Consider the following 288,358-nt stretch of genomic DNA (forward strand, 5'->3'; position numbering starts at 1 on the left):
GGGGGGTGTTAGTCACAGAAGCTGCTAAAAAAAAAAAAAAAAAAAAAAAAAAGAAGAAGGAAGATGTAACACACTCCTTTCTAAAAAAGAAACAGTCCACTTATATGCAAGATACATGGCAGCACATATGATAGGCACACAACTGAATAGGGTCACACAGACAGATTAAAACAGTTCACAAATGTTACAAGCACTCCTTTAGACAAGCCACTCATGCAGGACACACAGCATCACATATTCCAACAAATGGGGCAGTACAGTAACAAAAACATGTCAATAGGAGAAAATTCTAGAGTATAGAATCTGATAGTTCTGCTTCCTAAAGTCTTCATCATCAGCTTATAGGCACTGTGCAGAATAGGAGAGATAGTACATCTGCTCATGGTGTAGTTTTATGGAGAACTACGCAGACGCGAAACGAAAAATAGAATTTCATTCAAAACTGGTACTATGGTTTCAAGCAGCACTGTTTTTTAAGCAGGCCGTCACCCTCAGCAATAAACCAGGGCCTCACCACACATAGCACCTTATCAGCCACACCCTATGAATGATCCCTTGAGTCCGAAGACCCGATTCTTGACCTGGCTGGTCACCCAGACGCAGGAAATGCAAAAATCCTAGCTAAGCACACATTGCACCTGAAATAGGGCAAGTCATTCACACAGAACACACACTTGCAAGGACAGTAATAAGTACAGATAGTATGGAAAGTAAAAAGAAACATAACAAAATTCAACAGTCAAGGTTCTTGGAAAGAGTACTTCTACATGACACCGACTTACAGAAATAGGCACAGCACAAGGTGAAGTCGCAGTAAGCAAAAAATTAGCTTACCTTTAAGTGAATTCCCAGCTTGTGCTGCTCCATTTCTTTGCAATGTCTGTAGAGTTTCTTTTCCGGCATTCGAAGGACCATTTTGATTGGGAAACCCCAGCGAGATTTAGGGGATTCCAATAACATGTTGACTGCTGAACCACATTATAAAAGATGTATTTAATATACAAGCCTATGGTTTTAGCCATAGGCAGGGAGAACAAACTTCAACAGTGCATGGTATACATTCAAATCTATTGTTCTACCTAGCTAGGCTAGTCTGACTATATTTATACATTCTAAAAAGGGGGGGGGGGGGAAGTCTTGTGCGTCTCTTTGAAGTTCTGATCAAGTTGTAATTGTATTTATATTCACACAGGGATGGTCATTTCGCACCTAGGTGTCACTTTCAGATTCTCTGGGAAAATGCCCCCTCACAGCTTGGGGTGTGATTGGCATTTAGACACTACCAAGACAGCTTTGAAAACACATCCTGTGTATTTGAAACAAATACTCTTGCTTAATCAGAATACAATTTTGATAATCATGACAAAATTGTTTATAAATAAATGGCGATTCCATTTACCCGCTCAATGATGTATGATGATATATGAAGGGCCAAGTAAGTAAAATAGAAAAAAAAAGGGGGTTGTATGCATGTAAACATGAAGAGGTGATGGAGGGGGAACAGGCTGTAGTGTAAAGAATTAATAATAATAATAATAATAATAATGAACAGTAAAGATAAAGTTGGTGCTGTGTTCCCCCTAGTTGGTATACAAGGGATGTATATGTATGTTTCTCCCCTCATGGTGTGGATACCAAGTGGGTGCACTCAATGATGGATCATGCAACGTGCATATATGTCTGCACATACACATATACATACATATATATGAAATATTAATATAATATATTTACTATACCACTCCCGACCAGTAGAGCAGAGACAGACCTGTTTGTGGGGGAGAGAGACAAGGGTAAGGGGAAGGTAGGAAGGAGGGGGGAGGAGAAACAAACCAAAAATGGGCATGTGCTCTGTTATAACAAGGTATATGTGTCTAACTCCTCATTGAGCCCCCCTGGTGAGAGGGAATTGAGGGAATATATCCAGAAAGTCTCCCGCTGGCAGAGTCATTTGAAACACTCTGCAGCAGGCAAATCTCCAGAGGTGGCCTCTATGACTCACAGCTTCAGGCCTTTTGGTGCACTTTTGATGTTCTTTTGATGTTTGGCAAGCAGAGGCGGTTCATCGAACAGGGATGTGATGAGCACAGTGTGCCAAGACATTTTTTAACTGAACATCAAATGTCCACCGAAGTCCTGAAGGTGTATGTATGTGTGTGTGTGTGTATGTATATATGCGTATGTGCAGACATATATGCATGTTACGTGATCCATCATTAGGTGCACCCCACTTGGTAACCACACCATGAGGGGACATACACGCATACACATCCCTTGTATACCAACTAAGGGGAACACAGTACGCCTTATCTAATGAACAGTATCTTTACTGTTTATTATTATTATTAATTCTGTACACTACAGCCTGTTCCCCTCCATCGCCTCTTCATGTTTACATGTAGGGATGAGCTTCGAGTTCGAGACAAACTCATGTTCGACTCGAACTATTGCCTGTTCGACCCGTTCGCCGAACAGCGAACAATTTGGGGTGTTTTCACAGCAAATTCGAAAAGCCGCAGAACACCCTGTAAAAGTCTATGGGAGAAATCTAAAGTGCTAATTTTAAAGGCTTATATGCAAGTTATTGTCATAAAAAGTGTTTGGGGACCTGGATCTTGCCCCAGGGGACATGTATCAATGCACTTTTTTTTTTTAAAACTGCTGTTTTTTTCAGGAGCAGTGATTATAATAATGCTTAAAATGAAACAATAAAAGTGAAATATTCCTTTAAATTTCGTACCTAGGGGGTGTGTATAGCATGCCTGTAAAGTAGCGCTTATTTCCTGTGCTTAGAACAGTCCCCGCACAAAGTGTCATTTCTGAAGGAAAAAAAGTCATCTAAAATAAAAGCATTCAAGGGTATAATGAATTGTCGGCTCCTGGGTAATACAGAGAATAGTCATTGAAAGTCATTGATAAAAAAATTCAATTACCAGGCCCTTCAGGTCTGGTATGGATATTAAAGGGAACCCTGCGTCAAATTAAAAAAAATCATGTGGGGTTTCCCCCAAATATCCAAAGCCCCCCAAAGCACCTTGTCCCCATGTTGATGGGGACAAGGGCCTCATTTCCTCAATCCTTGCCCGTTGGTTGTGGGGGTCTGCAGGCAGGGGCCTTATCGGAATCTGGAAGCCCCCTTTAACAAGGGGACCCCCAGATCCCCCCCCCTGTTTGAAAGAAATGTATTGCCCATTCGCATGTTCTGATGCGAACTGAACTCGGGGGTGTTCGGCTCATCCCTATTTACATGCATACAACCCCCTTTTTTTTCTATTTTACATACATCAGCAACCTCTTCAATAGGCTTCTATACATATAGAAGAGAACTATGCTTCAAATATTTCCATGTGTATAATTTTTTAAAAATTTCTTCCTTTTTTTTTTCCTTCAATTTTATTTTTTTCATTTAAAAAATAAAAAAATAAAAAATTATATATATATATATATATATATATATATATATATATATATATATATACACACACACACACACACACACACACACACACACACACACACATACACAAACCCATATACACATATTTTATTTTTTGTCATTTCGAGACTGTTAACTCACTTCACCTTGCCCCTTGCTATAATTTATTGTTTACTGATTGGTCTGCTGGAAGTTCCAGTTCCATGGCCACACCCACATGGTCTCCATTGTGTATATATAGCTGTCCTCCTCTAGAGGGCAGCAGGCCAATAGAAGGAGCAGTCAGCTCCGAGCACGTAGCCTTTCATCACTGCAGCCCTGATTGGCAAGATTCCAGCCCAGCCTAGGTCTAATCAGATGCCGGTGACATCACTTCCTGTTCCATGGTCCATGCTGGTCTATGTGGAGCTGCCTGGTCCCTTTGCTCCTGGAAAAACACTGTGATCCATTCCAACTAGCTTATTTTTTTCAATTTCCAAAAAATATAGCAAAGGAATAAAAAACACAATGGTGATTAAATACCACCAAAAGGAATCTCTATTTGTGTGAAAAACAAATTATATAAATTTAATTTGGGTACAGTGTTGCATCACTGAGCAATTGCCAGTTAAATTAGCACAGGGCTGAATAGCGTGGTTGAGGGAAAAAAATAAAAGAGAAACTAATTACTATTCATGAAAAACAAAGAAACACCCCAAAATAACAAAAAAGAGAAAAAAGCGGCAATAGAGTATCTGACACTGACACACACAGACGCAAAAAAAGTAGCCTAAAAAGGACTGCTGGGTCTTAGAAAATTACAATGAATACATGTGGGCTCCTTGAGGGTAGGGGCCAATGTGAGTGTGCTATGTACAGGGATAGGGACAATTGTAGACACTCACTCAGGTTGAACTGGATGGACTGGTATCTTTATTCAACCTTACTAACGATGTCACTATGTGGGCCTACACGCCATTTCTCTAACTACACAAACAGCAAAGTATCTGTAGCAAATATTCAGCAGTGACTATAGTACTGTATATAGTCCTCCTGGCGGGGACGGCTTCCCCCGCCCTCCAGCTGGGTGAACATAACACCTCGGCAGGATTCCTGTAACTACAGTCTGTGTTGATTGGGGAATCTAGCAAATTTCTTTTCTGCAACCCATAGTTGCAGGTAAGAAATTTGCTCTGTGTATGGCCAGCCTAAAGCAATGTCATCTACTCTCACTAAACTCCCAACACACTAATAAAGGACTGCTGGGAAAATTATCTTTTAAAGTGTGCAAACTGAGGTCAAAACCATCATTGGCCAAAGTCATGCATCTGAGCAGAGAAAGAAAGGTCGGAGAGGAACGCATGGAACACCATTGGAGCAATGATTTTCCTCTGTAGGTAATCTACATCATTTTGGTGCAGTGAAGAGACAGCAGAATTGACATATACTGTATGACTTAAAAGACTGCCGATTAGTGTTTAGTGTGCTTTACTTCATTGTACATAGAGAGTGAGCCTAAAGCCCCGTACACACAGTACGATTGTTGGCAGGGGATTGTCTGTTGACAGACTGTTGTCCTAAAATCTTACCATTAGTACACTCCTTTTGACAATTGTTGTCCAACTTTCGGCCAACAAATGTTGGCTGACAGGCTAGTAAATTTTTGGCGGACAGCTGTTTGACGTCAGATTTTTGTATGGTCAGTACACAAATCCGTCACACAAAAGTCAAAAGTACAAACACGCATGCTCGGAATCAATGCTCACCAAACACAAAATTAGCAGAAGGGGCCCAAAGGGTGGCGCTCAAGAGCTGAAATTCCTCGTAGTACGTCACTGCTTTCGTGTTTGTGGCACAACAATTTTGTACCGTTAGTATGCAAGACAAGATCCTGGCACATGCCCTTTTGACAATAATCAGATGCTCGGTTGGCCAACAATCGTACTGTGTGTAAGGGGCTTAAGGGTTAATCATACCTCCCAACTTTCTGAGATAGGAATGAGGAATGTCTATTGGCAAAAGTATATAGGCATAGGGCACACCACCTGTAACGCCCTCCTTAAGGAGAATTGTACAAAAAAAAAAAAGATAAATTAAACCCACAAGTGCTTTTTTTAACTACTTCTATTCCTTTATACTGGCTTTTGGAATTTACATATGCAGCCATTAAGAAATTGGGTGAAAGGTTTTACACTGTAAAAAAAACTTTTTGATAAATACTTAGTGCATTTTAAATACATCTATATAGATCAGACCAAGATGAGGGACACATGAGGAAGAAAGAGGGACTTTGTTTCTGAATGAGTTACAGTCCCTCAAAATCAGGGACAGTTGGGAGCTATAGGTTAATGCATACGGCGCTGTATATACCCATGGAGCTGCCAGTGCCACCTGCCATAGAGATGAGGGCCATAAAAATGGCGATGTTTCCTTGAATTAGTGTGTAGCCCTGTTATGGGGGGGGGGGGTAATATAGTTACATAGTTAGTCAGGTTGAAAAAAGACCATCCAGTTCGACCACAAAAAAAAAATAATAATAATATCATACAATCCCATATACCCAATTCTATACCCACAGTTGATCCAGAGGAAGGTGAAAAACACCAGCAGAGCATGATCCAATTTGCTAAAGCAGGGGAAAAAATTCCTTCCTGATTCCCCGAGAGGCAATCGTATTTTTCCTAAATCAACTTTACCTATAAATGTTAGTACCCAGTTATATTATATACATTTAGGAAATAATCCAGGCCTTTCTTAAAGCAATCTACTGAGCTGGCCAGAAACACCTCTGCAGGGAGTCTATTCCCCCTTTTCCCAGCTCTTACTGTGAAGAAACTTTTCCGTATTTGAAGATAAAATCTCTTTTCCTCTATACGTAAAGAGTACCCCCATGTCCTCTTTGTTGACTGTAAAGTGAATAACTCAACACCAAGTTCACTATATGGACCCCTTATATATTTGTACATGTTGATAATATCCCCCCTTAATCTCCTCTTATCAAGAGTGAATCAATTTAGTTCCTCTAATCTTTCCTCATAGCTGAGCTCCTCCATGCCTATTATCAGTTTGGCTGCCCTTCTCTGCACTTTCTCCAGTTCCCCAATATCCTTTTTGAGAACTGGCACCCAAAACTGAACTGCATATTCCAGATGAGGTCTTACTAATGATTTGAACAGGGGCAAAATGATATCGCTCTCTGGGGTCCATATGTCTCTTAATACAAGAAAGGACTTTGCTCGCTTTGGAAACCGCAGCTTGGCATTGCATGCTATTATTGAGATTATGATCTACCAAAACCCCCAGATCCTTCTCCACTATGGATCCCCCCAGTTGTACTCCCCCTGGTATGTATGATGCATGCATATTCCTAGCCCCCAAGTGCATAACTTTACATTTAACAACATTAAACCTCATCTGCCACATATTTGCCCAATTAGAGCATTGAGGTCGGCTTGTAAACTGGAGACATCCTGTAAGGACATTATTCAACTGCATAGCTTGGTGTCATCTGCAAAGACGGAAATGTTGCTTTTGATCCCAGACCCAATATCATTTATAAAGATATTAAAAAGTAAGGGTCCCAGCACTGAACCTTGGGGTACACCACTGATAACCTTAGACCATTCAGAGTAAGACTCATTAAACACTACTCTCTTAATTCTGTCTTTTAGCCAAAGACAGAAGTTACCATCTCCACACAGGCTATGTGGGCTAAGAATATATAATTGTCAGTGCCTCCAACTAGAACAGGGCTCCAGCATATGTAGAGATGATCCCTTTCTAGCACAATAAGTAGTAACTCACCCTAAATAATTAACAGCAGTAGTACTAATACATCCAGCATACATTTCTGAGAGTAACGATATGCAGACATACCAGCAAGTGATTCGTGTAAATTTATATATGATAAAGTGATGGCATTACATACAACCAAAACAATAACAAGAAGAATGTGCATATGTCTTAGCCCTTGTACACACGGTCGGAGATTTCCACAACCAAATCCGTCAGATTTTGTCCGTCGGATTTTGTCCGTTGGATCTTGTCCGAAACTGTTGCATACACACGGTCGGACTAAGTTGTCGAAAAATCCGATCATTCAGAACATGATGACATAATTTCGTTACAATGGGACTACGTTCAGGCTAGTAGCCAATAGCTTTGATGTAGGAATTTGATCTGAGCATGCGTGGCACTTAGTCCGATCAAAATTCTCTACACATGATCGGAGTATGTCCGATCTAACCAGTTGGTCAGGAAATTTCCAACATGTTGGAAAATTGGGTCTGACGGATATTCCGATGGAATCAGTCCGATGCATACCACACACAGTCGGATTATCCGACAACACGGTCCGATAGGACACATTCCGACGGATTTTCCGACCGTGTGTACAAGGGCTTAGAAGAACAGTGTATATATGTAGCTATATATCCGGATATATAACTAATGCCGCGTACACACGAGCGGACTGTATGGCGTACTTAGTCCGTCGAAACACATTTCAGCGGACAATCCGCTCGTGTGTGGGCTTCAGTGGACTTTTCAGCGTGCAGTCCGGCGTACTAAGAATTTCGTTTTTCTCTAAATTCTGTCCGTCGTACTTTGCTTTCAGCGGACAATACGGTCGTCAGTATGCTAGTTCGACGGACTAAGAATGGCGCATGCCCAGAAAGGATTTACACGGCGGAAGGGTGCTTTGCTGTGTCTTGGACTTCCTATTTCTAGTCCCGTCGTACGTGCTGTACACGTCATCGCGCAAGCTTTCGACGGACTGTTTGTGCATCCGTGTGTGGTCAAGTCCGTTCAGTGGAAAGTACGGACTGTCCGTCGGATTGTATGACGAACTAAGTACGCCATACAGTCCGCTCGTGTGTATGCGGCATAAGGGTCTTGAACACCAATACCTCCAATTAGGCCATGTGACACAGTTCAGTTGCTCCTGATACAATGCATAACACAATCCTGCTTGAGAAGAAGAACTTGATGCATATGTGGAGAGGTGGCTTCCTGGGGGTGCTTGTACAGACTAACACACTGATGGCAAAGAAGTCTGGAATGAGCCACCTGTAAGGCAAATCAGGCCTATCTAGCCTATCTTTTGGTCCCTAAACTGACTATAGGCTATCAATGCTACCGGGCCATTACCGATCTAAATGGCCGTTGGAAACCTAGCCTGTTGCTACCATGAGCTGTTTACCATTCCCTAGGCTAATACTAAGAACCCCTCAGACCAAAAAAGGGACACTGTTGCTATAAATAATGAAGTGGCAGGTATATACTTCAACACAAACCAGTCTCTTTATAGGTTATATCAGATGAGCTTTGCTCTCGTACACTTGAGAATAGCCCAAGTATATTTCAGTATGAAAATAGAACATTACAGTAAATCAGAGATGCATCTGAGAGCTATCTCTGATTCCCACACAGGAGTGCTCACCCAAGAGTGACAGTAATATAACAAACAGTAAGCTACACAGTGCAGTAACACCTGCCTGTTGTCCCTTTTCAGTCTGGAGGATGGATGGGTGGATGGATATAGCACAAATATCAGCCTGCAGCACCTCCTGGCTTGCAGAGCATGTGGCTGGTCACACTCCCCCTTCCCTTCCTGTAAGACATCCACATATATAGCCTTAAGGGGTCTCCTGACCCTTAAAGCGGAGTTCCACCAAAAAAAATCACAGCCTGGTTCCCTAGTGCACATGCGAAAATCGTGCTGCACAATCTCATTGGCCCCTGCTGTCTTCTGAGATCTGTGTGTCTCCCATAAGACAGCGGGGGATGGAGGAGGGGCCGGACATGGTGTAGATAGCCGTGGATACTGCAGCGGTCTATGCCCGGAAGTGGGAGCAAACACCTGGATTATACAGGTATCTGCTCCCCCCTGAAAGGTGCCAAATGTGACACCGGGGGGATCCAAAAAGCGGAAGTTTTTGGTGGAACTCTGCTTTAAACAGGGGCAGAAAATAACCTCTTAACAAGAAGAATCTGTTTGTAATAAGAACTCTATGGTAGATACCAGGCATGAATGTAAACAACCTCACAGACAGTGTATAAAAAAATACTTCCCTATAAGTGTTTACTTGCATATGCAGATCCAATATATTTCCTATACACACTTTTATAGGAAGAGTCTCTTGCTCTCTCCCAGGGAATTTTCGTTATACCATCACCTATCCATCTGTCCGGGGTGATTGCAGCTTCGATCTGGATCCACTATATTTGGCAGTCAAGCTCCTTTTTTGCAGTTGTCTTTGACTGAAGGATCTCTTTGATTTGTACATCATGGCGTGCATCCTGTCTCCCATAGGAATGTACTCTGATATGATATCCCCGTTTGATAATATCACATCTAGACGCTTGTGATGATTAGCCCACAGGTGGCTCTTATATGTCTCCGCTCTGTGATCTGCTCTGCTGTTGAGCTATTCTGTATTGTTTCCTATATTGGAAACTATCTTCTTGTTTGATCACTGATTGACTAATACGTATTACATGAACCTTTGCAAAAGGGTGAGACCCCTTTCTCTTCCTTGCAACTACTAAACCCCAAATGGGTCCTGAAGAAGTTTACAACAAAAAGTGTAGACGCATTAGGGCTCACATCATATATAGATTGTCATCTGTTCAATTTTTATCTACATTTCTTTCATGTCTCTGTTCTTTGTACTCAATATATTTTTCAGTAAATGTTAATATTTTTGTATACTCCTAGTGTTTGCTGTGCCTTTAAAGTCCGACCATAGGTTTTCTTCTTTTGGAACCCTTTTTTTTCCATTATTTCCACAGAACTTTTATGTTCAGAAAATACATTGGACTCACATGTGTTAGTAAACGCTAATGCTAGCGCTAAGGTAGGTGCTAGAGAGTGTATCATTTCTGGCTTTTTCGCAAATTTAGATGCTGTCTGCTTAACAGAGAGCAGTGATTGATTAGTGAGGTCTGCTCAGTATGTTCTGGTGCTGCTCATGCTGTCTTAATGTTTCACACTGATCCATCAGCAAGAAGGCATATTGGACAGTGGGAGGAAACCTAGCAGGTGAGAGCATGGATGTAGATACAGCCCTGGCCAATTAGAAGGGGATGTACTCCAGGGAATGCTGGGTGACTGTATTTATATCTGAGAAGCACATGGGCTCGGGGTTTGAGTCCAGCCCACCTCTAAGGAGAGAGGTTCAAGTGGGGAGGAGGCTGCTGCCTCTCCTCAGCATAGGCTGCCATGCAGCCTCAGGTGGTTGACCTGAGGGCCTGAAGCCTGAAAACTACAACCCAGGGTTGCTGTGCAAGCTGACTGAGGAAGGGTGTCTATGGTCTTATGCAGGGCTTTTTTTCAGGGGGAACTTGGTGGATCTCAGTTCCACCACCTCTAGCTCAGACCCGTGGATGGGGGGGGGGGGGGGGGGGGGCTGCTCATCACAATCACTTTTTGTGTTTACAAGTGACAGCTCTGCACTCTGTATATAATGCAATCCTGATACTTAATGCCCCTTTAAGACGCTCCTACTGTTCATGAAATTTGACTGACCACACCCACTATTTGATGTGATTTGGAGGGTGTGTGTGTGTGTGTGTGGAGGGGTTTTGTTGGGTCTTGGTTGAGTTCCAGCACCTATTGTTTGATAAAAAAAGATAAAGTATGAATTAAGCTGTGGCGCTAAAACCTTTTCTAACAAATATCCTGGTGTCAAAAAGGTGTGTAGAGATCTAATCCGTGTAATAAATAGATGGCCCTGTTTATTGCCCCGGAAAATAATATAAATAAATACTGTGAATTGATGTGAAATGTGTGGTCTCCTGAGGACCACCTTATAGGTGGTACCTACCAAATATTATATATATACTTCTTATAAATGCGTGTTGTGTAGAAAAGACAATTTTTTCCTATTGGCATGCAACTCAAAAAGTACACATGTGTTATAACCAAAGAATAGTGAAAATATTTCATAAAAATGTAAATAAATAAACCATATATGCTAAGTGAGAGAGATCATATGCAAACCACAAGCCACTATATTAGTGGTCTGTAAACTGTGCTCTATATTATGAGTCCCAAGAGTGACAGTCCAAGAACAGCAAAAACAAAAAGAATTCTTTCAATGCCCAAACAAATTTTTTCAAATCGCATCACACAGTTGCTCGAAAAAACGCATAAAGTCTCTTCAAGTAAAAAGGGTAGACCAAAGTGACTAGTGCAGAAAGGTTAGGAACAATCTTCTCCGGTGCGCCACTCAGTGTCAGAGAAATAATTGCGCTCACCAGACAGAGAACCCTGAAAGGGTTAGCCGAGCAGTCACAGTATAAGCCACTGTGCAGCTTTCCTTGGGCTCTGCTCCTGCTGTGCTGGGGGAATGTTCGCCCTTTTACTTCCGCAAATAGTCCGTTTAGCAAGTGCATGAGGGAGGAAACAGAAGTACAACCATAGTGCAACACTGTTTGTTAACGATTTATTTATCTAAAATCCAAACTACTCACAATATTTCATAAAACAATTCGCCTTTGAAATGGCTGCGCTGGCGTTGCTGCACTGTTTGTTAACGATTTATTTATCTAAAATCCAAACTACTCACAATATTTCATAAAACAATTCGCCTTTGAAATGGCTGCGCTGGCGTTGCTGCCTGTATAGCAGTATGAGGTGCACGTCCTAGGCCACGCCCTACGCGTTTCGTCAGATGACGTCGCTCTGACGAAACGCGTAGGGCGTGGCCTAGGACGTGCACCTCATACTGCTATACAGGCAGCAACGCCAGCGCAGCCATTTCAAAGGCGAATTGTTTTATGAAATATTGTGAGTAGTTTGGATTTTAGATAAATAAATCGTTAACAAACAGTGTTGCACTATGGTTGTACTTCTGTTTCCTCCCTCATGCACTTGCTAAACGGACTATTTGCGGAAGTAAAAGGGCGAACATTCCCCCAGCACAGCAGGAGCAGAGCCCAAGGAAAGCTGCACAGTGGCTTATACTGTGACTGCTCGGCTAACCCTTTCAGGGTTCTCTGTCTGGTGAGCGCAATTATTTCTCTGACACTGAGTGGCGCACCGGAGAAGATTGTTCCTAACCTTTCTGCACTAGTCACTTTGGTCTACCCTTTTTACTTGAAGAGACTTTATGCGTTTTTTCGAGCAACTGTGTGATGCGATTTGAAAAAATTTGTTTGGGCATTGAAAGAATTCTTTTTGTTTTTGCTGTTCTTGGACTGTCACTCTTGGGACTCATAATATAGAGCACAGTTTACAGACCACTAATATAGTGGCTTGTGGTTTGCATATGATCTCTCTCACTTAGCATATATGGTTTATTTATTTACATTTTTATGAAATATTTTCACTATTCTTTGGTTATAACACATGTGTACTTTTTGAGTTGCATGCCAATAGGAAAAAATTGTCTTTTCTACACAACACGCATTTATAAGAAGTATATATATAATATTTGGTAGGTACCACCTATAAGGTGGTCCTCAGGAGACCACACATTTCACATCAATTCACAGTATTTATTTATATTATTTTCCGGGGCAATAAACAGGGCCATCTATTTATTACACGGATTAGATCTCTACACACCTTTTTGACACCAGGATATTTGTTAGAAAAGGTTTTAGCGCCACAGCTTAATTCATACTTTATCTCTGACCTACTCCTTTATTTTAAGGGGTAGATTCTAAGCACAGGCAGCTTCAACCTCTCGAGTTTACTTTTTATCTCATTTTTATTCTCACCTGTTTTTCTTTCAGTTTTGCAGTGTATAGGCATTATATCTGTCCATAGCGCAATCTTATTTACTTATTTTGATAAAAAAAGACCTGGTCTTATGTCACTGTTATAGAGTGTCACTTGGAAGTTGGAAGGAGACAACCAGCTGTCCCTGGACATTTTGTGAGTACAGACTTCTGAAGGGATCCCTGAGACTGTGTGTGTTGCTCATGGTCCTAGAATTCAGCATACTGGGTGCATGAGCTAAAGGGGACACTGGCTAGTGTCTTGAAGATACAAAGTCCACTGAGTTCCTTCTGCTACATAGAAACTTGTTCTTCCATACAGATGCTGTATGGTTCAGCAGATAATTTGCTTTCACAGTTCTACAGATAGATTTGTCCTCACTTCTGCATAGTTAATTTGAAGTATCCTATGAATTCCCTTCTCCTATCCAAGTTCTCCAAATAAAACATAAAAACAAATCCCCTAGACTGGTTATTGGAGACAACGAGCGCAAGAGTATGTGCACCTGGCTGTGTAAAAATACCATGAAACTGGCTGTGGATCAGTGGGAGACCCGGGTACAAATATTCAAGCAGCTTCAACGGGGGTACCGCTACACAAAGGTAGGGTTAGATTAGTAGGGAGGTGCTAAGGATGAAAGACTGCCCTGCTCAAAAACAAGGGACACAAACCTAGCTTAGGTCATGGGGGTCCTGACGGTTGACAACTGACAACCACCTAGAAGACTAGGAACCAGCAGATAGTCTACAGGTAAATGACACTCAGCAGATGGAGGTCCAACAGACAACTACCCAGCAGACAAGCAATATATAAGAGGACGAGTACTAAATGACCAACATGATGATGTCTACTGATCAATCACCCAAAACATAAACTAACATCAGGCAACCTGCTGTTGGTCAACCATCCCAAACAAGCTGGTAATGGAGCATGATCCTTACAAAAGCATTCTTTATACCAGTCATTAGAGATGAGCTTGGTGTTCGAGTCGAACACCAGCTGTTTGCCGAAGCCAGAACTCTGTGGGCCATTCACGCCATATTCGTGTGGTGCCCACGGCCCACAATGCACTGGTCCATCGCAGTACATTGCTGGCTCATGATTGGCCAAGCATGCACTGTAACCCCGCATGCTTGGCCAATCACAGCGCCGGCAGAGAGGAGAGCCATAATTGGCCACAGGCACAATTATAGCTCAGGGGGTTTAGTACATGCCAAACACTATATAAGGCCGCCAGCACAGCGGCCTTGTGTAGTGTGTTCCAGCGTGCAGGGAGAGAGCAGGATAGGCAGTGACAGTGTGTTCTTTTCTTGTGAATCTGCAGGAGTTAAAGAGAGAGGGCCGGTTTTGAAAAAAAAAAAATTAAAAGTCAGCAGCTGCAAACACTGTAGCTGCTGACTTTTAATAAGCACACTTACCTGTCCAAGGCGCCCGCGATGTCGGCCGCCCAAGGCTGACCCGTCCCTCGGTCTCGGGTCCTGGCGCCGCCATTTTGGGTAAGGGAAACAGGCAGTGGAGCCTTGCGGCTTCACTGCCCGTTTCCTACTGCGCATGCGCGTGTCGCGCAGCGCTTTGTGAATGGGACGCGCTGTGTTCTGGGACACACAGTTCCCAGAACACAGCGCGACCCATTACCCAGAAGACACCGCGCAGAGAAGAAAGAAGATCTCCGAGGAGGAGAAAGAGGCAGATTAGGATGATGTGCCTAGCAACAGGCATTTCTGGTAAGTAAAAAACAAATTTTTTTTCATTCTTTTTTTTAATGATTGTTTTCTAATTTTTAATGTATTTTCTTTTTTCAGGGTGGCCTCCACTTTAAAGTGGCTGTTGTGTGCCTCCAGCACAGTATACACCTGTAGCTACCCTTATTTGCTGGTGTTCTCTAATACAGGCATCTGCAGGAGTTAAAATGGGTGTTGTGTGCCTCCAGCACAGTATACACCTGAAGATGCCCCTTATTGCTGGTGTTCTGTAATACAGGCATCTGGAGCAGTTAAATTGTGTTTTGTGCACTGTATACACCTGAAGCTACCCCTTATTGTTGGTGTTGTTCTGTTTCTGTAACACAGGCAGGCAGCTGCAGTAATTACAGTCGGTGTACTGTGTCATCTGCTCAGTGTGCACCTAAAGCTACCCAATTGCTGGTTTTCCCATCTCCCTGCATGCCATTACTATGTCTGGAAGGCCAACAAGGAGAGGCAGACCGTCACTAGCCAATAAAAGAGGGCAAGCAGGCTGTGTGTCTAGAGACAACAGTGCTGGTCGTGGACGCGTTGCATCGTCATCAGCACGTGGCCATGGGAATCGGTTGTCCTTATTTTCGGCAGCTGGACATGTTGAGCCACATCATGCCAAAGACTTGGTAGAGTGGATGACCAAGCCCTCCTCATCCTCTCTCACCCAGGCTCAGGGTACTAGCAAAGCGCTGCCAATGCATCCTCTTCCATCGTCTCAATGTCATCAGTCACTCCTTCCCTAGACGCACCATGTCCTCCTGAGGAGTCCCCCGAACTGTTTGAGCACAGTGTTGGGTACATGCTCCAGGCATTTCGAAGGCTCTGATGATGATACTCAGCTAGAGGAAGGCAGTAGCGTGAGCGCAGAGAGATGGGATTCTCAAGAAGGACAGCAATCTGGCACTCATGTTCCACCAGCTGCAGCATACTGTCAGGTTTGCTCCAGTAATGAAGAGGGAGGGGATGATGAGGTCACTGACTCCATGTGGGTGCCTGATAGGAGAGAGGAGGAGGAGGAGAAGGAGGAGGCACATCTCCAATGAGGCAGGATGCCCTCCGGGGGCCAGCTTAGGGGCAGCACACCGAATGAATCCCAACGCAGAGCTCAGCCTGTGCAGGGCGCTGCCTCTGCGCGTTATTCCAAAAGTTCTTTGGTGTGGGCCTTTTTTGAGACGAGTGCATCAGATCGCACCGCTGCTATTTCCAACATATGTCTCAAGCGTATCTCGCGTGGCCAAAACATCAGCCGCTTGGGCACCACATGCTTGACCAGACATATAAACAAATAGGAAGGAAAGGGAGAGGCCCAGGCGCTACCTGACGTAGCTAAATGAAATATATGAACCTTATATGTGTGAGCAAAGTAATACCTCCAGCAAGAGGGAGAGAAGGGAAGAGAAAATTCCAGGTGAGTAATAGTTATATCAGCACACACAGAAGATCACAGTAAGAGATCTTATAGAGAATGTCTCTTAAAGAGTTATATCCAGAGCAGGCTGCACAAAGGTATTAAAGACAGGTGACTCTCACGGAGGGGCAAATTAAGCCCAGATTATCCGTAGATGTGTAACCAGTAAGTAAATAATAAATGTAAAAGATTCAGATTTACAATGCTAACTACGCAGTGTATAGGTACAGTCTAAGTACCGCTATAGGAGGTCATAGATGTATTTAAATACCAGAATGTAACTATACTCAATGTCCCATAAGTGCTGTAAATATGTATAGGAAAAGTGCAAACAATTATATATCTGTGCAACGATTATAAAACATATATACCAAATAATGTATATTATGTGCAAAAATAGCAGATAGTATGCACTGTTGTGCAAAGAATGTGAGAATTGTGCAAAAACAGGCGAGAATTGTGCAAAAACAGGCAAGAATTGTGCAAAAAGCAGGCAAAAAATGTGCAAAAAAGGAGTGCAAAAAAATTTGCAAAAAAATGTGCAACAGTTACACTGAATACATAAATTAATCAGAGAAAAGTCCTCCACAAACAATGAATGCAGTCCTTGTGAAAAACAGAAAACCTAAATCCAAAAGAAGGCCAAAAAAGGGCAAAAGATATATATATATATATTATTATGTAGAACCTGGAACAAATCCAGGAACAATATCAGAGAGCAAAAACATAACAAGGAACAAACTAAAAATAAATGATAATAATATGAATAACAAAATTGCAGTCCAAATTAGGTTTAAAAATCTTCCAATAGTTGCAGAAGAAAGGTGACTGGTGCTCAAATATGATATAATTCAGGTGACTTCCGTGCTCGCCCCCTCAGGTCCCCACTCACCAGAACTCTATGCCCACACAGGGCGATCAGGCCTTCTATATTGCACAATGCAGGATCTGGTTGTTCCACGGGTAGGCACGTCCGAAGGGTACACCTCCAACGAAGAAACCCCACTTTCCAGCTGTATCACCTTCCTTAGTGTGTGGACTTATTTGTACTCAATAGGTAGTGCTGTACCAGAGGATCCTCAGGAAAATAAAAAGGGTCTCATAGTGAAGTATCTTCAGACTTTCAAAAAAATCTTTTTTTTTTTTTATTACGAAAGTACGTTCAAAATTTTTTTGTAAGCTTCATTACGCCAGCAGAGATAAAAATAATAATGAAAAAAAATATATATATATATATATATTATTGATTTTTTAACAAGTTTTTTTATATTTTTGCCATATATATATATATATATATGTATATATATATATGGCAAAAATATAAAAAAACTTGTTAAAAAATCAATAACAGAACAGAAAAAGACAAAAAACAAAACCAACACCAAAAAGTATTTTTTGTACAATGTCCCAGGAGTCACAGTCCCAAGTAGGTGACTCAAAGCATAAAAAGTCTATTTGTAGGTTAATAAAAAAGGTTGTTTTTTATCATAGACCAGGGCGGGAGCATTTGCACACCCCTCTGTATGCCCAATGTGACTGAAGGAGCCCTAGAGTGGGATATCCCCAGGACCCTTGGGGTCACTATGTAGCTGTAAAACGTAACACCCCAGGGAAAGGGGGGTTTTACTCACCGCTGGTCTATGTCAGAAGGTACAACCTAAAGCCGACCTGATCGGTCTGCAAAATGCCAGTAAAACGACCGAGGAAACGAGCGGGGATCTGGACGCGGAACTGGCGTGCGTTCCAGCCTGCGCTCCGTCTCGTCTTTCCTTCCTATTTGTTTTTATGTCACATCTCACACTCCTTCGGGCCTGTGAGATATAGGGGCGGCGACACCTGTTTTCGATAGCTGTAGTGTCTGGTTTACTTATATATACCATTTAGCGCGGCTGTGGTTTCAGACCACTCTTATATAGTTTCTTGACCAGACATATGTTGACCTGCCATGCAGCTCATTGGCAAGCGTACATTAAAGACCCACACCAAAGAACAAAGTGGACATCTCCTTGCTCCTCATCAGCTGGGATCTCCAACCCCACTAGACCTTCAGTCCTCTCTGAAACCTGCACTGAGAGGAATGAAGGTGTAGAATTATGTGTGTCACAGCCAAGTACTTGCGGGCACTCTGCTAGCAGTACACCCACGTCCGATTGTAGCAGGCAAATTTCCCTGTCCCAGCTGCTGGACCGTCAAAAGAAGTTCACTCCCAGTAATCCACATGCCCAGCGGTTGAATGCTAGCTTGGCTAAATTGCTAGCAGTTCATCTGCTGCCTTTTCAGTTGGTAGACTCGGCCCCCTTCCATGAGTTTGTGCGATGTGCGATTCCTCAGTGGCAGGTCCCCTAACACTCACGGAAGACGAATCTGGCTCTCTACCGGCATGTGGAAGGCAATGTCCATGCCTCGCTGGACAGGGCGGTCAGTGGTAAGGTGCATATTACCGCTGACTCATGGTCCAGCAGGCATGGACGGGAACTTTACCTATCTTTCACAGCCCATTGGGTCACTCTTCTGGCAGCTGGGAAGGATGCAGGACAAGGTGCAGTAGTGTTGGAAGTTGTTCCACTGCCACGCCTCCAAAATGCTACTACTGGTTGTGACACACCTCTCTCCTCCACCCCATCCTCTTCTTTTTCCTCCATGGCCTCTTTCAGTGCTTTGTCCTCAGAACCAGCGGTGCTCCATAGGCGTTGAAGGGGCTATGCAAGTACGCAGCCAAAAAGATGCCATGCCGTGCTTGCGCTGGTTTGTTTGGGGGACAGGAGCCACACTGGGGCAGATATTTTGTCAGCTCTTAAGGGGCAGGCCGAGAGGTGATTGACGCCATGCCAGCTTAAGCCAGGAATGGTGGTTTGCGACAATGACACCAACCTCCTCTCTGCCCTCTGACAGGGACAACTGACCCATGTGCCCTCTGTGGCTCACGTCCTTAACCTGGTGGTGCAGCGGTTCGTGGGCAGGTACCCGGGCTTACAGGATGTCCTGAGGCAGGCCAGGAAAGTCTGTGTGCATTTCCGCTGATCATTTAATGCCGGTGCTCAACTGGCTGAGCTCCAAAAGGAGTTGAACCTTCCCAAGAACCGCCTTATATGTGACATGCCCACCAGGTGGAACTCAACATTGGCCAAGCTTCAGAGGCTGCACATGCAGCAGAAGGCCATCAATGAGTACCTGTGCAACTACGGCAACGGGACAGGGTCAGGGGAGCTCAGTTTTTTTTCACCACGCCAGTGGGGCATGATCAGGGATGCATGCACTGTCCTGTCACCATTTGAGGAGGCCACGAGGATGGTGAGCAGTGAAAGTGCATGCATCAGTGACACTGTACCTCTTGTCTACCTGTTGGAGCATACGCTGCGTGGAATAATGGACAGAGGCAGGAAGAGGACTTCCTTGCCTCTCAAGGCCCCCTTTATGCAGACAGTGTTCCTGCTGTCCCACCCATCACACAGGAAGAGGAGGAGGAGGAGGAGGATTGTGCCAGCATGGAGGTGGAGCCTGGCACTCAGCATCAGCAGCAGCAGTCTTTTAGGGATGATTTACAGTCCCAAGAAACCCGTGGACTTCTACGTGGCTGGGAGGAGGAGGTGTCAGGTACCATGAAACAGACAGAGACAGAAGTTAACTGTGGAGAGAGAAGAGAGCTGGCAATTAGCCGACAGCTGAGCGGCCAGCCCAGAGGAGGAAGGGCTAAGCCAGCCCTGACAGTACCCTCCCCTCAATGACCCCTCTCCCTCGGAGGGCTACCGGGCTTGAGGGGAAACCATCTATGGAACTCGCGGAGGAGGAGGACAGGGGCATGTACGTCAGAGGATGAAACCCAGGAGCGTTTCTCCAGACCGTACCCCTTCCAATGCACCAGGTACTGTATGCGCCCAAGGAACCTACGGGAGTCAACAATGGATTGTATCTCATACTCCTCATGGTTCTCAACCTGAATAGGGTGAGGACGTGGCACGGAGGTGGTAAATCGGTTACAGACCAATGGTTTCAATAAGGAGAGACGAAACACATTTGAGATGCGCATACTAGGAGGAAGTTCCAACATGTAAGCTACTGGGTTAATCCTGCGAAGGATACGGAAAGGCCCAATAAACTGAGGTGCAAACTTCAGTGAGGGAACACGAAGCCGGAGGTTGCGAGATGACAGCCAGACCCTGTCCCCAACCTGGTAGGAAGGCGTTGGCAGGCGTCTGCGGTCGGCATGGAGTCTGTACCTCTCATTAGCATGACGCAAAGCCTCCTGGACTTGTACCCAAGTGGAACAAAGACCACAGAGATGCTCCTCTAGCGCAGGAATACTCTGTGGAACAAACGAGTCAAGCAACATGGAAGGAGTATGTTGCTGACGCACTTTCTCGAGGTTTCATCCGCAAATCCTCATCTCCTGCTGGTGCTGGTTTCTTCTTTGTGAAAAAGAAGAGCGGTGAACTGAGACCTTGTATAGATTATAGGGGTCTCAATAGTGTCACGATTAAGAATGCCTACCCGATTCCATTGATTACTGAGTTATTTAACCGCCTCAAGGGAGCAATGGTTTTCACGAAGCTTGACCTGAGAGGGGCATACAATCTCGTGCACATTAAAGTGGTTGTAAACCCTTAAAACACACTTTGACCTACAGGTAAACCATAATTGGCCATAAATGCAGACAATCTGGAGGCAGAATTCAAGGCACTGTTGTGAGCAAACTCTGCCCAAGGTAATAGGTCAGACCAGTCAGTAATATAGCAATGTAGGAATTGCTCCAAGGACTGATTGGCTCATTCTGCGGCCCCATTAGACTGCGCATGATACGCAGAAGAGAACGCAAGCTGGATTTCCAACTGTGCACAAAAGGCTCGCCAGAACCGGGAGACAAACTGACTGCCCCTATCCGAGACAATCACCTTGGGTAGCCCATGTAAGCGAAAGATCTCCCGAGCAAAAATGGAAGCCAGTTCCTTAGAGGTAGGCAACTTCTTAAGTGGAATACAATGACACATCTTTGAGAACCGGTCAACCACCATAAGGATAACAGTGTTGCTTTGGGAGTTGGGCAATTCCACAATAAAATCCATAGACAGGTGAGTCCAGGGCCTCTCTCCATTGGGTATGGGTTGTAGGAGGCCCACTGGAAGGTGTCGTGGAGTCTTACTCTGAGCACACACGGGACAGGCAGCTACAAAAGCAGTAACATCAGCCCGTAGACTAGGCCACCAGAACTGTTGGGAGATGGCCCAAATGAGTTGATTCTTCCCAGGATGGCCAGCTGCCTTGGGAGAATGATAAGTCTGGAGCACTGCAGTACGGAGACTCTCTGGGACAAAGCAGCGGTCACAAGGTTTATCAGGAGGAGCATGGACCTGAGCAGCAAGAATTTTGTCACCCAAAGGAGAAGTAAGACTGGTGTGAACCGTAGCTAAGATATGATCAGGAGGAATCATAGGAACCGGAACCGACTCCGACTTGGAAGTGGAGGAAAATTGTTGTGACAAGGCATCAGCCCTTACATTCTTAGTACGTAGGTAAGAATGAGACAATGTAATTAAAGCTTGACAAGAAAAGCGCCCATCGTGCTCTTCTGGGAGAGAGTCGCTTAGCCTCAGACAAGAATGTAAGATTCTTATGGTCAGTAAGAATAAGAACAGGCACAGTGGTACCTTCAAGGAGATGTCTCCATTCTTTCAGGGCTAAAATAATCGCCAACAGCTCTCTGTCACCAATCTCATAATTGCACTCAGCAGGTGACAATTTATTGGAAAAGTAGCCACACGGATGCATAGCGCTCTCAGAGTTAGGACTTTGAGACAGAAGGGCGCCAACTCCAGTCTCAGAAGCATCAACTTCTAGGAAAAAAGGCAACGTAAGATCAGGATGTGCCAACACAGGAGCAGAAACAAAGGCAGCCTTGAGAGTCTCAAAGGCCTTAATGGACTCCGGAGACCAACTCTGTGGGTTACCATCCTTTCTGGTCATATCAGTCAGAGGCTTGACCAGAGACGAGAAGTTACAAATAAACTTCCGATAGTAATTGGCAAAGCCCAGGAAACGCTGCAGAGGACGTAAACCCACGGGTCGAGGCCACTGTAGGACTGCCGAAAGTTTCTCTGGGTCCATTGAAAATCCAGCAGTGGAAATTACATAGCCCAGGAATGTAACCTGTTCACGATGGAACTCGCACTTCTCCAGTTTACAATAGAGATTGTTCTCTCTTAGTTTCTGAAGTACACGACAGACATCTGTGTGGTGGCTCTCCAGGGACTTGGAAAATATGAGGATATCATTGAGATAAACCACCACACACAACTGCAACAAATCTTGGAGGACATCGTTAATAAATTCTTGGAAAACTGCCGGGGCGTTACAAAGGCCAAAAGGCATTACCAGGTATTCATAATGGCCTGTTCTGGTATTAAACACAGTCTTCCACTCGCCACCCTCCTTAAAGAGGAAGTAAACCCTGATGAGTTTACTTCCTCTTTCCTTCCCTGCAAAGGTAAAGCATAATGGACTACTATGCATCGCATAGTAGTCCATTATGTGTCACTTACCTGACACAGGAGCCAGCGAAGTCACCGCTGTCCCCTGTAGTCCGGTGCATCCATCTTCTCGGCGGGTCTCGCTGCTCCGCCGCTGCCATTCAGCGAAGCCGCGATGACGTCACTCCCGCGCATGCGCACGGGAGCCGCCACGCGCGGCATATTCGCCGTTGATGGTGCCGCGCTCAGTGCGCCTGCGCGCCGCTGTATACGGCACATGCACCGTAGACAGCGGTGCCTGTCTTTTGGCAAATATCTCCTAAACCGTGTAGGTTTAGGAGATGTTTCTTGGACCTACAGGTAAGCCTTAATCTAGGCTTACCTGTAGGTCAAAGTGTGTTGTAAGGGTTTACAACCACTTTAATGTGCACGAGATTGTATGCCCCTCTCAGGTCAAGCTTTGTGAAAACCATTGCTCCCTTGATGCGGTTAAATAACTCAGTAATCAATGGAATCGGGTAGGCATTCTTAATTGTGACACTATTGAGACCCCTATAATCTATACAAGGTCTCAGTTCACCGCTCTTCTTTTTCACAAAGAAGAAACCAGCACCAGCAGGAGATGAGGATTTGCGGATGAAACCTCGAGAAAGTGCGTCAGCAACATACTCCTCCATTGCCTTATCCTCCAAGACCGACAAAGGGTAAACCCGGCCACGAGGAGGTATGGCACCAGGTTGAAGGTCAATTGCGCAATCATAAGGGTGGTGTGGAGGCAAGACATCGCCAAAATCATGGTACTCCTCTGGCAGGGAGGGGAGTGAAGAGGTGCACAGGACCTTGGATACCTTCAGGAAGCATGTCTCACTGCATTGTGGTGACCAGGAGAGAACCTCAGCACGAAGCCAATCAAAAGAGGGGCTGTGCCTCTGTAACCAAGGATAACCAATAACCAGCGGAAACCTGGGTGAGGAAATAACTTGGAATTGGATTATCTCATGGTGAAGAGCCCCTACGGCCATGGACAACGGAACCGCCTCAATGGCCTCAAGAGCCTCAATGGCAAGTGGAATCGAGTGCTGCAAAACAAATGCAGCATCAATGAACAGGCCTGCAGCCCCAGAGTCGATTAGAGCCTGTATCTCGATGGACGACTCAGCCCAAGAAAGGGTGACCAAAACCAGGGGCTTATCCTTCTGGATAACTGGAGACAAAATAACGCCACCTAAGGTCTGTCCATGACAGGACCTCAAGGTTCGGGCATTCCCTGGACGGGTAGGAAAAGACTTCAAAAAGTGACCTGCCTGGCCACAATAAAGGCACAATCTCTCCCTCCTCCTAAAGGCTCTCTCATCCGCAGAAAGACGCGTGAAGCCCAGGTGCATGGGTTCATCTTCACAGACCAACTCGGTACCATTAGGCATGGGAGGTGAGGGAGGCATGGATGAAACTACAAAGCTCGGAGGCAAACGTACAGGAGGCTTTTGCAAGCGCTCCTTAAGAGAAAGTCTTTCTCTGAGTCTGGAGTCAATGAGGATGGCAAAAGAGATCAAGCTCTCCAGCTCAGTGGGTATATCTCGGGCAGCTATCTCATCCTTGATGGAATCCGAGAGACCATGAGTAAAAGCAGCCACGAGGGCCTCATTGTTCCAAGCAACCTCTGCTGCCAGAATACGGAATTCAATGGCGTAGTTGGCAACAGTTCTCGTACTCTGATGGACATAAGGCACTTGGCAGCAGAAGTGGAGCGTGCGGGGACGTCAAAAATACTTTTAAAGGAGTCCACAAACTGAGGGTAACTCAAGACAACAGGTTTTTGCGTCTCCCATAGAGGGTTAGCCCAGGCGAAGGCTCTCTCAGAAAGCAAAGGTATCACGAAACCTACTTTGCTTCTGTCTGAGGGAAACACCTGGGGCAGCATTTCAAAGTATATCGCAACCTGATTGAGAATCCCTCTGCATTGAACTGGATCGCCCCCAAATCGATGGGGAAGCGGAGCAGAACCAGACATACCTCTTATAGAGGTAATATTCGAGGCGGGTGCCTGCACAGAGACTGGCGCAGCAGCAGGGACGGCCTGCGACTCAGGTTGTACCAGAGCAGCCACTGTGGGGGATTCCAGGTGAGCCGTGCGATTCAGGAGTGTTTGTAATGCCAAGGCAAACTGATCCATGCGGTGATCTTGCTCATCCAATCTGGAAAAAATATTACCAACAAGTGGATTGACTGTATCTTCTGAATTCATGGCCTTCACGTACTGTCAGGAACCACGAAACAGACAGAGACAGAAGTGCAGTCAAATCACACTTGTTTATTAATAAAAAATAAAAAGGAAAATAGGAAAAAGCGTAGTCAAGCAAGCCAGAGTCCAATAGCCAGATCGGGTAGTCAGCCAGTCCAAAGTTCATAAACCAGATCGGGTAATCAGCCAGTCCAGAAGTCAGGGATCCAGGGAGAGCAACTGCAAGCAGGATGGAAGCCAGGAGGGATGTAGCAAGCCAGTCTTTAAACAACAGCAGGAGATGGTTCCCAGTGATGTGACCAAACGTGAAGGCAATGGAGAAATGAGCTGGTAGACTTTAAATAGGCACTCCAGAAGAGCATCATCGGGAACAGCTGGTAACTGTGGAGAGAGAAGAGAGCTGGCAATTAGCCGACAGCTGAGCGGCCAGCCCAGAGGAGGAAGGGCTAAGCCAGCCCTAACAGGTGGCTGCGGATCATGTTGTCCTTAGTGACCAAGAGGACTCCGGACTGAATGCCTCAGCTCACCTACGCTGCATGGCCTCCCTGATCCTGCAAAGCCTGCGGATGGATCCTCGTATTCTTCAGATCAAGGAGAGGGACCATTACTGGCTGGCCACTCTCCTTGATCCACGGTACAAGGGTAAGGTTGTGGACATTATCTTGCCGTCGTAGAGGGAGAAAAGGATGAGACATCTCCGGGAGGCCTTGCAGAAAGGTCTGTGCAGCGCATTCTCAGAGACTGGGAGGTTACAAACTCCTGGTCCTGGACAACGTGTTGCTGAGGCACAGAAGGAGCGGTGGAGAAGGTGGCCGTCTGACCAATGCGTTCAGACAATTTTTTAGTCCGCAGCCCCAAGGTATGATCGGTTCCAGCAACCATCGCCAGCGTCTGATTTACATGGTGCAGGAATACCTAGGGGCAAGGTCAGACTTGGACACCTTTGCCACCGAAAATCCTCTGGCTTACTGGGTCTTGAGGATGGATCACTGGCCAGAGCTTGCACAGTATGCAATTGAGCTACTGGCCTGTCCTGCATCCAGCGTTCTTTCGGAACGCACCTTTAGTGCTGCTGGAGGCTTTGTAACCGATCACAGGGTGCGCCTGTCCACCAACTCGGTTGATCGACTGACCTTCATAAAGATGAATCAGCCTTGGATCACCACCAGCTATCAAGAACCTGAAGCTGGTGTAACCAAATATATTTTTTTTTTAATTTAACATCCCTTCAAGACTGCCTATGCTGATGCTGAGTGACTGTCCTGTTATGTTGACTGACTATCCTCTTCCTCCTCAATGATCCTGCTGATAGCTTGGAAGAACATTTTTGGTTCTGGGTGACGCCACCAGCCCAATTTTTCAGCCCCTGTTCAACAGGGGCGTGTAATTACAATTTTTGATGCAATGCTTTGCAGCAGGGCTCATTCCTGCACTCCATCTAGAGTATATGGGAGAGGTTGCAGTGTCATGGCACCAGCACCAGTGCCTAAGGCCCAATTTTTCAGCCCCTGTTTAACAGGGCATGTAATACAATTTTTGAGGCAATGCTTTACAGCAGGGCTCATTCCTGCACTCCAACTAGAGTATCTGGGAGAAGTTGCAGTGTCGTGGCACCAGCACCAGTGCCTAAGGCCCAATTTTTCAGCCCCTGTTTAACAGGAGCATGTAATTACAATTTTTGATGCAATGCTTTGCAGCAGGGCTCATCCCTGCACTCCAACTAGAATATCTGGGAGAGGTTGCAGTGTCGTGGCACCAGCAAGCAGTGCCTAAGGTCCAATTTTTCAGCCCCTGTTTAACAATTACAATTCTTGATATAATATTTCACAGCAGGGCCCTGACCGAGAGTAACTGTGAGGACTTATAGTGTTGTGGCACCAGCACCACCACCACAACCACCAAAGGCCCAATTTTTCTACCACTGTTCAACAATGGCATGTAATTACAATTCTTGATATAATCGTTCACAGCAGGGCGCTCCAGCTCCCACCAAGAGTCACTTTGAGGGCTTACAGTGTTGTGGCAACACCAACACCTCAGGCCCCCATTTCTGCAGAGCATATAGGGCAGGCCCCTACTTTCAAACATCCAACTTACAAACGTCTCCTACTTGAAAACGGAAGGAGACAACAGGAAGTGAGATGAAAAAAGACAGACGGCCCAAAAATGTATACAGGGGTGATAACCCTTCCCTATGTTTTCCAAAAAGCTTAAAAATAGATTTTTTGACTGGAGCTACACTTTAAAAATGTACCAGTTCAAAATTACAAACAGATTCTACTTAATACAACAAACCTACACAGTCCCTGTCTTGTTTGCACAGCCTATATACTGCTGTTCTGAGTATATAGGGCCTGGGGGCCCCACGCCTTTCCTTTTTTTATTTGGGTACGGGGTTCCCCTTAATATCCATACAAGACCCAAAGGGGCTGGTGATGGGAAGGGGGGCTACCCATGCCATTTTTTTCTCAATGATTTTCATCCGTATTGCCGGAACGAGACATGACATTAAAACCGCAAGCAGTTTTAAATGACTTCAGTTAAATGTCATTTTGTGCAGGGAACACGGGAAACACGTGCCACTTCACAGGCATACTATAGACACCCCCCCCCCCCCCCCGGCACAATATTTAAAGGAATATTTCAGGTTTTTTTTCACTTTAATTGCCATTAAAATCAGTGCTCCCGAAAAAACTTCAGTTTTAAAAAAAAAATGTTGGCATTGACTCATGTCCACTGGGGCAGGAGCCGGGTCCTCAAACCCTTTTTAGGACAAAATCTTGCATATTAGCCATTAAAATTAGCACTTTTTATTTCGAACGTTCGAGTCCTATAGACTTCAATAGGGTTCCAAAGTTCGCACGAATTTTCAGTCCGTTCGAAAGTTCTGGTGCGAACCGAACCGGGCGGTGTTCGGCTCATCCCTACCAGTCATGAGCTGCAGGTTTAACAATTCACAACACATTAAACTTTGAAGAGGTTCTACAACTGGACAGAACCACAAAGGGTTCTACTGTTAGCATTATGATAATATAAAATGTCGCTACAGTCAGCATGAAATCATCAAAGCTGGATGAATAAGATCTGAGAAACATTGCCTGATTTGACAGCAAGATCAAAGATATGAAAAATTAGCTTTGGGTGCTTCCCCAATAATTAGATTGAAACCAAAAATAAAAAAACTTGAATTTCAAAACCGACTTAAATATATCAGAAAAATTACTTTCTTGGCTGACTAAACCCTAAAAGTATTTATTAACCCTCCCTGCCCCCCATATGTAAAAATATTCCAAAAACAGAGACATTAACACTGGCCAGGGCTTCCTATGACCACAATTGGCTGAATAAAGACTACCTTTGTCAACCTATATACCATGAACAATAGGAATGAACACTTCAGATTAAGTGATCATTGTGTATATGTTTTCAAGACGGTGATAATAACTTTGAACAAAGTCCCTTGTAGCAGCCCAAGAGCATATTTATTTAGTGCAGTATATCACTTCAGGATCGATTATGTAATTTAAACTATAAAGTCCATCCACAGTATGTGTGCAACAAAAGACACCAGTATGGCTGAGAATACTAAACACTCTGAGCATGTATATCCAAGAAAGTCGCCCCAAGGTGCGTGCCTGTACAGGCCCATTTTTTTCCTGATAGCAGAAGGCTACATAAAACACCAAATACAAAGTTCACAAAAAAAAAAAGGAGGAACAATTATTAGAAGTGTTTGTCATTGTTTCCTTTCTAATGTCATGAAGGGCATTTGATTAGTTGGTTAAACTTTGAACCGGCCTCACCCTATCTTTATGGTGCAATGTGTTTCAGCTTTGGTGATCACTCATAAACCAGCTGCCTGTGGAAGTTTAATAAACCTACGGAAATCCAATTCTTGATCAGGTCAGAAATTTTATCTTCCTTTTCTAATATGCAAAAATTTTCAAAGACGGTCCAACCTTTACTACCTATTTTTTAATATATGGGAATAAAATGGTCTAAATTTGTTGGGGTGAAGTGCATCAAGCCATCCTCTTTTCTCAGAGACAGAAGGCTCTCTGTTCAGGCTACAGTAGTTTTCTGCAAAATGATTATACCTGCCCAGATTAGCTGTGTGGCCTTCCTCCAGCTATCAGAATAATTTTCTATGCAATGTATGCTTGGATAGGAACACAGTCACCAGTTCAGTTGAAGACAATTGGGGCAGTGACTGTCTGGTTTTGGCTCATCTAAAGAGGCTTAACTAAGCGAAGGTGGAAGTAATTAACTAGACGGCTGTGGTCGGGAGTGGACATCACCATGGATGTTCAATAATAAATGTAATCATGAGGGGGCCTGTTTGTGGAATGTGGGAGTGTATGGCAGATAGAGATATTGCATGGCTCTGAATAAGTAGGAGTAGTTTTCTATGCAGTAGTTTATTTAAATCAACTTCTTTGTTTACAACAAAATAAATATTCTATGCTCACTGTAACCACCATTAATTTCCAAATGTTAGTTCTCAGACTGTATTGGTCTGGTTTGTTAGTAGTGATGGTCACTATAGAACTTTTATTTAACCAAACCTCTCAACTTTTTGAGATGGGAACGAGGTCACCTTTTAGCAAAAGTATGTAGGAATAGGACACACCCCTACCATGCCCCCTTACCCACTTGACCACTGGGCACTTAAACCCCCTTCCTAACCAGACAAATTTTCAGCTTTCAGTGCTCTCACATTTTAAAGGACAATTACTCAGTCATGCAACACGGTACCTATATGAAAATGTTGTCCTTTTTTTCACACAAATAGAGCTTTTTTTTGGTGGTATTTAATCACCGCTGGGTTTTTTATTTTTTGCACTATAAAAGAAAAAAGACCGAAAATTCTGTAAAAAAAAATGAATTTTTCATTGTTTCTGTTATAAAAAATTACAAATTAATAATTTTTCTTCATTGATTTTGGCCAAAATTTATACTGCTACATATCTTTGGTAAAAATAACCCAAATCGTTGTATATTATTTGATCTTCGTGAAAGTTATAGAGTCCACAGGCTATGGTGCCAATCTCTGAAAATTGATCACACCTGATGTACTGATGGCCTATCTTAAGACCCTAACAAGCCAGGGAAGTACAAATACCCCCCACAAAATTGTTATATTAGCAGGTTATTTCTCACACACAGCATATGCATAGCACAAATTACACCCCAAAACACATTCTACTATGCCTCCTGAGTATGGTGATACCACATGTGTGAGACTTTTAACACAGCGTGGCCACATACAGAGGCCCAACATGCAGGGAGCACCATCAGGCATTCTTGGAGCATAAATTATACATATAAGTTCTTGACTACCTTTTAAACTTTTTGAAGGCCCTGGAGCATCAAGACAATGCCCCAAAAATTACCCCATTTTGAAAAGAAAACAACCCAAGGTATAATCTATGAGACATAATGAGTCATGTGATTTTTTTTCTACAAGTTTTTGGAAAATGTGTAAAGAAAATAGGATTTTTACAACAGCTTACCTGTAAAAAAAACTTTTCTTTTGAGGTACATCACGGGACCAGAGCCTCAGTAATTACTGATGGGTTATAGCGGTATCACTAGGTGATCGGATAATGGCAACCCTAGACAGGAAGTTTACCCCCTATATAATCCCTCCTACTACTGGGAGTACCTCAGTTTTGTAGCAAAGCAGTGTGTTAGAAGAGGGAAGAGACCTCTGTGTCCCATGATGTACCTCAAAAGAAAAGGATTTTACAGGTAAGCTATTATAAAAATCCTATTTTCTTTCTGGTACATCACGGGACACAGTGCCTCAGTAATTACTAATGGGATGTCCCAGAGCAATGCTATCTGAGGGGAGGGGAATAACAACAAGTAGGGAGTAAATCAGACCTGAGGGCCTTGTACCGCTGCCTGCCTCATGCCTCCTCACATCCACCTGATAAAATTGGGTGAATGTATGGACTGAAGACCAGGTTGCGGCTTTACAGATTTGAGCCATAGAGGCCTGGTGATGCATTGCCCACAAAGCACTAATAGCCCTCGTGGAGTGCGCCTTGATTTGAACAGGCAGAACCTTCTGGTTCAAACCATAAACTTGAATTATAACTTGTCTAATCCATTTAGCAATGGTAGATTTTGACTGTGCCTGTCCTCTATTAGGACCTTCTGGCAACACAAACAAAACATCCGTTTTGCGAATCTGAGCCGTTGCTTCTAGATAGGCTTTGACTGCTCTTACTACATCCAAAGAACGTACTGACCTTTCTTCCGTAGAACAGGGATCTGTAAAAAGGAAGGCAGAACAATATCTTGGTTTAGATGAAAAACTGAAACCACTTTTGGTATAAAGCAAGGATGAGGGGAAGTAAAACCACTCTATCCTTGTACATGATTAAATAAGGCTCTTTACAGGAAAGAGCTGATAGTTCTGATACTCTTCTAGCAGAAGAGATGGCTAACAGAAAAATGTACTTCCTTGTCAACAAGACCAAGGGAATTTGACTTATCGGTTCAAAAGGTTGTTTCTGTAAAACTGACAGGACCAAATTCAAGTCCAAGGGGTTTAGGGGCACCTTAATCGGAGGATTAAGGCACGTTACCCCCTGTATAAAGCTTTGGACCAAAGAATGTGAAGCAAGCGGACGTTGAAATAATATTGATATGTAGGGATGAGCTTCGAGTTCGAGATAAACCCATGTTCGACTCGAACATCGCCTGTTCGGCTGTTCATCGAATTGCGAATGTTATGGGCCGTTCATGACCCATAATTCACTGCGGCATCGCAGTGCATTGCTGGCTAATGATTGGCCAAGCATGCACTATGACCCGCATGCTTGGCCAATTACAGTGCCATCTGTACAGAGAGCCGTCTAATCGGCCAAAGCCAGGGTGGCTTTGGCCAATTATGGTTCAGGGGGTTTAGTACACGCCCACACACACTATATAAAGCTGTCTGCATGGTGGCCTTGTATAGTGTGTTGCGGCGGCGGAGAGCGATAGACAGAGAGACATGTCATTTGATTTAAGTTAGATAGAGTAGGCAGGCGAGTCAGTTAGCTGCAGTTACAGTGTATGGAGGATATATATGCATCCTATATATATATATATCACACTGTATTCAGTTTAGCTAGATCCGTTCCTGTTATTCTCTTCCTAATATACTGACAGGCAGTCAGGTGATGGTAGTTGCTGTATTTATAGTTAGTGTACTGTGTTCTCCACACAGTGTGCGCCTAAAGCTACCTGAAGACAATTGCTGGTGTTCTTCTGATCCTATTAATACCACAGGCAGGCAGCTGCAGTATTTACAGTCAGTTTACTGTGTCCTCTGCACAGAATGCACCTAAAGCTACCTGAAGACAACTGCTGGTGTTCTTCTGATCCTATTAATACCACAGGCAGGCAGCTGCAGTATTTACAGTTAGTGTACTGTGTCCTCTGCAGTATGCACCTAATGCTACCTGAAGACCATTGCTGGTGTTCTGATCCTATTACTACCACAGGCAGGCAGCTGCAGTATTTACAGTTAATGTACTGTGTCCTCTGCACAGTGTGCACCTAAAGCTACCTGAAGACAATTGCTGGTGTTCTGATCCTATTAATACCACAGGCAGGCAGCTGCATTATTTACAGTTAGTGTACTGTGTCCTCTGCACAGTGTGCACCTAAAGCTACCTGAAGACAATTGCTGATGTTCTTATACTAATAATACTACAGGCAGGCAGTTGATTCTGCTAGCTGCAGTATAATCAGTATAAATAAATATATATATATATATAAAACAAAGAGGGTGTATTTAAAAAGGCCTATGATGCCCTTCTCAGCGCCAGATTCAGCAAACCAAGAATCCAAAAAGTAATTATATCATATATACGTGACCCATCCAGTTAATAAAAATAACCAAAGAGGTCTACAGGATAGCAGCCGTTTTAAGCAATAAAGCAATTATGTAACAGGTAGTACAAAAATAAATCAGTTCAAATACTGAAAATTTCAGTCCAAGGTAGCACCATATAGAAAAAGTCCTTAATGTGCAGAAAAGGTGACAATAGTGGTTTGATCAGCGTTGTAAGGTGATATCGGTGTTTATTTCAAGTGCTGTTAATATGCCATCCACCAGATTTGCACAGGTATTCACCACGTGTAGCACGTACCCCGCTAGGGGGTTAAACTCACCAGACAGAGCTGAAAAAAGCGCCTTTAAGGAGGTATTCCCTCTCTAGATTTACCACATTTCCATTGCCATCCACTAGGGTCCCACTGCCAAAAGTGCTTGCTCAGCACTGTCCATGGTGTGTGTGTGCAATCTATATATATATACATCCCAGCTTTGTACAGCTACTTCTGACTGCAGGCCATTAGTATGTCTGAAAGGCCAACAAGAAGAAGCAAAACAAAGAGGGCAAGCAGGCTCTGTGTCTAGAGGCAACAGTGCTGGTCGTGGATACAGTGCATCCTCATCAGCACATGGCCGTGGGACACGCTTGTGCTTTTTTTCAGCAGCTGGCGATGTAGAGCTGCAACATGCTGAAGACTTGGTAGAATGGATGACCAAGCCGTCCTTATCCTCCTCATCCTTTCTCACTCAGGCTCAGGGGACTTTGGCCAAGCAGATGCCAGCGCGGCCTCTTCCCATGTCCTCCTGAGGAGTCCCCCGAACTGTTTGACCACAGTGTTGGGTACATGCTCCAGGAGGCCTTTTTTGAGACGAGTGCATCAGATCGCTGCTATTTTCAACATATGTCTCAAGCATATCTCGCATGGCCAAAACATCACCCGCTTGGGCAACACATCCTTGACCAGACATATGTCGACCTGCCATGCAGTTCGTTGGCAAGTGTACCTAAAAGACCCACACCAAAGAACAAAGTGGACCTCTCCTTGCTCCTCATCAGCTGGGATCTCCAACCTCACTATACCTTCAGTCCTCTCTGAAACCTGCACTGAGAGAATGAAGGTGTAGAATTAGGTGTGTCACAGGCAAGTACTTATGGGCCATCTGCTATCAGTACACCAACGTCAGATTGTACCAGGTAAATTTCCCTGCCCCAGCTGCTGCACCACCGAAAGAAGTTCGCTCCCAGCCATCCACATGCCCAGCGGTTGAATTCCCCCTTCCGTGAGTTTGTGGAATGTGTAGTTCCTCAGTGGCAGGTTCCCAAATGCCACTTTTTCTCACGGAAGGCGATTCCGGCTCTCTACCGGCATGTGGAAGGTAATGTCTTGGCCTTGCTGGACAGGGCGGTAAGGTGCATATTACCACTGACTCATGGTCCTGCAGGCATGGACAGGCACGTTACCTATCTTGCCATGCAGTGCTTGAGCTGGTGCGCTTGGGGGACAGGAGCCACACTGAGGCAGAGATTCTGTCAGCTCTGCAGGGGCAGGCTCAGAGGTGGTTGACGCCATGCCAGCTTAAGCCAGGAATGGTGGTTTGTGACAAGGGCACCAATCTCCTCTCCACCCTCCGACAGGGACACTTCACCCATGTTCCCTGTTTGGCTCACGTCCTTAACTTGGTGGTGCAGCAGTTCTTGGGCAGGTACCCGGGCTTACAGGATGTCCTGAGGCAGGCCAGGAAAGTCTGTGTACATTTCCGCCGGTCATATAATGCCAGTGCTCGGCTGGCTGACCTCTAAACTCAATTTAACCTGCCCAAGAACCACCTAATCTGTGACATGCCTACCAGGTGAAACTCAACGTTGGCCATGCTGCAGAAGCTGCACAGGCAGCAGAGGGCCATCAATTTTTTTTCCCCACGCCAATGGGCTATGATCAGGGATGCATACACTGTCCTGTTACCATTTGAGGAGGCCATGAGGATGGTGAGCAGTGACAGTGCAGGCATCAGTGACACTGTCCCTGTTGTCCACCTGTTGGAGCACACGCTGCGTGGAATAATGGACAGGGCACTTGAGGCAGAACAGAGGGAGGAAGAGGAGGACTTTCTTACCTCTCAAGGCCCCCTTTATCCAGACAGTTCCTGCTGGGCCGCTGATCACACAGGAAGAGGACAAGGAGCAGGAGGAGGAGGATTGTGTCAGCATGGAGGTGGAGCCTAGCACTCAGCATCAGCAGCAGTCTTCAAGGGATTATTTACAGTCCCAAGAAATCCATGGACTTGTACATGGCTGGGAGGAGTTGGCTGCGGATCATGTCATCCTTAGTGAACCAGAGGTCTCCGGACCGAATGCCTCAGCAAACCTATGCTGCATGGCCTCCCTGATCCTGCAAAGCCTGCGGATGGATCCTCATATTCGTGCTATCAAGGAGAGGGATCATTACTGGCTGGCAACCCTCCTTGATCCACGTTACAAGGGTAAGGTTGTGGACCTTATATTGCCATCGCAGAGGGAGCAGAGGATGAAACATCTTTGGGAGGCCTTGCAGAAAGGTCTGTGTAATGCATTTCCAGAGCCTGGGAGGTTACAAATTCCTGGTCCTCCTGGACAACGTGTTGCTGAAGCTTCGGTCAGTCGCAGAAGGAGCAGTGGAGAAGGTGGCCGTCTGACCAATACGTTCAGACAATTTTTTAGTCCGCAGCCCCAAGGTATGATCAGTTCCAGCAACCATCGCCAGCGTCTGATTTACATGGTGCAGGAATACCTAGCGTCAAAATCAGACTTGGACACCTTTCCCACCGAAAATCCTCTGGGTTACTGGGTCTTGAGGATGGCTCACTGGCCAGAGCTTGCACGGTATGCAATTGAGCTACTGGCCTGTCCTGCATCCAGCGTTCTCTTGGAACGCACATTCAGTGCTGCTGGAGGCTTTGTAACTGATCACAGGGTGCACCTGTCCACCGACTCGGTTGATCGATTGACCTTCATAAAAATGAATCAGTCTTGGATCACCACCAGCTACCAAACACCTGATGCTGATGTAACCAATAATTTTTTTTTGAAATGTCAGATCCCTTCAAGACTGCCAATGCTGAGTGACTATCCTCTTCCTCCTCAATGATCAAGCTTGTAAGACCATTTTTGGTTCTGGGTGCCGCCACCAGTGGCTAAGGCCCAATTTTTCAGCCCCTGTTTAACAGGAGCATGTAATTAAAATTTTTGATCTAATATTTCACAGCAGGGCCCATTCCTGCACCCACCAAGAGTAACTATGAAGGCTTACAGTGTTGCGGCAACACCACCACCAAAGGCCCAATTTTTCTGCCCCTGTTCAACAGGTGCATGTAATTACAATTCTTGATATAATATTTCACAGCAGGGCCCATTCCAGCGCCCACCAAGAGTAACTGTGAGGACTCACAGTGTTGTGGCACCAGCCCCACCACCACCACCAAAGGCCCAATTTTTCTACCACTGTTCAACAATGGCATGTAATTACAATTCTTGATATAATAGTTCACAGCACGGCGTTCCAGCCCCACCAAGAGTAACTGTGAGGGCTTACAGTGTTGTGGCAACACCAAGACCTAAGGCCTAAATTTCTGCATATATAGGTATATAGGGCAGGCCCCTACTTTCAAACATCCAACTTACAAAAAACTCCTACTTGCAAACGGAAGGAGACAACAGGAAGTAAGATGAACTCTACCCCTAGGAAGAGAAATTCTCTCCTGTAAGAGTTAATATGGGGAAAATGTGTCTCCTCTCCATTGATGCTTTATCACCAATCCTTGTTTCACCGAAAACCCCAAATTTTCAAAAAACATTTGTCATTGGGACAGAAAGTGAGGTGAAATCTTCTGAAGAGGTGCACAGACAGCAAAACAAATGTTACAGGGGTGATAACCCTTCCCTATGTTTTCCAAAAAGCTTAAAAATAGATTTTTTTGGCTGGAGCTACACTTTAAAAATGTACCAGTTCAAAATTACAAACAGATTCTACTTACCAACAAACCTACAGTCCCTGTCTTGTTTTCACCGCCTGTATACGGCTGTTCAGAGTATATAGGGCCTGGGGGCACCACACCTTTTTTTTATTTGGGTGCAGGGTTCCCCTTAACATTATTATTATACAGGTTTTATATAGCCAACAGTTTGCGCAACTCTTTACAACATGAGGGCAGACATTATCATTACATTACAATTTGGTACAAGAGGAATCAGAGGGCCCTGCCCGTTAGAGCTTACAATCTAAAAAGAAAGGGTCAATTGATACACAAGCTAATAGCTGTGGGGGATGAGCTGATGGAGGAAGTAAAACAGTGTAAAACAGTGCGATCTAGAGGCAGGATAGGCTTCTTTGAAGAGAAGAGTTTTCAGGAATCGTCTAAAGATGGATAGATTAGGGGACAGTCGGACAGATTGGGGTAGAGTTCCAAAGGATGGCAGAAGCTCTGGAGAAATCCTGAAGGCGAGCATGGGAGGAGGTGACAAGGGAGCTAGAGAGCAGGAGATTTTCGGATGACCGAAGAGAGAGGCTTGGTTGATATTTTGGGACTAGGTTAGTGATGTAACTAGGGGCAGAGTTATGGATGGCTTTGTAAATTATTGTTAGTACTTTGAATTTTATCCGTTGGGTGAGTGGAAGCCAGTGGAGGGGTTGGCAGAGAGGGGTGGAGGACACTGAATGGCTGGTAATGTGAAAGGGGCTGGTAATGGGCGGGGGGGTACCCATGCCATTTTTCTCAATGATTTTCATCCGTATTGCTGGGACCAGACATTACATTAAAGCCGATAGCAGTTTTAAATTACCTTTTTCCTTTAGAAATGTCATTTTGTGCAGGGACAGTTCTAAACATGGGAGACATGTGCCACTTCACAGGCATACTATAGACACTCCCCAGGTACGCTATTTAAAGTAATATTTCACTTTAAGCATCATTAAAATCACTGCTCCCAAAAAAACATGCATTGATACATGTCCCCTGGGGCAAGACCCGGGTCCCCAAACCCTTTTTAGGACAATAACTTGCATATTAGCCTTTAAAATTAGCACTTTTGATTCAGAACGTTCGAGTCCCATAGACTTTAACGGGGTTCTATAGTTCGTGCAAACTTTCGGTCTGTTCGCAGGTTCTGGTGTGAACCGAACCTGGGGGGGTATTCGACTCATCCTTATTGATAAGGCCGAGACCTGGCCCTTGATGGTACTCAGGGCCAGCTTCATTTCTAACCCCATTTGCAAAATGTCAAGGATTCTACTTATGACATATTTTCTGGAACGCCAACCCCTGGATTCACACCAGTCGAGGAAGCTGGCTTCCTTGTATTAATCCTCTCATAATTAATTAAGGTAGAAATCACAGGGTCTGAGAGCCCACGACTCTTCAGAACGTGGGTTTCAATAGCCAAACCGTCAAATTTAGCGTTTAAGGCAGGATGGAACACCGGACCTTGGGATAACAGGTCTGGACGTGACGGTAGGGTCCACTACTGCCATTTTTACCATTTCTGCATACCAAGCTCTTCTGGGCCATACTGGGGCCACCAGAAGTACGGACTTCTTTTCCTGCTTGATCCTGCAAAATTTAGCGTGAAATGCGTCAACATTTTTTCTTGTTTCATGCCCTCATTTTCTTCTGGGGTTCGTGTGATGTAGTGTTTTTTGTTTGAAAAATAAAGGCATCAACTATTCCAGATTCGATCCGGAAGGCGGCTGTCCAGAGCTTTTTTCTCTCTCTATCTATTGGTTTGTGCAATTAGCCTGCACCTGGGACTCCCCTGTCTGCAAACTTCACAGTTTTTCAGGTAGACTGGCCTGGAGCGGTGGTTTTTCCCTCTCCCTATTGAACTTCTGGACTTTTTGCATACTCCAATCTTCTTACTGGTTTTAAAGATGATTTCTTAAGTTGAGGACCCAACCTAGGTATTCCAGGTAGTTTTGGTCCAGGCAGGCTACCGTCCGGTCTATCAAGAGCAGGTCGTCAAGGTATGCTATTACCATTATACCTTGGGCCCTTAATATGGCCAGAGGAGGGGCCAAGATTTTTGTAAACACTCGAGGTGCAGTAGCTAGCCCAAAAGGCAGAGCTACAAACTGAAAGTGGCTTTCTTCTACCTGGAAACGCAGGTACTTTTGATGAGCAGGGAAAATAGGCACATGCAGGTACTCATCCTTGATGTCTATTGACGCCATAAGTTCTCCTCCTTGTAGGCTGGAGACTACCAATTGAATCGATTCCATGCGAAAGGACCATACATTTAGGAATCGATTTAGATCTTTGAGATCTAGAATGGGTCCGACATCACCATTTGGCTTTGACACCATGAAAAGGATGGAATAAAACCCTAATCCCTGCTCTTGCGTGGGAAATACCACAATTACTTTTTGCGAAAAAAGTTGCTTCAATGCTAGAAAGAGGGACTTCTTTTCCTCTGGGTCTCTGGAAAATTCAATCTGAGGAAACGAGGAGAGGGGACTTCTCCGAACTCTAGTTTGTAACCTACAGTTATTGTGGAGACCACCCATCTGTTCTGAAAATCCTCCTGACAGAGACTTGACAATTGCAGCAGTCTTCCCCCTCACCCTAGCGAGCGGGGGCGCCCCTTCATAAGGAGGCTTTCGTGTTTTGTCTTGTAGACTTCTTCCCCCAGGACTTCTTTTGTCCCTGGGGCTGACTATGAAATTTAGTTCTTGAGCCTGGTGGAGGATGCAGTTGTGACTGCCTGGATATGCACCCCGCCAGGGATATGGTTGACAAAATACTGGATCCCGGGGTCCAGCTCTCTAAAAAGAGAAGCATTATAGGTAAAACCTTGTTTCTTCGGACACAAGGCCCGAGTACTATCCAATGGATCCGGTTGCATGGCTTGCCCCAGTGTTTACTCGTGACCAACACCTAAGACACTGGCGGAAAAACTGAGGTACTCCCAGTAATGGGAGGGGTTATATAGGAGGTAAACTTCCTGTCTAGGGTTGCCAGTGTCCTATTACCTAGTGATACCCCTATAACCCATCAGTAATTACTGAGGCTCTGTGTCCCGTAATGTATGAGAAAGAAAATGAAAACGCTTATTTTTTTCTACTTTTTTTTTTTTTGTTTACACAAAGTTGTCCATTTATACAATATTTAGAACACATAGCATGTACATACCAAAAATTACACCCCAAAATAGATTCTCCTACTCCTGAGTACGGCGATACCACATGTGGGAGACTTTTCCACAGCCTGGCCACATACAGAGGCCCAACATGAAGGGAGCACCATCAGGTATTCTAGGGGCATACATTCCAAATCTAATTTGACTACCTATTACACTTTTGTGAGGCACTCTAGTGGCATGGATGAGAACTGATGTGGCCTGGATGAGCATGAATGGGGATGGATGAGCCGTGGATGGGGATGGCTGAGTATGGATGGGATGACTGAGCATGAATGACTATGGCTGAATACGGCTGGGTATGGCTGAGTATGGATGGGATGGCTGAGTATAGATGGAATGGCTGGATACGGCTGAGTATGGATGAGCATGGATGAGTATTGCTGATTAGGGATGGATGGCTGAGCATGGATGGATGGATGAGGCTTCAATGGGCACAGATCAGCGTTGTGGGCAGTACAGATCCAGCCAACAGCGCTGCTGCACCAGATCCCTCCCCTCTCCGCTCACACTGTACCAACCGGTACAGAGAGGGGTGAGAGGAATCGGACATGATGCCGGTTTGTTTACAAGTGATCGCTCCGTCATATGACCCATTTATCGCAATTTGCTGGGTCTTCCGGACCAGGCGGTCACGGATATTCAGGTTGCACGCGATTCGGGGAGGATGTCAATGTACGCCCTCCCAGAGTTATCGAGCTGAGCTGTAGCCGTCATTCAGCAATGATGCCGACGATAAGTGGTTAAAGGGGAATTATAAAAAAAAATAAAAAATAGTTAGTGCTTTTTTTATACCACTACTATTCCTTCCTGAGTTTTGAAATTTACAAATGCAGCAATTTAAAAATTGGATGGAAGGTTTAGCACTGGGAACACTTTTTAAAAGATAAATAGTGCATTTTATATACAACTATATAGATCAGACCAAAATGAGGGACAAATGAGAAGGAAAGAGGGACTTTGTTCCAAATCAGGGACAGTCCCTCGAAATCAGGGACAGTTGGGAGCTATTATTTAATTACTTCAATATTGAACATTATTACCCACTTCCTGTCTAGGCCAATTTTCAGCTTTTTTTTTCGTTGAACAAAGGTTTTTATTGAGTAATTACATTGTACACATAGTTAAACACAGTACTTATATGTTTGAGTTGTATAATAGTTTCTAAGGAGCGAAATGTACATTCATGACATATATATTGAACAGCTTACAGTGGTATATACCAACAAGGATTCGTAGAAGCGTATGCACATAACACCGCAAATACAAAATAAAGGAAAAATAAGCAATTCTTTGTCTCTTTATGTGCTTGAGCCTTTGTGCCACTGACCAGATACATGTTTCAGAGTCCTGTAGCCACCAGTCCCAGATCTTGTTCTATTTGCCTGGGCAACCTCTATTGATATAAATGTATTTCTTATAGGGCAAGGATATGTTCACATCTGCTTTCCATTCCGAAAAACTGGGGGGGGGGGGGGGGGGTTGGCCTCATCCATTTTCTGGCAAGTATTTTCCTCACTGAGAATAGGGTTTCGTGCAGGAATAATTTAGTGAATTTGTCTATTGTGTCAGAAAGTATCCCAAGAATGCATTGTTTTGGGTCTAGGGATATGGGAGAGCCCATGATGTCATGCAGAAAGGTTACGACCGGTTTCTAGAGCTCTTTTAGTTTTTCACATGCCCATATGAGATGGAAAAAAGTACCTGTCTCCCATCCACACAAAAAGCACAGGGTGGACTGGTTACGTTTGTATCTTGCTATACAAATGGGGGTGAGGTATGCCCTGTGTGTTATATAGATCTGAGACAGTCTGTCCGAGAGCTTGGGGGATACTGCTTTATAGGACTCCAAAGCCTCTTCCCCTTCCTCGTCCTCCAGGGGTCACACCTCCCTTTCCCAGCATGGTTTAAGGTCAAATGCTATCTTAGAGAAGGTGGGGCAGAGAGCATGTTGTAGAATGTGGATATCAGGCCACGCGGGTCAGTACCCTTGGTTATGGCCATAATAGGATGGGGGGCAGGCCACGGAGGGAAGTTTCTGAATTGTACCTGAACAGCATGTCTCACCTGCAGAAACCTAAAGAACATGCGATTGGGTAGTGAGTACTCCTCTTTAAGGATATTATAAGTGTGACAGACCTAGCTGGGACCGAGGCTCTTGGAGGGGACTGAATGCAAGCCTCTTGCCTTGTGATTATGGGCCCTCGCATTTGGGGTAACAGTGCTCTTTGTGAGCTGTATGCCTGGGGACCCCTGAGGTGGTTTTACTTGGATTCAGGTCCGTGCCCCCCCCTCAAGACACACAAACTCTGGATATGTATTTGCCATATTAGCAATAGACTGAATCACACTATTGGGACACAAGCTCTTAGATGCTAATATCATCACATCCATCCACCTGTCTGTTGTCTTGTATAATGTAAATGAGTCTAGTCTGGCTTGACACAGATTCTAAAGAATATTTCACCAATTGTTGTTTTGTTGTTTGTGCTAATTAACCTGCAATTGAATAAAGGAGTCCAGTGTTGATTAGATAATTAGCTCATGCTAATTAGGTTAGGTTTTAGTCACCTCGCTGTATATATTTTGTGCGAGACCTCAAATAAAGGTTATTCCTGGTGTACTTCAAGATTCCACAAGATATTTTCGGCTAGACTTGTATTCATTGCAGCTATGAGAATTTATCTCTCTGATAGTCAGATTGGAGGAAGCAGGATATACTTACGGAAGCACTGAATCGGAGTGTGGGATTGGATCCGTCACAATAAGTTTTACGTTTTCCATCTGAGAATAAATGATTTAGGTAGTATATACCCTTTGTTTCCCACAGTTCGGGATCTTGAATGCACAGAAATTCTGCAAGTTCTTTATTATGCCATATTGGTGTATAGTAGTTGAGTCGGGGTATCTGCAATTTAGAAGAAGCAAGGTCCCAGACACGTCTGTAGTGATATAAAAGGAACTTCGGATCTCCTCTCAATTCAGCCCAGCTGGACCCCTCTGATATCGCATATAGCGAGTCTCCAGTGAGCCAAACCCCTCTTAGGCAAAGTAGGGTTCAGAATCGTGTGTTGTCTGTCTTGTCGATGTGAAACAATTGGGATAGCTGGGCTGCGATATAGTAGAGATTGAAATCTGGTAGGGCCGTACCTCCCATGTCTGTTGGGTTTTTAAGCGCCTGCCAGGCAAGTTTGTGCCTGCTGGTTCCCCAAACAAAGGGCTTAAGGAGAGCTTCAAGTGACTTAAAGTATTTTAGGGGTAAGTAAATTGGGGAATGTCATAAGACATATAGGACTTTAGGAAGGAGAACCATTTTTATTAGGTTTATGCGTCCCCGTATTCCTAATGGTAAGCGGGCCCATACACGTATTTTGTCTCTGACTAGGGAGAACAGGGGTTCTATATTTAGGGTTATATAGTCTGCTGGACTCCTGGATATGTGGATTCCTAAATATTTAATCATATTTACTCTTTGGAGTGGCATATCTGCATGGGGCTTTGGTGGTGGGAAACTGTCGATTGGGAGTATTTGGGACTTCCCCCAATTGATCTTCAGTCCGGAAAACATTCCGAACCTTTCAATCAACTGAAGTGCTGCCTGGAGGGAGGGACCCAAGTCTGCCAGGTATAGCAATGTATCGTCTGAATACATACTTATTTTTTCTATCAATGCTCCCACCCGTAGCCCCTTTATCTCTGGGTTTGTGCGAATTGACACGGCCAAGGGCTCTGCGGCTAGAGCATATAGAAGGGGCGAGAGTGGGCAGCCCTGCCTCGTGCCTCTACTGAGATCAAAAACCTGAGACGGCCACCCATTTGCCACCACTTTGGCTGTGGGAGCCTGATAGAGCAGCCTGACTCATTTAAGAAATCTAGGGCCCAAGCCGTAGCTCTCCAGGCATCTCCACAGGTACCTCCACTCCACTGAGTCCAATGCCTTCGCCGTGTCCAGCATCACAACCGGGACCCTACATCTTCACGAGTGGCCTGTAAATTGATAAATAGCTTCCTCAGGTTAAATGAAGTATTACGTCCTGGCATAAACCCCGCTTAATCTGTATGTGTTAATGAAAGTATAACCTGGCTGAGATGGGTAGACAGAGCTTTGGCTAGAATCTTGATGTCTACTTGCAGGAGTGAAATGGGGCGATAGGATTCCGGGTAGCCAGGGTCTTTACCTGGTTTGGGAATGAGGACTATGGTCACTTCTCTTATTGAGGGGGGGAGTGTAAATGTCTTGAATAGGTGATTGTATAAGTCCAATAGTTTAAGAATTAGTATCTCACTATATTGGGAGTAGAATTCTATGGGTAAACCGTCCGAGCCTGGGGACTTGGACCTGGCAACCGCCTCCACCACCTCCTCTACCGTGAGAGGTGTCTCGAGTAGGTTAATCTGGTCTTCGTTCAGCTACGGAAGCGTAACATATTCCAAAAAGGAGGTCATCAGACCTTCATCGTCAGGAGTTCTGGCCGTGTATAGATCAGCAAAGTCCCTGAATATGGAGGACACCATATGTGGATCTGTAACCTGTCGACCTTCAGGACCATGTAGAAAAATTACCACTGGAGGCCTATCCTCACTATGAACAAGGTATGCCAAAAGCCTGCCGGCCCTTTCCCCGTGCTCGAACAGCTTTTGTTTAGCGAAGAACAGTTTCTGTCCTGTTTTTTTGTATTGGAGTTGAGTTACTACTCTAGTCTGAAGTTTGAGTGTGCCAGTGTGCACTGGATTAGGATCTGACATGTATTGTTGTTCCATGTCAGACAATTCCATCACTGCTCTGTCTAACACACCCGCAGAGTCTGTCTTGACTCTGTTGATGCGTGAGGTCAGGGACATGAGGGCATGTAGCTTAAATGACTCCCAAATTGCTGCTGTGGGGGCTGAGTGTTCATTGTCTCTGAAGTATAACTTCCACTCATTGATAAGGTTATCATCCTCTGGCAGTAATGTGAGCCAAAATGGGTTCATACGCCATGTCCGTCTGGGCTAATCTATAGGCATGCTCAGTGTGATCCAATAAGGGCTATGATCTGATAGCAGTCTAGGACAGAACTGTGTCTCCATTAGCCATGGAGTAAATAAATTCTGGACATGGAATTGTGGGTAGAGGAGAAGCAAGAGTATGCTTGCTTATATGGGAATCTACATCTACAGGTGTCAACCAGGTGGAAGGAGGAGATCAGTTTGGAGAATTTGGTGTCTCCGGTGGCTCCTGCAGTGGAGTTTGGGGTTTGGAGCTTATCTATGGAGGGATTCAGTGTGGTGTTGAAGTCCCCCAACGAGACTGCCTGGACTGTGGGATGTTATGTCATAAATGTGAGTCCTTCTAGTATTATAGACATGGAGAATGGGGGGGGGGGGGACATAAAAGGCCAATATGAGGAAAGGTTCGCTGTACACCTTCACGGAGAGGAAGACATAGCGTCCCTGTGAGTCCGTGACAACCTCGCTAAGTTCAAAGTGTACCGTTTTAGCTATGAGGATGGAGACTCCACGCGCTTGGGGTGTGTGGGTGGAGTGGAATGTCCATCCCACCCACGGACGGCAGAGGGCCATCTGTAGCCTCCCCTCCACGTGAGTCTCGACCAGGACCACTATATCAGCCCGTTGTTTTTTAATTAATGCAAGCGCTGCAAAGCGTTTTACCTTCTCACGCAGGCCCCTCACATTCCAGGTTAGGAACTTTAAAGACACCATAGGTTATCAATTCTGGGATAGTGTGGGATAGCTACCCTTAACTTCCTAGTTCTTGCAGATAGACTACTGAAAGTTTCGTTTGTCACGTGTAGCATAAATAATAACAGTGAAGGCATGGCATATAATACCTGTGTTAACATAAATTTTTGCAGTGTTACCTGTAATCGGAATACATCATATGTAGGTTTACTCAACAAAAATATTCAAAAAATGTGGTGGGGTCCTTACCCTGTGCTCCTTCAGGGAGACCAATGAGATGCAGGTTGCATCTCCTTAACCTGTTCTCCATGTCGTCCTGCTTAGAGAACAGTTGCTGGATCTGTCGCTGCATGCGGTCTGAGCCTTCTTGCAGTGGGGGGATAGCATCTTCCACATTACCCAGTCTGTTCTCTGCAGTCTTAACTTGGTCCCGAAGTTTGTGCAAATCCTGCCTGATGAGGGAGATATCTATTTTGACCTCTTTGATTTGAGCCGTGAGTGAGGTCCGGCAGAAAGTACTAGCCTCCAGGAGCCGCTCTGTATCTCCCGCTGTTTGCTACCTCCTCTCATCTTCTCTGCGGCGCCATCTTCCTCCGTCTCCTCACCATGATGTCGGTGGTATTGGGCTAACTTCGCCGCGGCCGTGGACTTCTGTGCTTTCGATGGGGACATTATGTCCAGGTTCCCCAGGAGTATATGAGGCAGTTTGGCGTGTAAGTGGCCATCTATGGGCAGAGGATAGCCATTTTACAGGAGTATTGGCCGGAGCTCCTCGTAGGAGCGTCCTACAGCATTCGCTGTCAGGCCATGCCCCCAATTTTCAGCTTTTAACGCTGTCACACTTTGAATGGCAATAGCGTGGTCATTAGGGATGAGCCGAACACCCCCCGGTTCGGTTCGCACCAGAACTTTCGAACGGACCCCAAATTCGAACGAACTTTAGAACCCCATTGAAGTCTATGGGACTCGAACGTTCGAAATGAAAAGTGCTAATTTTAACAGCTAATATGCAAGATACTGTCCTAAAAAGGGTTTGGGGACCTGGCTCCTGCCCCAGGGGACATGGGTCAATGTCTAAAATGTTTTTAAAAATGGCCGGTTGGCGGGAGCACTGATTTTAATGACGATTAAAGTGAAAAAAAAAGTGAAATATTCCTTTAAATATGGTGCCTGGGGGGTGTCTGTAGTATGCCTGTGAAGTGCCACGTGTTTCCCATGTTTAGAACAGTCCCTGCACAAAATGACATTAAACGGAAATAACACCATTTAAAACTGCTTGCGGTTTTAATGTTATATCTGGTTCCTGCAATATGGTTGAAAATCATTGAGAAAAATTGCATGGGTAGCCCTCCCTGCCCATTACCAGCCTATTTGGGTCTTGTACGCATATTAAGGGGAACCCTGTACCCATATTAAAAAAAGGAAATGCGTGTGGCCCCCAGGCCCTATATACTCAGAACAGCAGTATACAGGCAGTGCAAACAAGACAGGGACTGTGTAGGTTTGTTGTGTTAAGTTGAATCTGTTTGTAATTTTCAACTGGTACATTTTTAAAGTGTAGCTCCAGTCAAAAAAACTATTTTTAAGCTTTTTGGAAAACATGGGGAAGGGTTATCACCCCTGTATAATTTGTTTTGTCGTCCATCTTTTTTCATCTCACTTGCTGTTGTCTCCTTCCGTTTGCAAGTAGGAGATGTTTGTAAATTGGATGTTTGAAAGTAGGGGCCTGCCCTATATGCTCTGCAGAAATGGCGGAACAAGGTGTTGGTTTTGCCACAACATTGTAAGCCCTCAAAGTGACTCTTGGTGGGCGCTGGAGCGCCCTGCTGTGAACGATTATATCAAGAATTGTAATTACATGCCATTGTTGAACAGTGGTAGAAAAATTGACCTTTGGTGGTTGTGGTGCTGGTGCCACAACACTAAGTCCTCACCGTTACTCTGGGTGGGCACAGGAAGGGGCCCTCCTGTGAAATATTATATCAAGAATTGTAATTACATGTCCCTGTTAAACAGGGGCAGAAAAATTTGGCTTTAGGCACTGCTGCTGGTGCCACCACACTGCAACCTCTTCCATATACTCTAGTTTTATTGCAGGAATTAGCCCTGCTGCAAAGCATTGCATCAAAAATTGTACTTAAACGCCCCTGTTAAATAGGGGCAGAAAAATTGGGCCTTAGGCACTGGTGCTGGTGCCACCACACTGCAACCTCTGCCATATACTCTAGTTTTATTGCAGGAATTAGCCCTGCTGCAAAGCATTGCATCAAAAATTGTAATTAAACGCCCCTGTTAAACAGGGGCAGAACAATTGGGCCTTAGGCACTGGTGCTGGTGCCACCACACTGCAACCTCTGCCATATACTCTAGTTTTATTGCAGGAATTAGCCCTGCTGCAAAGCATTGCATCAAAAATTGTACTTAAACGCCCCTGTTAAACAGGGGCAGAAAAATTGGGCTGATGGCATCAACCAGAACCAGAAATGTTCTTCCAACATATCAGCGGAGGAGGAAGAGGATAGACAATCAACATAACAGGACAGTCACTCAGCATCAGCATAGGCAGTCTTGAAGGGATGTGATATTTCAAAAAAAATTATTCTGTTACATCAGCTTCAGGTGCTTGACTGATTCAGGTCAGTCGATCAACTGATTCGGTGGACAGACGCACCCTGTGATCGGTAACAAAGCCACCAGCAGCACTGAAGGTGCGTTCCGAAAGAACGCTGGATGCAGGACAGGCCAGTAGCTCAATTGCATACTGTGCAAGCTCTGGCCAGTGATCCATCCTCAGGACCCAGTAAGCCAGAGGATTTTCGGTGGGAAAGGTGTCCAAGTCTGACCTTGCCCCTAGGTATTCCTGCACCATGTAAATCAGACGCTGGTGATGGGTGCTGGAACCGATCATACCTTGGGGCTGCGGACTAAAAAATTGTCTGAAAGCATCAGTCAGACGGCCACCTTCTCCACCGCTCCTTCTGACCGATGCCTCAGCAACACGTTGTCCAGGACCAGGAGTTTGTAACCTCCCAGTCTCTGGGAACGCGTTGCACAGACCTTTCTGCAAGGCCTCCCGGAGATGTCTCATCCTCTGCTCCCTCTGCGATGGCAAGATAAGGTCGGCAACCTTACCCTTGTACCGTGGATCAAGGAGAGTGGCCAGCCAGTAATGGTCCCTCTCCTTGATCCGAAGAATACGAGGATCCTTCCGCAGGCTTTGCAGGATCAGGGAGGCCATGCAGCGTAGGTTAGCTGAGGCATTCGATCCGGAGTCCTCTGGGTCTTTAAGGACAACATGATCCGCAGCTACCTCCTCCCAGCCACGTACAAGTCCACGTGTTTCTTGGGACTGTAAATCATCCCTACAAGACTGCTGCTGCTGATGCTGAGTGCCAGCCTCCACCTCCATGTTGACACAATCGTCCTCCTCCTCCTCTTCCTCCTCCTCCTCCTCTTCCTGTGTGATGGGTGGCACAGCAGGAACACTGTCTGGATAAAGGGGGCCTTGAGAGGCAAGGAAGTCCTCCTCTTCCTGCCTCTGTTCTGCCTCAAGTGCCCTGTCCATTATTCCACGCAGCGTATGCTCCAAGAGGTGGACAAGAGGTACAGTGTCACTGATGCATGCACTGTCACTGCTCACCATCCTTGTGGCCTCCTCAAACGGTGACAGGACAGTGCATGCATCCCTGATCATGCCCCACTGGCGTGGTGAGAAAAAACCAAGCTCCCCTGACCCTGTCCTGGTGCCGTAGTCGCACAGGTACTCATTGATGGCTCTCTGCTGCGTGTGCAGCCGCTGCAGCATGGCCAATGTTGAGTTCCATCTGGTGGGCATGTCACATATAAGGCGGTTCTTGGGCAGGTTCAACTCCTTTTGGAGCTCAGCCAGCCGAGCACAGGCATTAAATGATCAGTGGAAATGCACACGAATTTGGCGCGAACGGACCAAAATGTTCGGACTTTGCCGAGCGGACGAACAGCCAATGTTCGAGTCGAACGTATGTTCGACTCGAACACGAAGCTCATCCCTAGTGGTCATACAACACTATACCAGTATGAGGTTTTTACCAGTTTTTTTTCACACAAATAGAGCTTTTTTTGGTGGTATTTATTCACCACTGGGGTTTTTTTTATTTTTTTTGGTAAATAAAACTAAACAAAACATAATTTTTTTTAAAATGCGTTTTTTTGTTTCTGTTATACAATTTTGCAAATAATCTTTCTTCATAAATTTGGGCCGAAACGTATTCTGCTGCATTTCTTTGGTGAAAATAACCCAAATCAGTGTATATTATTTAGTCCGTAGGAAGGTTATAGTCCACAAACTATGGTATTATTGATCTGAAAATCGATCAATTCTGATGTACTGATGGCCTATCTCCTTTCTTGAGGCTGGGTTCACACTGTAGCACACTCCGGATCACAGCGGGAGTCCAGTGCATATCCATTCATCGTTTCAGGTCCAATTTCAGCCCATATTTTTTGCTGAATTTGGACCTGAAATAAACCAGAATTTGCACCGGAGCCACTGCAGAGATGTGTGAACCAGCTCCATAGACAGCCGGTCACAAGCTCCTGCTATGCGAATTGGACGCGCTGCTGGGGACTCTGGGAAGATGATTGGGATTATTATTTTTTTATAAGCAAGTTTGTTTACTAAATTAATTTGATTCATTCAGGGTGTATTGCTGTAATTGGCCACAGCTAATCACATGGTGCAGATGGGCTGTCATTGGCATGTCATTTAATCTGCTGTGATTGGTCACAGCGACCACATGGTACCAGCAGCGGGTCAGTACGCTGATCTGTCATCTGCTGTGCTGTATCACCTCCCCATTCAGAAGATGCAAATAATTCTCTGAATGACATTTATGCCAAATGGCTGATCTTCTGCATTCAGAATGTAACAGGGCAGCCGCTCGGCATGGAGCCTGGAGGCTAGTGGAGCTCACTGAATCACTTTAATGATTTCCAGCTCCCAGGGGCATTGGTCAGGTATGGTATATACATAATTACATTAGTCCAACCTGGACTATTGTAACTATGTATAAAATATCTATACCTGGATTTCTTAATTAAACAGTCGTGAAACTCTTAGGTACAGTAGGTACAGAAGCCATGCTCATTCGGAAGGCTTTTATTAAAGTGATTCTAGGAGTTTACATATGTAATTAAATAAATACATTACCAATACTATAGAAGAGCCTAAAAAGGTTTCTATTTTAACCACTTCCCGACCAGCGCACGACGATGTACGTCGACAGAATGGCACGGGCAGGCATATTGGCGTACAGGTACGTCCTATATTCGATGCCGCCCTGCCATCGGGAGCCCGCCGCCGCCGGCGCGCTCCCACGCTGAGTCCGGTCGCGGGACCCGCGGACTCGATCGCCGCGGGCATCCCCGCAATCGTCTCACGGAGCGGCCAAATAGAGCAAATGCTGTGTAAACAACATTTGTCTATTCTGCCTAGCAACTAGTGACGCTGATCTCTGCTCCATGTGATTGGAGCAGAGATTAGTGTACACTAAATGAAAGCCCAACCCCCCCACAGTTAGTAACACTCCCCTAGGAACACTTAACCCCTACACTGCCACCCACTGGTTAACCCTTTCACTGCCAGTGTCATTTACACAGGAATCACTGCATTTATATAGCAGTGATTACTGTATAAATGACAATGGTCCCAAAAATGTGTCAAAAATGTCCGATAGGTCCCCCACAATGTCGCAGTCACAATAAAAATCGCTGATGATCGCCGCCATTACTAGTAAAAAAAAAAAATAATAAAAAATTATTAATAAAAATGCTATAAAACTATCCCTATTTTGTAAACGCTATAACTTTTGCGCAAACCAATCAATAATCGCTTATTGCGATTTTTTTTACCAAAAATATATAGAAGAATACGTATCGACCTAAACTGAGGGAAAAAAATTTTTTTTTATATATTTTTGGGGGATATTTATTATAACAAAAAGTAAAAAATAATGCGTTTTTTTCAAAATTGTCGCTCTATTTTTGTTTATAGCGCAAAAAATAAAAACCGCAGGGGTGATCAAATACCACCAAAAGAAAGCTCTATTTGTGGGAAAAATAGGGCGTCAATTTTGTTTGGGAGCCACGTCGCACGACCGCGCAATTGTCAGTTAAAGCGACGCAGTGCCGAATCGCAAAAAGTGGTCTGGTCTTTGACCAGCAAATTGGTCCGGTCTGAAAGTGGTTAAAGCAGGCTTTCTATTGTATTTACACTCCGGTAATCATAGAATTTTTAATATAATTTGCAGTGTTCTAGTTCAATATTTCAAATAAGGAACTTACAATGTTGCTATCAATGTTATAAATGAAACATGTGCTTGGAAAAATTTATTTTTATCGTTGCCTAGTTTACAGCCTGAACACATGCTGCAGTAAAAACTGTTATCTGAAATTCTTTGATTGCAGTAGATAAAATATGTTCTCCATAATAAGAAATATCATAGCAAAAACATCCAAATCTACTTAAGCAGTCCATAGACTCTACTTAAGCAGTCCACACACTTGAAAGATGGGGGAATCCTACCCACCATCAGAACGATCAGCACTGCAGGTTTTAGCCTGCAGTGCTGATCAAGATGGGGAAATCTGACAGGACGGATGTACAGAAGTAGATCAGTAGATTGACTTCTGTACAACCACAGTGCCCCTGCATGGATGGAAATTCGACTGTTCCCACTAAACAAGCTGAATTTTGATCCATGTTCGGGCTTTAGGCCGATGGCTATTTTTAATGGCACATACAGGAAATTGTAGAACATTTTCCTGTGCTGGGAAACACATAGCAGTTTGTAGTTTCCCTGTACTTGTGATTTTAGAAAAAGTACAGGGACTGTATCCTTACGTTTCCATCAGGTATAGCAGCCTATTTAAATGAATAGGCTTCTCTCACTGTGAAAAGGTGGCCACAGGGAAACCGTGATAGTGTGAACCTAGCCTTACAAGGGGTATTTTTCCTTCACCGGAATCACCTGTGGGTACAGAATTGTGTATATAGAAGTTTTCAATAAAAAAAATAATTCTATTGGTTGAACAAGATAGACTTTTTTCAAGCTAAATAACTATGCAACTATTTGTTAGGGCATATTGTGCTAGGCAGCCCCCTCTAACTGTAAAAGCCATCAGTGCACCTGAATGCTCAAAAAAAAAAAAAAGATCCTACATAACTGTTATCAGCAAAGGAAAATGCACATTCATTTGGGAGCAAATAACTTTGCACTACAGCTAGTTTACATTAGGTTTTAAAGCCCACACTATTAGCAACTTCCCCCCTACCCTCTTCTAACTAATTATTGGTATGAAATGATCCCTTTTTGTTTATCCAATATCCATAAGCCACAGTCAAATGATGACCCTTCTCTCTTCTTCTGTTTACTTCCTGGAGTCCTTTTTTGAAAGTTCACAGGCAATGATGTGGCCACCAAAAACCAATAATACTGTGAGCTCCCTTAACAGTGTAACTGTTGGCATGCAAGGTGACTATACAAAACTTGTAGACAAATCCAATCAATAAAAGTGTAGTGCTTGCTTTAAAATACAAATGTGATACCCCAATTAAGTGATAAATACAGTATAGAAGTGCAAAAAAATATACAATAAATGTAGTGAATAAAAGTCCAAAAAATAATATAGTGAGTACAAAAATAAATATGAAGTGTAGGAAGTTCTTTCAGTGCTTAGACGCTAACCCGCTATGCACTCACCAGAAGTACAAGAACAAAAAGCAAAACAGCAGTCAACAAACTCCACCAGGTGTTATGGAAAGATTCAGTGCTATTTAGCCTCCACCAAAGTATGCACTTACCAGAAATAAAACACGAGGGCTTCAATGAAATCTCTAGGGAGGGGCCTATGTGCTGACGTCACGTCGCCACGTTTGTGTACTCGGAGCGGGCACCATTACTGTAAGTCTAGCCAGTTTGTTTAGATACTTCATTGCACTGCAGCGGTTTTATGTAAAACTACTTTTAAATAGAATACTACACCATATAAGCACTTCTTGGGCTCTTGGTGGTGAGCTTTTTAGATTCAGTTCACTGTTTCCTTTGATGATGATTCCATGCTGTAAACCAGAAGAGGCAGAGAGGAGTGCCTGCTAAAGAGGTTGTATTGAAGCCCTCATACTGTATGTTTTACTTCTGGTGAGTGCATATTTTGGTGGAGGCTAAATAGCATTACATCTTTCTATAACAGGAGTTTGTTGACTGTTTTTCTTTTTTGTTCTTGTACTTCTGGTGAGTCCATAGTGGATCAGAGTCTAAGCACTGAAAGAAGCTTCCTTCACCTTGGTGGACACTATCATATTTATTTTTGTAATCACTATATTATTTGGACTTTTATTCATTAAACATTTATTGTATATTTCTTGCACTTTTATATTTATCACTTAATTGGGATATCACATTTGTATTTTAAATCTTTGATGTGGACACCTTCTATTGGTGGAGGCAACCCTTCCATTGGCCAGGTCCTCTCTCATAGGCTACAGAAGCAAAAGAGCTCATGGGGTACATGAGGGGACCTGTGCCCAAAAACATACCTTGTCCCCAGGGCTGAAAATTAGCTAGGCTAGATGACACTGTGACTTTGATCCATTACACTACAGGAAAACATAAGCCTGAAAACTAAGATAATTGATGTACAATGCAGTTTTTAAATGACATTTTTTTACTTGGAGTCTTTCATTTCTGTAGGGAAATGTGAATCTGAATTGCTAAACAGTGCCATCAGTAAAGTCAGTGATAGGATCAGTGATAGTTTGTTTTAAAGCTTTTAACTACTTGTTAGATATATATATATATATATATATATATATATATACTGTATATATATATATATATATATATATATATATATATATATATATATATATATATATATATATATATATATATATATATATCAATATCTGAGTGGTGTCTATAGTCTGGCCATAGTTTCACGCTATAATTAACTCCTAACTAACTCCTAACTAACTAACTAACTAACTAACTCCTCGCTAACAATGTAGCACTAACTAGCATCAGTAATGTTATGTAAATAATGTGGCAATAACTAGCAAAAATTTACCAAGTTACTAGATAAAGTGCTGTGTGCTTAAAAAATGTTGGATTATATTATGCCCTTTGCCCAAATTCCTGCAAAGGTGCTAAGTGCTTAGTGTTCTGGGTAACATCAACATGAATTAATATGATATTGAAGTGCTAAGTGCTTAATAATATTAAATAAATTATTAAATGAATTTAAAGAGCTAATGTGCTTAATTAATCAATAGAGTGTACTCCAATCAGCTTGCTCCAAAACTAAAAAATATTAGCAAAATCACCACTAGATAAAATGAGCAGACAATGGATTATAAGTAAACTCATAAATGTGTTTCTCCAATCCCACAAATGATAAGCAGCGGGTCTAGCTCATTCATTGTAGTACTCTGGATAACATCAAAATTAATTGATATGATACAATATTGAAGTGCTAAGTACCTAATTTATCTTACACAACATGTTTACACCTGTTTAGTAATAGTTACATAGATCCTCTTGACTTGTCACAGATAACATTTTTTTAAATGTTTTGATCATCATGTAGCGCTACCCCTGAAGGAGCCACTTATATTTAATTGGTCCTTTCTCACAACAGTGCAGAGGCAGCCAGGCATACATCACCAGTCCATTTACTCTCACTCTGTTTGGGTAGGGTGAATCATGGTGCACCGGCTGCAAAGAAAAACACACTCAGAGGGAGAGGAGGATGAAAACAGTATATTGTGAGAGTTCCAACAATATACAAACAGGCCAGGCGTGAAGACACAGCTGAGCAGAGCCATTCACAAATAGTAGTAGCAGCAAGGAGCAGCCTAGCTGGTCCACCCCCAAGCAGGAGGCTTCCTTCAAGGAGATGGTGTAGTCCCTGCACTTTCCCTACGACAAAGCACTTTCCCTGCCAGACAGGGAACCTGTCCCTACATTAACCACTCACATAAAGTGCGCCAAACTCGGGAGCCGGAAGCTTAAAATGAGTGTAAATGATCACCTTGTAAAACAACCCATTCAGTATAAAATAGAAATGAAAGGCAAAACATTGTATAAGTGATCACATTCTCTCTGTTCTCAGCTGCAAAAGAGCTGGGGGGAGGAGAATCAGCAGCACACTGAGCTTCACAGTGACTGGCTGTGCAGAAGGGGGGTGTCAGGACAAATCTAATCATTGGAGGTGAGCATACTGAGTTCCTAGCACAGCTCGAGATCTGACCACATTGTGCTCTCCTGCTTAGGGGGGTCAGTTTTTAATAGGAAAGCAAGGGAAGCAATACAAAGAGAACAGGATTCTCTCTCATACAAGTACATGGTACAGCAAGCATATATCCCAAATATGATGTGTTGTGTAACAAACGCTTTAAAGAGACACTGCCTTACCCAAGATGGCCACCGAGGTCACGAGTGGTGTCAGTGTCCAGTCGGATAGCTGTCTCTCTATGACTGCAGAAAGTTCCTCACAACTTCCTTCCCCTTCCTCATTACCGATTTTGTAGAGCACCGCCTACAGTGGAAGATAAAACTAATATTAAATGGACTTTATAAGGCACATGAGTACTCTATCTATAAAACAATGAAAATATTTTATTACAGATATATATTATTAAACATTCACATATGTATGGTACAACAATTATTTTCATAAAAAAATTAATGTTACTGTAACCCATACTGCCTGATCATTACTATTATCCAGTGAGGCTTATAGTATAACGTGTAATACAACAATCAGTAATACAAAGGCAATAATTTGATATCTGGTAGCAGGAAGATATTCAAAATCCCAGAGGAATGATGTGAGGCGTGTGGGTCCAGATTTTTAATTGATATGTTCCGCGCTCAATTAGCGCTTCTTCAGGAGCAGTTCATACTAAAGAAATATAGATATATAAATAAAAAAACACACATAATAACAATTGTTTTAATACATAGTAATCATTTAATACAAAAACAAAAAAGACAAAACACAGCCTAGGTGTCTGTCACATATAACCCATGTTAGTACCCAGAGAGTGCCAAACCACCAGGATCCATACGCGAAAGAAGACAGAAAAGCAGAAGGGACACATCCCCAAAATGACGACCAGGGGGTAAAGGGCAAAGCAGAGAATGGGAGTCTGCAAGTAGGTGCACATGCAGGTTCAGTGCAATCAACACTGAAAATAACGTTGAGCATGTGCTGCCTATCAGGCTACCAAGCAATGTATGGAAGATCAAATATATAAGAGAGTAGTGTATCCATATAGAAAGCAATTCATTATCAATGAATATTTAGGTGTATATAAATAATTAAGTAAAAATAAGGATATTGACATCCCCATAAGTAGATTTCCAAGGAAGAGTTATACAAAATATACACTATATAGTGAGTATTATAGTAATATAAAGAAGGCTGATCCACAATGTATGTTATAACACACAACCTTACCGTAGGATTGAAAGCAGCTGTATAAAAAAGTATTCTTCAGCTTACTGGTAAGCAAGCAAAAGTGCTGTAGAGATATTAATAGCAGGAAACCAGTTTGCCAATGCCCATCATAGTTGAACTCCTCATAAAAAAAATGAGATATCAAGGGTAATCTGAAGTTGTCCTTTGATCAGGTGTCTGGACGATAAAATCGTCACATACATTGCAATCTATGACAAAAAGCAGATGGGAATGGTCTTGGCAGGTATGGCAGGTAAACAACAGCATTACAGTGCTTAAGTAGTCAGACTAATCTGAAGAAGTATAGCACTCAAGATCCAAGAATATTTTACCTTTTACAGCAGAGCAAGGATGACCGTCATGGCCAGTTCCTTCTGTATCACTCACAGCGTTGTACCTACGGCGTGTTGGCGATGACATCAGACGCTTATATCGCAGACTCCGGCCGTGGTTACATGCCTCTCTAGGAGGGATCACGTAACCATGGCCTGGCCGAAGGCTGCTGCGCATGTGTCAGCGGCTACCTTCAACACATTTTGGGGATGTGTCCCTTCTGCTTTTCTGTCATCTTTCGCGTATGGATCCAGGTGGCTTGGCACTCTCTGGGTACAAAGATGGGTTATATGTGACAGACACCTAGGCTGTGTTTTGTCTTTTTTGTTTTTGTCTTAAATGATTACTATGTATTAAAACAATTGTTATTATGTGTTTTTATTTTATTTATATATGTATATTTCTTTAGTATGAACTGCTCCTGAAGAACCGCTAATTGAGCACGGAACATGTCGAGCTATCTCTTCAATTAAAAATCTGGACCCACATGCCTCACATCATTCCTCTAGGATTTAGAATAGCGCCCTGCTATCGGATATCAAGTTATTGGCTTTGTATTATAATTATTATTATTATACAGGATTTATATAGCGCCGACAGTTTACGCAGCGCTTTACAACATTAGGGTAGACATTACAATACAATACAATTCAAGACAGGGGGAATCAGAGCGCCCTGCTCGTTAGAGCTTACAATCTAGGAGGGAGGGTCAAGTTATACAAAAGGGTATTACTGATGTCATCATATCGGGATGATGGCACATTAATCTAGGTATGTTCGCAGTGTCACCCTGCGATACATACGTTTTTTTACTCATCTTTTAATTCCCATACAGTGGAAGATACAGACTGCACCTGCCAACATAAGGGATTTGTCCTTTTGTATTTTATTGCTTGTAAAAACTTGGGAGGGGATTTGGGATGCTATTTAATACTACTAAATGCTTGAGCACAATTCTGCAGAGGACAACTGTGTTTCTCTCTCTCTAAACAGCAGTAGTACAGTATTTTACTCACAGCTGGGAACCATGAGATAGTTTGCAGAACAGGTACAGCTAGACTGGCATAGTCTATAGCAGTGATGGCGAACCTTGGCACTCCAGATGTTTTAGAACTACATTTCCCATGCTGCTCAACTACACTGCAGAGTGCTAGAGCATCATGGGAAATGTAGTTCCAAAACATCTGGGGTGCCAAGGTTCGCCATCACTGGTCTATAGTAACCATTAAGTTGTTTTGGCACGGGAAAAGCTAGATAGGTTCAGGGCTGGGGACGACGAAGTAGCTTTAGCACAAGTACAGCTAGATTGGTACACGACTGGGGACCATGAAGTAGCATTAAGGTGCAGCGCAGGCAAAGGGCTCTAAGCCCAGAATCCTGTAACAAGATCAGTGCAGCCTTTTGTAATGAAAGCCAGTATCCAGTCTAAAGGGGGCAAGCAGCAGCCCCTCACCTCAGCTCACTGATCCATATCCCTCAGGGGAAAAAAAAAGACCACCTCCTAGTCCTCCTTACAGTCTGGGCACCCCCCCCCCCCCAGGGGTATTTGGGTCATGTGACACATTTTTCCCAAACTGCCACCAGAAAAACTAAGGGAAGCAAAGTGGTTTAACCTTCTAGGGAAGAAATGTCAGCACTGAGAAGACCCTCCATAGTAAAGGAGAGCCTGCAGGGGCCAGCACAGAGCTGGGTGGAGACAAAGAGGTGCAGGCACTAGAAACAAGTATATGGGTGACAGTCAGGAAGGATAGAGGGTGAAGTGCCAGGGAGGCTGATCCTGGACTGGAGCATCCCAATAAGCTCCATTGAGTGACATTGGTGAAACTGGTCAGGAACCAGCACTGCTTGAGCTGAGGGACTCTCCTAGCTGCCAGGGGAAGAACTCATCCAGTGAGAGGGGGGCAAAGGGAATGGATAGACAGATTCTGGTGGTAGGGGACTCAATTCTTAGAACAGAGAGGGCAATCTGTGACAAAGACCTGAAGTGCCGAACTATATGCTGTCTACCGGGTGTTCTAGAAATAGAACAGGTTTCAAATCTGTCCGACGGACTCAATTCCTATCAGGAAAACTGTTCATTAGTATGCTGGTCCAACAGACCAAATACGACGTAAGGGAAGCTATTGGCTATTGAACTTCCTTTTTTTAGTCCCGTCTTACATCATCACGTTCAAAACGAACGGACTTAGTCCGTTCGTGTGTGGCCAAGTCTCTTTGTTTGGAAAGTCCGTCGGAACTCCGCCGGAAAGTCGGGTCTCTGTGTACTTGGCATAAGGCTCTCCAGTTCCTGAATGTCTTGCAGGACAATTTCATGGGTCAGACGGTAGATGCACCAACTAGAAACAAGGCACTACTAGATCTACTGATTACCAACCAAAAAAATCCTAAGAAGTTCTTTAAGCATATAAACAGTAAAAAAAAAAAGGAGGACAGACCATTTTGGCACCCTAAAGAATGAGGAAGTACATCTGGTTACAAAGGATGGGGAGATGGTGAAGAATTTATTCTTCTCTCCAGTCTTCTCAAGGGAATCTGAGGGCTTCAGTAACCAAAACTGCAGTGTTTGTCCTCATGACACATCACAGGAAGCACCCTCGTGGCTAACAGAGGACAGAATTAGAAATAGACTTGGGAAACGTAACCACTTCTGGACCGCCGCATGCCGATATATGTCCTGATTTTGATCGGCCGGCGGTTCGCTTCAAGATAAAAGTAGTCTCTGCGGTGGATACTCTGCAATATCACTTTTATCGGCGGTGGGAGGGGGGCATGGCATGGAGACAAGTGAGGGAAGGATGGCCCCCACCCGTCTCCATGACATTGCAGGGCGAAAGCGATGTCAAAATGTCACTTCTGCCCATAGCTCTTAAAGGGCCTTTTTTTTAATTCTTTTTTTAAATGACAATTTTATTTTTAAATTACATTTTAGTGTAAATATGAGATCTGAGGTCTTTTTGACCCCATATCTTGTATTTAAGAGGTCCTGTCATGCTTTTTTTCTATTACAAGGGATGTTTACATTCTTTGTAATAGGAATAAAAGTGACACAATTTTTTTTTTTTAAACTTTAAAAATAAAAAGGTAAAATAAGATTTTTTTTTTTTTTTTAAACGCATCCCGTCCCGCCGACCTCACATGCAGAAGTGAATGCAGGCGTGAGTAGCGCCCGCATATGAAAACGGTGTTTAAACCACACATGTGAGGTATCGCTGCGATCTGTAGAGCAAGAGCAATAATTCTAGCCCTAGACTAGACAATTTTGAAGCACGACATGTTGGGCATTATTAAAAAAAATTGGGATAACTTTGGCTTATTTTTTTATTCAAAAAAGTGTATTTTTTCCAAAAAAAGTGCGCTTGTAAGACCGCTGCACAAATACCCTGTGACAGAAAGTACTGAAACAACCGCCATTTTATTCTCTAGGGTGTTAGAACCCATACATTATATTTTTTTTTTCTAAGTAATTTTCTAGAAAAATAACCTCCAAAGACATGCAGGTAGGTTAATTGGTTTCTGTCCAAAAATTGGCCCTATTATATGAATGCGGACCTTGGATTGTGGGCTCCTTGAGGGTAGGGACCAATGTGAGTGTGCAATGTACAGGGATAGGGACAATCGTAGGTTGAACTGGATGGACTGGTCTTTATTCAACCTTACTAACTATGTAACTATGTATGTAAACTGTTTTTAACTTGTAAACAACACATCTAAAAAAGAGGCCCGGTCCTTAAGTGATTAACATTAATAAATCACCGTAACCAGGTGGCTTGCACCTGAGGGTACTTAGGGAACTCAGTCACGTAATTACCAGAGGGTCGTGATAAATGGGGAATACTCGGAATAGTCAGGAGTATGAAGTGGGGTCCCCAAGGGTTCTGTGCTGCGACCAATCCTGCTTCATTTGTTCATAAACGGCCTGAAGGATGGGGTAAACAGCTCAATCTCTGAATTTGCGGATGACACTAAGCTAAGCAGAACAATAGCTTCTCCGCAGAATATGGAAACCTTGCAAGAAGATATGGGGTGAAATTAATGGGGTGGGCAACTGCATGGCAAATGAGGTTTAATGTAGAAAAATGTAAAATAATGCATTTGGGTGGCAAAAATATGAATGCAATCTACTCACTAGGGCGTGAACCTCTGGGGGAATCTAGGATGTAAAAGGACCTGGGGTCCTAGTAGATGATAGGCTCAGCAATAGCATGCAATGCCAAGTTGCTGCTAACAAAGCACACAGAATGTTGGCATGCATTAAAAAGGGGATTAACTCCAGGGATAAAGCGATAATTCTCCCACTCTACAAGACTTTGGTCCTGCCTCACCTGGAGTATGCTGTCCAGTTCTGGGCACCAGTTCTCAGGAAGGATTACTGGAAATGGAGCGAGTACAAAGAAGGGCAACAACGCTAATAAAGGGTCTGGAGGATATCAGTTATGAAGAAAGGTTGCGAGCACTGAACTTATTCTCTCTGGAGAAGAGACGCTTGAGAGGGGATATGATTTCAATTTACAAATACCATACTGGTGATCCCACAATAGGGATAAAACTATTTTGCGGAAGGGAGTTTAATAAGACACGTGGCCACTCATTAAAATTAGAAGAAAAGAGGTTTAACCTAACCACCTAACCTAAATATATGTGTATGTATGTGTGTGTGTATATATATATATATATATATATATATATATATATATATATATATATATATACATATACATACATATATATATATACATATACATACATATATATATACATACACACACACACACACACACACATATACTAGGGATGCACCAATAACGTTATCGGAGCCAATACCAGGCATTTGAGCGAGTATCGGTACTCTTTTTTTTTTGAACAAAGTAATCCCCACACTAAACCAACTGCAGGAGTATCAGGAGAAAAGCTATACAGCTATTGCTTGGGGAACAGATCCCATTTCAATACAGGCGATTAACCTATTATGAGCTGGTGATTGAGGGCACATAGGAGGGGAGTATGGTTTGGCGACTTTATCAATAATGCATGCAGAATATTGGCATGCATTAAAAAGGGGATCAATTCAAGAGATAAAACGATAATTCTCCCACTCTACAAGACTCTGGTCCGGCTGCACCTAGAGTATGCTGTCTAGTTCTGGGCAAAGGATGACTGGAAATGGAGCGAGTACAAAGAAGGGCAACAAAGCGAATAAAAGGTCTGGAGGATATTAGTTATGAGGACAGATTGCGAACACTGAACTTATTATCTCTGGAGAAGAGACGCTTGAGAGGGGATACCATTTAAATTTACAAATACCATACTGGTGACCCCACAATAGGGATAAAACTTTTTTGCAGAAGGAAGTTTAACAAGGCACGTGGCCATTCATTAAAATTAGAAGAAAAGAGGTTTAACTTTAAAATACGTAGAGGATTCTTTACTGTAAGAGTGGCAAGGATGTGGAATTCCCTTCCACAGGCAGTGGTCTCAGCGGGCATCGATAGTTTCAAGAAACTATTAGATAAGCACCTGAACGACCACAACATACAGGGATATACAAGGTAATACTGACATCTAATCACACACAGGTTGGACTTGATGTACTTGTGTCTTTTTTTGACCTCACATACTATGTAACTGGGATCACACCAATATTTGAAGATTATCATCAACTATATTTTTAAGGACACAGGTTTCTTTTACACCAAGCACTGATTGCACTTTAAAAACATTTATTTATTATATTGCATGTTGAATCCAATTTAAATATCTTGTGACTACATCACAGAACCACATTAACTGGCACAGTGGTGTAGTGGTTAGCACTCTCACCTAGCAGTAAAAAGGGTTGCTGGTTTGAATCCTAATCATGACACTACCTACGTAGAGTTTGCATGTTCTCCCTGTGCCTGCGTGGGTTTCCTCTGGGTACTCTGGTTGCCCCCCACACTCCAAAGACATGCAGGTAGGTTAATTGGCTTCTGTACAAAATTGGTCCTAGTATATGAATGGGGACCTTGGTTTGTTGGCTCCTTGAGGGTACGGACTGATGTGAGTGTGTGATGGATAGGGACAATTGTAGACACTCACTCAGGATGGACTGTTGTCTTTACTCAACCTTACTAACTATGTAACATTATATTTTGGACTGAATATTCTCTTTGTTGTGACAGCGCTGGTTACATATGCTCACACATCTTAAAGGAATATCAGCACTCGCCCAAATTCTCCTGATACCCAAACTAGAACTCACACTAGATATTAGGTAGAAAATCAGAGCCGCTGAAGGCTGGAAGAGATGTAGAGACAGTACACCTCCAAGCTGACATTATTTCCACCATATACCCATGGGGTCCCGGAACCTCCAGTCCTGTGAGCACCTCCAGCGGCCTTTATTTGCTAGCAGATATGTACTGTGGATTTTAACATGGTTTAAATTGACATCTTGCACCAATTTTCTTTGTTCTAATGCAAATTGCACCGCAAAGTATCGGTACTCGTTATGGGGGAGTACTTGATCAAAAGTACTGGTAATCATACTCACCAATACAAAAGAACGGTATCAGTGCAACTCTACTATATAAATTTACTGTATAACAGTACTAATCCCTAAATAAGGGCAAAATAGCATTATTTAACTGTTAAATTTAATAAAATTCTAATTAACCACTTGCCGACCTGCTCACACCAATATACATCGACAAGGTGGCACGGGGGTGCGAAAAACAACGTAGCCATACAATAGACATGATAACTTTGGTGCAAACCAATCAATATACGCTTGTTGTGATTTTTTTTGACCAAAAATATGTAGAAGAACACATATTGGCCTGAACTGTGGAAGAAATATTTTTTTTTTGGGGATATTTTTTTTATCAAAATTGATGCTCTTTTCTTGTTTATAGCGCAAAAAATAAAAACCGCAGAGGTGATCAAATACCACCAAAAGAAAGCTCTATTTGTGGGAATAAAAGGATATTAATTTTGTTTGGGTACAGCGTTGCATGACTGCGCAATTGTCAGTTAAAGCGACGCAGTGCCATATCGCAAAAAAGGGCTTTGTTTAGGAAGGGGGTAAATCCTTCCAGGGCTGAAGTGGTTAAGCAATAAAGTCCAATGAAATAAGCATTCAGGTGAGTGGTCCTGTGTTCCCATCTGTTGGATAACCAACTCTTTAAAGGAACGCTTGGATCATGTGAATGGTTGGAGTTAGAAGTTATTCCCAATGTCTTATGCCTACATGCGTTTATGCACTTCATTGAGCAGCCTGGAATCTGGTTAGTTAGCAGTGCAGCTGAACTGCAGCACAGGAGGATTGTTTAATTGAGAGCCAGTTCCCACTGGTGCGAAGTCCAACATCGGATGCGATTCGCACCTCACTGCAAACATGCAATGTCTGTGCAAATGCTAATTCAGCCATACAGATTGTATGGCTGAATTCGCACCGCATTCACATGAAGCGTGCACAGGACCCTTTTTTGGTCCACAGGAGAAAAGGATCAGATTCCTGTTCGAATTTGCAGTTCGCACTGCAATATGCAGGCAGGCCCAAGACATTGTGCTGCCTAGGTCCATAATGAAATGCTGCCCCCCCCCCCCAAAAAAATGACATGCCATACCATTATGTTCAATTGCAAGGGACGAGCTAGGGCAGTATAGGGACAGGCTAGCGTAGTATATGGACAGGCTAAGGCAGTATAGGGGCAGGCTGGGGTAGTATATAGACAAGCTAGGGTATAAGGGTGGGCTAGGGTAGTATAGGGGCAGATGGAGGGGCCCGGGGGGAAGTTGTTATCATGACACACAACTGCTGAAAAAAAATTTTGGTTGTCAATTTGCTGGGTAAATATAAAAGAAGTAGAGGCGGCCGTGGTTCAGTTTGATGCCTGGGTCCAATGGACCCATGGAAGGGCTGGCCCTGGCTATATGCAAACTGATTTGGGGGTGTCATTAATGTTCAATTGACACTCCAAGCTGTTCGCATAGGGCAGTGTGAACTGCCCGCCGGGAGACATGCGATGTGGGAACCCACAGTGGATTTGTAGCATTGCTGCATCGCTGCAGTGTGAACGGAGCCTCAATGTTCACTTTATGAACTGTCTATATATTCAATTGCATTTAACTGAGTAGTTCAATTGCTTTGATGAGCTGGTTATCCAACACAGAAGGACCACTAATTTCATTATCACGTTGTCTTTCAGAGAGCTGGCATTTTATAATGTAGTCTATGGTCGAAGGATGTGTATATTGCCTTTTTTTTTGCTAGCAGCTAGTCTAAGTTTATAGTGCCAAATTCTATTTTTATTTTATTATTTAACTGTTAGTATGCATGTATTTACATATTTTACATCATGGCTATTGGCTCTCCAAGTCCAAAGTCCAATAGGTCATAAGTCCTTAGAAGAACAGTAAACAGTGTAATGATGCAAAAAATAAAACTTTACCCACAATCGAAATATCCTCATTTCTTTATTTCTGCAATTTAGGAACAAAGGCATAGACCCAGGACAAAAAATAGGCCTGGCATTTTAGACTTAGCATTTTAGCAATCGCAGGGGTGGTTGGTAGCGGGATATTCAAGAACTTGGTCCTTTGCACTGTAATGTAAGTGAGTACTGTGATATAAAGGGGACTGCAATGTAAAGGGGTGCAGTAATGTTGATAAAGAAAAGTCAAAAACTCCTGTGCTTAAGAGATACCGTGAGATGGGAGAAGTCTTCAACAGTCAAACCACCACATCAGCCGTGTTGCCACTCACTATAGGTCAGGGGGGACCCAGACAATATTCTAGAAGGGTAAAATGAACAGATGGTGCACACGCCTTGCGCATTACCTTTGTAACATTTTAATCAATAAAATATGTGTAAAAAAGGAAACTCACAAACGGGTAACATATTCAGGCATAGAATATATAGCCCATAGGATGCACCATCCAGCAAGATCAGTTGGTAAGCAACAGAAGTGGGAGGTAGAGCCCAAAAAACAGCTGACATGTTTCGAGGGTGTCTCCTCTTCCAGAGTTAGATTTGGTATGCAGGTTACTTGGTTTTTATAGAAGAGTCTGAGATCAGAGGAATAGCCCATGTGAATGAAGACCCTCCCCTCTTGTCGGAGGGCTAATGTGATAGATTATTCAAATACAAACATCATTCATATTTAGGACACAGATCACCAGCTGCAGAACTCGTATTCTTAAATTTATGTACACACTAGCCATCGTGCATGTGTATGTATAACAGTAAACACAGAATATTTTAAAATAAAATTAATATATAGGAATAAAACTAAAATTAAACTTGAAATTAAATAAACTGACACTTGCTACTCAATTCTATTGTCCCAAGCGCTATGCATCTGATTTATGATTAAGCAATATGTATATGTACATGTATATTCACTCGCCTTGGGTGGCAGTGGGAGGGGGAGATCTGAGGGTGGAATGGTGTCACATAGTTACTGTACATAGTTAGTCAGGAAATAAAGAAAAGAGATACCGTGCAGTTGATTATAAAAAGATCGGAGAAGTCTGCAACAATCAAACAACCACATCAGCCGTGTTGTCACTCACAACAGGTCAGGGGGGAACCAGACAATATGAAAAAAGACAAGTCCATCCAGTTCAACCACAAAAAATAAAATAATAATAATAATAATAATATCATACAATCCCATATATCCAATTCTATACCCACAGTTGTTCCAGAGGAAGGTGAAAAAACCCAGCAGAGCATGATCCAATTTGCTAAAGCAGGGGAAAAAAATTCCTTCCTGATCCCCCGAGAGGCAATCGGATTTTCCTCGGATCAACTTTACCTATAGATGTTAGTACCCAGTTATATTATGTACATTTAGGAAAAAATCCAGGCCTTTCTTAAAGCAATCTACTGAGCTGGCCAGAACCACCTCTGCAGGGAATCTATTCCACATTTTCACAGCTCTTACTGTGAAGAAACTTTTCCGTATTTGTAGATGAAATCTCTTTTCCTTTATATGTAAAGAGTGCCCCCTTGTCCTCTTTGTTGACTGTAAAGTGAATAACTCAACACCAAGTTCACTATATGAACCCCTTATATATCTGTACATGTTGATCATATCCCCCCTTAATTTCCTCTTATCAAAAGTGAATAAATTCAGTTCCTCTAATCTTTCCTCATAGCTGAGCTCCTCCATGCCTCGTATCAGTTTGTTTGCCCTTCTCTGCACTTTCTCCAGTTTCCCAATATCCTTTTTGAGAACTAGTGCCCAAAACTGAACTGCATATTCCAGATGAGGTCTTACTAATGATTTGAACAGGGGCAAAATTATATCTCTCTCTCTGGAGTCCATACCTCTCTTAATACAAGAAAGGAAACCGCAGCTTGGCATTGCATGCTATTATTGAGCTTATGATCAACCAAAACCCCCAGATCTTTCTCCACTATGGATCCCCCCAGTTGTACTCCCCCTAGTATGTATGATGTATGCATATTCTTAGCCCCCAAGTGCGTAACTTTACATTTATCAACATTAAACCTCATCTGCCACATAGTCGCCCAATTAGAGCATTGAGGTCGGCTTGTAAACTGGAGACATCCTGTAAGGACACTATTCCACTGCATAGCTTGGTGTCATCTGCAAAGACAGAAATCTTACTTTTGATCCCAGACCCAATATCATTTATAAATATATTAAAAAGTAAGGGTCCCAGCACTGAACCTTGGGACACACAACTGATAACCTTAAACCATTCAGAGTAAGAATCATTAACCACTACTCTCTGAACTTTGTCTTTTAGCCAGTTTTCTATCCATTTACAAACTGATATTTCCAAACCTGTAGACTTTACCTTACACATGAACCGTGTGTGCGGAACTGTATCGAACGATTTTGCAAACTCCAAATATACCACGTCTACCGCCACCCCTCTGTCCAAGGTTTTACTTACCTCCTCATAAAAAGAAATCAGGTTTGTCTGACAACTTCTGTCTTTCATGAATCCATGCTGTCTGTTGCTTAAAATATTTTTTTCTTGCAAGAACTTTTCAATGTGGTCTTTTATTAATCCCTCCAGTATCTTCCCAACTATAGAAGTTATACCAACAGGTCTATAATTACTTGGTAAAGACTTTGGCCCTGCACTAATCCAGTGGTACTATTCCTGTCATTAACGAGTCCCTAAAAATTAAATACAATGGCTTTCAAATGACAGAGCTCAATTCTTTTAGGGTCCGTGGGTGGATGCCATCAGGTCCAGGTGCTTTATCCACCTTTATTCTGTCCAAATATTTCTGGACTGTGTCACTTTTGAGCCAATGTGGATTTGGAGCTGTGTCACTACCACCCCCATTATGGACATGAGCCACCCCATGCTCATTTTTATACACAGAGGTGAAGAAAGTATTTAATAAATTAGCCTTCTCTTTGTCCCCAGTCACCCACTGTAGATTATTTTGTAAAGGGCCTACATGCTCAGTCTTGACCTTTTTACTATTAAAGAGGGATTTCACTGCGAAAAAAAGCCAGCAGCTACAAATACTACAGCTGCTGACTTTTAATAAATGGACACTCTCCTGTCCCAGGATCCAGCAATATCGGCAGCCGAGGCCGATCGATCGCTCGGCTCTCGGCTGCTGCCGCCACCATTCTAGGTGAGGGAATCAGGAAGTGAAGCATTGCGGCTTCACTTCCTGGTTCCCTACTGCGCATGCCCGAGTCGCGCAGCGCCATAGGAATTGTCCGCACTGTCTCTAGGACCCGTGTGGGTCCCAGCAGACAGCACGCAGGGACAGGTATCTGCATCCCCCTCCCCCTGAAAGGTGCCCATTGTGACACCGGAGGGGGGGAGGGTTCCGATGAGCGGAAGTTCCACTTTAGGGTGGAACCCCGCTTTAATATAAAGCTGGATGATAAATGAATAGCTGGATGATATTTGTGATGACCCGATGTAACGAAGATGACTCAAAAAGAGAGGAGCTCTGGCACGTGGACATCTTGGCATCGCTACCTCTGGCAGTGGAACTCACACCGGCTTGATTCCCGGAGGAATCGTCGCACTGTGCGCGTTATAAACCAGCTCGTGGCCCACACCACTGGTGTTGCGCTTTGATGTCACTTGTCACTTGATGTCACTTCCGGTAGTCAGCAAGAGGGGGTCAGAATCTTCACTTTCACTGACATGAAGATAAACAAAAATAGAGACCTCTGCAATACAGACAGCCGCAAGCTACCCACAGATGCTTATAATTGCTTCAGCCGGGTTTAATGCAGCATTGGGACACCTGAATGGAAAAACCACTTCCATCAAATATACTGCCATCAGTGCTCCAAAAACAGCACACCCTACTGGAGGGGTAAATGTTACAAAACTGGGCAAGGAGAGAACCGATGGGCGAAAACCTAGTCAGCGCCCACGTCCCCACAATGGCCCTTTAATATTTAAAAAGATTGTAAAAAAAACAGCAATGTGTGAGTTAAAAATATATATAAAAAATATATATAGATAAATATATATCCCCCTATTTACATATGTGTATACAGTATCTCACAAAGGTGAGTAAACCCATCACATTTTTGTAAATATTTTAATATATCTTCATTTGACAACACTGAAGAAGGGAGGGGATCATGCTCTGCTTTCAGTATGTCACAGTACAGGTTGGCATTCATGGTTTCCTCAATGAACTGTAGCTCCCCAGTGCCAGCAGCACTCTTGCAGCCCCAGACCATGACATCCCCACCTCCATGCTTGACTGTAGGTAAGACACACTTGTCTTTGTACTCCTCACCTGGTTGCCGCCACACTCGCTTGACACCATCTGAACCAAATAAGTTTATCTTGGTCTCATTAGACCACAGGACATGGTTCCAGTAATCCATGTCCTTAGTCTGCTTATCTTCAGCAAACTGTTTGCGGGCTTTCTTGTGCATCATCTTTAGAAGAGGTTTCCTTCTGGGAAGACAGCCATGCAGACCAATTTGATGCAGCGTGTGGCGTATGGTCTGAGCACTGACAGGCTGACCCTCCACCCCTTCAACCTCTGCAGCAATGCTGGCAGCACTAATACGCCTATTTCACCAAAGACAATCACTGGATATGACGCTGAGCACGTGCACCCAACTTTTTTGGTCAACCATAGCGAGGCCTGTTCTCAGTGGAACCTGTCCTGTGAAACTGCTATATGGTCTTGGCCACTGTGCTGAAGCTCAGTTTCAGGGTCTTGGAAATCTTATAGCCTAGGCAATATGTAGCACACCAATTTTTTCAATTTATTTACATTAAGTATATCACCTAGTATACAACATACCTTTACCTACCAGAGGTTTAGCACCATTTCAACATCATTTTATCCCCAATATGACTCTGCTTATGAGGGCTCTTGATTAGTGATGGACGAACTCCTGACGGGACGTTTCTGAAACGCGAACCGTGAACGCGGCTAAAAGTTTGCGAACCGCAAAGTTTACGGCGGACCCCATTGACTTTAATGGCAGGCGAACCTTAAAAACCTCCAGGCCATATTTTCAGCCACAAAATACTTACTAGCTGTGCACACATAGTCCCACAACATGGACACTGGCATAACAAAAGTATTAAGTGAATCTGGGATCGACAACGACAAGCATTCTTTTTTTATCTGTGAAATTTTGACAATTCAGGAGAGCATGAAGGCCATGGAGGAGAGGCAAGGTCAGGGCAGGCTATGAAGGGGGTGCAGGAGATGATCAGTACCACAGTCAGGGCAGTCCTGTGCCAGTGTCCCAGTGTGCCAACCTGTGCTTGAGCCCCTCCCTCTGCCCGACCCTTACCCCCACCTATGCAGGGCTCCATTGCGGTGGTCCAGAGGTGCCAGTCCAGTGCTGACCCTCAGCCATGGTGCTAGCACTGCCTGCTGATTGGCTTATCCGCTGCTATCTCCCTCACTGTCTGAAGCCAGCACCGCGATAGAGACTGAGCACTGAAACCAGCACCGTGATAGAGACTGAGCACTGAAACCAGCACCAAGATAGAGAGCACTGACATCAGCACCGTGATAGAGAGCACGGGCACCAGCACCGTGATAGAGAGCACTGACACCAGCACCGTGATAGAGAGCACTGACACCAGCACCGAGATAGAGAGCACTGACACCAGCACCGAGATAGAGAGCACTGACACCAGCACCGAGATAGAGAGCACTGACACCAGCACAGTGATAGAGAGCACTGACACCAGCACCGAGATAGAGAGCAGTGACACCACACCAGCACCGTGATAGAGTGCACTGACACCAGCACAGTGATAGAGAGCACTGACACCAGCACCGTGATAGAGAGCACTGACACCAGCACGAAGATAGAGCGCACTGACACCAGCACCAAGATAGAGCGCACTGACACCAGCGCCATGATAGAGAGCACTGACACCAGCACCGTGATAGAGAGCACTGACACCAGCACCGAGATAGAGAGCACTGACACCACACCAGCACAGAGATAGAGAGAGAGCACTGACACCAGCACCGAGATAGAGAGCACTGACACCAGCACCAAGATAGAGAGAGAGCACTGACACCAGCAGCAAGATAGAGAGCACTGACACCACACCAGCACCGTGATAGAGAGCACTGACATCAGCACCATGATAGAGAGCACTGAGACCACACCAGCACCGAGATAGAGAGCATTGACACCACACCAGCACAGAGATAGAGAGAGAGCACTGACACCAGCACTGAGATAGAGAGCACCGACAGCAGCACTGATACCAGTAACTCGCTGCAGGACCCAAAAATATGACACTGCTCAACCTCTTCAAACAGGAGGGTACGGGCATATAATACGGTGTGCTTTTTTTGTACAAGGAAGTGAGCCAAAGGTAGAAAAAAGGTCAATGTACTTGATTAAATAAATAGTTTATAGAGTTATGCATATACATGGTCTACTGGTCACATGTGTTGAATTCCTCCGAGATCCATGCCTCATTCATTTTTATAAATGTGAGGTAGTCAACACTGTCGTGAGCTAGGCGAGTGCGCTTATCGGTCACGATCCCCCCTGCTGCGCTGAACGTCCTTTCGGACAGGACACTGGACGAGGGGCAAGCCAACGATTCCATTGGAAATTGGGCAAGCTCTGGCCAGAGGTCAAGCCTGCCCACCCAGTAGTCCAGAGGTTCATCACTCCTCAGAGAGTCCACATCAGCCGTTAACCCGATGTAGTCGGACACCTGTCGGTCTAGGCGTTCCCTGATGCTGGATCCAGATGAGACCTGTTGATGGGTCGGCTGAAAGAATGACCTCATATCAGAAGTCACAAACACATCTTCAAACCGCCCTTTTCTTGCAGGGGCTGTTGGATTGGTACCCGCAACTCTTTCTCTGGGGGTGGGAATTCCTCCTCTGCCAGCGCACGCAAAAGCAAAATGCAGCATTTCTCGAAGCAAGGCCTGGAAGTGCTTCATTCTGACAGCCCTCTGTGACGGTGGTAATATTTCCACCATTTTGTGTTTGTACGTTGCTGGTACGTTGCCACCCAGTACTGGTCCTTGACCTTTATGCTTTTTATACAGGGGTCCCTGTTAAAACACTGGAGCATGAAGGCCCCCATTTGCATTAAACTGGAAGTGGTGTGGTGGCCTGGCTCCTGCTCATCATCCAGGATAATGTCGTCCTCCTCGTTCTCCTCTCCCCATCCACGCACAACAACAGGGATCCCAGAAAAGTTTAAAGCATGCTCTTCTTGCTCCTCCTCATCTGCCCCGGCACCATCCTCCTCTGACTCCTCTTCAGACTCCTGTTGTTGACTTGTCTCAGATAGAGTAGCTCCCCCAGGGAATTCATCCAGCATTGCGACTTCCTCATCTTCCTGCTCCTGCTCCTCCATGGCTTGATCAATGACACAACGCAATGTACGCTCCATAAAGAAGGCATAAGGTACCATGTCACTTATGGCACCATGGCTGCAACTGACCAGTTTGGTGATCTCATTAAATGGCCGCAGAAGTCTGCATGCGTCGCGCATGAGCAGCCACTGGAGCGGTGAAAAAACAAGCTCCCCAGAACCTGTTCTGCCTCAGAGTTCGTACAGGTAGTCGTTAACTGCACGTTTCTGCTGGAGCAGCCTATCAAACATATAGAAGGTTGAGTTCCATCGCGTCGGGCAATAGCAAATAAGACGTCTGACCGACAGATTGTGTCGCCGCTGAATGTCAGCAAGGCAAGACATGGCCGTGTAAGATCTTTTGAAATGGGCCGAGATTTTCCTTGCCTGCCGCAAGATGTCCTGGACCCCAGGGTATTTGACAACGAATCGCTGCACGAACAAGTTTAAGACGTGTGCCATGCATGGCACGTGTGTAATTTTGCCCTGTTTCAATGCGCTAGGCACCGTTGTCACACACCACTTTACCAACTGTCAAATTTAGCGGTGTTAGCCACAGATCTGCCTGTGAACTTAAAGCTGAAAGGAGTGCAGGGCCAGTGTGGCTCTTGGCTTCCAGGCACAACAGACGCAGCACAGCATGGCAACGTCTCACCTGGCATGTCAAATAGGTTCTGGGTATCTTGGGCGGCGCAGAGGAAGAGATGCTAGCAGCGGAAAAGGAGGAGTCAGCCGAGGAGGGGAGGGAGGAGGATGGAGTAGGAGGAGGAGAAGAAGCGGCAGGCCTGCATGCAATCCGTGGGGGTAAAATCTACATGGGTGCCACAGGTTACATGCTTGACGGCCGTCAGAAGGTTCACCCAGTGGGCAGTAAAAGTTATATACCTTCCCTGCCCATGTTTGCTAGACCACGTGTCTGTGGTCAGATCATTTTTTTACACTCGAACATTTGGCCCATGGAAGCATACCTTTTTGCAGAAAAATGTGAGGACGTCATGATGGAAGGTGGAGTGGAGGACAATTGTGAGGAGGGAGGAGAAGGAGAAGTAGAAGACGAGGCTGGACAGTGGGAGCCTGGAGTGTGGCTGTGTGTGTTCCGTTGCTCCCACTGGGGGCTCGGTGATGGCAGCATATGTGCCTTCTTAAGGCAGTCGTCCCTAGGTGAGTGTTGGGCTTACCGCGACTTATGCGTTGACTGCAAAGATTGCAGATGGCAACACTATTGTCAGCAGCGGACACGTTAAAAAAAGCCCACACTGCGGAGCCATGTGTCGGCATTCTGGGAGCGCCAGATGTGACCGTACATGGTTGATGCCTCGCTCCTGATACATTCTTCTTTGTCCCTCCTGTGCAATCTAAGTTCCGCCTGCTTCTCCTCCCTATCTGCTGGTCCATATCTCCCTCTGAACTCCTCTTCCTCTCTTGTGGGCACCCACGTGACATCCCTAGATACGTCATCATCGACGTCACCTTCCCCACTGCTATAATTAGAGATCTCGGAGTAGGCAGCAACACCGGGGACCAACCTCCTCCTTGGGCTGATCTGGGTACTGTCGTCAGACTGCTGAGTGACGGTTGTTGCTACCTCTTCTTCCTGATCCAATGCCAGGAATGGCTGCGCATCGGAAATGTCTTGTGATGGATCAGAAAATAATTACTGTAACTCAAGCAGAAGGAATATGGTGGTGTTGGTGGTAGTGTCTTTGGGGGTGCACATAGCAGAGAGTGAAGAGGGTGCAGATCGAGAGGATGAGGAGGGTGCAGAAGAGTAAGGCTGAGTGAGCCACTCAACCAAGTCTGGTGCATCCTTTGACGTAATTGCATGCACCTTCTGCAATTTGCCACTTTGGCTCAAGCCTGTTGCTCCTGCCCTACCCCTACCACCCCTGCGGAAGGCCCTGCATCTTCCTCTGCCTGTCATTTTTTAAATGAACCTGTGACAAGGTATATAACACCCCGCTTCAATCTGTTGTTTTTGGGGGCCAATGGTCTATCACACCAGTTATAATACTTTTTTTTAAATTGCGTTTGTCATGCTTTGTAGTATCGCTGCAGAACCGCTCAGCAGTCACAATGCTGCACAGTGGAAATGCACTATACTATGGTTTCTATATGTGCAAGTATTTTATATGTGTATTACACCCCTATATACTGCACACCAAATAGTACAACTATACCAGTCCTTAAAAGGACCTTTGTGGACCTAATAGTAGCTAGCTAGTAGCTAGTGAATTGCAGACTGTCCCTGTTCCAAAAACCAAACTGTCCCTCCCTATACTGAGAAACGACAGCTGCAGAATCGGTCAGCAGCACACTAGTGCAGTGCACTATATATGATTTCTATATTTGAAAGAAAGTATAATATACGCGTACAACCCTATATACTGTACACCTATACCAGTCCTTAAAAGGACCTTTGTGGACCTAGTAGCTAGTGATTTGCAGACTGTCCCTCAGTCCCTACACTGATAAAAGACAGCTGCAGAATCGGTCAGCACTCAGTTCAGCCACCCCGTGAGACGATCGTGGGTATGCCCGGGGCGATCGAGTGCGCAGGACCCGCAACCGGACTCACGGGCCGGCGGTGCGCTCGTGGTGGCAAGGCTGCATTTAAGATTGGACGCACCTGTACGCCAATATGCCTACCCTTACCATTCTGCCGATGTACATCGGTGTGTGCCAGTCGGGAAGTGATTAAAAGGACCTTTGTGGACCTAGTAGCTAGTGATTTGCAGACTGTCCCTCAGTCCCTACACTGATAAAAGACAGCTGCAGAATCGGTCAGCAGTCAAGTGTAATAGGCTTTCTATATTTGAAAGAAAGTATATTATACGTGTACAACCCTATATACTGTACACCTATACCAGTCCTTAAAAGGACCTTTGTGGACCTAATAGTAATAGCTAGTGATTAAACTGACTGTCCCTGCTCCACACAGCATCCTGTCCCTACACTGACAAAAGACAGCTGCAGAATCGGTCAGCAGTGCACTCAGCAATCAGCAGCACAGCAGTCAGCAGCAGTGCACCAGAACCCTATATACTGTACACCTATACCAGTCCTTAAAAGGACTTTTGTGGACCTAATAGCTAGGGATTTGTGTCACTACAGTCTGTCCATGCTCCACACGGCAACCTCTCCCTACACTGACAAAAGACAGAATGTAAAATGGCCGCCAGATCAGGTCTATTTATAAGGTAGGGGGAATGTCCAATTGTCCATGTGCTGAAATGTCTCAATTGGCTGTCCTGTACCCCATGATGGATGTGTCATCATGGGTCAAAGTTCATTCACAATGTAAACGCATATGTCCGCCGCGCGAACAGCGCTAGAAGTCCGCCGGTTTGGCGAATCGCAAACACGCAAATTCGCCACAAACCGACCGCCGGGCGAACCACAAGGCCATCACTACTCTTGATAGTGGTTTTAGTAGTGATCTTATTAGTAGCAGTCAGACTCTCATAGAGAAGTAGGTATTTGTTGTATGTCTCCTCAATGTGAGTGTCACAATAGTCTTTATCTTTGAAGTTCCTCTTGAGAATGATCCCTTGTTCTATGTTCTTATTCTAGTTGGAGAGGACAAGTATGCTTAAGACTGCAGAATTGCCCAAATGGCATGATCTTTATCCAATGTGGATGGTGGTTACTCTTGGCATGAAAATAAAAGCTGCCCTGCACTAGATTTTAAAGTCTTAGACAGAATGGAGCCATCTGGTTCAGACCTCAAATCTAAATCCAGAAAGATAAGATGGTGATTGTCAAGGACTTGAGTAAAGTTAATGTCAAACTTATTGTTCTGGCAATGATGAAGGAACCCATCCAACTAATCATCTATACCATCCCAGATAATTAAAATGTCATCAATATAACTTGTATAGAGGACCCGGTTTGCACTGTGTGGATTATTGGACCAGATGTGAAGATGCTCCCAATATCTCATGAATAAGTTGGCATAATTGGAGCAAACCCTTCTCCCCATGGCTGTGCCCTGTATTTGCCTGTAATCTTTCCTCAGGCATAAAAAGTTGTCAAGGCCAATTGTATGCTGTCATACAAAAACTGAACCTGTTTGTGATGGAACGGTTGGTCTTTGCACGGGTAGTATTGTATGGCTAATAGTCCAAATTCATGCTTAAAAGAGGTATATTACGATGTCACGTCTAGAGAAAGCCGCCTATATTGTTTTTGTCATGTATGGTTGGAGAGTATATCCAACATATGACCAGAATCTTTGACATAGGAAGGGAGATTTTGAAATATCTTCTGTAAAAAAATAGTCGATGTAGCAGCCTAGATTGCTAGTAAGGCTTTCCACACCTGTTATAATAGGGCATTCAGGGGGATTTTTATCATCCTAATGCATTTTAGGGATATGATAAAAATGTGGGGCAGTTGGATATTTTTTGTATAGAAAAATATTAATCTTTGTTCCGCACTCTATTCCCCATAGCTGTGTCCAGTAAGATTTAAAATTCTTTCTGGTGGTGTATTACTGGGTCCCCCGGGAGTGTTTCGCAAGTCTCCCGGTCACGCAGAAATCTAAAAGCTTCTGTCCTCCTCCCTTGTTTGCTTGCCTGATGACATTTAATTGATACTTTTTACATTTTCAACTGGTCCATATACAGTGCCTTGCGAAAGTATTCGGCCCCCTTGAACTTTTCAACCTTTTGCCACATTTCACGCTTCAAACATAAAGATATAACATTTTTATTTTTTGTGAAGAATCACCAACAAGTGGGACACAATTGTGAAGTGGAACGAAATCTATTGGATTTTTGAAACTTTTTTAACTAATAAAAAAATGAAAAGTGGGGCGTGCAAAATTATTTGGCCCCCTCGCGTTAATACTTTGTAGAGCCACCTTTTGCTGCGATTACAGCTGCAAGTCGCTTGGGGTATGTCTCTATCAGTTTTGCACATCGAGAGACTGAAATTCTTGCCCATTGTTCCTTGCAAAACAGCTCAAGCTCAGTGAGGTTGGATGGAGAGCGTTTGTGAACAGCAGTTTTCAGCTCTTTCCACAGATTCTCGATTGGATTCAGGTCTGGACTTTGACTTGGCCATTCTAACACCTGGATACGTTTATTTGTGAACCATTCCTTTGTAGATTTTGCTGTATGTTTGGGATCATTGTCTTGTTGGAAGATAAATCTTCGTCCCAATTTCAGATCTTTTGTAGACTCCAACAGGTTTTCATCCAGAATGGTCCTGTATTTGGCTGCATCCATATTCCCCTCAATTTTAACCATCTTCCCTGTCCCTGCTGAAGAAAAGCAGGCCCAAACCATGATGCTGCCACCACCATGTTTGACAGTGGGGATGGTGTGTTGAGGGTGATGAGCTGTGTTGCTTTTACGCCAAACATATCGTTTTGCATTGTGGGCAAAAAGTTCGATTTTGGTTTCATCTGACCAGAGCACCTTCTTCCACATGTTTGGTGTGTCTCCCAGGTGGCTTGTGGCAAACTTTAGATAAGACTTTTTATGGATATCTTTGAGAAATGGCTTTCTTCTTGCCACTCTTCCATAAAGGCCAGATTTGTGCAGTGTACGACTGATTGTTGTCCTATGGACAGACTCTCCCACCTCAGCTGTAGTTCTCTGCAGTTCATCCAGAGTGATCATGGGCCTCTTGGCTGCATCTCTGATCAGTCTTCTCCTTGTCTGAGCTGAAAGTTTAGAGGGACGGCCAGGTCTTGGTAGATTTGCAGTGGTCTGATACTCCTTCCATTTCAAAATGATCGCTTGCACAGTGCTCCTTGGGATGTTTAAAGCTTGGGAAATCTTTTTTGTAGCCAAATCCGGCTTTAAACTTCTCCACAACAGTATTACGGACCTGCCTGGTGTGTTCCTTGGTCTTCATGATGCTCTCTGTGCTTTCAACAGAACCCTGAGACTATCACAGAGCAGGTGCATTTATACAGAGACTTGATTACACACAGGTGGATTCTATTTATCACCATCACTCATTTAGGACAACATTGGATCATTCAGAGATCCTCGCTGAACTTCTGGAGTGAGTTTGCTGCACTGAAAGTAAAGGGGCCGAATAATTTTGCATGCACCACTTTTCAGTTTTTTATTTGCTAATGAAGTTTAAATTATCCAATAGATTTCGTTCCACTTCACAATTGTGTCCCACTTGTTGGTGATACTTCACAAAAAATAAAATTTTTATATCTTTATGTTTGAAGCCTGAAATGTGGCAAAAGGTTGAAAAGTTCAAAGGGGCTGAATACTTTCGCAAGGCACTGTAATGTATTGGACTGAACTGTGTTTCTTATTTGGTTTTGTTTATCACATAAATCTTTAAATTTCCCAAATACCCCCTCATAGAAAGTGGGAATGTGGATGGAATATGCATTTAAAGGTGGAATGCACTATCCCGTTTAAAGTGGAACCTGGGGGAAGATCGTCCAATATGTCATCTGGACTATTGGTGTACTCATCATCACCATTGTGACCTTTTGAATAAAAATCCTCTAAAATATTTAGAATTGGGCGGTCCTCTTGATGTTGTGAGAAAGATGTGGGAGCTTTAGCTTGACTGTCGGTTTCTTCTTTAAGTGCATAAACCTTTTGACTGTAAGATTCCGAGTAAATTTATTGAGATCAATAAATAATTCAAATAGGTTGGGTAGATTGGGGGTGCAAAATGTAACCCTTTCTTGAGTAGATCTAATTCTGCCTCACTAAAGATTGAACTGGAAAGGTTATACATTTTATTAGTATTAAGGGCAGGTGTTATCTCCTCCCTCTTTTTATATTTCTTTATTCCTCCTCTCCTTCCTTGTCTTGTGTGCTCTTTTTTTGGGGACAATGTTGTTGTTTTAGCCCTTGACAAATTTGTGTGAGGCTGTGGGTGTCTCGCCATCCACGGCCTCCTTGTTGTGTCACACTATGTGATTTATTCTCACGCTGTGTCTTTAAGCTTTGTTCCCTTCTGTCTAACTGAACTCTCTCCCACCTTTGTTCTGTATATCCCTCTCTCCTTCCTCTCTCTGGTTCATTGCTCAGTATACCATCATTGCTGTAACATCTTTCCATGTGGCTTACAACACCAACATTTTTCTACCTATGAATATCCATCATTAAACAGAACATTTGAAAGGATTCATTGTCTGTCCCTTCAACAGTGAGTTATTCATTGAGTTAAGCTGTCTGAATTGGTGCAAGGGATAAATATAACACCAGGTCATATAAGCCCTATATGAAGCTAGAGATAAAGTTTATGGCTTTGTAGTTGAGTCAGAACACTCCTGGAGTAAAAAAAAAGGAGTGGCCTCCTCGTTATGATGTTGGCTGGTAGATGTGGATATTACACTAGATGATATCGTATTGGGACTGGGAGGACAAACCATATTTCCCTGTGATGGAGGGCCAGTCCTTACTTGTTGAGCTGTGTTGCCAGTATTCGACTGGAGATAAAGTTTATGACTTTGTATTTGAGTCAGAACAGTAGAAAAACAGAGTTCCACAGCCCAATTACAAGATTTCTGCATGACTGTACTGATACAGAAAATTTACTGCCCTCATTGCCAGAAAGAAATGAGACAGCAGCACATATGTGCTGTCTCACTGAGTCCAGGCTGCATGGTGTCCTATTACAGCACACCGATTCTGCCTGCTTATCACTCAGCCATTATCTGCCATGAGTTACCATGACTCTGAATGTGAACACACAGCAACCCCAGCACAAGATCCTGAGCCAACTGAATTACCCAAATGCTCAGTCAAACCAACTTGGAAAGTAATGGACAATTATGAAGCTTTAAGAACTGAATTGTATAATAGCTTGAAACTATTTTGGGGAGTAGATTGTTTCTGAATCTAATAGAGTGTCTGTTGAACGTGAACTACCGACACTAGAGGACGTCATTAAACAACTTTCTGCCTCATATGAGCTCTATCAGTTTACTAGTGATAAGTTCATTAATGTCTTACAAAATATGAACACAGAAGGTTCACTAGAGGAATCAAAGAGCTTCAAGTCTCTTAATCTAGAAAGAGACAGTTTTATCCAGCAAACTAAATTAAAGGCAGAAGCAAAGATAGAGCTGCTACAGGACACTGCATCATACAGATCTGTTTCCACTAGCCATGATGTGCATACTGAAATAATTTGTTTTGGAATTTCGTTTTCATACGAAAAATAAATTTAGTTACTCCCAAAATTCATTTTTATTTATTTTGTTTTGTTAAAAAATGCATTTGTCCGAAAATCCGAAATAATTAAGGTCGAATCTGTCTTTGAAGGCTTATGGTGTCTGGCGAATGTTCTAAGAAGATTAGACGGAGCAGAACTGTATGACACCGCAAACGTGCATTTCCGGATGAATGTTCCGCCTACAAGCTATAGTAGAATTCTAATGTTGTATGACACTATTAATAATTATATTTATTAATTATTATTACTAGTCAACCAACATTAGAATTATTCTATAGCCTATGGGCGGAGCATTTGACCAAAAATGTCCGCTTGCGGCGACTGCTTCGTGGAATCTTCATGTTGAATCTTTTCTCTCTGTCGAATAATCTTGGACCAATAGAGTTAAGTTAGGCACATTCAACCTTTTTTGTTGTTGTTTCTATAATGTTGAATCTTTTCACTCTATGTCGAATCATTTCTCTATGTAGAATAATCTTGGACTAATAGAGCTAAGGTTAGGCCCACCACAGGTTCAATGAACACAGATCGCTATTGTCAGCATCATGTGAAATCTACTACAAACTGTTGTCGCAACGAAAATGAAAATAAAGCATTTGTTTATGTCAGATCTTTCGGTTTTCAGATTCTGCACGTTTATTATCGGTTGTTAAAACAATAACGAAAATACCCAAATTTTGAACGAAAATGCATTCGGACGAAAAACAATGCGCATGTCTAGTTTCCACCAGACATTCTAAAAAGTCTTCTAGAACCCATAGTTCAAGATACTCAACACTCAGTGAGCGACTTATTAGTGCCCGCTCGAAAGTGGAAGCCAGCAGGGTGCAGGTCGCATATGCAGAAAAGGGAGCAGAGTTGGAAGCTCAGACAGTACGTCAGAGCAGAGTTGGAAGCTCAGACAGACACATCAAAGAGCAACAATAGAAATATTAAATGAACAGTGTAAACATGATGCAGCTATGGCAAAGCTAAGGGTCCTGGAGCAATCTATCAGTGCAGATGAAGGTGCAAGTGAGAAAGACAGCATCAACCTAAACATAGCAGATATGGAAGATCCCCTCACGCGCACTAAAGACTATGTCCTAAGTAGGGATGAGCCAAACACCCCCCAGTTCGGTTCGCACCAAAACTTTCGAACGGACCCCAAATTCGTACGAACGTTAGAACCCCATTGAAGTCTATGGGACTCGAACGTTCAAAATGAAAAGTGCTAATTTTAACTGCTAATATGCAAGATACTGTCCTAAAAAGGGTTTGGGGACCTGGCTCCTGCCCCAGGGGACATGGGTCAATGCCTAAAATGTTTTTAACTGATTTTTAATGACAATTAAAGTGAAAAAAAAAGTGAAATATTCCTTTAAATATCGTGCATGGGGGGTGTCTATAGTATGCCTGTGAAGTGCAACGTGTTTCCCGTGTTTAGAACAGTCCCTGCACAAAATGTCATTTTACGGAAATAACGTCATTTAAAACTGCTTGCGGTTTTAATGTTATATCTGGTTCCTGCAATATGGTTGAAAATCATTGAGAAAAATGGCATGGGTAGCCCTCCCTGCCCATTACCAGCCCCTTTGGGTCTTGTACGGATATTAAGGGGAACCCCGTACCCATATTAAAAAAAGGAAATGCGTGTGGCCCCCAGGCCCTATATACTCAGAACAGCAGTATACAGGCAGTGCAAACAAGACAGGGACTGTGTAGGTTTGTTGTGTAAAGTAGAATCTGTTTGTAATTTTCAACTGGTACATTTTTAAAGTGTAGCTCCAGTCAAAAAATCTATTTTTAAGCTTTTTGGAAAACATAGGGAAGGGTTATCACCCCTGTATAATTTGTTTTGCCGTCTGTCTTTTTTCATCTCACTTGCTGTTGTCTCCTTCCGTTTGCAAGTAGGAGATGTTTGTAAGTTGGATGTTTGAAAGTAGGGGCCTGCTCTATATGCTCTGCAGAAATGGCGGAACAAGGTGCTGGTTTTGCCACAACATTGTAAGCCCTCAAAGTGACTCTTGGTGGGCGCTGGAGCGCCCTGCTGTGAACGATTATATCAAGAATTGTAATTACATGCCATTGTTGAACAGTGGTAGAAAAATTGACCTTTGGTGGTTGTGGTGCTGGTGCCACAACACTATAAGTCCTCACAGTTACTCTGGGTGGGCACAGGAATGGGCCCTCCTGTGAAATATTATATCAAGAATTGTAATTACATACCCCTGTTAAACAGGGGCTGAAAAATTGGGCCTTAGGCACTGGTGCTGGTGCCACGACACTGCAACCTCTCCCATATACTCTAGTTGTAGTGCAGGAATGAGCCCTGCTGCAAAGCATTGCATCAAAAATTGTAATTAAATGCCCCTGTTAAACATGGGCAGAAAAATTGGGCCTTAGGCACTGGTGCTGGTGCCACGACGCTGCAACCTCTCCCATATACTCTAGTTGTAGAGCAGGAATGAGCCCTGCTGCAAAGCATTGCATCAAAAATTGTAATTAAACGCCCCTGTTAAACAGGGGCAGAAAAATTGGGCTGGTGGCATCACCCAGAACCAAAAATGTTCTTCCAACATATCAGCGGAGGAGGAATAGGATAGACAATCAACATAACAGGACAGTCACTCAGCATCAGCATATGTAGTCTTGAAGGGATGTGATATTTCTAAAAAAATTATTCGGTTACATCAGCTTCAGGTGCTTGGTAGCTGTGGGTGATCCAAGACTGATTCATCTTGATGAAGGTCAGTCGATCAACTGAGTCGTGGACAGGCGCACCCTGTGATCGGTAACAAAGCCACCAGCAGCACTGAAGGTGCGTTCTGAAAGAACGCTGGATGCAGGACAGGCCCTCAGGAGGACGTGGTGGGTCTAGGGAAGGAGTCACTGCTGATGACATTGAGAGGAGGGAAGACAATGCGTTGGCAGCTGCTTTGCTAGTACCCTGAGCCTGGGCGAGAGAGGATGAGGAGGATGAAGAGGGCTTGGTCATCCACTCTACCAAATCGTTGGCATGTTGCAGCTCAACATGTTGGGCTGCCGAAAAGAAGGACAAGTGTGTCCCATGGCCACGTGCTGATGATGATGATGCACCGCATCCACGACCAGCACTGTTGTCTCTAGACACTGCTTGCCCTCTTATCGGCTCGCGCCTGTCTGCCTCTCCTTGCTGGCCTTCCAGACATGGTAATGGCCTGAAGGGAGATGGGAAAACCAGCAATTGGGTAGTGTATATTGTGCTGGAGGCACACACAACACCCACTAACTCCTGCCGATGGCTCAATTAGAGAAGAGCTATGTAGGTGGATATAAAGGTGTATACTGAGGTCAGGGCACGCAGACAGCACGCACAATCTCCTACAACTGACTGCAAGCTCTATTTAAAAAGAGCAAGATAGCTAGCTATATAGGTGGATATAGCGGTGTATACTGGGTTCAGAGCACGCAGACAACTGACTGCAAGCTCTATTTAACCACTTCCCAGCCAGCGCACGACGATGTACGTCGACAGAATGGCACGGGCAGGCATATTGGCGTACATGTACGTCCAATATTCGATGCCGCCGTGCCATCGGGAGCGCGCCGCCGCCGGCGCGCTCCCGCGCTGGTCGGGACCCCCGTGAGTCCGGTCGCGGGACCCGCGGACTCGATCGCCGCGGGCATCCCCGCGATCGTCTCACAGAGCGGCCGAATGGAGGAAATGCTGTGTAAACAACATTTTTCCATTCTGCCTAGCAACTAGTGACGCTGATCTCTGCTCCATGTGATTGGAGCAGAGATCAGTGTACACTAAATGAAAGCCCAACCCCCCCACAGTTAGGAACACACCCCTAGGAACACTTAACCCCTACACTGCGCCACCCACTGGTTAACCCTTTCACTGCCAGTGTCATTTACACAGGAATCACTGCATTTATATAGCAGTGATTACTGTATAAATGACAATGGTCCCAAAAATGTGTCAAAAATGTCCGATGGGTCCCCCACAATGTCGCAGTCACAATAAAAATCGCTGATCGCCGCCATTACTAGTAAAAAATAATAAAATATTATTAATAAAAATGCTATAAAACTATCCCTATTTTGTAAACGCTATAACTTTTGCGCAAACCAATCAATAATCGCTTATTGCGATTTTTCTTACCAAAAATATGTAGAAGAATACGTATCGGCCTAAACTGAGGGAAAAAAATGTTTTTTTATATATTTTTGGGGGATATTTATTATTACAAAAAGTAAAAAATAATGCGTTTTTTTCAAAATTGTCGCTCTATTTTTGTTTATAGCGCAAAAAATAAAAACCGCAGGGGTGATCAAATACCACCAAAAGAAAGCTCTATTTGTGGGAAAAACAGGACGTCAATTTTGTTTGGGAGCCACGTCGCACGACCGCGCAATTGTCAGTTAAAGCGACGCAGTGCCGAATCGCAAAAAGTGGTCTGGTCTTTGACCAGCAAATTGGTCCGGTCTGAAAGTGGTTAAAAAGAGCAAGATAGCTAGCTATATAGGTGGATATAGCGGTGTATACTGGGTTCAGAGCACGCAGACAGCACGCACAATCTCCTACAACTGACTGCAAGCTCTATTTAAAAAGAGCAAGATAGCTAGCTATATAGGTGGATATAGCAGTGTATACTGGGTTCAGAGGACGCAGAGAGCATGCACAATCTCCTACAACTGACTGCAAGCTCTATTTAAAAAGAGCAATATAGCTAGCTATATAGGTGGATACAACGGTGTATACTGGGTTCAGGGCATGCAGACAGCACGCACAATCTCCTACAACTGACTGCAAGCTCTATTTAAAAAGAGCAAGATAGCTTGCTATATAGGTGGATATAGCGGTGTATACTGGGTTCAGGGCACGCAGACAGCACGCACAATCTCCTACAACTGACTGCAAGCTCTATTAAAAAAGAGCAAGATAGCTAGCTATATAGGTGGATACAGCGGTGTATACTGGGTTCAGGGCACGCAGACAGCACGCACAATCTCCTACAACTGACTGCAAGCTCTATTTAAAAAGAGCAAGATAGCTAGCTATATAGGTGGATATAGCGGTGTATACTGGGTTCAGGGCACGCAGACAGCACGCACAATATCCTACAACTGACTGCAAGCTCTATTAAAAAAGAGCAATATAGCTAGCTATATAGGTGGATATAGCGGTGTATACTGGGTTCAGGGCACGCAGACAGCACGCACAATCTCCTACAACTGACTGCAAGCTCTATTTAAAAAGAGCAAGATAGCTAGCTATATAGGTGGATATAGCGGTGTATACTGGGTTCAGGGCACGCAGACAGCATGCACAATCTCCTACAACTGACTGCAAGCTCTATTTAAAAAGAGAAAGATAGCTAGCTATATAGGTGGATATAGCGGTGTATACTGGGTTCAGGGCACGCAGACAGCACGCACAATCTCCTACAACTGACTGCAAGCTCTATTTAAAAAGAGCAAGATAGCTAGCTATATAGGTGGATCTAGCGGTGTATACTGGGTTCAGGGCACGCAGACAGCACGCACAATCTCCTACAACTGACTGCAAGCTCTATTTAAAAAGAGCAAGATAGCTAGCTATATAGGTGGATATAGTGGTGTATACTGGGTTCAGGGCACGCAGACAGCACACACAATCTCCTACAACTGACTGCAAGCTCTATTAAAAAAGAGCAAGATAGCTAGCTATATAGGTGGATATAGCGCTGTATACTGGGTTCAGAGCACGCAGACAGCACGCACAATCTCCTACAACTGACTGCAAGCTCTATTTAAAAAGAGCAAGATAGCTAGCTATATAGGTGGAAATTTTTATTAAAATAAAACTGCTACTGATTTACATAATCAAGAACTTAATAAAGACTCATACTTGAGCAAAAAAAGAACAAAAGAACAACTTGTACAAATGCTTTTAGATAGACAGGATCTATTCAAACTGCCCATAACGCCCATATCGGACGACCCCTAGTCCCATGATCATCTGGACTACTAAAAAAAAAAAAAAAAAAAAAAAAAAACCTATCCAAACAATTTCCAATCATTATCCTAACTATGTACATTTATATTACATACCCCCTATAGGCAGGAACGTAAAGAAACTGACGGTGCATACCATGTTTTTAAAATTAAGTTGCCCAAAAGCTAAAAAAAGGGGGTAAAAGGACAGACAGACCACCACCTAAGGAAAAGAAGGGGGAGATCATCAAGGTGGCCGGAAAGAGAACCCTCTCCACAACCTAGCACACCTTTCCCTACCCATTCTTTCCCCCTCAAGAAACCTCACCTTACCCAATTCCCGAACGATATCACCCGCCACCTCATGCATGGGCAGGAACTTGCCCCTAGTGGACACTAAACACCGAGCGTGCCAAGTGTAGTAAAGGCATATGACACTAACTAAATACAGTGATGATAACACAAAACCCCTCCGGGCTCTGAAGTCACCGTACACCCTCTCAGGATAGGCAAGGGCCCGGAGACAGGGATAGCCAATGGCATCTCCAACCTCCCCCAGAACCTCCAAGTTGAAAGGGCACTTGACCAAAAAGTGGTCCATGGTCTCTAGCACCCCACCACACTCAGGGCGAGGACAGCCTCTGTCCTCTGGGCTCCGGTACTTAAAGTTCGATCTCACATAGAGTCGTCCGTGGAACGCCCTCCATGCGAGATCCCAGAACTTGGCAGGAATTCTCTTGGAATTCAGGAGGGCTAGTCCCTCCCTGAGAACCCTGTCTGGACAGTCCCTTAAGGCCAGTGGTCTCAGAACGTCCGAGGCCATGACCCTCTGGTACAGCTCACGCCTGCCCAGGGAGCCTACCTCTAAGGCCGTTATCCTCCACTGCCTTAGTACCTTCAGGGCGGTTGGGACATAGGCGGGGAGGTACCCGTGGGACCTCCGAAGGTCACCCGGGCGACCGCCCCCCTCCCACCTGCTCAGGAACACTAGGAACCAATTCTTGCACGAACGTTCCCACAGAGAGGGTTTGTCCACAAAAATGGATTGCAGATTGAACTTCAGGAACACCACAGTGAAAAAAAACGTGGGGTTGATCATGTCCAAACCGCCCTCCCCTCTCCGCCGATACGTGACCTCCCTTTTTATCAGGTTCAGTCTGTTTCCCCACAAAAGCAGAAAAAACATACCGCAGACCCGCGCATAGAGTGATTCTGGCAACAGACATGTGTAGCTGACATAGAGGAACTCGGGAAGCAAATAGGTTTTAACCAGGCTCACCCTTTCCCTCAAAGACAGCTTCCAGCCTTTCCAGGCGTTAACTTTGTGGGTGGCACTTACCAGCCTGCGCTCCCAATTTAGCTTGGGATAATCACCCTAGCCGAAATAAATGCCTAAGATTTTAACCTCTGGTCGGGGCAGGGGAAAAACGTCCGGGAGGTCGAACTGCTCACCCTCCCTTCCCAACCAGAGAGCTTCACTCTTGTCCCAGTTGACCAACGAACCAGACGCCTCAGAGTAGCCTCCAATCTGTGTTTCCACAAACTGGGCCTCCTCTCGGCTAGCCACTACCACCGAGACGTCGTCCGCGTAGGCCACCACCTTCACCGCTTTATCCGGGCCACTGCCGGGCTCCATCAGGACCCCCCTCAGCTGCCCACAGTCTAGCCTTCTTACGAAGGGGTCGACTGCAAAGACATAGAGCAGGGGACTCAGCGGACAGCCCTGCCTAACACCAGAGTCCACCGGAAAGGTAGGACCCACCCAACCATTGACCAGAGGGAAGCTCTCGGCCCCTCTGTGCAAAGTCCTGAGCCAATCAATAAATCGATCAGGCAGGCCGTATCTACCCAGGAGAAGGCAGAGGTACTCGTGGTCTACCCAATCAAAAGCTTTCGCCTGATCTAATGCCAGCAGATACCGCCCATCACCCGTTGCCCTGCACCTCTCCACAGCCTCCCGGACGTTAAGGACTGCACTAAAGGTGCTACGGCCGGGAACTGTGCAGTGCTGGGAGGCAGACAGCAGCTTGCCCGCAACAGCAGACATACGCGTAAACAAAATCTTTGCCAGAATCTTTCTATCCGTGGAGAGAAGGGCGATAGGACGCCAATTCTCAACCACGGACGGATTCTTCCCCTTGGACAGAAGGATCAAGGCCGACCTTCTCATCGAGGGAGGGAGCAGGCCAGATGCCAAACACTCACTGAACACCTCCCTCAGACGAGGAGCCAAAAGGCTCTTAAAGGCTTTATAAAATTCTGCCGTGAACCCATCAGGCCCCGGCGACTTCTTTAGAGACAACGAGTCAATAGCCTGCTCAATTTCGGCCACTGAGATCTCTTCCACCAAGGAGTCTAGGGGGTCAGACCCCACCTCAAGTGGAGTCCCGTCAAGAAATTCCTTGGCTCTCCTCAGATCCAACGGCTTCTTCCGAAGGATGTCTGAAAAATGGGCTCTGATGATCCCCAGGATGCCTGGCTTGGACCTTACCAGGGAACCCGAGGAATCTCTCAGTCCATGTATGACCTTCCCACTCACCGCGTCCCCACAGCTTTTGTAGGGATCCGGGTTGGTGAACTTCCCGTAATCCCTCTCCAGCACCAGGGAGGCGAGACGGTCATACTGACACTCCCTCATCTGGAGCTTCAGATCCGAGATCTGGTCCTGAGGGCCACCATCAGAAACCAAGCGATCTAGCTGCATGCGTAACTTTTGGTAGGCCTGATACTGGGATGCTGCCTGACGGCCCGAGACTTCCCGGAAGAACCCCTCCGACCTCTTCTTCACCACTTCCCACCATTCCTGGCGGGAGCAGCCGCTCTCAAGGAGCGAGGCTTGTTCTAAAAAGAAGTCCTCATAGGCCGATCTGATTTCAGGGTCCTCAAGTAGCGACCCGTTTAGTCGCCACAGGCCCCTTCCTTTCTGAGGGGTGTCCGCCACATACAGAGTGACCGACACCATACGGTGATCAGAGAACTCAACCGCATGCAGCGCAGGAGCTGCAAAGGACGAGTCCCCCTTCAAAAAAAAAAACTATCTAACCTACTCCTAAAACTACCTCTGGAATATGTGAAATCAGTGAGGTTGGGGAAGTGGCGAACGTGCACATCCACCAACCCAGCTTCCCTCACTATTCTATTTAAAAAGATACTATCATGTCCCAGAGGGCCTGAGGTGCCTGCCCGGTCCTTTGACCTGGTGACCATGGTAAAGTCACCACCAAAGACCACCTGCTGGGATGTAAACAGGTATGGTTTCAGCAGCGTGAGAAGGTCCTTCCTCCCCCTCTGGGACTGAGGTCCATAAAAATTGATGAGGCGGAGGGATTCCCCTCTCACGACTGCGTCCACAATCAAACACCTACCGATTTCTAATTCAATCACTCGTCGACAAGCCACCGAACCAGTCTTAAAATGGACCGCAACACCACTGCAGGGCTCAGCCGCAAGAGACCAGAGGGAGGGCCCATGTCTCCACTCCCTCTTTGCTAGGTGCATCTCTGCCACAGATGCCAGCCAGGTCTCTTGCAAAAACAAAATGTCGGCTTCAACCCGGCCGAGAAAATAAAAGGCTGAAAATCTAGCCGCCGCAGAACGCACACTTGCGACATTAATGGTCGCAAGGCGTATTGGAGCGGGTACCGCCATCCTTAGTGATTGAATTTTACATTCCTTTCTATTTTACATTTCTAAAAGAATCAATCCTCCTCGGAGTCCGAGGAGGAAAGGATCCCATATCTGTTCCATAGGGCCAGTGAGGAGCCCCCCCCTGCCCCTGAACTCGTACTGGGCTGGGGGTCCTCACCACCCTCCTTCCCCGAAACCTTCCTCTTCTTTTTGGTTTTCTTCTCCCATTCCACTTTAGGAGGTTCCCTCCCACTCTCTTCATCGGACCTCCCACTGGAGATCTCCTTAATTCTCTTATTAACCCCCTTACCGGCCCCTGAGATGTCCATCGGGGTCACCCCTCCTGCACCAGCCTGCCGACCCCTCACGACCACCGAAGAGGCCGGAGGGGGCATTAGTATAGCCGCCTCATCCAGGGGTGGGTGCGGTTTACCCGCAGATTTAATTACTGAAGGGAGGGGGGGGAAGGGGGCAAAGGAGAAGAAGGGGAAGCTGGGAGGGGGGAGACCAGGGGGGGAGAGGGGAAGGGGGGGCAGGGGAAAGGGAGGAGGATGGGGGGGAAACAGGGGGAGGGGGGAAACAGGGGGAGGGGAGGGTGATTTTTGGGCAAGGGTTTTTTCGCCTTGGCCGGCTTCCCAGGTGTTTTTGTTGCCATTGCCCCATCTGACACAGGGTCAGACGGGGCCGGAGAACTCGCCGGCTCCCTCACTACGCCAGTTCCTGTCTTTGATCCGCGCCTGGGGGGTCTGACCCTTTGAGGGAGGGGGGAACCCTCCCTCTGTGACCCTGAGGGGTTGGGATCCCCACTTCGTCTAGGGACCCCCTCACCCTCCGGGCCTGGGGCACCCCCCTCAGCCTGGCACCCCCTGAACGCCTTGGGGCACCGACTAAAGGGGTGTCCCATTTCCCCACAGAGGTTGCAGACAATAAGCCTGCAACCCTCAGGTGAGTGGCCGAAGCCATTACACCTCACACAGCGGGGCATTGTGCAGTCCGCGCTGAGGTGCGCGGGACTTCCGCATTTTAAACAGCGACGGGGCTGTCCAGGGTAGAAGACCAGGATCCGGTCTCTACCTATGAAGGCGCTGCCAGGTACATGCGCCACGGTATTGTTGTGGCGCTTGAGCCGGATCCTGACCAACCACGCACCTGTCCAGACCCCGCGCTCATCCAAACTTTTCCTCAGCCCTGTCTGGAGCTGCCCGTACCGCGCCAGCCAGGTCGCGATGTTCTCAGGTGGGAGGGACTCATTCCTGACCAGTACAGTCACATTCTTTACCTCCTCCTGCCTCGAAAGAGGTATCACCCGGAAACTTTTCCATGGATCTGACTTCCTGACGAGCTCGTACAGTGTCAGGAAAAGCTCCATGGAGACCAAGGAGACGAAACTTACATCAAACTCCTTTGAGTTTGTGGGATGTATGACTGCAAATAAGTCCGAAACTTTAAAGCGCAGCCCCAACAGATAGTCGATGACCTGACCCCTGCTGGGACATGCAGACGTCCCTTCCCACCTGAGCTGCACCACATTCCGTCTGCGCCTCTCAGGGCCCCCCGTACCCCTCATTCAGGCCTGCGAACCCTGGGGCTGATCCCCAGGGGGAGCCCGAAAATTCTGGGCGCCAAACTGGCCGTACAGGGGACCCAGGGGGACAGAGGAACCTGCCACCTGTGCAAACGAGCGCCCAGCCTTCAGGGCACCTAAGAGGTTTGCCTCCTCCTGTGTGCCCAAGATGAAAACTGGGTCTGTGGGGGAAGGGCTAGACCCCTGACGGACCGGACTCCCTGGCTCAGTACCACTACCCACTGCATCCCCACCAACCAGCATCTCACTCCTTACCACGGGGGAAGGAGCAGTACCCCCTACAGCTATATGATCCTGGGGGGGAGCCACCTCCATTTCTTCAGGACCCCGCTCCTGTGACCCCTCCAAACCCCGTATGAAATCCAGGGCCGAGCACTCTCTCCCCAAATCCCCCATCGGGGACTCACCCCAGCATACTTGTCCTGCTGGAAGAAAACCCCCAGAGGACGCTAAAGCTGTTATCTCCAGGGAGGTCTCCGACACCACCGCCTCCCCTCCCCCAACGAGCGACACCAACGGCCCCCCTAGCTGAATCTCCGGTGTCCCCACCTCCGTTTTAGGCCCTCCCGGGACTTCCGGGGTCACCGCTGACATCACTTCAGGTTCCTGGAAGTCGATGAGGTCACTTCCTGTCTCGTCACCCGGAACAGGAAGTGACGCACCCGCCCCCATCCCACCACTCCTTCCAGTGTCAGCAGAAGATGCTTGTCCACATTGTCTATCCAAGACCGCACATGTGTCTGTTCCCATCAGCACCTCCCCCTCTCTCCATGCGGCCGCGGCGGGGGGCGCCATTATGGCCGGTTTTACTCGCACCGCTATGGGTCTGGCGGGAGTCATCAAGGTCACCGGGGGGGCCCCGGAGGGGGGTCGGACTGCACTATCCGCTGGGGACCTCTGACCATTGGCCTTCACTGGCCCCTCCGACGGCTCTCTGGTAAAGACCACCATCAGTTTTTTGTTCCGCTGACTGTGACTTGCAATTCCACCGGAGCTTTTACGTGCTTCATCGGGTACCCTACCCGGATCCTCCTGGACTGCGGCCATAGGCATAGCAGGTGTTAACACAGGAATCCGGGGACCCTCCGCACTGACAGCTCCGGGGGTCATACTTTCCTGACAGGCCATGGATTGGTTGTCACCAGAAAACGCTGCTTCCACTGGGGTCTGTGGCACTGTTGCATCAGGTGAGAGTTTCAGGGGGGACTTCAGGGGGGTACTTCCTCGTCTCACCGCCTGGGTTCCTTCCTGGCTGGCCTTTAGAAGTTCTTTCTTCATCTCTGTCAAAAACCTTCTCTCACCCTTTCCACGTTCGCAGAGACCGCCCAGCAGCCGCCAGAGGTCCCTGCATTTCTGCTTCAGGCCATCTATGGTCTCCCTATATTCACCACGCTTGCTGCTGGCTGAGCGGTGCCTGCGATTTCGTAGGTCGGCCAGTCGCTCCGAGTGCTGTACATAAGCTGCCGCGGCCTTCTGTATTAGGGTTTTTACCCTCTCTCTCCTCTTCTGGAGCTTGCTTGGGCCCTCTCCCGGCTGGGCCCAGGTCCAGTCCATTAGCTCGACTGTGTGACCAGGAACAACTTTTCCTCCCTGGAGAGGTCCCTCACCCCAGGGGGGGTTGTCTGAGACCCAGGCTGGGAAAGAGGCCCCGGGCCTGGGCTGGCCGATGCCATGAGGCCGGATGTCCAGGATAGCCGTGGTTCTCCACAGAGCTCCTCCACGCACGTCTGCTCTCTTGGAAAGCCTCTCCAGGTGTGTGCTGGGTTCAGGGCACGCAGACAGCACGCACAATCTCCTACAACTGACTGCAAGCTCTATTTAAAAAGAGCAAGATAGCTAGCTATATAGGTGGATATAGCAGTGTATACTGGGTTCAGGGCACGCAAACAGCATGCACAATCTCCTACAACTGACTGCAAGCTTTATTAAAAAAAAGCAAGATAGCTAGCTATATAGGTGGATATAGTGGTGTATACTGGGTTCAGGGCACGCAGACAGCACGCACAATCTCCTACAACTGACTGCAAGCTCTATTAAAAAAGAGAAATATAGGTGGATATAGCGGTGTATACTGTGGTCAGGGCACGCAGACAACAACCACTACAGAAGAGCAAGAACGCAAAATCGGCCGATAACTATCGGTGTATACTGTGTTGAAGGTACACAGAACACCCACTAAGTCCTACAGACGCCAACACACTACACAAGGCCGCAAGAGCACGCAGACAGCACGCACAATCTCCTACAATTGACTGCAAGCTCTATTTAAAAAGAGCAAGATAGAAAATGCCTTGTTCATGCATCTGGAAACTTTCCCAAAGATATCTAATAAGGACAACAGGGAGTTCCAGAGAGTGAACTTCTCCTTGAGCTTCAGCTAGCCAAGGTAGACCCAAAACTACGTGGTCTCAGTTACCTTGACACTGCAAGAGGAGTAAACCCAATAGTCTCCAAGCTCCCATCTGGTTTACAAGAGAAATGGTCTGCACTAGGGCCATCATTCAAAAAAAAAGAACAAGGTTTCCTTCCCTCCATTCTCTTTCTTCTGCAAATTCATCAGGAAAATTGCAGAGACCAAGAATGATCCAAGTTTTTCCTACGGTGAGTACAGTCTCTTCTCACCCTTTCCTAAGATTACCAGTCTTCAGGGCAACTATGGAAGCTCTAGAGGCCCAGTATCCATGAAAAAGACTCACATCCTTCACACTCCTACCACAGTTGTGGCCAAGGAAAAAAAGGTTAGGAAGATTGAAAACCCTATTAGAGAGTGTCCCATTCACAAGAAGCCACATCCCCTCAAAAAATGTATCGGCTTTAGGAAAAAGCCTCTTGAAAAGCGTAAGGAGCTTTTAAAGAAATTTAGGGTAGGTTTCAGGTGCTGTGCTTGTACAGAACATTTTGCAAAGGACTTTAATGTGTCCATCAAGTGCATAGTGGAGTGTGGCTCCGAAGAACATGTGCAAGCCCTCTATCCGCTTGAACCCAGCTCCGCACAACCTGCTAACTCCCTTTCCAGGTTAACGCATGGCGGGTAGAATACAGACCAGGTGCCTAATTCTACCATCATTTCTTCATCCTGCACTGAAGTTTGTGGAGAAGACTGCTGCGATGAGTCCTGTACTAAAATATGCTTGGTGAACACAAGGATCAACCAGAAAATACTCTAAAGGCATATGCTATCTTAGACGATCAGAGCAATAGATCACTTGCAAAATCAAAACTGTATAATCTATTTGAAATAAAAGGAAAAGCTCATCCTTACACCTTGGGTACCTGTAGTGGAACTACAGAGGTTTCTGGAAGAAGGGCTCATGGACTCATGGTATCTTCTCTTGAAGGTAACTTTCAATTACCCTTACCTACACTTGTTACCTGCTAACGGAGAAGAAATCCCTACTCCAGCTGCTGCTTTCCATCATCCTCACCTGGAAATGACATACCGCCGCTTGACAAAGATGCGCAGATCCTTCTTCTGTTAGGTAGAGACATACTAAGAGTTCACAAGTCAGTGGACCCCCGGATGCCCCATTTGCCCAGCGCATGGATCTAGGTGGGGTCATCATAGGCAATGTCTGTATAGGCAAAATGAAGAGACCTACCAACATTTCATCATTCAAAACAAATGTTCTGCCAAATGGCCGAAACACTTACTTTGAGCCATGCCCACATCACTACTTGGTGAAAGAGAAGATAGCCAGCCATAGAAGGCAACATGGTATCTCAAGTAACCCAAGCCCTTTGTTCTGCCACAATAACGATTTTGGCTCTACAGTGTTTAATGCAACCAGTGAAAATTACATACAGGCTCCTTCAATGGAAGACAAGGAATTTATCAAGGTAATGGACAATGAGTTTTTTCAAGACAACTCCAAAAACTGGGTAGCACACTTACATTTTCTTCTCCTAAGAGAGAAATTGCCCAACAACTTGCAGCAGGCCATCAGTAGATTCTCCTCCTTAAAGCGAAACTTAAGCAGGAAACCAGAGATGCAAAGGTACTTTGTGGACTTTATGCAAAATATATTTGACAGAGATCATGCAGAGCCCGCACCCCCACTAAGGAGGGAGAGGAATGCTGGTACCTTCCATCCTTTGGTGTGCATCACCCATGCAAACCAGACCAAATCAGATTTGTCTTTGATTCCAGTGCTCAGCACAAAGGTGTTTCTCTTAACATGCTCCTTAAGGGGCCAAACTTGAACAACAGTCTAATAGGAGTCTTGATTCGCTTCAGACAAGAGCCTGTAGCAGTAATAGCCAACATTCAACAGATGTTTCACTGCTTCATTGTCAGAGAAGACAACAGAAACTACCTCAGGTTTCTATGGCGCAAAGACAATGACATCAACAAGGAAGTTATAGATTATCGAATGAAGGTACATGTCTTCAGTAACAGTCTTTCCCCTGCAGTGGCAAGATATGGGCTAAGGAGAACAGCTCAGACTGAAGAAGAAGAATATGGATCTGATGCTCCTCAATTTGTTGAAAAAAACTTCTACGTTGATGACGCACTCAAGTCTTTTCCAACCGCTAAAAAATACACATTCACCTTCCAAGTGTCAACTTGTGACAAACCCTTCACTAAGAGAGGAGTCCTGTCGGTGGTGAATAGCATCTATGACCAACTGGGTTTCCTTGCTCCAGTTACCATTCAAGGCAAGATTCTGCTAAGACAGTTATCTACTGAGAACATAGACTGGTATACTCCTTTGCCTAGTGAGAATCAACACCAGTGGGAAAGGTGGAGATATTCTTTGAAGTCACTAGAAAAACTTCAGATCTCCCGTTGCCATGTTCCAGGTTCCATTTCAACTGCTACCCGGAGAGATATTCATATTTTCTCAGATGCATCAGTTGAAGCTATTGTTACAGTAGCCTATTTGAAGACCTCTGAAATAAATGGAGAATCACACTGTAGTTGTGTCCCAGGCAAGGCAAAACTCACTCCCAAACTTGCACATACCATACCAAGACTTGAACTTTGTGCAGCCGTGCTAGCAGTAGAAATTGCCGAAGCCATACGAAGTGAAATGGACACTAGAATTAATTCTTTCACCTTCTATACAGCCAGTAAGGTAATACTTGGTTACATATACAACCAAACAAAACAGTTTTATGTGTACATCAGCAACAGGTTTAAACGTATTAAGAGATTCTCTCGACCAAGTCAGTGGCATTATGTTCCCACTGAACTCAAACCAGCTGACTGTGGGACCAGAGCCATGTCATCTGCCGTTCTTCAGGACAGCTTATGGCTGTCACCTCCAAGGTTTTTGTGTGAGGACTCCTACTCGCTCCATATGGGCTAGTAAGTCCTGAAGATGATAGGGAAATAAGAACTGTGAACATCTCACTCCACACTCCTGTAAATACAAAACAGAAGTTGCGGTCACACTGTTTTGAGAGTTTTTTCACCTGGTCATCTGCTGTAAGAGCTATTGCTTGTTGCTTTAGGAAGAACTCTGCTGCAGAGTGTCAGGGTTGGCACAACTGTCCTGGACACTTTACAGCAGCAGATATTTCACACGCAGAACAGTTATTATCCATTGTGGTTAATGAGGTGTATAAGGAGGAATTCAGGAGAATCTGAAATGGAACTGAATTGTCTAAAAACAGTTCTCTTCTATCTAAACCTAGTTTACCCTAGTTGATGCCAATCAGCTGCTGAGAGTTGGTGGACATATAAATAAATCCAGCTAATGTAGCAAAGGACAGAATCCTATAATCATACCAGGTCAACATCATGTTACTACCTTCTGGTTTATCACCACCATGAACTGGTACATCATCAAGGCCTTCAGTTTACAGAAGGTGCCATCAGGTCAGCTGGCTTGTGGAGCACTGGTATGAAAAGGTGCAACTCCTCCTTGCTCTTCAGGTGCGTCAAGTGCCACAAGCTAAGAGGAAAACATCAACAGCAACAAATGGCAAGTCTTCCCGCCGATTGCCTAAGTACAGATCCACCCTTCACCTATGCTGGAGTAGCTGTTTTTGGCCCATGGTCCGTCATCACACTGAGAACTCGTGGTGGAGCTGCCAATAGTAAAAGGTGCAAAAAAGAAATAAAACCGCGCTGAGAACAAAAAAAAGAGGGTTTTCTTTTTTCCTACTTATCAAGGAAGAAAAAATATTATCAGATGAATATCCTAAAAAATAATTTTAGAATTAAACACAATTAAAAAAAAAAATTTTCTTTCAAATTAATATTCAAAAAATGTAAGGCTGCTGCTCCACTGTGGGATACACGCACATAAAAATAGACAAAAAATTTAAAAAAGGAGCTGCGCCAAATAATAAAGACAAATCAATAAATCAAAACTATAAAGTAAAGTCCATTAAGAGTATATGTTGTTCAAGAAAGGAAAGCAGTCGCACCACAGTGATTCCACACTTCCTTATCACTACTGTGCCCAGCCACCGACAAATGAGTGCGCTTACCAGACGGTAAAAGCACAAGGAGCGTTTATGATCCCAAGCCACTGGCAGCTCCTCGCCTTCACCAAACACTTTGACATTCGGGAACAAACGATCCATATAATGAAGAGTCAAATGCCGCTCCGCATTTCCATTAATACCCAAAATCCACGCTCGGTGTACTGTAGGTAAGCATGGCAGCCTGAACTCTCACAAGTGTGCACAGAAGGCCAAAAGTACCATCACTTAATTTTAAGCCAATCAATGGAAATCGCCACCAGAGAACAAGAAATCAAAAGTATAGGTAAAACAGCACTGAACACAGTACTTCCTAGTCTTGGCCATGACAGGAAGTGATGACACCTGACTCCTCCCGGCATCAGGGACTTTTTGTTGTATTCCATACATGGTGGATGCACATGGGGCTTTGCCCCTACCAGATTCGCTATGAGGATGGTGTATGTTGGCATGCTTATGGTTCTGTGCCATTTTCCTCCAATTAAATTCCCTTCCCTGTAGATAATCTAGTCTATCTCTTTCAAATTTGTCTGACTTATTTTTGATCAAATCTGCTTTGAATTACATCATTTGTTCATTGACATTATTTTGCCACTCATCCAAATTCCTAATGTCAGTGAAGAAACTAAGCTCATCCTGTATTTGAGAAATCGTCAAATGGATTTGCTCGAGATTTCTATCTATCTTTGCTTGATGACGAGATTCAACCTTATTCAATTGCATTTTCTCAATTCATCAACCCATTCCATATTGAGGTCTTCAGCTAAGAAATTACATAGTTTAGTGATCCAAAGGCCTCTGGGGATCCTCTGTACATCTAAATATTTTTGTAAAGGCAGGATATCCCACCATTGGACCATCTCTTTTTCAAGAGCATGTTTAAGCTTGTAACTACTAACTTGTTACTATCGGAAGTGACACCAAAGCATGGCGCAGTTTGCGGGCCACCGGCTGGTGGATGACGCGCACAGTGAATCCTCTGAGAGGTAGTGATGGCAAGATGTCCACATGCCAGAGCTCCTCTCTTTTTGAGTCATCTTTGTCACATTGGGTCATCACAAATATCATCCAGCTATGTGACACCAGTCCACTCTCAGATCTCCCCCTCCCACTACCACCCAAGGATAGTTAATATACATGTACATATACATATTGCTTAAACATAAATTAAATGCATAGTGCTTGGGACAATAGAATTGAGTAGCAAGTGTCAGTTTATTTAATTTCAAGTTTAGTTTTATTTTTATTCCTATATATGGAATTAAGATATTCTGTGTTTACGGTTATATATACACAATGGCTAGTGTATACATAAAAGTAAGTGTCTTAAATATGAATGATGTTTGTATTTAAATAATCTATCATATTAACCCTCCCACAAGAGGGAGGGCCTTCAATCACATGGGCTATTCCCCTGATTCCAGACTCTTCTATAATGACCATTAACCTGCATACCAAATCTAGCTCTGAGGAAGAGAGGACGCAGTTGAAACGCGTCAGTGTTTTTTTGGGCTCTACCTCCCACTACTGTTGCTTGCCAGCTGATCTTGCTGAATGATGCATTCTATGGAATATATATGTTATGCTTGAATATGTAACTTGTTTGTGAGTATGCCTTTTTTACACCTCTTTTATTGATTAAAATAGGCAAAGGTAATGTGCAAGAGGTGTGTGCCCTCTGTTCCTTTTTCCCTTCTGGGGAACACTAATGATTACAGTGCAGCCCCTTTATACTGTGCCCCTAGCAATCACAGCCCCACATCAAAGTGTCCCCTGCATGCTACAGACACACACATTTCCAAAAGTAGTTCCTGCACTACTTTTGGTGACTTTGGGGGTGATTTAATTTCTGTGCATGAACCCACACAAATGTCTTTCAAGTTGCCCCCAAAGTTGGATTGAAATGTGGCTTTGAAATCGTGGGGGTTTAGATGAACCCCCCACGATTTCAAAGCCGTGCTCAGTGTGAACGAGGACTTAAGCTGTTTTGTTCCAATATTGTGTAACATGCTCTAATTGACTAATAAGCAATTATTTTTAACAGAATCTATGACCTTGTAACTATGACTTCACAGCAACACACAACCCCAGAATATCCTGCCACAAATATATCTCTTGAACCTCCCCCATACACAGTCAACATGAATGGCGAATTCCAAGGTAATTTTAAACTTGTTTTTCATTAAATAGTACATATATGTTCCATACAGAGTATCAAAACATTACAGGGGATCTACCATTAGAACTCAAATGCCATACTTAGTCATTTGTGTGCTGTGGCAAAATTACTAGGTCTATGTCATCCTCCTCTGCAAAGGTGGGTTTGGAAATTGCATGTTTGTGAATGATGGTTGTATGCAATTCAGTGACACTGAAAGTATTAGCAGTCCTTCATTATATATGCATGAAGGTATAAAACCTTCTGTGTGCAGCAACCCCCCAATACTCACCTAAAATCTCTCTTGATCAAGCGCAAAACCACTGCACATAGAAGGCAAGTATGAAAAGTTTATTATTAAAAAAAATGAACCTTTAATGTCACTTTAAGCTCTGTATTCATGACTTCATCATTAAATGGAGTTTTAATTTATAGTACAAAGAGCATGCTGATAGAGAGAACAGTCACAGTGAGATGAGATCATCAGTTTGCTGCTTTTCAAGGTTCAGTCACCTGGGTGTGTGCATTTGTTCTGGCCTTTTTAGTGCACCCAGGAGGGACGGGTGCAGTGTCCAGCCCAGCTGCAAGCAGCCTGAACAAGTCTATCTCAAGCTGGGGCTAGAGGGCATGGAATGCTGTACCGAGAGGTACTGGAATGTAGGTGTAGGTAGTGTAGCGTGGCGCGGCAGCAATAACACACTCAGTCCAGGTGCAATATAAAGAACTTGTATTGAAATAAGGCAAAGACAGTTCACAATAAACCCAGTGGGAAGACAGTCCAACCAGAAACACTCATGAATTCCAACAGCATGTAGAAATGCAGGCTTCAGCCAAACTGACAGCGCCTGTTAGCGAGGGCAAAATGCGGTCTCGCTATCTAGTGCACAGATGTCCAGAGAGTTGCGAACCCTACACTTTCCCTCCTTGTGTGGAACCTTTCCCTGCCGCTAGTACTGTCCCTACACTATCCACTCACAAATATGAGCAAAACCCAAAAAAGAGATTCTGCCTGACCCAAGATGGCTGCTAGAGTCACATAGGGCAGCGGCATCGAAGCGGATAGCTTCCCTAGTGACCCACCATGGAGGAACTATGTTCCCCGTGACCTCCTCTCCAACTGCAATGATGCTGCAGACAAGCATCACCTACAGTGGAGAAAGTAGACTGCACCTGCCTACATGGGACAAAGGTCTAGAACACAGAAGACCAGACTTTCATCCCTGAATGCATAAAGCCCTAAATGCTTTGTTTGTATAGAAAATATTTCTTCAGCAGTGTTTGCAATATCCCTAACCAGTGCTGGGACAAGGTCATCTAGAGCCCAGGGCGAACATGACAAATTGCCCCCCCCCCATGATGTATGAGCATTATGTGTCAGCAAAAGTCCCCTCCCCTAAAAAAGAAATTGAAAACCAATCTACATGCTTAAACCCCAAGCATACCCCCCATACAAATACACCCCTGCTGAAATCCCCTTCCCAGCACAGATCCCCCCCCAGGCTCAAATCCTCTCATTCCCTATATGCCCCCAGCACAAATCCACCTCATCCCCTAAAAAATTCCCCCCCCTTATTACAAATCCTCTACCCCTCAAATTTTCCCTGTGAGTACAAATCCTCTGCCCCCACTCCAAATGCCCCTCCCAGCACAAATTCTCTCCAATCCCCCATCCTAGCACAAATACCTCCAATCATCCCTGCTGGCATAAACCCCCCCCCCCCCCAACAAAAAAAACCCTCCTAGTACAAATCTCCTCTCATCCACCTTTTCTTGTACAAACCCCCCCAAAAAATCCACTCCTAGCACAAATCTTCCACCATTCCCCCTCCCAACACAAATCCCCTCAAATCACATTCCTAGGTTCCAATCTGACATGATACCACAGTGCCCAGGGCAGCTTCCCCTCCTGCCCACCCCTTGTCCTGGCTGTGCCCCTAACTTTGCCTTCTGGAACAGTTGCTGCTATTGTCATGCCCTCCACAATCCTTTCCTGGCCATACTGTCTTATATGTACATACTGTAATATCCTCCAAACATCTCTATTGCACAAACTGTTCACTGTCATGTTTTGCTTTTCTCTTCTGAACAATCTGTCTGCTGTCATGCCTTCCACACTAAAAAAAAATGCTGTACATTTCTAATGGATGGTTACTTTTTGGCTCTTAGGAAATCAGGCAATAAGCTCAGGATATCCTGCAGCAGGGTTTAATGTTCCTGCTTCAGCCCCAGTATATCCAGTCAATCTACAGGGCCCATCCCAAATGCCAGCAGCAGGTAAGCTTCAATAAGTTGAAATGAGTCTAACTATAAATCTACAATAAATAGTGAGAGAATCAATTTGTCTATAAATTCTTTAGTTACTTATAAACATTCTTGTATCAGTAGTTTAAGTGGTTCTAAAGGCTGAAGGTTTTCTTTTGTTGTTTTGTTTTTTTAATCTTACAGGATAAGTTCACCTTTTCTAACATGTTATTATATTCGGGGTGTTACATGTTACAAATCCACCACCCCTGCACCCCCCCGACACCCCGTTGTGACAGGGAGCGGGAGATCTTCTCCCTCCGCTCTCTGTCACAGTCTGCAAACATGGCTTCACCCCCACATGGCCACATCATTTATTCACAGTGTTCTGTGAAAATTAAACTACAAGGTCTGGCAGCCTTTGCAGCTGTCGGTTTGTAGTTCTCAATAAATTACCATGGCTGTTGAGTGCTGTGGTAGTTCACTCAGGTTTCCTGTAATGCCCCGTACACACAGTTGGATTTTCAGACGGAAAATGTTCGATGGGAGCCTTTTGTCTGACAGTGTGTAGGCTCCATTGGACATTTTCCATTGGAATTTCCATTGCACAAAATTTGAGAACTGGTTCTCAAATTTTCCCACAACAAAATCCGTTTGCGTAAATTACGATCGTGTGTACACAATTCCAACGCACAAAGTGTCACTCATGCTCAGAATAAATTACGAGACAGAAGCGCGCGGTCTGGTAAAACTAGCATTCGTAATGGAGATAGCACATTCGTCACGTGCAATTTTTTAAATAGTTTAATGCAGCGCATTCTCTTCTTCTTTATAATGCTAGAAGAATGACGTTTTTTTTCTGCTCATATTCACAGAGTTCTCACAAACTGATTTCTTTATTATTTTTCGTGATCTCATGAATAATATACATTTTTTTTTTGTCAGATCTCCATAATAATGTTTTTAATTTTTTTTTTTTTTAATCAAGATCTGCATTTTTTTCCCCTAGTGCTCTCCGTAATATTATTTCTCGTTTTGTGTGTCAAGTTGCCACAACATCATTATTATCTTGTATTTTTTCACCTCAAGGAGATTGGTTGGTGTCCCTTGTTAATTTGACATTGTATTTTTAAAATGTATCTGCCTACTCACAAACAAACTGTCCAAGTATTTGTGAAAAAGAAATAGCCATTTATTCTGGGTCATAACAAAATAAAGAGGAAGGCAACGCTGGAGAAACTGGTGAAATTTGCAAAGCCTTTGTACCCCAGGGCACACATCAATTATTTTACAGTCTGAGGAGTCCATATAATAGTGAGCACAATCCAGTCCAAGACTACAAGAGATCAGGAACAGCAGCAGATGACATATCTGTCCCAAGGCTGTGGTCATGCAACAGCCTGCGTCTTTTGTCAGACCAGACTGAACTCAGGCCATCACTCTCTTGTCTTCCTTACATGTTTTCTTCCAGGCTGTGGCTCTGGTGTTGGAGTTGTGGCAGGAGGAAAAGGAAGAAAACCTGGAGGAGGAAGAGAACCATGGTTCAACTTACAAACGTGGCTTTGGCTTGTGAGTTTGCCCCTCAACCCCTTATTTAGGGCTTGTAAGATCACTTCCTCACATAAGAGGTGTTGGCCCTCCCCCTTGTACAGCATTTTGCAGGCTGTCATGTAGGCATAGTCCTCTTGAGGACTGGTGGGGTTTCTGAGGGCCACAGTAGCCTTCATAAATAGGCCAAGTGCTGCCTCCTCCAGGTTACTCCTCTTCCTGGCACTTTTTTGTGGAAGGCCGAGGGGAGGGACCTTGGATTTGGGCAGGCTACTGGGCCTAGCCACCTCCTGGCTGCCACTTTCCATGCCCTCTTCCTGGATGAGACTTTCCTGTGTTTGAAAAAAGGACATAGTTTTAGTATTTGGTTCATCAATCACACACAATTTTCATCTCATTACTGTTGCAATTTGAATGTTAATAAATAGAAAAGACTATCATTCTGAACCCAGCATTTTTCATTCTTGTCCCAATCATTTGTGGCCACTACTGTCTATTGCTATGTAAAACACTTTGTGAAACCAGAAATTAGTTATCAAAACTAACATGAAAAGTAACAATGTAGTGCTAACAAAAAACAATATTGATATGAAAAAGTGCAAAAAGTGCCATATGTTGAAAAGAGGACCCTGTATCAATAAAACGGGGTATCACTCAAATTGGTAAAACATAATAAGTGTCCATAAAATGATTATGTAATCTGAAAAATAAATAAACAAATAGTTCAGTCCCAAACTCCTATATGTCAACCACAGATGTAATAGTTCATATTATGGAGGAATGGGGAGACCAATAGGCATCCGAAGGCAATAACACCAGGCAGATAAATAAAGAATGGGTACTCTTACCAGAGTCTGTGGACCTGCATGTGGATAATACCAAGTCAACCAGGCATGAACAGGTGAGTCCTCAATCTCACAGGAACAATGGATGGGTCCTCAATCTCTCTGGGACAATCCAACCAGTCACAGTTGATCCTTCAATAAGAAGTGAACGCAACACGGTATCCTCAGGGATCCCAACCTTCTCTCAATGAAGTCCAAAGATTAGGGAGCTACCACCAAGCAATGGGTCTCCGATGAATGTGGAAGAGGCTCACAGGGTGGATTGTATATAAAACAGAAAAGGACAACAGCCTCCCATAGTGTAGTTCAAAAAAGCATGTATGCTGTTTATTGGCATAAAACCAGCATATACAAAATATAAAAAACAGTAAAATAAAAAGTGATCACAATGTTTAAAAGCAATATAGGGAAAATAGAAACCAGCCCTATGCGTTTCATCCCAAGGGACTTCTACAGGGCAATGTAACTATACCCCCATATTGCTCATACATATACATATATTTCAACTAAAGAAAGCCGAGCACCAATCAACCATCGGTAATAAAACCCTCCCGGATAGAAGGGAAAACAACTCATGGTTAACATTAATCACACCCTCCCCCTCGGAGCCAATCGCTCCCCACCCAAGAAACTCACCTCCAATACTCAGAGATCCAGGAAGTAGAGAAAAAGGGGTTATACTACGAACCATCTCAAAAATGCCAGCAAAAATGGGAAAAAGACAGCGAAAATAACTCTTTCTGACCTATAGTAGTCTTTGGCCAATCCCTACCCATGTTACTAACCAGTATGGCCACAACAGGGCCAATCCCGAATGAGCATAACCAACATGAAGGAGCAGCAAGATGACACAAGTCTCCAAAACGAGGCTTGGTCATCACATCGCACTCGGAAGAGATGTCGGAGGCGCACTCGCGTGCGCAGCCAGCCCCACCGCGCCCGGAGATGGCGTCAGAGGCACATGCGACACCCATCACAGGACGCAACGCATGTGCACCTAACATCCAAAACTACAGGAAGAGGCGCACGCACATGCGCAAACACCGCAATGGGCACAACGAGTGCGTGCTAACAATCCGGCAAGCGTACATCCAAAGTACAGAGCTCAGGACCTCACAGCTATGAGCGCAAACACACGCACCACCCTAATAAAGGGTGGTGGGTGCGTGCCCGCGGCCTGAAGAACAGGGCTCAGGACCATACAGCTACGGGCGCAGGCGCACACGCCGTCCTAGTAAAGGGCAGCGGGTGCGCGCCCGCCAACTTAAAGAACAGCTGGATTGAAAAACTCCCATCTGAAAAAAAACGTTAAAAAAATAATGTAAGACGTAGTCGGGCCAACACGTCAAAAAAGTGTCAGAGATGGGCATATACTGGATCATAAATAATGCCCAAAACTGGACACCCTAGAAAATAAATCATAGAATACCCCTCGTGCGCATATGCACCAGTGCATCCACAGCATAAGGAACAAGGGTGCATATCGCCCCTATATCTTCCATCCAATTGGGTGGGGGATAACTGACAGACACGCGCTGTAAGGCACCGCGTATGGTCAGTGTCCCTCCCCACCACATGATGGATCCAAGAGCATCCTAACTTTCAACAAGATACATATATAAAAAACCTCAATAAATATAAAACAACATAAACACAAATACATAGTAATCCCATATAATAAACCTCTGCAGTCAAGTAACTTGCCTCTCAATATATATTAATCACCTTACTCAGCATAAGGGCAAATAACTACAATATCAACTAGCCTGTATAGAAGACCAAACAAGAAAGAAGGAATGACCCCCAAACTTAGGCCTTATTTATAAATGAGTTGATGTCCCACTCTACGTTCAAACCGAACGAAGAGTAGGTTTTGAGATGATAAATCCATCAAGGCAAGAAACCCCCCGAAGGTGAGATTCACCTCTCCAATGATGAACAAATTTGCCAATAATGACAAACTGTGTTCCTGTAGGGTCTCGATCATGGTGTTCCAGATAATGCCAAGGAACACTATGATTGGTCTTACCACCTTTTATGTTGGTCAGATGCTCGTTGACCCGGATAGAAAACGTTCTGATAGTGCGTCCTATATATTGTTTATTGCAAGGACAGGTCAACATGTATACCAAAAATTTGGTTGCACAGGTGGTAAAGTGTTCCATCTGGTAAACACGTTGTGTGACTGTAGATGAAAATGTCTCGCTTTTACGCTTACCACAAACATTGTGCAAGCAGACATTACATCTGCGACAGGGATAATATCCCTTGCACTGCTGGAAGAAAGGAGTGTGTCTGGGTGGATCAATGACATTTGGTGCTATTTGACCCTGAATTGAGTGAGCCCCTCTAAAAATGACACCAGCATTAGTAGGGATGGTAGAGCTTAAAAATCTGTCGCTATGTAACACACCCCAATGTTTTTGAATAATGATTTTAATATGTTGTAAAAAATGACCACCTAAATCTATCGTAGGCAATAGCAATGTACAGTGGTGTGAAAAAGTGTTTGCCCCCTTCCTCATTTCCTGTTCCTTTGCATGTTTGTCACACTTAAGTGTTTCGAAACATCAAACCAATTTAAACAATAGTCAAGGACAACACAAGTAAACACAAAATGCAATTTGTAAATGAAGGTGTTTATTATTAAAGGTGAAAAAAAATCCAAACCATCATGGCCCTGTGTGAAAAAGTGATTGCCCCCCCCTTGTTAAAACATACTATAACTGTGGTTGTCCACACCTGAGTTCAATTTCTCTAGCCACACCCAGGCCTGATTATTGCCACACCTGTTCACAATCAAGGCATCACTTAAATAGGAGCTGCTTGACACAGTAAGGTCCACTAGAAGATCCTTAAAAGCTACACATCATGCCGAGACCCAAAGAAATTCAGGAACAATTGAGAAAGAAAGTAATTGAGATCTATCAGTCTGGAAAGGGTTATAAAGCCATTTCCAAAGCTTTGGGAATCCAGCGAACCACAGTGAGAGCCATTATCCACAAATGGCGAAGACATGGAACAGTGGTGAACCTTCCCAGGAGTGGCCGGCCGCCCAAAATTACCCCAAGAGCGCAGCGACGACTCATCCAAGAGGTCACAAAAGACCCCACAACAACGTCCAAGGAACTGCAGGCCTCACTTGCCTCAGTTAAGGTCAGCGTTCATGCCTCCACCATCAGGAAAAGACTGGGCAAAAATGGCCTGCATGTTCCAAGGAGAAAACCACTGCTGAGCAAAAAGAACATCAAAGCTCGTCTCAATTTTGATGATCCCCAAGACTTTTGGGACAACATTCTGTGGACCGATGAGACAAAAGTGGAACTCTTTGGAAGGTGTGTGTCCAAGTATATCTGGCGTAGAAGGAACACTGCATTTCATAAAAAGAACATTATACCAACAGTAAAATATGGTGGTGGTAGTGTGATGGTCTGGGGCTGTTTTGCTGCTTCAGGACCTGGAAGACTTGCCGTGATAAAAGGAACTATGAATTCTGCTGTCTACCAAGAGATCCTGAAGGAGAATGTCCGACCATCTGTTCGTGTACTCAAGCTGAAACGAACTTGGGTTCTGCAGCAGGACAATGATCCTAAACACACCAGCAAGTCCACCACCGAATGGCTGAAGAAAAACAAAATGAAGATTTTGGAGTGGCCTAGCCAAAGTCCTGACCTGAATCCTATTGAGATGTTGTGGTATGACCTTAAAAAGGCCGTTCATGCTCGAAAACCCTCTAATGTAACTGAATTAGGACAATTCTGCAAAGATGAGTGGGCCAAAATTCCTCCAGGACGCTGTAAAAGCCTCATTGCACGTTATCGCAAACGCTTGGTTGCAGTTGTTGCTGCTAAGGGTGGCCCAACCAGTTATTAGGTTTAGGGGGCAATCACTTTTTCACACAGGGCCATGATGGTTTGGATTTTTTTTCACCTTTAATAATAAACACCTTCATTTACAAATTGCATTTTGTGTTTACTTGTGTTGTCCTTGACTATTGTTTAAATTGGTTTGATGTTCCGAAACACTTAAGTGTGACAAACATGCAAAGGAACAGGAAATGAGGAAGGGTGCAAACACTTTTTCACACCACTGTATTTCTGTCTAATTTGGAGACCCTCTCTATCTCATCATCCAAAGTGGTAGCCCGATAGCTTTTCTCCAGGAATCTCTCAAAACAGCTGACTGAGTATAAAAATCATCTAGTCTGGTACAGTTCCTTCTCAATCTGAGGTACTGGCTCCGAGGGACCGACTTCAGCCACTGTGGATGATGGCAACCATCGACTGAGATGTAACCATAAGTGATACTTTTATATATATGCTCCTCGTGCCACCAATTAGGGTCTTCAAATAGGGGATGTCTGCCATGGGGATCCCCGGCTTCACAAATTCCAGCAATTGATCCAGCTCTGCCTTCCTCTTTGGTTTATTGTTATAAAAGGGTTGGGTTACCTGCCACAGACAGGGCAGCTCCCTGTACATAGCAAAGAATAGGGGGATAAAGTCCTCATCATTCAATAGATCAATTTTCTCTGCAAGACACAACACAAGACAAACCCAATGTCAGGCAAAACACTCCTAATCTTGACCCAATATAGGCCTCAATCTATAAGCAGTATAGGCCACTGATGCACCAACTTAAAATTGTACCTTCGTTATAACGATCGTCGCTTCCATTACTTCGTCCTCCGCTCACAGATCGTACGTACGACGCAAGCGTGTTACGCTTTATATACACTGCGCATGCATGAAACTCCGTCTACCCCTGATGTTCTTTCTATTATATTCCCTGCCCCTTCTCTTTCGGCGCATGGCGGAGAGACAACAGGTGCATGTAGAGGAGATAAGCAACGAAGAAAGGCCGGAGCCACGACCGCCCTGATCCCAGAGGAGATTGAAGGCCTCAAATATGTCCTTTATAGAGATGGTGGAGATGTTGGACATCTTGAAGAGGGCCAACTATGACGGGAAGTATGGACAGGAATTTTGGGGTACGGCGATCCAAGGATCAACAGAAGAAACAATGGTCAGACCTCAAATTGAGGGAGCACGATCAGTACAGAAGAATCGAGTTCTTCAAAAAAGTAAGTAGTTATCGTGTATTCCTATTCTTCTTACATTCGTGCTGCTCCATGTGCTTTTCTTTACTGTTGTACATTTTAAAATGGCAACTTTCATGCTCATGGGCACAGTAAATCGGTCGTGGGAACATTGTTTGTTCACCCACTTATAAGATGTTTTTGGCAGATACAGGTTAACTACATTTGTTCATGCCTATTTGTATTAAAAATAGGATTTTTTAAAACAGCTTACCTGCAAAATCATTTTCTTTGATCTACATTGAGGGACACAGAGCCATAGTAATAACTTTGTGGGTTATATTGGCGTATCAGGTGCTGGACACTGGCACGCCCCTTAAGGCGTGAACTTCCCCCATATAACCCCTCCCATTACCAGGAGTCCTCAGTTTTGTAGCCAAGCAATCAAAGTGTATAAGAAGAAGGGAGGGACCTCTGTGTCCCCTGATGTACATCAAAGAAAAGGATTTTACAGGTAAGCTGTTTTAAAAACTCTATATCCTTTTCTTACATCAGGGGGCACAGAGCCATAGTAATAACTATGTGGGATGTGACTAGACTCTTGATGGGAGATGAGGATGGGGCAGAGCACCACGAGGTAGGCGCGCTCTGAGCGTCCTCTTCCCTCCCCGCCCCCTGGAATCCCCGCGTAACATCGCTCCCATGACCTGCCACGCGGTGTCTGCTGAGCGGAGAGTGGACCGGACAACCCTCCCCAAACCATGCGGAGGTGAGCCTGGCACCGCTCGTAGCGCCTACCCACCTCACTGTCTACCGCTTAGTCCGGGAGTGGGGCGAATAGCTCCGTGACTGAAGGAGGCCACCCCCTGACACTGCAACCGGACGCTGATCCAAGGACCCAGGTGACGGGGGGCCGAGCAGCGCTCGCGCACCCCGCTCATCCAGCATACACAGAGGAGTGGAAACCTGGGCACACCTGGCGCAGGTCAGCTTTACTTTCTTGAATAATGATGAACAACACGCCGGTCCTCTATAGCTAGGAGAGAGACATTTATCCCTGGTAAGAGAGGGCGAGGACCTGGCGCTTGAAGCGGCTAGTCTCTGGTTTTGGATGCTTCAATCAACAAAACGTGAGTTAATGTTGGGATGAAGGAGTTTTTGGTCTGGGAGAGGTCTTGCAGATCTGTGTGAGCTCCCTGAGCAGTGAACTGTGTTGCATGGAGAGGTGCCCAGTAATTACAAAATCTGCTATAATATAGACTCTTTCTTATGCCACGTACACACGATCAAACAAGCGGGTGGAAAAGTCCGGCAAACTCAAGTCCGCCGGACAATCCCCCCGTGTGTAGCCTCCGGCATACTTTTTTGACCCGAAAGTACGGCGGACTTAGAAAGTAGTTTTACACTCCAATCTTCCCGCCGAACTCGCAGTTCGGCGGACAATCCGGCCGTGTGTGTGCCAGTCCGCCGTACTTTTGAAATTAACGGACTTTTCCCACCCGGAGAAAAGTCCGCTCATTTCGAGCGGGTCTCCAGGTAGGCGGGGCCCGCGAAGGATAAGTTGCTGGACCCGCCGCCTGGTATGGACTTAAAGGGGAACCCCAACGGCGAAAGAAATCGGCATGGGGGTTCCCCCCCAAGTCCACATCAGACCCTTGTCCGAGCACGCTATCCGGCCGGCCAGGAAAGGGGGGACGAGCGAGCGCCCCCCCTCCTGAGCCGTACCAGGCCGCGTGCCCTCAACATGGGGGGTGCCTTGGGGAAGGGGGGCCGCGCGGCCCCCCTACCCCAAAGCACCTTGTCCCCATGTTGATGAGGACAAGGGCCTCTTCCCGACAACCCTGGCCATTGGTTGTCGGGGTCTGCGGGCGGCGGGCTTATCAGAATCCGGGAGCCCCCTTTAATAAGGGGGTCCCCGGATACCGGCCCCCCACCCTATGTGAATGAGTATGGGGTACAATGTACCCCTACCCATTCACCTGTAAAATAAAGTACAAAAAAAAACACAACACACAAGGGTTAAAATAGTTTATTGCACAGCTCTGGGGGTCTTCCGTCTTCGGGGGTCTTCTCGCTGGACTCCTCCGCTATATTCTTGTAGCTCTTTTGCTAGCGGAGGAGCCCGGCTTTCTTCCTCGCCGCCGGCCTCTTCTTCCGACTTCGGGGGTCTTGTCCCCCTCTTCGGTTCTTCTGCCGGGCCACCGCGCCTTCTTCTAGCTCGTTTACAGGCTGCCGCCGCCTTCCGTTCTTCTGTCCTTCTCTTCTTCTTCTTCTTCTTCTTCAGATGTTGCCTCGCCGAGTCCTCCGCTCACAATGAAGGGGACCGGGCACGCGGCGACTTATATAGGGACAAGGGGCGGGGTCTTCGGTTGATGTCACATGGGTTGATGTCACATGGGTTGATGTCACATGGCGACAGTCCCAGCATCCTCCGGGACTGTGACATCGTAAGGGGGCGGGGTCACCATGTGACATCAACACATGTGACATCAACCGAAGACCCCATCCCTTGTCCCTATATAAGTCGCCGCGCGCCCGGTCCCCGTCATTGTGAGCGGAGGACTCCGCGAGGCAACATCTGAAGAAGAAGAAGAAGAAGAACAGAAGAACGGAAGGCGGCGGCAGCGGTGGCAGAAGACCGGGCCACCGCCTGTAAAAGAGCTAGAAGAAGGCGCGGTGGCCCGGCAGAAGAACCGAAGAGGGGGACAAGACCCCCGAAGTCGGAAGAAGAGGCCGGCGGCGAAGAAGAAAGCCGGGCTTCTCCACAAGCAAAAGAGCTACAAGAAGATAGCGGAGGAGTCCGGCTAGAAGACCCCCGAAGACGGAAGACCCCCAGAGCTGTGCAATAAACTATTTTAACCCTTGTGTGTTGTGTTTTTTTTTTGTACTTTATTTTACAGGTGAATGGGTAGGGGTACATTGTACCCCATACTCATTCACATAGGGTGGGGGGCCGGTATCCGGGGACCCCCTTATTAAAGGGGGCTCCCGGATTCTGATAAGCCCCCCGCCCGCAGACCCCGACAACCAATGGCCAGGGTTGTCGGGAAGAGGACCTTATCCTCATCAACATGGGGACAAGGTACTTTGGGGTGGGGGGGCCGCGCGGTCCCCCCTTCCCCAAGGCACCCCCCATGTTGAGGGCACATGGCCTGGTACAGCTCAGGAGGGGGGGGCGCTCGCTCGTCCCCCCCTTTCCTGGCCGGCCGGGTAGCGTGCTCGGACAAGGGTCTGATGTGGACCTGGGGGGGACCCCCACGCCGATTTTTTTCGGAGTTGGGGTTCCCCTTTAAGTCCATACCAGGCGGCGGGGCCAGCGACGTATCCTTCGCGGGTCCCGCCTACCTGGAGACGCGCTCGAAATGAGCGGACTTTCCTCCGCGTGTGTGGGCGAGTCCGTTCATTTCAAAAGTAGGGCGGATAGTACGGCGGACTTAGTACGCATATTAGTCCGCTGAAAAAGTGCCGTGTGTGGGAAAGTAGCCCGTTCGGAAAGTCCGACGGACAGTCTCGCGGGAAGTCCGCCAGACTAAGTACGTCGGACAGACGGCTACGTGTGTACGTGGCTTCAGGCAAGCTTAAGGATTTCTGAAGTGAGGAAAAGTTTAAAAGCAGCGTTAAAATGGCTTCAAGAGAGCGCTAAAACTTTCCTTCTCCTAAAGGTCTTGCATGCACTATTTGAGCCTATATTAACATCATCAGAGGGGGGACTGTTGTCATCAAGCCAAACCTCTGGAGATTTGGTCTGTGAGAGTTCCAGCAGAAGTGTGTGAGCTTTCTGACCAGTGAACTGTGTTGCATGTAGATACAAGCCCTGCAATAAAATAAACCTTTTCCTAAGCAAACTCAATGATCTGTGAAGCAAGGACACACAACATTTTAAAAGGAGCAGCAGAATGGTGTCAAAAGAGTGCTCAACTCCCCTTCTTCTAAAGGTCCTGCATGTACTATTGAGGCTATAAGATCATCACTGTCTACAGTTTTGGTTTGAGGCTCACTGCGATGGACACTATGTTGGAGAGGTAGCTGGGTAATTTGAATAAACTGTGCTAGCCCTATAATACTTCAGACAGACGGCTACTCCGACCCCCCCTACTTTAAGTTGTAAAAATTGACATTCTGTCTGTGTAATTCAGAGTGGAGGGGTCTGCTTAGAGGAGCCACGGAAGGAAGTGTGTGAATCAGAAGGGTGACTGTTACCATCAAGCTAAGCCCTTCCTGTACAACATAGACTCTGGATTGGAGGAACCAGGTCATGGGGCACCAATAGAGAAATTGATAAATTTAGGTCCCCAGAGAGCTCAGCAGTGGAGGTTCGGAAGCAGAAAAAGGGAGTCCAACCGTGTATTTATTCCGTAAAAGTATACGGTCAGCCCGAAGCTTGGATCCAGAGAAGGGGGGCAGCATAGTTGAAAGAGAAAAAAGTAGAGAAAGAAAAAGAGAGTAGGCACTGTGGTAACACACGGGAAAGTGATACCCCTAAGGGAAGAAGAAGATAAAGGACAATCCTGCGACAGAAGATAAATAGATAAAGATATTGTAGAATAACTGTTGGAACCTGTAGTTTGAACATTTATCTGGTCTATGCACATTTTATATACTGTCTAAAGGGTCGGTGCACTACATTGAAGTAAGGGGCCCTGGGAAGTGGGAGTAGGAAGAAGAGAAGTGGGCAGTCTGAACTCGGTAGAAGCAGACCAGTTAAGCGGACACCCCGTGGCTCTCTGTCGCCCCTGCTGTCTCCCCCCTCAGCTGCCAGTTTGAGAAGGGACAATAATAGAAGGGAGGGAAGGCCGTGGAACCGAGAAGGGCCCTGTGAGTCAGTGAATTGACCGAGGGGCGCTGCCCTGTCCTCGGTCTCCCCGCTGGTGGCCCGAAAGTTCTCAAGTCCACCCTGCGGTTTTAAGGGGAGAGAGATCCTGGAGGGATAAAGTGAGAAGTCCTGGGTCCCCACCGGAAAAATAGGAAAGGTGGGAGGGAGGCGGCAGGAGGAGACAGAGGGAGAGACGTGGGGGGTAAGGAGTAGAAAAGAATTGGGCGGATCTAAAGGGAAGAATGAGAGGGAAAGCTAAAACAGATACAAAAGCGCCACTGGCCCCCAGCCCAGGGGGTATCCAGCGATACATGGCAAGTAACTCCAGTATAACAGAGGATGGCCCAAGCAGCCCCAAATCAGGAACAATGCGGAGATCCAGTCTAAATAGGCAGAAGATGTTAGAAGAAAGTAAAGGGGGAAAGGAAAACGGAGTTAATACGGGGGGCCCGAAGGAAGCAAATAACCCTGTCTACAGTAGCCTTAAAATCCCCCAGGAAAGGGAAGAAACAAGAGTGGGAGAGGAGGACCTAAGTGGAGAAGGCAATGTGCAATTTATACCTCAGGGGGTGGAAGCCCCTCTAATCAAGGAGATGCTGGTGGAGATGTTTGCTAAAATGGAGGAGTCCTTAAAAGGAAATAGCAGAAGTAAGGGCAGACATAGGCTTGGTCCTTGGGAGGGTGGAAGAGATAGAGGAAAGACTAGACAAGCAGGAGCTAAGGATAGATGAGATAACAGAACAAATTACATCTCTGCAGGTAGCGAATAGAAACCTCCAGTATAAACTGGAGGACCAAGAGAACCGGGGGAGAAGGAAGAATGTACGCATCAAAGGCCTCCCAGAGAAATATAGCAGAGGGGAACTGGGGAGCATAGTACAGCAGATATTTAACCTGTTACTGGGAAGAGAGCCCATGGATACCCTCAAGATAGATAGAGTACACAGGATTGTAAGGCGGACGGTAGCAAGGGAGGAGTCCCCTAGAGATGTGATAGTGAGGTTCTACTATGTAGAAGAGAGAGGTTTAATTATGGAGAAATTGAGGACATCAGCAGGGTTGACCTTTGAGGGCGCAGAACTGCAGGTCTTCCCGGACCTAGCAACAGAAACGTTGATGAGAAGGAGACTACTGAAGCCCCTCACACAACAGATGATGGCATCAGGAGTATCCTATCAATGGGGATTCCCAGCCTGCTTAAAAGGAAAAAAAGATGGACGCTCTGCAGTTCTGCGATTCCCCGAAGATTTGAAAGGGTTCTGTGAAAGGTTGGATATACCTCCCCCCGGTTGCCGGGGTGGGGGGAAGAAGAAAAGGAAACTAGACCCACATTAAGGAAGTTAAGATGGAGAGGAGGTAGAGGAGCGGAGCTTACTGCAGAGAGGGAAGCCCAAAGATAGTGTAAAGAAAGGCCCAGAAAATACAAAAGATAGGGGAGTAGAGGGGTAGACAAGTTCTAAAGCTAATAAAGACGTGGTTGGGAGAGTGCGGGGGAGGGAGGAGGCCGTCGGAGAGTCACCGGTGTGAACCCCGGGGTAAATATGGGGAGGAGAGGTCACCAACGAGATAGGTGCCTAACCCATATGAGCAACAAAGACAGGGGGGACTCCGACCATCCTTTTTAGGGGTACTGTTGCGGAGTGGGAGAGGGAAAGGGTTGGAGGGGTTGTGTTATGAAGATTTTGAGGGGGGTTTTGTGGGTGTTTTTTTTTTTTCTCTCGCTCTCGCTCTCCCTCCCTCTCCATCCCAAAGGGTGTGTGCCTCTGGGTCAGCCTACGTGAGGCTCCGATCCCCGGTAAAAGCAATCGATGGTCGTAATTAATGTAATATCATACAATGTGAGGGGATTAAACACGAAGGAAAAAAGGTATAAAATAAATAAAGAACTCCAATTTTTGGGAGGGAGAGTAGTATGCCTCCAAGAGACATACATTACTAATGTATCAATGTCAAAACTGACATCATTCCAATTCCCACTTTGGTACTATGGGGATACGCCATCAGCCCACTCAAGAGGTGTGGCCACGGGGTTTGATAGATCAACCAGATTTGAAATAGAGGAGCGTTTGGCTGACCCGGAAGGTAGATACTTATTTTTAAAGGGCAAATTGTTTGATATGAAATGTACAATAGTGAACGTATATGCTCCCAATAGAAACCCGGATACATTTTTTTGGTTGAGCACCAACTAGTGACAAACCTTAAAAAAGCAGAAATAAAACCAATTACCCTATCAGATCACGCCCCAGTAGTAATACAGCTAGAGTTACAGGGAGAAAGGGGAACCGGGAGAACATGGAAACGAAATGACTCACTTCTACAGGATCAGGAAGTTATTGGCAAGATCGAACAGGAGTTGTTGAGCTTCTTTGAGTTAAACGATACACCAGACATCTCTAGAGCTACCTTGTGGGAAACACACAAAGCAGTAATAAGAGGGTCCCTGATCGGGATTGGAGCCGGGAAAAAGAAGGAGAGGGAGAAACAAAAAGTCCAACTATACAGGGAGATTAATGAACTAGAACAGAAAACTAGACCAAAGGGAGTCCGTGAAAGACAGAAGTTAATAGAGAAAAAGAGAGAACTGGAAGAAACCCTAGAACAAGAAAGGGAGTCTGCATTTCATAAAATAAATAAAGACAGATACCAATGGGGAAACTGGTCCGTTAAATGGATGTCAAATAGAGTCAAGGAATATAAAAATAGGACCCATATTCCAATGATTAAGGATAGAAGGGGAGAGACTCAGTTCTCTACACCAAAAATCGCAGAAAACTTCCACACCTATTATAGTGAGCTGTACAATATAGGGGGGAAAGGGGGTGAAAAGGGGAAAAGGAAAGGAGTAATAGAAGATTATCTACAGGGCATGGACTTCAAGAGGAGAAAAGGAAGAGATGGAGGCTTTAGAAGCTCCTATAACAATAGAGGAAGTGGAGAGAATAATTAAGAACACAGCCCTCGGGGGTAGTCTGGGCCCCGATGGATACTCTATTTTGTATTACAAAAAATTTCGGAAGCACTTAGCACCGAAACTCTGTAAATACTTCAATGCAGTGGGAGCAGGGGAGACGTTCCGGGAACAGGCCCTTTGCGCTCACATAGCACTGATTCTGAAAGATGGTAAGGACCCAGCAGCTCTTGAGAGCTACCGCCCGATCTCCCTATTAAATACGGATATAAAGATTTTCGCAAAAATAATGGCGGATAGATTAAAAACTCTCCTCCCGAAATGGGTACATCCAGATCAGGTAGGGTTTGTTCAGGGGCGAGAGGGGAGAGATAATTCCCTGAAGTCCATAGCTCTGATCCAGGAAGCTATCAGGAGAGAGACCACCACAGTATTGTTATCAGTATACGCCGAAAAGGCCTTTGATAGAGTTGCGTGGGAGTTTATAGACGAGATGTTAGAATATATGGGATTGGGAGAGAAGATGACGAGATGGCTCAAATCCCTATATTTACACCCGACAGCCAGAATCAGAGTGAATGGATCCCTGTCTCGCCCCCTGGAATTGTTCAATGGGACGAGGCAGGGATGCCCCCTCTCGCCGATCCTGTTCGTGATTTCCTTGGAACCTCTGTTGGTGGCAATTCGGAGGAACCGGCATGTCTGGGATGTCCGGGATGTCCGGGGTATCCGGGTGGGCGGGAGGGAATATAAAGTCTCCGCATTTGCAGATGATGTATTGCTGTATATAGTCAACCCAAGAACAACAATTCCATCCCTCCTCAAAGAGTTTGAGCAATACGGGCGATTGTCCAACTTCAAAATAAATATGACCAAGTCGGAGATACTAAACTTGAATTTAACAGAGGTAGAACAGACAGCATTGACCTCCCATCTCCCATTTAAGTGGTGTAAAGGAGAACTGACCTACCTGGGTATAAAATTGACGGCACAAATGTCCAATCTATATGGTGCTATCTACCTACCTCTGTTGAATAAAATCAAGGACAACATAAATAAAATGAGATACAAGGCCCTTACATGGATGGGGAGGATAAATGCAACTAAAATATTTATATTGCCATTGGTAATTTATACGTTTCAAATGATCCCGGTTCCCCTCCCCCCAAGCTATCTTAGAAAGTTAAAATCTATGATAGCGTTGTTCATATGGGCGCGTAAAAATCTGCGAATAGCCTATAATGTCTTAGTGAAGGAGAAAGACAGAGGAGGTGTAGCATTGCCAGACTTCAAAAAATACTACGAAGCGATAGTGATCTCAAGGGTAGCTGACTGGTGTCATAATAAGCAAGAGAAGAGTTGGGTAGAGTTGGAAGTCACACTAAGCAACACGGAGTTAGCAAAAATGATATGGATACCACCCCATCACAGGGATTTAGGGACTAGCACTTTAACTAGGCACACGTTAAAAATTTGGGATAAAATAAATAAGAGGCACAATTGGCACTATAACTCCCCTTTAATGTCACTTTTAGACACAAATTATTTTCTCCCAGGGAAAGAGGAGCGTTTATACTTCAGTAGGTGGGCAAAGAGAGAGGAAATAACACTAGCGGAAGTGATGAAAGGAAATAGGATAAGCCCTTTTAGGGAAATTACACAAGAATGGGGGCAGAAGCCATTAGATAGATGGAGATACACGCAAATTGCACACTTTATTCAAGGACTACCACAGCCGTTAAGAGGAAAGACACAACTTAGACCACTAGAGAAATTATTTAAAGAATCACAATGCCTAGAGAAAAGGGTTTCCAAAATATACAAGATATTAAAGCAAGAGGCAGACTCAGAGTTTCCAGCTTATTTGGGGAAATGGGAGGAAGAGATTGGCCCATTGAGAAATGAGGAGCATAGGGGAAAAATAATTAAAATGACCCACTCCCTGCCAAGAGATGTCCAAACGATCGAAATGTCTTTTAAATTATTAGCGAGGTGGTACCTGACGCCCCAAAGAATACAGAGGCTTAGAGAAGAAAACCAGGTACTCTGTTGGAGGGAATGTAATGGACCAGGGACTTTTAAGCACATATGGTGGGACTGTCCTAAAATAGTCCCTTTCTGGGAGAAAATAATAGAAATGATATTTTTAGTGATGGAGGAAAGGGTTGGAAATTCCCCATGGGAATGTCTGTTCCACGACACAAAGAAAGGGATTTTATGATATAGAAGCACAATGATCCCAGATCTGTTGAGCGCAGCTAAATCTCTGATCCCACGTCACTGGAAAACTGTGCAGGTCCCGACAATATCAGAGTGGGTGCGGAAAGTAGAATATATAAGGGTAATTGAGGAGTCTATACAGAAATTAAAGGACACAGGCCAAAAATATCAAAGTAAATAGCAACAATGGGGAGCATTCCTGAAAAAGGAGTATTATGAAAGGTTGGAGGCGGATGGAGAGGAATGAGTAGGGTGAAGAGAGAGGGGTTGTGTGTGTTTTTTTTTTTGTTTTTTTGTTTTTTGGGGGGAGGTCAGGTAAGGGTTTAGAAATATAAGTGTAAGTTTGGATAGTAAACTATTTGTATAATTTGTGTTCGTAATTGGTACAATCTGTTTAAAATGGAAAAATAAAGAATATATAACTATGTGGGATGTCCCATAGCAATGGTAACTGAAGGGGGAGACAGAATCAAGGAAACAGGAGGCCAGGGGACTCATACTGCAGCCTGCAGTGTATGCTGTGCCCAAAGGCAATATCCTCATGACCTTTAATATCGATTTAATAAAATCGGATAAACGTCTGCACCAAAGACCAAGTTGCGGTCTTACAGATCTGAGCAAAAGAGGCCTGATGATGCACTACGCAAGAGACACTAATCGCCCTGAATGAGTGTGCTCTGAATATGAGAAGGAAGAATTTTCTTCTTTAAGCTGAAGCTTGATCAATCACTTGACAAACCCATTTGGAGAATAGTGGATCTTGGACCCTCTGGCTGTACAAACAAAACCTGTGTTTTGCGAACCTGAACGGTCACCTTTAAATAGATTCTGATCACTCTTACTATATCAAGAGACTGTAGTGCTTTCTCTTCCCCAGATTAAGGCTTCTGGTGAGAAAGAAGGAAGAAGAATATCTTGGTTTAAATTAAAACCTGTTACCACTTTTGGTAAGAATTCAGGATGAGGACATCAAACCACCTCATCTTTATGCATGATGAAATATGGCTCTTACAAGATAGAGCTGTTAGTGCCGATACTATTCTAGAAGAAGAAATGACAAGCAAAAAAGATTATCTTTATTGTCAAAGAACCAAGAGAATTTCTCGTAAGGTTCAAATGGCTGATTCAGCAAAGCTGAAAAGACCAATTTTAAATCCTAAGGATTTAAGGGTGCCTTGATAGGGGGATAAACCGTGTTACCCCCTGAATAAGCTACGCACCAAGAGTGGGAAGCAAGAGGCCATAGTAAAAGACATCGACAAGGCCTGGATCTGGCTCTTGATAAAAGTCAAGGCCAGCTTCCTTTCAGATCCCATATGCAGGAATCCTGCCTATTGACATTCTTCCTTGGGTGCCAACCCCTGGATCCATACCAAGAAACCTATGCCTTCCAAATTCTATAGTAAGTGATTCTGGAAGCCGGCTTCCTGGCATTAGTCAAAGTAGACACTACTGAAGGAGATCACCCACGATCTTTTATAGAGTGGGATTCAACAGTCAAACCTGTTAAACTCCTTGTCCGTAAAGTAAGATGAAATACCGGACCTTGTGCAAGAAGGTCTGGCTATAATGGCAGAGACCAAAGGACTTCTACTGCCCTCTTTATGATCTCGATAAATTAAGATCTTCTGGGACCCAGCTGGGGCCACCAGAATCACCTCCTTCTGTTCCTGCTTAATCCTGCGGAGAAGGCGTGGAAGTAGCAGAGCTGGAGGAAATGCGTAGATTAGTGAGAACTGATCCCCTAGGAAGACTAATGCGTTTGTTCCGCCTGCTAGCGGACCCCTTGTTTGACATAAAGTTATCAACCTTATTAATGAATCTGGATGCGAATAGGTCCATGTCCGGAGTACCCCATCTGACATATTGCTAGGAAGATGTCAGGGTGAAGAGATCATTCTCCGGGAAATAATTGTTGGCGTCTCAAGTAGTACGCCTGAAATATTAAAATTGCCGATAGGCAAGGAGTGTTGTGTTCTGCCAAAGCTAGAACATTATTCACCTCTTTTTGGGCTGCACGACTTCTCGTGCCTCCCCTGGTGATCGACGTAGGCCACCGCCGTGGCACCATCAGACTGAATCCTGTCAGGACAGTCCCCTAATCTGATCGCCGAGATTCTATGGCCAGATGTACTGCCTGAAAATACCAACAAAGCTGATAGGCAAGGTCCTCTAACCTGGACCATCTCACCTGGACAGAATTTTCTTCCTAGAAGGCTGGCATCTGTTAACACCTTGCAGGATAAAGATTTTCCCTCCTGCTGGATAACAACCACCAATTTAGGCTCTGACCTATGTTGGGGGCCAAGCGTATTGGAAACAAACAAGGCCAGAATTCTCTTTATTCCAGACCAACAGGATGGTGTCTTGAAGCAATCTTTGAATAAAACTGCGCGTAAGGGACGGCCCTGAAGGAGGCCACCATTTCCCCTAAAAATCTCCTGCAGCTGAATGAAGGAATTTTCCTTTATCCTGATAAGTTGAATTAGTCCTACAATGGAACTGATTCACATGTGGGGTAAGAATACCTTCTTCTGTATGGTATCTATAACCAGCCCCCCAAGGAACCTCCTTGATGGTTTTAAGGAGAATCTTCCTCCTAGGCTGAGAATCCAACCAAGAGATTTCAGATATCTACAGCTGAGATCAGACTCTGTTTTTAGACCTGAGACTGAATGATCTATTAAAAGTAGATAATTTTAATAGGCAGACCATTATGCCTTGAGCCCTTAACCTGGCTAAAGGAGATGCCAGAATCTTTCAGAACACTCGTAGTGGTGTGGCTAAGCCTGATGGCAGTGCCACGATTGAAAAAATAATTTTATATTTCAAACCGCAGAAATTTCTGGTAAGCGGGAAACTTTGCCACATGGAGATGCAACTTCCCTCCTTGCAGGATGGACACAGCCGATCGAATTATGAAAGGATTGGATGTTCAAGTGCCGATTCAGATCTCTGAGATCTAGAATGGGTCTTACCTCTCTGTTTGGCTCTGAGACCTTAAAAGGTTTGCGCCAAAAAAACCTTGTTCCACTAAGGGAATCTCTGATATCACCGACTGGGATAACAGCTGTTCCAGAGGCCAGAAGAAAGAGAGACTTCTCTTCTTTCCCTTTCTTTCTTTTTTTTTTTCTCTCTGGAACCTTAGGAGCATTCTTTGAGGAGACGGACACTCTTGTATAAAGACTGCCGCATCAGCAGCCCCAAGGACCCCACAGACAGCACCCAAACAGGACCTGAACCCCGGACCCTCAGATCGAAAGCCGACTGGGCTATCCGGGCTCTTGAAACTCTAGCTGTAACCTAGAGAAGAAAATCGCAGAAATCCCTCTGCTCTTAACATTGTTCCTGCCAGACTTTGAGAATCGCAGGACCTTTCCCCTCACCCGAACAAGTGGGGGTGCTCCTTCCTGAGAAGGCCTTAGCATTCTGCTTTATGGGCTTTCTGCCCCCAAGATCCTGGTGCTGCCCCTGGAACTAAGGCATAGGAGAGGCTGCATGATTAAAGGAGAACTGTTTGAACCTCCTTTTACTGGTAAAGAGAGCGTTACCCCTTTTGGGTGTACTTATCCACTCTAAATAGTCGTACCCCAGGAAGGGACACAGACTGGCTAAGGTTTTTCACCTGGTGCTTCGGCTGATCAATTTCAGCGATGGACCTCTGCAAAAATGCACTAGTCCAAGTATAAGCCATAGGGCTTAAACCATTGAGTCCTTTATAGCATCTGTGAGACACAGTGCGTCAAATACACCAGCCCCTTGCCGGGCCTGCTGATCAGGCAGAACTTTCAGGTATCTCACACCTGTTCCTTAACCCCTTGGAGTCCACACTTTCCAATGCATTGGCATGACTCAAAATGTGCTCCATCAAAATAGTGGAGAAGACATTCTCCACTTGCAGCCAGAACTGCAAAAGACATCTTGTCTTTAAAAGGAAAATCCTTAACTTGCTGGATCCTTTAACATCAGTGCATTATCCACTGGACATGTGAGACTCTGCTCACTGAGGTGATTGCAGCATCAATTGCTGGAACCCCCCCCCCCCCCCACCCCATTTCTTTCATAGAAATGTTCCCATTCAGAATACATAGCTATGCATGAATAGGAACAACATCCCCAGGTGGGGGAGATTCAAATGAACCCTATTAGAGGTAGATACCTCAAGAGCCTGTGCTGCACGCAACAAAAGGGTTAACTAAGGGAGTAGACAAACACTAAATTGTGCGGCTACTCCCTCCCTGTTATTTTTCCTCTTTGGAGGATCTGATCTTCCAATATTTGGGAAGATCTACCTGATCCCGAGCCTCCTGCACCTCAACAAAAGGGCCCAGAGGACTAGATGGGAGTCTGCTATGTTTAGTCCTACTATGGAGAGACATCATAGTAATAATCTTTTAAATGGTAGAAGAAAAAAACTGTTTGTATGAAATACACAGGGACAGAAGTGTTCTACCCTTGATGACTCATCTGACTGGCCGTATTTTTATTTTTACCTCTCAGTGGAGGAAGACATTCTTTTGGAAGGGTTTTTAGTTTGTTGTATACCATTAACCCCTTAGAACCCTTAGAGGAGTTCCTGGTCCCTTTGTCACTCATAGCTTACAGTACAAAGCAGAGGCAGTATCAGCAAAAGAATGTTACACTTGCTAGGCTATAGTAAAGTACAAAAGCTGCTATTAGTCCTAGCTATACAGTACAATGTTGTCAACAAAAGGGGAATGCCTGTGTCACCAAACCTGACCAGCAACCACTCTGCTCTGTCCCTCCACCGCCAGACTGCAGCTTTTCCTGTATAGCTTAAATTACTTCCTCCACGTGTGGCCGGCATCTGACGCTGTTTAGCCACACCCCCTTCCTCTTTCAACAGGGAAGTGTGTGAGCGCTGGCATCATGGCGGGTGACGGGGGGGGGGGGAAATCCTCCGCCTGACGAGCGGCCACGACTTGCCCAAAAAACTTTTTTTTTAAGAAAAAGAGGCAGCTGGCTGGCATTAAAAGAATCAAAAACCGCCAATCTGGGGGCTCATGAAGTGATCAGAACCCCCTTCATACCTGAGGGTCTGAGCTGGCTTGAACAGAGAGGAGAGTGGAGCTTCTGTGGTTTCCAGTATCAGAATGATGAGTGCTCAATACAGCCTCCAGTGGTGACACATAGACATGACATGACAACACAATACATGGAAGGAGAGATTCCTGAAAAAATCTCCCCTACCTTTCCTCGCAGCAGGGTTTATCAGAGGTAAAAAACCCAATCTTCGCCCTTCACGGTAGACTCCCAGACCTTGAAAGGAAACCTTCAGGAACAGGGGTACACTCAGGTAATCCCGCAATCCTGGACCTGCGAGAAGACCCTGCCAGTAAACTTTTATTGGCTTTACTACCAAAAAGTACTGGATCCCAGGGCCCAGCTTTAAAAGCATTCGCAAGCAAAACCTCATGTCTTCAGATGACGAGGCCGGGGTACCATTCATTTAGTCCATTATGGAGACATCAGAACAGATCCGGTCAGGATGGCTGGCTCTCATCAAGGATTACTGCCTATGGAGCTCAGTACAACACATCCTTACATGTGCCCAACACCTTAGACACTAGCAAAAAAAACTGAGGACTTCCAGTAATGGGAGGGGTTATATGGGGGAAGTTCACGCCTTAAGGGGCATGCCAGTGTCCAGCACCTGATACGCCGATATAACCCACATATTTGTTACTATGGCTCTGTGTCCCCTGATGTAAGAAAATAAATAAGTTTGTTGTCTAGATGGGTTTGTAACTACAATAAAAAGTAAACTTAATTCAGTGTAAGGTGAGGACACTCAGCAGCTGTTTACACATCTGGATGCAGGAGCACTAGTGTGGGACACCTGAACAAACTTTTTAGGGTGTCCCACAAATTTGCTCTAGTGGATACTAGGGGTGTCTACATGTGTGATACTTTACCAAAAAAGGGAAGTATTCCACCTTTAGAAAGGAAATAAATTGTTCTTCAGCTTGGAACTCTGCAAAAAACAGACAATTGTATGACACTTTCAAGCAATGTTTCATACTCCTATTTTTGCTCTCAAATATCTGTGAGCTACGTATACCTATTTTTATTCACATAGGGGAGAAAAGCCTTGGGGCATCTGAGGACACCAGGGACCCCCACCTTCTGAAGGAAAAAGCCCCACTCCACAAGCAGATGATGGAGGTAGAGGTTTTTGAAGTGGGCAAAATTGTCACAACAGTGTCTGAGACCACAGCTTCAGGTAAAAAAATGTTTGCCTGCATATTTATAATACATGGCGTGTTTTTTTCTTTTAGGTGATGTGGATGTTGTGGAAGAAGAATCTCATTTCACCAGTGAAAGTGCCCAGATCCCCATGGGGAGAGAATGTGGTGCAATTATAATTTAGAAAATATAAAGGAAAACATCAATGATGTTCAACAATAAATTAAGGTCATCATTGATGTTTTAGGCAGAATATAAAAACACACACAAATTGGACCGTTTTCTCGTGCATTTTTGATTTTCCAATTTTTTTTAAAGTATTTTAAAAGCCAAATTTTGAAGATGCATACAGTATGTCAACATATGCTATCTGCCATCATGGGATATTAATGTACACGTTTTGTGGGTGCAACCCCTTCCTCGCAACTCATTTAGGTGAGAGGAAGGGGTTGCATCCCCAAAACACATCCCTTGATCCCCCATGATGGGAGCTAGCACATGTTGACATTAGGCATGGGATCAGCAGGGAAATCCCCAGTTCGAATCCCAATTTGTGTGCATCTTCAAAATGTGGCTTTTACAGGGGTGACATCACCCCATCTGATGAAGGCAATATCAACACAGTTTAGACATAGTAATGACTGATATAGCCTTCACTTTATCGAAGTTGAACTTTGTAAGTTCCTGAGTTGTGTATGTTATGCTTTGAAACATGACTGTTTAACCAAAAACATGATATTTACAATGTGAAAATAAATACACACCAAAGATGTTGGTTTGTTCAAAAACCCCTTTCTAAAGCACATGTGAATGTGCTTTGAGTAAAATGTTTTCTATTCAACAATGTGTGACTTCTTCTTTCAATGCTCAATAGCAATGTTTGTAGTAATTTGGTGTTTACAGTAGCAATGGGGGTTATTTACTAAAGGCAAATCCACTTTGCACTACAAGTGCAGTTTCATGTGCACTTTTGCAGTGCACTTGGAGTGCAAAGTGGATTTTCCTTTAGTAAATAACTCCCACAGTGCTTTCTAATTTGCCTCAATAACGCCATTTTCATGACTCCACAGAATTCATTCATGGTGCTGAAAATCATGAATATTTTTGTTAGTAATGCATTACATAGTACAAATACCAATAATATAATATAATACGGAAATATATATATATATATATATATATATATATATATATATATATATATATATATCATTGATCCAAGTGCTCAGTGGAGAAATACCTCTAAAAAAAGCTGCTGTTATTAATCAAAAATCACATTTACACACATATATAGTAATAATATTTCAACCAAAGTCATAAACAGCACTACTATATTAACAGCGCTAATAATTAATTTAATAATATATATATATATATATATATATATATATATATATATATATATATATATATAATAAAATATTCATCAGCTGGAAGCTTACTTACACTCGGATTTCATTAGAAATGTCATGCAGAAAACACAAACAAAAAATTATCCATAGTATAACCTGTTTAATTAATAAATAGCACTCCACACACAATAAAATACTGCTTACAATGTAAACACTTTAACTCTTTGCATATAGTATCAAACATGTCTCACCGCTCCCAGATAAAATTGTTTCAACAGGCAGTAGCCACAAGTCCCGGGAAAACCAGCGCTCACATACAGACACGAGACAGTTGCATAGTCATGGCCATACGCGTTTCGTCAAATCAGTGATGTCAGCACAATTGCGTACATTCCTCTTTTCCTGGTGCCTTCAGAGATTCTGCATTGCCAACACATAATGGATGAGTTTCTCATCCTCCTCCTGTTTCCTTAACCACTTCCAGCCCAGGCCTATTCTGGCACTCCTCTCCTACATGTAAAAATCACAATTTTTTTTGCTAGAAAATTCGTCAAAACCCCCAAATATAATATATATTTTTTAGCAGAGGACCTAGGGAATAAAATGGTGGTCGTTGCAATTTTTTTGTGTCACACAGTATTTGCACAGCAGTTTTTCAAGCTCTAAATGCCTTGTTTGTATAGAAAACTTTTCTTCCTTATCAGTGTTTGCAATACCCCTAACTTTGCCCTCTGGAACAGTTGCTGCTATTGTCACGCCCTCCACAATCTTTTCCTGGCCATACTGTCTTATCTGTACATACTGCAATATCCTCCAAACATCTCTATTGCACAAACTGTTCACTGTCATATGTTTTGCATTTGACTTCTGAACAAACTGCCTGCTGTCATGCCTTCCACACTCCTAAAAAAAAATAGCTATACATTTCTAATGGATGGCTACTTTTTGGCTCTTAGGAAATCAGGCAATAAGCTCAAGATATCTTGCAGCATGTACCGAACCGATCCCAAATGCTAGCAACAGGTACGTTTCAATAAGAACTAGTTAAAATAAGTCTAATGCCGCGTACACACGATCAGACTATCCGGCGGACTTGGTCTGGCGGACAAACCGCCAGAGAGTCCGCCGGACTGTCCGAACGAGCGGACCTGCCGACACGCGACCGGACTTTTCCGGCGGACTATGGCGGGAGTCCGCCGCCACTGTTCCAGGTAGCCAGGACTAGCGAAGGAAGTCAATGTCGCCGCCCTCGGCGGTGAGTTTGACACGTTGCTGTCCCCGTCACTTGGTATGGACCGTTTTTTTGGCGTAGGGCTTCCCCTTTTAAAGGGGAAGTCCTACGCCAAAAAAACATCATGGGGGTCCCCCCAAAGTCCATAAAAGACCCTTATCCCTGCACGCAACCTGGCCGGTCAGGAAAGGGGAAGGGGATGAGCGAGCGCCCCCCCTCCTGAGCCATACCAGGCCGCGTGCCCTCAACATGGGGGGGTTCTTTGGGGAAAGGGGGGCCGTGCGGCCCCCCACCCCAAAGCACCTTGTCCCCATGTTGATGAGGACAAGGGCCACTTATTTAATAAGGGGGCCTCCAGATACCTGCCCCCCACCTTATGTGAATGAGTACCCCTACCCATTCACCTGGTGAAAAAAAATGTAAAAATAAAAACATAACACAAGAGTTTAAAATAATTTAGCACAGCTCCGGGGGTCTTCTTCCGTCTTCGGGGGTCTCGGACTCCTCTGCTATCTTCTGCTAGCTCTTTTACTAGCGGAGGAGCCCGACTTTCTTCTTCGTTGCCGCCTGGGGGTCTTCTTTCGACTTCGGGGGTCTTGTCCCCCTCTTCGGTTCTTCTTGCCTCCGCTTTCTTCCTTTAGCTCTTTTACTAGTGGTGGCCCAGTCTTCTGTTGCTTCCGCCGCCTCTTCTTCCGACTTCGGGGGTCTTGTCCCCCTCTTCAGTTCTTCTTGCAGGGCCTCCGCGCCTTCTTCCAGCTCTTTTACAAGCGGTGGCCTGGTCTTCTATCGCCGCCTTCTCTTCTTCTTGTTCTTCTTCCTTCAGATGTTGACTCAATGCGCTTTCTGCAATGACAGGGACGCGGTGTGTGGCGACTTATATAGGGACATCGCTGGGTGATGTCCCCACCCCTTATGATGTCACATGATGTCACAGTCCCAGAGGACTAGCACACACACGGCTGGATTGTCCGCCGACAATTTTTGAGTCAAAAGTACTTCCCAAGTCCTCCGGACTATCTGCCGGATAGTTTGATCGTGTGTACGCGGCATTACCGTTAATCTACAAAGAATGAGAAAATGCGAGAGAATCAATTTGTCTATAAATTATTTAGTTATTTATAAACATTCTTGTATCAGTAGTTAAAGTGGCTCTAAAGGCTGAAGATTTTTTTTTCTTTAATAAAAAAAATTTTTTTTATATTTTCTTTAAAGAGTTTAGCAATGACAGACCCCAAGGCAAATTGTTTTCCATCTTGTATTTTCTCTAGTTAAAGAGGAACTGCAGTCTGCTCACATAATTTGTAATAAAAACACATTTGCCATTCTGAAGCTTCCCCCCAACTACTTTGCAATTTTTTTATATATATACTGTGAATCTGTACTTGCCAAATATGCTGCAGAAGACTCCCTCCACTGAGTCTGGCTGCATCCATTTTAACTGTGGGCAGCTGAAGCTGCTGCCTGTTCACTTCCTGGATTTACACAGAAGCACACCCTGAACAACCACTTTTAACTACAGGTAAGCCTATATTAAGGTTTACCTTTAGGTGCTTGAAATATCTCATAAACCTCTACGTTTTAGGAGACATTTACTAAAATGAGAAGCAGCGATGACTAGGGCGCATGTGCCCATCAGAAAGGGCTCATTGTGCCTTATCTAATGGGGGTCATACCATGACTGGGGACTCCCACACGCAAGTGTGGGAGTGAGGTCACGTAACTCCGGCCAGTCACAGAGCCGGAGTTCACGGCCCCGGAAGGAAGAGGGGTGAAGATAGAAGCTCCCTGCTCGTGGGGACAACGGCGACAGCCTTGGTGTCAGGTAAGTGACACATAATGGGCTACTATGTGATGCATAGTAGCCCATTATGCTTTAGCTTTGCAGGAAAATAAAGAAGAAGTAAAACCCACCAGGATTTACTTTCTCTTTAAGCCTGAATGGCAGCTGATATTTCAGATTTTGTCCACAGCATCCTGTATATAATAAATTTGCTATTCATGGACTGAGTATTGAGTTATAGTGGTGCTTTGAACACTGTTGTAATGGTTGGAACCATTCACTTAGGATTTTACCCTAAATGATTAAGATAGACAAAAATTATGCATAATTAAAAATAATGTATATAACATACATACAATAAGAGGTAAAAAGATTTTGTCTCCAAATACAGAAAGGTTCCTTCACAGTAACGGCTGTGAAAATGTGGAATAGACTCCCTCCAGAGGTGGTTCTGGCCAGCTCGTCGATTGCTTGATTAGGGTAGCCAGATACCTTACTACTCCAACCATACATATACAGCCCTTCTTTACCTTATTATAATAATAAAGACACAGACACCTGCTGGATGTAAATGGCCTGTCCGGCCTTTATTAACAACAAACCAAAACTAAACTTTTATTCAAACTTCTAAAACCGTTATACTTTAACCATATATTTAACGTATACCTAATTCCAGCTCATCAAGATAATTAGTTGCTGATCCCTCACGACCCCGCTTTTCCTTTGAGCCTGTAATCCCATTTTGTTGCCATTCGTCCCCAGCCGCCAACTTGCCTCAGGGACTTGCCAACTGACCACAGACCCCCAACTTATTAGCCCGTTAGTCTGGCCAGCCGCCAGACCACCCGGGAGGACTCCATACCTGTGATGGGTCCTAACATTTTCCAATACCTCATCTTCAACTGTGTAACTGTATGACTGTTGTCAAGGACCCAACCGCCACCGCAGCACAAGTGTGACACCTCACCCTTGTGCCTGCCGCCACACCTGCATTGCCCTTCCGATACCGTCTTCCAGCCCCAATGCCCACAGGTCGATCCCGACCGGGTTAAGGTGGACTCCATCTCCTCTCAGATATCTCCAGGTGTCCACTTCCAATGCCTCACTACAATACCTCAGTTCCAGGCCACAAACCTCCACACCTCCTTATTTACCTTTATCCTGGTCTTATTTATTTTTTCCCACTAACGAGCCCCCCTCCAGGACATGCGGGCCACAATATCAGACCACACAATGATCATGTCTGGGAAGGAAGTCCTGAGCCTAATGAAATCCCACTGGATGTCCTTAATGATCTGGCGCATAGGCCGGATAACTAGATTGTTGCCGCCCACATGAAAGACCAGAACGTCCGGCGGCCGGTCCAAACCTGCAAGGTGATCAACTTCTGGCAAAACTTTGTGCCACATCATACCCGGAACCCCTATCCCCTGGATTCAGCCTTCTTCCCTGGCCAGCCTGAGTTGCCTGCCATCCGGTCTGATGTCTGCCCGTCTAGCACCCCAGAACACATAAGAATGTCAGTAAACATCCCCCCACCTACATAAGATGCGGGCATACATAAATCTGATATCTGGTAGACTCCCATCTCCCGATCTTCTTGATGACCTCCTCAGGTAGGCCCCACCTAGATGTTTCCATGGCCGCCCCAATCCGAAAGGAATGAGCTGCATACTCACCCGGGGTAAACCCCCCTCCCTCAAGCATTTCCTCAACACCGCTGTAAATTGGAACCTAGACAAGCACGAGCCATCCTCATGAATAAACAACGCCCCCTCCCCAGCTGAGCGTACCTCCAGAAATTGTTTTAATGTTGCCACTGGGCATACTCTGGGGTCTGACCCTTTAAATAACTCCACCCGCACACCTCTACCTTGCTGATCCATCTTTGACCGCCTAATCCAGAGGACTACCGAAGATTGTGCCCAGAATATATCCGCAAACCCCAAACCACCTGGTACCCTTTTGGAAGGTGACACTAGTTCACCTATCCTGAACACCCCAAAAAACGCTAACAGAAAAGCTTTTTCTCAAAAAACGTAGAAAACACCCCTCTCCCCATTGTGCAATAAAATCCCCAAAACTTCAAACGAAATCGGGCATCTGGAGACCCTACTCGCTGCACCCCTCTACAGAGCGTCCAACAACTTATTCTCAACTCCAGGGATATGGACGGCATAAACAAACGCATTTATCCTAAAGCAACTGAGCACCAATTGTCTTAACAACCTAACCACTGGGGGCGATGAAGCCGAGATATTATTGATGGCCACCACTACCCCCATATTATCGCAATTGAATCTAACCTTCCTGTTCTTAAACTTGTCACCCCACAATTCCACCACCAGGACTATGGGAAAAAGCTACAGTAAGGCCAAATTCTTCAGGAACCCCGCCTCCCTCCAAGACTCCGGCCATGGCTCCGGACTCCAGTGCCCTTGGCAATAAGCTCCGTAGCCTGCCAAACCTGCCACATCAGTGAACAGTACCAAATCAGCGTTGCTGACTGGCCCCTCCTGCAACAGCGATCGACCATTGAACTCCTCCAGGAAAGCATACCACACTCTCAAGTCATCCCGTAAATCTCTGGACAATCGAATGAAATGATTGGGCACCCTCACCCCTGCGGTGGCCGCCCCAATATTCTGCAGAATATGCGACCCATGGGAATAATCCTGCAGGCAAAGTTCAATTTGCCCAGGAGCGATTGTAGTTCTTTTAACCGCAGCTTCCACTTGCCCTGCGCCACACCAACTTCCTGTCTCAGCGCCACGACCTTATATTCCGGCACCTACACTCCATGGCCGTGGAATCAATAGTGATTCCCAAAAACACTATTTCGGAAGTCGGGCCCTCCGTTTTCTCCCTTGCCAATGGCATCATAAACCTATCCGCCAGATGCTGTATGGTCCCCAGCAATATCCCGCAGCCGCGGGATCCCGGAGACCCCACGCAAAGGAAGATGCCCAGGAAATGAATGACAGAATTGACCCTGGCCATTTCCCTCACTGCCCACTCAAAGAACGAACTAAATGCTTCAAACAGGGCACAAAATTGAACATCCCGTAGGCATACAGCGATCAACAAAGTAAGATCCCTGCCAGCAACAACCTAACAAATGCATACTCTGTGGGTGAACCGGAAATAATCTGAACGCCGCTTCCACATTTGTTTTCACCACAAGGGCCCCTTTTCCATATTTTCGCACCCACGAGATGGCCACATCAAATGACATATGGGTGACCACACAAGCCTGCGGGTCAATACTGTCATTTACGGAGCCGCCCTAAGGTAGGACAGGTGGTGAATCATCCTGTACTGCCCTGGTTCTTTCTTGGGAACCACTCCCAACGTGGAAACCACCAAGTCTGGAACTGGCAGGACCAAAAATGGACCGGCTATCCAGCCGAGAGCCACATCCTTAGCCATTTTTCAGACACCACCTTCCCATGGAGTAATGTCGACCTCAAATTATCCGATATTGGGGGAACCTCTTGCCACGTACCCGGAATCTTAAACCCCTCCCTAAAACCTGCTTCCAACAGGCCAGCCGCTGCTCGATCGGAATATCTTAGGAGAGGCAGCATCCTTTCCAGGTTCGCCGGCGTCATCCCTTTTTCCAGCAAAGTCCCCCGTGCAACTCTTTCCTTGTCTGAAACAACGCAAGAAGGGGTGTGCCCCACTGCATCCAGAACATTTGTGTTTGTAATGAAACGAGTTCCCGCACCGTTGAACTGCCAGAAGATCCCCTTCTTTTTCGGGGCCGGTGATCCTGCTGAGGAGGCGCCGCCGACCCCTCCTGGAAAAAACTGACCCACAGCTCTGGAAGAAGTCATCAACTTCATCCAAAGACTAATATCTGTGTGGTCCCATCTAATAGCCTGGCGAACTGCCTTCTGTTCGTTCGTCATGCCGGAGCCACGTCAAACATCCATACACCTCGTGCGCCTCGCTAATGGCCTCTAAATAACAGAATAAAGCTGAACAGTGCACTGGCGCCTTTTCCCCGATAACACTCGCAAAGATGCAACAAATTTTCAAAAGTGGAATATGCCGGTATCTTCTCTTCTCCTACTCTTCTTCTTTCTTGCTCTCATGCGGCTTAACCATGTCTAGATTACATTTTTCTAACGGGAGCAATGAAAATATTTCCACAAACTCATCTTTCCAAATCTTCTCCCGCACCTCCTTTTTTAAATGCGCCCCCAGCGGTCCCCCGAAGCATACATAAACTTCACTCCGTGCTGCGTCCGCCAAACGAATCCTATCCGCCTCTTTGTCCTTCTCCGCCGCTCCCCCAGCCAAGCCCACACTGTCCTTCTGGGCCTCCGTCTGCATCTCCACTGCGACCGCCACCACCCCCTGTTTTGGGGGGACCGCTGCACCCCCAAGCTCCAATGATTTTGTGGGTGGTGTCACCCAGGGATTGATCGGGGCAGGAACCTGCAACGCACCGCCTTCTAAACGGCAACAACTCTTTCAAAGTTTCCAGCACACCTGACCCTCCCCCAGCTCCCCCCCAGTGCCTGCTCCCCCCCAGTGCCCGCTTCCCCCTCCCCCCCACTATAAACAACAGTCCCCGTCATCTCTGTGTTAGTCAATGTCTTACCCGGCTGCTGCAGGCAAGAGGGCCCTCCAGCCGTCGCTCCCAATTGCCGCCGTTGCCTCCTGGGTCTCCTCCAGCAATTCCCTATCTTCCTCACTGCTCACTGGTGCCTCCCGGACGTCCATTCGTGGCCTCTGTGCCACCCTCCGTGACACCCCAGGCCGCCCCTGGCTTCCCTCTCCTCCATTCTCCAGTCTGCCACCATATTTGTTGACATTCGGTGAACTTCCGGAGTCGCTGACGTCAGATCCGCTGACGTCATCACCCTGCGCCACTCGACTCGTTTGCGCACATGCTCTGCTCCGGCCATCCCTCCCAGGCCCCACACTAGGCCTGGAGGCATAGCCACCTGATTGCCACTCTGCAAATGGCACCGCGCCTCATCCTGGAGGCAATATGGCGCCCACATGTGGCAAGCCGCCGGCCGCATCAGCGACAAGGCCGGCACTCGACGACCCCGCTCTCCCCCATCGGGCAGCCCCCCGACCAGAACCTCGCTGGGGGCAGCAGTCATATTGATCTCTGCTCGGACGTTCCTGGAGGGGACTGAGTTCTAGCAAGGTGAGTGACCCCCCCTCTGGGACTTTGCCGTAGGGCAGGCCCCCTGCCCGTCGACTGAGGTGTCTGCTTGGCAGGGGGGCCTGAAGGGGCACAGCTGGGGCTCCCAAGCCGGCGTTGAGTCCGGGGGGCATTATCAGGGCTTAAGCACCCCGGGGGCCGAGACCTACGAGCGCACGTCGGAGTTGCCCTAGCTGCCGAGGGTCTCTGCCCTACCCCCTGTAACGTGGCCGCAATCTGACTTTGTAGCCAGTCTGTGCCGTGCTGATCGGCTGCATTTCTAAGCTGTTTACATAGCTGTTCTAACCCACTCCTCTTTCTAGAGCGGTGATCCTGGAACGTTTCTCCTATCCTACTGACCTTCCTACACTCTCATACCACCCTATCTTCTATACTCCACCCACTCCAATCAATACTACAATCAGATAAGCCCCTTACTCCCTATACCACACCTATCCTACCTCTCCACTAAGTAAGACTTGCACCCTGTCATGTCTGCACTATGCTTACATTTCACTGCAGCTCCGTACGTCTTTAAAAAAAGACCTGGATTCTTTCCTAAATGTACACAATATAACTGGCTAGCAACATTTATAGGTAAAGTTGATCCAGGGAAAATCTGATTGCCTCTTGGGGGATCAGGAAGGATTTTTTTCTTCTGTTGTAGCAAATTGGAGCATGCTGTTTTTTTTTTTTTGTTTGTTTTGCCTTCCTCTGGATCAACTGTGGGTGTAGGTTTGTGTATATGGGATTGTATTATTTTTTTTGGTTGAACTTGATGGACTTGTGTTTTTTTTCAACCTATGTAACTATGTAATGGCATAAGCATAATTTATTATGTATTTTGATAATGTCTGTATATTGATGGGGGATGCTGTTTTGATACTTTTAACCACTTCAGCCAATGTACTTTTTTTTTGTTTCAATGTTTTTATTGATTATTATTGATAAAACAAAAATTGCATGTTACATACACATAGTAAAACATAAATCTGAATATCATTATAATCATGAAATACGGAATTTGAAAATAAAGCAACAATATGAATTGATATTTGGCATAAGGTATAAATGCATAGATCAATACAATAAAAAATAAAATAAAAAAAACACACTTGTAAATATCTATCATATAGATGTCATTACTCCAAGCTGGATAAAATTGATTTAAACAACACATGCGTATATATGGAGTCATATTAGTCGCATACCTACATGTCATAAGAAACCACAAACTAGAGTAACAATGAATCTGTAAATTCCATATTATCTCACGCACCCCTAATGGGATCAAACTGTGCACGAAATAATTTGAGTCCTAACATTAGACTATATATAAGGTAGTGGTCTGTATGGCCTTAATCTGAGCTATAACCAACATGGTTGTCTACCTGAGTTATTGAGGGATTAGTATCCAGAATTTAGTACAAGCTACTATATAAAAGCAGTGAAATTTAATTTATTCTATTATATTAAGTTGGGGTCCCCAGGTCAAGCTAAACAGGGACAGATATTAGAGTGTTATATGTAGTCGAGCACTTAAAATTTGACCAACATGACCACGTTTTATGAAATGTAATATGGGTATCTTTCGTTTGAGAGATCAAGCCCTCAATTTCAGCTATTTTCTCTATTCTGCGGAGCCATTCAGAAATAGTGGGGGGAGATGAAGAACGCCAATGAACGGGGACGCAAAGCTTTGCTACATTTATAAGATGTAATGTGAGGGATCTTTTATAAGTCGATTACGGAATAGATTTATGATGCGGGAGGTATTGAGCTGGCGTGTAGTCTGGCGTATAGGTTGTGATTTTAGCGATGAACATATGGACTTCCTTCCAATATGGTTGGATTAAAGGACAATCCCACCATATGTGGAGAAGAGAACCGTGTGCTAGATTACATCTCCAACATGTGGAAGGGATAGTAGAATGAAATTTGTGAATTCGGTCAGGCGTTCTATACCATCTAGAGTATAATTTGTATCCATTTTCTTGAGCGGTAACATTTATGGAGCCTGAATGTATGTGTGTATATATGTTTTGCCAGTCCTTGTGTGTTAAATCCAAGGACAGTTCTCTTACCCATTTCTTTCATGTGGTGTCATTTGAGAAAGAAGCATCTGGGAACATTAAAGAATAGGTAAATGAAATGAGGTGTCTTTGAGGGTCTGTTTTGGAGCATAAGTTTTCGAACGGCATATGGTCTCTATACCACAGAGATTGGGAGTTAGAGCTTTGCAAAAAATGTCTCATTTCAAGGTATTTAAAGAAAGGAATCTTCATTCCAGGGAAACTAGCTAAAATTTCTTAAAAAGATAATATCTGACCATTGTGATAGAAGGATTTAGCTCTCATGGGTTCCACTGCAGATATGTCAGCATCGGATTTAGGCGAAATACCAGGAGGGAAGTCCGGATTCTGGTCAATTGGGGTTAGTGGGCCCGGAACTGAGGCAATGTGCAGCTTCTTGCAAACCAAATGGAAGATTTGTAATATGGGCGCTATTAGAGGATGTGATCTGAACTCATGTGTTAATTTTTGTGGATTGATCCATGGTAGATAAAACATTGGTAGGAGGACAGCTTGTCATGGTTATGCAGTGATCTTTCTGTGTTGCTTCATGTCGGTGCTTCCTCTCGTTCGGTCTCAGCCCATCTGGATTCCGGAGCCGCTGCCAATTTCATGGATTGGGAAACTGCATCCTCCATGAGACTTACCCTTTTGCCCCTTACAACGCCATTGGTGGTCTTGGCGATTGATGGCACTGTTCTCCCAGGGGGCCCTATCTGCTTCCAGACTCTTCCTGTTAAGATGTCAGTAGGGACACTCCACCAGGAGTGGATATCCTTCCTTGTCTTACCTAAGGCTTCATCTCCTATCATATTAGGTCTTCCTTGGTTACAGCTCCATTCTCCACACGTTGACTTGTCTGCTGGACAGATCCTGGCTTGGGGTTCCTCCTGTTCCTCTTCCTGCCTACTCAAGGGTACCACAAAAGAGAAACTTCCTGTTGCCACCATCCCAGTATCTTCTGCTCTTCCCGCTGTATATAGCGATCTCTGGGATGTGTCCTGCAATAGTCAGACTGGTGCACTCTATGGGTCATGTGGTACTCTGGATGAGGGGCCCACCCGTGAACCTGAGTCGATCTTTCACTCCAGTTTGCATAACCATTTGCATAATCCTGTGATGCGATTGAAATGGTCGCTACACCTGACAATACTATTCAGTTGGCCTCTGCACCAGTTATGCCAGTCCAGCCCATGCCCAATGAGCTTCCTGTTTCTTGTTCAGGACCTTCTGTAACCTGGCCTCACCCTACTGCTACTATGTCTGTTCAAACCCGTTTAAGAGGCTCAATCCATCCTTTGGATAGACTGCCTCATTCGGCCAGGTGGGGTTTTCAATCTTTTTCTCAGGGCTCTCTGCATTCTGTTTGTGTTTCAGCTATCCAGCCTGACTTTTGTGACATGTCACCTTCTAACCAACCTGACCTCAGGGATCCATTGACCCCTGCCCAGTCTGGTGGTCCTGTGCTGGATCTCCAGCTTCTCTTTAAGGGTGTGGGGGACCCTGCTCAGGCTCCTGATCTTCTCATGCCCTTACCCATTCCTAAAAAGCCTTTAGTCCTCTCGTCCTTTCCCTACCTCGGTTTCGGTCTCTGAGGATAATCTAAAATACGAGGTTAGTCAAGTTTTGGATTCCCGGCTCCGTAAAGGCATTCTTCAGTACCTCGTACAGTGGAAAGGGTTGGGCCCTGAGGAGAGGTCTTGGATCACTGCATCTGAGGTCTTTGCTCCTCGTCTGTTGAGGAGGTTCCATCTGGAGTTTCCCTTTAAGCCTGGACCCAGGTGGGGGAGTGGGAGGTCTCGTAAGAGGGAGGGTACTGTCATGGTTATGCAGTGATCTTCCTGTTTGCTTACCTCCCCTCATGTGTTCAGACTAAGAGGCCAGCCACTTCCACCTGGTGGTTTTTATAACCTCTCCTCTAAGCATGGCTCCACCCCAGGCCCTATCAGGGAACCTTATATTAACCTGTGCACTGCCAGCCAAGAGTGCTGATCAACCATTGTGTATTCCTTTGTGTGTTCAGCTTCCTATTTCCTGCCGTGTGCTCTTCTGTTGTGCCGTTACCGACTTTGGCGTGTCTTTGACTATCCCTGTTTGCCTGTGATCCTGACCTTTTGGCGTGTCCCTGTCTATTTCTGTCTGCTTGTGGCCCTGACCTTGGCTTTGTCCCTCACCATCCCTATCCTCCTGTTGCCTACTGTGGGTGTGAGCTGGGGGACCCTGGGGGTCGCGACCTGGAGCCAGTTGCAGCCAAGTCCATCCTCACTACTCGAGGCTCTGGTGAACACCTGCTGGCTCTTAGACTCCGCGCCCCAGGGAATATTACGCTCTAACCCCGGTGGGATCCATCTTGGTGTTCTGGCGGCCCTGCCTCCCTATCACCTTGATCCCCGTCCACAGCAGTCAGCCGTAGGGTCCACAACCTTGCGGTGCACTCCTAATCCCTACAGTGTGCATCTGTCACCTGGGCTCAAGGTGACCTGACACAGCTTCTTCGATACCTATACAGGCCTTTGTCTTGTGATGTAAATGCCAATCTAATATTCTAGTCAGATGAAAAGCCCAGTAATACTTTTGAATATTCGGAAGACCTATTCCCCCCTTCAATTTTGGGGACACTAGCTTATCCCATTTGACCCGTTATGGTTTCTCTGCCCAGATAAATTTTAAACATAATCTTTTATATGTGGAGAAGAAGGCTGGCGGTAATTTTATAGGAAGTTTCACATCTACATTTATTAAAGAAATGGGCCTGTAGTTAGAAACTATAGATGAATCTTTATTTGGTTTTGGTATCATTACTATATGGGCTTCTAAAAGATCTTTATTTTTATCTGAGAGGGTATCTAGGGAATTAAAGATATCTAAGAACCTTGGTATGAGAACTTCAGTGAATGTTTTATAGTAACTAACTGGAAAGCCATCTGGGCCAGGGCTTTTGTTTGGCTTCATCATTTTGAGGACTTCCAGCATTTCTTCCCTGTTAAGAGGTTTATCTAAATAATCTGCCTCCTCTTCAGTGATAGGGTGTGGACCATATTGTGTAAGGAAATCTTGTATTAATCTTATCCTGTCCTTGTTTGAGCCTGTCTGCGAATGGGATTGTATGTTGTAAAGTTTAGAAAAAAATTGTTTAAATTAATTTGCAATTCCACTGGATGATTCTATTTTATTCCCTTTGGGGTCTGTTATGTAATGAATGGTAGTATTAGCTTTTTTAGATTGCAGGGCTTTAGCTAGAAATTTGCTGTATTTATTCCCAAACTCATAGAAGGTTTTTTGTGATAGGGCACATTTGCGACGTATGGATTTCCCTAGTTCTTCTAGAAGTTCTTCCCTAGTTTTTAATAACTCTTGAAAAGTTTGATCAGCCAATGATTGTTTATGCTGTCTTTCCAGGGAATTAATTTTATATGATAATTTGGATATCAGAGCTTGTCTAGCTTTTTGACATTGAGCGTTTTTGGAAATTAGTTCTCGTACCCGTATGACACACTTATGTGCCGCCCAAAGGGTAACCGGGGTAATTTCTGAGGAATTATTCTCCTGAAAATACTGCAACAAGCGATCATTCATACGCTTTACATTTACTGAATCCGTTAAAATAGAGCTATTCATTTGCCAGATTGAGTGTCTAGTGTTGGATGTAAAAAATGTGATTGTGACAGAAATAGGGTGATGATCTGAAATTACCATTGGGTCAATTGTAGCTTGATGAAGTAGATCCAAATCCAGTTGTGATAAGAAGAAGTAGTCTATTCTTGTGTATCTACGATGCGGAGGGGAATAGAAAGTGAAATCTTTAGAGTTTGGGTTCAGTGTGCGCCAAGTATCGTGTAACTCCAGGTTAGATAGCTGTGTTTTTATTGCCGAAGAGCCCTATGCGTGATAGAGGAGGCACCTGAGGACGTATCAAGTGAGGGATTCAAGGCCAAATTGAAATCACCCCCGACGATGAGCATGCCTGCCTAAAATGTACTAAGGTTTTGTAAGGCTTCACGGAAATTAGCCAAAGTAACGAGTTTGTTATACAATTTGCCTTTTAGAAAGATATATCTTGCATTAGTATCAATCAAAGTATCTTGGATCTGCAATGGGCATTTTTTAGATATCAGAATAGATACTCCCTTTGATTTGGAGTCTGGATTAGTGGCATGATATACTGTTGGATACACTGGATTGAAAAGTTTGGGGATATTATCTGATCTAAAATGTGTTTCTTGGAGGTATACAATGTCCGCTTTAGCTTTTCTTAGTAACAAACAACTGAGATCTTTTTTCTGGAGTGTTAAGACCCCTTATGTCTAAAGAATATAGCTTGACCTGGGGAGGAGGGCAGTGCCTTCATGCAAGAGACATTGTGTGTTTTGATTAGTAGCTTTCTTTTTGGAATAACTTTGGCATTAGGGGAAAGGGGGAAGGGGAATAGACCAGGTTACGTGATAAGGCTAAGATGGTGTAATGTGGGGAAAGGTCTGAAGCAATAACAGAGCAGGTTATGGGATCTACCCAAGACCTGCGTAAAATTAATCGGAGAAGTACAGAGCAAGGCCAGAGAAAGCCTACATAACACAGGCCAACTCCGGTCCAAGCTACTGTGTGGGGATTGGATAAAACCTCACGGAGAACAGGAGAATGAGTGACATGGTAATCCGCTGTTATCAATGCCAAATGCCTATAAAGGTGTAAATATGAGAAACTAAGGAAAATTTGTGTTGATACCGGTCATGTATTTGGCATGGGTGTGGAAGTACAAAATATCTCATTATGATAATAGACCTAAGCAACTACACGAGTGACACAAATCAGGACATGGTGTATGCGAGTAGAGATTTGTTTTGTGGAATCTGCAAATAAAATACTGAAAAAAACAAAACAAATTAAAAACGAAATTGTAAATTTATAAAGCATAGCAGTATCACGCCTATATAAACTAATACTTCTTTGAAAAGAACTAGAAACCACAGCTATGAATCCTATTATATATAGAACAACTAACAGGAAATATTAGTGGGTGTATGGAATAGACGGTGTAAAATTAGAAATATTTACCACACCAGAATGTCCTTACCAATATACCATTAATAAGGTGTCTTTGGTGTACTTTAACCTTAATATTAAAGATTATCTTAACCTAAGAGGACAAGTACGGAACAGGAAAAAAAAATAATAATAATAATAATGTAATAAAATAATTCTAGTGCAGTCTGAGTATTTTGGGCTTTCTTGAACCAAACTAGTATCTCCCAACTACTTGTGTAGTGTCTAATTGTATTGGTACTATACCTATGTATAAACCCATTCACGTTCCTTAGTATATCCACAACGGTGGAAGAAATATAACAATCTCTAACTGCCACATTCCAATGGGTGTAAGGATAGGTGGGGATAGTTTAATGTAGAATCCTGGGATGGACTTATCAAGTGCTGTAAGTAAAATAGCCATACCTAAGCACTAACTAGGACAACAGCACAACAAGTAATAATGCAAAACTAACAATTATAAAATGTGAAGAGTCTCACTTAATGTCTTGACCGTAGTGTAATTCAATAAAGCTTTCTAGTATTTCATCCATAACAACCGATACTTTTTAAGAAAACTAGAAAACAAGTATCTGGGTTCTGTGACATGTGAATCGACTGTCAAGAGGTAATAGTGGGTGCATGAAATATGCGGTATAAAGGTGTTCCTGATTTCCACACCTATCTATCCTTATCAGACATGGCATCTCCAATCTGATATGGTGTGGGAATATTTAAAGCCCTTTCAAGAACGAGACATAACCAGTATGATGATTCTACTAAAGTGGCATACTATAACACTAATATTGAAATTAAAATTAAAGGCCAATTTTACCTATGATGGCTTAAAAAATGCAAAAACAAAAAAAATTAATAGTGCTTCCGATTTTCCTTGGGCCTTGTTGGACCACCTTTATGCCTTACATCTCATTTAAACAGTACCTAGCTTGACTGTTTCTATGTATAATATAGAGGATGATAGTAGTTCATTGGTCTCCTCAGAGCAGGATAACCGAAAACAAATCCTAATAACCGTAGTCCTATGGGTGTGATGGGGGGGGGGGGGGGTCTGCATTGGAAAACCTTATATAGGACTAATCAACTGCTGTAAATTGAACGAAACAGACTGAGCAGTAACTAATATCAAGGCACTATAAATGAGGATGAGTATGTTTAAAAACTGTGCAGTAGTACTTTTCTATGTGTTAATAATGAATGCGGCGCTGCCAGCAAACTATACTAAAATATTAAAAAAACACTAAGCAAACAACAAGTGAAAAAAGTGAATCCACCTCACCAAGTGTTCCAATGTGCAATATAGGGCGATATACTAGAAACACTAAAAATAGTGCGTGTATACAACAATCATGAGAAAATAAATATATAAATAATCAAAAAATGATAAAACGTGGCTGAAATAAAATGTGCACATAGATGCAATAAACAATATAACGTGTCGACTTAATATAAGTCCATAGAGTTGCTTCGTGAGCATACAATAAAGTCCATGCAAAAAACGTGATTTTCAAACAAGTGATATTCCAGTAGCCAACTTCAGTGCCAAACAGGTGCACCACCAGTTTCCCCCAGCCTCTCACCTCAACAGCTTAATAAGCAGACTCTGAATAAAGCCAAAAGGTTATTCCTTTCTCCTCCATCCAGCAGATAGTAAATGGCTGAACATTCCTTTCCCAGACTCTTCAGTTATCTCCCAGTACAGTGAGCGGCACGTAGAGTATGAAATAAAAGGACAGGGGGGCTCTCATGTGTAGTAATTCACATAGATAATTTAATAAAATAACTGGTCACTTACATATAGGCTAAGAAAAGCAGATAGCGTCGAATCATCCGAACTTCCGGTCTCGGCCGCGACCGGAAGTGACAAGTGTAACACCACAGCTCCTTCCCTGACGCGTTGCGTCACACCCTCGTGACTTTCTCAAAGGGTTATGGGAGTTGTGGTGTTCGATGGAGCTTATATGTGGTCAGCGCCGTCGCCATGGTAACCACGGCGGCGCCGCCACAACTACATAATCGATGTGAACTGTAACATTCAATAGAAGTAATCTTGGTCTACATATACTATAAAAGACATGTGGAAAGTAATTACAATACAAATATAATCCATAACTTTCACACACAGATACTAATGTATATAAATAAATACAGATCAACATCTAATATATATAAATACATATAGAGCGACATCTAGTGGTAAAATACCGAATCTCTTCCTCTAATGCAATTAAACCTTCAAAATAATAAATATAGGTACAAATTATCTATACATCATTAAAAAAGTGTTAGATAATAAAAAAGGTGTCCTTTTAATATGTAATGCAAAAAATAATAATAAAAATAAAAATACATTAAAAACCTTAAAAATAAAAATGGAAGAAATAGTTGAAACTAGATCTAAAAAAGATCTAAAAAAGGAAACGAGATGTTTCTAATGTCTTCCCCCATTTACACTACCATCTACACTAAAACTCTTGTAGAACTATACAGTACCAAATATAAAAAATGTATAAAATATCTGAAATATGAAATATAATATGGGTGCGGTGCCAATAAAAAATGTGTGAATATAACACTACCGCAAAGTTTAAAACTCACATAAAATGTAAAATTTTAAAAAATTAAAAAATTAAAAATTCGAGATGAAACAATTAAGATCAAATTCAACATTGTGGCCTAAAGGTGTCAAAGTGCGAAGTTCATGTATCCAGCGAGATTCAGCCTGGCTAATTTTGATCACCTTATTGTCACCCCTCCAGTGTGGCCTGTACTTCTGAATGCCACAAATAATTAATGATGAAGGATCTTTTTGATGGAATTTGGCATAATGTCTGGACAAGCTATGTTTGTCGAAACCTTTTTTGATATTCTGAACATGTTCCCTAAGTCTTTTCCATAGCTTTCTTTTTGTCCTTCCCACATATTGAATATGGCATGGACATTCTAAAACATAAACCACCCCTTCACTGTAGCAGGTGATAAGATCATCAATTATATATTCTTTTTTAGTTACTGTAGATATGAAAGACTTCTTTTTATTTTTTTCTTTTACATGTCTACATGCATAACACCTTTTGCATGGAAAGAAACCTTTTCCTTCAAAAAAAGAAACAGGTTTTTTAGGAGGATCTAGGACATTTTTGGCCAAGCTGTCCCTCAAAGTAGGAGATCTCCTATAAACAAACTTAGGTATCTCTGGTAAAATGTCTCGAAGATGACGATCCATTTTAATAATTCCCCAATGTTTTTTTATAATCTTTTCTATCTGTTTATATTGAATGTTATAGTCCATAATAATGGATACCCTATCCTGTTTTTCTGAAATAGTGGTATTATCCTGTATTAATTTCTCATCTAATAGTGCCACGCTTTTTATTTGTTCTTCAATAGAGTCAGTGTGGTACCCTTTCTGGACAAATCTCTCACCAATTCGTTTGGCTTGTACAAGAAACATTGACTCATTAGAACAGTTGCATCTTAGTCTGATCATCTGTCCCCTGGGTATATTGTCAAGCCATCTATGATGATGGCAACTATCTAGAGGCAGGTAACTATTTCTGTCCACTGTTTTAAAATGGGTAGAGGTATTCAATGTTGTCCCTTCTTTTTCAATCACTAGATCTAAAAAGTTAATTTTTTCTTCATTGATATCCCATACTAGCTTAATATTTTTCTCATTCATATTAAGATTAAAACAGAAATCATTAAGACTATTTCTATCGCCTGACCAGATAAGAATAATATCATCAATGTATCTTTTATACAATGTAACTTGTTTGGGTAGGTTTTTATATAACACTTCCTCTTCCCACTGAGCCATATACAGGTTCGCTACGCTGGGTGCGTATTTCGCTCCCATCGCGATACCACATATTTGTTTAAAGTAGCAATTATCAAACCAAAAGTAGTTCGATTCTAAACCAAAACGTAAACAGTCAGTAACAAACTTTCTTTGTTTACATTTAAGGCTACTTAGGTTTCTTAGGCCCCATTTAGTAGCTTCTATTGCCTCCTCATGATTAATAATAGTGTATAACGAGGTCACATCGGCAGTGACTAAGTAGGTGGGGCCATTATCCAATCTGATATCCCTTAGTAGTTGAAGGAGATGTTTAGTATCTCTTAGGAACGATTTAGTCTCTTTTACAATGGGTTGCAGAAAGAAATCTATATATTCCCCTAGTCTAGAGCACACAGAGTTAATACCATTCACTATAGGCCGACCAGGTGGTTTTGTCTCATTTTTGTGTATTTTGGGAATGGTATATATAACCGGCACCCTGCAAGTATTTGGCACTAGATATTTCGCTTCTTTTTTATTTAATAATCCTTTATCAAGGCCTTTCTGTATAATTTTGGATAATTCCTTCTTGTATCGTAGGGTGGGGTTATTAAGTAGCTTTAAATATGTAGTATCGTCTCTTAGCTGTCTATTTAACTCCTCATTGTAATCATCTTTGGACTGTATCACAATGGCACCTCCTTTATCAGCCTGCCTTATAACAATGTCTTTTCTGGATTCTAGTTGTCTTATACCCTTTCGAATGTCCACCGGATCATGTATCTTCTTCATTTTCAATTCTTGTATATCATTTAAAACCATTCTTTTAAATACTTCAATGTGACCTTCATTCGCCATTGATGGGTTAAAGAGGGATTTATTTCGTAAATTTGTGTATTGTATACCGTTCTGTTCTGGGAGTTTTGTTCCTCTTCCGATTCCTGAATCGGTTAGCATGTATTTCTTGATATTCATGCTCCTTATGAATTTGTTGATATCCACATATGTATTAAACTTATTCCAATTTCTTTTCGGGGCAAATTTAAGTCCTTTATCTAATACTTTTATTTCCTCCTTTGTCAGAACGGCTCCACTTAAATTTATGATCCCCTCTCCTATCTTTCTCTTTTTCTTTTGCTTTTTGACTCCGGCTCTACACCCTCTTCTCGTTTTTCGTTTTTTCTTCTGTCCTGTTTTTCTGGAGATCTTCTGGGCGTTTTGTTGATTTGCGGGTCTTCTTTCTCCTTGTTTTTCTGATAGTCCTGTTTTCTGGGGCTCCTGTTTTCCCTGGATATTGGAGAATATCTGTCTGGTCTCCAAGGGGTCACATTGTGATCGTGATAGCGAGGGGGATCCCACCGACGTTGGTCTAAAAAATGGTGCGGCGTCTTTTCATATTTCTGTCTCTCAGACTGGTAATTCTGACGCATCGGAGTCCTATCATCTTCATAACGTCTTTCATCGTCATATTTCCTTAATTGTTCATATCTATTGTGAACAGGTACTGTATAGTAATCATTTTGAGGAGATCTTTCTCTTCGTCTTACATGTTGATGGTAGTGATTTTGAGGAGATCTCTCTCTTCTATCATACTGGGGTGTATATCCTCTTATTTCTTCCCTTCTTCTTTGATCTGCGTATTGATGTCCATTAAAATTCTCATCTCGGTACCTCCTTGGGGGAGATGGTGATCTTCTCACATGATATGGGGGTCTCCATGTTCTCCCTTTATCTTTGTTGTTATGGCCGTTCCTTTTCCAAAAAGGTTTCTTCCAATTTTTTCGATTCCCATTCCAACCATATCTTTTATTCGGTGTATCGTATCTTATATGGGTGGGTTGTACAGGGACTATTTCCTCTATTTTTGTTCTTTTTATTTCATTTTTAACTGGAGAACTATTATTTGAGTTAATGACAGGTACTTCTGTTTTTTTCTGCCATTTGAATACCAAATCGTCCTCAAAGTCCTTTATATCCCTTTGGTACTTCCTCTTCTTTCTTGTAGCTGTCTCATTGTCCTTCTGTTCTAGATCGTTATTAAGTTGTTTAGATAATATACTAAACTCTGGGAGATCTTTGAATGGCTCAAGATTGGTTTTAATGTCTCCCACCATTTTATCTATTATCCTGATCTTTTTCTGTTTACGTTTTATTAGAAAATTCAACAACTCTAAACCTTTATCGTTGAAAAAGTGGAACCATTCATCTGTGGACTCTTTGTCCGTTAGGCCATCATTCATGGGAACATCCCATCTCAGCCTTCTCGGGACTTCTTCAGTACTTTTCTATGTACTCTTCTATTGGGAACATGAGATTTGAATTGTGTAAGAGAACTTATCATATCCAATCTATAACAGTAACTTAACCCCAGAATTTATAGGATATTGGCAATCTCTAATCAGTTTAACCAAAGCAGATGAGTAAAGTCGATGTAAAGAGGCTAGAAAAGGCATCTTGTACTATGCAATAAACCCATTGAACTAGGAGATTATAAACAACTGGATTAAACCAGTATACTCTCCAAGCTTGATTGTTAGCGCTGGTAAACATGGTTGCGCTTTGACCCGTGGTACATTCTGGTCCTTCTAGGTCGTGGGGATTCAGGTGAGCTTGTACTATTGTGCTGTCTTCTGGTGGACACTGAAGACCTGACGTCTGATGGAGATCTACGACGACTGTGTTGGGTCTCCTGTGCCTCCATAGGCTCTTCATGTTGTTGTTCTTTTTTAGTCACAGATTTCGGAATTCAGCATACCAATTTGGGACTTCTGTTAGAAGAATGCCCATGGTGTTGCAAAAGGATGGTAGGTCCTCGGGCACTCTCAGCAGAGCCGTGCGACCTTGAAATGTAGCTGAGAGCCCAAAGGGCAATTTCCACCTGTACGAAATATTTTTGGCATGTAGTGTGTCTAATAGGGGTTTTAGGTCTCTTCGGTTCTTCAGAGTAATGCCAGAAAGGTCTTGGTATATATGAATCTCCGCTCCCTCAAACATAATGTGAATCCTGTTTCTCGTTTTGTGAAGAATGTCTTCTTTAAGTTTATAATCAACCAAACAGCACACCACATCCCTGGGGGGATCATTCTCTCTGCCTTTAGGTTTGAGGGCCCTGTGAATTCTTTCCATTGCTATATTTGTGTGCACTGGTCTGTCTAGCAGGTCATTGAATATAGTAGTAATGGCAGACAGTAAATGATCAGAATCCACAGCATCTGGTAAACCTCTGACACGCAGATTATGTCTTCTCCCTCTATTATCCAAATCTTCTGTGTGTCTTTGTATGTCTCTAAGCTGGAGTGTGTGGGCATCTATTTTATGGGACATTCTGCGCAGAATTGTATGATGCTGGGCAGCTGTGTTTTCTACCACAAGAACCCTGTCAGCAATGGCACAGATGTCTAGATGCAGGTTTGCAATGGCAGCTGACAGTGTATTCTTTATATCTGCTGCTACTGTTCTGAGGTCTAAAAGACTTGGGTGTGTAGCAGCTAGGGCAGAAGCAGAGGCCACTGAAATATCTGAGTCAGCGGGATGATAATCTGGCTGCTTTCCAGGTATTCTCTGCTGAGGTAACTGGGGGGTTCTGTGAGCAAGTTTGGCGGGAAGCCACCATGTTAGAGCCCTGTGTCCAGGAAGGGTCAGGAAAATTGCTGTTTATGCCACTTTGGTTATTTCTCGTGAGCGGGAACGAGAGGCGGAGGATGTCTGTGATGCTGTCCCAATGTCAGCTGGACCGGGTAAGCAAAGAAAAGTCTCTCAGCGGCAAAGCGGCAGTTAACACAGCGAGAGCTAACCTGTTATGCGTCCATCTTCCTGTGAGGTCCGGCCATGCCCCCCAATGTACTTTTATATCAGAGAAAATGTAGCATTTTCACTATAAGCCTGTCTATTCGGTTATAATTTTGTCCCCAAAAAGTAATGTATTACTTTGTTATCTTAAGTATTGATAAACTTTGCTTTCTTTGGCAATATTGTCTTGCAAAAATTATTTCTTGATCATACATCACGGGACACAGAAGATTCATTACATAGTGGGTTATATAGGCACCTTCGGTGATTGGACACTGGCTAACCCCAATTAAGGAGAATTCCTTCCCTATATAACCCCTCCCATATGGGAGGCACCTCAGTTTTTTCGCCAGTGTCTAAGGTGGTTGGTCACGTAAAACATGTGCTATGAAGAAAGCTATATGCAGGTCCCTGCAGGGGTCTAAGGGCTATGCTAACCGGATCCATATCTCGGGCCGATATTTGACTCCCAAGATAATATGGTACCTGGGCCTTGTCATCCAAAGAAACAAGGTTTTGCCTATAAGTCCTCTCCTTTGGAAGACTGGGCTCTGGGAAAACCAGACTTGGTGTACTATTAAAACAGTGGCACGAAAGTTTCTGGCAGAGTCTTTTACAAGGTCCAGGTAAGAGGTTCCTCTGAGAAGGAACCCAAAAAATCCTGAATATTGGCACAACTCTGCCCGCCGTGATGGGTGAAGATTGGAAACTGTCTGTTTTCAGCAGTTCCTGCGGTGGGGACAAGTAAGAGAAGTTAATCCTATATAAATCATATATTATGGATTTCTTCATATGAGTAGTTGAATGTCTTACCTGGTTTCCAGCACTAGAGGGAGTAAAGAGCAGCCTTGTGTATACTTACATGCCTTTCCAGGATACACGCTCAGTGAAGCCAGTCTCCGGATGGCTCACATCCTCCGCTGCAGGCTCTGCCACAAAAAGGGGCTAAAAGAGAGGTCCCACGTAGTCTGGGGGGTCCCGCGCAGCTCAGCAGGTGGTCCTCTTCCTCCCCCTCGGACGCTGACAGTCCTTGTGCATGCGCAAAGGCGCGCTCCTATGGCAAAACGAAGGGGGGTGTGGTTGCGGGGCCATGCACGCCGGCGTGCACAGCGCTTCACTGTGCAGGCATCAAAACGGCAAATTTAAAAAGCCCAGAGCATCAGGGATCTGTAAGCGGATGACACAGGGCTGTGGGCAGTAAGCATCCTAAGTGAGCAGATCCAGGCAATCCTAAGACACCTCCTCAGCATCAGGTTGTGCAGTTTAAGCAAATATGTATATTGTGAGACTTGTAGCCCAACAGTGATTGCACCTTGTACTAGTACCTCTGCTTTGTAGCTTAGGACTATGTCTCCTCGTAAGAGGGTCTCGGGGGGAGGTAACAAGGGCACTGGAAAATCACCGCCTAGGTCTAAGGGTCCTAAAGATGCCTGTAGGTTACCATCCCCCCCGCAAGACTGGAGCCAGCCTCACCGGATGAGTCAGTGCCCCTGTCAGGTTTTGCAGCCTCTCCTAATGTTTCAGCCCCAGCGTATGTCACAGAAGATTCCCTTAAGGCTACATTGGAGGGAGAATTATGAATTTTATTTCAGCATACCCCTGTTGATGACCGCTTGTGTCGAAACACGTCGGACAGAATTACTTGCACCCTTGCTTTTTTATTCGCTTTTTGTCTTTTGTGATCATTTTTAATACTTGTCAAAACACATATAATTTTAATAAAACAAACTGGTTTATTTTGACCTACACTATCCGGAGCCCCTTCTCTTTTTCTTTTTTCGTTTTTTATGCCTTTCGTTTGAGTTTTTATCCGAAATTAGAGCCTGGATACATCTGGCCCTGGAAATACTACTGCCCTCAATTTTGGAAAATATCGGTTGGCGACAGCTTGGATCATCTACCTCCACTTGGGATTGAGGACGTCCATGGGAGGACTGGATGCTGGGACCCATTCCATGAGTAGTTGGAGCACAGTCCCTTTGGGACGATACGCCTGGTAGACCCACTGTCGAACGGCAGGTGGGTCCAACATTTCTGGTAAGGGTATCCACCTTATTTCTATTAAGTGCGGTGTCTTCAGATATCACCACAGACAAGCAGATTTCTGTCGTTGATTTTTCTGCCATCCTAATTCAAGGTTTCCAAGAGAAAATTGGCTGACTTTGCTTTAACAATATATGAAGATTTCTGCACAGACTGATATATTGAATACTACCCAATTTTTTTGGATTCATATCACGTTATTGTATCACATTTTGTTCACATATAAGTTTCATGTATATTCCTTTGAGGATAATAGAGCACACATAGTGTTGTTTACACTGATTTCACAACAAGTGTGCAACTCCTCTGTAGTTTAACACAGGTTGTTTACATTTGCTCATAAATTGTATCTAGTGTGTTTTTATTCACTTGTTCAGCGCTACACTTTTTTGTTTCGAATTATGCTGAACTTCCTCAGATTCTGTGTTTCATGATTGATGCGATTTTGGATTCTGTCCAACAAGCATCTTGTTTGTCTCTCCTGTTGGTACACATGCAAAGGTCCCTGTGGCTCAAAAATTGGGCAGCTGAGCTGTCGTGTAAAAAATATTTGACTGGGTTCCCATTTAATGGGGAATGCTTATTTGGGGAGGACTTGGATAAATTCGTCCAAAAGATTACAGGGGGTAAATCTACTCTCTTACCAATCAGAAAGAACAAACGTCCATCATTTAGGCGTTCTCTTTCTCCCGGAGCATCAAGCTCTAAGCAGTGGCGACAGCTTTCCCAACCTCCCTCTAGAGGAAAGGCCCAAGGTAACGCCCAGGGGCAGAAAAAGACTTGGGGGTGAAAGCCTGCCAAGCAGAGCCCCAAAGCTTCCTTGTGAAGGGGCGCCCCCACTTGACCGAGTGGGGGGAAGGCTCCTGCAGTTTGCAGAAGCCTGGTGGGAAGAGATTCAGGACAAATGGGTAACCTCCTCAATATCTCTGGGCTACAAGCTAGAGTTCCAGGAGATTCCACCATCTCGCTTCCTTAGGTCAGGGATCCCCAAGGATCCAGCAAAACGAAGACTGCTACTTTTGGCCTTAGATCACTTACTATCCCAGGAGGTGATAGTGGAAGTGGACCCAAAAGAACAGGGTTCAGGGTTTTACTCAAATCTCTTCACCGTTCCAAAACCAAATGGAGATGTCAGACCTATTCTGGATCTGAAGAATTTGCATCAGTTTCTGCACATTCGGTCTTTCCGAATGCAGTCAATACGCTCTGTGGTCTCCTCCCTGCAAGGGGGAGAGTTTATGACATCAATAGATATCAAGGATGCATATCTTCATGTGCCAATATTTCCCGCACACCAAAAATATCGAAGGTTCGCAGTAGATCAGCGCCATTTTCAATTTGTGGCCCTGCCTTTCGGTCTCGCTACAGCTCCTTGAGTTTTCACAAAGATTCTAGACCTTCTCTTGGCAAACCTAAGAGCTCAGGGCATAACCGTGATAGCTTATCTAGACAATTTGCTACTCATAGAGCAGACAGTAGCGCTCTTGAACCACAGTATTGTCAAAACATTAGAGCACCTGGAAAACCTAGGTTGGATTATAAACCTAGAAAAATCGTCCCTGCAACCTGCTACAAGGTTGGAATATCTGGGCATGATCATAGACACCGCTCAGGGCCGTGTGTTTCTACCAAGGCCAAAAGCCATGGCTATTAGGGTTCTGGTTCGCCTAGTGCTGAGCAGAAGGAGTTCTCCCATTCAGCTGTGTATGAGACTGTTAGGGAAAATGGTCGCTTCAAGGCCATTCCATTCGCCCAGTTTCATTCAAGGCCTTTACAGAGATGCATCCTTGCGGCTTGGAACAAGAAGCCCCAAGCCTTGGATCTTCCTAAGTGTTTATCTCCAGGGATACGCAAGAGTCTCATTTGGTGGTTACAGACCAAGAATCTACTGAAAGGCAAAACTTTTCTTCCCCTTACATGGAAAATCATAACTACAGATGCCAGTCTGACAGGCTGGAGAGCAGTGTTGGAAGAGGTATGCACGCAGGGAAGATGGTCTGAGACCGAAAGACTCCTGCCCATAAATATTCTGGAAATTCGGGCAGTTTATATGTCCCTCATGGACTGGTCCTACAGAGTCACCCTGTTCGAATACAGTCCGACAATGCCACAGCGGTGGCTTATATCAATCACCAAGGTGGCACCAAAAGTCTGTATGCACAAAGAGGTGAATCGCATACTTGCTTGGGCAGAGAGGCATGTTCCGTGCCTTTCTGCAGTCTTCATTCCAGGAGTTGAAAATTGGCAAGCAGACTTTCTAAGTCGCCAACAATTATGCTCAGGTGAATGGGCTCTACACCCCGACATATTTCAAACCATATGTCACAAATGGGGTACTCCGGATGTAGATCTGTTTGTGTCCAGATTCAACAAGAAGCTGGACAAGTTTGTGTCAAGAACAAAATACGCACTTGCTCAGGGGTCAGATGCTCTGACAATTCCCTGGGATCGGTACAATATAATCTGTGCCTTCCCGCTGTATCCGCTTCTGTCACGGTTCCTGGGAAGAGTCAAGAGGTAAACAAAGTTGGTTTTGTTGGTAGCCCCGGCTTGGCCCAGACGACCTTGGTATGCAGAGATCATGAAGATGGCAGTAGGCAGGCCTTGTATCCTTCCTCTCCAGACAGATCTGCTTTTACAAGGTCCAATCTACCATCCTGCTTTACACAGTGTGAATTTAATGGTTTGGCTACTGAGACCCACATTCTGAAAGACCGGAGTCAGTCCTTTCTACTCTGCTCAATGCCAGAAAGCCGGCCTCCAGGCTTATTTACTACAAAATCTGGAAGGCATATGTTTCCTGGTGTGAACCCAGGGGATGGCATCCTAGAAAGTATATCATTAGCAGGATCTTGGCTTTCCTCCAGTCAGGCCTAGAAATGAATTTGGCCGTAAGCACTATCAAGGTTCAGATTTCAGCTTTGTCGGTGTTTTTCCAGAAGCCACTTGCATCACATTCTCTTGTCCAGGCTTTCATTTAGGGGGCCATGCGGTTAAAGCCGCCAGTCAAACCTCCAGTGTGCCCATGGGATTTTAATTTGGTTCTCTCTGCATTACAGGGACAACCATTTGAACCATTACATCAGGCTTCGTTAGTTCTTTTGACTAAAAAATTTGTCTTCTTGATAGCCATATCCTCAGTTAGGAGAGTTTCAGAGCTAGCAGCTCTTTCAAGCAAAGAACCTTATTTAATTATTCACAAGGACCGAGTAGTGATGTGTCCTAATAGGTCCTTTCTACCTAAGGTGGTTTCGGGATTCCATTTGAATCAAGATGTAATCTTACCATCCTTTTTTCCAGATCCACAGTCCGCAGAAGAAGAGTCATTGCACACTCTAGATGTGGAAAGGGCAATCAGTATCTATCCCCAGGCAACTGCTCAGATAAGAAAGACTGATTGTTTATTTATTTTTCCAGAAGGCCCTAAAAGGGGCCAGGCGGCATCGAAATCCACTCTCTCGAGATGGATTAGACAAGTTATTCTTCAGGACTATAGTGTAAAGGGGAAGATACCTCCTTTTCAAGTGAAAGTGCACTCAACTAGGGCTGTAAGTGCTTCTTGGGCAGTGCTTCACCCGGCCTCCCTGGCTCAGATCTGTAAGGCTGCGACTTGGTCATCAGTCCATACATTCACCAGATTTTATCAAGTGGATGTGAGAGGGCAAGAGGATATCGCCTTCGGGCACAGTGTACTGCAGGCTGCAGTTTAGTTCATCTGGTCCATGGCGGTCTATATTTCGGATCTGTGTCTCCCTCCCCTCAAACTGAGCATTGCTTTGGGACATCATACTATGTAATGAAGCTTCTGTGTCCCGTGATGTATGATCAAGAAGATAGGATTTTTATATACAGCTTACCTGTAAAATCCTTTTCTTGAGAGTACATCACGGGACACAAAGCGCCCGCCCTTCTTGGGTTTTACGGGGTTTCCTATTGCTTTGCTACAAAACTGAGGTGCCTCCCATATGGGAGGGGTTATATAGGGGAGGAATTCTCCTTAATTGGGGTTAGCCAGTGTCCAATCACCGAAGGTGACTATATAACCCGCTATGTAATGAAGCTTCTGTGTCCCGTGATGTACTCTCAAGAAAAGGATTTTACAGGTAAACTGTATATAAAAATCCTATTTTTATATCCAATGTAATCTAATAGACAAAAAGACATAAAAAAAGAGAAAAAAATGTTATGCCTTGTACACACGGTTGGACATTCCGACCACAAAATCTGTCAGATTTTTTCCGACGGATTTTGTCCTAAACTGGTGTTGCATACACACGGTCGTACAAAGTTGTCGGAAAATCCAATCATTCAGAACGTGATGACGTTCGTTTGTTATGATGGGACTACATTGAGGCTACTAGCCAATAGCTTTGATCTCGTAATTTGATCTGAGCATGTGTGGCACTTTGTCCGATCGGAATTCTCTATAAACGACGGAAAAAGTCAGATCGCATTTTTTTTGTCGGAAAATTTGAGATGCTGCTTTCAAATTTTTTCCAGTGGAATTTCCGACTGTGTGTACAAGGCATAATTGGATTTTGTCCGAAACTGGTGTTGCATACACACGGCCGGACAAAGTTGTCGGAAAATCTGATCGCTCGGAATGAGGTGACTATCGTTGCATAGGACGGGACTACATAGAGGCCAGTAGCCAATAACTTTGGTCTCGTAATTTGATCTGAGCATGCGTGGCACTTTTTCCATAGGAATTCTCTACAAACGATCGGAAGAAAGCAGATTGGATTTTTTGGTCTGAAAATTTTAGATCCTGCTCTCAAATTTTTTCCGTCGGAATTTCCTACGGAAAAAGTCTGATAGAGCCCAAACACGATCTCTGACCTTTTCTGTCGGAATTTCCGACCGTGTGTACAAGGCATTAGACTTACTGGTAACTATTTCCAGGTTCCCCCTCCTTTTTGGCAGGAAACTCATTGCCTTGACAATGAAAAGAGAGAGACTCCAGCATCATATCCAGTTTACATGAGCTCTAACAGCCAGACCTTAAAAATATTGCAAGCATAAACCATGCCACAACATCATACAATACTAGAAAATAGAAAATAGGGTGGAAACCTGGCTGTCCTGGAAGACACTGGTAAATAGAGTTACCAGTGAGTCTAACTCCAGTTCTCCTTCCCCAGTCATCATCCAGGACAACCCCTGAGCTTATAACCCAGAACCTACCTACTTAAGGGGGGGGGGGGGGTGGCACTGATTGCAGCACCTTTTGGCCGAATGCCTGGTCTTGACTAGATACAAGATTCCTTCAGTAATGACGGATGAATGTTGAGAATGAAGACCAGGTAGCCACTTTACAGATCTGCACTGGGGTAGCGCCACCTCTTTCTGTCCATGAAGCAGACAATGCCCTTGTAGAGTGTTCGGTAAAGCATGCGGGCAGAATTTCATCCATTGTCTTATAAGCTTCCAAGATACCTTGTTTTACAGTATCCACATGGCCAAAGCAAGTTTTGAAGCTTGCTTGCCCCTTTTTTCCCCTGCATATAGCACAAAAAAGCCTGCAAAGAACGAAACTGTTTTGTCTCTTCTAAGTAGGCTAGATCACAGTATTTTACATTCAGGACACTGAACTATCCTTCTTTATCATTAGAAGGCTTCTGACAGAAAGAGGGTAAAACATGTCCTGAGTTTTGTGAAATGAAGAAACTTTCACCAGAAAACCTGGATCAGTCCTCAGCACTATAGAGTCCTCTAGAATTGTTAAATAAGAATGAATCTGAATAATAGGGCTTGAAGCTCACTAATTCTTCGAGCCACAGTAACACCAAAAATACAGCTTTCAAAGTCAGATTTTTAATGCTGTCTTCTGAAATGGGTTCAAAATGAGACCTGCTAAGGCCCTTGCTACAGTGGACAGATTCCATCTTGGGCACGCTCCTGAATTAACCTGACTAAGACTTTACAAAATCTGTGTATTAACAGGTTTTCTTGTAGAGATTATTGCAGATACACACTGAGTGCTGCTATCTGTACCTTCAAGGTGCTTAGGGCCAGAAGCAAAGTATCTTCCCCCGGCCAGAGGAAACCCAATAACTACATGGGATTCTGGAGTCTCTCCTTTATTGTCAAGGCAAAAGGAGGAGGAGCAGGAGGAGTCATATCTCAGGGGCTGTACTGTAAGCCCTTGTACACACGGTCGGACATTCCGACAACAAAATCCATCGGATTTTGTCCGACGGATTTTGTCCGAAACTGGTATTGCATACACACAGTCGGACAAAGTTGTCAGAAAATTCGATCGTTTGTAACGTGATGACGTTATTTCGTTACGACGGGACTACGTTCAGGCTAGTAGCCAATAGCTTTTTAGGAATTTGATCTGAGCATGCGTGGCACTTTGTTCAATCGGAATTCTCTACAAATGATCGGACAAAGTCCGATCGGATCATGTTGTCGGAAAATGTTATATCCAAGCTCTAAAACTTTGTCGGTCTGATATTCCAACGGAAACAGTCCGATGGAGCCCACACACGGTCGGATTATCCGACAACGCGGTCCGATCGGACATTTTCCATCAGAATGTCCGACCGTGTGTACAAGGGCTAAGACAACTAGAGGGAAAAGCATAATTACTTCCATTTTGACCAGTGTTGAATTAAAAAGTAGTTTTAATGTAAACTAAAAGTATTTGCAAATTAAAAGGCTTTTTTTGTTTGCATATTTTTCTGCAACACTGAAAAAATAACAAAACAAAACAATTGAACATGGAGTGTATGGCAGACCATAAATTAATGATTTTATTTAACTCAACCAGCAGGTTGAATGAAAAAAAATTACCCAAACAATTATCAAATGGTGACAGTAAAGTGCATGTATCCTTTCTCAGCAGCCATTGGCATGGGATAAAAAAAAGCAGAGCCGGTCTGAGCCTGTCATTGTGCCATACTCACACAGGTACTCATTGACAGCCCTCTGCTGCATGTGCAGCTGCTGCAGCATTGCCAAAGTAGAGTTCCACCTGGTCAGCATGTCACAAATCAGGTAGTTTACGGGCAGGTGGAATTCCCACTGAATTTCAGCCAACCGAGCACTGGCTATGTATGACTGCCTGAAATGGCTAAAGACTCTTCTGGTCTTCTTTAGCAGATATTCCAGCCCTGGGTACCTATTTAAGAAACGCTGCACCAACAAATTGAAGACATGTGCCAGGCATGGCATGTGTCAACTTTCCCTGTCTAAGGGCAGACAGACGGTTTGTTCCATTATCGCACACCACCATTCCTGGCTCCAGCTGGCATGGCATGAACCACCTCTGGACCAGCCCCTGCAAATCTGCAAGAATCTTTTCATGGGTGTGGCCTTTGTCCCCTACACAGACCAGCTGCAGCACTGCATAGCACCTTTTAGCCTGACTCATTGAACAGCCCCTTGAATGCTTAGGGGGTACTGGTGGTTCATGGGACAATTCAGCAGAGAAGGGTATGGAGGAGGTGGAGCTGACAAATCTTGCATCATCACCAGTAGCTGTATGGAGAAATGGTGGCGCAACAAGCTGCAGCACTGAGCCCTGTGCTGCATCCTTATGAGTTGCAAGCAGAGCTACCCAGTGTGCTGTAAATTAAATATATCGTCCCTTACCATGCTTCTGGACCACGTGTCAGCAGTAACATGCACCTTGCAGCCCACTGCCATGCCCAACAATGACACACATTGCCTTCCACGTAATGGTACAAAGCTGGAATGGCCTTACGTGCAAAGAAATAGCGCCTGGAAACCTGCCTTTGTGGTATAGCACATTTTTGCCATGCTTGATCTGCTTGAGGCAAAGTGTTCAAATTGCAATAGTGTTTGCGCAAAAAAAAAAGCTGAGATATGTGAAGTGGGCTGGGAGATAACAGCTCCACAATCTGGTGGAATAGGGTAGCTGCTCTCTACTCTTCCATGATTGCTGCCTTGTTGGGGTTGTGCCTCACCCTCACTTTCCTTCTCTGCTCTTTCCAGCACCCAAGCTATGTCAGTGACCACATCATCATCATCCCCTCCATCCTCATCATCACTGGAGCCAACTTGGCAATATGCTGTGGTTGGAGGAGCATGACTGCCAATTTGTTGTTTACCAGTGTTCTCCCTTCTCTGTGGGTTCATGTTCCTACCTTCCTCAACCTCCGAACCAAGATCTAAATCAAGTAATGGCTGTCCATCATCAAGAAGCAAGTGGCTGACGCTGTGTTCAAATAACTTAGCTGACTCCTCCATACCTGATGCTGGGGCTATGGCAGGAGTAGCTGTGGACAAGGAGGCAGAATAACCACTCTGACTGCTGCTGTGGGCTGCACACAAGTCTCTGCTTGGGTGATTGAGGATGAGGATGGTTTAGTAAGCCAGTCCACCACCTGCCCTGCATGCTGTGGCTGGATAGCATAGCAACATCACTAAACAGAGGAAATGCCCTGCCTGAGGATGGACCACGTCCACCTTTGCCTGTGGACACAGATGCTGCTGGCTGCCTCACCGTCCCATAGCAATGTCTGCCTCTCCTTGCTGGCCTCCCAGTCACGGGGGGGGGGGGGGACTTATTAAACAAATTGCAATAAAGATGGGGACCTGTGTACGTGGATACTTTAATCAATTTAAATCAATTTAAAGTTGCAGCCCTTAAATTTTACCGTTGCCTACTCGCAATGGTGTAGTGGAAAATGAGGGCTGGCAAGGGTGGGCTGCCTGGGCGTGGGGGAGTGAGCACCGCTGGCATGCGGGGCTAAATGGGAGCCATTCTCTCAGAGATGGGGAAGAGAGAGAAAAGCAGGCGGCCAGATTATCAGAGAGCCGGGACATCGCTGTAACAGCTTACATTTCAATTTCCGTTGTTCCCCGCACTCACTGATACTTGATACTTTGATAGACAGACCACCTGTTCAATCCCCAGACGTGTGACGTATATCAAAGTTCCTGGGTCAGGAGGCAGGGCTGTATGTGACAGCAAGCAGCAGGAACATGCAGCAATTGAAATGTAAGCTGTTACAGCATTGTCCCCGCTCTGATAATCCAGCCACCTGCTCTCCTCCCTCTTCCCCTGCAGACTGCATTGATGGACACAGGCAGGCTGCATTGATGAAAGGAGGTAACAATAATGCCGCGTACACACGATCAAATTAGCTAGTCGGCCGGACTTTTGAAATGAATGGACTTGCCCACATACGGAGTAAAGTCCTTTCATTTTGAACGTGACTCCAGGTCAGGGGCGGACTGACCATTTGGCCACTCGGGCACTGCCCGAGGGCCCGGTGCCACTAGGGGGCCCCCATCAGGGTTGCCAGCCTCAGTAAAACCAGGGACAGTATGTAAAAATCTGTGTTTTTTTTTTTACATCTGTCTCTGAAATGTCCCTTACCGACATACTTTTGGTCTAAAAATCCAGAGACTATAGCTGCTCCACCCCTCCAGTACCTTCTCAGCCAATAGAAACATGTCTGCCTATACTGTGTGATTGTATACTGTGTGTGTTTGTGTATACTGTGTGGCCCCATAATGTCTGATTGCCTGGGGGCCCCATAATCTCCTATTGCCCGGGGGCCCCACGAGTTTCCAGTCCACCCCTGCTCCAGGTAGACGGAACTAGCGAAGGAAGTCAATGTCGCCACCTCTATCGTCGAGATTGACACCTAGCAAGCCCCGTCACCTGGTATGGATTTAATGGGGAACCCCTACGCCAAAAACACGGCGTGGGGGTCTCCCCAAAGTCCATACCAGACCCTTATCCGAGCACGTAGCCCGGCCAGTCAGGAAAGGGGGTGGGGAGGAGCGAGCGGCCCCCCTCCTGAGCCATACTAGGCCGTGTGCCCTCAACATGGGGGGTGCTTTGGGGAAGGGGGCTCTTCTTCCTTCTTCTCTTCTTCCGATGGCGACACGACACTCTCGCTGGCCGTAATGGCAGGGACGCATTGTGCGCCGACTTATATAGGGATAAGGGGCAGGGTCACCATGTGACTTCACCCGGTGACCCCACCCCTTATCCCTATATAAGTCGCCGCACAACGCGTCCCTGCTATTACGGGCCAGAGAGAGCGTCGTGTCAACATCGGAAGAAGAAAAGAAGAAGAAGAAGCAGAAGCAGGAAGAAGAAGCAGATGGCGGCGGCAACAGCAACAAGACCGGGCCAACGCTAGTAAAAGAGCTGGAAGAAGAAAGTGGAGGCCTGGCAAGAAGAACCGAAGAGTGGGACAAGACCCCTGAAGTTGGAACAAGACCCCCGGACGGCGGCAGCGACGAAGGAGAAAGCCAGGCTCCTCCGCTAGTAAAAGAGCTAGTAAAAGAGCAGAAGATAGTGGAGGAGTCTGGCGAGAAGACCCCCGAAGACGGAAGAAGACCCCCGGAGCTGTCTAATAAAGTATTTTAAAAACCTGTGTTGTGTTTTTTCATTAACACTTTTTTTCCCGCAGGTGAATGGGTAGGGGTACATTGTACCCCATACTCATTCACATAGGGTGGGGGGCCAGAATCTGTGGGCCCTTTATTAAAGGGGGCTCCTGCATTCTGATAAGCTCTCCACCCGCAGACCCCGACAACCAACGGCCAGGGTTGTCGGGAAGAGGCCCTTGTCCTCATCAACATGGGGACAAGGTGCTTTGGGGTGGGGGGCCGCAGGGCCCCCTTCCTCAAAGCACCACCCATGTTGAGGGCACACGGCCTGGTACGGCTCAGAAGGGGGGTGCTCGCTCGTCCCCACCCCCTTTCCTAACTGGCCAGGCTGCGTGCTCGAATAAAGGTCTGGTATGGACTTTGGGGGGACCCCCACGTAATTTTTTTTGGCGTAATGGTTCCCCTTTAAATCCATACCAGGTGGATGGCGGTGACATTGACTTCCTTCGCTAGTTCCGTCTACTTGGAGTCACGTTCAAAATTAACGGACTTTACTCCGTGTGTGGGCAAGTCCATTCATTTCAAAAGGCCGACCTAGTCCGCTGGAAAGGTCTGGTCGTGTGTGGGCAAGTTTGCTCGTTCGGAAAGTCCGGCGGACCTCTGCTGCAAAATCCGGCAGGTTGTCCGCCAGATAGTCTGATCATGTGTACGCGGCATAACTGTAAGCGCAAATACAGTGCTAACAAACTACACACAGTTATTGTTTACTGGGTCATTAGTCCATTGGCAGATCAAATAGTTCAGAGGTTAAAAGTAAAAATTATGGCAGGGCAAGGGTGACTGCTGCCCTTAGAGAGCTGGCTCTGTATATAGAAAGACAAAAGGGAGAACACCAGAAGCAACACCTAAGTGCAGTATTAAAAACGGCTTTAATGGCAAGGTATCAAAACACACTTACAAAAAGGTAAGAAGATAATAGGCTCATCTGTATTGGTGGGGTCCCTGGGAAGGTCCTTGTGTCCTGGTCCGGCCTTTGTGCGAGGCTGTATAGTTGTTTCGTCAGTCTGCAGCACATCCTGTGGCCACCAGGAAGGGGCCAGAACCAGCGTGGAGCGAACGGAAGTGACATCACGGGCCACAGGAACACATCCGGGGGAGCTTTCACAGAGGGAGAGAAGAGGCTGGCAGGCTACGTGCTTGGAGCTACAGCTCCTTCTATTGGCCTGGCCAGGCTGCATTGTTGGGCACAGGTAGGCTGCATTGATGGACACAGGTGAGGCTGCACTGATGAGCACTGATAAAGTTGTTATTAATATTTATTTTTATAACTTAATTCTGCAAAAAACATTTAAGTGTCATTTCATCAGATAATTTGGATGTGTTTAGGGGTGGAATTAGGGGCAGGGCAGGCTAGGGATGGGTGGGGCAACTGGTGGCGAGTAACCCTTGAGGCCTGGCTAGTAGTTCAGGAGTTGGAATTTTGAGCCCTGTAAAGTGGTGTTTGATGCACTTTAACTTGAGTACTCACTACACAGACACACTACGATATACTGCAGTAAAACTGCACTGTCGCACTGCAATATACTGCAGTAAATGTTCACTAATGCAATGCAATATACTGTGGTAAACGTGCACTAATGCTTGGAAATATACTGCATTAAACGTGCACCAATATACTGCAATATACTACGTTAAATGTTTACTAACGCACTGCAATATACGGCGGTAAACATGCACCAATGCCCTGAAAAAAACTGCGTTAAACATGCACTAATGCACTGCAATATACTGAGGTAAATGTGGAATAACGCACTGAAATATACAGCGATAAACATGCACTGAATTAAACTGCGTTAAACATGCAGTAACACACTGAAGTATACTCCATTAAACGTGCATTAGCACACTGCAGAATACTGCAGTAAACATGTAATAGTGCACTGAAATATACGGCGGTAAACGTACACTAACGTACTGCAATATACTGCAGTAAAACTGCACTACAATATACTGCCGTAAACATGCACTAATGCACTGCAATGTACTACAGTAAATGTGCAATAATGCATTGAATTATGCTGCATTAAACATGCACTGCAATATACTGCAGTAAACGTGTAATAATGCCCTGAAGTATACTGCATTAAACGTGCACTAACACACTGAAATATACTGTGTTAAATGTGCACCAATGCACAGCAAAATACTGCGGTAAACGTGCAATAACACACTGCAATATACGGCATTAAACAAATGTTCGTCAAACTCACTCGAGCTGAACCATTTGCCCAAAACTTAAAGTGGATGTAAACCCTAAAAAAAAAAAAAAAAAAAATTTGTCTGCCACAATATAGGAGCATGGAATTTCAGATCATCTGTGCCCAGTCTTGCCACAAAGTTAATCCAGCTCTGAGCAATCCTCATATCTTTTTTCAGTGAAATAAAACAGACAAACTTGGAAAACTTTGTCCGTTCTTCCCCCTTGCTGTGATTGACAGGTGATTTTTCATATCTCGTGCACTAGGCCTTTCTTCAGCAGCTCTGCAAGGATTGGCTGTTCCCCACCTCAGCATGATTTGGCACGCTGAAGTCATGTGGTTACTTTCCTGTCTTTTCACTGGATGTTAGAGATCATAGCAGAAGTTCAGTGTAAGCTATACACAGGAAAAAAATTAATGTTGCAGCTCCCAAGATGCCAGCAGAAATATCAAAACACAGACAACTGACCCAGGGGAGGTTTATCTACTGAGAGCTAAGCATAAGAGAAGCTTCAGTGATTTCATTTATTTTTTGTGCAGTGTGTTTCTCTGGTCACCTAATCACAGTTGCAGCATTCATTTTGATCAACAGGATGTGTTGTGTGGGGGAGGGATCGATGTCTCACATTTCATTTCATGTGCTCTGGCCAAGGGGAGTGTAGTGGTGGTCGGGGAGTCTGCTGGCATCACGACTCCGCCCACCGAGTGCCAGATAACAGTCCCGCCCACTGAATCCAGAGTTTTTGGGGGTGCCAAATAGAGAAAGGGGAGACATTTGAAAAGTAAGGATATATGCAGGAGGCATGTATAGCCTTAGGCCGCGTACACACGCGGGGACTGTTCGCCCAACTTTGTCCGTCAAACAGTTTCGGCAAACAGTCCGCTCAAAATTAGCATGGACGGACATGGCCACACACGACGTACGAACAGTTTGCTGAAACCGTGCGCGATGACGTGAACGGCACGTACGACGGGACGAAAAATACGACGTCCTATACACTGCATTATAACTTTCGGCGTGTAAATCCTTTCTGAGCATGCGCGGAACTTAGTTTGACGAACAAGCCTACACACGAGGGGACTGTTCGCTGAAACCAAGTTTCAGCGGACAGTTTTACGGAAATTCCGAAAAACTTTGTTCGTCAGACTGTCCGCTGAAACTGTCCGCTGAAAGCCCACACACGAGCGGACTGTCCGCTGAAACACTGTTCAGCGGACAAAGTTGGGCGAACAGTCCGCCCGTGTGTACGCGGCCTTATAGTTCAGCACTATGGTAGTACTTTATAAGTGATGAGAGTGGGTTTACATCCACTTTAAGCCCCATACACATGATCAGATGTTCATCAGGGAATTGTGTGATGACAGACTGTTTGCCTAAAATCCGACGGTTAGTACGTTCCATTAGACAATTGTTGTCCAACTTTCCGCCAACAAATGTTGGATGGCAGACTAGTACATTTTCGGTGGACAACGGTCTGTTGTCAGATTTTCGTCTCTTCTGTACACAAGTCCATCACACAAAAGTCCAAAGTACAAACACACATGTTCAGAAGCAAGGATGAGCCAGAAGCAGTCGGTCTTGTAAACTAGCGATCGTAATGGAGAATTAACATCCATAATATGACAAAATATGAAATTTCAAAATGCAGTGCACACTCTCTTCTTTAATGGAATAATAATGAAGCTGCTTTGCTGGTGATACTGATGGAGTTCTGCCAAACATATTTTTAAACGCTTTTTTTCTAGTGATATCAAGAATATTATGCATGGTTCTTTGTTTGGTTTTTTGGGAATGTTACCACAACACCATTATCCCATAGTTTTTAAGATCAAAGATACAACTATGTTGGTGTTCCTTGTTAATTTTACCTTGTATTTTTTTTTAAATGTAACCGCCTACTCCCAAACTGTAATTTGAAGTAAAACACATAGCCAAGTATTATTCTACATTTTCTTTTATTGTGCATGAAAAAAAATAAATAGAGATGCTATCTGCTATCCAAATATAAAGAACGTAACCAAAAAGTGAATTCTATGCATACAAAAATATAGAAAATATAATAAAATCATTATAAAAAAAAAAAGAAAAGAAAAAGAAAATTAGTAATTGGTGAAGGGCTGAAAATCACCAGTCCAGCGGCCTTGTTGGGGGTCTTGTGGCGGGTATTGCCACTGTCTGCCATGCTGCTGTGGTGGGTGGGGTGGCTGTGGAGGTGGGGCCTCAAAATCCGAAATGTGTGTTTTTCAGACATTTGGCCCCTCCCCCTTGTTTAGGAGCTGCAGGATGAGTTCCCCACACCTTCTCCTTTGCTCAACATCCATCTCCCTTAATTTGTTAGCCGTCAGACACCCAAATGCCTCAGCCACATCTGAGTCTGTCCGGATGGCAGTAGTGGCGTGGCTGAGGAAGGCAGCTGTGGCCTCCTGACTGACACTTTCCTGTTTTTGAAAATGGGACACAATTTACATTTTTGGTTAGGGTTTGGTTATCAATCACACATAATTTTGATCTCCTCACGGTTGCAAATTGAATGTGGACAAATAGAAAAGACTATCATTCTGACCCCAGCATTTTTTATTTTGTACAAATAATTTTTGGCCACTATTGTCTATTGATATGGAAACCACTAAGGCAAAGTGTTAAGGCAGAAATATTTTAACAGTAACGTCTAGTTAGCATTATTATATTTTTGGATACAAATATGTTCAACAATGCTATACTTGGGTCAAGCTGGGCTTCTCCACACCTCCACATCTTCATCTTGTGCAGCGGGACCTGGGTGGACCTCAGGAGCTGTGGCCTCAGCAGATGTCAAAGGGAGCATAGACAGCGAAGGCCTGAGCTCTATCTGGTTGGACAAAAAACGCAGGCTGTTGTATTACCACAGTCTGGGGACATATATGTCATCTGCTGATGCTCCAGATCTCGGAGTCAATGACCTTGTTGAGCTACCTTTTAAAAGTACTCCTCGGGTTTGATATTTTTGTCTTGACATAGTTGATGTCTGCCCTGGGGTAAACTGGCTTCACCAACTCAAGCAGTTTCTCCAACACTGCCTTCCTCAAGATTTTATTTGAGTAGTCTCGACTCTTGACCTTCCAGAGACAGGGCAGCTCCCGGTACAGGTCAATGAATTGGGGCAAAAAAATAAATAAAAATATGATGCCTGTAAGACAGAACACAAGACAAAACATAATGTCTGGCTTAACTCAAACTGCTCCCAATTAGGCCTCAATCTAAGTAGTACAGGCCACTAATCACCTATGACCTAATTTCCAATAGTCCCTTCGTTTTCTGGCTCCTTTCGTGTGTTGGTGATCGTTCCTATGCCCATTCCATTTACCATGCGTTATGGGTTTATATACACTGCGCATTCGGTAAACTCCGCTCTCAGTGCGCTATGACGCTGGGGCATGGCCATCTCTCTTCTGCATGCGACACACACAGCGGAACATTCGGGAGGGACAACTTGGCGAATTTCAGGCAGCCCCATGGTGGTTGAGCTCATAGGAGGCATAAAGCAACCCCCATGAGCAAGGATGAGATGGTGGCGATGGTTTGCATCCTAGAGAAGCACGTCTATGACTGCAAGCTGCGCAATTACAAAAGGCCCAACAGCCGAAAAGGACAGCATTTTGGAGAAGGTCATCGCCGGTTTGCAGAGTGATTTTTCCGTGGAACGATCAAAGGACCAAATCAGAAAATGATGGTCTGATCTCAAACACCATGAGCAAGACCAGATGAAGTACATACATCAGATCATAAAAAAAAAAATGTTGCAAGATTTGTATCCAACCAATATGTATATGTTCTTTCTCTAAGTAGCTCTAGAGAATTATATATAAGGTTATCTAAAATGTTTGTATGACTTGGAATTCGAAAGATGAAGGTAAATATAAAGCAGATATGAACATTCTTATTTGGTCATATTTTTGGACATTTATGTTTGTAACACATTTTTTAATCTTCTTTCAACAGGGAGGCCCCAAAAAAGGAGGCACCAGCCAAGCCACCACAACACATGAAGGGAGGCGATCCTCGCTCAGGCCCCAACAGGGGAGGCAACAAGGGCATCTTCCCCCCAAAAGCATAATTGACAACTTAAAACACACTCATTTAGCCACCGACAGGGGTGGTTTTAGGTGGGCCAAAGTCCATGGGCTTGGGTCAGAACTTAAGGGGTAAATAACAATTTCTGGTTGCTGCCTGCCTCATCAGTGCCCATTAATGCAGCCTTGCCAGTGTAGACATGGGTAGAGGAGAGGCCCCGGAAATCACAGTCACACAGAGTCATGCCAGCTAGGATGATCATCATATATCCCCTTTCCCACAGGAGACAAAAGTGGTGGAGTGGGCAACTGCTGGACTTTTTAAATGTTGGCACTTATCCAGTGTTTGCCCTCTGTAAAATGACATCACCATCCCTTTTCTATGCATTTTTCACTGGAAAACAAACAGAGTGCAGCATGGTGGAATCAACAAGTCAGGAGTAAACATTGACCTCAGACCAAGTGCAAGGTTGGTCAACTAATATAGTAAAATGGATGCTAGAAACAGATGGGACTTGGGGTGGCTTAATGAATGGTGCATTGTTTCTTTTTAGAGGAATGTGTGCTGAGCTCACCCAGGATCTTGTCTTGGAGGTATGGGATCTGACTCCTGGACCCAGCACAGATGTACAATACCCTGGCGGGAGTCACAGGGCCAAAGCGACCCAGAAGAGAAAGTATTCAGGAGCCTCTTGTTTGTGCAAGTAAGTATTGTTGAACTTTTGTTTGGACATCAAAACACTAGATATGTATACACATTTGAAGCCAAATACCCACTCCACACATTAGCAAAGTATGTAGTGTATTAACATTAGCATGGAGAAGGAAGAGGTGGAAGGAGCTTGCAGTGTTGTTAGGTAGCCGAGTTTTGGAGACTCAGGCACCAGGGCTGAGATTAAAGAGTAATTGCAGTGTGTACATTCCTAGTAGTGTAGGTGTCGGAAGGGCAAGCAACAATAGACTGGGTAGGCAAGTATTTACTGAATTTGACCATAACTCACTATGTGGGGGGGGGGGGGGGGGAGGGGAGGGCTCAGCCACTTGACCATTGTTGCCTTAATACTTTTTACTCTTCTTACTAGGTCATGATCTTCCATAATGCACTATTGGAGGAATGAGTGCAGATATGTTGCATTGTTTGAACGATCTAGAGAAAATCAAGGAGGCTACCATTGCTTTACAGCAAGGAATCATAGATTTTGTGGACATGCTTGCCAAATTTTAATTTCCTCTTGCCTGTTCTGAAGTTTATTCCACTTATTGGCTCCTGTTTGCCCTTTTCTGATTTAATATGTTTTTCGGACTTGGAAATGTGAAAGTTTAGGGACAGAACTCTGTTTCTCCACTCCACTCTTCTAGGTGCACAACCAGGTCATGTTTTCTGTATTTTTCTCAGTCGAAAAAAGACATATTAGTATAGTATTAGTATAGAAAACATGACCTGGATTTGCATCTTGAGGAGGAGAGTTGGGAATCACTGCCTTAACTAATGTGAATTGTAATTTCAGTATTTTTAAGAATATAAAATCCAAAATTTTAAGGTGCTCCAAAATTGTGCCTTAACATTCTTATTTCCCTCATGATCCCATGCCTAAAATGTGTGTATTTCCATATATCTAATTTGCCAAAAGCCACAAAATGCACAGTGTGTCAACATGAGTTATCAGCAATTACAGGGTATCAATGGATGCGTTTTAGGGGTACAACCCCTTCCTCATAACTATAGAAGCTCAGAAGAAGGGGTTGCACCCCCAAAACACGTCCATTGATACCCCGTGATGGGAGCTAGCACATGTTGACACACTGTGGGTTTTGTGGGTTTAGGAAAAAAGTTTTTTTGTAACTACACACATATGTGACATGGGATCATAAGGCTAATTTAATTGTTATGCCTCTACCTGTACGTGGATTTCAATTTTGACTTTTAAAGGGGTGAGGTTACCCCATATGAGGAAGGAAACATCCACACAGTCTGGGGATACTAATGTCTCATTTGGCCTTCACTTTACCAAAATCAAAACTTTATAAGTTCCAGAGTTTGGGATGTGTATCAAATGTTTTTGAACATGCCTGTTTAGCCCCAAAAAAGGGGAACTAATGCAAAACATACATGTCATACATCAAGACGTTGGTTTGTCTTAAAACTTTAAAATGTACATGTGAATGTGTTTTGAGTAAATAGTATTTTACTAAACAATGTGTGGCTTATTATTTAAAAGCTCAATACCGGTGTATTTGCTAAGTAGTTGTAGTTACAGTGACCAGGGCCGTCTTTAAGGCAGGGCAAAAGGGGCCCTGTCATTGTTGTGGAGCCCAAAGCAGCTGCCTCATACTTACCAACTATCCCAGTTTAAATTTCCTTGTCCCTTGAAGTTTTAGCCCTGTTGTTGTGTACAGATGACTCACCTGCATACCCTGCGTTTACATGTAAATAACTGGCATTCATATGTAAATAGCAGTGGCATTATCAAGCAAAGAGCTGTGGCCATCTGCATTGATATGTAAATAAAGGTGGCATTCATATGTATAATCATGCTTCCCTGCAGTGAGAAGATGGTGTGCTGTAACCTCTAGCAATCAGTATTACTGTACAGTAATCTCTAGCAACTAATTAACAAGCAGAAATCATTTGCTGTAACCTCTAGCAACCAATCACAATTGCTGCCTGATCTGATACAGTAAACTGATTTTAAGTCCAGCTTCTATTTATTGTATGTCTCAGAGCAGGTGGAAAGTGAAATTGCATGGGAGGGGTCCCCCAAAATAAATTTTGCCCGGATTCCAATCAATATTAAAGATGGCCCTGACAGTGACAATGTGCTCTTAAAATGTGGCCAAATCCTGCAATCTTTTGTCCACCAAAAAAATTATAAGAGTTGCAAAGGCATAATGTTTTTGACCTTCATGCATTAGACCTATTAAGAACAAAAACATTATGTGTGTGTAGCAGAACCACAACACACCATAATAGTTAGAAGATATCGTCACCTCATGTAGCAAATAAGGTACAATTGCACTATTGGAGCAAGTGGCCAAAATAAAGCCCATTTATGAACATATTAGACATCAAGAATCACAGACAGACAGTAGTTCAAATGAAATATGAAATATGAAATATGAATTTATGATCTCAAAATTATATTAGGCATAATCACCTACAATTTGCTGCCAAGTCACTGCTCCTCTACCCACAAAATAATCAAGGTATTTCTGCCGCACATCCCTGGCAATTTGCGAGGGCAATCCAGCACGGGGATTTTTAAGAGCCGTCAGTATGCCCACAGCCGGCTAAGCTGCAGCCTCTTCAGCTGGGCCTGCCACTGCAGGGTCCACGTCACTTGGCAGTGAGGCAAGGTAGCTAGTCGCATTCCTCCTTAAAAATATTACATAAAATACAACAGCACAGGACTATATGGTTGATCTTGTAGAGGGCCAGGTTGATTGGATTCAAAAACAGCCTGAAACGACGATAGAGCCTGTAATTGAATATTCTCTGCTCTGGGGTGAGGTTCCTCATAGGAAACAGCTTCATCAGATGTTCCTCCAATGTTCCTCCAAAGCAAAGGCCTCATCTGCAACAAAAACAAAATCAAGGCCCTCAACATTCTCCTCAGCAAGTGACAAGTTTAACCACTTTCAGACCGGACCATTTTGCTGGTAAATGACCAGAGGTCTTTTTACAATTTGGCACTGCGCTGCTTTAACTGGTAATTGCGCGGTCATGCAATGTTGTACCCAAACAAAATTTGCGTCCTTTTCTTCCCACAAATAGAGCTTTCTTTTGATGGTATTTGATTGCCTCTGCGATTTTTATTTTTTGCGATATAAACGTAAAAAGACCAAAAATTTTGAAAAAAAATGATATTTTCTACTTTTTGTTATTAGAAAAATCCAATAAACTCAATTTTAGTCATACATTTAGGCCAAAATGTATTCAGCCACATGTCTTTGGTAAAAAAAAAGTCAATAATTGTATATTTATTGGTTTGCGCAAAAGTTGTCACATCTACAAACTAAGGTACGTTTTCTGGAATTTACGCAGCTTTTAGTTTACGACTGCCTATCTCATTTCTTGAGGTGCTAAAATGGCAGGGCAGTACAAAACCCCCCCAAATGACCCCATTTTGGAAAGTAGACACCCTAAGGAAATTGATAAGTGGCATGTTGAGCCCATTGAATATTTTTTTTTTTTTTACACAAAGTTGTCACTAAATGATATATTGCTCACACATGCTATGGGCATATGTGAAATGACACCCCAAAATAAATTCTGCTGCTTCTCCTGAGTACGGGGATACCACATATGTGGGACTTTTTGGGAGCCTAGCCGCGTACGGGGCCCCGAAAACCAAGAACCGCCTTCAGGTTTTCTAAGGGCGTAAATATTTGACTTCACTCCTCACTACCTATTACAGTTTTGAAGGCCATAAAATGCCAAGATGGCACAAAACCCCCACAAATGACCCCATTTTAGAAAGTAGACACCCCAAGCTATTTGTTGAGAGGCATGTTGAGTCCATGGAATATTTTATATTTTGCCACAAGTTGCGGGAAAATTACAAACTTTTTTTTTTTTCACAAAGTTGTCACTAAATGATATATTGCTCACGCATGCCATGGGCATATGTGAAATGACACCCCAAAATAAATTCTGCTGCTTCTCCTGAGTACGGGGATACCACATATGTGGGACTTTTTGGGAGCCTAGCCGCGTACGGGGCCCCAAAAACCAAGCACCGCCTTCAGGCTTTCTAAGGGCGTTACAGTTTTGAAGGCCATAAAATGCCAAGATGGCACAAACCCCCCCCAAATGACCCCATTTTGGAAAGTAGACACCCCTAAATTTAGGGGTACACTAGTGAGACTAGGTAATAAATGGCGGGTGCCCTGAAACTATAAAAAAATAACTAACCAACCAGCGTCACCTGTAACAGTTATATGGTGATCACTGGTGAAAGGGTTAACTAGGGGGCAATCAGGGGGCTTTATGCGGTAGTATATGGGGGTCCCTGGCGCTATAAAAAGCTGCGGCGAACCTAAATACCTACCTGCCTAACTAGCATCACCTGTGACACTAATACAGCGATCAGAAAAATGATCGCTTATTAGGCTGGGTTCACACTGGAGCGATGCGGGAACGCCACGAATCCGCGGCGGGTTCCCGCATCGCATGCCTCCCGGCGGCAGTTCACACTGCCCTATGCGAACTGCTGGGAGTGTCAGTGAAATGTTAATGACACCCCCAGATCAGTTCGCATATCGCAGTGCGATCTGCAAACTCGGATCGCATGGTGTGAACACCCATGCGATCCGATTCTGCTGCGGGCCAAAAAAAGGGTCCCGTGCGAATTTGCGGCGGGTGCGGCGCGAATTCAGCCATACTATCTGTATGGCTGAACTCGAATCGCACAGAGATCGGATGTGATTTGCACTGCAGTGCGGTGCGAATCACATTCGTTCTCATAAACCGCTGCAATGTGAACCCAGCCTTAGTGACACTGGCGACGGGGGGTGATCACGGGGTTAAACCTTTATTGGGGGGGTTAGGGGGGTACATTAGAACTAAAGGGGGCTAACCCTAACTGCCCTAACAGTTATTACAGTCACAAATGACACCAATGCAAAAAAAAAAAATGACATTGGTGTCACTGTGACTGGGGGGGCAGGGGTAATTGGGGGGGTGATCGGGGGGGTGTGAGTGTGCCTGGCATGTTCTACTGTGTAGTGTCGTGTTGGTGCAACTCACCGATCCTCTCTCCTCGGTGTCGGAACGAAAAATACCGACACGGAGGAGAGATTACATCACTTCCTCCCCTGTGTTTACATTACAGGAGAGGAAGTGATGTCACGGAGCATTTTCATTCGTCGGGAGCGATCGCGAGGGGGTGGCCATGAATGAATGGCCGTCCCCTCGTCGGGGATCGCTCCCGAACGAATACCGACCGCCGCAGGCACCGGGCGGGGGCCCGATCGGGCCCCCGACCCGCGGGCAGGCAAGGACGTACATGTAAGCCCTTATGCCTGCCCGTGCCATTCTGTCGACGTACATCGTCGTGCGGCGGTCGGGAAGTGGTTAAAGTGCCATTCTGGAGCAGCTTGTAGAACTCTGCATAATCACTCCTCCATCAGAGTTGCGGCCGTTCTTCCCAACACCCAGATATAAAAACTCATAGTTGACAGACACTACAGCTAGCATGACTATGTTGCAAAAGCCCTTATAATTAAAATAATATGAGCCAGAAATGGGTGCTGGGACAATCCAGACATTCTTGCCATCAATAGCACCACCACAGTTGGGAAAATCCCACCGATGGTGGAACTGGCTGGCTGTCATGGTTATGCAGTGATCTTCCTGTGTTTGCTTACCTTCCCTCATGTGTTCAGACTAAGAGGCCAGCCACTTCCACCTGGTGGTTTTTTATAACCTCTCCTCTAAGCATGGCTCCACCCCAGGCCCTATCAGGAAGCCCTATATTAACCTGTGCACTGCAGGCCATCAGTGCTGATCAACCATTGTGTATTCCTTTGTGTGTTAGCTTCCTGTTACCTGCCGTGTGCGATTCTGTTGTTTCCCGTTGCCGACTTTGGCGTGTCCTAGACTATCCCTGTTTGCCTGTGATCCTGACCCTTTGGCGTGTCTCCGAATGTTCCCGTCTGCTTGTGGCCCCGACCTTGGCTTTGTCCCTCACTATCCCTATCCTCCTGTTGCCTACTGTGGGTGTGAGCTGGGGGACCCTGGGGGTCGCGACCTGGAGCCAGTTGCAGCCAAGTCCATCCTCACCACTAGAGGTGCTGGTGAACACCTGCTGGCTCTTAGACTCCGCGCCACAGGGAATCTTACGCTCTAACCCCAGTGGGATCTGTCCCCCGTCTGCAGCAGTCAGCCGTAGGGTCCACAACCTTGCGGTGCACCCCTGATTCCTACGGTGTGCATCTGTCACCTCGCCTCAAGGTGACCTGACAGTTTGATCAGCCATGGACCCGGCTGACGTGCCGCTTCCTACAGTCGATCCGTTGCAGGGCTTAGTTTGCAGACTTGAGACCCAAGAATCGCATCAGACCCAGGTGATGTGATTCCTTCAAGATCTGGCTTCCCGCTTCGAGCAGCTGCAGGCTTCCTTGGGAACCCCGAACCTGCAGCCCCAAGTACAGTCAGCAGCTGCACCTATCGCACCAGTCGCATCCACACATGCATTATTACTGCCAGCTCCGTCCCGTTTCTCTGGGGACTCCAAGGCTTGCCAGGGGGTTCCTTAGCCAGTGCACAATTCATTTTGAGCTTCATCCCCAAAACTTCCTGTCCGATCGGGCAAAAGTAGCATATATCATATCCCTCCTGTCCGGCGAGGCGCTAGCTTGGGCTGCCCCTCTGTGGGAACTGAATGATCCAGTGATTTTTAGCCTGATTTCTTGAAACTTTTTCGGAATATCTTCGAGGAACCGGGTTGTGTCTCCTCAGCGGCTAGCGCTCTTTTACGTCTCAGTCAAGAGTCCGCGTCTGTGGGACAGTATGCTCTTCAGTTCCGTATCCTCTCAGCTGAATTGAGCTGGAATAATGAGGCCCTAGTTGCAACCTTTTTACATGGCCTCTCTGATAGAGTGAAGGATGAATTAGCAGGAAGATCCCTTCCTGCTGATCTGGACAGTGTCATCACCTTGTGTAACCAGATCGATATTCGCTTTCAGGAGAGGGCCCTGGAAAAAAAGACGCCAGCACTCCCCGTTCTTTAGGCAGCCTGAGTCCCCAGTCCCTTCTCTTAGATCCGAGGAGCACCCCCTGCCTACCGAGGAACCTATGCAGTTGGGCTGGACTAAGTTATCACCCGAAGAATGCGCTAGGCGCAGAACTCTGGGCCTATGCCTCTATTGTGGGGCCAAAGGTAATTTCCGTGACACTTGTTCTCTTCGTCCGGAAAAACGCTCAGGGCTAATACATCTGGAAGGTAGCGTATTAGACCCTGAAATATCACCTTCACCTTCTCGTCTTCTCCTTTCTGTGTTGCTTCATGTCGGTGCTTCCTCTCGTTCAGTCTCAGCACATCTGGATTCTGGAGCCGCTGCCAATTTCATGGATTGGGAAACTGCATCCTCCATGAGACTTATTCTTTTGCCCCTTACTACGCTGTTGGTGGTCTTGGCGATTGATGGCACGGTTCTCCCAGGGGGCCCTATCCGCTTTCAGACTCTTCCTGTTAAGATGTCAGTAGGGACACTCCACCAGGAGTGGATATTCTTCCTTGTCTTACCTAAGGCTTCATCTCCTATCATATTAGGTCTTCCTTGGTTACAGCTCCATTCTCCACACGTTGACTGGTCTGCTGGACAGATTCTGGCTTGGGGTTCCTCCTGTTTCTCTTCCTGCCTACTCAAGGGTACCCCAAAGGAGAGACTTCCTGTTACCACCATCCCAGTATCTTCTGCTCTTCCCACTGTATATAGCGATCTCTGGGATGCGTCCTGCAATAGTCGGACTGATGCACTCTCTAGGTCATGTGGTACTCTGGATGAGGGGTCCACCTTTGAACTTGAGTCCATTATTCACTCCAGTTCACATAAGCATTTACCTTTGCCTGTCCCTAATCTCCCTTGGACGCACAGCCAGGCTAACTTGTCTGCAAGTTCCACAGTCGCTATGCCCTGTGATGCGATTGAGATGGTTGCTACACCTGACAATATTACTATTCAGTCGGCCTCTGCACCTGTTATGCCAGTCCAGCCCATGCCCAATGAGCTTCCTGCTTCTTGTTCAGGACCTTCTGTGACCTGGTCTCACCCTACTGCTACTATGTCCATTCAAACCCGTTTAAGAGGCTCAATCCATCCTTCGGATAGAATACCTCATTCGGCCAGGAGGGGTTTTCAATCTTTTTCTCAGGGCTCTCTGCATTCTGTTTGTGTTTCAGCTATACAGCTTGACTCTTGTGACATGTCACCTTCTAACCAACCGGACCTCAGGGATCCACTGACCTCTGCCCAGTCTGGTGGTCCTGTTATGGATGCCCAGCTCATCTTTAAGGGTCTGGGGGACCCTGCTACGACTCCTGATCTTCTCATGCCCTTACCCATTCCTAAAAAGCCTTTTGTCCTCAAGTCCTCTCGTCCTCTCCCTACCTCTGTTTTTCGGTCTCTGAGGATAATCTAAAATACGAGGTTAGTCAAGTTTTGGATTCCCGGCTCCGTAAAGACATTCTTCAGTACCTCGTACTTTGGAAAGGGTTGGGCCCTGAGGAGAGGTCTTGGATCACTGCATCTGAGGTCTTTGCTCCCTGTCTGTTAAGGAGGTTCCATCTGGAGTTTCCCTTTAAGCCTGGACCCAGGTGGGGGAGGGGGAGGCCTCATAAGAGGGAGGGTACTGTCATGGTTATGCAGTGATCTTCCTGTGTTTGCTTACCTCCCCTCATGTGTTCAGACTAAGAGGCCAGCCACTTCCACCTGGTGGTTTTTATAACCTCTCCTCTAAACATGGCTCCACCTCAGGCCCTATCAGGGAGCCCTATATTAACCTGTGCACTGCAGGCCATCAGTTTTGATCAACCATTGTGTATTCCTTTGTGTGTTAGCTTCCTGTTACCTGCCGTGTGCGATTCTGTTGCTTCCCGTTGCTGACTTTGGCGTGTCCTAGACTATCCCTGTTTGCCTGTGGTCTTGACCCTTTGGCGTGTCTCCGACTGTTCCCGTCTGCTTGTGGCCCCAACCTTGGCTTTGTCCCTCACCATCCCTATCCTCCCGTTGCCTACTGTGGGTGTTAGCTGGGGGACCCTGGGGGTCGCGACCTGGAGCCAGTTGCAGCCAAGTCCATCCTCACCACTAGAGGCGCTGGTGAACACCTGCTGGCTCTTAGACTCCGCGCCCCAGGGAATCTTACGCTCTAACCCCAGTGGGATCTGTCCCCCGTCTGCAGCAGTCAGCCGTAGGGTCCACAACCTTGCGGTACACCCCTGATTTCTACGGTGTGCATCTGTCACCTCGCCTCAAGGTGACCTGACACTGGCACCCCTGGCCATTGCTGTGGGTTGGAGAGAAACTGGATTAAAAAAGTAGAAAAAGAAACAAAAAATTACTAATTCTGCACATAACATTGCAAGCCAATTTGACACAAACATATGCTTAGTCAACATAAGGAGAAAACTTAAATTAGTATTTGAAGACAAAAGGATAAGGTCAACGTATCTGATTCATCTCCCCCTCTGGTGGTCCATTAGCAAAATTTTAGGGTTGAGGGAGGAAATGGATAGATGTTTTGGACAGGTAAACCTTTCCACCTCAATGGGAGCTGTTTGTAACAACAGGATACTTTAGCCATCCCTTCCTTACTTAGACTATTAGCAGCCCAGTGGACAGATAAGAAGTGTCATAATCTAAAAATATGGTTCCACACTGTCCAAATTGCAGACATTGTGAAAACCTATCAATATAATAATAGGAGAAAAACTATCTACGTTGCAATTTGTAGGTAATTAGGCAGGCCCTTGCACTACATGGTTGGGTGAATTTGTACAGAAATTTAAACACAAAAGAGGGATAGTGTGTATGGGTTTGGCAAAGTCAGCAGATATAGTATTTGTTAATTTAGCATTGTTGGGGGTGAGGGAGGGTTCCAAATGAGTTTGTCCCCCAAAAAATGGTCTCTTGCACTCTGAATTAATTTGAGGACAACAATAATATTTGCACATATTTTAGGGGTTGTTTAGGAAAAGCCCCAAAATTTAGCTGACAAAAAAACACTGAGAAGTTATTAGACTAGGTATGTATAGGCTCCGGATAGCATGCTGGGGAGGTTAGTTATGGAAAATATGCATGTAGGCCAACAAAGGAGCAGGAAAAGCTTACAGCATGCATGAGGACAAAGAGGACATTCACAGAATATTACAATATTGAAAATGATGTAATCAACAAATGAATACATTAAGATCACATTCTATGTATTAATGTTTTCTAAAGGGAGACACTTACCTGAATATAGTCCTTCTGCAGGACTTGAATAATGGCTGAGCAGGGGTCTGGAATAATGAGTCCCAGAGCTTGGGGTGAGACCCCAGTGGTAAACTTGAGGTCCTGGAGACTTCTCCCAGTCGCCAAGTAATGCAAGGTGGCTATGAGCCTTTGCTCTGGAGTAATGGCAAGCCTCATGCATGTATCCTGCTTCTTAATATAGGGGGTCGCCAATGCCAAGACTTGGTGAAAGCAGGGGTCCCTCATCCGGAGATAATTCCGAAAACCATCCGCATTATTCTTCTGAAGCAAAGGCATATGACATAATTGGTCACGATTAAGGAACCAATTTTTGGTCCAAGAACTCCTCCTTCTCCTGTTTCTGGACTGGACTTGGGTCAAAGCAATAACTCCAAGGCCAATAATAGCACATTCTCTCCTCCTATTCCACAACATGGCTAGTTGACAAACAGCCATTCAGGAACCAACTGAAAAGCCTGAATCAACACTCACCAAACTTCTACTAACATGAAATTAGCAGAAGGAGCCCAAAGGGTGGCGCATGACAATTGAACTTCCTCTTTATTGGCTCATAGTACGCCTAATACGTCACTATGTTCATGTTTGTTGGCCAACAATTGTGTACCATTTGTATGCAAGAAAAGTTTCCGGCACACGCCCTTTGGATAAAAGTCTGATGCTCTGTTTGCTAACAATCGGATCGCGTGTACGAGGCTTAACTCTGTCCAAGATCAGTGGACAGATCAGTGTGAGCAGACATTCCCCAGCTGAAAAAGCGTTTAGCCAATGCCCCTGTTCTAATTTATACCAAACCCTCTAAACCATATGAACTACATGTTGATACTACCAGAAACGGACCGGGCAGGGTACAGGGTTGCAGCTAAGAGATAGGGAGGTCTACTGAAGGAGTCCCTCAGATAATCCTGCAGATGGCCGCTGTTTCTACTAGAACACCACAGAGACTACTAACTTGCTTTCAATGACCAGTTTTACTGGCCTTGTATGCAAACTGAATTTGATAGCTACTGTCATTTCTGGCTTAGGTGCATTCAGAGGAAGACTCTACAACCAAAGCTGCCCCCATGAGCCATCTCTAAAGTCAAGGATCAATGTAATTGGTGCGCATTGACTTTGTGTCTGGAGCCTGCCTTGAGTGGGCAAGGAAAGGTCCTGGTAGTAACTGTCCTCTTTACCCAATTTGCTCAAGTGTTCCCAACTAAAGATCAGCAAGCCTCAACCATAGCTAAAGTGCTTGTGAAAGTCCTTTGTGCACTATGGCCTCAGCGCATCCATTCCAACCAGAAAGGAGACTTTGAGAGTAAGCTCATTAACCACTACAATACAGGGCACTTTCACCCCCTTCCTTCCCAGCCCAATTTTCAGCTTTCAGCGCTCTAGCGCTTTCAGTGACAATTGCGCGGTCATGCTACACTGTACCCAACTGAAATTGTTATCATTTTGTTCGCACAAATAGAGCTTTATTTTGGTGTTGTTTATTCACGACTCCGTTTTTTTTTTTTTTGCGATATAAGCGCAAAAAAAGCGGAAATTTGGAAAAAAAACAATATTTTCTTTTTTCTATTTGAAAAGAAATCCAATAAAATCAAATTTTGTCATAAATTTAAGCCAAAATGTATTCTGCTACATGTTTTTGGTAAAAAAAATTCCGTTAAGTGTATAATAATTGGTTTGTGTGATCACGGACATATGTACGCAAATGATCATGTACATATGTGTGCAGGTGATCACGTACATATGTGTGCAGATAATCATTGGGACATGTGATTTTAGTGGGACATATGTGGGGGACATGTTTTTATTATTAGGGACATGTGTTTTTATTATTTGGGGACATGTATGTTTTGGGGACATGTGTGTTTTGGGGACATATGTGGGGACTGTGTTTGTACTGTGTGGTGTGTTGTGTGTTTACACTACACTGATGATCAGTGAGTAAAAAGCTGTAAAAAGCAGCCCATACTCACTGATCATCAGCCGGCTGCAGCGTTCTGCTCTCCTCTCCTCAGCGGTGACTTCCGTGTGAGGAGAGGAGAGCCGATTGCCTAGCAACCGGCTGTTTGTTTACATCACATGATGGCCGTGATTGGACACGGCCGTCATGTGATCAGGAGGGCCAATCACAGAGCCCTCCTGCCGATTTGAGATGTGCCGTGTCCGGGTGACACGAGCACATCGGGATCGCGCGCTCGCGCGCGCGATCTCGCTACTCCTGAATGACGTTCCTGAACGTCCTATCAGGAGTAGACGGCTCCCACCCAGCTGTATATATGCATTGGCCGGGTGGGAAGTGGTTAAAAGACTGTTCGATCTACTTGGTATTCGGAAATCAAGAACAACCCCATACCAACCCCAAGGGGATCCCCAGCCAGAACAATTTAGTGCAAGCCTATAATACTGAAAATTATGCCACGGGTTATTCACTGTTCGGGAGGGAGGCACGACTACCTGTTGACCTTGCTTTTGGCACTTCCTTAGATCATACTTTAGGAATGTCTCACAAGATAGAGCTTATAGAAAAGCACTGGGGGCCTCAAATGCCCAGGGCCAATGGGACAAAATCATTTTATCTCAAAGTAAGTGTACAAGACTTGCAACCTGGGGACAGAGTTGATTAGAGATCAGTGTGTTCCTGGGAAACAAACTAGGCAATCGCTGAAAATCTCAAATTTAAATTTTCTACAGACAGCTGCCTTGACTGCCGGCCTATCAGATCCGCCCATAAGAGAAGAATGGTCCATTAAAGATTTAGCACCGTAATTAGCTCTTGCCAATAGCAGAAGCAGTTTTCTCCCACAAACGTATGCCAATTCCACACCCGCTGCTTCCTGTAGACTCCGCCCACTACCTTTAACCACTAACTTTTTTAAATTGCATATTTTCTTCTTTTTAACTCACTGTCACCAGTGTCACTAATCACCACCACCCACTCAAAGTGTCCCCAATCATTGCCACACCAGTTACCATGTCCCTGATCAGTGCCACACCAGTTACGGTGCCAGTGATTAATGCCACACCAGGTAGAGTGTTCCTGATCACCGCCACACCAGTTGCAGTGTCCATGATCATCACTACACCAGTTGCAGTGTCCATGATCACTGCACACCAGATACAGCCTCCATGATTACCACCACACCAGTCTCAATGTCCCAGATCACTGCCACATCAGTTACAGTGTTCCTGACCAATGCCACACCAGTGCAGTGTTGCCTCTGTCTGCTGCCTGTACCAATCCTGGCCTGTTTATCAACCATAATTCTGCCTGCGGCCTGGATTGATCCTTTAGTGTAACAGCTATCACAGCAAATTAGATAAATAGCAAAACAAAGAAAACAGTGTAGTGCTCTAAAAATACATATCATGACACATGTAACAAATATAGAATAAAATTTGCTGCACTAAATAGTAAATCAATTAAATAAAAATAGCTGCTAACACTAAATTGCTGGAAACAAACATGATGAGGGTAAAAATGGTGTAGCACTCAAAAAAAAAAAAAAAAAAAGAAATAAAGTTCATAATATAAAGTTCATATAGAAGATTCATCAGTGTGAAAAAACTAGAACCAATCAAAACAGAGTCCACCAAGGAAGAAACATCCAGTGACCAAAATCCACCATAGAAGGAGATATAGGACCCGTCACCTTCACCCAATTTAACTGACCCTTATGGTCAGTGTATGGGTTATACACTGGGATACATTCAGATGGTGATAAGAGCAATCCCACTCAAATGGCAATCCACTGTACATGTAATCCAAGAAGATCCTTTTCCCAATCTGCCAAATGACAGAATGAAAAAGCCCTTCCTCTTAACAGGATATATATCCAGATGTAATCCCAGGCTCAGAAAATAGCTTGATCATCATGCAAATACATAGAGCAGAAAAGAACGCTCATTGTGCAAACATCCAGTTAAGGGGAAATTTATTAGGTATTAAAAATAATAAAATACACTCAGATTTACAGGAGTTAATACAGGCATAAAGTAAGAAGCCACCAGCGTGTCTAACCAACTAGATGGCCACCATGCCTCCATGCGTCCACATCCTGCGTCACACATCCTGCATCACACGTCCTGTGACTCCACCCAACGTTTCGTCATGTAACTGCCTTTTGGGAAGGACTCCACTGCTACCAGTTGATTTTATGAAAGCACAGTTTTTATCTGCTAAATGTAAGTTTTCTAACTTCATTAAAATGTAATTACATTTAAATGAAATTATGCTATTGGCCCTTTCTGTTCTCCTCCTCTTACCACCCATATTATTTTATGGATTTTGGAACATCGTCCCTCTTTAAATTACATCCCAAGGGATTTCAGAGGATATTCAGGTGTTCCTGTTACAGTAGTTCGAGGGTTCCAGTATTCATTTACATTTGTTACTATCAAACGATATAAGCTTGTTTGACCCTCTGAACATACATTCTTGTGGGTTCAAACATTCCGGTAAGCCTCCTAAATTACAGTGGTGGTATCTCTCATTTCAAGTTATACATCCCAGCTCACTGTTTGTATGTTCACATGAAATTTTGCATCATATTTTGCATAAGTGTCACTTATAAAGCTTTTGGACATTCACTATTAATCACATTATTTTTTCACTGGTTATTCCTTTTCATGTATTAGTTGAATTGGATTTATTATGTGTTATTTGTTACACGTGTCATGATATGTATTTTTAGAGCTCTACACTATGTTTTTGCTGGATTGATCCTTTGCCTGCTTGCTGACCACGTTTCCGGCTGCGCCTTTAGTGACCCATCTGCACATCTCACTGACTATGCTCCTGTGAGACACCAATCCCAGCCATCCCCTGTAGACAACTGCACTCCTGGAACCATGGGAACCTTTCTGTTCTTCCTTTCTTAGGCCTCCTATACTTCCTAACCATTGAATATTTCATTCCTAGGGGGAAGCTACGTACCAGTAGGCTTGGCTTTAAGGAACTACTATAGGTGATGCTACACTAAGCTATATTTCCTGATCACTCATACAGAGGCGATCATTACAGTACATTTATTTTGACACAATTGGTTAATTTGTGTGATACACAAGATACAATTTATGGTACATCAGTAGCATCGGGGGGGGGGGGACTTAATGATAACTTGGACCCCATACCTAATCTGCTACAGTCCACGGTCTCTGAAATGGGATTTCCCAGTTTACCCTCCGAATGTCCTATAGTATCCCTATTAAAAAAGCTCTGGACGGGGGCGTGGCCTGGACATGGCCGAGTGAAGAGGTGTTTTATCTGAGCTCCCGGCCACCCTGCACCCACCTTGGCATTACCGCACTAATTCACCTGAAATGCCATCTTCAAAAAAGCGGGCAAGCCAGCGGACAAGACACAGAACTACCCTGGCCAACGACAACCAGGCTGTTGGGGATCTACAGAGACTTTTTAGCCGCTCGGGCCAGAGCGCCTCGGGATCCAAGATGGCGGAGCCTTGTAGCACAAGCTCCCCGGTCCCGGCACAGGAGGACATCCTGGCGGCCCCAGAGGGATCCCAAAGCCCAATTTTATATCCGAACGCCCCGGCGGCTCCATCGACGGACCCGGGTGGATCTCCTCACCTGCCGCTGCTTTACCGCACAGACCCGGAGTTAAAGGCCATCCTGCAAGCCCTCCCGACAAAAGCGGACACTGAGGCCATAGTAGGGAGAGTGGAGGCCGCCCATAGGAAGGAGATTGCCGCGGTTCACCAGGAGGTTCATTCCCTGGGCACGCGCCTCACAGCGGGAGAACTGTCGGTGGCTTCCTTGGAGCGGAGAGTCTCCGCGCTTGAGTCCCAGCATGGTGCTCACTCCCTGGCGGCGGTGGAACTGCAGCTTCGTATGGAAGAAATGGAGGACCGGAGCCACCGGAATAATTTGGGTAATAATGGGTGACGTGGACTTCGAAGGGGCCAGTGTGAAGATCCTCCCTGATGTTTCCAGACCAACTCTGCACCGCCGAGCCCTTCTCAAGCCCCTCCTGGACCTGGCCAGGCGCTATAATGCTACCTATCGCTGGGGCTTCCCTCTCTCTGCCACTTTCACCAGAAATCAGAGATCCTTTCTGCTGAGATCACCGGAGGCTCTTCCAGAGTTGTTCGCCTTCCTGGATGCAGATCCAATTGATGTTCCCAATTGGCTGGCCTATCTACCGCGGGCACAGGGCCGCCCGGCTACCTCGGGGATGCCCACGCCGCAGCCGCAGAGAAGGCAGAGGGAGGGCCGTTGTCTGCGAACCCTCTCCCGCGAAGACGATCGAGAAGGGTAGGTGATGTTACCTGATCTACCTGACATCCCTATGGCACCGCCTTACATTTCCCCCCCCTTTTTTTTTGTTGTTGTCCTCCCCTCCATCCCGAGGCGCCCACCGCTCAGGCTTCAAGCCTTGCTGTCTCCGGACCACTGCCTGCTGATCTCTGCAGAGGAGGCCTCTTGGCATAAAGGAAGAACAGCTCCCCCACTATGGCTCGAATGGTCTAGCCTTTTTCTGTACTGAAGACAGCGGTGCAGACTGCTTACCTGGTCCTTCCTTCTCGGCTCCCCGGCTCCAATCCTTTACTACGTGGACGCGCTGGAAGCCCCTCCTTCTACTCGGAGCCCTCCGCCACCTGGACATGATCAGTGACATCTGGGACCCCTTCGGACCTGCCCGTTGGCACGACTACCCGTCCTCTCGCCGATGCTGCTGTCATTCTGCACGAACAGGTACTTCTCTCTTGCCTTTGTGGAATTACCCTCTATTCCCCAGCGGTGCTCTGTTACCTGGCGGGGAGGGGAATCTGCCATTCCTCATATGGAGCTCCTGACTGGTAGAGGTCATTAAACCATCCTGCCAGGGATGGGTCTCGACGAGACGTTTTTTCAGAGATTTTGGGGTTCCATGCAGGGCGTCCCTACTGCCTCCTACACAGGGATTGTGGGTGGGGGCATTGGTGGGTGGACATTGGGGAAGGGGGGAGGGTTTTTGTGGAGAGAAAACCTCTGTAAGAGACATGGACTGCAGGGACTCAGCTGTTAGTTCCCTTCCCTGCTCTTGGGCGACCTGCTATATGTCAACAGGGGAGAGAGACCGGCTCAATGGCCGATGCATTTATGCTCTCTTGCCTCCATGCCCGACGCTGCAGGATATTGTCAAGGGGGATTCCCCCTCACCCGCTCTTGTCATTCTGCCACTCCACCATGCCGTTTGCCACCCCTCTGGGGTTGTTCCCGGATGAGGATGGAGCTGTTTTTTGGGCGCGGCGGGGGGACCCCATGGCTCACCTGTGATCTTTCCTTTCTGGACGAGGGGACTACAGCTTAGCAGGACCCATTGGGCCGGACGTGCAAGGCCTCCTTAGGCTTAACATCGAGGAGGGGGGGTTGTATGTGTGGGTTTTTTTTTTTTCCAGGGGTTTCACATGACTTGATTACTACGATGAGTGCCAGGTTTCTGCTGGATGTTCTATGCACAGTTGTGCTACGGCTGGGTTTCTGTGCATATGTCTAGGCCCAGGTTTTTAGTAGAGGTACTAACCATACTACCTGTTACATACAGTATGTTGCTATGCCTGCTTCTTTCCTGTTATATTTCATGTTACTGATCAGCATTTGTTATTTCTGTTTTTCTTTTACACTTGCCGAGGTGGGTGGAGGGCCCAGGACCTCGTCGCTGGTCCCCTGCCTACCTACGCCCCAAATAGGCCATTGTGTACTCCCGGTGATCCGGGTTCGTGCACTCCGAAGACTAAGACTTCCCATTAGCTGACTCCTACCCTTTCCCTGTGGTGTCTGGGGAGTAGGAGGCTTCTGCTCCTCTGACACCATCCCACCCCCTCCTTCCTCTCTTTCCTCTCCTCTACGGCTCTCTTCCTGCCCGCCCCCCTTTGGGTACCCCTACTGCTCTCACACACCACCCCCCCATCTAAGACATGGCGGTGGCCTCCATCAAAGTGGCTTCACTAAATGCTAAGGGATTGAACACCCCCGAGAAGAGACGCATGCTTCTCCACGACCTTAAGAACTCACATGCGGACATAGCCTTCATCCAAGAGACACACTTTAGAAATGACAAACTCCCCCTGCTCCAGAATAGGCACTACTCCAGGGTATATCACTCCACTAACCCCCTCTCTAAATCCTAGGGTGTGTCCATCCTGATATCTAGCAAGTTACCTTGGCAGTGTCAGGCGGTCACGACTAACCCTGCCGGGCGATTTCTATTCCTAGTGGAACTGATTGGGGAAGTGCAGTTTACTCTAGCCTCACTTTATTCTTCCAATGATCACCAAGATAGTTTCATCAGATGCACTTTAGACAAATTGATGGATGTTAAGACGGGCCAGTTAATCCTAGGTGGTGACCTTAATGTTCCTTTGTCCCCCACGTCAGACACCTCTTTCGGACACTCCTCTATATCATCTGCCTGCAGGAAACGTATAGCACAAACCTTACATGACACCCAACTGATGGACATATGGCGGCTCCAACACCCCAGTGAGAGGGATTACACCTTCTATTCTGCCCCCCATAAGGTTTATTCCAGGATAGACCTCTTCCTAATCCCGCACGACCAACTACACTTGGTCTCCTCTACCTCTTTGGGTCAGATCACTTGGTCGGATCATGCCTCCATCTATCTAACCTACACTCTTAGCGACCACCCATCGCCCAGATCCCTCTTTTGGCGGTTAAACTAAAGTCTCTTGCAAACCCCTGAAGTTCTCGCGGATGTTACCAGGGAACTTAGCCTGTATTTTCGGGACAATGATACGCAGGACTGCGACCCCGGGATACTCTGGGAAGCCCACAAAACGGTGATCCGAGAGACTCTTATTAAACACGGAGCCGCCATCAAAAAGAAGAGAAATGCACACATTGCTCTCTTACTTACCAAGCCAGCCTCTGTAGAATCCAAACATAAACATGCCCCTACACAGCCCTTGGAGGCAGAACTATTCACTCTTCGCACGCAAATAACCGAAGTTCTTCAATACAAGGCCAAAGCGGCGATACAGTTTTCCCGTCGATTATCATATGAAACGGGAGATAAATGCGGGAAGACGTTGGCCAAATCGGTCAGGGCTATTAAATCGGCGTCCTATATCCCCCACGTGATCAACGCACAGGGTAAGCGGGTCTCCACCCCACAACAAATAGCCACAACCTTTGACGATTTCTACTCCGGCCTATACAACCTGCTGAGCTCCTCCTGCAGTCAATCGCAGATAGAAAAGTATATCGCCGACTCCCAGCTCCCTTCGCTCTCATCAGAAACACAGGTTTTGTTGGAGAAACCGATAACTTTCGAAGAACTACAAGTAGCAGTGACTGCTATGAAGGCAGATAAGGCCCCAGGTCCAGACGGCTTCCCCGCCCAATACTATAAGGCCCTATTCCCAATCTTGGGTCCACGCCTGGTGTTTTTCTTTAATGCACTGGGAGCTGGAACCGACTTTCCGCGGGACACTTTGAGAACCCATATTTCGCTGATCCCCAAGGAAGGGAAAGACCCAAGCCAGTGTGGCAGCTATAGACCGATCTCCCTGTTTAATTTAGATTTGAAACTGTTCTCCAAAATAATTGCCTCCAGACTAGCGCACCATCTTCAGACCCTTGTACATTTAGATCAGGTGGGGTTCATACCCCATAGAGAAGCAAGAGACAACACTATAAAGGTCTTGAATTTACTCCAATGCCCGCAAAATCCCATGCCTCTTAGTCAATACTGATGCCGAAAAGGCATTTGATAGGGTCAATTGGAACTACATGTTTTCTGTCCTCCGCCACATCGGCCTGGGTGAAAAGATGATGAGATGGATCACCAGCATATATTCAACTCCCTCGGCTCAAGTCAAGGCAAATGGAGTCCTCTCAAGTCCTTTCTCTATTGGGAATGGGACGAGACAGGGCTGCCCTTTGTCCCCTTTACTCTTCTCCCTGTCCCTCGAACCGTTCCTTTGCACCGTTAGGCTTAACCCAGATATCCAGTTTGGCAACTCACACTGTAAAATCTCTGCGTACGCGGACGACCTCATGTTCTCCCTGACGAATCCCACAATCTCCTTGCCAAATCTTCTTAAAGAATTTAAGCATTATGGGGCGATCTCTCACCTGAAAATCAATTTCACTAAATCGGAAGCCATGGGAATAGTGATCCCCTCCCAAACTTTATCCGACTTGCAGGCCAGTTTTAGCTTCAAATGGACCGACACAGCCCTAACATATCTAGGCACAAAAATCCCAGCTGACATTTCCCGGACATTTGAACTTAACTTCCCACCATTACTGACCAAAACCAGACTGCTCCTCGAGAAATGGCATGGTGGTCTCCATTCTTGGTTCGGGAGGTGTAACCTCCTTAAAATGAGCATCCTGCCCAAATTCATCTACCTCATCCAAGTATTGCCCATACATATACCCCCACTCTTCTTTAAACAAGTACAATCTCTCTTTACCAGATTTATCTGGGCGCATAAAAAACCTAGACTGCGCCATTCACAACTGACGCTTCCCAAACAGTGGGGAGGTCTCGCACTTCCTGACATATGTTACTATTACCTAGCTTCCCATCTTGGACGGATACTTGACTGGAGGCGAAATAGGGCCTCCAAACTCTGGATCCATATAGAACAGTCCCAAGTCCACATATCCTTGCGCGGAGCACTGTGGTGCTACAAGGACCTCCCGACAGATCTGAAGACACACCCCCTGATAGGGACGACATTGAAACATAGCCACCGCGCCAATGCTCAAAAGTCCCTTCTGTCAAATATATCCCTCTTACTTCCAATCCTGGGTCATCCGAAGTTCAAACCGGGTCTACGTCTTGTCGAGTACGCACCCCTTAGATTCTGGCCACGATTATGCGGCCAAATTTATGACTGATGGACGCTGGCCTTCAATCTCCGAACTCTCTGAACCGTCAGGTGTGTATCAACTCCCCTTCTGGAAGGCCTTACCACTGCACCATTTCCTTCACTCTTTGCCTCATCCTTGGGACTTCATGCATCAATTAACCCCATTTGAGACTCTATGCTCAGGCACAGACCCATTGACACATGTCCTCTCTCAGACTTACGCATTATTATCCACACCACGGGACCCGCCACACTAACCCTGTCTGTCTAAATGGGAGGGTGACCTTAACTGTAAGTTCTCGGTAACACAATCTCAGCGCATTATCACTCTAGCCCTTAAGTTCTCTCCCTGTACCAAAATTCAGGAAACCAACTTTAAGGTCCTTACCCGCTGGTATCTGACCCCTTCCGGGTTGAGCAGGTGCTTCCCTTCATCTTCGGACCGGTGTTGGCACTGTAATGAGGAGGAAGGTACCCTGCTCCATGTTTTCTGGTCCTGCCCGAGGCTGCGTGAGTTCTGGGGCGAGGTCCGCCGCATTACCCATAAATTTACGGAATATGATGTCCCAGAGGAGGCGGCCTTTTTTCTACTTCATCATTCTACAACCCCCGTCAAGAAATACAGATCATCACTGGTCTGCTACCTCCTCAATGCAGCTAAAGCATGCATTCCTCTCCACGGGAAGCAGCATTCTCCCCCGACCATAGCACATTGGCTGCGGAAAGTGGAAGAAGTACGGAAGCTGGCAGATTTAATCCTCACGGCACAACATAAACAGGAGGTCTTTAAGAAGACCTGGGATATCTGGTGCATGTTTATATTTTCAGATGAAGGTCAACGTTTGTTGACGACCTGACCCTTCCACATCATCTCTGCAGGGTTAGTATCCCGGGCCACCGCCATGTTCATGTCCACCCACTTGGCTTTCCCTAGTCCTTCTTCTCTACTCTTTCACCCCCCCCCCTTTTTCCCTCCCTCCTGACCCCCCCCCCCTTTTTTTTTCTTCTTCTTCTCCTCCTCCCTCTTTCCTCTTGTCCTCCCTCTTCCCTTCACTCCTCCTTTTTGACAGCCCTGAACGTCCCCCCTCGCACTGAGAGAGGGGGGCACAGGGGTCGACCCCCATTTCAGTATCGCCTGACTGAGCTGTGACGTAGGCTGCTGTTACTCTTGACATGAGCAGTGACCGATTGTTTATTTGGTTGTTCTCCCATGACTTGTACACTGTTCTGTTATATTTTGTGCCATACTGATATCTGTAGTCATAGCTCTGTATGTTTTACTGTATGTATTATGGGGCTCTGCCCTCTCCGGAGTTAAATAAAGATTATATTTAAAAAAAAAAAAAAAAAAGAAGCTCTGGACACATGTAATAATTTGCTTCAGGCAATTGGTTCATTTTTACAAGGTACGCCCCTATGGCATAACCCCGATTATACATGAGTAGCAAAGTTGCAAGGATTTCAATTGTGGAGAGACCAGGGTATCTGGTTTATAGCACAGTTGCGTTCTCAGAATGTATTAAAGTATTTTTTTGCTTACAAGAGGAATTCACACTCTAGACCTCATTTTTTTTTTTTGAAATGTACAGTTGCGCTCCAGACTCAGCCTCTCTACTCTACTATAGCTCTTACAAACATTACATCGGTTAATTCATGATATTATGTTAGACACAACAAAAAAAAGGCATGATTTCACATATTGTGAGGGAAAAATTGACTCTCTGTCATGTCCCACACTCAAGACATTGTGAGTCTACCATGCAGGAGCAACTGGGAACTGTATCTGAGAGAAATTGGGAGTAACGTGAGATGTGCTTAGCAACTATACCCCTTTGATCAGTATCACTTTCCCCAAAGGTCTCCCAGCTCTTCCTTTCACATCATGCATTTAAGACACCAGCTCAGCTCATAAATGGGGGAGAAGGGACTCTCCCCTATGCCCCAAGTGTACTACAGATGTAGGAGACTTAATAACAAGTGTTTTGGCAATGTCTGAAACTATTTAGATACTGGAAAGCTATCACTGATACTATATCCTCTGTGTTTCTGATTACTGTTCCACTAGACCCTATCACCTGTCTTTTGGGCTCCATAAGAATTGGTGACTCCCCAGATTTATATAGCAGTGACCAGGCTCCGGTACCTGGCTTTCTAAACAAATAGCTTGGTTTTGGATGTCACCGCATATCCCACTATAAAACATTGGATTGAACATGTAAACTCTACTTTGATAGGAGAAAAAAAAAAAGAGAAATAAACATTGGAATGCTCCTAAGAATTTTTTTACCATTTGGCAAAACTGTCTGGATATTCCAGGCTTGATCCCTCTGCAATTAGTTCTCTATAGGCTCCTACAGCTATCATTTTTTATAACATATTATGGGTATGGACATAGAGGCTCAGACCCACAGTAGAGGTTCATATGGACGAGTATTGCCTATTTTCTACTATGTGGGAGACCCCTTAGATGGGAACAGCCCTCTGTATACCTAGTCCTTAGTTACTTCACCCCACTTGCCATGATATGTTACGGTATTAAATGTACAGTTCTTACAACTTTTTATCATGTTTAAGGGCCAGTTCACAAAACATGCAGTCCAGTGCGTTTTTTTTTTTTTCTAAATCAAATATGCATGGAAAGTAGGTTATATGGTTTTCAATGACCTAGATCACACCAGTGCCTGCAGTTCCAGAAACAGTAGAACATATTGCACTTTTCCTGCATGGGACTGCACTGGAACGCTGTAAAACACAAAAAACACACACTGGAACACACATGTCCTTAAGGTTAAGAAAAAATAATGGGGGAAAATTTCACCAGACCATCAAAAACATGCATGCAGAAAAGCATCTGGAACGCATCCGAACTATGGTGTGAACTGGCCCTTAATGTAAACAACTATTTATTAAGAAACTAGACAATGTAATGACTACAGAAACAAGGAACACGAGACATTTCCCCCTTAACATCCAGTTTAATTTAACTTTCTGGTGAGATACTGATGTTATGCTGCACCATTCTCCTCTGGTCAGCAGGGGGAGAGTAAAAGCCAAGCAATCCCATAGACTTCTATGCAGAGCACTGAGAATACTGGGAGTTTGCAACAACATCCATAAAATGGGACCCATAGACTCTTTGGATTACAGATTTTTAAAACTACCCAGGAAAGTTCTGTCTCATGGCGCTAGATAGAGAGAGCACCTCTGTCCAAGTATTCACCTGCTAGTATGGATGTGACAATGAGACTGAGGATACCCAGGGACAATGCAGCACCACCCACTCACCCTTTGCTTCCCACTGCCAATCACCAGATTTTTTCTGGGAAAGTGAGTGTCTACAGCTTCCCATTATTGACTCTGCTAGCAGAGACTGAGCCACTGAGAGCAGGACACCAAGTGCATTCAACTCATAATGCACATATACCAGCCCTATACTGCACCCATACCAAACCTATACTGCAGTTATACCAAATTGTCACTGCATTTGACTCACATCTACAATGAACCTGTACACCATGCCTTGACTGCATCTTTACTGCATGCTGGATTACTAAAACTTAAGCACACCGCCTCTTCCTAAAGGGCTCTAACAATAACTGGCAGAACAATGGAAAAGACTGCCCCTCCAGCAAAACCATTCTGCAAGTCATTTTTGATCCTTTATCCTTTTTCTTTTTTTCATTTTTATGGTCAATGCACATCCAGTCGGTCTAGGCCTAGCATAGTCACCATTAAGGCATTTTGCCAGTATGGTCTCCTGCATTCAGTAAATCAAGCTTTATTACTACCCACTGTTGCACTTTAGGTGACCTTGCCACTTTTTTTGCTGATCTGGGGTAGATCAAGGGGGAAATCTACTAAAACTAGTGCACACAGAATCTGGTGAAGCTGTGCATAATAAGAATTCAGCTTCAAACTTCAGCTTGTTCAATTAAAATTTGAAACTAAAAACGTAGGAGCTCCCTGATTACTAAGCACAGCTGCACCAGATTGTGTGTGCACCAGTTTTAGTAAATCTCCCCAACGTGCCATCTTATGCCAAAATTGGCCCTAGTAAATGAATGGGGACCTTGGATTGTGGGCTCCTTAAGGGTAGGGACCGATGTGAGTGTGCAATGTACAGGGACACTCACTCAGGTTGAACTGGTGTCTTTATTCAAACTTACTAACTTTGAAACTACCGCTATATCTGATGACAATATAAAGTTTGCCTTTACTAACTGGTTCAGTGTTTTCTTGGACATGGTAGTATTACTTGTTACCAGATATTACATTCAGTGATTTTCTGTGGTATTACATGCTTTGTACACTCAACCTAGTGTGTCAGAGAGGCTGAAGTAAAAAAAAAAAAAAAAAAAAAAAAAAAAATGGAGGACCCATCTTAACCAACGTCTCCTATGGGGGTAGCGATACATAACTATACCCAATAATGTCACTTTTCACAGTTACATAATGAGCATCACCAATGTTCCAGAGACATGAACATTTCATTTGTCAATGATGCAATAAATGATATAATTATTTTGCTTGAAGACTGGGTCAATGCAGGGAAAACATCTGTACTAGGTCAGTAAAACAAAAAAAGAGACTGTTTACAAAATTTTCATATAAATATGAAGAATTTAAAAATATATATATTGCAATGGTGTTATTGGAAAAAAAACACATTGTTTTTGTACATTCTGTAATCCCGTGTATAGGAAATTATGCTGTTTTCTTATCGTACATCATGGGACACACAGCCATAGTAGTTATTATGTGGGTTATAGGTCGCCTTCAGGTGATGGACACTGGCATGCCCTAAGACAAAAAGTGCACTCCTTATATAACCCCTCCCACTACTGGGAGCACATTTGTTTTTTCACCAGTGTCTACGGTGTTGGTCACGAGTAAAGATGTGCTGTTCTGAGCTCCACTGGAGCCATCCTAGCTTGGGCTAGCCATGCAGACCGCATCCATTCAAAGTGTCTTTTTGGCCGAATTGAATGGTACCCGGGCCTCGTATCCGAAGAAACGAGGTCTTGCCTTTAAACGCTTCTCTTTTTAGAGAGCTGGACCCCGGGATCCAGTACTTTTTGGTACTGAGGCCATAAAGTTTTACTAGCGGAGGTGCTATTACAGGTCCAGGATAGTGGGTTTCCTCTGGGATCCCCAGCTCCTGAAGATTTAACGGAACCCACCGTGAAGGGTGAAGATTGGGTCTGTTGGTTTACCACAGAAAACCCTGTGGCGGGAAAGGTAACAGGACCTCTGGTAAACTTGGGGGGGGGGGGGGGGGTTCTTCTCCCCACCAATCGCTCCCCTGTGCTGATTGTCATCCCCAGAAGAGATTTATTTTTTTTTGGGAAAAAAATAACCTGCCGTGAACAGCACGCCGCTCGGCGGCTTACAGACCCCCTGCGACATGCTGCTCCATCCCGTGGGTCCCATAGGACCTGTAGCCCAATGCTAATGCAGGAAAAGGCTTCCTTTAAAAAAAAAAAAAAAAAAAAAGGGGGGGCTGTAGGCAACATGGGGGGGGGGGGGGGGTCGGGGGGTAAGGGGTGTTGGCATCCAACACGAGAAGGTATGGTTTTAAAAGCACCATTTGTGTTGTTGTAGGCTGTGGAGGGACACAAGAACAAAGGTGGCGTTAAGATTTGGTGACACAGGCATTTCCTTTGACACATATTACTGCTGCATCAGGCTGGGAATTAATAGCAGCAATTGTGCTGGACTATCGCTCAAGCGGTGTATGCATTCCTTCTGGTAGTATCTCTGCTTTGTGCATCGGGCTATGAGTGGAAAGGGGGTAAGGAACACCTCAAAGGGTTTTAGAGGGTCTGTTGTTGCCCAACAGCCTAGCTCTATCTCAAAAAAGATGGCATCCTCCTCTGAGAGTCATGTGGCCGGTCAGAGTGAGCCATTAGGAGGGGCTGGTGTTGCAGCAGCTCTTGACACTGCAGCCCCTGTATATATAACTAAGGAGGTCTTTTCTTCATTTTAAGTTTGGAGCAAAAGATTGATGCTTTAATCATGTCCCAGAGTGGGCCTAAGCGTAGCAGATCCCCGTCCACTGCTCAGGACCCTCATGATGAGGAACAAGGGGTGAGAGATAATGAAATTCTCTCAAAAGATCAGGAAGAGGCTGATGAACCTAATATGGAAGGATTGGCTTCACAGGAGAGACTATTGGTACACTTCCTCACTAAATTGGTCTGCTCAACTTTTTTACTGCCTGTAACGCAGTCAGCCGATGTGCCCACCTCTGGTTTGGGGTCATTAAAGCCTCCCTAATCTGTTGATGCTTTTCCTATCCATTCATTGCTATAGAAGCTTATGTATTTTGAGTGGGAGCACCCAGATAAACAGTTTTTCCCTGACAGACTCCATGGCAGCCTACGTGTGGGTTGACCCCGCCTCCACTCCAATACTATAGGACCCCATTCAAATAAAAAAGCACTCACCACTCCACACGGTGTTCCTTTTTTGTCCTCCTCCATTTGGACCTACACTTGCTGTTCGGTTGGATTTCAGATTTCTCTCTTTGCATACCCATGCGGTGCAAGCTCAGTACCCAGCCATAGGTGGGCGAGTAGCTTTGAGGCTGGACGGTCCCCTGTATGAGGGTGGTATGCCCCGGACGAACGTTCAGGAGGAATCACTATGGCTGGCAAGGTCTGAAGAATTTTTTCTTTCTCCATGGCAGTCATATATTTGTATATGTTTGTGGCTATTCCCTGTCATTTGTTTATTCCCCCTGTATGGCGGCTGGAGCGCTTTGCGTTCCAGTTCGCCGCATTGTTTTCCGCGTTCTGGACGTGCCTGCGCAGTAGCCCCTTTCGATATTGAGGCTTGGTGTGCGTGTGCGCAGTTCGACTGAGCTAAAGCGGCCGCACAGGCGCAGTTTGGCCATCCCTCTACTACGCAAGTGCGAGGTGAGGGGGCGGTGACGTCATGGGCGGGGATTTTAAAAACCAGACTGCTGCCTCAGTCTCACTGGGTATGTCAGTGCATCGGAAGCAGCAAGCCTGTTTTCTCCAGCCCCAGTCTGCAAAGGTGAGCATCGTTACTATGGATAATTAGATGCAGTGTGTGCATGTTAGAATACATGTATTTAAAAAAATAAAAATAAATATATAATATATATTTAATGAATTCTTTCTAAATATTATTAAGCGAGATATATTTATGTGCTTTCCCTTGGGACCTCATCTTTTCTTTGCAGACTATCTTGTATCGTGGCGCTCTTCGTCCTAAAATTATGGACAAATCACCGCCTTTAAGTGGCCAGCCCTTACGCACTAGGTATGTGCTGATAAGGAGAGGGGTGGAATTAACAGTCACATTTGTTTGAGTTTTCTTTTTGATGCCATTTTTTCCCCCTTTCCTGTCTTGTGTTAGCCCTTTCAGGTTGGATCCTCAGGATAAAGACCTTGCCAGGCCACATCACCATTCGTCTAGATCCAGAAGGGAATCACCGCATGGATCTCATCATCAGAGGAGAAGTTCACATTCCTCCTCCAGACACCGCTCTCACCGCCATGATAGTCGCTCGGATCGCAGAGCCTGCTGGGGATGTGGGACTCGAGTCCCGGAGGGCAAATCACTGTGTAATCAATGCTATGCCCAGGCGGTTGGAGAAAAAGAATCAGAAAGCCAGCATATGGAATCCCTGGCGAAACGTGTGGTGCAGCAGTCTCTGAGAGACATGGACACCTCTCACACGCTGAGTCAATTTACTTCCTTGTCTGGCCCTCAGGCTGATGAGGCCCGTGATGATCCGGGCACTTCCCAGCTCTATGCAGCATCTAATGCGACTTCGGAAGACGAGTTCCTAGGTGAGGAAGATATCGGGGGTTTCGACTTTGCTATGGTCTCCCCTCTGATTAAGGCAGTTAAGGAAGCCCTTAAGTGGGAAGACTCATCTACTCTAGCCAAGCAGAAGAAATTCTTCAAACAGCTGGGGAAGGAATGTTCAAGCTTTCCTTTTCTTACTGAACTCAAAGATATTTTTGAGGAAGAGTGGAGTAAAGTGGACAGGAAGTCCTCTATGACTAATAAAACTTCCAGGTTGTATCCCTTCAAATTAGAAGATGTAAAGCATCTGGAAAATGCCCCCCTTGTGGATGCGGCTTTGATGCGTTTGGCCAAATACGTTACCCTCCCATTGGAGGATTCAGTGTCCTTTAAGGACGGCCTGGAGAGGAAAATTGACCAAGACCTTAAGAAGATTTATGGTCTGGCTGGGATGGCCTGCAAACCTGCCCTGGCACTAGCAGCTATGTCTAAGGCCATGGAAGCTTGGTCTGAAAATGTGGAATCCTTCCTTAAGGGCGTTTCCGAGGATCTGGCTAAGAATTCAGCAGCAGCAGAACTGAAGCTGGCGGCAGTCTCTGGGGGAGGCGTCCATTGATCTAATCCGTCTGTTGGCACGTGTGATGCTGTCGTCAGTTACGGCTAAGCGGGCCTTGTGGTTACGTCCCTGGCTAGCGGACACGGTTTCTAAGCAGGCGTGGTGTAAGATCCCCTTCGAGGGCTCTACGTTATTTGGTAACAAGTTAGATGATGCCATTACACATGCTACAGGTGGCAAGTCTGGCTTCCTTCCCCAGGACAGAAGACTTTTAGGTCGGAAGAGACCACAGTATAAAAAACGCAGCCCAGAGCGGACAAGGGACGCACGTTCCTACAAACCGGGTCGGGACTTCAGAAGGAATTGGTACAGAGGTCAGACTTCCTTTCGTAAGTCCAGCAAGAACCAGTCATCCAGTGGCCGCGAGCAGGCTAAGTCTTTCTGAGATTGCGCCCGCCCAGACAGGTCGGGTGGGGGCTCGGCTATCCCCATTTCGGCACGTTTGGGTGGCCTCGATCTCAGAAAGCTTCAACTAGGACGCTGGCCAGCTGGATTGTAAGAACTATACAACGGGCATATAGAGCAAAGGGCTTGGCTCCTCCAGAGGCGGTGACGGCTCACTCTACCAGGGGAATGGCAGCCTCATGGGCAGCGGCTCGGCATGTGGCTCCTGACACAATCTGCAAGGCGGCCTCTTGGTCTTCTATTAATACGTTCATGTCACATTACTGTGTTGAGCCTGCTTCTCTATCCTCTGTAAATTTTGGTTTAAAGATTTTATCGGTTGATAAAGCAAATTAAATGTTTTCTGTTTAAAGCATACCCACCCGTGTGGTCGGCTAGTTATTTCCCACACGTAGGCTGCCATGGAGTCTGTCAGGGAAAAAGGAAAATTTATTGTCAAATACTTACCGTAATTTTCCTTTCCTGATGGACTCCATGGCAGACGGAGTTCCCACCCATAAGTCTTATGAGGAGGCTAGTTACAGAACACCGTGTGGCGTGGTGAGTGCTCTTTTATTTGAATGGGGTCCTATAGCATTGGAGTGGAGGCGGGGTCAACCCACACGTAGGCTGCCACGGAGTCCATCAGGAAAGGAAAATTACGGTAAGTATTTGACAATAAATTTTCCTTTTTTTCCTCCTAAAAAGTTTTCTATACTTTATCCTATGGAGGAAGAATTCTATAAGAAATGGGGGATTCCAGCAATTGACGCTGCTATATCCTCTGAACAAAAACCTGACTTGTCCTGTAGACAATGCTCAAATCTTGAAGGATCCAACAGATAAAAAGTTGGTATTTGTCTTTAAAAACATTTCTCTTGCAGGTTCTGTCGTTCAGCCTGCATTGTAGAGGTACTCAAAATGATTCCCGATCAGCAGGACCAGGAGTTGGCTGGTATATCAGAAGCATTGTGTTCCACAGTAGATGCTATGAAAGATTCTATTCTCCAAGCTTCACAACTCATGCTAGGCCTGGTGCATGTGTATAGAATCCTAAGGCTGAAAAAGTGGTCAGCCGGAGCGCCATGTAAAAGGCTCCTGGCCAGCTTCCCATTTCATTTTGAACAGTTATTTGGAGACTATCTGGATAAATATAGCCAAATAATTTCTAATGGGAAAAGTTCCCTTTTTACCAGTTAAGACGTTTAAGCAATCTTCCTTTAAACATGCATCTTCTCCAGTGCCAGGGGCATCAGCCTCCAGGCAGTCCTGACAGCCTCCACCGTCAGGTTCAAGAGGAAGACCTCAGGGGCAGTCCCAGGGCCAAAAGAGGACCTGGGGCAGGAAACCCGCAAAGCAAAATACTAAAGCCTCCTTATGAAGGGGTGCCCCCGCTCGCTCGAGTGGGGGGGAAGGCTTCTACACTTTTCAAAGATCTGGCAGGAACAATGCCAAGACAGATGGGTGGCTTCCTCAATTTCTCTAGGTTACAAATGAAAATTCCCATCTCCTCAGATCTAACGTTCCCAGAGACCCAGGGAAAAGGAAGTCTCTGTCTTTGGATCATCTCTTGTCTCAAAAGGTAATATCAGTGGTTCCCACAGAAGAGCAGGGGTCAAGGTTTTATTCAAACCTCTTTATGGTGCCAAACCAAACGGGGAGGTCAGACCCATTTTAGATCTCAAGGATACTTGAATATCTGTTCCTTTCACATGGAGTCAATTCGATCAGTTATCTCCATCCTACAAGGAGCAGAATTTCTGGCATCAATCAACATTAAGGATGCTTATCTCCATGTGCCAATTTTCCCCGCTCACCAGAAATTTCTGTGTTTCGAGGTAGAAAAATCGTAATTTTCAGTTTGTAGCTCTGCCTTTCGGTCTAGCTACTGCACCTAGAGTGTTCACAAAGATCCTGACCCCTCCTTTAGCCAGGTTAAGGGCTCAGGGTATAACGATTCTAGCCTACTTAGACGATCGGCTCTTTGGTAGATCAGTCAGTAACCCGCCTAAACCAAAGTTTAGTCACAACCGTGAGTTACATAGAATTCCTAGGCTGGATTCTCAACCTAGAGAAATCCTCCTTAAAACCATTAATGAGATTGCAGTACTTGGGGCTGATCATAGATACAGTTCAGAAGAGGGTGTCCTTACCCCAGGAAAGGATCAATTCCATAAGGGAATTGATTTGTCAAAAGAAAATTGTTAGGAAAGATGGCCGTTCCTTATGCACAGTTTCATTCAAGACTGCTGCAAAACAGTATTCTGTCAATTTGGAACAAGAAGATCCAGGCTTTGGACTTTCCAATGCGCTTCAATTGATGGTTGATATCCAGGAATCTTCAACAAGGGAGATCCTTTCTTCCAGTATCCTGGAGGGTGGCAATGACGGATGCCAGCCTTCTAGGCTGGGGAGCAGTCCTAGAAGAAGCATCTGTCCAAGGGAAGTGGTCCAAATCAGAGAGGACCTTGCCCATCAATATGCTAGAATTTCAGGCAGTACTAGATACCTGGACGCTCAGACTATGGAATTGTCCTGTCAGGATCCAAGCCGACAATACCACGGCTGTGGCCTACAGCAATCACCAAGGGGGCACAAGAATTCATGCAGCCCAAAGAGGGGAATCGCGTTCTATCTTGAGCAGAAAACATTCCTTGCCGATCTGCGATTTTCATTCCAGGGATAGAAATTTGGCTGGCGGACTACTTGAGTCACCAACAATTGTTTCCGGGAGAATGGCCCCTTTAGCCAGACATCTTTCTGTCGATATGTCAAAGATGGGGTGTTCTGGACATGAATATGTTTGAGTCCAGATTCAACAAGGACAAGGGATCTGCTGGCATGCTGAACAGACACCTTGGTCTTTCCATGGGATCAGTTTTCGCTGACCTATGCTTCCCTCCTGCTGCTTCCGCGCCTTCTTTGCAGGATCAAGCAGGAACGAAAGGAGGTGATTCATGTGGCCCAGGAGATCTTGGTTTGCCGAGGTCATAAAGATGGTGGTAGGGGTCAATTGGACCTTACCACTGTGGCCAGACCTTCTCTCACAATTCCATCCTACCTTACAAACGCTAACTTTAACAGTTTGGCTATTGAGTCCCACAGTCTAAAAGATTGTGAGTTAACAGCTTTAGTAGTTTCTACTCTGGTTAATGCTAGGAAACTGGCCTCTAGGGTCATATACTATAGAGTCTGGAAGGCAAATGTCCCATGGTGTGACTCCAGGGGTTGGCACCCCAGGAAATATGTCATAAGTAGGATCCTTGAATTCCTACAGATGGGAATAGAGATGAAGCTGGCCCTGAGTATTATCAAAGGCAAGGTTTCAGCCTTATCAGTATTTTTTTTAATAACCAATTGCTTCTCACTCTCTGGTTCGTAATTTTATTCAGGGGTAACACGTATTAATCCTCCAGTCAGGACACCCCTGAACCTTTGGGATTTGAATTTAGTCCTGTGGTCTTTACAAAAACAACCTTTTGAACCTATACGGGATAATCCCTTGGTCCTCTTGATGAGGACAATTTTATGGTTGCCATATCCTCTGCTAGAACAGTATTGGAGTTACTTGATTATTCATAAGGATAAGGTGGTATTGCGGCCTCATCCTCGATTCCTACCGAAGGTAGCAACGGGTTTTCATTTAAACCAGGATATTGTTCTGCCTTCTTTTTTCCAGATCCTCCGTCTGTGGAAGAGAGGTCACTACATTCTCTTGATATAGTGAGAGCAATCAAGGTCTATTTAAAGGTGACTGCTCAGATTTGCAAAACATAGGTTTTGTTTGTATTGCCAGATGGTCCTAAAAGGAGGACAGGCAGCGTCAAAATCTACTATTTCCAAATGGATTCATCAAGTGATTGTTCAGGCTTATAGTTTGAGAGGAAAATTCCTCCTTTCCATGTTAAAGTGCACTCCACCAGGGCTGTTATTGCCTCATCAGCAGTGCATCACCAGGCCTCCATGGCTCAGGCCGCAACTTGGTCTTCAGTCCATACATTTACCAGATTCTACCAAATTGATGTAAAAGGTCATGAGGATATCACCTTTGGGCACAGTGTACTGCAGGCTGCAGTGTGACTCCTCTTGTCTCTTAGTGCTCTACTTTTTGTTGTGTCTCCCTCCCTTCAGTTGCTATTGCTATGGGACATCCCACATAGTAACTACTATAGCTCTGTGTCCCATGATGTATGATAAGAAAACAGGATTTTTATAACAGCTTACCTGTAAAATCCTTTGTTTGGAGTACATCACGGGACACAGGGGTCCCTCCCTTCTTCCTTCTTTGGTATACACGTGTATTGCTTTTCTACAAAACTGAGGTGCTCCCAGTAGTGGGGGGGGGGGGGTTATATAGGGAGTGCACTTTTTGTCTTTGTCTGATAGGGCATGCCAGTGTCCATCATAGTAACTATTATGGTTTTGTGTCCCATGATGTACGTCAAAGAAAAAGATTTTACAGGTAAGCGGTTATAAAAATCCTATTTTTTTCATTAAACTCTGCAAGTCAAAAATTGCTAGAATAGAAAAGATAACTTATACTTGGCTTTCTGTTTCATTATCCAAGGCTGGAATTCATCAGTCTATCCACCACCACTACCCCCCTATAGTGAATCAGCATTTCAGACCCAGACAGGTGAGTTTGCTTTTTAACATCAGATTGTGTTTAAGCAATATTTTATATATATAAACAATGAAAACCTGTTACTAATGCTTTTGTTATTTCAATTTAAATAGTGCTTATGCCGAATATCATTCTGAAAACTGAACTGAGAGACATCCCTGCCCAGACTGTATGTCCATCCTGCAATCTGCCATGTGTCACAAAAACTGAATATACGTCAGGTTGCTTAACAACGCTTTTATGTTGCCTGCTTTTTTTCTTTGGGTAAGTTATACAGATATATTTTCAAGGTTTGACCTAAAATCAGCAGACTTAATAAGTGTATGCAAAATGTTTATCACACACATAGGTTGGACTTGATGGACTGTGTCTTTTTTCAACCGCACCTACTATGTAACTATGTTTCAAGAGTTGAAAATGATTTGCCATCTGATAATGTAGGCCTCGAGATAAAGTTAATGACCCTTCATACAGATGAGTAAATACATTTATAACTGAATATGTAGACAACATGGGTAAGAATGGGGTGTTTCTCCCTTGACCAGCCGACCAAGCTCAAGACCACAACAAAGCCATAGGCTGAAGCACCAAGTTGCACCAGAAACTGCTCAATGAAATCCAGGGCTTAAAGTACAGAAGTAGGGGGGTTTTAGGTCGCGCTATGGATTGTGGTTTGGGTAAGAGCAGCCCCTATTTAAATTCCTACCCAGTAAGGGAAGGAATAAAATGAAATAGGGAGGGGGGGAATAGGTTTGGCGCTATACCCTTTAGAAAATTGGAGACTTAGGTATACAATTAGCAAGAAATTTCTAGCTTGCTGGATAATAAAATAGAATAAATATGAATAACTGTGTGTGTGTCAGTAAGTGTCAACAAACAATTATTATATCCTTTAAAGACCGTAAGTGTCATAAAAAATCATAAATTCATAAATCATTAAACAATTGTAACAGCATGCAATAAAAAAATTATATAAAGTGCAAGGTGCTGGTGAACAAATACTGGTATTTGTGACAGAACTATATAAATAGAAAGTAGAGCTCAATAGTATAAAAATATAAAAAGTATATATAAAGGTATATATAGAAAAAGTATGTATAAAGGTATATATAAAAAATAATCCGTGTATCTGTTAAACATATCAAGTCCTCACGTAGTGTAACAGTGATAAAAGGTGCGTATTACATAGTTGAATAAAGATGCAAGACGGTGAAAAAAAATGTGGTAAAATTTGGCGATATAAAAATGAAATAAAAATAAAAATAAAAACAAATGGGAATTAAAAATAGTAAAAAAGTGTCCCACAAAAAGGTGGTTATGAATTAGTGGGGTGTCCTCTGCGGGTGAAAGTGAAGTGAAGGGTGGAGGAGACTTCAACTGTTGTTCCCGGTGCTCTGTGGCTATTTTTATGCAGTTGCTCTCACCAGAGATATGGCCCCTTCCGGGGTGGATCAACCTTCACAGTATCAGCCACTGTGTTGCTCTCTGGCTTGCCTCTATTGCGGTTCCGGGAAACCTTCGTTCCTCCGTTCATATGCCGTGTTCGGTTATATGTAATGAATAAGAGGCATATCCATGGTGCAGTATGTCTTATAAAACGTTGTATTTATTATATAGGCAAAAGTATTACTCACAAACATCCGTTCGTATATGTATATTAAAAGGAAAGATCCCGTTCGGCTAGCACGCCTTCTGAGTTAGCGGTGTATGCTGTCTGGCCACGCCCTACGCGTTTCGTCATCAAAGACGTCCGGGCGTGGCCAGACAGCATACACCGCTAACTCAGAAGGCGTGCTAGCCGAACGGGATCTTTCCTTTTAATATACATATACGAACGGATGTTTGTGAGTAATACTTTTGCCTATATAATAAATACAACGTTTTATAAGACATACTGCACCATGGATATGCCTCTTATTCATTACATATAACCGAACACGGCATATGAACGGAGGAACGAAGGTTTCCCGGAACCGCAATAGAGGCAAGCCAGAGAGCAACACAGTGGCTGATACTGTGAAGGTTGATCCACCCCGGAAGGGGCCATATCTCTGGTGAGAGCAACTGCATAAAAATAGCCACAGAGCACCGGGAACAACAGTTGAAGTCTCCTCCACCCTTCACTTCACTTTCACCCGCAGAGGACACCCCACTAATTCATAACCACCTTTTTGTGGGACACTTTTTTACTATTTTTAATTCCCATTTGTTTTTATTTTTATTTTTATTTTTATTTGCATTTTTATATCGCCAAATTTTACCACATTTTTTTCACCGTCTTGCATCTTTATTCAACTATGTAATACGCACCTTTTATCACAATTACACTACGTGAGGACTTGATATGTTTAACAGATAAACGGATTATTTTTTATATATACCTTTATACATACTTTTTCTATATATACCTTTATATATACTTTTTATATTTTTATACTATTGAGCTCTACTTTCTATTTATATAGTTCTGTCACAAATACCAGTATTTGTTCACCAGCACCTTGCACTTTATATAATTTTTTTATTGCATGCTGTTACAATTGTTTAATGATTTATGAATTTATGATTTTTTATGACACTTACGGTCTTTAAAGGATATAATAATTGTTTGTTGACACTTACTGACACACACACAGTTATTCATATTTATTCTATTTTATTATCCAGCAAGCTGGAAATTTCTTGCTAATTGTATACCTAAGTCTCCAATTTTCTAAAGGGTATAGCGCCAAACCTATCCCCCCCCCCTCCCTATTAAAGTACAGAAGCACTGGCATGTGCTTCCTTCAAGACCTGGGAAGCCTTCTAACACTCTAGAGTCCAGGAAACTGCATTAGAAAGTTTGTTCTTGGTTAGGTCAGGGGTTTGGTAAAGGCACTATAGATGTGTACAAATGTTCTATAGTAACCAGCTGTCCCCAGTTTGTAGAGTGGACCAGGCCATGGTGGTCTCAACCTTCCCTGTCTCAGGGTGTCTCCTCTTACCCAGTGATCCAAGTAACCTCACACTTACTTGAATTATGTGTTAGATTATAATCTGACAGTTTGTCCCGATATGTGACTGGTGAGAGTTGTTATTGACAGGTAAGGCTAAACACAGCAAAGTCATCCAGGTAGACCTGGCAACTTCATTCTCTATGTCTGCCTGTACCCCCAGAGAGGCAGTAGACAGACTTTGCTGGGAGGATGTGGTCCTGTGTCTTCCTTGTGGATGGTAAGGTGCATCCACCCTTTTTTGTCAAAGAGACACAGTGAGCTAGAAACACTTCCACCAGCTGAGTTTCCTGTGTAGAAGAGATGTATGGATTGATAAAATGTAGAAAGTGTAGTGTAACAATTATATCCAGAAATTTGAGAATGCAACAAATATTATTAACATATACCATGCGAGAGAAATGGCATTACAAGTCAAACTATGCATATAAAGTCCACATAAGAAAAAAGTAACAAATATCCACGTGACCAGATCTTCAGTGCACTTCTTTCTTATGCAAATGCAACAAACATTATAATACGTGACAAATAAAATGAAACGTTAAACTGTGCATATAAAGTCTATAATATAATCTACAGTCATGGCTGAAATTGTTGGCACCCCAGAAATTTTTCCATAAAATCAAGTATTTCTCACAAAAAAGTAACACGTTTTGCTATACACGTTTATTCCCTTTGTGTGTATTGGGAGGAAAAAAAAAAAAAGCAATTGGACATAATTTCACACAAAATTCCAAAAATGGGCTGGTCAAAATTCTTGGCACCCTTTCAAAATTGTGGATAAATAAGATTGTTTCAAGCATGTGATGCTCCTTTAAGCTCACCAGGGGCAAGTAACAGGTGTGGGCAATATAAAAAGCACACTTGAAAGCAGATAAAAAGGAGAGAAGTTCACTTAGTCTTTGCATTGTGTGTCTGTGTGTGCCACATTAAGCATGGGCAACAGAAAGAGGAGAAGAGAACTGTCTGAGGAATTGAGAACCAAAATTGTGGAAAAATATCAACAATCTCCAGAGATCTAGATTTGCCTTTGTCCACAGTGCACAATATTATCAAGAAGTTTGCAACCCATAGCTAATCTCTCTGGGCGTGGATGGAAGAGAAACATTTATGAAAGGTTGCAACGCAGGATAGTGGATAAGCAGCCTCAAACAAGTTCCAAAGAAATTCAAGCTGTCCTGCAGGCTCAGGGAGCATCAGTGTCAGCTCAAACTATTCGTCAACATTTAAATGAAATTAAACGCTATGGCAGGAGACCCAGGAGGACCCCACTGCTGACACAGACATAAAAAAGCAAGACTACATTTTGCCAAAATGTACTTGAGCAAGCCAAAATCCTTCTGGGAAAACATCTTGTGGACAGATGAGACCAAGATAGAGCTTTTTGGCAAAGCACATCATTCTACTGTTTATCGAAAACGGAATAAGGCCTACAAAGAAAAGAACACAGTACCTCCAGTGAAATGATTGGTGGAGGTTCAATGATATTTTAGGGTTTGTCTTGCTGCCTCTGGCACTGGGTGCCTTGAATGTGTGCTGAGGATTACCAAAGGATTTTGTGTCGCACTGTAGAGCCCAGTGTCAGAAAGCTGGGTTTACGTCCGAGATCTTGGGTCTTCCAGCAGGACAATGACCCCAAACATACGTCAAAAAGCACCCAGAAATGGATGGCAACAAAACGCTGGAGAGTTCTAAAGTGGCCAGCAATGAGTCCAGATCTAAATCCCATTGAACACCTGTGGAGATATCTTAAAATTGCTGTTGGGAAAAGGCACCCTTCCAATAAGAGAGACCTGGAGCAGTTTGCAAAGGAAGAGTGGTCCGAAATTCCGTGTGAGAGGTGTAAGAAGCTTATTGATGGTTATAGGAAGCGACTGATTTCAGTTATTTTTTCCAAATGGTGTGCAACCAAATATTAAGTTAAGGGTGCCAAGAATTTTGACCAGCCCATTTTTGGAATTTTTTGGGACATTATGTCAAATTATTTTTTTCCCTCCCTTTTTTGTTTTGTTCCAATACACACAAAGGGAATAAACGTGTGTTACTGCAATACTTTGAGTAATACTTGATTTTCTGGAAAAATTGCTGGGGTGCCAACAATTTCAGCCATGACTGTATATAAGGGTGGATTTTGGGTACATCACGATGTGGGAAAACTGAACCATTGTAAGTGCAATTTAAAATAAAAAGGATGAGTTTTTAATGTGGTTTTACACTATGGGGATGTTTCTTATGTTTTTTATGCTTGTATACAACATCAGATTGCCTGTGCCAAGTTGATTGGAGCGAGTATTTTGGCTGTATTCCACCTTCCTTGGAAAGTTTGGAATGATTGAAGCTTGGGCTGATCCTGGTTGCTGGAGAAAGCTGCCTATACAATTAAGCATATGTTTTGACCTATCTTTTCCAGTAATTTTTTCTGGTAAGCGCACTGCATGGAGATTAAAAGCATTCACACTTTATGGTTGTGGTTTACTAATCATAAGACCCCTTTGCAGGTGCTACAGCGCTAAAAATAGTGCCTGCAAAGCGTCCTGAAAGAGAGGCTCCATTCACTCCAGTGTGAAAGCCGTCCTGCTAGCAGCATCTTTGGAGCAGTGTATACACTGCTCCTGCCCATTGAAATCAATGGGGCAGCGAGGCTATACCGCCAGCAAAGCGCTGCTATAGCAGCGATTTGAGGGTGGTTTTTACCCTTTTTGGGCCGCTAGCAGGGGTTAAAAGCTCCCTGCTAGCGACCCAATACCTCCGCAAATACGATTGTAAAGCACCACTAAAAATAGCAGCGCTTTTCCTGACGACGCTGCCCGCACCCCGGTGTGAAAGGGGCCTAAGAAAGCAATGCACTGAAGATCTGGTTATGTGGATATCTGTTACTTTTGTCTGATGTGGACTTTTATATGCACAGTTTAAAGTTTAATTTTATTTCTCATGCATTACATGTGTTATTAATGTTATTTGTTGCGCTTATATAAGAAATAAGCGCACTGAAGTTCTGGTCACGTGGATATCTGTTACTTTTTTTACGTGAACTTCATATGGACAGTTTGAATCTTATTTTGTTTATCACTTCTGATAGGTTAATACTATTTGTTGCATTTTCAAATATAACTCTAGCACTACACTTTCTACATTTATATCAAGATATAGGGGGGGGGGGGTATTTAATAAGATGAATGCCCTGCGCCAGCTCACACCTTAATTGGTGCGCCAGAAAAATCATTGATTGAACATGCGAACCTGTGCACGCAGATGATTATTATCTATGTAAACTGCAACTGGTGCTAGGGTAACTGCAGTTCTCATTGATAGTAGCGCACGCCCAATACATTTGGTTAATTTAATTTCATTGGATGTGTCTTGTTTTGCAATTAGTAGGTGTTCTCAGTGAATTAACCCTTTTGAGGCTAATCTCATTCCTATTACTTCTAATATATCTTTGAAATGTGTTTTTTTCTATTTTTACCCAACTCTTTCAATACATTACAAAGAACAGAGAAGTGTTTCTAAACCCAATATATTAATATTTTCCAATCTTGATCTTTAAAAGGTGACCATACACTGCAATCAGTTAGAGCTTAAAAAAAAAAAAAATGTAGATTGAGTGCAAGAGCCTGTTTGATTTAGTATCATTTGAATTAATTGTTCAAGTGCGTCTTCCTATTACCTATTTTGCAGAAATATCGAGTTGTACAGACATTCGCCAATCAGATTGCATAGTGCATGACCATCTTATGTGCCAAATTAGGAATGTACTGTAGATGTGCCATCACCAACTTGTATTTTCCTATTGATATTTATTGGGCATTATACAAGGCACATGAGAAACCACCTTTTTTCAAGACATGCTAGAGTGATCAGGAATCTTCAAACTATGGCTCTACAGCTGCTGCAGAACTACACATCCCATGAGACATTGTAACAGACATTTGCAGACATGATGGGAATTGTAGTTCCTGAACAACCGGAGGGCCGTAGTTTGAAGACCCCTGTGCTAGTCCATTATTATGCCTCCAGAATTGAGAGTGTGGCATCTACCCAACTTTTCTCTGCTGGTGGACACAAGAACCTACATCTATAGATATATATTTGGGAAGCACAGTGGTGTAGTGGTTAGCACCTTCACCTAGCAGCAAAAAGGGTCACTGATTCGAATCCCGCCTGCAACACCATCTGCCTGGAGTTTACATGTTCTCCCTGTGCCTGTGCGGGTTTCCTCCAGGTACTCCGGTTTCCTCCCACACTCTAAAAACATGCTGGTAGGTAAATCGGATCCTGTCTAAACTGGCCCTAATCTGTCTGAATGTGTGTTAGGGCCCCACACAACCACCACCCCATGTTACAAAAAAAAAATATATATATATATTTTCTTAATTTGCAAATAAAGATCATCTCTTCCTAAGAGAACAGCAACTTGGTGGGAAGAAATTTGCAGCAGTACAAGCAACTTCCTGTAGGGTTGTGATGTCATTCCTGTGTGCTGTCTGCCGCTTCCAGGAACCAGATATGCACCACAGTTACATACCTATGCGCACACAGCACTTGCGTCTCTCGGATAGACAGCGGTCGCACATCTAGATGCATTTTGTGCATTTAGCTGCAGGAATCCATATTTTGATGTAAATTAATAGTAAAGCAGATACAGATTTCCAGGACTGGAAATAGTCAAAGGCTACTGGTGTTTTATATTAAACAAGGTCTAAAAGGGCCATTGGCATGCATCACAGTTGAACTTAGGAATGTGTCTTTGCAAAGTTAAACTAAATTAAATCCTCTCTTATTTTTGATTGGGGATAGAGTGCAGAGGGATTAGAAGTCTTATCAGTTTTTGGGGATGTCTGCACCCCTGATAGGGTGACGACGCTTCCAAAATGGTGCCAGTTTCGCCTTCAAATTTATTCACTTCCTGTCACATAGCCAAACAAGAAGGGAGGGTAAAACCCTACCAATGTCGTTCCTTGGGGACGCACAGTTCAATCTAAATAGTTATCCCATGAGGCAAATTGCACACTAGCATTTTGCAATGTACACCCCAAATTATTAGGTATCTTGGACTTTGGGGTTAATTTACTAAAGGCAAATCCACTTTGCACTACAAGTGCACTTGGAAGTGCAGTTGCTGGAGATCCGAGGGGGATATGCAAGGAAAATAAAAAACCAGCATCTCTGCTTCGACATAATTGGATGATAAAATCACCAGCGTTTCCCCACAAATTTACAGTGAGTACACTTGTATTGCAGAGTGGTTTTGCGTTTAATAAACCACAAAATACCTAATAATGTGGGGTGAACACAACAAAGTGCTAGAGTGCAATTTGCCTAATGGGGACACTAGTTAGATTGACCTGTGTGTCCTCAAGGAAAGACATTGGCAGGGTTTTGCTCTCACTTCCTGTTTGGCTATGTGACAGAAAGTGAAGCCAATTTTCAGAAAAGGGACACAAAGGCCAACCTAAAAAGGACAAGCAGGGGCTCTAATACTCACCTGGTTTCCCTCAAATGCCCACAATTAGAATAGAATTGTCTGGAGCATGATTTTAGCTCAGTGTTCTAAATCAGTGGTTCTCAAACCTGTCCCCCCCACCAGGCCATGATTGCAGGTTTTCCTTCATCTTGCCCAGGTGCTTTAAATCACAGTCCATGGCTTTGTATTTTGGGCAGCTATTTTAGCTAAGATAAATTCCCAAAACATGTCCTGTGGGGGGTACTTGAGGACTCAGGCTGAGAACCACTGCACTAAAATGGTAAATGTAATACTTACCTCTCTGTAATTTTCCTTTCCTGATGACTATCCATGGCAGCATACGCACAATCCACGCATATGCTACCATGAAGGCAACAAGAAAGTAGCTTTGTTTTGCCATGCCAATCAGCCTAGTTAAGCTGCAGCTGGGAAACTTATTGCATGAAAAGTAACAAATATAAAAAAAATAACAATTTGCTACAAATTTTATTGGTCAACAAAACAAGACTTGGAAAAGAGCAAGAAAAGCAAAAAACACATGTATGTTCATTTGAGACACTAACAGAATATGGGTTTTTGAGGTCTGAGCATTTTGCATTGGAAATTAACAGGAGTTAAGCACCTACTCCCCCATGGTTTAGGGGATGTACTAGGAGATAGGTGATAGGAGCAATAATTAGAAAACGGAAGACATACAAGACCACTGATACTCTCCCTCGATCTGGGGCTCCATGCAAGATCTCACCCTGTGGGGTCAAAATGATCACAAGAACAGTGAGCAAAAATCCCAGAACCACACAGGGGGACCTAGAGAATGACCTGCAGAGAGCTGGGACCAACATAACAAAGGCTACCATCAGTAACACACTACGCCACCAGGGACTCAGATCCTGCAGTGCCAGACGTGTCCCCCTGTTTAAGCCAGTACATGTCGGGGCCCATCTGAGGTTTGCCAGAGAGCATTTGGATGATCCAGAAGAGGGTTGAATGTCATATGGTCAGATGAAACCAAAGTAGAACTGTTTGGTAGAAACACAACTCGTCGTGTTTAGAGGAGAGAGAATGCTGAGTTGCAACCAAATAACACCATACCTACTGTGAAGCATGGGGGTGGCAAAATCATGCTTTGTGGCTTTTTCTCTGCAAAGGGAAGAGGACGACTGATCCATGTACATGAAAAAATGAATGGGGCCATGTATCCTGAGATTTTGAGTGCAAACCTCCTCCCATCAGCAAGGGCATTGAAAATGAAACATGGCTGGGTCGTTCAGCATGACAATGATCCCAAACACACCGCCTGGGCGAAGGAGTAGCTTCGTAAGAAGCATTTCAAGGTTCTGGAGTGGCCTAGCCAGTCTCCAGATCTCAACCCCATAGAAAACCTTTGGAGCGAGTTGAAAGTCCGTGTTGCCCAGCGACAGCCCCAAAACATCACTGCTCTAGAGGAGATATGCATGGAGGCATGGGCAAATATACCAGCAACAGTGTGTGACAACCTTGTGAAGACTTACAGAAAACGTTTGACCTCTGTCATTGCTAACATGACCCGTGTGTAAATATAAAAAAAAAAAAAAAAGGATGACATAAAGGTAAACCAGCGTAAAAAATAAAAAAAACTGTCAAGCTTAGAGTTGCGTCCATTCAACCCACACAATTGCATTTCTTGACATTTACTAAGATTTTGCCCATGCAGTGAGCGCATTTGAATGAGCGCAAGAGCGACTTGCGCATGCGCAGTGTTTATATTTATCTCACGCAGTTCTAAATGTACTTGCAGGCACAGCAGGCTTGCTCAGAAAAATGTACTTTCTCATTCTATTTTGGGCATATCTATCACTTGGGCAGTTGTTACTATACTTCCTCACATCACCCCATAATATTGGCACTTCTATATTCTGTTAACCACTTTCAGATCGGACCATTTTGCTGGCTTAAGACCAGACCACTTTTTGCGATTCAGCACTGCGTCGTTTTAACTGAAAATTGCTCGGTCATGCGATGTGGCTCCCAAACAAAATTGATGTCCTTTTTAAACAAAAATAGAGCGGCAATTTTGAAAAAACGCATTTTTTAATTTTTGTTATAATAAATATCCCCCAAAAATGTATAAAAAAAACATTTTTTCCCTCAGTTTAGGCCAATACGTATTCTTCTACATATTTTTGTTAAAAAAAAAAAAAAAAATCGCAATAAGTGATTATTGATTGGTTTGTGCAAAAGTTATAGCGTTTACAAAATAGGGGATAGTTTTATGGCATTTTTATTAATAATTTTTTTTTACTAGTAATGACGGCGATCAGCGATTTTTATTGTGACTGCGACATTATGACGGACACATCGGACATTTTTGACATATTTTTGAGACCATTGTCATTTATACAGCAATCAGTGTTATACAAATGCAGTGATTCCTGTGTAAATGACACTGGCAGTGAAGGGGTTAACCAGAGGGTGGTAGTGTAAGGGATAAGTGTTCCTAGGGGCGTGTTACTAACTGTGGGGGGGCTAGGCTTTGTGTTAGTGAACACTGCTGCAATCACATGGAGTAGAGATCAGTGTCACTTGTTGCTAGGCAGAATGGGGAGATGCTGTTTACAACGGCATCTCCCCGTTCAGCTGCCCCGTGAGACGATCGCGGGTAACCCCGCGGCGATAGAGTCCGCTGGACCCGCGTCCGGACTCACGGGGGTCCCGACCGGCACACGAGCGCGCTGTTGGCATGCACGCGATGGCACGGCGGCATATAAAAATGGGACATACCTGTATGCCAATATGCCTGCCCGTGCCATTCTGCCGACGTACTTCGGTGTGCGCCGGTCGGGAACTAGTTAATATTGAATTGAAGATGCTGTGCGCCATGTCCATAATGGCGCTCAGATTTCATTCTCTCATGCGCTGAGATCGCTATAGTAAATGGGGATTAGTGCTCTGTTACCGGCTGAAGGACATTAGGTACTCTACAAACTATTATTAAATTGTCTCTTCCCATAGTTGTCTAGTTTATAAAACCCTACTAGGCACACTGATATAAAGTTACTTATGAAAAAACACACACTGCTGCTAGTAAAACACTATCTTATTTATTTCCCAAGAAATTAAGAAAGCCAACAAAGTATTAAAAAGACATTACCATATCACAAAGCTTACAATAAGAACATATAATACAAGAATATGAAAGATACTTATCACACGGTCCTCCGTGAGGCTTTGCTGCATCGGCTAGGCTCAGACCAGGAGAGGGCCTTCATCATGAGGTTTAGGCCAGAGCCATCACCCAGAATAGGCCTCGAGATGGCCGAATCATCAGGTCAGCAGAAACACATGGCAGGCTCTTGCACCGAACAGAGAGCGAGCCTTGTCTGTGTGTAAGCCTTTTCATTCAAACATACACGCCCACTCATAGCCACCCCCATTTGCCTTCCATCCAATAAATTTCACCAAGAGGTAATCCTTCACATGTATGCCCATTCTTCAGGAAGCATGCTGTATTGTCCACTATGATCAGTGTCTCTATTAACCATGAGCCGTCTAGCTAGCTCTTATTCCCTTTGAAGCCTGCAATCACACATATTACAGCAGGTGGGTCTGAGCCAAGCTATTGTTCTTCTGATTACAAAGCTTTCATGTGCTTCATTCAACTGAGGCTAAGTGGCTATCTCAATCATGAACAAACACCAGAAGTATTATATGAATTCAATCCAACAAACCCTGCTTTGCGCCTAAAAGGTGCATAACACCCTTCTTCAGACACGGCTCCTATTAAACAGTCCATAACTGTCTTAACGTGTGTGGCTCCCCAACATGTGTTTCCAAACCAGTACATATGGAACAGTCCTTATCTGTGTAACGTGTTGTGGTTTTCCACATGTGCTTCAGGAACAGCTCCCATGGAACAGTCCATAATTGTTTTACCGTGTGGTGCTTCCCAACACGTGCCGCTGTGCTACTGAGTGACAAACCACCATCATTCTTCAGCGACAGCTTCCATGTCACCATTCTGGATCTTCGGTATCTTCAGGACGGCAGTACAGGCAAGGGGTGTCCATTCATTCACCAGCACACATTCAGAGTAACATATCAACCAGCTTTCAAATACCGAGTCTTGAGGAGGGCCATTCTTGCCCATATTACTAGCCTACAATACCCTTAGGTCACACTATAGCACAAAATAAATCAACTTATTACCACAATATATACATGTATTACGCTGTCACGTACCTGGTTGGAGGCCGAAATGCCGAGAGGGCTCCCCTTGCGGCTGAGTGCAGTACACCCCTGAAGTTGGGTACAGAGGGTGTAGTGCCCAGAGAAGCACAGGTTGCCAGATGGACTCCGGAGATAAGAGCTGGTGAGCACCTGAAGGACACCAGGTAATGCAGGAAGCACAGCAGAGTTAAAGTCTATAAGAATCCTCGGTAATACTTGGCAAGGTGTGCATAAGGAGCAGTAGTGGAAGCCAGGCCAGGGGTCAAACACAGTAGATCCAGCAGGAGGATGAGGCAGGTTGCAGAAACGGGGACAAATCAAAGGTCTGGTATCAGGAAGCAGGCAGGAACAGGTAACTGTAGCGAAGTCCGTAATACTAGCCGGGATCAGGTATAGGAGAAGACAGCAAGTCGGTAAAGCAAGCCAGGGGGTCAAAACCAGAAGAGCAGATCAGACAGGTCAGGAACAAGCCGGGTCACAACAGGAATCCAAATAGTACTTTCACAGAGGTTCAGGAACACAGGAAGACTGACAAACCAGCAACTGCAGACACCAGCAGACTTCCTTATATAGGACCATGTGACCTGCTGGTAGAGATATTGGGTCCTAAAGTCCTTCTCCTGCCAGAGATTCTGGGTCCTAGAGCCCTTCTCCTGCTGTTGGCTCCCTGACAACTGACACTATAGCCAGTTCTCCTACGGCCATTTCCCTGACAGTGCCCCCCCCCCCCAAGGGGCAGCCTCCGGATGCCCCAACGGGCCAATGCTTCGGGATGTCTTCTGTGAAAGTCTCGCACAAGTCTAGGAGCATGCACATTGTTTTCAGGCTCCCAGGAATTGTCTTCGGGAGGGTACCCCTTCCATTTGATTAGGTACGGAACCTGCCTACCCCTCCTCCGGCAATCCATAATGGCTTCGGCCTCAAATTCTGTTTCCCCTTCTACCAAGACTGGAGGTGGAGGTGGCTCTTCTCTTCCAGGGAAGGGACTGGGTACAGCTGGTTTAAGCAGGGATATGTGGAACACTGGATGGATCTTGTAAGTATTGGTTAGTGCCAGCTCAAAAGCCACCGGATTTATCTCTCTTTTGCTTTCAAAAGGACTGATGAATTTGGGTCCGAGCTTCCGGGAGGGACATGAGAGCTTGAGGTTTACTGAAGAAAGCCATACCTTGTCCCCAATCTTAAAGACAGGATTCCTTCTTCTTCTTTTATCATGGAACTTTTTATAGTCCTCTTGGGCTTTTCGCATGGCCTCCTGTAGCAACTTATAGTTGGATTGAATGAACCTTAATCGATCCTGGACAGCGGGAGCAGAAGTTTCAGGTATAGTATTTGGAAGGAAGGAGGGATGGAATCCATAGTTTGCCCAGAAAGGGGACTGATTGATTGCTGCATGCAAAGAATTATTGTATGCAAACTCAGCACAGGGAAGAAGGGAGATCCAGTTATCCTGCGAGCAAGTACAGAAACACCGAAGGTACTGTTCTAAGGTCTGGTTAGTCCTCTCTGTTTGACCATTGCTCTGAGGGTGGTAAGCTGAGGAAAGACACACTTCTATTGATAGAGATTTGCAGAGATCCCTCCAGAACCTGGAGGTGAACTGTACCCCTCTATCGGAGACAATACTATCTGGTAATCCATGTAATCTGACAATCTCTTTAATGAACATGTTTGCTGTGTCTGAGGCGGAGGGTGTGCCAATCATCGGAAGGAAGTGTGCCATTTTGGAAAGGCGGTCAACCACCACCATGATGGTGGTGCATCCCCCAGAGGGGGGCAGGTCTACTATAAAGTCCATGGATATTTCTTTCCAAGGTTGTTCAGGAATGGGTAATGGCCTCAAAAGTCCCCATGGCTTGGCATTGCAACCCTTGCTGCGCTGGCATATGGTGCAAGAGTTCACATACTTTCTGCAGTCCTGTCTTAGGCTGGCCCACCAAAATGAACGCTGAACGAGTTCAGTGGTTCTTCGTATCCCAAAATGCCCAGCAAGTTTATGGTCATGTGACATTTTTAGAACCTGGAGTCTGACTGGCTGGGGAACAAAAATTTTATCCTGGTGCCACAAAAATCCATCTCGATTTCTCAGTGAGGAAACTTCTGATCCAGAGCACTGGGTTGAGGCTTGCTTGATTAAGGTCTTTAAGTCAGGTTGGATAAGCAAAAAATTCTGGGTAGATAGGATCGTACTTGGCTCTGTCATTTCAGGGGTGTCCGGAAACATTCGGGAGAGTGCATCTGCCTTCCCATTCTTGGAACCTGGCCTATATGTAATATGGAAATTGAACCTGGAGAAGAACAGAGCCCAGCGGGCTTGCCGAGGTCTTAAATGCTTGGCTGTCCTGAGGTACTCCAGGTTCTTATGGTCTGTAAAAATCATAATGGGATGAGCGGCGCCCTCCAATAAGTACCTCCATTCTTCTAGGGCAGATTTAATGGCCAGAAGTTCTCTATCTCCCACGTCATAATTTCTCTCTGGTGGGCTCATCTTTCGAGAGAAAAAGGCTACGGGGTGAAGAAGAGCCTTAGATCCCTGCCGTTGGGACAGGATTGCCCCTGTAGCTACTTCAGAGGCGTCCACTTCCAATACGTAAGGCAGGGTCGGATCTGGGTGCCGTAGGATTGGGGCGGAAGTGAACAGGTTGTTTAATTTGTCAAAGGCTGTCTGGGCTTCTGGAGACCACTGGAACCGGACCTTCTGGTGGGTCAGCTGAGTGATGGGTGCTATGGTGGTGGAGAAATCCTTCACAAACCTCCTGTAGAAGTTGGAGAACCCCACAAAGCGCTGAACACCTTTCTTGTCTGAAGGAGCTGGCCAGTCTAGTATTGCTTTCACCTTCTTTGGGTCCATTGAAATTCCTTCTGTGGAGATAATGAGACCCAGGAATTGAATAGATGTTTTTTCAAAATCACATTTGTCTGCCTTAACATATAGTCCATGTTTTCTCAAGGTTGAGAGCACCTTTTTTACGTGGATTCGATGAAGCTCCAAAGAGGCAGAAAAAATGAGGATATCATCGAGGTATATGATTACAAAGTAATCCAGGAATTCCCGAAAAATGTCGTTCACTAGATGCTGGAACGTGGCTGGGGCGTTGCATAACCCGAATTGCATCACAAGGTATTCAAAGTGGCCGAACCGTGTCAGAAATGCTGTTTTCCACTCATCACCCTGGCGTATGCGGACAAGGTTATAAGCGCCCCTCAAATCCAATTTTGTGAAAATCCAGGCGGTTCGGAACCTTTGAAAGAGTTCAGGAATGACAGGTAGTGGGTATCTGTTCTTTACAGTGATCTTATTGATTTCTCTGTAATCTACACATGGCCGCAATGTACCATCCTTCTCCACGAAGAATATACCTGCCCCAGCAGGAGAAGAAGAGGGTCGGATAAACCCCTTTTCAAGGTTCTCGTGAATATATGAAAAAAACGATCAAAAACAGCGCATCAAAGGGACTAGTAGATTGATGTGAAAAAGACTTTAAAATGTCATTTATTAAATGTAAACAATGAACACAGAAATCTGATCCCTGCAGGATCTAAAACACATAAAAAACACCAATCATAAAACGGACAGATGTTTGATAATGAAAAGCTCCTCAGATCTCTCAATTAAAACTTTGGAAAGGTGAAAACCAAAGACCAATGTGTACAGCTATCGAATGCCTAATGAATGCAATCAATCATCTGAAAGAACCCAGAGCGTTGTATGAAAAGTCAGTGTAAACTAATGGAACAACGTTCCTAGGGACACTCACTTCATAGGTGTTCAATGGGCTGCAGAGCTGATGAGTCCAGTCTGATGACCGAGGGGGGGTGTTTATTTCAGCTCCATCTGAAGCGTTCGGCTTGGAGGCAGAGGTGTAGTGCTGCACGCTGGGTGGTAAGGATCAAGCTTAGTCACCAGATGATATCAGCTGTACACATAGGCAGCTTAGAGAACGCTGCACTGCTTGCAGCGCCGCTTGTCCGAGCGGCTGTGGATCACATGAGAGGCTTGTCACGTGGAAGGCTGTGAAGGGGAAGGTTGCTATGCCGACTCTCCTGCTTACATGTTTCGCGCTCCTGCGCTTTGTCAACCAGAAAGATAAAGGCATCGGGTAGTGTGTAGGGGCGGGAACTGTCAGAGTCTCTCAGGTTAACCCCTAATGTGTCAATAAGCCTCCTGCAGTTAAAACCTTATTAGACAGGGGTCTGTGTCAGTGAAAGAACTGTTAGAAAACAGATCATTAGACAGATCCCCGTGAATATAACTATAATGAATACATCTAATAGGAAATGTGGATTGAAACATATGGTAGACACAGTGGTGTAGTGGTTAGCACTCTCACCTAGCAGCAAGTAGGATGCCGGTTCGAATCCCAACCACGATGTTGCATGCAGGTCCTCCTCCTCCTCCTCCTCCTCCTCCTCCTCCTCCTCCTCCTCTTCCTCCTCCCTCCATCCTCCTCCCTCGGCTGACTCCTCCTTTTCCGCTGCTAGTGTCTCTTCCGCTGCGCTGCCCAAGCTCCCCAGAACCTATTCGACATGCCAGGTGAGACGTTGCCATGCCGTGCTGCGTCTGTTGTGCCTGGAAGCCAAGAGCCACACTGGCCCGGCACTCCTTTCAGCTTTGCATTCACAGGCAGATCAGTGGCTAACACCGCTCAATTTGACAGTTGGTAAACTGGTGTGTGACAATGGTGCCAATCTGCTTAGCGCATTGAAACAGGGCAAAATCACGCACGTGCCATGCACGGCACACATCTTAAACTTGATGAGGATGGTGCCGGGGCGGATGAGGAGGAGCAAGAGCAGCATGCTTTAAAACTTTCTGGGACTCCTGTTGTGCGTGGATGGGGAGAGGAGAATGAAGAGGATGACATTATCCTGGATGAGCAGGAGCCAGGCCACCACACCGCTTCCAGTTTAGTGAAAATGGGGGCCTTCATGCTCCAGTGTTTTAATAGGGACCCCCTTATAAAAAGCATAAGGGTCAAGGACCAGTACTGGGTGGCAACGTACAAACACAAAAGGGCTGTCAGAATGCAGCACTTCCAGGCCTTGCTTCGAGAAATGCTGCATTCTGCTTTTGCGTGTGCTGGCAGAGGAGCAATTCCCACTCCCAGAGAAGGAGTTGCTGGTACCAATCCAACAGCGCCTGCAAGAAGAGGCCGGTTTGAAGATGTGTTGGTGACTTCGGATATGAGGTCATTCTTTCAGCCGACCCATCGACAAGTGTCATCCGGATCCAGCATCAGGGAATGCCTAGACCGTCAGGTGTCCGACTACATCGGGTTAACGGCCGATGTGGACGCTCTGGAGGAGTGATGAACCCCTGGACTACTGGGTGGGCAGGCTTGACCTCTGGCCAGAGCTTGCCCAATTTGCAATCGAACTGTTGGCTTGCCCCTTGTCCAGTGTCTTGTCCGAAAGGACGTTCAGCGCAGCAGGGGGGGGGGATCGTGACTGATGAGCGTACTCGCCTAGCTCACGACAGTGTTAACTACCTCACATTTCTAAAAATGAATGAGGCATGGATCTCGGAGGAATTCAACACATGTGACCAGTAGACCATGTATATGTCTATAAACGATTTTTTTAATCGAGCACACAGACCTTCTTTCTTCATTCGGCTCACTTCCTTGTCCAAAAAAAAAGCACACCGTACTATATGCCCGTACCCTCCTGTTTGAAGAGGTTGAGCGGTGTCATATTTCTACTGGGGCTGCTTATTATGAGGGGCTCCCACCATCCCTGTGCTGTGCTGACTTCCTCCTGGGGCTGCTTATTATGAGGGGCTCCCACCATCCCTGTGCTATGCCGACATCCTCCTGGGGCTGCTTATTATGAGGGGCTCCCACCATCCCTGTGCTGTGCTGACTTCCTCCTGGGGCTGTACCTCTGCTGTGCATATTATGAGGGGCTCCCACCATCCCTGTGCTATGCTCATTATGAGGGGCTCCCACCATCCCTGTGCTATGCTCATTATGAGGGGCTCTCACCATCCCTGTGCTATGCTGACTTCCTCCTTGGGCTGCTTACGGTGCAGGTGTCAGTGCTGTATATCACGGTGCTGATGTCAGTGCTGTATATCATGGTGCTGGTGTCATTGCTGTATGTCACGCTACTGATGTCAGTGCTCTCTATCACGGTGCAGGTGTCATTGCTGTATGTCACGCTGCTGGTGATCATCTCCTGCACCCTCTTTGCCTACCCTGACCTTCCCTCTCCTCCATTGCCTTCATGCGCTCCACAGTCCTGAATTGTCACAACAATTTGCCATATAAAAAAAGAATGCTTGTAGTTGTCGATCCCAGATTCACCTCATACATGCGTTATGTCATTGGCCATGTGGTAGGACTATGTTTGCACAGCTATTAATTATTTTGTGTCTGCAAATTTGACCTGTAGGTTTGCAAAGTTCGCCTCCCATTGAAGTCAATGGGGCCCGCCGCGAACGTTCCGGTTCGAACTATCGGCCGTGTTCGCGGTCCGCGAAACGTCCCGTCGGAAGTTTGCCCATCACTACTGACCATTGCAAGAAACATTGCAAAAATTATTATCAAATAAGCCCTCCACCAACCCAAGATTTACAAGCAGTTTTGGCAACTATCCAGTCATACGACAAGCTACCTCCACAATATCTTGAGTTTCGGGACGTTTGTGATAAAAAGAACGCAGATCAGCTGCCTCCTCATTGCTCTTATGATTGTCCCATTGAATTGCTTCCAGGGGCAGAAATACCATTTGGTTGCCTTTATTCTTTATCAGAACCTGAACTGAAAGTGCTCAGGGAGTGGATTAATGAGAATCTTGAGAAGGGTTTTATCAGACACTCAACCTCTCCTGCTGGCGCAGCCTTATTCTTCGTGACGAAAAAGGACTCCACCCTGCGTCCGTGTATTGACTACAGAGATTTAAATAAGATCACAATTAAGAATCGCTATCCACTCCCACTGATTCCAGAAATGCTTGAGAGACTCCGCTCTGCCAAGCTCTTTACCAAATTAGATTTACGGGGAGCATACAACCTTGTCCGCATTCGTCCCAGAGATGAATGGAAAACTGCTTTCAGAACCAGATATGGACATTGAGTCTTTGGTCATGCCCTTTGGGCTTTGCAATGCTCCTGCAACTTTTCAACATTTTATTAATGATGCTTTTCGAGATTTGCTTGATCAGTTTGTAATAGCGTATTTGGATGACATTCTCATTTTCTCTGATACTTTGGAAGAACACCGCAAGCATGTCTGTATTGTTTGAGAGATTAAGGCGAAATCAACTTTACATAAAACTAGAGAAATGCGAGTTTGAACAAACTCAGATCCAGTTCTTGGGATACATAATCTCTTCTGAAGGGGTAAGCATGGATCCTGATAAGATCAAAGCTGTGCTGGATTGGCCCGCCCCTAAGAATGTTAAAGAGATACAGCGATTTGTTGGATTTGCCAACTTTTACAGAAGATTTATAAAGGAATTTCTCTAAGGTAATTGCTCCAATTACACAGTTGACAAAGAAAGGGGTGCCCTTTTTGTGGTCACCTGAGGCACAGGCTGCCTTTAGTAAACTGAAAACTGTCTTCACTTCTGTACCAATACTGGTACATCCAGATCCAGAACTACCTTTCATCGTAGAAGTTGATGCTTCTAATTCTGCTGTGGGAGCTATCCTTTCTCAGCGAATGGGAGAAAAAATGCAGCTTCATCCTTGTGCTTATTTCTCTCGAATGATGTCTTCAGCCGAGATGAATTATGACATTGGAAACAAGGAGCTGCTGGCAATTAAGGAAGCATTTTCTGAGTGGAGGCATCTGCTGGAAGGAGCTAAGCACCCTGTAACCGTTCTCACCGATCATAAAAATTTAGAATTTATTAGGTCTGCTAAAAGGTTGTCATCTAGACAAGCACGTTGGACCCTTTTCTTTTCCAGGTTTAATTTTGTCATTTCATACCGCCCTGGGTCAAGTAATGGTAAGGCTGATGCCCTATCACGGATGTTGTCTGGGCCTCTCCAGGAAAGCACCTCTGAATTTACAATCCTGCCTCAAAAGAACTTTCTAGGGGCCACGAGTTGGAAGACATTTCTTAATCTTCTCAAGGAGGGGTATGAGAATGACCCACTTCTTAATAATCCTCCTAAGGACATTAACCCCAAGTACAACAATGGTTTTTGGACTCAAGCGCATTGCCTCTATGTACCTGAATCAGTTCAGGTAGAAGCCCTCAGGTTGGTACATGACTCTAAACTTGCTGGTCATTTTGGGGTTTCTAAGACAGAAGAACTCTGATCACGTTCCTTTTGGTGGCCTGGGTACAAGAAAGATGTTAAGAGTTATGTGGCTTCATGTCTAACCTGTGCTCCCAACAAGACACCTCGATCTTCTCCTCTGGGGTTACTTCTACCACTACCTGTTCCATCAAGACCATGGGGGTCAATTTCTATGGACTTTGTGGTTGACCTTCCTCTTTCAAAAGGGATGACCACCATTCTGGTAGTCGTTGACCGTCTCACTAAGATGGCTCATTTTATTCCAGTTAAAGGGGTACCCTCCGCCGAACATACTGCTGAGGTAATGGTTAGAGAAGTTTTTAAACTTCATGGAATTCCTGATGATGTGGTGTCTGACAGAGGGGTACAGTTTACGTCAAAATTTTGGAGAAGTTTTTGCTCAGCTTTGGGTGTAACAGTTAATCTGTTCTCGGCTTTTCATCCGCAGTCTAATGGTCAGACTGAGAGGACCAAATCAAACTCTGGAGCAATACCTTTGATGTTTCGCGAGTTATCTTCATGATGACTGGGTGGACTACCTTCCTACGGCAGAGTTTGCTTATAATAACTCTAAACATAGTTCCACATCCCAAATCCCATTTTTCTTGAACACCGGGTATCATCCAGTTTTTATTCCTGATCTCCCCATCTCAACTTCAATTCCTGCTGTTACCAACAGACTAACTTCATTACATGAAATCCAGGAGAAATTGACTGATACATTGAAGGAGGCGCAGGAATATTACAAGAAGGCTGCTGACAGACATCGTAGGTCTATTCCCACTTTTCAAGTAGGTGAGAAAGTTTGGTTATCTACCAAAAATGTAAAAGTTCAAGTTCCATGTGCTAAGTTGGGTCAAAAGTTTATGGGACCTTTTGAGATTTCTGCTCAAATCAACCCGGTCACTTTTCGCCTAAAACTTCCTGACAATATGAAGATCCACCCTGTGTTTCATATATCACTACTCAAACCATTTCATGAAAATACTTTTTCTGGAAGAATTCATCCTCCTCCTCCGCCTGTTGAGGTACAGGGTGAAGAAGAATTTGCGGTGGGAAAAATTCTTGACTCCAGGATCTCTAGGAACAAATTGCAATATTTGGTTCAATGGGAAGGATATGGGCCAGAAGAAAATTCTTGGGAGCCTGAGGAGAATGTTCATGCCCCTAGATTAACAAGGGAATTCCACCAGAGGTTTCCTCAGAAACCTGGCCCTAAGACGTCCAGGGGACGTCCTGGGAGGAGGAGAGTACTGTTAGGACCTGGGCTTGAACCTGGGACCTCTGGTGTGTCTGGCAGTGACTGCTTGCTGAGCCACCTGGAATGCTGGACAGCTCCTTGGACAATTCCTTGAGTGATCTTGTCTTGAATCTTGTTTGCCTTGAGCCTTGAACCTTGAACCCTTTGCTCCTCCCATGAACTTCCTGATTTAAGCCATGTCTCTGCACTTCCTGGTTGCCAGAATATTGTGCCTTCACCAGCCAATATCTTGCTTCTATCTCTCCTGCTGCCGACCGTATCCGTGCTACCATTTGTTACCGACATTTGGCTTGTTCCTGGACTACGCTTCTGCTGAATCCCAACCTGCAACTATTGGTTACCGACTTTTGGCTTGTTTCTCAACTACGCTTCTGCTTGATCCCTACCTGCTATATCTGCTACCAGAACCCGGTTTGCTCACCTCCTGGTGGGGCTAACCTGAGGACCGCGACCTGGCACTAACACGCAGCCAAGCCGATCTCCACCTTCGGGAGCTCTGGTGAATACCGGTTAGTGCTTAGACCCCGCAACTCAGGTGAACCTGTGTTATCAGCCAGGGTGACATGTGTGAATATCTGCTCTGCTGCTATAGCTACTGGCCTCTGAGCCTGACTCCAGACCGTGACACAAACATTTAGTTAGCTATATATTTGCTGTGCAGAATGTCGGACCATTAAAAATTAAATATTCAACCAAAATAATATCTGTAACTTTGTCTAATAGCAACTTTGCATAAAGCTACAGCTCTGATATATCAGAGTGAACCCTTGATTACTGGGTCCAGCTTGCATAAATATAACAATGGCTTGTTTTCTATCATGGTGTTTGTGTAAGAACACCAGTTTCATGTTTCAAAAAGACAACTTTTTCCTGGCAATATTATAATAAATGATAAGCATACCCTGCAATCATGCAGAGATGTCCATAAATCCAAAATATTCTTCTACTTATACCCACTGCACTTACAAGGAAAAAGGGCACACCGTTTCACAATCCACACATTCTGCTTTGGATTTCAAAAATAAAAATACATAAAAACAAAGTTCTCCGCCACATCAAAAACTATAAAACAACTGGGTGCAGGCAGCATCTATCCTAACAGGGTGTGTGGACTTGATGTGATGGGTCTGTTACTTAAATATTATTACTCTCACATCATGGACTGCACATTAAGTTATGATCAGACTTTAAAGAGGAAGTAAACCCTGATGAGTTTACTTCCTCTTTTTTTCCCTGCAAAGGTAAAGCATAATGGACTACTATGCATCGCATAGTAGCCCATTATGTGTCACTTACCTGACACAGGAGCCAGCGAAGTCGCGCTGTCCCCTGTAGTCCGCCGCATCCATCTTGCTGGTGGCGTCTCGCAGCTCCGCCGCTGTCATTCGGCGAAGCCGCGATGACGTCACTCCCGCGCATGCGCACGGGAGTCGACAAATGCGGCAGCTCCATTTTTGGAACTGCCGCGTTCAGTGCGCCTGCGCACCGCTGTCTACGGCGCATGCGCCGTAGACAACGGTGCCCGTTTTCTGGCAAATATCTCCTAAACCATATAGGTTTAGGAGATATTGCTTGGACCTACAGGTAAGCCTTAATCTAGGCTTACCTGTAGGTCAAAGTGGTTTGTAAGGGTTTACAACCACTTTAAGATTTCATTTCTGTAGAAAAACTTCCTTATGTATCCCATTCATCTTGGCTTTGTTAAACATTATTGCAGCTGTATTCAAATTAACTACCTCATCTTAATCTTTTTTCCTTTCCACTCAATAAATGTAAAATTACAAAATTGTTATCTTAATCTAAACTAATTCCATTTTTACCAATTTCCCCATTAACCTGGATTCCATTTCCAACCAAAGGTTGTCTAAACCAGTTTCAATATATCTATATTTATTAATAAAATTGTTAAAATCATAGTGAAAATGAATACTCATATGATAATTTCAATATCACACACTAATATATATATGCACAGATAAATGTCATTAAAGGGGGACATATTACTTAATTTTATTTAATTTTCCTTTTCTAAATGCACTGTTTCCACTATCAAAGGATATTCAATTTGTGTAAGACACGTTAACTGTAACCTTCATTTTCACCATGTTTGGAAAACAGATTCAAAAATAATTGTGATCACACATTATTTATCATTAGATTTGTTAACCCGGCACATTTTGTTATAAATGTTCTAAAAAACTGAAATTGGTATGGTGTCCTTCCAGCTTATCACCAACCTCTCATCCCAGCTACATTCTTTCATGAGAGCACAAAGGAGGGGGGTCACATTTGCGTACATGACACATACAAGCGATAGAACTAAAGGTTCCAGCATTCACCAACATACACAAATATATCTCTAAAATTGCTTACATTAGTCCCATTTGTACACAACACATGCATATCATTCTCTCACTTTATTTTAATGCTTTTTAATACTTCCTTGCTTAAACTTCTGCTTTCTTTATTTTGTTCGAATATCCTTTGCATCCAAATGTATTGTAATACCATACTTCACATACTCTACCTTCTATGATCAGACGGGCAGCCATAGTGCTCATCCCATCTTCCCTCTCTGACAACATATAAAGCATTCTGTTTTAATTCTCATTACTGTTTCTTGACTTTACTAGTTGTAGTGCCTGACCCCAAATTCATCCTACAACTTAACATCAAAATGTCCCTTTCTGTTTCGTGTTAATGTCACTCTTGATCCATCCTGCTCACATAGATAGCTGTTTCTCTAGCTGTATACTCTGCATGATTCTTTGTCCCTGTGGACTTTGGTGGTAACCCAGTTACCCATTGTGGATCCCTGTCCACTTTAACCATTATTCTAGGGGCTCAGTATAGGCATATATAGTGCTCCTCTTGAGCTGGGCATTTTTGAGGGTCTCTTACCCGTCATTCCCTTACTTAATTTAATGCCCATAATGACTGGCCAGTCTTCTCTACGTGTATATGTGCCTATACCCTTTTGCCTCTACTACTACTTTATTTAGCAGATGTACTACATATACCTGTGAACGGCATTATTCTTCCCTTTCTCTAAAAACACTCCGATGGACAGTAAACAGTGACAACATAACATATAACCACCAATCAATACAGTTCGATTAAGGGGAGTAAAATAGGTACCCTTTGTCTGGAAAATGCCTTACCGATCAAGGAAGTCTGATAACTCAAATGTAAGCAAAAGGCTTACCTCAGCGGACTGATTATCAGAAATTCCCGTATCGTCTCAAGCTCCTCGTTTCGGATACTCAGGGTCACCTGATAACCCCTGCTGGCCAAGCTCGCCACCTGAAATGGATATTTTGATGAAAGGCAACTCCTATCCTCATATTGATCAGTGGTTCCAAATTAATAATAACTACTGCAGTAGGGAACAGACACAAGATACGCTCAGCATCTTTCCAAATAACCGTTCTCCTTTATTATGACGCATTTGAAGGTTTTTATACACATGATTACGTAGGTATCACATTAATATTACAATTGTACGTTTATGGTAACAAGGGGCGTTGCATAGGCAGGCTAATTCCAATCAGGACTTGAAAGAATGCAAAACATGTACTGAAAACATTGTTAGTGCCGTGTGCACAGTGAGGGCATCGTGCAATACATATAAAATAGAATACAATTATATACAGAACCTACAAATTTCCATTACAGTCAGATAGGCCATTTGTTCTGCGCTTGAGAGAGAGCTAGACTTAAAAAGGAAGGAGTTGTTAATATTTGACCTTGTTTCGGTTCAAGGAAACAGCTATCACCCTGAGCATTTTGCTGGTTTTCCTGTGATGTCTGTTGCACGAGTGCTATTGGGCTCTTTTTCTCAGCTCCTCTGCACCTTGTCTCCACCATTGCTAGGTGAGGAGATCTCCTGTGGGGTACTCATAAAATTGATGCAGAATGAGAAGGTATTTATATGTCCAGAAAAGTAACTGGTATAAACCAGGGTCTGACTGATGTCCTGTGGCTGTGTTTCTTCTTGGTTGAAATGGCAGCGGAAGTGTGAAAGCCAATAGGCATATTGCAACTGGGTCACCACCAAAGCAGCAATGATGTGTTGGGAAAAACCTGTCAATTTTTAAAAAGTAAATGTTATTTTGAAAAAAGTGTCAGCCAAACTAGTGATAAAAAAATAATAATAATAGTTTAGGTCCATCACCCAAGTACACAAGTGTAGGACCAGCCCAAAAGTTGCTGCTGGTTCAAATGGGTCCTCTGTCCTTCCTGTTATCCAATGCTAGGGTTATTTTGAAAACCAGGCACCAAATAGTTAAGAGTAGACTTATTCCTCAAGAAGTTGATAACCACACTAATAAACAGTAGCAAGGCAGCAGTTGACTTTAAAGTAACAATACCAGGGCTATACTGCCGGTATGCACTAATAATTACTATGCTAGGCCTAGACTGACTGGGCAAACACAGTCAGAATTAACCAACAAAAGGTGTAGAAAAATTAGGGAGAATTATAAAACTGATAAGAGTAATCTCTAAGTTAAGACTTTGGCCAGCTAAAGTCAGGGCCCTTTAGATGAGCATTGGTGCAATTAGAATAGTCCTTAGATGTGCATGCATTTGCAAAATGGACCAGAGGTGGTGATGATGCACTACAGCCACAGTTCATAGGAAGGAATCAAAGAAGAAAGATGGCTGCACACCTTCCTCCATCCAACAAATTTATTGAATATATAGGAACTACCATCAGGACCAGGACACAGACCGAGGAGGTGATGCGTTTCACACAGACATTGTGCTTCTTCAAAACCTGATGGCAGTTCCTGTATATTCAATAAATTTGTTGGACGGATGAAGGTGTGCAGCTATCTCTTCTTTGTTTACACGCTCATGAAATGCGAGCCAGGGCTAGAACCCAGTCATTCCAGCCTGGTGGATTATTACACTCACCTGATGCAGTGGTCTGTTTCTTTGTTCCTCACAGGAAGTAATGGCGCGGCTAAGACAATTAAAGTAACGGGACGCCGAATTAGAGAGTGCTGAAAAAGTACCGCAAAAGGTCCTGCTCTCAGTAACTTGACTACTGCTGACAGTACAAAGTGGGCCAGAGGCCCTCTCATCAGCTTGCTGAGCTGGCGATAGGTGTTTGGCTATGGAAGGGGCCCCTTTGATACAGTTCTGATGTGGCTGAAATTCAAACAGCAGGAGAAGGAGCTGGCAAACTATGGTCTCACTGTGGCAATCCCATCAGGTCAAGAGAGCAGGCTTTTTCTGGGCAAAAGAATATATCAGCCCCCCCCCCCCCAGGCTCATCCTGCGCCCCACAGTGTGATGTGACCTGTAGTTCAGAAAGTCAGCTGTTCCATTGCTTGGCTGGCACCTAAAACTACACCTTCCAAGATTCCAGATTTAATGTATAGAAGTCTATCATTCACATTGACTTGGCTCTCTCTCTCTGCTAGTTAGAGGAGAATTTAGCAGCGCAACATTAGCAACTCAGGATGAGGGAAAAATAAATATAGAGCAATGTCTTGGGCTCCAGACTGTCGTTCCCCAGTACCTGGCTGCCCTTCTTGCCTGATTAGTGGGTTTTGATGGGCAGCCTTCTTATTAGATTGATAGCGATGTCATAATCTTTCCATTTGGTTATAAAAAGGTGCTTCATGGGATGTTAAAAGTTTAGGATTAATTATATAACCCAACCCTGATTATACCCCCAAAAAAAAATGTTGGGTCCATCCCAGACCCAAGTATGTGCACCTGGTTAATGTAAACACACCTGTATGGAGCAACTATATAAGAAAACTTCTCTTGCTCTACACAGGTTACAGACGTTGGGAACACCGAAGTGGGAGCAATAATTCTAGGGTCAATATACACACAGTTAACTCTAAAGTGACAAGGCTTTTAAAACATTACTTATGGAATATAGGGTACTGAAATTTGTTGTCACCTTGTGGGCATGTGCAATTTTATAGTTTGACATGTTGGGTATATATTTACTTAGCGTAACTTTCTCTATTATGCCAATACATTCTATTTGTGTGCCCCAAACTTTATTGTATTTTTTACTGAAAATGTGTGCTTGATAAACCATTGTGCAAATATCAATGTGATATAAAAACTGGAACTACCACAGTTTTATTCTCCAGGGTCTCTGCTTTCAGAAAATATACTGTATGTTTGGGGGTTTTACTTAATCTCCAGTAATAAAATTAATTTGAAAGATTTGTGCAAAAAAATAAAAATGGTTCTGGCAGCAAAAGGGTTAAAGACTCTGCAAATACAGAAAAAATCTAGTTAATCAGCGGGAACTTCTTAGACCCCTTCACACTGAGGCGCTTTAGTGCTAGAAATAGCCTCTGAAAAGTGCCTGAAAACCACCTCCCATTCATTGCAGTGTGTCTTTTCACACTAGGGCAGTGCACTTGCGGGACATTACGAAAAGTCCTTTGGGTATAGGGAGGGACCAGAAGAAGTACAGAAGACTGGGTAATAGGGTCATCTTGACAGAGTTTACTCTTCCCAGCCAAGATATTTTATATAGGGACCATTGCACAAGTTCATCTGAGAGTCTCTTGAACATGGGGGCGTAAATGTGGTGATATAGGAGTTCCATTTTAGGAGTGAGAAATACACCTAAAAAAAGGGAAGAAAGGAGGTGCACCAGGAGAAGGGAAAGTGAGTTTTAAGCCTATTTACTAGGTCATGGGGAGTTGAAACGTTCAGAGCCATTGATTTAGCCATGTTAAACTGAAAGCCTGTAACTGAACCAAATGTGTTGAGGAGATGGAGTATGTTGGGAGTGGATATAAGAGAGGAAGTGATGAACAGGAGAACATCATCAGCAAAAAGGATGCATTTGTGAGTCCGTTGACCACATTCAGAGCAGGACTTAGGATGGTGGGGGCCCCTGGGCTTGAGTCACTTTCGGCCCTACCTTCTATACATTACTTTAAATGGAGCAAAATGATATATACACAAGCTATGCATTAGAGCTACACAATTCTGATTAAACTGAGAAGAAAAATAGAGCTCACGATTCTGAACGAACAACTAAACAAAATTACGTAATTTATGTTAATTGCTGAAGTCTATTAAAAAATGTTTAATTAATCTGATTTAAAAAAATAAAAAAAAAATAAAAAAAAAAGGGTTTGAATGAATGATTCAATTCCTCAAATACACTTGTTTCATAGATGAATCAGCATTTTTTAAAGGAATCGCCTGAATCAACGATTCAACCGCCAAATGGCTACCCACAAAAGTAGATAATATATAAACGTATAAGTGGGGGAATACTGTACTGGTATTCGTCCTGGGTCCACGATGTGAGCTATTGCTCTCAGAGGCACTGCAGGATGATGATGATGAGAAGCGGTGGTGGTGGCAACACTTCTCTGTGCTCTGCATGTCTCCAGGGCAGTGTAGGAGTCCGTGAACCGCAAGATAGAGGCCGGAAGTGCGTTCCAAGGTGGAACGCAAACACCGGATGGGAAGTGATGTCGTGGCCAATGAGATGGTGCGTTTCACAGCATCTGCTGTGTCATCCAATCTAGCTGACCATTCACAAGGTCAGAGATAGAGTGTGTGTGTGTGTGTGTGTGTGTGTGTGTGTGTGTGTGTGTCATACACACACACGGGCAAGTGGCTAGATGTGCGGAAACAACCATATACACAGTAAACAATGTAATAATTAAAAACGAACCAGGAGATTAATAAAAGCAATAAAAATGGATAAAATGATAATTAAATTGTAACTAATTATTTCTGAGGTAAAACCTGCCCGCTATCGGCCAAAAAACGCAACCGAGTGTGTGCAACAGGCAGGTCAGCTATGAATGTCTGAAAAGAGCAACTATTTTTTTTTTTTTGGCTCTTTTCAAACAGCTATAACAATGCTTATAATTATATATTTAACAGGGCAAAAGAAGCATATACGAAAAGATTACAGTTACCTATTATGCACTTTAACTGACCTAATTCAGCTCTTTAAAATGTTACTGAATTGAGTATCCTATTTCATTTGTGTTTGGCGTGCCTGTTGCCTGTTAGCTATTTGAATAGAAAATTTTGGAGCAGTTTTAAAGACTGGAGCTGTTAAGCTAGCATGAGTACTTTATACATAAAGTTTGCATAAAACTAATTCCCTTCTTTTGTATTTTCCTTTTTACAGATGTTTACTCGGTTGCTGCCTTATACCTTGCTGTGTAAACAGCTGCAAAGACGTGAACCACTACTGCCCCAACTGCAAACACCTTATTCACAAATACAAACGTTTGTAGGAGTATGCATTGTTCTGTAATTGATAAGAAATACACTGGCTTTACTTGATAACTAGTGTAATAAGCACATAGATGATTCATTTAAAATTTACTTAATTGTTTATGTTTAATTATTTTTATAGTAAAATCTGGTCTTTAGTCAAATTGCCATCTGTGAGCCCCAATGGCAATAATTCGCAGTGGTGAGCACATTCTGTTGATCCAGCTTTTTAATAATAGAGAAATAGCAGCAGGGGGAAAGACCCATGCACCAAACCCACTATGACCTTAAACGTCACTACAAATGAAAGGAAGTCATAAGGATGCCCCAGGTGTATAACCTTATAGGGGAATTAGTGCAAAAATACAAAATAATGGAACAGATATACAACTGCCATCATTATAGGGAGATAATAACCCAGACAGAAAGATTGACCAACGGAAGCTAAAGACATACTTGCTGTGCACCCCTTTTGCTTCTCTAATAAAAATTTACACATAAAGACCAATCGTACAACATAAGTAAACATCAGGTAGTTTTTTGTTTGTTTTGAATTTCAGCAATTTAAGAACCCAAAGGGTCTTCAGGAGGCAGCACCTCCCAGTATTTGGACTAAGGCCGCGTACACACGGGCGGACTGTTCGCCCAACTTAGTCCGCTGAACAGTGTTTCAGCGGACAATCCGCTCGTGTGTGGGCTTCAGCGGACAGTCTGACGAACAAAGTCTTACGGAATTTCCGTAAGACAGTCCGTCCAAACTTGGTTTCAGCGGACAGTCCGCTCGTGTGTAGGCTAGTTCGACAGACTAAGTTTGGCGCATGCTCAGAAAGGATTTACACGGCGAAGGTTGCATTGCAGTGTATTGGACGTCGAATTTCTCGTCCCGTCGTACGTGCCGTTCACGTCATCGCGCACGCTTTCAGCGGACTGTCTGCTCATCGTGTGTGGTCAAGTCCGTTCATGCAAATTTTGTCGGATTGTCTGACGAACTAAGTTGGGCCAACAGTCCGCCCGTGTGTACGCGGCCTAAGTGTAAAAAAATCTCTGATTAGCAAAAAAGACTCAATCTTACGAGCCACAGAGGTTCCACTGATGATCTGCTTTTGCCAGCATTATACGTAAATACAAAAGTATGTGTATCAAAAAGCAAGCAAGAGGATCTTAGGAAGAAAAACGGGATTGTAATAATTAATGACAATACACATTAAAATGGCTTCTAAAATTCATATAGGAATAATATTATTTACATTGTTATATATTACCCCTTCATAATGGAACGTAAAACAAATCTTAGGTCCGGTTCACACTAGTGCGACTTCTGATGAAACTTGAGTCACACAAGGTCACATAAGGTAAATCATTGTTTTCAATGGTGCCTGTTCTAATCAATGCGACTCAGAACAGTGAGATTTTGGAAAAGGCGTCTGCAGTACTTTAGTGTGATTTACATTGAGACTTGGCCCCATAGATTATGCAAAGTCGCATCAAAGTTGCACCACATAATCACACTGTAAATTGCATCAAAATCCCATTGCAGTAGTGTGAACCGAACCCAGTTTTGCAACTTTAAGGCTGCATTCACACCTGAGCATAGCGTTAAGCGTTTTTTTTTACCGCGATTTTGTGCAGGGTAAAAGGTCACCAATGTTAAAAGAAGAAAAACGCCCAAATCTGCTCAATTCGAGCGACAAAAAAGGGTCCAGAACTTGTTTGAGCTTCAGGCGTTCGGCTTCAGGTGACATGTAGTGGAGATGTGAACCATCTCCATTGAGAATAATATAATTTTTCCCCTCTAGCGTTTTGTAGCTTCAGGCTTCAAGCTACAAAACGCTCAGGTGTGAATGGGGTCTAACATGTGTTAGTAAAACTGTTTGTAGCACTACCCCCACAGGAGCTGCTGGTAACTGGTTCCCCTACTCCTGCACAGCCAGGCAACACACATTCTCCACTTGCCTTCAAACACGTCAGTCCCTTGGCTTTGTTTTTATGTGTTTTATTTTATTTTTTATTATTATTATTATTATTATTATTAACAACTTGGTTGGGTGAAGGTATTTATTGGATGCCCAACGTGAATCAAGAACAGGGGGCAACTTCCATTCTCTGTACAAAAAAGATCCCAGACTGTTTTCTCTCCTTTCCTTATACGTAGAAGCAAAAGTCTATTACAGACTAGTAGCTCTCAGCCCCTCTGGAAATAGCACAAAACTTGAGGCAAATTGTATGAAGGAGTATAGCCTCTCCTTGTGTAGAATTGATCCCAGTAACACTGATAGCAGACACTACCAACCCTCCTGGCTACTTCTAAAGATCTCGCAGGGCAAAGTAATAAAAGGGTTAAGCACAGCACTGTCCTTTTTGAAAGCATGCTACATGTGGCAGTCTCTCACCTTGAATGTCCCTGGGTGTGCTGATGTACTCATACTGTCCTCCTTGGTCCCACTGCTTTTCAGGCAGGATTCAATGTCAAATTGCCCTGCTGAATGGGTCCCCCTGAACCAATCTGAGCCCAACCTGAAGCTGGAGTTTTCCTTAGACTCCAAGGCCACCAACAGCCTCCTCAGCACACCATCTTCCACCAGACTCCCTTGCTGGCATAACTCATCAATATTTAGGGGTTTGCTTAGCCTCCCTGCCAGGCCCACTGCCTGGGGATTGGCCAAGTTCCCATAAGTATGCAGATCGGTTCTCCTGGCCGCCGCCCTCTAACATCTAGACATTTCTCCAAACTTCCAGAATCAGGAGGAGGCACCAGAGACCTGCCTCTGAGTCATCTAGCCTGACCTGCAATAACGCTGACCCAGATTCCAGACTCACACCCTGAGTCAATAACACTAAAACATAACTTGACGTCTAGCACACTAGAAGGTGCTGCATGTAGCTACTGCAGCATCAGAACTACTTAGTGTATCCAGGTGTATTATGTATTTTTTTCAGGACAAAATGGTATTTTATTCTGGTTGTAAATAGTATTTGATATTTCCTGATTTTTTCCCCAAAAAGTAAAACAAATTATATAATTTTATTTTAATATAGCTGTATATCTCTTGCTATTGCCAACCTACTACCAAAAACAACCCAAAATAAAGTCTCCTGCTCCTAATATTAGCAGCGATACCACATGTATATGTTACATATTGTTTGTACCCGTTGTAGGGCCCTGAAACAATAGTATGCATTTTGCTTTTTTTCCCCCATCCTATTTAAAGGGGGGGAAAATAAAATAAAAACAGTAATTTTAAAAAGGGACAGGGACACTACCGGTAATTTTTGATTTTAAGTGATCAGTTAATCAAGAATTGGGCCTCCCAGTTCCTGAGCATTCATAGTGTTGCAGGGCTCTTGGGGAGAGCCCAGCCTCTCTGCTGGGAGCACGCGATGCAGACATGTACACGTATATGCACCCTTATAGAAGAAGACCCACTTCAGTGAGGCCTCATGTGTACAGTCAGTGGGAAAAGAGGTTGAATGTCTTAATAAAAAGTGTATTTAACAGATTGCCGCCCGTCAACTGTCATATGATGACCAGGCGGCGCGGCTCTTGTTCTGGGCTGGTGTCCTATGACGTCTGTCCATTTAAACAGGGCATGTGCGTGAATATGTGCGTGCAGCCCTGTACTGTCAGTGGAAGCGTGTTCCCGGGAACACTGCTCGTCACCGACGCTGGTAAACAGCCATTGGCTGGCAGCTGTTTACCATGTGATCAGCTGTGATCCTTTCACAGCCAATCACTAAATGTAAACACAGAGAGGTTACTGGGTTCCCCTCCTCATACACCGATCGTGTGTGAGAAGGAGATTGCGGTAACATCTCGTTACCGCTTACAGTGTACACCAATCACACACCGATTGCCTGCCCCCCCCCCCAATAAAGAGGACCTATCACCATCCATCAAAGTACCTATCACCACCCATCAAAGTACCTGTCAGTCCATATGAGTACCCGGAGTACCTGTCAGTTCAAAGTACCTGTCACAGTTCATCTGAGTACTTGTCACAGTCCATCAGAGTACCCGAGTACCTGTCACCAGGCCATCAGAGTACCCGAGTACCTGTCACCAGGCCATCAGAGTACCTATTTGCAGTTCATCAAGTTACCCGTGTACCTATCTGCAGCCCATGCCTCATAGAATGTATGCTGGGGTGTTTGCTTTCCAAAATAGGTTCATTTTGTGGGTAATTCCACTGTCCTGGTGCTCAAGGACCTTAAAAAGTGTGATTGGTAGGAATAAAATGAGGTGTAATTTATGCTCCTAGAACGCCTGAAGGTACTACTACAAAGTTGGGCCTCTGTAGGTGGCCTGGCTGTGTAAAAGTCTCATACATGTGTTATTGCCATACTCAGGAGGAGTAGCAGTATGTGTTTTGGGGTGTAATTTTTGCTATATACATGCCATGTGTTAGAAATATCTTATAAATTGACAACTTTGTGGTAAAAAAAAAAAAAAATGCATTTTCATTTTTTTTTCCACATTTTCTAAAAACTTCTGAAAAAAATGAACCATTCAAAAGACACATTATGCCTCATAGATTATACGTTGGGGCGTTTTCTTTCCAAAATGGGGTAATTTTGTGGCCAGTTCCATTGTCCTGATGCTCCAGAGCCTTCAAAAATTGTAATAGGTTGTTGAGAAATGAGATGTGTCATTTATGCTCATAGAACGCCTGAAGGTGCTACTTCAATGTTGGGCCTTTGTATGTGCCCAGGTTATGTAGAAGTCTCACACGTGGTATATACCAGAATATATTTTGGGGTGTAATTTGTTGTATGCATATGCTCTATGAGAGAAATAACCTGTTAATATGACAAATTTTGAAAAAAATATAAATAATATTCATTTTGCAAAGAATTGTGGGGAAAAAATAAAAACACAAACTTGAAAAACTCACCATGCTACTCAATACCTTGGAATGTCTTTCTAAAAAAGGGTAATTTGGGGGGGGGGGTATTTGTACTTTCCTGACTTGTTAGTGTCTCAAGAAATGATAGGCCTTCAGTACATCAGGTGTGATAAATTTTCAGTGATTGGCACCATAGTTTGTAGACACTAACTTCCACAAAGACCAAATATACACCATTTTGGATTATTTTTACGAAATATATGTAGCAGGCCAAAATTTATAAAGAAAAATTACTAATTTGCAAAGAAAAAAAGGCATGTTTTTTCACAAATTTTTTTTTTATTTATAGCACAAAAAATAAAAAACCCACTACCACCAAAAGAAAGCTCTAGTTGTGTGGAAAAAAAGAAGGACACAAATTTTGTATGGGTACAGTGTTGCATGACTGAGTAATTGTCATTTAAAAAGTGTAAGAGCGCTGAAAGCTGAAAATTCGTCTGGGCAGGAAGGGGGTGTAAGTGCCCTGTATTGAGGTGGTTAAAGCAGTGTTAAACCCAGAATTAAATCTTTATTATATTAGAGTTTACCTATATGTATTAGTATTTTTTATTTTTAGGTTTCTTCCATTTATTTTTTTTCTTGGTGATTCAGCCAGGAAATCTGTGTTTTTTCAACAGAACAAGATCTACTGTAGATGTAGCAGGTTCTTGGGATTGAGACAAATCATTTAACACTGACAGCTTTCAATAATCAGCTTTTATTTATACATGTAAAGTAAAAGCTTTATCCCAGGAAAAAAAAAAAAAAAAAAAAACACTTGCTGTAACTACTTGTGTAACTCCAGTGTGAGCTGGAGTTTGACTTCAAATTTCTTAATGCATCTAAATCTGCTAGTACTCCACAAAAGAAAGAAGGACCCGCTGCTCCCAGTGTATAGGATAATGCATTTGAAACCTAATGAGGAGTGCCAACCCCTGGCCTGCCTCCGTGGAATACTTGAAGTCTACTAATGATTAAGCACAAGATATATGTGTGAAACGCGCCTACGTGACTGTTTTCTGGTGTCCTTGGTGTCATCACAGTGATTTCAATAAAGGCATTTGGAACCTTTGGATGTGCAGCCATTCTTTTTCTCCCAGACTGACAAAGCTGCTTATCTAAAGGTGCCCCTGTGCTCCTTCCTTCAGAGCAGGGGCACGCTAATACAGGAGGTGTGTGCCACCACATCTAAGGATCGGTAAGCTGCACTAGATAACATTTTTGGTTTTGGGTTTAACACCACATTAATGTTTATATAAAAGTAGACCACTCCAGCTTTAGATGGATGAAATTCTCTAAATAAATTTGCTTATTGGGGAAGTGAAGCTGCGCCTGTTTAGCTTCACTGAAAGTGATATCACAGTTTGGGACTTGAATCTTGATTGGGATACAGAGAATGCCACCTTCCATAAGCAGGTGTTCAGCACCATCTAAACTGGTCACATCCCTCAGCCTAATAAAGATTTTATATATCAGCAATAATACAGATATTGTTTTTTTTAAAAAGGGCTATACATCAGCCCTAATACAGATTACAATAAATAATTAATAATAGCCCTTCCCCAAGTAAAAAAAAAATACATTTTTTTTTTTTAAATCTGATGCTTTTTATGAAATGTTTTGCTAAAGTATAAAATTCAAATACCCAACACACCATTTCATTTAGAACAGTCCCTCCAAATAAACCACAAGCAGGTACAACTCCATAAATTTTTCCTTTTGTGTAGCACAAACTAATACCACCTGTAATGCATTGTTGTCTAGAACTACCAGGGGAAGTCACATATAAAAATGTATTCATGTTATTGTGTGAAAAACCATTATCAAAGTTGAACCTTTGCACCAATACCAATTTTCAATATATGAAATGCCAATTTTCTAAGCCATTATTAATGGTTTAATAAAGTATCATCTTTACCCAATATCCTTGTGTCCATCTGCATCATTCTTTCTTATGCACCCCTGCCAAGCTAAAAATGTCAGGTGTATTAGATTCTTCAAACCAAGAAGCCTATGTAGTATCATGTGTGAAAGGTGCAAGACATGCAGTGTCCAGCCACTTTCCCATCAAAGTATACTTGTAAATGTACCTGGATATTCCCTATGCTGATATAATAATTGTTGAATAAGCATATTAATGTATTGCTTTCATAAATCTAAAGTAGATGGGATGGGCACTTTACAGATATAAATATATAGAATGATGTATGTACTTTTATCCACCTAACTGTTCGCACTATGTACACCAGAGCTCAGATTTTAAACCAATGATTGCACTGGAACAATGACTTTGATCAGTGTTTTTTGAATAAATAAAAGTAGGAGCTACGGAGACTCTGAATTTGGCCGGACGCCGCTGAGGGTTTCCTGTGCTGCAGAGGACCTGCCGAGGATTTGCAGGACGATTGCCGTACTCTCAGCAGGAATAGCCAGAGCTAGCCGAACCTTGTCGAGTCCCGCGGAACACGCAGGGGGGAGATGGCGCCCAGGACGATCAGCATTACCTCTGACACATTGCTTTCTATGAAACAGCACTGGGTTGGTAAGAGCCACCAGTCAGACGGTGAGTGATAGACTGAGCTTGATGAAAAAGCAGGGCATTGAAGAAAATAGAAAGACTGTATAGGGGGAACTAAAGAACTAAGGAGGAATATTGCTTACAAGAGACTGTGTGGATTACATATAAAGTTGATAAATCTTAGCAATATAACAGAAAGCTCGTATACAAGACAGAGATAATACTAATACCTGAAGGAAAATCGTGACCGGACTATGGTACATAAAATAGTGTTGAGTATTGGGTTGATTATATTGATAAACATAACTACAAATAAGTAGAAGAAACAGGAAGGAATTGTGTTAAAAAATGCCACCAAAAAGCACCCATAGCCAGAAAACCAAAAGGTGTTCTACGGGGGGTGTAGGGAAAATTCCACCCAAACCCCAATCAAACACAAAAGGCAGATATTAAAGTGTTCTTTAAAAATCCTCAATCACCAGTACAACAAGAAGTCGGGATAGTGACAGAACTGAGCTTTGTATCTCCTAATAAAGATCTAGAGCCTTTGATAAGCAATAGTCCCTTGAGAAATATACAGAAGCCACAGAAGATATGGCAGGGGGAGAAAATAGCTCTAGCTGGGATATGCAGGCATATATATATATAAAATCGCTACCGACTAGAGAAGATATGGATAAATACGTATATAGACTGGAAACCACATATAGGAGGTAAAATAAAGGCATTGAAAACATCATTAATAGAAACCCAAAATAAAGTGGATCTTATAGATGCAAAAATGATGGCTATAGATCAAAAAATGTTGGCTCTGGAAGAGAAAACCCAGGAACTAGAGTGTTATCTGTAGTATATAATTTATGCAACAGATGAACTCAAAAACAGAAGTAGACGTAATAATATAAAAATAAGAGGATTGCCAGAAACAATGGGTACAGAGAATCTGAAACAGATACTTCAGGATATATTTAACACCTTACTAAAGCAACCAGAACTGACAGAGATAGAAATAGATTGGGCACACAGAATACAAGGATATAGGGACGGAGATCAGACAAAGCCAAGAGATATAATTTGCAGAATACATTTTTTTTTCAGATTAAAGAAAAGTTCATGGCAGCAGCCCGGATGCAAAAGGATTTTGAGTTTAAGGGATCCCAAATTATATTTTTACAGGATTTGTCACAATACACATTAAATCGAAGGAGAGCTGTGAAACCCCTATTGGAAGTATTGAGAGACAAGGGGATTTTTTTTTATAAATGGGGGGTTTCCTTTTCAGATAATGGTATACCAGAATGGACATAAAATAGTGTTTCGTGACATTTAAGACTTGCCGGATTTTTTAAGCCATCTTGGATTACCCTTGATAGAGCTGCCAATGCGGACATTAACACATCAGCTTCTCGGGGGGCAGCATAGGAGGGGATAGGCGAGAGGGAGGCGAAAGACGGAAGGGAGAGGGGGAAAATAGGGGGGAGAGGGGGAAAATAGGGGGGAGGGAGACTAGGGGGGAAAGGAAGGGAAATATAAAAAAGAGGGTTTTTTGGGGGGAAAATCTAATAAATAGTGGAACTTGAACATTAGTTGTAGAAGAGATTCACAGGATTAGAGGGCTAAAACACATGAATGAGTATTACAAAGGGATGTAAGTACAGTAGAAGGAAGGAAGAAAATGGGAATTTTTTTTTTTGTTTGTTTTTGGGGTAAAACGTTTAAGGTGTGTGAAATATAAGTTTCATAGGATGGTTATAGGTTTATATGGTATTTTGGGAGGGAAGGGATGAGAGGGGGGATTTTTTATTCTTTTGCACCTTCCTCCACTCTCCTTTACCCCCCCCCCCCAAAAAAAGGGGTCATACAAAATAGGGGAGAAAAAGATAATGGTAATAGAATTAATTATACTAATGGTGTTTTAGAAGGGAAATCACTGATTTCATAACCTAAAAGTATAGATTGATGGAGGACCATGCACATAAGGGAAAATGCAGTAACATATTACAGTAAATATGGGGATAAGAAACAATGAGTGACATTTAAAAGAATATAGGACATGAGGATCACATGATGGTTATATGTTCTTATAGATGGTTAGATCTCACGGTATCGTTAAAACAGATAGGGGATCGGGAGTTTTATATTTATAAAAAAAAAAAAAAATATAGGACACGAGTATCATAGGATGGTTATATGTTTTCTTATCTCCCAAGATAATTTTTTTTTGGTTTCCTTTTTTTTGGAAGAAACTTTATCCATGTAAAATTAACAAACCTGCAATGGAAGCACGTCCTGCCCCTGGATAGTCCCTATATAGGGTAGACTCTAGAGAGTCAAGTTAAAAAGAGTGATTGTGAGAGTGAGTGTGAATGAGGGGAGGGTGGGGTTAATAAGGTGGTGTGCAATAGGATTTAATTCAAGGGGTTTTTATTTTTTATTTTATTTTTTTCTTCTTCCTCTCTTCTCTCCCTTCCTCACTTTGCTCCTTGCATATGGGTAGTATTAAGATATGCTCTTTTAATGTTAGAGGTTTAAACAATGCTGCAAAAAGATCACAAATTTTGTATTCATTACATAGACAGGGGGTGGGAATAATCTCTCCAGGAGATGCATTATTGGTCCGATCATATACCAAGAATCCAAAATAGGAATTACCCAATATGGTTCCATGATACATACAGATAAAGGAGAAAAAAAAGAGAGAGGGGCGCCTCTGGGTGCAGATTTTTCAAAAGGTTTTATTTTCAGTGTAAAAACATAAAAATTTGCACTCACATTTAGTAGGCAAAAAGTAAGCATTAAACACAGAGTAACACGGGTAAGCGTACGTATCTATATGTGTATTTATATATGTGTATTTACACATACACAATTTTATCCCCTTACACACGTCCTGCATGTCCAAACCCCAATACAATTATATCCACACACTTCATGTTATGCTCCTTGCCTCCTTTTACTCCCCTCCCTTTAAGCTTTTTTATATATATATATATATATATATATATATATATATATATATATATATATATATATATATATATATATATATATATATATATATATATATATTCTATATCTTTTATCATTTTTCCATTCCCTTCTTTTTACTCATTTTCCCACTTATTTTTGACTTTTTTCCCATAGAATTTTATTCCATAGACATTTTTACCGATTTATACATAAGATTTCCCCATAGACTTTTTCTTCCTCCTTATACCAAGCCGCTGCTGCTCTCCCTCTCTCCCATCTCCCTCCCCCCCTCATTACTCATCGTTTCCTTCCCCATACTCGGCCGTAGCCACGCCCCTTCACCTGTTCCTAGTCCACCTCCAACCATGCCTACTGTCCTTAGCCTGCCCCTATTTAAATCCCTAGTCCCCTTCACTTTATTCCGATTCTGCCTGATGAAAGAGCGCGGTCGTCCGACAATCTCGACCCGCACGCTCAAGAAACGCGTCGCATACCCTCTGACGTCACAGCCCCGCGCCCTGGTCATCTCTGCCTCCCAAGCCTCGTTCTGAAGACTGCACATCTCGTGTCCACCATAAGCCGGCTGCTTCATAAAAAACACCTGTAGTGGACCTCATGTGAGAGGAACAGGAACAACGAGATGACAGATGTGGACCGGATCACTGGCTGACGTCCCATAATCAGATACACCAGATGACCCTCTGTGTTTAATGCTTACTTTTTGCCTACTAAATGTGAGTGCAAAATTTTATGTTTTTACACTGAAAATAAAACCTTTTGAAAAAATCTGCACCCAGAGGCGCCCCTCTCTCTCTTTTTTCTCCTTTATCTGCAGCAATCCAGGAGCTTGAGTTTCAGCTCTTTTAATGTGGCAGCCCTGCATGCGGATCCATCCCCCCTCTCCATCCCTCTCCCCCCCCCCCTCTCCTCAGGAACTAAAGAACATTTAATTTTCCTTTTTTGGACTTGACAAAGTAGTGCATTCCCTGCACTCACTATCATATGTAATTTTATAGACTTTTTTTTTTTTAAGTGGGGAACCTAATCTTTGATTTGCGCCAAATACTTGTCTTATGTCCATGATACATACCCCTACTCATAATCTAGAGGAGTTTCCATAGTAATTCACAAATCGATACCTCATCAGGTAATAGAAAAATTAATGAATCAGGATGGCAGAGCAATATTACTGAAGGTAATATATGGTAAGAAATATACATTAATATATACTTATCTAATGTTGACTAGATTAAGGTGGGTACTCGATTTGTGAAGGAATTAATGGAGAAAGCAGAGGAGATGACAGTAATGGGGGGGGGGGGGACTTCGTCTTCGATAGAGAAGTAGACACTACAGCACTATCAGGAACCCAGAGAAGTATGGGAAAAAAAAGAAGATTGAAGGAAATAAAAGAGAAGTATCGATTGGTGGATATATAGAGAACATTGCACCCGGGGGAAAAAAAAAAAAAAAAGAAGACTATACATTTTATTCAAAAGTCCATGATACATATCACAGACTAGATTACTTTTTGATAAACTCAGGGCATATAGCTACAATTTCCTCCTCAAAGATAGGTAGTTCTCTCTGGTCAGATCATGCCCACATTTTCTTGGAGATCGATATAATGAAACGTAATGCACCTAGAGGTGTATGGAGATTAAATGATAATTTGTTACAGGATGAGATATGTGTAGCAGAGATACGTTCAGCTATTTTGAATTTCACACATGACCATTTGAATGACAATACATCAATTCACATTTAATGGGAAACTATAAAATGTATAGTGAGGGGCTTATTAATAAAACATGGAGCCAGGTTAAAGAAAGCAAAAGGAAATAAAATAATTTTACTTCAACAAGAAATTACACAGTTAGAAAAGCAACACAAACAAAAGACAGAACGGGAGATATTAATGATATTAACGAAGAAACGGTTAGAATTGCGCACATTATTGAATGAGCAAACACTAAAGATAAGGGATAGAAATCGTATATTATATCATCAGCAAGGAAACAAACTGGGTAAACTATTAGCTAGTGCTTTACGCCAGCAAATAAATACTACAGCTATAGCTAAGATTAAAACAGGAGAGATGGCATATGATCCAAAAGATATCTTGAAAGCGTTTCATGGGTTTTATTCAGAACTATAGAATATTCCAAAATCAAATAGAAATAAAGGACTCCAGAGAATATCAACAGAGAATAAAGAAATATTTAAATGATACCATTTTTGACCTTAACCGAAATAGAATAATTGGAAAACAAATTTTCTGAGTTGGAAATACTGAAAGTAATTGATACAATTAAAATAGGTAAAAGTCCAGGCCCAGGTGGTATTACTCCATGATTCTATAAAATATTTAAAGATCAATTAGCTCCAATTATGAAAAGAGCTTTTAATTCTGTATCCCTTACTCAACCAGAGTATGCAGGAATATATCTCACTTATTCCTAAGGCAGAGAAAGATCATACACTCTGCGGGAATTATCGACCAATCTATATGGAAAATCTATATGGAAAAATTATAGCCAATAGAGTTTCACCAAAATTACCAAAAGCCATTCATTTAGATCAGGTGGGCTTTATAGAGGGTCCAGAAGCGAGAGATAATACCTTGAAGACTCTGACCCTGATTGAATACGTCCGGAGATACGCCACCCCATCCTGCATTTTGGCAATTGATGCAGAAAATGGCGTTTGACAGGGTGGGATGGCGATTCTTTGAAGAGGCACTGAGACAATGGAGAGTGGGACCAGTACTTTTGGGAAAAATAATGGTTCTATATCTTTTTCAAATATTTTATTGAATATAATGCAATAAAAAGAGTCATACAATAGATTTATAGTTAAGTAGAATGTATAAAAGTGTGAAATTAGGCTTCTCAGTATATTAACAGGAGGTGAATACTATAATAACAGTCATGTAATTTGGGATATATTAGTTTAACACATTTTAGCTAAAGATAAACATGTAAAGTTTAATAACTGGATTAGATACATAGTAAAAATTGTAGTTTCAAAGTTTAGGGTTGGAGGAGATTTGGCATAATATAGGGTAAAAGAAAGGTTGTTACCAGGAAGGTATAGAGAGGTAAGTAGATAATTCAGGGCCAAGATCCAACCATGTGGCTTGGTTATTCCCTGAATAAAAGATACTTAATTAAACCATCCCTAAAATCTCCTCTATAGTAATAACATTAGGAAATATATAACTCATTAATTTAGCTTGTACATCTATATATAGTAAAAGGAGAGGGTGTGGGGAAAGCAAGGGTGGGGGAAGCATATATAAGGGTTGTGGAGGGAGGAGACCACTCCGAAAGAAAATGGTATGTTAATAAATTCTACATGTAAGATATATGTTTGATTCGTTGTTTCATGAGAATATAAGAGATTGGTCTAGACCATGTGGTAAGTAGTGTTCAATCCAAGGAAGCCATAATGATTTGAACATGGGAACTTTATCTAGTACGGTTGCCTCTATTTTAGCGTGAATCATGGCTTGCGTTACTCTATGTTTGAATGATACCATGCATAAAGTGGGTGTTTTCCAGGCTTTTGCAATATTTTGTTTGGCAGCCGTGGTTATCGATAATAGAAGTTAAATTGGTGGTGAGTTAAAGTTTGAGGTTTATTATTCAGGAGTGCTACCGCAGGGTCTGGTTCTACTGTGGTTTTGAAAATGATAGAAAGAATTTTGAATATTTCTGACCAAAAAGCTCTGACTATGGGACAATCCCACCAAATGTGTAAATGTGTGCCTAAGTCAGCACATCCTCAAAAGCAGTTACCTGGGTATTGTGGGAGGAATTTTGAAATCCTAGCAGGTACTAAGTACCATCTAGAAAGCACCTTATAGTTAGTTTCTGAAGCTACTATATTCGGGGAGGCCGATCTAGTAGCCTGCCATATTCAGAGAGTTCAGTTTAGTTTGTCTGGTTGAAGATTTAAATCATTTTCCCATTTAGATGTATAGGTTGGAGGGGAAGAGGTTGTATGCGATAATAGTTGGTTGTACAGATTTGAAATGAGCCCTCGTTTGTGAGGATCAGATTTGCAAGCTTGTTCAAAGAAAGTGAAGCTTGGGGTAGATGGATTTGAAGGAGTGTTTTGGATTAGAAATTGTTTTATTTGTAAGTATATAAATGTTTCTTTTTGAGGTATAGCATGTGTTTTTTGTAATGCAGCAAAAGGGGTAATAGAAGAGGATTCATAAAAAAGTGATGAGAACGGGTTAATTCTGCATTTGACCAAGTAAGGAAAGTCCAGGAGAAGTCCAGGCAGGATAGAAAGATGGATTATTAAGGAAGGAAAGAAGGGGGTTATGTTCGGATTGGAGACCAAAACGAGCTCTTAGTCTGCCCCAAATTGAAAGGCTATGCTTAGTAATAGGGTTAGTAATTGCTCGGCGTTGTGCTGGCGGGAGCCAAAGAAGGTTTGCAGTTGATAAAGGATCACATTCTACTGATTCAATTATAACCCAAAGGGGAATTTCTTTTGTAGCGTGGTATTTAGGTAACATGGCTAATTGGGCAGCATAATAATATTTAGAGAAATTAGGAACGCTCAATCCACCACCAATAGGAGGAGTGTGAAGGGTAGATTGTGGGAGGCGGGGCTTAAGTTTTCCCCAAATGAATTGGGAAACTTTCCTCTGTAATATGTGTAAGAAATATGCTGGAACCTGTATTGGAAGCACTCTGAAGAGATATAGGATCTTAGGAAGCATTGTCATCCTAATTACAGAAATTCTACCCATCCATGCCAATGGGAGAGAGGACCAGGTTTTTATTAATGTTGAGAGGCGAGTTAGCATGGAGGCGTAGTTTGCCGAATATAGATTAGTTGGATTAGCTGTAAATATAAATTCCAAGATAAGGAATTTGTGTTGATGACCATGTGAATGGGAGGGAGTCTTGCAATTGCACCTGCAAGTCAGGTGGAATAGAAATGTTTAAAGGCTTTGGACTTATGAGTATTTATTTTGAGTCCTGATATTGATTCAAATTTGGTTAGGATATCTATAAGATTTGGGGCTGAGGCAAGTGGTGAAGTCAGGAAAATAAGAACGTCGTCAGCAAACATACATAGTTTGTGTTGATAACCTCCTAGTTCGAGGCCTTTAATATTTATATTGGAGCGTATAAGCTGTGCGAGAGGTTCGATTGCCAAAGCAAATATAAGAGGGGAAAGGGGGCATCCTTGTCTGGTTCCTCTCTCAATGGCAAAGGATTCAGAACGGTATCCAGAATATGAAACATATGCGTTTGGGTTTTGATACAGAGAAGAGATCCAACCTCTAAATTGTGTTCCGAATCCCCATCGGATTAGGATGGAGTTGAGATAGGACCAAGAAATAGAAACGAATGCCTTTCTTATGTCTATTGAGAGGAAGCAGGTAGGTATACGACGGGATCTTGCTATGTGGGCTAGGAGGGTAGCACGGCGAATGTTATCACCTGCTTGTCTAGAGGGAATAAACCCTGTCTGATCTTTGTGAATGAGGGAGCCTATTATTGGATTTAGTCGGTTAGAGGATCTTGGCTAGAATTTTAATATCTAAATTAAGTATTGAAATTGGTCTATAATTGGAACAATAAGTCCTTTACTAAAAACTTATGGATCATTTTGAGAGGGTTACTAGAATAATAATCTTTGGATAATTGGAGGCGGATCAGTTTAGGGGTATAGTTTGCCTTGCGTAGGGCTAAGGCTAAGAAAGTAGTCAGCTTATTGGTTTTCATATAAAAAGTATGTGCTGATTTTCTGAGAATCTTTTCAGCAGAGTCTGTTAAGAATAGGTCGAGTTCTAATTTGGCTTTTTCATATAATTGTTTATTTTGCTGTGAGGGTGAGTTTTGAAAATTCTCAGAGGCTTTATAAAAAGCATCATCAAGTTGTGCATGTAGTTTTTGTTTTTTCCGATGATATGTTGCTTGGCTAATGCAGACCCCTCTGATAGATGGTTTAAGGGCTTCCCAAAGTGTCAAAGGGTTTGTATCTAAGGGATTGTTGTTAGCAAGGTAGTCTTGTATAGCATTTTCTATATCTTGTCTGTATTTAGGTTTGGTTAGTAGACTGTCATTTATACACCAGGTACGGTAATTAGGTCTTGGAATTAATGATGAAAAGGATGTCATTACAGCATCATGATCTGACCAAGAGCATGGTACAATTTGAGAGTTAAGAATAAGGGGAGAGGTACTAGTGTTTATAAGGAGATGGTCAATTCGAGATAATTGTTTGTGAGGATGAGAATAGTGCGTATATTGTTTCCTTATAGGGTTATGTTCACGCCAAGTATCTAGTAAGGAATGCTGATTAAGAAGGTTTTGGTATGAAAGGCGCTGAGCATTTATTGGAGTCGGGGATTTGTCTAGGAATGGATATATCACTTGATTAGAGTCTCCACAGAGCGTTAGGGTACCAGTTTTATGTGTATCCACTAGTGAGAACAAGTGAGAGAGGAAGGATAATGGATTCTTATTCGGGGCATAATAAGACACTATGGTAACTTTGCAGTCTAGCAAGTGGCCAGAGAGTAGTAGGCATCTTCCCTTGGGATCTTCAATTTCTTTTTTAAGTATAAACGGTGTGGTACGGTGAAAAGCTATTAAGACACCTCTGTTTGGTAGAGGCCGAGGCAGTATATGTCTGGGGGTATTGTTGACTGAAGAATTTTGGGAAGGATTGTGTTTAAAAGTGTGTTTCCTGTAAACACACCACTTGTGCTTTAAGCTTGGAAAAGTATTGGAACGCTTTAGTTCTCTTTGAGGGGGAGTTGAGTCCCTGTACATTGAGGGTTAGAATATTTAAAGTCATTTTTATGAATAATTGGAATATCAGGAGAGTTGTGGGTATTTGGTTAGGGCAAGGAAGGGTATATGGGGTAATGTAGCTAGGAAATGAAAAGTATGAGTTGAATCTGGTAGTTGAAAGGGGTATGAGAAGCTTTGGTATAGAAAAAAGGGTGGCTCCTATGTGGAGCAAGTATTCAGTGGGTGGTAAAAATCACCAACCAATGGATACTGTAGGTCCAAAGAGTATCCGATTACAGCATCGGGTACTCGAGGATCAAGTTGAATGCACAGTACATTATGACCGGGATTATGTCAGCCATTCAAAATAGTCTATAAATTTGTAAACAAGCAAGTTTTTAGAACTATTATATAACTATATAATTATACTCGGTACATTAACAAAAGTACAAAAAAAAAGAAATAAAAAAAGAAAGTATGAAATAAAAATAGAATTAGTGAAGCATCTCTGGAGGTTGATTTTAAGATGATTTATAGTGATTGTCTCATTAATTATAGCTGTCCTGTACCCATTAATCAGAAGTAAAACCCCCCCCCCCGACAACAGGTCCAGGAGAGGATAATAATATATATCATTTCTTATGAAATTAAGGTGTTGCAAATATACTGAGTATTGGCACTATATTAGCATTTAAATTAAGAACGTTATATTATGTTAGGGTGTAAGACCCATCGCAGTGTTATTTACGGATGATGTCACTGAATATATGATTTAAGGCAGAACATGCCCTAGGGGTTCTATATCACATATAAGAATATTAACATCAGTCCATCTGTTCTTCTTGAGCTGATGGAGGTGAAGCAGTACGGCACCTTTTATGCATACTGGGATGATCTGAAAGATTAGAAGTGTCCTGTGGTTGTTTAGGAGAGTTGATGTTGCTCGACGTTTGGATCCTTCAGCTGTTCTCTCTGATGTTGACAGGCAAAGATCTTGAATTGCTTCAATGAGATCATCTTCCGTTTTACAGGTGAAGGTAGAACCTCGGTGAGAAAAGCGGACAGCAAATGGGAAGTTCCAGCGATAAGAGATGCGATGAAGTTGGAGAATCTGCAAATGTGGCTTCATCGCCTTTCTTTTCATTAGAGTTTGCTGTGAGAGGTCTTGAAAAATCTGATATTTATGCCCTTGAAAGATTAAGGAATCTTTACTACGGGCTGCTTTCATTATTTGTGCTTTAGTACAGAAGTAGTGTAATTTTATTACACTGTCCCTGGGGGGGGCCCATCCTCTTTTCTGGGAGCCAGGGTTCTATGAAACCTGTCCATTTCCAGGCGCTCTATAGGAATTGATGGGACTAATTCCTGGAAAAGAGCAGTAATAGTGGATTGGAGATCTTCTATAGCCTCAGGGATGCCATGGATACGAAGATTAGATCTCCTGGCTATTTTCAAATTCCTCGAGTTGGCTGCTGAGGGAAGAATTTTCTTCCCTAAGGGCTTCTATTTCTTCTTTTTGATTATTTGTAATAACTTCCAATCCATCCATTCTCTGTTCTAGGACAGATGTGCGACGGCCCACCTCACGAATCTCTCGTGCAAGTCTCTCAGTAATTGTATCTGAGGTGTTTTGTAAAGCCTTTTGTAAAACTCTCTCAAATTGACACAAGTCAGAGCCAGGAGGAGAGTTCTGTAAAGTAATTGGAGTCATTCCAAAATCAAAATCTGTCTCACCTTTCTGTGTAGAGGGAGAAATCCTTATTTGTGTCTGTGAAAAGTGAGGAAATATTGCAGGGGGAAGATGCTGCCGCAATTTTAGCAGTAGTTCCAGTCAGCGATGTTTGGGCTTTTAAAGTTTTAGATTTAGATTTTTTCCCACTGTACATAGTATCAAAATGTGCCCTGATGTCTCAGTGACAAATGTAACAGTTTTGTAAAGCGGTGTGCTGCTATAACTTGCCGTTATTAGCTGTCAGGTCCCGGTATCCACGGAGCTCTAAGCAGCCATGTACTGCTCAGTTAGCCGTGCGCATGTGACGATAATGGTTCTATAACAGAAACCCACCGCCAGGATAAGAGCAAATGGGGAACTATCTGAAACAGCGACTATAACAAATGGCACGCGGCAAGGATGCCCTATGTCCCCATTGTTATATGTTTTGGCGATGGAGCATCTGATGGTAGCAATTAGGAATAATAAGGATATACAGGGGATTAAAGGTAAAAACTAAAGATTATAAAATATCAGCATATGCAAATGACCTGTTAATTTATATCACAAATCCAGTAATGACAATACCACATTTAATTAGGGAATTTAAACGTTTTGCGGAATTAAGTAATTTTAGGGTTAATTATAATAAAACTGAAGTCCTGAACATAATTCTCCCCGTCAATACTGTGGAGCACCTGGATGGCAACAGGAGGTAATTGGGGGTATATATACCCAGAAAACCAGAGAAACTCCGGGAATATAACTATCTCCCAATAACGCATAAAATTACCAAGATGCTACATCAGTATGATAGAGGATGCTTTTCATGGATAGGACTTCTAAATATTATAAAAATGGATATACTTCTGAAAATATTATATTTTTTCAGACAATCCCAATTTTCCCTTTAAAAAACGTTTTGAATTCTCTAAAGAAAGCAATTGGAAGCTTTGTATGGGCAGCTAAGCCCGCTAGGATAAGCAGGGAGACCTTAGTTACGCCAAATGGGGTTGGGCCCTCCCAGATCTGTCAATATACTTAAAAGCAGTATTAGTGGCGAGGATAGTGGATTGGTTTCACAATATGGAAGGCAAACAGTGGGTGAAGCTGGAGGAGGAAATTGTAGGTATTAAACTGAAGGCATTGCCATGGATAAAGAAAAAGAACAGACCCCCCAAAAAAAAAAAAAAGAGATGCCGTCATTGGTCTGGTCAACATTGAGGTATGGGATGGTTTGATGAGAGGCGGAGTGGGATCCACGTATGTGGGCCCCATAACACCCCTGTTTGGAAAGCTTGAATTTCCACCAGCCAGAGATGCTATGAATATTTTTAAATGGAAAAGAGGGGAAGATACCAGGATAATCCAGACAATGGAAGGGGGGATATTCCCCCAAATGGAAGCCATGGGAAGTGAATATAAAAAGAACTGGATGGAGTATAGGCAACTCCAAGAATATATTATTGCCCTTAGGAAGAAGGGGAAATTAGACAGAGCACCAACCCCGCTGGAACATCTTTTTCTCCAGGAACAAAAGCCAACACATAATTTATCAAACGTATATAAATATCTGATATCAAATAATAGGGAGTCAGCACCGAGTTTTGCTAAAAAATGGGAAAGAGAATTAGGGAAGAAAATTACTAAAGAAAAATGGGAAAATGCATTTATACTAACACATAAGATTACAATATCTAGCAGGCATCAGGAGAGAAACTATAAACTTTTAACGAGATGGTATAGATGTCCAGTAGATATGCATAGAATAAACAGAGAGAATGAGGACACATGTTGGAGGTGCCATCGAGAGGTTGGCACAATGTCACATATTTGGTATTTTTGTCTAGAGATTCAGAAATTCTGGGAAAAAATTTACAAAATACAGTTAGACATATTAGGTGCTATATTATCGATGATTCCGGGATTGGTGGAAAAAATAAAGAAAATGGTTATCAAGATACTTCCTAACAGCAGCAAGAACAGTTATAGCAAGAAAATGGAAAAAGGAGGCAGCGCCTTGGATAGAGGAATGGATAGTAGAGATGGACGAGATGTGTTTCCTGGAGGAAGGAATAGTAAATGAAATAGGAACGGGAGAACAAATTAAGATAAGATGGAAACAATGGGAAGAATACAAAAATACACCAGCACTGTTAATGGTAATCTAAAAAGTCTCGAAAGTAATCGAGCATGGGAGTGAGGGTGGGAGGAAGAGGAGGCAGGGAAGGATAGGGTTTTTTTTTTTTGTTTTTGGAGTGTATATGGTTGATGTAAGGATGTATGAGTAAAAGGGTCAATGATATTGAAATGGAATATTAAATAAGAAGGAAGATAGGATATTGTATGTGTAAAAGAAAGTAAATCAAAGGATGTAACCCAAAACATAAGATTATAGAGTATGGAATGGTAAATGTTGGTTATATAAAATGTGAAAAATGGTTTGATAAGTAAAGATTTATAAATATTTTCTTCTTGTGCCCTTTTCTTGAATTCAAGTAGATGGGATGAAAGAAATCTATTTTGGGCTATTAGTCTCTGCATAAAAATAGCAATCTAGTAATAGAGGTTTAGATCTGAGATGGGAAGGTCTCTACGGCTATCAACCCCAAAATAGAAATTGGGGATCATTGACAAACTAGAGAGCGAAATACCTGGTGCAGCTCTGCATAGAAACCAATCAGTTTCCAGGTTTTTCTTTTTTGTCAAAGTTTAATTAAACAAACTGAAATTAGGAGCAGATTGACTACCATGCACTTTGGCAACAGATTTTGCACTCTTCTGTTTCAGCAGATCAACCCCATTGTGCGAGTCAAAATCAAACCCTTGCTTGAAAGTGAGTAGTATGGAGGTATGCTATTGAACATACCTCCAATACCTTAATAGTAAAAAGATGCATTTAAATTTTATATAGTTACATATACAGTAACTTTTCATTAAGGGTACTGTTGGAATTATCAAAGAACTGTTTGTGCCTGTTCTCCATATATCTTATAGGACACTTAATAAGTATTGCAAGGTGGTGATTATATCCTTCACAAACATAAGTGTTTTTCTTTGTTATAACTAGATATGGTAATATTCTAAGATTGTAAGGTTTGCTGATGCAGACAATAAAGTTAAGTCCCATGAGCTGCCAGTATACGCCCAGACTTATGATCTCTGTAACTTCCTCTTTTTTACTACTATTAAAAGCTAAGTCTGTGGTCAATGGGTGTGACTCCTCGCTTGAATCTATGCATGTGAGGACCTGACCCATATGTATCAAAGCTGCTTCCTTGCTACGGACTGGGGAGTCTTGATTGATCTAAGGTGACCAGAAGATATTTGGTATTGTGGTGATTTTTCCTATGTATGATAGTGTTAGTCAAGTTGTTTTTCTTTGTGTTCTTTTTTTATTTAATAACATTAACTTATACAGAATAAGAGTACCGGTGACCCCAGTAGGATTCTGTAGAGGGAATCTCTGGGGTGCTGAAGACAGGGCCATCTGGACCGGGGAGGAGGTAACTAGAACTGAGTCCTCTGTCTAGGTAGAAAAAAAAGACAGTTTTGCCACAAGAGAAGAGATAGTGGGGTTTATTTACTAAAGGAAAATCCAGTTTACACTGCAAGTGCACTTGGAAGTAAAGTCGCTGTGGATCCGAGGGGGACATGGTCTCTCCAGGGTTTTAACAAATTGATGTGATAAAATTTGGTATGGTTTTCTTTTCCCAGGTTGGTGCACCCTGTAGTTCACCTCACCCACATATTTCACCACCTCAAATGGACCCTACCATTTGGCTAGAAATTAGCTCTTTACTGTGGGAATCGGACCAGCCACCCGGTCCCCCATTTGAAACTGCCTGACGTTAGCGGACCGGTTTTACACCCTTCTCTGGGCATCCTGGGCCTTCTGGAGATGCTCCCTCACTAATGGCATCCCTCTAGCCACTCTCTTGCATTTGAGTGATATGTTCTACCAGCGTTTTGTGTGGGGATGACTCACTTTCCAGGGTTTCCTTCATTAGATCCAGCAAGTCATAGGGTCGTCCCCCGTACACCATTTCAAACTGTGAGAAGCCAGTAGATTCTTGTGGAACCTCTCGGATGGCAAATAACAGGGGCAGGGAGCAACATGTTCCCATCCTTCTGGACCACTCTTTTTAACATTGACTTTAGGGTCTTGTTAAGCCTCTCAACGATGCCATCTGTCTGATAGACGGACGTTCGCAACTGCTTAATCTGAAACAGTTTGCACAAGTCCGCCATCACCTTTGACATGAAAGAGGTACCCTGGTCCATCAGTATCTCCTTGGGGAACCCAGTTTGTGAAAACATTTTAAACAACTCCTGGGAAATAACCTTAGAGGAGGTTTTCCTTAAAGAGGAAGTAATCCCTGATGGGTTTACTTCCTCTTAGATTCCCTGCAAAGGTAAAGCATAATGGACTACTATGCATCGCATAGTAGTCCATTATGTGTCACTTACCTGACACAGGAGCCAGCGAAGTCACCGCTGTCCCCTGTAGTCCGGAGCATCCATCTTCTCAGTGGGTCTCGCTGCGCCGCACGGGAGCCGCCACTCGCAGCATATCGCCGTTGACAGCGGCGCGCTCAGTGTGCCTGCACGCCGCTGTCTATGGCGCATGTGCTGTAGACATCGGTGCCTGTCTTTCAGCAAATATCTCCTAAACCGTGTAGGTTTAGGACATATTTCTTGGACCTACAGGTAAGCCGTAATCTAGGCTTACCTGTAGGTCAAAGTTGGTTGTAAGGGTTTACAACCACTTTAAAAAGGGACTGTTGCAGGATACCTGGTGGCGTAATCCAGGACTACTAATATATATATATATTGGTGTCCCCTGGCTGACTTTAGTAAGGGCCCCACCAGATCCATAGCAAACCGTTCAAATGGTACCTCAATTATAGGCAGGGGTATCACGAGGTTTCTGTAGTGGCACACTGGGGCGGTTAACTGGCAAGTGGGGCAGGACGCACAGTACTTTTTCACCTCAGCTTTTACCCCTGGCCAGTAAAACCTGTCAGTTATCCTGGCTTTTGTGTTTTTTCAGCCCCCAGGTGTCCCTCCAGTGCATTGTTGTTGGCTAAATCAAGGAGCATGCGCCAATACTACTGGGGGAACCAGCAACTGCACAGTTTCCCCTCGGCTTTCCACTACTCTATACAGCAAGTCCCCATTCACTGCGAAGTGAGGAAACCTTTGTTCGGCACCGGGCACTTGTGGGGCTCCATTAATAACCGATACCTGCTCCCGAACATTCAAAGTGAGGTCCTGTAACTGCGCTGTGCCAAACACACCCCTGGACACCCCCATATCTGGGTGCACTAGCCTAATGGAAGATTCCCCCTCATCCTCCTCAATCAAGGTCTGTGATGGGGAAGATTCCTTATCCTCCACCATGACCTGTAGCTCAGAGATTCAACTCGGCCTTGAGACCTGAAAGATGAGCATCATCAACTACATTTGTATTTTCCTCAATGTCATTATCAGTGACATGTATCTCAATATTAAGGGTGTGTGTTGCGGGTGGTTCAGGACCTGATCCCTCAAGGATTGGCCCCAAAAGGCCCAGTATTTCCAGTTCTCCTGGCTGTCCTGGTAGCCCTGTCTGTACCTGGTTCCATAGTTCAGTAAACAACAGCCAGTCACGTCCGACTATGATGTCATGTGCCAGACTTCTTACCACCCCAACCTCTTGTGTCACTGAGATACGGCCATAGGAAACAGTCACCAGATCCAGGGGGTACCTCCCTGATGTCCCCATGGATACCCACTACATGTAGAGTCTTACTTACTGGGCCAAGTCTCCCAATCACCCTGGCATGTACAAGTGTTACCATGCTACCGGAGTCCAGTAGAGCCCTGGCAGGAAGGTGGTTCACTCACACTTCACACTCAAACCGTCCTGCAGCCAGATCAAGATGAGTGGCACACACTCTTTGCACATAGAAGGAGCTTCTCCGACCAGTCCCGCAATCCATATAGACTCCTCCTGAAGTGGGCATTGTGCCCGGGTATGCCCCCGGGACCGACATCACCAATACTGTAGGTCCCCCATCTTTGGGACAGGAACTAACCTTTGTGGTTCTGTGCAATATGATGCGGGTTTGTGGGTTCCAATGTCTGGCAGGGCTTCCCTCCTAGGTGCTAAACCCTTGGCAGGCCCAAGCAGGCCCTCCACCTTTCGACCAACTCAACCAGCTGGTCAGCAGTTGCAGGATCTCCATGGCATACCCAGCACTGTAGGTCATCTGGCAGGGACTGCAGGCACCAGTCCATCACCACCTGTTCCCCCATTTGTGGGCCTGACAACTTTTCTGGCTGCAACAATTTTTTAACCAGCTGTACCAGTTTGTGCATTTGGAACCTGGGTAGACGGTCAGGTTTGTACCACCAGGGATGCACCCTCTGAGCCTGGACGGCTGTGATCACTCCCAAGCAGGCCAGGATCGCTGATGTGCTCAGTTGGGAGGTCAAAAATTACCAGTTACACGTAACGGGTTAACTAGGAAATCTTCCAGGACGGCACACCTGAGAGATGACTGGTCCACCTGACAGGAAACACAATCAACAACAAGTTTAAAAGTTCCCACCCCTCCCTCAGACCCTCAGTTATGGCAAAGGATAGCCCCACACCAGTGTCAGAGGGAACATTCTGTGAGGAGGGAATACACCACACCAACAAAACAAGGGTAGGGAAGTAGGCCTGCCGTCCTGGAAGATTTCCTAGAAAACCCGTTACCGGTAAGTGTAACTGGCCATTTTCTCCAGTCATCTTCCAAGACGGCACACCTGAGACGATGAGCAAGAAGTTCAGGCCTACCTTAGGGTGGGACAACTGCTTGTAGGACCTTCCTGCCAAATGCCAAGTCCTGAGGGGACAACAGCTCCACTCTGTAGTGCCTCAGAAATGTCCTATGGCTCGTCCATGTTGCTGCCCTGCAGATTTGGTCGATTGAGGCGCCTGCCCTTTCTGCCCAGGAGGTTGCCAGCGATCTGGTTGAATGTGCCTTAAGGTGGGCTGGCACTGGTTTACTTGCCTGCCTATAAGCAATAGATATGGTTTGTTTGACCCATCTAGCTATCGTTGGTTTAGAGGCTTGTAGACCCTCTTTCCCGAAAAGGTGATTAGTAAGTGACTGGATCTCCTAAAGTCTCACTCTTTCCAAGTATACTAGGAGACAGCGCCTGACATCCAAGAGATGGAACCTTTCCTCTACCTTGTTCTTAGGATTCTGGCAGAAGGACGGGAGAATAATCTCTTGTGTTCTGTGAAACAAAGAAGCTACTTTTGGCAAATAAAGGGGATCCTGAGTGAGGATTACCCTATCCTCTAGGATACGCAAAAAAGGCTCTTTAATCGAAAGGGCCTGTATATCACCCGCCCTTCTGGCCGTGGTAATATCCAGAAGGAAGGCCAACTTAAATGATAAAAGTCAACAGAAATTTGAGCCACCGGCTCAAAGGGCCTCTTTGTTAGGGCATCCAACACCAGGGATAGGTCCCATGGAGGGCAACTGACTGACCTGACTGGAACTACCCTCTCCCTGGCCAACAAAAATCTCTTTATCAGGGGTTCTTGTCCTAGCCTCCTGTCAAAAAACACGGACAGGGCTGCCACCTGGACCTTGAGAGGGCTGACTGCCAATCCCTGGTCCACCCCCTCTTGAAGAAAGTCTAGGATGGTAGGTAGCATCTGGAGAGCCCCCTCCTTAGCCCTTGTACACACGGTCGGAGATTCCGACAACCAAATCCATCGGATTTTGTCCGAAACTGTTGCATACACACGGTTGGACAAAGTTGTCGGAAAATCCGATCGTTCAGAACGTGATGACGTAATTTCGTTACGATGGGACTACGTTCAGGCTAGTAGCCAATAGCTTTGATGTAGGAATTTGATCTGAGTTTGTCGGAAAATATTTCCAGCAAGTTGGAAAATTTGGTCCGACTGATATTCCGACGGAAACAGTCCGATGCATACCACACACAGTCGGATTATCCGATAAAACGGTCCGATAGGACACATTCCGACGGATTCTCCGACCGTGTGTACAAGGGCTTAGACTGCAGCCAATAGGAGAAAACTTTCCAGACCTCTGCATACATTTTTCTGGTGACTCCTTTTCTACTGAGGAGAAGAGTGTCTATCACTCTCTCTGAACAACCCCTGTCATGGAGTATTTCCCTCTCAAGAGCCATGCTGTCAGAGAGAAACAGTCCGGGTCGGGGTGAAAGACTGGACCTTGAATGAGTAGATCTCGTTGTACCGGCAGGTGCAGCGGGGGAGCTACTGAGCGACTCTGAATGTTGGGGAACCAAACCCTCTTGGGCCACCAGGGTGCTATCAGCACCAGGTCTGTCCTTGAGTGGGTCAACTTCTGTAGAACCCTGGGAATGAGTACCAGTGGGGGAAAGGCATAATCCAGCCTGAAATCCCACACCTGTACAAGGGCGTCTATCCCTTCTGCCTCCTGTTCCTTGCAAAGGGAGAAAAATCTGCGGACCTTCGCATTCCCCCGGGAAGCAAATAAATCTATTTCTGGCCTGCCGAAATGCCTGCACACCAGGGCAAAGACCTCTTTGTTCAATCTCCATTCTCCCTGAAGGATGGGTTGTCTGCTTAGAAAATCTGCCTGAAGATTGAGCGACCCTTTTATATGAATCGCTGAAAGTGAAAGAACCTTCCTTTCCACCTCCACTAGGATCTCCTGTGCTAACTCCCTCAGTCTGCCTGACCTTGTCCCCCCTCGGTGGTTCAGGTAGGCAACCGTGACCAGGTTGTCAGAGGACCTGTACCTCTCTGCCCTGCAGCTGTTCTTGGAAGTAGCTTAGCGCCTTGCCTACCGCCAGAAGCTCCCTGAAATTGGAGGACTCCCTGGCTTGGCTGCGGTTCCAGGACCCCTGGGTATACCGATCTCCCAGATGAGCCCCCCCAACCCCAAGCGCTGGCATCTGTGGTTAAAACCAATGGGTCTATCTGGGACCAGGGGCGACCCTTCAACAGATTGTCTGAGTGGAGCCACCACTGCAGAGAGAGAGTGACCTGCTGTGAGCGACACTCTTCTCTCCAGTGTTTCTCTTTTTCCTCCCCAAGAGGCAAGCAGGAAGGCCTGAAGCTGCAGAGAATGGAGCTGTGCCCAAGTTACTGCCAGTATGCAAGAGGTCATGAGACCCAGCAGTCTCATGATATACCTCAGGGAGGCTTCTCCTCCTTCGAGAAGGGTGATGACTGCATTCTGGACTTTCACTACCTTCTCTGTTGGTAGGAATACCCTCCATGCCTGTGAGTCTATCAGGTAGCCTAGATAAAGCTTGGACTGAGATGGCGTCAGCAAAGACTTTTCCCGGCTGACCATCCAACCCAAGGTCTCCGGGGTCCCTAGCACGATGTCCCCGTCTTTCAAAGTTTGCACCTGATCTACACTGTAGACCAGTAAATCGTCCAGGTAGGGTATCAAACCTATTCCCTGGAGATGCAAGTCTGCTACCACCTCGGCCATTACTTTCGTGAAAACCCTTGGACTGGCCACCAGTCCAAAGGGGAGTGCTCTGAACTGCCAGTGTTCTACCTTCTGCTGCATGCAAATCGCGAAGCGTAGGTATTTCTGGTGTTCTGGAGCAATGGGTATGTGTAGATATGCGTCTTTCAGGTCCAGAGTGACCATAAAAACTCCTGCCTGAAGAGGTTTCCTTACTGAATAAATACTTTCCATTCTGAACCTCTTGTGCAATAAGTAACGGTTGAGTCCTCTCAAATTTATTATCAACCGGAACTTGCCCGAGGGTTTCGGAATCACAAACACGTGGGAGTAAAAGCCCTGGGCCAACTGACTGGCTGGTACCGGAGCAATAACTTCTTGCTCTGCCAGCTCTTGTATACTTCCCAGTAGACCCTCTGCCCTGGCCGGGTCCCTGGGGAGAAAGGTAATAAGAAAATTCTGTGGAGGTAACCGCTGAAATTCTAGTCTGTACCCCTCTCTTAAGAGGCTTAAAATATACGGACTCTGCGTAACCTTCTCCCCCTCGGAAAGGAACCTGCAGAGCCTTGCGCCTACCTTTACGGTGGCGTCATTTGGCTTCCTTATGGGAAGCCCCGGAACCGGAAAAAAGGATTGCACTTTTTTCCTTTCCCTTTCCGAGATTCCACTTCTTCCTCTGGTCACTTCTCCCCTTATGTTGAGTTTTTGACTGGGGTCCATGAAAAAAATCTCTCTTGTCCCTTTCCCTTTTGGGCTTCACTGGGAACTTCTTTCCTCTCTCAGTGGACCGGGATAGGACCTGATCCAGACCCAAACCAAATAGCAGGGAGCCCTCAAAGGGAATCCCGCATAAACGAGATTTATAAGTGAAATCCCCGTCCCAGGTTTTTACCCATAGGGCCCTCCTAGCAGAGTTTAGAAGTGCCGCTGACTTAGCCGTGGCTCTGACATTCTCCACTGCTGCATCTGTCACATACGCTACTGCTCTGCTGATTACATCCAGCGAGTCTACAATTTCTTTAGTCTCTTTGCTACGCGAGACGCGATTTATCAACCTGCCAAGCCACGCGTCTGCATTTCTGGCTACACAGGCGGAGGCTAGGGCGGGAGCCATTGCCGCCGCATTCGCCTCCCAAGCCCTCCTGAGTAAAATCTAAGACTTCTTGTCCATCTGGTCCTGAATGCTTCTGGAATCCTCGAAGGACAGATCAGACCTTTTAGGCACCTGTGCTGGGGCTGCGTCCAAATGAGGAGTCTTAAAAAAAAAAAAAAAAAAACTTCTCCTCCTCCCCCTCGTCCTTAAAAGGGACACCTTCTCTTCCAGGCTTTTAGCCTAAGAAGTTTACATTCAGGTTCTTTCCATTCCCTGAGGATTATATCCTTCAGGGACTGGTGGACAGGAAAGGTCCTAGGCTGTAACCTTCCTAGGCCTCTATACACCCTATCCTGTGCTGAAACCTGAGCAGAGGGTACTTGTATATCCTCTGAGGCATAAATGGCTTTTAATAAGCCCTCCATGTCTTCTGCTGAGAACAAGAGACCCCCAGGCTTAGCCTCCCCCTGGCTATCCTGGTCTGAATCCTCCTCCCCAGTACTAAATTCGGGGACCTGACCCTCCTCCACCTCAGACAAAAAGGAGACCTGGCCCTGGGAACCTTCCGTGTAGGACGTGGATAAGGGGTATCTCATCTCGACCCTTCTCTAGTGTAGTCCGGAAGGACTGGAGGGTGGCTAGCATTTCTGACTGCAAAGCACGACACTCCTTCACTACCTTAGCGGTCTCCTTGCCTGCGAGCTTAAAAATTCATCTATCGCAAAAGGGCTTGCTGTGGTCTTGTGCTAGTTTAGAGTTACAATAACCACAGCGCCTGGACTTAGATGCAGCTTTTCCCTTGGACCTACTGGCTGACCCCTGGGCAGAGCCTTCAGTCCCTGGAAATGGTAAAAAAAATAGACAGTTAGCTACCCACATCCTAAAGGGGAAGGGGGGTCTGCCTCAGAGTACCCTGCCCCAACATTATACAGCTGGATCACTCACCCCCTGTGGGGACCTCAGTGGCTGTTTGCTCAGACGTACCTTCCACGTCCATGGCGACTTTGCTGCCCTGCAGGATCGCTGACTCTGGACCAGGTGCTGTCTTGAGCGTCCCCTCCTGTTTGCCTTGGAGTTTGCTGCGGTCGTGGGCTTAGATCACGCAGTATTGCCTCTCTAGCGCTGCCTGGGTGCTTTCCACTGCACCCTCTGCCACTACTGCCGGTAACTGGCGTCATTTTGTGGAAGTCCGTCGCCCGGAAATGACGTCGGGGACTTACGGTCATGCTCAGTGGTGCTGGAACGCACGCCATCCGCGTCCAGCCACCGCTGCCATAGAGGAAAGATGCAGCTCACCGCACTCCACCATCGAAACCGGAACCAGCGTCTTAGGTAAGGCAAAACAGTGCCGATGGGGAGCAGCACTACCAAGGACAACTCCCGTCCTGTGAGCCTGCTATTGGTTTCCCTATCTGGGAAAAACTACCCCAAGGCGGCCCTCAGCATCGGAGGTCGCTTGAGACTACCGCAGACCCACTGTCTGCTCGAATCTCCCAGGGGAAAAAATTCTTGAGGAAAAGGGTCCCAGACCCTACCAGCAAAAATAAAAAATTTAGAAACTTGGTTTCGCTGCCACTTGTGGGAAACACAATCAAGAACTGAGGGTCTGAGGGAGGGGTGGGAACATTTAAACTTGCTGTTGGATTGTGTTTCCTGTCAGGTAGACCAGTCATCTCTCAGGTGTGCCATCCTGGAAGATGACTGGAGAAATAGGCCTTTTGCAGCTCACCAGTGAGGAAAGGGGAGATAATGCCAGCCCATTGGTCACGGGGCCACCCCTCCCTCTCTGCTATCCTCTCTAAAAGGTAGTGAGAATGGCCTCTACGTCATCGCTGGGTGTCAGTTTTTTTGTAAGAAATGGCTGCCCCTCATGGACACTTGGTTGCCAGCGGAGACGACTGCTTCCTCTCATCCCTGAGCCAGCTGCTGTACTGCCTCCTGCAAGGTAGCCACATGTGCTTGAGTGGACTCCTTCTGGGCAGTAAACTGGGCAGCTAGCAACCATGGGCTTTCCTGCTGTGCAGCTACAGCCTGTGCCAGGGCCTGCTGCTGCTGAGCCATCACTTCCTCATGGCGACAGTTTGCCTCTGCTGAAGCTTGCTGCTGGGTCACAATGGCTTGTGCCAAAGCCTTGATGACCTCCTCCATGCCTTTGCCTGCTGCTTGCAGCGTCTGAGCGGACGCCACCCAAAACATGCCATAGGTACACTGTCTCTTTAAATGTCAGTTTTTAGTTTTAAACGTTTTTTGCGGCTGCAGATGCACTCTGCGAGCATCCAAGACACCAGTTGAAAAGTTCGGGGGATGATGGCTCCACATGCATAAACCGTTTAAACCTTAAACAAACAGGCTTTTATTTGTAAGCAAATCAAAAATCATTCAGCACACAAATATAAAACAAAGCCCACTTATCTTCAGTACAAAGAAAAGACTAAGTTAGGGCCGGTTCACACTGCGAGCAGCGGCGAGGCGTCTCCGACTTCCTCGCCGCGACTTGCAGGGGGGGTCAGCGGCGACTTGCAGAGGACTTCTGCATAGAAGTCAATGCAAGTCGCCCCCGAAGTCGCCCCGAAGTAGTACAGGAACCTTTTTTCTGAGTCGGAGCGACTCGAGTCGCTCCTCTCAGAACGGTTCCATAGCACTGAATGGGGGCGACTTGCGGGAGCGAGGCGAGGCGAGCCGTGTCGCCTCGCCTCGCGTCGCAGTGTGAACCGGCCCTTAGACTTACCGGTGACGGTATTTCTAAGAGCCTTTCAGGACAACCCCGGAGAGAGTGTAGCTCCACCTTGTCATTAGGAAACACATGCCCACTTTAAAAACACCTCCTCTTCCTCCATGGCTTCAGTTATTGTGGCCTTCCGACACTGGAAAACAAAGCACAGAAAGCACAACACCATGGTAGAACTTAATACATTTACTAAGCATAACCTAGGGAGGGAAGTAACGGTTGTCCTGAAAGGCTCTTAGAAATACCGTCACCGGTAAGTCTAACTTAGTCTTTCTCAAATCGCCTTTCAGGACAACCCCGGAGAGGATAACCGAGAAACTTACCCTAGGGCGGGACTACTGCCTGCAGTACCTTCCTGCCGAAGGCCTGATCTGCTGCAGACAGTAGATCTAACCGGTAGTGCCGGAGAAATGTCGAATAACTGGACCAAGTGGCAGCCTTGCAGATTTGTTCAGGCGTTGCACCGGCCCTTTCAGCCCAGGAAACTGCCGTGGATCTAGTAGAGTGGGCAGCAATACCTGAGGGAGGCATTTCTCCTTTTGCTTTATAGGCTTCTGTTATAGCCAACTTAAGCCACCTACCCAGCGTACTTTTAGAAGCTTTCTCCCCCTTGCGTGATCCAGAAAATATCACAAAAAGGCGTTTGATTTTCTAAAATCTTTAGTCATTTTCAGTAACTGTAATAGACACCTTCTCACATCCAATGTGTGAAAAACTTCCTCTCCTGCATTCGCTGGGGTTGCAGAGAATGTAGGTAACACTATTTCCTGCGATCGATGGAAAGCTGAGGATACTTTCGGTAGGAATGCTGGATCCGTCCTCAGTACCACCCTGTCCTGATAAACTCTAAGGAAGGGTTCTGTAATAGCTAGAGCTTGGAGCTCGCTGACTCTCCTGGCCGAGGTGATGGCCACCAAAAAGATTGTTTTTAAAACCACCTTCTGTAAAGAAGCTTCTTGTAAGGGTTCAAACGGTTCTCCCGAGAGACCCTGTAAAACTGTAGACAAATCCCAACTGGGAAAGTCTTTAAGGGCTACTGGTCTACTTCGAGCAAGAGCCCTAAAAAAAATCTAGAAATTAAAGTTTCTTTAGATAAAGTATTTTCAAAGAAAACTGATAAGGCAGCCACCTGAGTCTTCAGGGTACTGGCTGCGAGACCCTTCTCCATTCCCTCATGGAGAAACTCCAATACGGACACCGTGCTCTTGACCTTGAGTTCTCTAGAACTACACCAGGAGTTGAACTTTTTCCAGACTTTCATGTAAATTGCCTGTGTAACTGCCTTCCTGCTAGACAGCAGGGTCTTTACTACTTTATCTGAAAGACCTTTGGCTTTTAATAGGTCCTCCTCAGAAACCAGGCGGTTAGCTGTAGAAGTTCCACCTCTGGATGATTTACTGTCCCCTGGGATAACAAATCTTTTCTGAGTGGTAACCTCCATGGGGGCTTCGAGGCTAGGTTTCGAAGACCCGCGAACCAAGGCCTTTTTGGCCAAAAAGGAGTGACTAGTATTAAGTCTGTCCCTTCTTCCCTGAATTTCCTCAGTACTAGTGGAATTAGAGGAAAGGGGGGAAAGGCGTAGCACAGCTGGTAATGCCAGGGGTGAGCAAATGCATCCAACCCTATTGCTGCATCTCCTCGGTGAAGAGAAAAGAATCTGTCCACCTTTGAGTTCTGCTGGCTGGCAAAAAGGTCTACCTGTGGAACCCCCCAGGCCTCGGAGATCATCAGGAACACTTCCTGATTCAGACTCCATTCTGCCTCTAGCAATTTGCACCTGCTTAGGAGGTCCGCAAACAAATTCTGAGAGCCCTTCAGATGCACTGCCGATAGTGAGGCTGTGTTCTGCTCTGTCCAGGCTAACAACAGATTGGCCAGCTCCATCAAGCTCCTGCTTCTGGTTCCCCCTTGCTTCATAATGTAGGTAACCGCTGTTGTGTTGTCTGACAACACCTGGACATGGTGGCCTCTCAAATTCTGCTGAAAGGCCACTAATCCCAGAAAGATCACCTTCAACTCCCTCCAGTTGGATGATCTTTGAGCTTCCTGTTTGGACCAGACCCCCTGAGATGTCTGACCATCCAGGTGGGCTCCCCAGCCCCAGGCACTTGCGTCTGTAGTAAGGCGCTTGTCCACAGGAAAGGTCCACACCAGGCCCCTTGAGAGGTTTGCCTGGTCTCTCCACCACCAAAGAGCCCTTTTCGTCCTTGACGAAATTTTTAGCTGTTTTTCCAAAGGATCGTGATGGGACCAGCTTGACAGAACCTCCCTCTGAAGGGGTCTGGAATGGAACCTGGCCCACTGAACAGCCGGGATTGCTGCCGTAAGCAGGCCCAGAACTGCCATAGCCGTCCTGACTGAGACTGTCTGGTTGCTCTGTATCCGCTGTACAGCTAGCTGCAACTTTTCCTGTTTTTCCAGCGGCAGGAAAACTTTCTGGAGAATCGAATTTAACGTATACCCCAGAAATTTCATTTCCTGTGAGGGGGTCAGGATTGACTTCTCTAGATTTAGAAGCCATCCCAGGCCCTCGAGGTGAGACTGGGCCCTGTGGAGATTGACTAGGACCTGCTCCCTGGAGTCTGCAAAAAACAAAAGGTCGTCCAGATAAGGGACGACTGGAATCCCCTTCAACTTCAGGGGCTCCAAAGCCTCTGCCATAATCTTCGTAAAGACCCTGGGAGAGGACGAGAGTCCGAATGGCAGAGCCCTGAATTGGAGGTGCCATACCGAACTCCCCACCTTCAATGCCAGGCGCAGGAACTGCTGCGATGCCTGATGAATGGGTATATGAAGGTAGGCATCCCTTAGATCCAGGGATGCCATGAAGCATTCTGGGGTCAACAACTTTGTGATGGAGAAAATTGTATCCATCCTGAAATGTTTGTACCGAATGAACCTGTTCAGAACTTTCAGATTCAGGATTAAACGGTACTTCCCTGAGGGTTTTTTCACCAGAAAAATATGTGAGTAAAAACCCCTGCCCTGCTGGTTTACTGGGACTTGAATCAGAACCTCTTGCTGTATCAGCTCCTGTAACAAAAGCTTCATTGCAGAGGCCTTCTCCTGATCCCTTGGCAATGTTGTCACATAAAACCTGCTCGGGGGTGGTTCTGAAAATTCCAACCTGTACCCCTGATCGACAATATTCTTCACAAACAGATTTGGAGACAGCCTGTCCCATTGTTCGCGAAAAGCTGACAGTCTCCCCCCCACTGGGGAGATATTGTCACTTGCTCTTAGGGGACTGCTCTGGGGGAGATCTAAAGAGGACTCCACCCTTGCCTTTGCCCTTCTGTGAACCCCATCTGCTCTTGCGATCCTGGTCTTTTTTATGGGATTGCTGAAAAGCACGAAAATTCTTTTTGGCAACCTGCTTTTTCTTAGCTGGAAAAGCCTTCTTTTTATCGGCTGTCCTATCCAGCACAGACTCTAAATCGGGTCCAAAGAGCAAGTCACCCGAGAAGGGTAGACCACACAGTTTGACCTTCGAAGCAGTGTCCCCAGACCATGTTTTCAGCCAAACTGCTCTCCTGGCTGAATTTACAAGAGCCGAAGGCCTAGCGGCCAGTTTAACCGATTCTGCTGATGCATCCGCCATATATTTGACTGCATTCAGGATCAGTGGAAAGGACTCTAAGAGATCCTTGCGGGGTGTCCCCGCTTCAATATGGCTCTTCAGCTTCTCTACCCAACATTCCAGATTCCTGGCCACAACCGTAGCTGCCATAGCTGGTTTTAGACTGACTGACGCAGCATCCCAAGCCTTTTTAAGGATGGAGTCAGCTTTTTTGTCCATTGGGTCTTTAAGGATCCCCATATCCTCAAAGGCTAGATCCGTTCGTCTGGATACCTGCGAGAAAGCTGCATCGACTCTGGGCTTTTTGTTCCAAACCTCTGAGTCTTTATCTTCGAAGGGAAACCTTCTTTTGAGAGCTTTAGAGAAGAAAGGGGCTTTTTCTGGGTCCTTCCACTCTTTTCTCACCGAATCTGAGAGGACCCTGTGGACTGGAAAAACTCTCCGTTTTGTTTCGTCCAACCCCTGGTACATTTTGTCATGAATTGACAGTTGTACTTTTTCTTCTTGAATTTCTAGAGTAGTGTAGATTGCTTTAGGAATGTCATCTACTTCCTCTAGTGATAGCTTGTATTTGGAGCCCCTGCTATCTTCTTCCTCTTCCTCCTCCTCAGAATCCCTGAAGGAGATGAGAGTACTACCCCCTTCGTCTCCAGAATCCTCGGTATCCACCTGTCTGGACGACGACGCCCTGGGGCTGGGCGGTAAGTTCTGAGGCTCGGTCTGTGCGGGAGGGTTTGTATCAGGATGGACCTGACTGAACTCAAGGAGTTTGTCAGCTCTTTAACCAAAGAAAACAAATCCTTATATTGCTGGGATGTTTCCTCTTCCACCAATTCTCTGATACAATTTCTGCACATTGCCTTCTGCCATGAATCTCTGAGGGGGGTCTTGCAAGAAGGACATTTTCTCTGACCTGGTCTAGCTTTTCCTAGTGATTTTTCCTGAAACGACATGCAGGTTTAACTCACTAAAAGCTCACAACAACCAGTTGCTTAACACCAAGCCAGTGCAGAGACCCACCACCAAACAGACCACTAGTGAGACCCCAGAACCAGGCTGCAAAAGGTCCGAGCGAAGTCACCTCTGACCTGCAGCGACAGGCCCCCAAGAGGGGGGAACAGACAAAGACATAGCCCAACAGTGAAGCAGAGGGTGCCAGTGCACCTTACGTACCTGGGCTGGACCGGTGCTAGGGGCGCCTGTCTCCGCCATAGCTGGCTTACACTCCTCCATCGCTTGAGTAAGGCAGCTATCACAAACAGCTCCGTCATTTTTTTTTAAACTTTCCCGGCCGCCGCGTCATCAGGGCCGGCCGAAAGCGGAAGCACACGGTCACCTGACCCGCCCCATGATCCCTGCGTTCCAGGCGCTTGAACCACGGCGCCACGCCCCCTCAGAGCGCCTGCGCGTCACCGTAAACGACGCTGTCGCCGCCCGGGACCCGGCGCCGAAAACGGAGCCACGCCGCTGACCTGCAGCGACCTCCGCCAGCGACAGAGCCCTCCCTGTGCTAAATCAGCGGACACCGGGCACCCGACGCCGGCACTCCGAGGGTCCTTACTCCCATGAGACGGCGGGACCAGGAGCTCCAGGAGTCCTCCCCCCACTGGAGATGCTGCTGGGGGTCAAAAGAAGAAACAACCTGTAACGAAAGGTAAGCCTTACTCCCCTGCAGAGAGTGTAGCTCTCCCCTGGTTCAGGCACATGCTTCCTCCAAGGAGGAAACACAATAACTGAAGCCATGGAGGAAGAGGAGGTGTTTTTAAAGTGGGCATGTGTTTCCTAATGACAAGGTGGAGCTACACTCTCTCCGGGGTTGTCCTGAAAGGCGATTTGAGAAATTAAAGAAAAGGCACATACCAGTTTGTGGCCGGGTCTTCACCCCAGCGTTTTAAGAGTCCTTGTTGAATCTTTAGTAGCTTCCAAACAGATACATAGCTCATCAGGACAGGTGTAATCACCTACTCCTCCCTCACCACCACCTCTAACACTACTTCCTGTCATTTATGAGCTTTTTCCTGGAGGCCTTTAACCCTGTGTGCTGAATCCCTATGGTCAGGGGTGGAGGCTCTTTCCCACCCGAATATCTCTTCAGAGCCTCCCAAATAACTCTCTATTAAGACAGAGGACTGCGAGTTCAGTCCTCTCCTGATTAACTCTACTCCCGGGAATTCCTCACCAATTCTGGGTGACTCCCTGAACACTACCGCACTTCCCTTAAAAGGGACCATACCCCAAATATGGCTAGCACCCATCCAGGACCCAACCTTGGCATCCTGTACTATCTATCTCCTGTTGCTTGGGGAGGAGTTTAGATTTTGTTTGTTGTTTTATATAGATTTTGGCAGGGTTTAAAGGGTAGAATTACCAGTCTTGTATTCTAAACACAAAACTGAAGCAAAAGAAACAGAAAGACACTAGGAATAGTTTCTGTAAAAGAATGTCTTGTGCCCGTTTATGTTGTTGTGTTACTAATGCGCCATTAGAAGGAGATAAGAAATGTATGCATAGCAAAGAACCTAAATCTGTTAAGTATTGTGCTAAGTGGGAAAGGAAGTTTGGATTCAATGGTAAACTAACTGTGAAAGGGTGTCAGAATTTGGTGAATAAAAAACTTAAATTATTAAGAACCAAAGATCAAAAAAGGTATGAGTTGAAAATGGCGGAGCACTGGCTTGAATGCACTAAAGTTAGAACAGAGGGAAGGAGAACAAAAGAGATGTGCCAAGCCCAGATGCCCCTAGTGGACAAAGAGCATGATAGATAGATATATATATATATATATATATATATATATATATATATATAGAGGTTATAACCAGAGACCGCCCCCTTACAATGACTCTAAACCCTCAGGGGCAAGCAGCCGCCCAGAGCACTACCCCCCATGATATCCACCCCTGTCAAAGGAACCGCCCTTGAAGAAAAACCCAGCCCCACTTCCCCAATCTCTGCAGATGAAAGTCCGCTTCGTGCTATGAGTAGATCTGTGTTAGAGATGTTGACTGATGCCTGGTCCTGGGGAGCTCCCGATGGAACTAAGAGACCTAGGAAACAAGTAGATTATGGTGAAGACACAGAGGGCGCTGAAGGATATACCCTAATAGAAGTTCCAAACCCTAGAGGTGGACAAAAAGACGGTCAGCCCATAACTATGACTGTTTTTAGACCATGGACTGAGAGAGTGAAGTGCAGAAGGCTACTGAGCATATTAAACATCCCAAGTTTGGGGTCCCAGAATTCACTGAAAATATTGAAGGTCACAGGAATAGTTATGGGCTAAACAGGGTCGAAGTGGAAAGGGCCTTAAAGGAGGGTTCTGGGATCAGATTGGGCATCAGTAAAGGGAAATTGGGACCCCTGTGCAGCCTCAGTGCCCCCTCAACAAAGGGGAACCACTGACCCATGATAGCCGAGACTTGACAGACAGATTGACTGCCTTCTATCAGAGATGCAATCTTTGATGGGTACAACAGACTGACTGGCAAAAAATAAATATGACTGTGCAGGAGGACAAAGAAAGTTTCAGTGATTATCTGAATAAATTGTGAAAGGTTTTCAAGGTGTTCTCAGGGCTCCCTGAAACCGAGGATGTGAATAGTGCCTACCAGCAGCAGTTGAAAATAGCCTTTGTTAATGGTTTGAAGCAAGATCATAAGGATTATGTTATTAAGAATATGATTACGTACCGCACTGCTAGTGTTTTAGCTATCCTACAATATGCAAAAATATTTAAAAACAATGGCAAAAAAGAATGTGAAAGTTAAAAGGTTTTTGTGCAAGGTGATGAAGGACATGACACTTTTTGTTGATGGTTCCAGTAAGAAAAATCCATATGGTACAAATGCAACTGGATATGCAGTAGTGACACAGGATGAAATCTTAGAACAGGGATATGCAATTAGCGGACATCCAGATGCTGCAGGACTACAAGTCCCATGGGGCATAGCAAGACTGACAGCCACAAGCATGACACCCAGAGGCAGAGACATGATGGGAGTTGTAGTTTTGCAACACCTGGAGGTCCGCTAATTGCATATCCCTGTCTTAGAAGCTAGGCCATTACCAAAACATTATTCAGCACAACTATCAAAAGGAAAATCCGTAACCATATACACCGACAGTCGACATGCCTTTTCAACAGTTAATATTTTTGCACAACAATGGAAAAACAGGGGGATGGTCCCCTTCAGTGATAAGCCAATTTCACACACAGACTTCATTCTAGAACTCCTAGATGCAATACAACAACCAAAATAGCTTGCAATCTGTAAATGTCAAGCACACACAAAAACGTACAGACCCCCATCTCGGAGAGGAATAAAAGGGCAGATGAAGCGACCAAAATAATGGCACAAGAAACACACCAAATAATGACAGAACAGGAAACCAAAGAGATAGATCATACAGTCCTTACTAATATGCAGCAGAATGTACCCCCAGGAAAAACAATATTGGAAAACAAAAGGTTGCACAATAATAGATAACATTTACACATCACCTGAAGGAAAACCGGTATTCCCAACATCCCTATTTAGGTAGGCAGCAGTATTTACACATGGAATAACTCAAGTGTCAAACAGGGGGATGACAGATGTAAAATAAGGTATATACAGCCCATGGCTTCACAAAACTACTCAAAAACTTTTTGTTCTCAATGCATTATATGTGCAAAACACAATGCTCAGGGCAGCATAAGGAAAGTTTCTCACACCGCAATATCCATTCCAACACATTTGTATGGATTTTATTGAATTAGACAAGTGTGAAAGGAAAAAATATTGTCTGGTAATAATAGATGCCTTGACCAAATGGGTGGAGGTATTCCCAACAAGAAGTGCAGATGCACAGACTGTGGCCAAAGCATTACTACACTGATAATGGACCCCATTTTATAAACAAAACTATACAACATTTAACAAAAGTGATGGGTATCCAAGTAAATAACCAATGTGCCTACCACCCCCAATCAGCTGGATTGGTGAAGAGACACAATGGAATCCTAAAAAATAAACTGAGAAAAGCTATGGAAGAAACAGGTAAAAATTGGATGTACTGCCTACCACTGGCTGTGACCAGTATGCATATTACACCCACAAAAGGAGGTTTGAGCCCATTTGAAATGGTACCTGGGAGGGCCGTATCAGATTCTTCTCACCACTCCCATGGCTATAAGGCTTGCAGAGAGGTCTACCTGGATTCACCAGTCCCATTGCAAAAAGGTTTTACAGGGAGAGCAGGGCCAGTTGGCTACAGAGAACCAGTAAGTCTGGCTACAAAGGGAGGTCTCACACAAGGTGGGACTTGTCCTCAAACCACTGAAGAAATCCCCCACTCCATCCCCTGGAGGCATCCATAAGAGGGGGTGTACGTTATGAAAGAGCAGAGGAACCTTTAGATTGGGAAAGCACAGGAAAAGCATTGAATCCAACCTTTATAGAGGGAATAACTAGCACTATACTGGTAGAATTCTTTCAGATTGCAGATGGTGGGGATATGACTGGGGCTAGGGGACTTCTATGGGCAGATAAATACATTTGCTGGCTCTGGAATAGGGCAGGATGTCAAGCATGGGATCAGGTCCTATAGACCACAGCGTATCAAGATTGGGGGTATAATCTACCAGGGCTTAAAGAGAGTGAATAAAGGAAAGACTCACAATTACAAAAGCTGCCAACTCCCCCTGAACACATAGTAAGAACTGTAACCAATTATTGATAACATTAAAGGAGCCGAGGAAGGAAGATTAGCGGTTGTACTCTATAGGAGCGTGGGTGTCAGGAACTGACCCCTCAGGCAAATTTTTCCTCAAAGTGTTAACACCTAATAAAACTAAACAGGAGAAGGTAGACACAAGGGAAAAAGAGGAGGGCTACACTCTAATAGAAATTTTGAGTAAAACCATGAGATTCACTAACTTAACTGTAGAGCATGCCATAGACCTAGAGACAGTTACATAGTTAGTCAGGTTGAAAAAAGACACAAGTCCATCCAGTTCAACCTTAAATAGACAGGATATCAGGAAAATAAAATGAGTGGCTAGAATGGTTGTGATATACAGTTAAAACCCTAAAATTGTCTAGTCTGTGAATGAGCTAGGCCCCATTTGGCAACAGTTCCTTCTCCTTTGAATACCACAGATCCAGATGGAATGGAGTGTATTTTACAACTATATAATAGGAACTTTAAGCCTGATAGGAACACCACCTGTTATACACTGAGTTTGTTGTTTCCCCCAGAGACCTCAGATACCTCCGGCAGGTACTGTATATCTGGGCAATTTTACTTGTTTTGCATCTCTAGGGAACGATAGTGGGGTAGATCTTGGGTCACTGATTGATGACTACTGTGCGGAGAGGATTAACAGGAGCAAGGGTGACTGGGTTGAGCATGACACTCAGAGAGCTGATGTCTGTTGGATGTGTGGGGATAAGAAATTACTAGCTAGGGTACTGGCCAATACCCGAGGGGATTGTGCCAAGGTACAACTTGCTATGCCCCTGGTCAGAATACACATGGACTAAAAGTCACCAACGGCATAGATGGGACACCTCTCCCAAAGGGTCATTTGACTCTCAGATCTACATAGACGAGATTGGGGTTCCACGTGAAGTGCCGGATGAGTTTAAGGCTAGGAACCAAGTGGCAGTTGGATTTGAGTCTCTTTTCTGGTGGGTGGCTATAAATAAGAATGTTGATTGTATTAACTATATATATTATAGCCAAAAGCGATTTGTGAACTATACCAGGGATGCAGTAAAGGGTTTCGCAGAACAGCTAGCTCCCACATCTCTAATGGCATGGCAAAATCGTATGGCCCTAGATAATAGAATTTTATCTATAGGTAAGCGGTTATAAAAATCCTATTTTCTTATCGTACATCATGGGATGCAAAGCCGAAGTAGTTACTATGTGGGATGTTCCATAGCAATGCCAACCAAAGGGAAGGAGACACAACAAAGTAGGGCACTAGGGATGAGCCGAACACCCCCCAGTTCGGTGCGCACCAGAATATTCGAATGGACTGAAAATTCGTACGAAACTTTAGAACCCAATTAAAGTCTATGGGACTCGAACGTTCGAAATAAAAAAGTGCTAATTTTAAAAGGCTAATATGCAAGCTATGCAACAGACAACACCAGCAATAAGGGGTATCTTCAGGTGTATACTGTGCTGGAGGCACACAACACCCACTTTAACTCCTGCAGATGGCTGTATTAGAGAACATCTAGCTCTTTGCCTGCACGCCAACACACTACACAAGGCCACCACGCTGGCGGCCTTATATAGTGTGGGGTGTGTACTAAACCCCCTGAGCTATAATTATGGCTCTCCTCGCTGCCGGCGCTGTGATTGGCCAAGCATGCGGGGTCACAGTGCATGCTTGGCTAATCATGAGCCAGCAAAGCACTGCGATGGCGTAGTGCATTGTGGGCTGTTCGTGCCACACGAATTTGGTGCGAACGGCCCACAAAGTTCTGAATTCGCTGAACAGACGAACGGCCGATGTTTGAGTCGAACATGCAATCAAATCGAACACCGAGCTCATCCCTATAGGGCACTAAGAGACCAGAGAACTCATAATGCAGCCTGCAGTACCCTGCGCCCGAAGGCGATATCCTCATGACCTTTACATCTACCTGATAGAATCTGGTAAATGTATGGACTGAAGACCAAGTTGCGGCCTTGCATATCTGAGCCATGTAGGCTTGGTGATGCACTGCCCAAGAAGCATTAACAGCCCTGGTGGAGTGCGCTTTAACATGAAAAGGAGGAATTTTCCCTCTTTAAACCATAAGCTTGAACAATCGCTTGATGAATCCATTAAAAAAAAGTGATTTTGACGCTTCCTGTCCTCTTTTAGGACCGTCTGGCAACACAAACAAAACATCTGTTTCACGAATCTAAACAGTCACTTTCAAATAGACCTTGACTGCTTCACATCAAGAGAATGTAGTGACTTTTCTTTCACAGAACAAGGTTCTGGAAAAAATTAAGGCAGAACAATATCCTGGTTCAAATGAAAACCGGACAATACCTTCAGTAGGAAATTAGGATGAGGCTGCAATACAACCTCATCCTAATGAATAATCAAATATGGCTCTTTACAAGAAGATCTTTGCAAAAGTTATGGCAACTAAGAATTATTTTCCTCATCAAGAGGACCAAGAGGATATCTTGTATTGGCTCAAAAGGATGTTTTTGTAATGCCAACAGGAATAAATTCAAGTCCCAGTGGTTCAGGCGTGACCCAACTGGAGGATTAATCTGTGTTACCCCTTGAATACAGTTACAAACCAGAGAACGTGAAACAAATGGCCTTTGAAAAAACAAGATAAGGACGACACCTGGCCCTTGATAGAACTCAAGGCCAGCTTAATTTCTAATCCCATCTGTAGGAATTCAAGGATCCTACCTATGACATATTTCCTGGGGTGCCAACCCCTGAATTCCCACCAGAAGACATATGCCTTCCAGACTCTATTGTATATGACTCTGGAGGCTGGTTTCCTAGCATTGACCAAAGTAGAAACGACTGAACCCGACAACCCACACTCTTTCAGAATGTGGGTCTCAATAGCCAAACCATTAAATTTTGCATTTGCAAGGTAGGATGGAATACAGGACCTTGCAAGAGAAGGTCTGGCCACATTGGTGGGGTCCAAGGGTCCCCTATCGTCATTTTTACGATCTCGGCAAACCAAGATCTTCTGGGCCACAAGAATCACCTCCTTTCGTTCTTGCTTGATCCTGAGGCATGGAAGCAGCAGAACAGGAGGGAACGCATAGATCAGTGAAAACTGATCTTGAGGAAAAAACCAAGGCATCTGTTCCGAATGCCAACGGATCCCTTGTCCTTGACACAAAGTTGACCCTCTTGTTGAACCTGGAGGCAAACAGATCCATGAAAATTGAGGCAGTGTCTAGAGGAGATAGTATGTATCGTAGGGCGACACTATGAACACACCAGTATTAATGTGCCAACATCTCGATATGGGTTACATAAGGAAAAAAAAGACTAATATTGGGTGGACTTTACACGGCACATGAGTATTCAATCTAAAAAGTATTAGAAATTTTTTATTATTCAATTATCAAAAATGTCATACACATAGGTACAGCAATTATTTGAATAAAACATAGTGTTGCTTGACCCATATTGCCTGACCACCGATATTCTCCAGTAACGTATATACAGTGCCTTGCGAAAGTATTTGGCCCCCTTGAACTTTTTAACCTTTTGCCACATTTCAGGCTTCAAACATAAAGATGTAACATTTTAATTTTTTGTGAAGAATCACCAACACGTGGGACACAATTGTGAAGTGGAACGAAATCTATTGGATATTTTAAACTTTTTTAGCAAATAAAAAACTGAAAAGTGGTGCGTGCAAAATGATTCGGCCCCTTTACTTTCAGTGCAGCAAACTCACTCCAGAAGTTCAGCGAGGATCTCTGAATGATCCAATGTTGTCCTAAATGACTGATGGTGATAAATAGAATCCACCTGTGTGTAATCAAGTCTCTGTATAAATGCACCTGCTCTGTGATAGTCTCAGGGTTCTGTTGAAAGCGCAGAGAGCATCATGAAGACCAAGGAACACACCAGGCAGGTACGCAATACTGTTGTGGAGAAGTTTAAAGCCGGATTTGGATACAAAAAGATTTCCCAAGCTTTAAACATCCCAAGGAGCACTGTGCAAGCGATCATTTTGAAATGGAAGGAGTATCAGACCACTGCAAATCTACCAAGACCTGGCCGTCCCTCTAAACTTTCAGCTTAGACAAGGAGAAGACTGATCAGAGATGCAGCCAAGAGGCCCATGATCACTCTGGATGAACTGCAGAGAACTACAGCTGAGGTGGGAGAGTCTGTCCATAGGACAACAATCAGTCGTACACTGCACAAATCTGGCCTTTATGGAAGAGTGGCAAGAAGAAAGCCATTTCTCAAAGATATCCATAAAAAGTATTATCTAAAGTTTGCCACAAGCCACCTGGGAGACACACCAAACATGTGGAAGAAGGTGCTCTGGTCAGATGAAACCAAAATCCAACACGATATGTTTGGTGTAAAAGCAACACAGCTCATCACCCTCAACACACCATCCCCACTGTCAAACATGGTGGTAACCGCATCATGGTTTGGGCCTGCTTTTCTTCAGCAGGGACAGGGAAGATGGTTAAAATTGAGGGAAAGATGGATGCAGCCAAATACAGGACCATTCTGGATGAAAACCTGTTGGAGTCTGCAAAAGACCTGAAACTGGGACGGAGATTTATCTTCCAACAAGACAATGATCCCAAACATACAGCAAAATCTACAAAGGAATGGTTCACAAATAAACTTATCCAGGTGTTAGAATGGCCAAGTCAAAGTCCAGACCTGAATCCAATCGAGAATCTGTGGAAAGAGCTGAAATCTGCTGTTCATAAACGCTCTCCATCCAACCTCACTGAGCTTGAGCTGTTTTGCAAGGAAGAATGGGCAAGAATTTCAGTCTCTCGATGTGCAAAACTGATAGAGACATACCCCAAGCGACTTGCAGCTGTAATCGCAGCAAAAAGGGGCTCTACAAAGTATTAACGCAAGGGGGCCGAATAATTTTGCATGCCCCACTTTTCATTTTTTTATTAGTTAAATAAGTTTCAAAAATCCAATAGATTTCGTTCCACTTCACAATTGTGTCCCACTTGTTGGTGATTCTTCACAAAAAAAAAAAAAAAAATTTTATATCTTTATGTTTGAAGCCTGAAATGTGGCAAAAGGTTGAAAAGTTCAAGGGGGCCTAATACTTTTGCAAGGCACTGTAATACAATAGTTAACAATACAAAGCCATTGGTTTGGTCTCCAGTAGTAGAAAAATATTCAGAGTCCCAGAGAGTGGTGTCAGGTATGTGGGTCCGTATTTTTAGTTAGCAAGATAGCTCGACATGTTCCACGCTAGTTTAGCGCTTCTTCAGGAACAATTCGCGCTACAAAATATATACAAATCAGTAAACAATTACATTTAAAAACACAAAAAAACAAGATAGAAAAACACCAGCTATGGTGTTAAAACGCATGCTGATGCCCATGGGTTGCCAAACCGTACCTACCCAAACACGAGAGGGGATGAAGGAGCAGAGGTGTAGAAACACAGATCCCAACAGACCTCCGGGGACCCAAGAGCAAGGCAGGGAGATGGGAGTCTGCAGGCATATGAACAAACCAATGCAGTGCAAGTCGCACCAAAAATAACATAAGGCATGCATTGCCCATTTAGTTACCAAGCTGATATAGAGAAAGAGAAAAAAAAAAAAAAAGGGGAGGAGGGAAAAATAAAATAAAAAGAAGAGCAGCTGCTCATAATTAATACATCCATACAGCCCGTAATTAAAGGGATTGTAAAGTGAATTAAAAAAAACAAACAACAAACATGTTATACTTACCTCCACTGTGCAGCTCGTTTTGCACAGAGTGGCCCCGAACCTGCTCCTCTGGGGTCCCTTGGCAGCTGTCTCGGTTTCCTCCCGCAGGTGCTTCTCACGTTCATGCGAGCTCCCTCGCATGGTGAGAAGCATCTGCGGGCGCGCTCCCATGATACAGCTGGAGGCTATAGCTGCTCGCTGTATCACACGGCCCCGCCCCCTGGTGCTCCGCGTCAGTGGATGTGATTGACAGCAGCGCGAGCCAATGGCTGCACTGCTTTCCATCCATCCACTCCAGCCAATCAGCGGCCAGGCTGAACGGTGGAAAGGATGTCGGGGGAGGAGCGCGGGACTTTCGAGGGGTGAGGTAAGTAAAACGGGGGGCTGGGGGCGCCGGCACTGTCAGATGTTTTTTCACCTTAATGCATAGAATGCATTAAAGGTGAAACAACATTTACCTTTACAACCCCTTTAATATAAAGGGGGGGGGGGGGGAATGCATATATTATCATCCATGTCCCAAAAAAAAAAAAAAAAAAAAAAAAAAAAAAAAAGAGAAGAAGAAGAAGAAGAAGAAGAAGTACAATATATGAATAATTGTGGAAATATATGGGAAACAGACCCCATCAATATTTTTTCTAAAAGAAAAAGAAAAAAAATAAAAAAATAAAAAAGGGAGAAACAAGCCATATAATCTTACCATAGGATTTGAAAAGCTCTAAGTATAAACATTTTTCAGCTTGCTGGTAAGCAAGCAAAAGATGCTGTGGAAATGTTCATGGCTGAGAGTCACTTTGTATATACCCTTCACAATTGAGTGTGTCTTTAACCACAGATAAAGTGCCAAACGTATCGCTGAATATTGCAAAAGATAGTATATACCGGTACTGGACACTTAGATCAAATGGCCAGACCAAAGTATCACCCACTAAATTGCAATCTAAAATAAAGAGAAAAAGATAAACATAAAATAAAAATAATCTATGTAGGCTTCAGACAGCCCCAACTCTAAAGTAATGCCAAAGTAGAATCAGCAGATCTAGAGAGAAAATGCTGTTCAAAGTTCAGCCATAATTACCTCCTGAAGGAGAGTGAACACCTCCACCATAACTGAATCCTGCTGCATCAATGACAGAGCTATACCTACGGCACATGGATAGCACAGCTTGGGGTTTAAATAGCAGACTCCTGCTGTGGGCGTGCCTCTGAGAGGAGTCACATGACCACAGCCCGGCCGAAGGCTACTGCACATGTGCCGAGGGGCAGCGTCACATGACCGTGCACACAAGGCATCACGTGAGGAGCAGAGGTGGGGACTAACTGCGGGGCCAAAACAAGTGACCCCGGATCCCCGTCAATCGCCGCACATCAGGTCAGAGGAAAGAACGGATGTGCGGTGCTACACGGCCGAATCCGCCCGCCCAATGCCCCAAAAGACCACCGGGTGTCAGGGAAAATGTGCAACCATACCCGCAAGGGATCACACAGATGGCGGAAAACCATGGGCATGAACAAAAAAGAGCAAAAAGAAACAAACAATGTATATAAAAAACAAGAAACAAAAAGAGAAAAAAAAAAAAAAAAAAAAGGGGGGGGAAAAGAAAAAAAGTTCTTTTAACTTTTAATATAAGACTCGCAAAAAAAAACAAAAAAAAAACGAACACTTTTCTTTTTTGCGAATCATGGCAATACAAAAAGATACAAAAACAAAATAACAGTACCATGTCAGGGAAGCATCAGGGACTTTTATCAAACACATTTTTTATAGAAATATTATATCATACATAAAATAATGGGTGGAGCCTAATGAGGGGGAGGGGCCAAAAAAGGGGGGGGGGGGACTTATAGAAATGGTCTATAGGATTGAGTTTCATTAAGACCTGGTAAATTGTGTTGCATTGAGACGTTCTATCCATAAAGTTTCCCTTTGAAGAATAAATTTGTCCCATTCCCCACCTCTCGGGTTCTTGGGGATGAGGGCCAGGACAGTGAAGCACACCACAGAAGTGTCAAACCGATGGTATAAATCTAAATGTCGACTCACAGGGGTAAGCATCTTACCATTGCCTGAATAATAAATGTGGTCGTTGATTCTTTGTCTTAACTGCCTGGCCGTCTTCCCCACATAGAATGAACCACACTGGCATGTCATAAGATAAATGAGACCTTGTGTTGAGCAGGTGGTGGCAAATTTGGGGCAATAGGTCTCTCCATTGGGGAGTATTGTTCTTGAATTCCTAGATACCCAGGGGCAAAAAGCACAAGCCCCGCATGGGGATGTTCCAGATGGTAAATGGGATCTGTCATGATCAAAAGGAGTATAGTGACTCTAATTTGTCCCTCGGGGATTGAGCTCATCTAAATACGATTTCTGGCTGATTACGGACATATTTGCTCAGAATTGCATCATCTTTTAATAATGGCCAATGTGCATCCAAGATGCACCTCAGCTCTTCGTGTTGCTAAGAGAATTTAGTAATAACCTTGGTCGTTTGAAATATTTTTGGTTTAGGAGTTTTAAACAGTAAGTCATTACGTTGCTTACCGAGGGCTTTATTGTAAGCCTTCCGTAAGAGTGTTTTTCTGTAGCCTCTCGCTAGGAGTCGTGCCTTTAATAGTTTGGCCTGTTCATTGAAATCCTCTTGAAGGGTACAATTCTGGTGTAATCTAATATACTGGGCATATGGAATCAGAGAGAGTGGGTGTGCACTAGTGGCATGTAGTAGGGTATTCTCAGCTGTGTTTTTCCGGTATAGATTGGTAGCAAGGACATTATTGTGATCTTTAAAGATAACTAAATCTAAAAAGTTAATTTGTCTTATATCATTGGCACTGGTAAATTTTAGATTAAATTCATTGATGCCCAAGGCCTCTATGAATCTTGCCAACTGCGTCTGGCTACCGGTCCATACAATAAAAATGTCGTCGGGAGGCCCACAAGGCGGTCATCTGTGGAAAGTGCATGGCTCTGTCTTCTGCTTTAAAGAAGGACGCAGAGGCCGCTAGATTGCGAACGGAAAAGGAGCTGGGGCAGCTGGAAAGGAATATGCAGGCTTCTCCGTCACTGCGACTCCTCCGGAAGATCACTAAGCTTCGCACGGTGCTTAAGGATCTGGCGCTCCGCCGGGTAGAAAAGGCTATGCTGCGGGTTAGGCAGACGTACTACGACAGGGGCAACAAGGCGCACTCACTCTTGGCGAGGAAACTTAAAGATAAAACCCTCCTCTCTACCCCACATCAGATTAAAACTAAAAACAACACAGTAGTTTCTCACCCTAAGGAGATAGCAGACACATTTGTGAAATTTTATGAGGAGCTGTACAACAGCGACGACATACCCAGTGCTCCCCTGTCGGCGGAGCTTTCCCAGCGTATGCACCAATATTTGACAGACAGTGGGATCCCCCGCATTCGAGACCTGGATATGGCCTCTCTGAATATGCCCATTACGGAGGAGGAAATAGAACTGACCGTCAAGTCACTACCGGCTCATAAATCCCCGGGTCCGGACGGTTTACCCTACGAATACTATAAAACGTTTCTGCCCCTTCTGCTCCCTTACTTGGGCAGATTGTTCAATGCGTTTCTGTTACATACCCCGGTCCCTTCCGATATGCAACGCTCCTTCCTCACCCTGATACCGAAGCCCGATAAGGACCCCATTCTCTGTGCCAATTATAGGCCCATTGCACTTCTGAATGCAGATCTGAAGATTTTTACGAAACTCCTTTCCCTCCGGCTCAATAGGGTCCTACCCTCCCTCATCCATAAAGATCAGGTGGGATTTGTCCCTCTTCGCCAAGCCGGCGACAACACTAGAAAGGTCATAGATTTAGTCGACGTGGCGAATAGGGGGGGCATCCCGTCTTTGCTTCTGAGTTTGGATGCGGAAAAGGCATTTGATAGACTGGGGTGGCCCTTCCTGTTCGCCACGTTGCAGCACATGGGGATGAAGGAACCGTTCCTGCGGGCAATACGCCACCTTTATTCCAACCCGTCCTCCCAGGTTAAGACCCCCTTCGCTACCTCCTCGGCGTTTTCGGTCTCCAATGGCACGCGCCAGGGCTGTCCCCTGTTGCCTTTATTATTTGCTATCTGCGTGGAACCCCTGGTGGCGTCCATCCGGCGGAACCCGAATATCAGGGGCGTCCCGGTTCGGGGCAGGGAATTTAAGGTGTCGTTGTTTGCGGATGATGTCATCCTCCCCCTGACCCAGCCCAGGATATCCCTGCCTAACTTACATAAGGAGTTGGACCGCTACAGCGCCCTATCGGGCTATAAAATTAATGCTTCCAAATCGGAAGCCCTCCCGGTAAATATGCCGTCCCCGGAGGTCGAACATCTCCGAGCCACTTTTCCATACCACTGGAAAACTGATTCCCTGAAATACTTGGGGATTCATATCACCCCGACCTTCGACTCTCTGTATCAGGCAAACTTCCCGCCCCTATATGGCGTCATTAGGCAATTACTTTCCCAATGGCGGAAGCACCAGATCTCCCTCTTTGGTAGGATAGCTTCGGTGAAAATGACGATTCGCCCGAAACTCCTCTACCTTTTCCAGACCCTTCCTATCCCAGTACCATATCACCACCTGAGAAAATTACAGGCGGACCTGCTAGATTTTACATGGAACTACAAACGTCATAGAATCCCCCGCTCGGTAATGACAGCCTCTCGCTCAGCCGGGGGACTGGCGTTCCCGGACCTGGTAAAGTATTTCCAAGCGGCTCAGCTCCGGGCAGTGACCTCCTGGTTCACCCAGAGGTTGTACAACAGATGGACGGAAATTGAGAAGCTCTGGTTGGCTCCAGTGCACCCTAATAGTATGCTATTGAGCGCCCCAGCACTAACCCCCCGGACCCAACTGCTAGGATCTATGTCCTACCTACAGGGCCTATGGCGCAAGCTTTCTAAGATATATGTCCTGGCCTCGGACAAATCGCTCCTGACGTCCTTCCTGTACCACCCTAAGATGCCAGACAGCCTGACGTATGCGATGTCCCACCTGTGGTCTTCCCGGAATCTCTTTCACCTGGGGACTTTAGTGGACCCCAGATCGCGGAGAATGTTGTCTTATGCAGACCTTCAGTCCAAATTTGACCTCCCGAGAGAGAGCTTCTACAGCTATCTGCAGATACGACACTTTGCCCAGACCATATCCTCTGATTTGCGCTTCTCCCCTCCCTCCGCTTTTGAGACCATAATCCTTGAGGGCACGGCCCAAAGGGGATTGATGTCGGCTATATATAAAATCCTTAATGCACCCCCGCTAGCTCCGGTGGGTAAACATGCCTACATGCTCAAGTGGGAGGAACAGCTGGGGGAGGAGATCACGGAGGGGCAATGGCAGACGATATGGTCCCAGGCCTCGAAAAGCTCTCTATGCACGCTCTATAGGGAGAACGCGTACAAAATTTTATTTTTCTGGTACATGACCCCGGACGTCCTTCACGCCATTTACCCTACCACCTCTGACAGATGCTGGCGGTGCTTGACCCACAAAGGCACGCTGTTCCACATCTTCTGGCAGTGTCCCCTAGTGGTCCCCTTCTGGGAAGGGGTCCGGCGCCTCTTGGCTGATCTCTTGGATCGGCGGGTGGACCTGGATCCTAAGACCTTCTTGTTGGGCATCCCTCTCCCTACATTGACGAAGTCCC

The 288,358-nt window shown here is 44.5% G+C and overlaps 1 protein-coding gene across 1 annotated transcript; it reads left to right on the forward strand.

Annotated features, from left to right (window-relative positions):
• The first annotated feature begins 28,787 nt into the window (after positions 1-28,787).
• On the forward strand, positions 28,788-242,359 carry LOC143924506 (lipopolysaccharide-induced tumor necrosis factor-alpha factor homolog). Its single transcript, XM_077448848.1, has 6 exons — positions 28,788-28,892; positions 101,122-101,237; positions 103,402-103,509; positions 205,094-205,162; positions 205,264-205,414; positions 235,469-242,359. The coding sequence occupies exons 2-6, from the start codon at positions 101,141-101,143 to the stop codon at positions 235,575-235,577; spliced, it is 534 nt and encodes a 177-aa protein (XP_077304974.1). The 5' UTR covers positions 28,788-28,892; positions 101,122-101,140; the 3' UTR covers positions 235,578-242,359.
• The last annotated feature ends 45,999 nt before the right edge of the window (positions 242,360-288,358 follow it).

The sequence above is a fragment of the Lithobates pipiens genome, unplaced genomic scaffold (assembly GCF_037356315.1).
Source record: "Lithobates pipiens isolate NorthernLeopardFrog02 unplaced genomic scaffold, aLitPip1_a1.2 Scaffold_22, whole genome shotgun sequence".
Classification (NCBI taxonomy): Eukaryota; Metazoa; Chordata; class Amphibia; order Anura; family Ranidae; genus Lithobates; species Lithobates pipiens.

Coding starts and splice junctions, on each gene's coding strand:
- LOC143924506 (XM_077448848.1), top strand. CDS start 101,141: ATGACTTCACAGCAACACACAACCCCAGAATATCCTGCCACAAATATA. Junction 101,238..103,401: donor CATGAATGGCGAATTCCAAG/GTAATTTTAAAC, acceptor TTTGGCTCTTAG/GAAATCAGGCAATAAGCTCA. Junction 103,510..205,093: donor ATCCCAAATGCCAGCAGCAG/GTAAGCTTCAAT, acceptor TCATTATCCAAG/GCTGGAATTCATCAGTCTAT.